Source organism: Mesoplodon densirostris, chromosome 17 (genome assembly GCF_025265405.1).
Source record: "Mesoplodon densirostris isolate mMesDen1 chromosome 17, mMesDen1 primary haplotype, whole genome shotgun sequence".
NCBI classification, from domain to species: Eukaryota; Metazoa; Chordata; class Mammalia; order Artiodactyla; family Ziphiidae; genus Mesoplodon; species Mesoplodon densirostris.
Window position 1 is genome coordinate 18,983,975 of NC_082677.1, and position 288,358 is coordinate 19,272,332.

Consider the following 288,358-nt stretch of genomic DNA (forward strand, 5'->3'; position numbering starts at 1 on the left):
TGATCAAGTGAAGGAAAGGCAGCCCTGAGGCAGAAACTTGGTAAGAGACAGAAAGCTTCAAGAAATGAATCACCGCGATGAATATTGGGGCTGAGCCCCACACTCTGACGGGTGACCTCAGAGAAACGGTTCAGAGAGGGAGGCTGTAGGAGAGGCAGAAATCTCCACTTTATATTCTTCTGGAGGTTTGAAACATATGTTAAACAAAGAGCATGTATTTGCTTTACCACGCACACAAAAGGATTATAGAAAATACATTATTACTTTCAGCTACTGCATAAAAGAAATTAAATGATAGCCATGGAAGACCTCCAGGCAAAAAAAAAGAAAAAAAAAAAAAAAAGATAAGATCAGAGAAGCGGGAACCAAGGACTTGAATTCCTCTCTCAGCTTTCTGCTTCTTAGATTCTTCATGTGAAAAATGCAGAAGTTATGATACTTATCTGCCAGGGTCACCGCAGGAAGATTACAGCGGATGGTAAGTGGAAGAAAGCGCAGGTGTCTTTCCGTTTAGCCTCTTATCTCTAAACCCCCTAAGTCTGTGGAGGATGGAAGTTTAAATGCTATGTCCCCAAACACAATTTGCCAAGCGATTTTCCTTCAGGCTATGTCCCGGCAGTCTGTGGCCAACAGCTCTGAGGATCTGCCCAGCAGACACAAGACCCAGCTTCTGGCCTGGCGACCTCTCAGCCAGGAGCCAGGACAAAGCTCACAGGCCCACAGACACGTCACATAAACAGGTATGTACATGCACCCTCGGGTCGAGACAAATGTGGACACGTTACCTGACACCCTCATTAGGTCGCAGAACGAGGCGACAGAGAGGTCAAAACAGGTGTGTCAAAGATATACACAGGGGGCTTCCCTGGTGGCGCAGTGGTTGAGAGTCCGCCTGCCGATGCAGGGGACACGGGTTCGTGCCCCGGTCCAGGAAGATCACACATGCCGTGGAGCGGTTGGGCCCGTGAGCCATGGCTGCTGAGCCTGCGCGTCCGGAGCCTGTGCTCCGCAACGGGAGAGGCCACAACAGTGAGCGGTCCGCGTACTGCAAAAAAAAAAAAAAAAAAAAGTCCTTGACAAGTATTATTAGCATACTAGCATCGAGGATGCTGGAAAACTTCAGGCCCTGTGGATCGTCACTCAATAAAACGTTATGAGGCTGCTTCCCCCATTCCACATACCACCCCAGGAGCTCTGTGATGGGAAACTTCCTCATTGTGGCCTGTCTTGGGAGGAGGTGTGGAAAGAACAAATGCTGAGAAACAGCTGAAAAAGACTTCAAGAGACCATCCAGGCTAACTCCCTAACTTCTGACAGGTAGGTGTTTTTGTCACCAATTTATAAGTGAATGGTAACTGGGGCTGGAGGGGTTCAGTGACTCACCCAAAGTTACATGTCCAGTGATGAAGAAGCTAAGGTGAAAACCCTTAACTCATTTCTGCCTTCTGTGCATGCTCTTTCCCCTGCTCTGTGGCTTCCCTAGCCCAGGGAGAACTTAGGAGTGGTTTCCTGGTCAGTGTGGATTTCTACCACTCAGCCATTACCCACAAATTCATCCATCCAACCACCCACTCACCCATCCATCCACCCATCCATCCACCCATCATCCAGCCATCCAGCCATCCATCCACCCATCATCCATCCATCCATCCACCCAGCCATCCATCTACCTAGTCCAACAACAAACATTTACTAAGGGCCTACTCTGTTCCAGGTTCTGTACTAATCCAGGAGATGTAGGTAGAAAAATAGGTGAAGAGGCAGCTCCTTCCTTTAGGTGTTTGAGGCTCAATGGGGAAGGCCCACATATACTTACCCACCTGCTAGATTCGGGTTCAAGCGAATAAGAACAGAGCCTTGGATGGGGCAGACAAGATGGGGTGGGTGAGGGAGGGACTATGTAGAGAGAGCTGCAAAGGAGAGGGCTTTCCTATTACAGGCATGGGAGGAAAAAGCACCAGGAGTGTTCTGGGAATGCAAGGAGGCCATGCTGCCTGGCTAGGTGGGGTATACAGTAGATGGTCTGGGTTAACAGAGCACCAGCAGAGACAGATTCAATGCCCTGTGACCTCCTGGCTGACCCCACCCATTGGCAAGTAAGAGAGATCTGAGGGACAGGCTGGGACATGTGCGGAGCTTGACTGTTGGAGTTGGTCGTTGGGACTTGATCCTGTGAGAGGAGTCCTCTCTCTTGTGTCTGAGTCATGGGTCAATCCAGGGAGATTTGTGTAATTGATGTCCTGTTCCTAAGTGTTTCTAAAATGTTCTTTCTGCCTAGCTTGCTTCTAGTACCCCCCGGGGGATTCTGCTTCTCCGTCCCTCATGTCTTGTGCCCCAGTATCTACCCGTGTTCCCCTTCTGGTTGTTGTTTTTTTTTTTTTTTTTTTTTTTTTCCTTTTTGCGGTATGTGGGCCTCTCACTGTTGTGGCCTCTCCCGTTGCAGAGCACAGGCTCCGGACGCGCAGGCCCAGCGGCCATGGCTCACGGGCCCAGCCGCTCCGCGGCATATGGGATCCTCCCAGACCGGGGCACGAACCCGTATCCCCTGCATCGGCAGGCGGACTCTCAACCACTGCGCCACCAGGGAGGCCCTGGTTGTTGTTTTTTGGTGGTTGTTTTTGAACTTTGTGTGTGGCCAAGTTATTTCATTGAAGAAGTCAGAGTATGCTTACCCGCTTCATCCTATACATGCTTATCTCTGATGGTACAAACACTCCCCTGTGATTATACCTTCCTGTTGCGTCTCCCCACGCAGTTAATCAGGAATAAGTCCACCCTTGACAATGACCCGTCCTGCTGGCTCTGTCTCCTCTGTGTAATCAGCTCCCTGTCGCCTCCCAGAGTGTGGCACTAGCTCGTGTTAGGCCAGCTAACCCAGAGACTGTCAGCAGGTTCCGACACAGACTCAGCTGCAGCCAGAGGCTGGCTGGAGGCCAAACTCTGAAGAGGGACTGCAGCCTTCCTGTGGGTGGAAAAGCTTGACTGTGACAACAGTCAGGGCAGAAGACAGCGGTGAAGACTTTGGTTTTTGCTGATTCCTAAACCATCCCCCAGATTATTAGGTGAACTCAGAAAAAGGAAAATGAGGGGTCTTTTCCAAATATTTAAAATGTAAGGGCTACCTTTACTTCATACAAGTGCTACTTAGCAACAGAAAGAGTAGGTACCGGGTAGCTCTTCTATTATTGGATTCAGAACTCAAGGGATTCCATAGCCCACACAAATAAAGGGTTTGAGAACCACTGTCCTTCACATCCCATGGTTGAAAAAAAGCATTTTTCTTTTTTTATTTAAGAAAGTGAGACAAGTGGTGACAGAGATGGAAATGAGGTAAAGACTGAAAGGCAATCATTTTAGGAGTTATCAGAGAAGAGAATACACAAACCTCAGGACAGTCATTAATGAAAAATGTATCTATTATGTGTTTTTGATAACTTTTGAGGGAGGGAGAGTGCATATTCTTTTTAGGTAAGTAAAGTAGTCCTGGGTTATGTAGCATCATTTTCTGATATGAGAGAGAAACAGAAGAAACAAACATTCCAGTGGATATGAAAATTAGGACGTTTGAATCCTTGTATAGAGTTGCCAACAAGATACCTCATTATATTCAACTTCAGAAAAATAATGAATAATTTTTAGTGTATGTCCCAAATATTGTAGATTTAAAAATTCCTTGTTGTCTATCTGAAATTAAAATTTAACTGGATATCTTATATTTTTATTTGTTAAATCTGACAACCTTACTATTGCAGTAAGAATGAAAACTCTCAATAAGCTTGGCATGAGAATGGCATTTAGAACATACAAGAAGGGTCAGCAAGAGGTCATCCAGGGAATACCACAAAGGGTTTTTATAGAAGATGTTGGATAAACACTCGGCAAACTGAGAGCATCTTGCTCCTGTGAAAGGCTGGCTTTGTTTCTTAGCGGGATGGAGGCTGCCTTCAGTAACCCCAATTTATAGCCAGATTGGAAAACTCTCCCGGAGTAGAACTGGTTTCCATGGGAACACCCTGGCTGTCAAATACTCAAGTGCCAGGCGTGCAGAGCTCGTAGTATGTGCTCAGGGAAGAGGCGCAGGTTGGGTGAGAGAGTTGGTAGATGAATTCTCTTAACTTCAGCATCTAAAAAGCGGCTGACTCTTTAATAAGACTAATTAGCCATCCAAAGTGTTCCTACCTGCACTCACTGGCCAGTGTTCAGTTTTTTAAGTATAAAAATGGGCAGACCTTCAGGCAAAGTCAACTCAGCTGGTTAGCGGCAGAGCTGGGACAAGAAGCCCCCAGGCAAGAAACAGTCATGCTGTGCCATATGACTTGGCATATATTTCCATTCAAAAATTTGCTTTCTTACTTGGTGACTGAGATTTTCATTCTCTCAGGGTCAAATAAAACCACACTTTTCCGAGGCACCATTCTTTATGCTTTGTGTATAAGACAATTTACACAGCCTCCATTTTCTCAACTTTTTGGTTTGACTGAGCTGATTTATTTTGGAAAACCATCACAGAGCCATTCCAGCTACTCTCCTTTTTATCTGCAGATTTATCAATATCTAAATGAGCTTGGTCCCTGCCAATTTAGACACAATTTAGGTGGAAATTTTTTTATCACTTCTATTTTTCATGTATCCTGTCTCCATTAAGTGATGGTACATGACCATCATTTAAATCTAATCCACACATTTAGTTGGGGGTTAGAATATGCTTAGGGCATTACCCTGAAGTTTGATTTCTGTTTATTTTATGTTTCTATGTCTTTTTTTTTTTTTTTTTTTTTTTTGCGGTACGCGGGCCTCTCACTGTTGTGGCCTCTCCCGTTGCAGAGCACAGGTTCCGGACGTGCAGGCTCAGCGGCCATGGCTCACGGGCCTAGCCGCTCCGTGGCATATGGGATCTTCCCGGACCGGGGCATGAACCTGCATCCCCTGCATCAGCAGGCGGACTCTCAACCACGGCGCCACCAGGGAAGCCCTGTTTCTATGTCTTTGATAATGTTTGGAAACATTCCCAAAGACCTTTGGGTAATTGGCATGTTTTAAAAACTACCTAAATCAACAAATGAATCTGGGTCTTGAGCAGAATATCTCCTATAGGAGAGGGGGTAAAAAAAGCATGAATCAAATTGAGCTTCCTGGTTTTCCTTTGATGCACAGCCCTCCATCACTCAACTCAGGTCTACTGACCTAGAAGCACCAGGCAGTGCTTTACAAATGTCACCCAAAGTGTGTCATCATCCATGACAAAAATCCCTGATCACACTCATAACTCCCCTACTCTCACAGATGCCTTTGGCTGGAATTCCAGAAGAAACTACTAAGTTTCAGAACTTATCCAGTCATCCTTTAGATGTGTGATGAGAAAAAATGCTTGCTTTGATCTGAAGAAACAAAATCTGCATTTACTTGGAAGGTGTATTTTATAAACTCACATAGCAGTGGTATGGGATGGACCTGGAGCTGGAAATACTTTCTGAGCCCCTGCTCCATAGCAGATGTGGGCTAGACAGCTGGGAAATATAAAGATTAATTTGCCTCTCTCTCCTCATGAGACGTGTAGTTAAATAATTATAACACAAGGCTAAATATAATGCATGCCCTAAAAAAGTACAGAATGTTATAGGATTAAGAGGAAAGAGAGAGGCTGGACTGGGGAATAATCGGGAAACAGTATTTTAGCCTTGAAAGTGAATTTTGATGACCAAGACAAGGATCCAGGCAAGCCAGACAGAGGGGACAGCGTAGGGTGTGTAAGGAAGCACGTGCCAGTTCCATCAGTGGGATGCAGGGGAGTGCAGGGGCTGAGCCTGGAAAGGTACGCTGGGGTCAGGTGGTGCAGGACCTGGAATGGCTTAGTCTGACATTCAAGGTGCCCTGTGGCAGAGAGCAGGTTATCCATAACATCCCCACTCTCACCCAGGCCCTCTGGCTTCGTTATCTGCATCCACATCGGGCTCTTTATCCAGATGGCACCCCTCTTGCCCCATCTATAGGTGCAGAGAGCTCCTGTACAGTGGCATTTACTTTTGACAAGTAGCTCCTGGGGACCAAAAATTATCTTCAAAACCTCAAGAGAGACAGAGAAGGAAAAGTTACTTTCCAGGAAGCCTAACCTTTAAACAATGACAGAGACACACCACAGTCCTGCCCTCCAGGTGACCCTGAAGCAAAGTCATTGTCTGTAAAGGCCAAAGCAAGCGTGGAGGGATAAGAGGAGTCACTTGAACATAAGTGACCTGTTGGACCCCGGCTGTGGCCAGAGTGTGACACTCAGGTGGCCGTGCTCCTCGGGTGAATTAGGACAGCACACTGGAGAACGTTACCCCTTAGGTCAGCCTTCAGAAATCATCTCCCACATCTTCCACAATCGTGTTCTCCCTCTGAAAACTGCCCCAGAAGAACCTGTGGTAGCTCAGTCGGTGGGTTGCCCTCACTCTTGTGTATGCCTCCCCTTTCCCCTTTCTCCCACTTAACAAAAGAAAGACACACAGGGCTTCCCTGGTGGCGCAGTGGTTGAGAGTCCGCCTGCCGATGCAGGGGACATGGGTTTGTGCCCCGGTCCGGGAGGATCCCACATGCCGCGGAGCGGCTGGGCCCGTGAGCCATGGCCACTGAGCCTGCGCGTCCGGAGCCTGTGCTCCGCAACGGGAGAGGCCACAACAGGGAGAGGCCCGCGTACCGCAAAAAAAAAAAGAAGAAGAAGAAAGACATACACCTCCAACTGTCCCACATCTTACCACACACACGGTGCCCCTATGTGAAAACGTGCACCAAACAACAGTGCAAAAGGAAGCTTCAGACCTAAGAGAAAAGTCCCATGACAGCCAAGCAAAGGGAACTTTCTCGAAGAAAATCCTAATGGGGCAATGCCACAGTCACCAGTGCTGCCCTCGTATCAGACAAGAGTGCGATGGTTGCCACCAAAACACAGTTTCCTGAATGGAAAGCAATCAAGTAAACGTTTTTCTCCCGTCAGAAAGCAATTCTAGTTTGACCACTGGCTTGACAGTGAGGGCTGGCTTTGCCCACGATGAGATACGGAGAGGGAGAGCATTATTCATCCACTGGGGGGGCTCAAGCTGCCATGACTTAAAACACAGAAAACATGTGGGAAAGTTCATCCTTTACAACTATGACATTGAGGATACGAATCTAGATGTCATCTTTGAAATGTACAGGGAGCACATAATTGCTCACAACTAGTTTAGGGGGGTTATGAGCGAAGTCTGAAGATCCCTGGACCTTCAATGTCTCTCCAAACTGACCCGTGTTGGGGAGTTTGTAGGAACCGCTGAGCTGAGATTCTAGTTTCACCCTGCAGAGGGCAGCGTTGGTATAATGTTACAGGGTTGAAAAAATTTTTTTTCTAGGGATTCTTTCTGGGCTAACTTTCCTTATGTGCCTTCAGGTAATTTTAATTCAAATAAGAATGAGTTTTAGCATTTGTGGGCTTGAGAAGAGAGTAGCTGTTTGATCAGAACAGAAAGGCCTCTGTGTCAAGCAAATCTTTTCAGAGCTGAAACAGTAGTTTTTTGTTTGTTTGTTTACCAGTTTCTTGATTTCCAGAGTCTAAAGGTGCCCAATACTAAGTAGGTGCTCAAAAAAGTGTTGGATACTCGGACAGTCACGCTACTTCCAGCTCCAGGGAAGCTTTTAGTTAAACACACAGGACAATTGTGTGTCTACAAGACTCACCCACATGCCTGAAAGCCCACTTCACTCAGATTGCTTGAGCCTAACAGCACCCAGAAAGGGCAGGCACCATCTATAATTAAAGAGGACTTTGGCACTGGTTGACACGAAATGACCTAAATGTGACTATAGTTGTTTACAGTTCTCAGTGACTCCAGGGAATTATTTTCTGGTGCCATTTCACTAAGAAAATCATGTGATTTCCTGATAGCGAGTTAATTATTGCCAGGTCTTGAATAAATGGTCGAAAATTTACATTTCAAGCACAGGTAAAGCATGTAGGCAAATAATCCATGGCTCGCATGGGACACTGCTGTGTCAGGAATTGAAAGCTTCTTCAAAGATGAGACAGGGAAGGAAGATGAGGTTGAAAGAACAAGCATGAAGTAATGAGTTTTGACTCTGAGACTCTCAGTTCCTCTTTCCAAGAATGTGTCTACTCCCCATGGTGTCCCCCTCACACCCCCAGCTAAGTGGCTACACACTTCTCTTTCTAGATGTAAAAACTGCCTTCAGGGAAGTTTTAACTTGTGAGTGTTGGTTGCCTCCACTAGGGTATTTGATATTTGTTTAATTAGAACTGAAATAGAAACTTTTGCTCCCGGTGGAAGAAATTCCAGCATCAGGGACTGGTGTGGGAGGTGGCTTTTCCAGAGGGTGGGCCCTGTTGCTGAGACGTCTGGACAGGTGTAAAAGGAGCACCACAGACTCCACTCAGCCCTTCTGTCTGCTTGCCTGCACCATGGCACCACCAAAACAGAATGTCAATGTCAAGGGATTTGCTACTCTCAAGGGACTGAAAGTTATGAATATAACCTACAACAATAAAAACCACAAGATTGCTTTCTACTACCAGTCCTCTTGTGTTTTCTAAAATTGTCAGCATCTCAAAGGGCTTACATGTGTGCCTGTGTCTGATATGTGTATATATATGTGTGTGTGTATATACACATTCATAAATATTGTACTATATATAGTGTATTAGGTATACATATATTTAAGCACACAGTTAACTGCAAAAATATAAGGCTTACTATATCAGGAACTGTATATCTTGCCAGGAAAGAATCTGTCATCACCACCACCAAAGGCAAAGAGTTATTGATTAAATGCCCATATTCACATGACATTTCTCTGTGCATACAAAACATCCAGCAGCTCTCCCTGAGTTTACCATGTGTATTAAACACCAGCCTGGGCCCTTCCCTAGAGGGAAAGGCAGGCAGGGAAAGGCAGACTGAGAAATGAACGGCGAGGACTAAGCAGTTGACCAAATTAATACACACACACTCTGTGGTTTGTGGAGATGAGCGTCCACACTGCATGACATCATGGCCTTGGTTGTGCCCTATTTTTTCACTTAATATAGGCCAGTTATGATCCTGACCCACTGGTAAGCTGGCTTATTCAGGCACTGGCTTATTCCAGACTGAACCATTGGCTTCCTATTTCCAGATGGTAACACCAAATACAATGGACTGAATATTTATGCCCTCCAAAAATTCCTGTGTTGAAATTCTAACCCTCAGTGTCATGGTATTAGGAAGTGGGGCCTCTGGGAGATGGTGTTTCTCTTGCACGGTCATGAGAGGGAGTCCTCATGAAGGAGATTACTGCACGTATAAAAGAGAATCCAGAGAGTTCCCTCACCCCTTCTACTGTGTGAGGACACAGCAAAAAGATTGCCGTCTAATGAACTAGGAAGCAGGCCCCCACCAGACACCAGATCTGCCAGTACCTTGATCTTGGACTTCCCAGCCTCCAAAACTGTGAAAAAGACATCTCTGTTGTTTAAGCCATGCAGTCTAAGGTATTTTGGTCATAGCAGCTCAATCAGACTAAGACCCAAGGTAAAGGCAGTGTTTATTGTACATAAGAAGCCACTGCTGTCACCCAGGTACTGACGAAAGTGACCAGGAAACTGGTGAACTGGAAGGTTACTGGAAAGTTCCTTCCAGTTTACTGTTAACTGGAAGACTCAACCCTAGCCCACCTTAAAAGGGAGCTGTAGCCAGGGTGTTCCCTAAGTCAAGAGGGTGAGAGGAAGGAGGGAAGGGAAGACGCTATCATCCACGTTCCCTGAGAGTCTTTCTGGCCTCTCTTTACCCTCAGTAAGAGTATTGCAGAGGATTAGGACAGCATCGAAAGCTCTCAGGAGGGAACTTACAAGGTTAAAAGCCACATCCTAAGCCTCAGCAGCAGCCAGGCCAGGCTGGGATAACACATGCCCCCAGGAAAGAGCATCAGTTACCCCAGGAGCCCAGAACTTCACTCTTCCAGGCACTTCCTCAGTGATTCAGATCCCAGGAAGTTTGGTGACCCTTGGGTAGGATAATGGTTTTGAAGCTTGTGAAAAATTAGTTGAAGAGGAAAAATGTCAGCCCCATACACCCCTTCCTCCGAAGAATTAAAGGTCTTGGAAAGGGCTCTAAAGAATACAAGTAGCAAAGAGATGACCAGCCACAGAGCTTTAGCTTAGTGTTTTGATTCTTACTTTTTTTCAGATATGCATCATTTCTTTTACAGTCTCAAAGGGAGTCTGAAATTCACCCGAATTCTTAAAGTAAATCCAATTTAATTGTATCAGATTTAGAAAAATTAACATGTTTTACAATATGTTCAGAAGAAGATTGCGAACGATCTATCTTGCTCAAAATAACAATAATAAAGTGACTGAATTAATTAAAGACCATGAACCACCTATTCATACCTATCATGTATAGTATATACCTATAGCTATATTTCTATTGGTATCTATATCTATCTAGCCTGAAGAGAACGGATGCTAACGTGCAGAACTCCCACTTACCTCTGCTAGGCATTTTGCAGCATCAGTTCCCTTAAACCTCCCAGACAATCACATGAGGAAACCAAGGCTTAGAGAAGTTCTGGGTTTGCCAAGGTCCAGCAGCTGATAAAGTCATGTGGGATAAAATCTAGATCTGGTGAGCCAGCCAGAAGCCAGTGTTCTTAACCAACTCTTCCATCAACTCCCTGGATGCACTCAACAAATGTTTGTTGAGTGAAAAAAAAAAAGATTCCATGAAAATCTTCAAAAAGAAGAGAAGGATATTGTATCCTACTGATATCAGCCTTTGTAAATAAGTATCACTGGTAAATACAATATCCATGGTTATAGTTAATATATTGTTTCCATCTGTGTCTTAAAGGGAGGAAGGGAAGGGAGAAGAAAAGAGGAGAGGAGAGGACAGGAGTTAAAGCAGCTTTGAGATCTTTGACACATGTCCACTTTCTGTCCCACTGGGCAAAGGGAGAACATGCTTTCTGGGAAAAATGTCAAGTCATTCCCCATTTCTCCCCAAGAACAATTGGTTACTTCCTTCAGAGGGAGATGTGTGATCTCTGCCAGTGGGGTTAAACACCTGGCTGCAGGAAGGATTAGACATTTGGAGATGTAATCTACCTCATCCTGAAGACCTGGGCAGGGCAACTGTATGAAGCAGTTCATTGCTCCATAAGCCCCAAGGATTTGAATGCTGGCCAGAATGATGCTGAGAAGCTTTCCTCTTTCCTGACGGCGTGGCTGAGAGCCCTCACTCCAGGGACTGGCTTCCTGACCAGATGTTTCTCCTCCACACCTGTGGACCTTAGGAAACCTAGGGTGATCTCAGTAGGCGCAGCCTTGATTTCCTTCCCATCACCGCCCTTGAGATGTGGAAATTGAATGAAAACCCACACTGGGGCCACCCACTCAAACAAGCAGATCAGGGAGAGGAACTTCCTCACTTTATGGTCAGCAGGTCAGGTGTTGGGTCACCTCCTGGCACATCTGATCAAAGGACAAGATTATCCCGGCAGTGGGTCAGGCTGTTTCTTGCAGGATGGTGTGGCTGGGCTTATATTTCATGGCTCGTCCAGAAGGAGATGGTTTTGATTCTCTAGTGATACCCCCAGAGCCTGTGCTAGAGTGAGGAAGCCACCCCACTGGGGTCTTGGGACACTGGATTAAGCCAGACCATCAGACAGCTGACTTTGTGCCCTGCATTTTCTTAGCCTCTCCTAAAAGTACCATTTCTGAACCAGCTTTTCATAGACTGCCACTTTTTGCATCAAGGAACATTATGTCAGCTATAGGAACATTTCTGTGATAGCCACTGTACCGGTGCTATTGAGGATGTGGTCTAATCCAGCTGACAGCATTGATTCCCTTTTTCAGGCATCTTAGGAGAAATGTCTCTCGGTTTGAATAACCAGGAAAATGTGTATTTCTCCTGAGTGCTAGTGTGTTTTCTCTTCCGGGCATTATGAATCTTGCATCTCATAGAATTTGCCTCTTTATTTTGGATGCTGGGAAATTCAAAGCCAAAAATGTTGCCCACTTCCAACAACTTGTACAGTCCCACAAGACATGTAGTTTCCGTATGTGCTTTGCACTTGTTTTCATCTTATTTTCCTACCCTTGTTTTCTTTTTGCCCTAATTGCTTCCTCTCTAAGTGGTTGTTTATCACATTGGATGTATTCTAAAGGTTACCTGTATTAGTCAGAGTAGGCCTACTGTAGTCACAAATGACTCCAAAATCTCAATGCAATAAGAGAGGTTGACCTCTCACTTGCCTTAAGTCTAATGCAGATATTGGTGATTCCCCTGTACATGGGGGATGGAGGAAACCAAGTCCTTTTCAACTTGTGGCTCCAGTGGGTAGAAAGAAAGGAAGCATATCAGATAATCGACTCCTTCAACCCGGAAATGACACACACCATTTCCTCTCACATTCCATTGGCCAGAACTAGTCACCCAGATGCGAAACTTCGGGGAAATATATTTCCCAGTTGGGTAGCCTCTTCCCCAAAACAACTCTATATGGGAAGGAACATGAATCCTTTGTGGTCAGCTACACTTTCTCTGCCACACTCCCTAAATTCCTTCTTGGAACAGGAAAATAAAACTAGCTCAGTAGACTTTAGATAAAAAGGAAATATCTTTTCTCCTTGCCAAAGAACAGAACTATCAATCAAGAAAGAACCAAGATTGGTGAAGACCTATGGCTGGATCCTATGCTGGGTACTGTAGGTGGCACAAAAGTATAAGTTATATAGTTCTTACCTTCAAGTTGACTCTAGTGTTTCATGTACACCTCCCACACTTCTGCTTCCATGGTTAAGTAGAGATGTAGCAGCCATCAAAACCATTCTGTGGTAGAGACGTCATTCTACCAGGTCTCTTTCCTGCCCTTATCAAACGCTGTAAAGGGAAGGGTCAGATGCGGCAAGGAGCTAGCTCTTTCTGTGAAATAAAAGAAAGCCCTTCTGTAGCTACCTTTAGGGTGGCCAGTGGAAAGTAAGGAGGCAGGGACTCTTCATTTCTGATCTTGGGTAAAGGGTTTAATTTCCTCTTGCCTGGATTCCTAACCATTAAATCAGAGATAATGATGTTTGCCTACCTTGCACTCAGAATTAATTAGTGGCTGTGTTGCACCTTTCGTCTACAGATGAAAGGCTTTAGTGTGAGCACAGTGGATCATCCTCATCCTCATCCTCATCCTCATCACCATCATCACCATCATTACCTTGTAGCCTGAAGATAAAGTGATGGAATTCCCACACAAAGCTTCCAAGAGACTTGACCTTTCTAACCTTTCTACCTCTCCCTCTACACTTTTTAAGAGAACTAATCCACTTTCCATTTCTTTGTGACCCTGCTGTCAAGGACTGAGAAAGTGTGAGTTAGTCACAATTTCTTAGAGATCCGTGTTTCATACACCTGAACTTGATGATGACATTCTTCCAGCAATCAAGCCTAGACATTTCAACCATACCCTGAATCCAGATGTAAGAGATATATCAGAAGAAGAGGGAAGGGAAAACGTTTAAAGAAACTGTTTAAAACATCTTGGAACTCTTCAAAAAATTATTTCATGTTTTTCTCCCAGAATGTCTCACTATATAAGTTGACCTTTTCTGTTTACTTGATGATATTAGAAGGAGGAGTGTTATTTCCTTTGAACTTAGTGCTCTGGGCTGGATCCCAAGTCCTTCGGGAGCTTTTCCGTCTCCAAACTCAATAAAAGATCAAATTCTGATGTGAAAACTGGGGTCTTCCTGGGGAGATGGAGAGGGCTTTGGACAACATCCTGCTTTTGAAAGTGGGAGCTAAGACCAGAGGTAGTGTGGGATATGAAGTGATAGGAACAGAGGCAAGCAAATAGGGTCAGGTTCTCAGAAAAGAACCTGAAGTTTCTTTTAAATCTGGTACCTAGATTTAGTGTTCCCGATCCAGTACTGACTTGGTACAATCCAATGGGGACCTTATAAACAGTCCTAATTCCTGGGACTAGTTTAATTGGAGCCTTGATACTTCTGGGAAGTCACTAAAATGGAGTAGTTTGCTAAAGTTGTGTAAACCTTTTCACTTATCATTGATGCAGGTACTTCTTCATTCTAAACTAGCACTGAAATGTGAAAGCTTGTCAGGATTGGAAGAGCTGGAATGATTCAGCTACCTCTGTGATTCCAGCCCCAGCTTGTCTTGTCTCAAAGTGAACAATGACCAGTTACACAAGGGGATTGAAGTGATTCTGAGTTTTTGGTGACTCACATGCTTAGTCAGGCAGTAAGGATAATAGCAAACATGTTTACACCTCTTCCTGTGTGCTAGGCATCATTCTACTCCTTCTGCATGAAATAAGTCACTTAATCTACAAACGACCCTGGGAAGCAATTTCTATTATTACTTTCTATTATTATTCTATATAAAGAATATTATTATTTCTATTATTTCTATAAGAAAGGTTTAAATGTCTTATCCAAGCTTTCATGGCCAGGCAGAGGCAGAACCAGGATTTGAACCCAGGCTGTCTATACTTGGAACCGCTAAACTACGGTGGCTCTCTGAGTGCCCTTTTCTGTGTGTCTCTGTGTCATTTCAGTATTTCTCTGTGTCAGGAAGTCAGTCCCTATTCTTGGACTGAATTTAAATAATCTATTTTCTCCACAAGTTGGAATTTTCATACCTACGGAAGACCTGCCAATATGATCAACCACAAAGTAGGAAATAGGGTGGAGCCCAGTAGGATGGACATCACATAGTGACCATGAGGTACAGATAGAAACACATGCTGATGCTGGCGGTTAAAGGAGGGTGCTGAAGGCATGGGTCCAGTCCTTCCATGGCCAAGACAGGGTTTGGTTTTTTTTTAAAAACTACTCTAAGCCAAGATGGAGATATCTGTTGCTGATGAGAAAATCTCTCAGAAGTAGAATAAACAAAGAGATCTTTTCAACAGATCATGCTGAAACAACTGTATATCTACATGCAAAAGAAAAAAAATTAATCTAGGCATAGATTTTATACTTTTCACAAAAATTAACCCCAAATGAGTCGTAGACCTAAATGTAAATGCAGAACTATAAAACTTCTAGAAGATAACATAGGAGAAAATCTACGTGACCTTGGGTTTGGCAAAAATTTTTAAATAGAACACCAAAGGAGAAATCCAAATTGATGTCAGACTTCATTAAAATCAAATCTTCTGCTACACAAAAGACACTGTTAAGAGAATGAGAAGACAAGTCACAGATTGGGAGAAAATATTTGCAAAACACATATCTGATAAAAAGGACTTGTATTCAAAGAACTCAAACCCAGCAATAAGAAAACAAACCACCTAACTTTTTTTCTTAAATTTATGTTTTTGGCCACACCACATAGCACGTGGGGTCTTAGTTCCCTGACCAGGGATCAAACCCGTGCTCCCCTGCAGTGGAAGCACGGAGTCTTAACCACTGGACCACCAGGGGAGTCCCAAACCACCTAATTTTAAATAGGCAAAAGATCTGAACAGACACCTCACCAAAGAAGATATACAGATGGCAAGTAAGCAAATGAAAAGATGCTCCATATCATATGTCACTAGGGAATTGAAAATTAAAACAAGTATGAGATACCACCACACACTTATTAGGAATGGCTAAAAATCCAAAAAAACTAACACCACCAAATTCTGGAAAGGATGCAGAACAACAGAAACCCTTATTCGTTGCTGGTAGGAGTGCAAAGTAGTACAGCCACTTTTGGAGACAGTTTGGCAGTATCTTAAAAAGCTAAACACAGGGCTTCCCTGGTGGCGCAGTGGTTGAGAGTCTGCCTGACGATGCAGGGGACACGGGTTCGTGCCCCGGTCCGGGAAGATCCCACATGCCGCGGAGCGGCTGGGCCCGTGAGCCATGGCCGCTGAGCCTGCGCGTCCGGAGCCTGTGCTCCGCAACGGGAGAGGCCACAACAGTGAGAGGCCCGCATACCGCAAAAAAAAGAAAAAACTAAACACAGTCATATGTCAGCTATATCTCATTAAAGCTGGAAACACACACACACACACACACACACACACACACACACACACACACAGTCTTGCCATATGATTCAGCGATCGTGATACTAGGTGTTTACTCAGATGAGTCGGAAACTTGTGTCTACACAAAAACCTATATGCGAATATTTATAGCAGCTTTATTCATAATTGCCAAAACTTCGAAGCAACCAAGATGTCCTTGAACAGATGAATAGATGAATAAACTGTGATACATCCAGATAATGGAATATTATTCAGCATTAAAAAGAAACGAGCTATCAAGTCATAAACAGTTATATAAGGCAGAACCTTCAATGCATATTGTTAAGTGAAAGAAGCCAATCTAAAAAGGCTAAAAAGGCTACATACTGTATGGTTCCAACTATATGACATTCTAGAAAAAGGCAAAACTATATATATATATATATATATATATATATATATAACAGTGGTTGCCAAGGGCTTGTTGGAGGGAGAGAGGGCTATAAATGTAGCACAGGTGATTTGGACAGTGAAACTATTCTGTACGATACTGTAATGGAGGGTGCATGACATGTATTTGTCAAAACTCACAGGCCTGTACTACACAGAGTGAAGCCTAATGAAAACTTTGGACTCTAGTTAACAAAAATGTATCAATATTTGTTCATCAATTATAACAAATGTCTCACACTACTGAGAAATATTAATATTTCTATGTGAATCAGGAAAGTGAATCAGGAAAGGGACAGGAAAAAGGGGCATATGGGAACCCTTTATACAATCTGCTCAATTTTTCTATAATTAAAGTTACTTTAAAAAGTAAAGTCTTAATGAGAAAAATAAAAGATAAGAGGGGAAATATGAAAGATAAGAAAGTTAGAGGATTAATTCAGAGAATCCAATATCTGACCCACCATTATAAGGATACAAGTTTCACATGGGGAGGGATTTTATCTCTTGTTCACTCTTATGTCCCAAGAGCCTAGAACTATTCTTGGTATAAAGCAGAATTCTACAAAATATAAAACAATACTTGGTGTTCCAGAAAGAAAAAGCAAAGAAAATGGCAAGGACACATTTATTAAGGAGCTAATACATTTCTCAGAACTGAAGTATGCTCAGAAACAGAAAACTGAAAGACAAAAGGCCCAACAAGGCATGTTACTATGCAGCTTCAGAACACCCACAATAAGGATAAGATCCTGAAAGTTTACAGAAAGGACTAAGAAAGGATGACATTGGATTTCTCGACAACACCAAAAGGTAGAATGGAATGGAGAAACGTCTTCAAAGTTTTGAGGGAACTCTTCACCAACCTAGAATTCTCTGCCTTGCTACACTATCAATTAAATATGAAAGTAAAATAAAGGCTTTTTCAGGCCAGCAAGTGTTTCAAAATTTCCCTCTACCAACTCCTTCTCAGAAAGTTCCAGAAGGATGTGCTCTACCAAAGTAAGGAATTAGACCATGAAAGAGGAAGACACAGATTCTAGGAAACAGGGGCTCCAACACAGAGTGTGAGCAAAGGGAATTCCCAGGGTGCTGGTGAAGAGAAGTTGGAATCATAGCTGGGTAGCAGACCCCGTGAGCAACCAGTCCCAAACTAGATGTATCTCCAACTCAACCTCCCCCCAAATACCCATGGAAACCCACAATGCCACTGCCAGATGGGAGAGAATGATGGAAAGGAAATCAGAGAAGAAACAGGATCTTCACTGATTGTGGTTAAAATATCTCTTGCAAATTTTATGTTTTAAAAAACCATATGATCATAAGAACCTAGTTCTAGGGCCTTAGAAGGGCCAGTGCAAAGGAAGTGCCCTGCAGTTTAAGCTTCACTCCCTCTGACTGGTAATTAGGCAGGAAACTGGCCAGCACTCCAATCCTTCTGCCCTGATGTAAAGTGTTACAACTTTTGCCCTGAGGATGGGGCTGGGGGAGGAATGGGCTTGGGGAAGGTAAAGAGGTGGGGCTGGCACCTGGCTCACCCAAGCTGACCTTGGCTATGTGGCTTAAGGGATAAGAGCAGAGGGCAAAGGAAGGAGCATGCCCATCAGTATCACCCTGGAAGCACTTTCCCTGCCAGCTGGCAGGGGAGGGGGCAGGGTGGGGGAAACTGAAGGGAGACCGGAAAGAAAGGAAAACCAGTCTAAGTCTCCTGGTCCCCAGCAATTACTAGTAGGCACCAAAGAAGGTCTCTTCTGGCATTGAATCTTTGTTTCACATCACCAGGATAAATCAATTAATTGATTGATTACCAATTTTTCTAAAAACAGCCATCTCTCCAGTATTTGCCTGAATTTATTCATGCTGTGGATTGTGACCACGACAGATTGCCACAAATTGTCCTTTGGATGTGTCTCTCCTATCATCCATTGTATGTGCAAAAGAAATAAAAAGGATATTATTGGTAGGCCAAGGAAAATATAATGAGGAAAATGATTCAAGGCAGGAAGTAACATAATACATTCCATGGTCAAACAGAAATTATTCTTGAAAGTCTCTTTATTTCTGGCTCTTGGATGAGCAAATATTTTTAGGGACTTACTTTGTGCCATTTGTATTATCTCCTTTAATCCTCACAATAATTCTGAGAGGAGGTGTGATTATTTGTATTTTGCAGATAAGGACACAAGCCCATAGTGAAGTAAACCAAAAAGGTTGGGGGCCCTGGACAAGAAAACACACTAACAAGGGTTGTCTGACTCCCAAACTGTGTTTTCTCACCATCCCACACTGATAGCTGAAAACTGCCCATAACATCAAGTTCCCAGGCTGGCCAGAGTCCTCCCCGCTAAAGGTCTTGGTGTCCAGACCAGTGATGCTCTGAGCATCTGGACCTGAAGAAGGCAAAGAACCCAGCCGGATACCTCCCTTGTACTTTACAGGGCTGCTTGGTGCTTGCTGACTCATCCCGACCGACAACTAATGGATATATTTTATTCTTTTCCAGAAGAATTACCACTATCCTCAGAAGCAAACCCTAGAGCTAAGAAAGTCTGTAGAAACCTTATTTTAGAAACACTTAAAAAACTTTTTATTTATTTATTTATTATTTTTGGCTGCGTTGGGTCTTTGTTGCTGTGCGCGGGCTTTCTCTAGTTGCAGCGAGTGGGGGCTACTCTTCGCTGCGGTGCGCAGGCTTCTCATTGCGGTGGCTTCTCTTGTTGAGGAGCATAGGTTCTAGGTGCGTGGGCTCCAGTAGTTGTGGCACGCGAGCTCAGTAGTTGAGGCTTGCGGGCTCTAGAGCGCAGGCTCAGTAATTGTGGCACACAGGCTTAGTTGCTCCACGGCATGTGGGATCCTTCTAGACCAGGGCTCAAACCCATGTCCCCTGCATCGGCAGGCAGATTCTTAACCACTGCGCCACCAGGGAAGTCCCTAGAAACGCTTTAAAGGTCCATTTTCAAACTGTAGATTAGGGAGCTTTGAAGGTTAATAGTGCTGAGGTAGATGAGTGGGGAAAAAAAATCCTTTCATTTTTGAGCCATTGTAAGTACACAGAGGCATTTTTTCACTCTATACCCCTAGGAAACAGCAAAACGCTGGCTTCCTTCTCTGATTTCTTGTATCTGAAACAAAAGCTACTATTTCTTGCTTGTGTGCCTGGCTGTCGTTTCACAATGAAAGCAGAACTTTCCCAGCCTTCAGGAAGCTCCGGGAGCCACAGAGCGCTGCCAATTCTGCAATCACAGTGAAGAAGGGTAGGGGAAACTCCCAGCAGCTCCCCCACACACATCACATACTTCTTTTAAATGAAGCGCAAAATGAAGACTCAGAGAAACGCAACTGCAGTGACAGACTGAACTACCTGCCTGTCCCCGTTTGCAGTCCACTGTGTACGTGGTGCTGTGGCTGAGGAGAGGAAGAGGCCAGGGGCAAGAGCTCCTTGATGTCATCAGAGCTTTAGAGACGTTTCTCGAAGGATAAACAGACTGTCTTATTTTTCTCAAAAGAAATTATTTTTACATAAAGCATATGTCAGGGAATGGAGACCTTTGCTTTTTCCCACACAATCACATGTAGCTATTTTAGTCTCTGGCAGGAAAATGTCCTCGACCTGCATGTGTTGTCCCATAAGAGAGTAGAGGCAATCGTGATGCCGGACCCATGCCAGCAAATTTTGAATGACTTTTCAAATGCCAACAATAATCAGCACATTTGAGTGACATCTTTCTCAAAGGAACCCAATGAGTGATAGCCTTGTCTTTAACTCTGACCTTTCCCTCTAAGACCCTAAATCTCCTTGGCCACAGAACCGTGAGGCATCTGTTCCTGTGTCTCCCTCCCTAGGGCCCCCTCATCCCACTAGATGCCCAAAGGAGTCTGATGGCTCTGGGTTGCTCAGAACCCCCAAAGCAGGGCACAGGACTGGTACGGGTTTGCTACTCTATGGCTAGCAGGATTGGCCTCACCTGGGGGCTGGTCAGAAATGCAGCATCCTGGATCCCAGCCCTGACCTGCTGAATTGAGCCTGCATCCTAGCAGGACTCCTGGGGACTTGTGGGCACATGTGTGTTTGTGAAGCACTGGTCTACCCTATCCCCAGGGAGGAACAGTGAGTCTTCTCAGCAACTTGCGTGTGAGGCAGATTACGACACGTCTCCGGGCCTCAGTTCTCTCATTTGTGAAATGAAGAAGTAAAACCATCTTCAAGTGGCTCCAGAGTCAGGCCATACACTCACCTCTTTGTCAAATGAGTCAACCCCTCCAAGCCTTAGTCTACTCATTTGCAAAATAGCAATATTAAGTACCCATCTGATGGGACAGTTTTAAAGGGGGAGTGAGAAAACCTGTATTTGTTTCCTATTGCTGCTGCAACCTTACCCCAAAGTTAGTGGCTTAAAAAACCCACAATTTTTATCTTACAGTTCGGAAGTCAGAAGTCTGAAACGGGCTGAAATCAAGGTGTCAGCAGGGCCAGGAAGCTCTGGAGGAGAAACCATTTCCTTGTGTTTCCAGTTTCTAGAGGCTGCCCGCATTCCTTGGACTTTGGCCCCCTCCACCTTCAAAATCAGCAATGGCCAGTAGAGCTCTCACACCATATCACTTCAACCTTTCCTTCTGCCGTTACCTCTCCTTCTCTGACACTGACCCCTGCTTCCTGCTTTCACTTATAAGGACTCCTGGGATTACACTGATCCACCAGATAATCCAGGATGATCAACCCATCTCACAGTCAGCTGATTAGTAACCTTCATTCCATTTGCAGCCTTAATTCCTCCATTGCTGTCTAATGTAGCACAGTCATAGACTCCAGGGATTGGGACATAGATGTTTTTGCGGGGCCATTATTTGGCCACTACACAGCATTAAGGGGCTATTACTGTGCCTGGCAAGTAGTCAACACCCAATAAATGTTAGGTGTTTTTATCTGTGATTCTGCCCCACTAGTGTAGGAGCAGAGTAGTGGACTGGTTGTGTTTTCATGATGAAATGACCAAGATATTTTCCATAGAAGTGTCCTCTGATTCTGGCTTGTCTTACCCTCTCCAACTTTGGCTCCTGTGGCTGACACACACCCCTAACTAGGGGGCTCCCGCACCCCTGACAAACCAGCCACATTCCAGGTCTAAAGTTTGAAAAACTTTCATATATACACTATGCATGGATGATAAGTTACAGCCTCATGATGTAGTTACAGAATCCCCTGAACCCACTTATCTGAATTCTCTCCTGTAGACCACCTACCCTCTATCACATTCATTCATTCAGGCAATACTGAGTACCTCTCAGGTGCTGGGTGCCAGAGATGAAACAAGGTTGAGTGGGCTTATCTCCACCTCTTGGTAGAACCCTATGTCCCTGCACAGATGCCTTGAAAGGTGCCAGCAGGCTTCAGAGGGAAGCTGGGAGGCCCTGGGTTCTCCAAGCCTGGCTTCAACAAAGCAGAGACTTTTGCATGGCCTTCAGTGCAAAGACCTTAGATCAATTCTTTGTATTACACTTGGTTGCCTCTTGGCTATATAACTTCTGAGTGCAAATCACTGAACTCTTTCACAAAGTATTGTAGAGAATAAATCATAATGGGTTTTTAAAAAAAAAGCAGCTTCAATTTTTTTCTGTTTCACATAGCGGGGTTCTGTGTATGATTTTGTTTAAAAACAGGGTCCCCTTTCCAGTACCTGGCACACAGTAGACACTTGTAAATAAGTAAATCTCTAGGTGTCTGAAAACCACTAGTCTAGGATATGGGGCCCTTTTCCAGCTGATTCTCCAGGGTGGGCCCCTGGGGTTGCTGATGCCCTGGGCTCTCTGGTCCTGAGTCTCGAAATGCCTTCTCACCTCCCCTCAGTTGTGCAGCCGCCCCTGTGTGCCGTGAGCAGCTGTCCCGCCTCTGTCCTTATCAGTCTCGACTTCCTTTGGTTTTTTTTTCCACTTCTAGGCAATCCCCCATCTTTTGCTCCACTTCCGGTATTTCTGGAGCACATTCGGCCCCTCTTACCATCTTTCTGTCTCCTGTTAATTACATCCTGGTTCATCCTCATAGTTGCAGTCTCAAAACCCCTGTGATAATTCTTGCCTTCTTCAGAAAGTGATTCAGCTCTGCCCTCCTTCCTGGGGGAGAGGAGAAATCACCCTGGTCCCCTGGCCAGCCCTGCCCCTCTGCCCTCTTACCATAGAGCAATAACAATATCTAACCCTCACACAGCTCTCCTCGACCCTGAGTCCTTTGAAATGACTTAAATGAAGCTGTCTCATCATCTCCTTCCAACCACTTCTAATCACACCTTATATTTATAGTTCTTTAGAATTCACCAAGCTCTTTGACATTATCGCATTTAATTTGAGCCTCAAGCACCCTTATGAGGTAAGCAAGGTGGTGAATTTTATTCTCATTTTGCGGAGAAGGAAACAGGCTCAGAGCGAACGAGCGCTGCGCTCAAAGCCACTGCTGCCTTAAGTGGTAAAACTGGCCCCAAGTAGAGATTTTCCCAAGCACAGCACTCTCTGCACCGTGTATTCGGCCTCACCTTCAAAGATGAAGAAGGTTCAGGGACTGTTTCATTTTCGTTTCAGGAATGGATTTGGCAAAAGAACAAGACAGTGCAGTTAATCCTGGCTGCAGCAGCTGCGTGCCCTCCGTGCCTTAGCTGCATGTTGAATTTGGAACCTCAAACAAAACGCAGTAGGAGGACAAAGAAATCTTCCGTTTGCATGTTTGCATTTATATTGCAGGAAGCCTGCACTTCTGTCATTGTTATCATCACTTTAATTATGCCATGCCACTTGAAAATTAAGCCAGCTTTGTTATGAAAAACACATTTCTTTTGAGGAAATAAGGCAGCCTTTTGGAGCCAATGAAGATACAAAGTTCTGCAACATTCTCCACAGCACACCCTTGAGATGCAACAGAAAAGGATAGTTAAGACATTGTATCTTAATTATCTGGTAACAGAAGTCAACTCTCCTAGTCTCAGGACTCCAAGTGTTAAGAAATACAAATGTAGACTGTAAGAGATCATGAGACAGTCAGCCTGTGTCCTTTCTGTTCTCTCTCCTGTGCTCTCCTTGGAGAAAGCTATACAATTTGGGCTGTCCTCAGAACCTTAGAGACATGTGAAGTCCTTAGGATCTTCAAAAACTTTTTTTTTTTTTTTTTTTGATATTGATACTAAAAGAAGTAACAGATTGCACTTTCAGAGCCAGGCAAAAGGGATGGAAACTATTGTATTCTGCTTGGGAAAAGTGGTTCCCCTAAAAGCTAATCAGTTTTCACATCAGCTTTCCCTTTACTGAGTCAGGCTGGGAGCAGAATAAGAAATAAATGGTTCCAAACTTGAATGCCAAACAAGAAACACTCCTGACTGGGGGGAACTGATTTGAGTTAATGAATGTAGAATACCTTTCCATTAAAGGAAGAACCCTGAGGTTTGGATTAGGAACAGAGGCTTCAGTGTGATTCAGCCATGGCTTAAATAAATATATACCCTAACTCTCTGTACTGAAGGGCCCTAGAAACGATGATACCTCAGTAGCAATAAGCACACTCTGTGCCCAGATACTGGTTTCTAAATGCCATTATAATGGACTCCTTGAGAAAAGGAAGAGTTTCAGGGCTAGGATGCTGGGGGGATGGAATACAAGATGAGCCTGTGTTATGCCAGAAAGCAGAAAAACAAAGACTTACAGGCATGTGTAAAAAAGATCATGCAAAGACATGAATGAGTCTTCAATGCATATTGCTCAGTGAAAGTAGTTGGTCTGAAAAGGTTACATACCATATAATTCCATTTACATGACATTCTGGGAAAGGCAAAACTATAGAATGCTAAACAGAACAATTTGGGGTGGGAGAGAGAATTGAATAGGGAAACTATTCTGGAAAGTAAAGAATTCTGTGATAGGGCTTTCCTGGTGGCGCAAGTGGTTGAGAGTCCGCCTGCCGATGCAGGGGACGCGGGTTCCTGCACCGGTCCGAGAAGATCTCACATGCCGCGGAACGGCTGGGCCCGTGAGCCATGGCCGCTGAGTCTGCGCGTCCGGAGCCTGTGCTCCGCAACGGGAGAGGCCACAGCAGTGAGAAGCCCGCATACCGAAAAAAAAAAAAAAAAGAATTCTGTGATAATACAAAAAAACCACTTTGAGGGTTATCTGTTTCCCAACTTCAGATTTTACTGTATAGGATTTTCTAAAAGGAAAGAACACACCCTATACTTATATATGTATGTGTTATAAAATATATATGAAGAACTGAAAACTGCAAGTGTTGGTATATGGCATTTGTAAATGCACGTATGTAATCACCTTGATGAAAAGAGTATAATAAAGTTCCACTACATATTGCAATTTGTTTAATAGAATATTTGATTCAGACATCACCTTAGGTTTCATACTGCATTAAAAATAGACTGATTGAAGTTTAATAACAAGAGCAACTGAATTAAACACATAAAATTTCTGTCTCCATCATGTCCTACCCCATCGCAGCAAAAGACTTAAAAGTCTCGTAACATCTAAGGGACCTACGTGTCACAGACCCTGGGGCATGAAAGGCCAGAATATCATTGCTGAGACTATCCCTCTGCTAGCACCTATTCAGAAGTCTGGAAACCACCTGTAGTGTCTCTGAGAAGGGGGACATTTTGATTTAATATGACAAACTCAGAAGGGCCCCCTCAAATCTTAAGAGCCCATCTTTCATGGTCCCAGTTGTAAGAATGTCTACAAAATATGAAGAGATGAAATATCACCTGAAGTCTACAGAAATGAAAGTCTGAGGCCTCACGCTGTCCCTAGGCTAAATCTCACAGTCCTCTGAAGAAGAGCTTCCCCACCCACAAGCGTGCCTCATCTGGGGCACACGCACACACACCCATACTCACACTCACACACGCTCACATATGTTTCCCCCTTTCTTCCCTTAATACTCAATTCCAAGGCAAACTCTGCATTGCAGCATTTATTTTCATTTTCTTTTGCCTACATCAGTGGCATGGGGCCAAGCTTACTGATAACTGTAAACTTAGGCAGAGTCAGTATTTGTAAAACCTCTCAAAGTGTCTCTTATCACTATCAAATAGACTAGGTCAGCAGCCTGAAAAGGAAGTAAAACACCGACAAAGAAAGATGATCTCCTTAAACCAGCGTAAACATCCTTCTTTATTTGCCATGGCCTCTTATTATCATCACATTTCTTTGCTGAAATAGCATGATTTTTGTGTGTGTGTGTGTGAGTTGTTATCACCACTCACCCCAGAGAAAGGATAGCATTTATTTATCATTCTTTATTTCTACTTAAAAAACTTGAGGATCTTAAGAGTCCTTCTGCTTTTTTTAATCACAACCTCATTTTCAATCTCTTTCCAAGATGCTGATTGGCACCTTTGTATCATGTCTTCCCTTGGACAATTTTACCAGCAAACAGTCTAAAACACTAACAGAACCTATTACTTTTGTTTTCTTGGTGAGTCACACAGCTTATTAAAAGCATCTCAAGGCCAGTGCAAGCGTGGATGACTGGATAGTTGATGAAACAAGAAGTTGTTTAAATTAGGTGAAGGTTCACATGGCCTTATGTTAAGATTCCTTTGGCCACTGTCCCTTATAGTTCAAACACATATTTAAATTTGATACTTACCCTTAAACAATTCAAGCAATTTGGGTTTGGATACAATGCATCCAGAAGAATGGAATTGATAATTGGAAACCTTGTATAGCGCAGGGAGCTCAGCTCGGTGCTCTGTGGTGACTTAGATGGATGGGATGGGGCCGGGGAGGGGGGGGAGGGGAGAGGGGGAGGGAGGTCCAAGAGAGAGGGGATATATGTGTACATATAGTGGATTCACTTCATTGTACAGCAGAAACTAACACAACATTGTAAAGCGACTATACCCCAATTAAAAAAAAAAAATGAGGGAAAGTTCACTCCGTCAGTGTTCTACAGAATCAGGGAGTGTCAGAGAAGGGAGGGACTTTGTGGGGGGTTATCAAGGAGAAGCCTTTTATTTTATAGATGAGGAAGCTGGGAGCCAGGGAAGTCTGGTGACTCATCTAAGGCCAGCAGTTAGCTGCTGGACAAAACAGATTTGGCCCAGTGTTTTTCCATTAAATGATGGCTTTGTATTATTTTTGGCTATTTTGACAATAAAGAGATATATTTGTTAATTAAATTGCAACCTGATTATAGTCGCAGTGCTGGGTACCATATACATCTCCTAGAAAGATATGGGCAAAGGGCATATGGCTCTAGGCCTTAAACACTGATTTCTGGGAACATTTAGGTGCATTTAAATTCAGAGAGGGATTCAGAAGAAGAAAACCAAGTTCAACATTTTCTGATTTCATTGAAGAATAGATTGCACTAGAAACCATCTTGTCCAACAGAGGAGGCAGTCAAGTATTTCTGGGAACCAAATGTTTTCTGCCATTTACTCTTGGTTTCAGCAATCTTGAGATACCACTGAAGAGGGGGTCGATGGGAAGAATTCAAGGCAAGGAGATCATTATGGTTAAGCGGACAACCATTCTGGAGACCCTAATATCTAAGTCACCGCAGAGGGCAGGAATCGTGGTCAGGAACACTAGTTCTGCATCCTCCGCTTCCCAGTTTCAACCCACACCCACTGCGCATATTAATCTTACCCACCTTCTCCCACATTATACTACTACCATCAGGCTCCTCCCCTTCACCAAGTAAGGAACCATTTAAACATCATTTTGGGGAACTCCCTGGCGGTCCATTGGTTAGGACTCGGCACTTTCACTGCCGGGGGCCCGGGTTCATCCCTGGTCAGAGAACTAGGATCCCGCAGGCCATGTGGTGTGGCCAAAAAAAAAATAATTTTAGTGTTCTCCCATACTTTGTCCAAGTTTGGGCATATAGAAAGTCCTTAATTTGTGTTTTAAGTTTGGTATCAACTATTTAGTTGATCTGGAGAAACTGGAGAAAATTCGGGTCTGCGATTTGGAGCCATGAGGTTGACCACATAGCAGAACAGAAACCCACACCTGGAATCTCCCAGGTTGTCTAAATGTGAAGCCACACTCCTTGTGTGTAACTATTTCTGTGGCTCAGACCCAGTTTTCACTGCCTCTTATTGAATCCCTCGTGTATGTTTTTCTCTTTCTCTCAGGTTAGTGGTGCTTCCCGCAGATAAGGCACTAAAATATCTCAAGTCAGTATATCACTTTTTCTTTATAGGTCACATTCAGCAAACAAGACACACTGGTCAACATAAACTCTACTTGCGTTAGATTTGGTTTCTGATTTATCAGCATCAGCATCAGGATAATTATGGATTTGCTTTCAACAGCAGAATTTGTATATCCAGTGGGTCTGTAAATCCATTTCAACGAACATTCACTAAGCACCTTCACTGAACGCACTGTTCTGACAGGCACTGTAGAAAATATGGTCTCTTCAGGTGATAGAATCTAATTTATTTAACCTGTCGTGTTATTGTAATTTAGACGTAGTTCCTGTAATTTGCTCATTTTATCTTGTGTTTCTCAGTTTTTGAAAACATCGGAACAGCAAGTGGTACAGCATCTGCTTAGTTAATTTTTTATGCACGTTATTCTTCTGCTTAAGAGTTTGTAAATTTACCAGTTCATATGCTAATCTGCTATGGATCTGTGTTATTTAATAAAATATAAATCTGAAAATAGTAATATTTATCAATGTTTAATTGGCTAAAGTCAACCTTATTATGATCTTGTATATTTTTTACATTAAATATCACTGTAAACAATGAAACCATAAAAAGTTCCTGAGCATTTTGGGTCAGATTTTTCAAACCTGAAAGGAATGAATAAGCCTGGGGAATCAGCACTAATCTTTTAAAAATCAGGGTGCTTGAAGAAGAGCCAAAATTATAATGAGATTGAAGCAAATTATCAAATTAATCCTGGCTGATGCAATGACTGTCTTTAACTCATGAAGCCACCTGTCTCCATTTGAAGATGTCAACATCAAAAGTGAAACAGCATTTACTGAGTGCCCGCAGTGCTTCAGGCAGTGAAGAGGAAAGCAAAATGAAAGGGCCTCACTTCAGTGAACTTATAATTACAGGGGAAGTAATGGGGAGGGTATTTTAGGAGAGAAATAAATAGAAATAACAAGATAATATTGAATAAGAAGAAATTTTAGCATGAGCTCAGGAAAATAATTCCTATATCAAACTTCTCAGTATAATTGCTGGAGCCATTATGCTGCATAATATTGTTGGAGCTATTAGTATTAATCATAGTAATCATCATTTATTATGAGTGCAGCATAGAGAACAATTCTGCAGTAATAGGGAGATGGAACAGATAGACTTGAAGAGCTACGTCTCTTCAATTCCACGATGCTGTGCTTACTATGAATTCTAAGAACAGAAGGTCTTAAGCACTTCATTATCAAAGAAAAGTGCCGCCTGACCACATCCAAGCAAGTGTCTTCTTTGAAATTCTACTCCTTTAATTAAAGAAGACAATTCTTAATATAACTGACTCAGTTGAAAAAAGCACTAGATCCAAGAATGTTCTGTTTATTGTTTGTTATTTGTTATATGTATCCATCTCCCTATTTTTTTTCCTCTTTAAGAAATAATCTGGGGGACTTCCGGGTAAGATGGCGGAAGAGTAAGACGCGGAGATCACCTTCCTCCCCACAGATACACCAGAAATACAGCTACACGTGGAACAACTCCTACAGAACACCTACTGAACGCTGGCAGAAGACCCCAGACCTCCCAAAAGGCAAGAAACTCCCCACATACCTGGGTAGGGCAAAGCGGAGAGATTCCCGCACAGAGGAGCGGTGCCGAGCGGCACTCACCAGCCCGAGAGGCTTGTCTGCTCCCCCGCCGGGGCGGGCGGCGCTGGAGCTGAGGCTCGGGCTTCGGTCAGAGCGCAGCGAGAGGACTGGGGCTGGCGGCGAGAACTCAGCCTGAAGGGGGCTAATGTGCCGCAGCTAGCCGGGAGGGAGTCCGGGAAAACTCTGGAGCTGCCGAAGAGGCAGGAGACTTTTTCTTCCCTCTTGGTTTCCTGGTGCGCGAGGAGAGGGGATTAAGAGCGCCGCGTAAAGGAGCTCCAGAGACGGGCGCGAGTCGCGGCTGAAAGCGTGGAGCCCAGAGACGGGCGTGGGACGCTGGGGCTGCTGCTGCCGCCGCCAAGAAGCCTGTGTGCGAGCGCAGGTCACTGTCCACACCGCCCTTCCGGGAGCCTGTGCAGCCTGCCACTGCCGGGGTCCCGGGATCCAGGGGCGGCTTCCCTGAGAGAACACACGGCGCGCCTCGGGCTGGTGCAACGTCACGCCGAACTCTGCCGCTGCAGGCTCGCCCCGCACTCCGTGCCCCTCCCTCCCGCCGGGCCTGAGTGAGCCAGAGCCCCCGAAGAGGCTGCTCCTTTAACCCTGTCCTGTCTGAGCGAAGAACAGACGCCCTCCGGCGACCTACACGCAGAGGCGGGGCCAAATCCAAAGCTGAGACCCAGGAGCTGTGAGAACAAAGAAGAGAAAGGGAAACCTCTCCCAGCAGCCTCAGAAGCAGCGGATTAAAGCTCCACAATCAACTTGATGTACCCTGCATCTGTGGAATACATGAATAGACAACAAATCATCCCAAATTGAGGAGCCAGGAGTCAGTGCTGTGCCTCTGAGGTGGGAGAGCCAACTTCAGGACACTGGTCCACAAGAGACCTCCCAGCTCCACATAATATCAAACGGCGAAAATCTTCCAGAGATCTCCATCTCAACACCAGCACCCAGCTTCACTCAACGACCAGCAAGCTACAGTGCTGGACACCCTATGCCAAACAACTAGCAAGACAGGAACACAACGCCACCCATTAGCAGAGAGGTGGCCTAAAATCATAAAAAGTCCGCAGACACCCCAAAACACACCACCAGACGTGGACCTGCCCACCAGAAAGACAAGATCCAGCCTCATCCACCAGAACACAGGCACTAGTCCCCTCCACCAAGAAGCCTACACAACCCACTAAACCAACCTTAGCCACTGGGGACAGACACCAAAAACAACGGGAACTACGAACCTGCAGCCTGCAAAAAGGAGACCCCAAACACAGTAACATAAGCAAAATGAGAAGACAGAAAAACACACAGCAGGAGAAGGAGCAAGATAAAAACCCACCAGACCTAACAAATGAAGAGGTAATAGGCAGTCTACCTGAAAAAGAATTCAGAATAATGATGGTAAAGATGATCCAAAATCTTGGAAATAGAATAGACAAAATGCAAGAAACAGTTAACAAGGACCTAGAAGAACTAAAGATGAATCAAGCATCGATTAAAAACACAATAAATGAAATAAAAAATACTCTAGATGGGATCAATAGCAGAATAACTGAGGCAAAGAACGGATAAGTGAGGTGGAAGATAAAATAGTGGAAATAACTGCTGCAGAGCAAAATAAAGAAAAAAGAATGAAAAGAACAGAGGACAGTCTCAGAGACCTCTGGGACAACATTAAACGCACCAACATTCGAATTATAGGGGTTCCAGAAGAAGAAGAGAAAAAGAAAGGGACTGAGAAAATATTTGAAGAGATTATAGTTGAAAACTTCCCTAATATGGGAAAGGAAATAGTTAATCAAGTCCAGGAGGCACAGAGAGTCCCATACAGAATAAATCCAAGGAGAAATACACCAAGACACATATTAATCAAACTGTCAAAAATTAAACACAAAGAAATCATATTAAAAGCAGCAAGGCAAAAACAACAAATAACACACAAGGGAATCCCCATCAGGATAACAGCTGATCTCTCAGCAGAAACTCTACAAGCCAAAAGGGAGTGGCAGGACATAATTAAAGTGATGAAGGAGAAAAACCTGCAACCAAGATTACTCTACCCAGCAAGGATCTCATTCAGATTTGATGGAGAAATTAAAACGTTTACAGACAAGCAAAAGCTGAGAGAGTTCAGCACCACCAAACCAGCTTTACAACAAATGCTACAGGAACTTCTCTAGGCAAGAAACACAACAGAAGGAAAAGAACTACAATAACGAACCCAAAACAATTAAGAAAATGGGAATAGGAACATACATATCAATAATTACCTTAAATGTAAATGGACTAAATGCTCCCACCAAAAGACACAGACTGGCTGAATGGATACAAAAACAAGACCCATATATATGCTGTCTACAAGAGACCCACTTCAGACCTAGAGACACATACAGACTGAAAGTAAGGGGATGGAAAAAGATATTCCATGCAAATGGAAACCAAAAGAAAGCTGGAGTAGCAATTCTCATATCAGACAAAATAGACTTTAAAATAAAGACTACTAGAAGAGACAAAGAAGGACACTACATAATGATCAAGGGATCGATCCAAGAAGAAGATATAACAATTGTAAATATTTATGCACCAAACATAGGAGCACCCCAATACATAAGGGAAATATTAACAGCCATAAAAGGAGAAATCGACAGTAACACACTCATAGTAGGGGACTTTAACACCCCACTTTCACCAATGGACAGGTCATCCAAAATGAAAATAAATAAGGAAACACAAGCTTTAAATGATACATTAAACAAGATGGACTTAATTGATATTTATAGGCCATTCCATCCAAAAACAACAGAATACACATTTTTCTCAAGTGCTCATGGAACATTCTCCAGGATAGATCATATCTTGGGTCACAAATCAAGCCTTGGTAAATTTAAGAAAATTGAAATTGTATCAAGTATCTTTTCTGACCACAATGCTATGAGACTAGATATCAATTACAGGAAAAGAGCTGTAAAACATACAAACACATGGAGGCTAAACAATACACTACTTAATAACGAAGTGATCACTGAAGAAATCAAAGAGGAAATTAAAAAATACCTAGAAACAAATGACAATGGAGACACGACGACCCAAAACCTATGGGATGCAGCAAAAGCAGTTCTAAGAGGGAAGTTTATGGCAATACAATCCCACCTTAAGAAACAGGAAACATCTCGAATAAACAACCTAACCTTGCACCTAAAGCAATTAGAGAAAGAAGAACAAAAACATCCCAAAGTTAGCAGAAGGAAAGAAATCATAAAAATCAGATCAGAAATAAATGAAAAAGAAATGAAGGAAATGATAGCAAAGATCAATAAAACTAAAAGCTGGTTCTTTGAGAAGATAAACAAAATTGATAAACCATTAGCCAGACTCATCAAGAGAAAAAGGGAGAAGACTCAAATCAATAGAATTAGAAATGAAAAAGGAGAAGTAACAACTGACACTGCAGAAATAGAAAAGATCATGAGAGATTACTATAAGCAACTCTATGCCAATAAAATGGACAACCTGGAAGAAATGGACAAATTCTTAGAAATGCACAACCTGCCAAGACTGAATCAGGAAGAAATAGAAAATATGAACAGACCAATCACAAGCACTGAAATTGAAACTGTGATAAAAAATCTTCCGACAAACAAAAGCCCAGGATCAGATGGCTTCACAGGGGAATTCTATCAAGCATTTAGAGAAGAGCTAACACCTATCCTTCTGAAACTCTTCCGAAATATAGCAGAGGGAGGAACACTCCCAAACTCATTCTATGAGGCCACCATCACCTTGATACCAAAACCAGACAAGGATGTCACAAAGAAAGAAAACTACAGGCCAATATCACTGATGAACATAGATGCAAAAATCCTCAACAAAATACTAGCAAACAGAATCCAACAGCACATTAAAAGGATCATACACCATGATCAAGTGGGGTTTATTCCAGGAATGCAAGGATTCTTCAATATACGCAAATCAATCAACGTGATACACCATATTAACAAACTGAAGGAGAAAAACCATATGATCATCTCAATAGATGCAGAGAAAGCTTTTGACAAAATTCAACACCCATTTATGATAAAAACCCTGCAGAAAGTAGGCATAGAGGGAACTTTCCTCAACATAATAAAGGCCATATATGACAAACCCACAGCCAGCATCGTCCTCAATGGTGAAAAACTGAAACCATTTCCACTAAGATCAGGAACAAGACAAGGTTGCCCACTCTCACCACTCTTATTCAACCTAGTTTTGGAAGTTTTAGCCACAGCAATCAGAGAAGAAAAGGAAATAAAAGGAATCCAAATTGGAAAAGAAGAAGTAAAGCTGTCACTGTTTGCAGATGACATGATACTATACATAGAGAATCCTAAAGATGCTACCAGAAAACTACTAGAGCTAATCAATGAATTTGGTAAAGTTGCAGGATACAAAATTAATGCACAGAAATCTCTGGCATTCCTATATACTAATGATGAAAAATCTGAAAGTGAAATCAAGGAAACACTCCCATTTACCATTGCAACAAAAAGAATAAAATATCTAGGAATAAACCTACCTAAGGAGACAAAAGACCTGTATGCAGAAAATTATAAGACACTGATGAAAGAAATTAAAGATGATACAAACAGATGGAGAGATGTACCATGTTCTTGGATTGGAAGAATCAACATTGTGAAAATGACTCTACTACCCAAAGCAATCTACAGATTCAATGCAATCCCTATCAAACTACCACTGGCATTTTTCACAGAACTAGAACAAAAAATTTCACAATTTGTATGGAAACACAAAAGACCCCGAATAGCCAAAGCAATCTTGAGAACGAAAAATGGAGCTGGAGGAATCAGGCTCCCTGACTTCAGACTATACTACAAAGCTACAGTAATCAAGACAGTATGGTACTGGCACAAAAACAGAAAGATAGATCAATGGAACAGGATAGAAAGCCCAGAGATAAACCCACGGACATATGGTCATCTTATCTTTGATAAAGGAGGCAGGAATGTACAGTGGAGAAAGGACAGTCTCTTCAATAAGTGGTGCTGGGAAAACTGGACAGGGACATGTAAAAGCATGAGATTAGATCACTCCCTAACACCATACACAAAAATAAGCTCAAAATGGATTAAAGACCTAAATATAAGGCCAGACACTATCAAACTCCTAGAGGAAATCATAGGCAGAACACTCTATGACATAAATCACAGCAAGATCTTTTTTGACCCACCTCCTAGAGAAATGGAAATAAAGACAAAAATAAACACATGGGACCTAATGAAACTTCAAAGCTTTTGCACAGCAAAGGAAACCATAAACAAGACGAAAAGACAACCCTCAGAATGGGAGAAAATATTTGCAAATGAAGCAACTGACAAAGGATTAATCTCCAAAATTTATAAGCAGCTCATGCAGCTGAATAGCAAAAAAACAAACAACCCAATCCAAAAATGGGCAGAAGACCTAAATAGACATTTCTCCACAGAAGATATACAGACAGCCAATAAACACATGAAAGGATGCTCAACATCTTTACTCATTAGAGAAATGCAAATCAAAACTACAATGAGATATCATCTCACACCAGTCAGAATGGCCATCATCAAAAAATCTAGAAACAATAAATGCTGGAGAGGGTGTGGAAAAAAGGGAACACTCTTGCACTGCTGGTGGGAATGTGAATTGGTACAGCCACTATGGAGAACGGTATGGAGCTTCCTTAAAAAACTACAAATAGAACTACCATATGACCCAGCAATCCCACTACTGGGCATATACCCTGAGAAAACCATAATTCAAAAAGAGACATGTACCAAAATGTTCATAGCAGCCCTATTTACAATAGCCCGGAGATGGAAACAACCTAAGTGTCCATCATCGGATGAATGGGTAAAGAAGATGTGGCACATATATACAATGGAATATTACTCAGCCATAAAAAGAAATGAAATTGAGCTATTTGTAATGAGGTGGATGGACCTAGAGTCTGTCATACAGAGTGAAGTAAGTCAGAAAGAGAAAGACAAATACTGTATGCTGACACATATATATGGAATTTAAGAAAAAAAAATGTTATGAAGAACATAGGGGTAAGACAGGAATAAAGACACAGACCTACTAGAGAATGGACTTGAGGATATGGGGAGGGGGAAGGGTAAGCTGTGACAAAGTGAAAGAGCGGCATGGACATATATACACTACCAAACGTAAGGTAGATAGCTAGTGGGAAGCAGCCGCATAGCACAGGGAGATCAGCTCGGTTCTTTGTGACCGCCTGGAGGGGTGGGATAGGGAGGGTGGGAGGGAGATGCAAAAGGGAGGGGATATGGGAACATATGTATATGTATAACTGATTAAATTTGTAAAATAAAAAAAACAAAAACAAAAAAAAGAAATTATCTGTAAAATAAGTTTATCTTGTTATTGTGTATAATTATTTGTTTATCTTGTAACTCTGTGCAAAATAAATCAGGTAAAGGATAAAGAATGGAACTATAGTAGAAAAATTAAAGAAATTTAGATTATTTAGTAAATCGATTTAGTAGGTTACTTTTAATTGAATTTTTTTATTGAGATAATTGTAGATTCACATACAGTTATAACAAATAATACAGAAAGTACCTTCTACTCAGTTTCCCTCAACACTTTGCAAAACTCTAATATCACAACCAGGATACTGACATTGATACATTTCACTGACCTTATTCATATTTCCCCAGCTTAACATGTACACATTTGTGTGTACTCAGTCTTATGCAATTTTATCACATATGTAGGTTCATGCATCTATCACCACAGTCAACATATAGTACAGTCCATCACCACAAGGATCCCTCCTGTTGCTCTTTATTTTTTATTTTTATTTTTTTCATTACACGGGCCTCTTACTGTTGTGGCCTCTCCCATTGCGGAGCACAGGCTCTGGACGCGCAGGCTCAGTGGCCATGGCTCACAGGCCTAGCCGCTCCGCGGCCTGTGGGATCTTCCCGGACCGGGGCACGAACCCGTTACCCTGCATCGGCAGGCAGACTCTCAACCACTGAGCCACCAGGGAAGCCCAAGAGCAGCTAAAAAATTTTTGAAGGAAAAGGTATAAGAAAGGAGAGAAAAAATATAAAAAGATATCAACACTTATTATAAAACTGTAGAAAGTACACCAACAAGGCATTGACAAACGGGCAGAAAAATAGACCAATTAATCAGAAAAAAATGTCCAGAAAAAAAGCTTGGCAAGTGTGGAAATTTGGTAGGTAACAGAAGTGGTTACAACTCAGTGTAGACAAGATGACTATTCAATAAATGATGCAGGAACAATACGTTACTATAGGGAGGGAAAAGGTTAGACCTTCATCTTGTACCATATACATGCTCGATCCTAGACGGATTAAAGACTCAAATGTGAAAAGCAAAACTTTAAGACTTATAGGAGACAATGTAGGAGAACACCTTTGTGACCACAGGGTAGAATGAATTCCTATACAAGACTCAAAAAGCACAAATCATAAAGGAAATATAATTAAATTTGAGTATTTTCAAATTTATAACCTCTGTAAAACCAGATATTGCAAGACAGGCCAGAGATTTGGAGAAGATATTTATAATGCATGTCTAACAATAATTCAGTCGTCAAACTGTATGAAGAACTTCTACAAATCAAGAGGAAAAGTCAAATAACCTTTAGATAATTAGGAATGATATAAAGAGTAAATTCAAAGAGATGTATTAGTATAAATACAAAAAGATGTTCAAACTGATCAGTAATCAAGGAAATGCAGATTAAAACAAGGAAATATCTTTTCAGGCCCATAAGATTGGCAAGATTTTTGATAATACCACGTGTTGGTCAGGATGAGGAAATTCTCATACAGTATTGATAAATGGAAACTGATATAAACACTCTGAGAAATAATTTGGCATTATCTGATAAAATAAAGTTGTGCATACCCTAAGACCCAGCCATTCTAATTTTCAGTACACAATCTAGAGAAAATTTTGCACAGTACTTACGGAGGTATATAATTGGATTTTCATTACATCATTGCTTGCAGTAATGAAATATTCAAAATAATTGAAATAGTCATCAGTTGGAAAATAGATAATTGTGATATTTTTTTGAACCATATGAAATTGCTGCTATTCAACCATTTGGATATGGTTCAACTTAATAAATTTATAAAACTGAGTATTATATATGAGCTAAAATGAATGAACTAGACCAATATGATTCACTGTGGATAAATCTCAAAAACAAAATATTAAGTAAAAAGTGCATGCTAATGAAATTGAAACTGTGATTAAAAATCTTCCAACAGGGCTTCCCTGGTGGCTCAGTGGTTGAGAGTCCACCTGCCGATGCAGGCGACATGGGTTTGTGCCCCGGTCCGGGAGGATCCCACATGCCGTGGAGCGGCTAGGCCCATGAGCCATGGCTGCTGAGCCTGCGCGTCCAGAGCCTGTGCTCCGCAACGGGAGAGGCCACAACAGTGAAAGTCCCGCGTACCGCAAAAAAAAAAAAAAAAAAAAAGAAGAAAGAGACAGGAAAAGTGAAGGAGAAAGTAAGTTGGCTTATAAAACTGGGAAGTGAGGGATGAATTTGGATTTAGACATAATAAGTAATATTGTTTTCTCTCTCACTTTCTTGTCTCTCCACCCCCGCCCCCATTTCTATCTTTTTCTTTCCATGTCTGCCTCTGCTTTCCTCTGTCTGTTGGTCTCACTCTTTTGCTTTCCACTAAAGACAGGCTTCCTCCATGCAGCTGTGAAGGCACCCACTGGCATCATGAGACTCAGATTGTACACTTAGGAACTTCCCTGGCTGTCCAGTGGTTAGGACGCCATGGTTCCACTGCCAGGGGGCCCCAGTTAGATTCCTGGTCAGGGAACTAAAATTCTGCAAGCCACAAGGCAGCGGTCAAAACAAACAAATAAATTGTACACTTTAAATATGTGTAGTTTATTGTTTGTTATACATGTATAATAGGTATATAATGTATATAATAAGTATAATATTATACTGCAATAGAGCTGTATATTATATAGATAGATAGATAGATGGTAGATAGGTAGACAAACTGAGTGCTTACCTTGTGGTGGGCACTGTTTGAATGTTGGAAATTCAGCAGGGTCAAAGTTTCTGCCCTCATGGAACTTTGCTTCTAGCAGGGAGACATTACTTCCCTGCCAAAAGTAAATAACTGTATAAATAACATAGAAATGGGCCACCATTATGGCTTTTCTTCTATAATGATGAACAGCACAAATGAAAATGGCAAAATTCAGTGCAGCAATGTGATAGTCATATTTTCCATAATATCAGAAACAGATTGCTATTTTATTTTATTTTTTTAAATAAATTTATTTATTTATTTTTCATTTGTTTATTTTTGGCTGCATTGGGTCTTCGTTGCTGCACATGGGCTTTCTCTAGTTGACGTAGGCTGGGTCTTCTCTTTGTTGCCGTGCACAGGCTTCTCACTGCAGTGGCTTCTCTTGCTGCAGAGCATGGGCTCTAGGCACGCGGGCTTCAGTAGTTGTGGTATGAGGCCTCAGTAGTTGTGACTCGCGGGCTCTCGAGCACAGTCTCAGTAGTTGTGGTGCACAGGCTTAGTTGCTCCGTGGCATGTGGGAACTTCACGGAACAGGGCTTGAACCCGTGTCCCCTGCATTGGCAGGTGGATTCTTAACCACTGTGCCACCAGGGAAGTCCCAGATTGCTATTTTAATTGTTAAGGTACTCAAGTAAAAACTATCAACCAAGGGTTAAGTACTCCTTCCCTCCAAAAAAAAAAAAAATCTGTTGATCTAAACTTACTTCTAAATACCTTCTGGGCCAAAGAAGAAATCAGAATTGAAATGATACACTTCAGAAATGATAAAAATGAGAACATTCTGTGAGATGTAGTCAAAATAACACTCAGAAGAGAATTCATAGCCTTAAATGCATGTATTAGAACAGGCACAACAGAACATAAGAGATCTAAGCCATTGACCCAAGAAGCTAGAAAAAAAACAACAACATAAATTCAAGGAAAGTTGAAGGAACAGATGAATAAAATAAAAGCAGAAAATAATAAAATAGGGAGAAAAGTAGACTACCAAAATCGAATTCTTTGAAAAGAACAACAAAACAGACAAACCTATGAGAAATCTTATTGTAAAAAAGTTGAGAGTGAGACAGAGTGAGAGAGAGAAAATGTGTCAGATGTTGGATTCAGAAAGACCTTGACGTGAAGCCCAGTTCATCCTGAGCAAGTTACTTAACCTCCTTAAGCTTAAGTTTCTCATTCATAAAATGAGGACAATAATACAGTGCTTATTTCATGGGGCTGTTGTGAGGATTAAATTAGGTCGTACATAAGGGCTTAGCACACTGCTTATATATAATATGCATACACTAAATATTATCATTATGATTAACTGCGCCTGGTACCACGTACGTTGCAGGTACTCCATAAATGTCAGTTGCTTTTCTCCTTGTAGCCCTGGTTCCACACGTCAAATCATTGTCCGTGTTCATGTCTTATCATTAATTTATATTCTAAAGTCAGATCAGCTCAGGGCAAAGGAGATGCCCTGAGACTGTAGTTTGGGGGACGGTGCCAAAAACATCAACGTGGCATCGAAAAATAGTTTTTCCATGAGATTACCTGCTCTGTGCGTGAACAGAAGAGAGCCCCACAGCTCAGCGGTGTGGGCCTCCTGGCATGATCACCAAAACACAACTCTCCACCCGGGATGCATTCAGTCAGGGAGCCATCGACCTGTATCCTCTGATGAGGGCTGGAAAGAGTATCCCTGGCATCAGAATAATCATCTTCAAGTCCCAAGCACTGAAAACAAAGTACTGTATGGAGCCAGTGGGCTTTCTCAGGATTGTCTATTTGGGGCAAGGATTTCTCTGAGCTTTAAGGGAGATGCGGGGACATGTCTGAGCCTTGAGCTAGTTTGAGTGGCCCCAGTGGGGAAAGGAAAGTGAAGGAGGATTTGAGGCCAATGGAACCAGGAAGACTGGTTAAACCAGGGCTTGACATTCCGGTGAGTTTAGTAGGTGGTAGAGCTCAGTCACAGGTGGACCTATCACAAGAGGTAGCACTGCCATCAGAAACGAGGGTTGGTGAGAGACAAAAAGGACACTGAAGCCCAGAGCTGAGCCAGGGAAGAGCTACTATCAAATCCTAATCATAGAGAAGAGCAGAAGGGATTGGAGTTAGAAGTGGGTTGAGGTGAGAAGGGAGTTTCAGAGATCATGGGGCACAGCCAGAGGCAGGCAGCATTGCATCACAAATTCCTGGTTTCTTTCTTTTTTCTTTCTTTCTTTTTAATATATATATATATATATATATATATATATATATATATATATATATATATATTTATTTATTTATTTATTTATTTATGGCTGCATTGGGTCTTCGTTGCTGCGCGCGGGCTTTCTCTAGTTGTGGCGAGTGGGGGATACTCTTCATTACGGTGCGCAGGCTTCTCTTGGTGCGGAGCATGGGCTCTAGGCATGTGGGCTTCAGTAGTTGTGTCACGTGAGCTCAGTAGCTGTGGCTCCTGGGCTCTAGGCGTGTGGGCTTCAGTAGTTGTGGCTCACAGGCTTAGTTGCTCCGCCACATGTGGGATCTTCCCAGATCAGGGCTCGAACCCATGTCCCCTGCATTGGTAGGCAGATTCTTAACCACTGTGCCACCAGGGAAACCCCACAAATTCCTGGTTTCTTGATGATGTATTTCCTGCGTCTTTTGAAGCCTTGTTGTAAACCACTGACTAATAATCGACTCCTAATATGTCTAAAGCCTAACTGTTCATTTCTCCTTTTACATGGTGCCTAAAGTCCTCTGGGAATAGGATAGATAGCCATTTGGGTGGTGATGTTGGGACAAGGGCTCAGGACATCGTCCATATACCAGGCTGGGTAGGTCCAGGGAACAGGGCCAGAACTTTTCTACAGATCTCTCTCCTCATTTTAATTTTAGGAACCTTGAAGGTGGCCTTATCACAACCCATTTCATGGGTAATTTGATTTCAGTGTACAAAAAAGTCAGAAAATGGGTGAAAGGGATCAGTTGTACAGTGATGGATGCAAAGTAGACCTTTGGTGGTGATCACTCTGTAGTAGATACAGATTATACATATAATTACAGTGGTGTACACCTGAAACTTATATAACAGAATATAACAATTTTACTTCAAGTTTTTTAAAAAGCTAAAAAAAGAGTTAGAAATTTCATTTTGTTCTTCATTTCACTATGACCATCAGTTCAGACTATACTATCAAGCTTTGGAAACATTACACCAGACCTTGCAATTTGAGATGATGAATTGGTTTCCAAGTTTTCTGTAGTGACTTGGGTCTGAGGTGCCAAACCCTAGCTAGGAACTAGCACACTAGATAGGAATCTCAGAAGGGGGAGGATTAAATAGACACTGGTACTAAGCAATAAAGTCTCCACAAAGTTTCTTTGAGGTGGGGCTCTTAAACTCTCTCACCACTGACCCATGTCTTGTATTTTTACCAGTGGGGATAGCATTCTTGACCCAAAGCAGACCTGAGATCCTGAATCTTGAACAGCTTGGTGGGAAGACAGTCTCAACCTTTCCTCCAGGTTGCAAATTTCCTACAATATTTTCTCCAGAGGCACATTGGCTCGGGCTTGAGTGGCAATGTCAGTTTTGGGTCCTTGATGTTGCAGAGAAGCCTTAGGGAAGCCTTGTCTGACCTCTGACCAGATTTCAGGACAGTCTGTCCCCTAAAAGGCAATTTGAGTGAAGAGCCAGTTGTGTAGGAAGATTGTAAATGACCAGGCCCAATCGAGAACCTATAAGAATGTTCCCAGTTGAGGTTATGAGAGACATCCCCTCACTGAAAACTCAGGACAGGACGGGGAGAAGATACCAAGGCTATAATATGGCCCTGATTGATGGCCTGTTGTATTGTACTGGGCTCAGGGCCGCATCCCTGTCTGTATGGGGAGGTGAGTTCTACTGTCAATCATCAGGTGACAGGGTGGATCTACTGCACCGAAAAACAAACCTGCGGATAACCTGGCTCAGAGTTTCACCACTGCCATGCTGGCTTCCAGGAGCAAGCTGTACCTCCTTCAGAGCTCTGACCCAAGTGTGGATGGAAAAAACCTTGCTCTCCGTTTCCCTCACTGCAGCTGAAGTAAATTGAATCCTGCTGAAGCCTCCACTGATGTTAAGAGAGAACAAGAGAGAAATGACAACAGAGACGATAGAATGTAAGTATTAGCTTAATCCCTCCTTTCTCCGCTCCATCCCCAAACCCTCTCAACTTGATGCTTGTGTTGTCTCTCATCCGGACTCCTGAAGCACTTCCCAGTTTGTTTCCCTATATCCATCTGGCCCTGTCATGCCATCCTCCAGACCATGCCTGACCTCTGTTTAAAATTCACCCATGCCCTCAAGGAACTGCCTTTCTAGACTCATCTCCAGCCTGTCTCCCCACATGTCTTCGTGGCATTTCCCCACTAGTTCATGAAGTCCGGGAATGCAAGGTTATCTCCCTCACTGAATTTGCCACAGCATCTGTGGTAACACGGGCACACAGCACGTGGGTCATAGACACTTGTTGATTCCATTTCCTTTGTCCACTGTACAGTCAGCACGGCCGTGGCTCCCTGCGATAATGGCCTCACAGAACAAGCCACACAAAGGGGAATTAGCTGAAGGAAGAAAGGCCCTTTTTCAATTTTACTTTAGATGCCTAGACTATTCTTAAAGCCTAAAAGATTTTAACATCTTTTTGGCTTTAAGCATATGCAATTTTTTTCGAGAATTAAATGTGCCAAAGAAATTAAAATTTCTTAAATGTAGGCTAAAGGGAGACTACTTATTTTTACCACTAGGTGAAAATTGTGCCAGTTTTATTTTCTTGGTGACTGGAAAATGTCTCTCTAATAAAACTCATGTTTTTCTCAAAGTTTTTTTTTTTTTTTTTTTTTTTTTTTTTTCCTGCAACAGGTTGATTCTGTCCCACTGGGCTAGAGAGTATTGTTAATTATAACAATAAGATACACAAAGAAAAAAAATCTCAAAAATTTTCAGATCAGGAAATGCTTAAATGTTTCCAACAAATGTTTGTCAGGAAATGTTATTCCAGAATCAAAACATTTCCTGTCTGATGATTATGCCATGGAGAAAAATCATGTGATACCAGTTATGCGGTCTTATAAAAAAGAATTTTTATGATGAGACATATTTGTTTGGAAAAAAAATCCATTATAAGTAACATGAAATAGATGAGAATTGCCCAGAATCATACTTTTTAAAAAAGTTGTTTATTCACATTAAAATCTAAACCTTAAACCTTACAGAAAAATATAAGGAATAAAGTAGAAGTTCACCAACATCTCACTACTCAGAGATGACCACTCTTAATATTTAAATGAACATAATTCCAGGTAGGTCTTGGTGCATATATACACAATTGTGTTCAACTTTATGTAGATAGTTTTAATGTTACATATCATGTCAGCAACATATCATAGATATCTTTCCCTGTCAATAAGTCTAGAACTGCAGTGTAAGTTCATAATTGTGCATATGTATCATGTGTATCCATTGGGACATTCCAAGCATCAGCAGCAGCTCTCCAAATATCAAGTCCTCATGAGACAATATGAAAAAAGCCTGAAGAGAAGAAGGGAGCAGCTGAGTGGGTGGAGGGGTCTTTCTTCAGTGTGACCTTCCTCATAAGTGTCTTCATCGGGGACTAGTCACCTGCCGACCCCAGACACTGCCAATGAGAATGGATTGATAAGACGCGCTCACACAAGCCAGGATTTCTTCTCTGTGACTGACCGCATCACTACCTAAACAAAAACAGGGTTCCGTGAGCAAGAAAAAAAGGATGGAACACATGAAGCAAGTTTAAACCCATGAAATCACAATGATACCAACAGACAAACTCATTTGGTCACCGTTGGAGACTGTTAGTGAAACAACTCATTATTAGCAAATTAAGAGAAAGAATTAAATGCTTATCCTGCTCTCACTGGGAAACCAAATCATCGAGGAAAGTAGTTTCCGTTTATAAAAGTATTCCAGCTAATAAATGGAGGAGAAATGATGGAGTTAGGAGATCACCATTTATAACACTGGACATTAATCTAATTCAGTTGACTGTACTCAGTATAGTATGGATATAGGCATTGAGCATCAACAATTACTAACTTCACAGAAAGAAACAATCCAACATCACATGCCTCCTGATGGAAGGACATGCCACCATGTAAGAAGTCATCTTGCCAAGAAAAAAAGAAGAACCCAAATCTAACCAAGACTCTAGATTACCAGTTTATGGAAAGTATGAAGACTGCATTCAGCCAAAACCAGATTTCGGAAAATCCAGAGGACAAATAACCTGGTTTCTTTAACAAATAAATTTCAAGGAAAGGAAAGGAACTGAAGAGGGAACCTATGGATTAAAAGAGACTTAAAAGACATATCAACCAATTGCAATGAGTAGTCTTTATTTGAATCCTGAGTCACTGAAACTGTTAAGAAATATATATGGTACTTGTGAAAGTAATTAAAAATTTGAACTCTGAAAGGATGTCTCATGATCAAGGAATTCATGTTAGTTTTTGAAAGTATGATAATATTTTGGTTATGCTTTTTATGAAAGAGTCCTTATCTTTTAGAAACATCCATTGAAATATTTACAGATGAAATGATAAGATGCTTCAAAATAATATGGTGGTGGAGAGAAATATTGATAAAACAATTTTGGCTGTGAATTGCTAATTGCTGAAGCTGAATGATGAGTACTTGGGAGCTTATTAATCATTCTGCCTATTTTTGTATATGTTTGAATATGAGATATCACCTCACACAAGTTAAAATGGGAATCATCAGAAAATCTACAAACAACAAATGCTGGAGAGGGTGTGGAGAAAAGGGAACCCTCTTGCACCGTTGGTAGGAATTGATACAGCCACTATGGAGAACAGTATGGAGGTTCCTTAAAAAACTAAAAGTAGAATTACCATATGACCCAGCAATCCCACTACTGGGCATATACCCTGAGAAAACCGTAATTCAAAAAGAGTCATGTACCACAATGTTCATTGCAGCACTACTTACAATGGCCAGGACATGGAAGCAACCTAAGTGTCCATCAACAGATGAATGGATAAAGATGTGGCACATATATACAATGGAATATTACTCAGCCATAAAAAGAAATGAAATTGAGTTATGTGTAGAGAGGTGGATGGACCTAGAGTCTGTCATACAGAGTGAAGTAAGTCAGAAAAAGAAAAACAAATACCAAATGCTAACACATATACATGGAATCTAAAAAAAAAAAATTGTTCTGATGAACCTAGGGGCAGGAGACAGGAATAAAGATGCAGATGTAGAGAATGGACTTGAGGACACAGGGAGGGGGAAGGGTAAGCTGGGACGAAGTGAGGGAGTAGCATTGACATATATACACTACCAAATGTAAAATAGATAGCTAGTGGGAAGCAGCTGCATAGCACAGGAGATCAGCTCGGTGCTTTGTGTCCACCTAGAGGGGTGGAATAGGGAAGGTGGCAGGGAGGTGCAAGAGGGAGGGGATATGGGGATATATGTATATATATAGCTGATTCACTTTGTTATACAGCAGAAACTAACACAACATTGTAAAGTAACTGTACTCCATAAAAGATGTTAAAAAAATAAATAAAAAATTTTTAAAAAATAAAATAAAAAACAGTATGCCTGTCAATTTTGCCTTCCTCTGTCTCAGTAGTTTTATAGTTTTCTAACTGATTGCTGTATATTGAGTTTGTAACTGGCCACATCACTAAACTCTATTATTTCTAAAAGTTTTTCAGTTTATATCCCTGGGTTTTCAAGGTATATTTTGGTCATGCCAAAAGTAAGAGCAATTAAGGTGGTGTTTGACAAAGAGATCCAGAAAAACTCAAATCCAGCTCTTGACCTGCTTTTCTTTAAGGTCCCCAAGAAAAGTACATGCACATGCACACAGAAACAAAGCAAGGCAAGTGATCACTGTTATTATCTGATAACTTGCCCTGGGCGCTAGTGTTGAACTCAAGGAGATCAGGCTACACCATTACCCTGTATATGCCTACATGACGGAACCAAAGCAGGCCCCGAAACCTGTCCTGGATCTTGGCTCTTGCCCCTGCAATGCGGGCTAAGGACAAGCCAGAGCACTTGGCCAGGAGAAGCATGTACTAGAGCAAACAAGCATTTGCTACAATACTTGGGGGCAATTGGATTCTCACTGAGCTTGCCTTTCAGGCACAAGGAATGTAAAGTCACAAATGGAGTTAGTATGTTGGCTGTCTCACAAGAGGAAGCTCTGACTTTTTTTCCTCAAACCTTAAAAAAATGGAGCCACAAGAGCCACACTCAGTGCCTCCCACTAGACAGGATGGCACAATAACAGCTCCTTTCTCTGGGGGCAGGCAACTGTAAAGTGCCTTTGAACTTGATCAATCCAAAAAGTGGAGTGGAACAATGGGTTAGGGAAAAGAGGCTGTGAGCACCCCTTAGCCAAAAAATCTAATTGCATCATCTATAAATAATGATAAATTTTCTGTATCTTTTTCAGTCTTCAATATTCCTTACTTTACTTTCTTATCTAATTGCATTAGCTGGTACTTCCAGAATAGCATTATAGCATTAATTAGAGATAAGTAGTACCACTGTTTTATTACTATATTTAATGAACATGCTGTTAGGATTTCACCATTAAACATGAAGCTAGTTTTCAGTGTGTGTATGTAGCCGTTTAGCAAAATTTCTTTTATCAAAAATGAGTATTGACAATTGAATTTTATCAAAGATGTTCTCAGCATCAATCAAAACATTCCTATTGCTTTGACCCATTTTTAAAAATTGTACTACACCTTCATTGTGCTTCGCAGATATTGTGTTTTTTTACAAACTTAAGGTTTGTGGCAACACTGTGTTGAGCAAGTCTATTAGCACCATTTTTTCCAACAGCATTTTCTCACTTCTTGTCTCTGTGTCACATTTTGGTAATTCTCACAGTATTTCAAACCCTCCATCAACAAAAAGATTACGACTCACTGAAGGCTCAGATGATGTTTGTCATTTTTTATCATTTTTTATTTCAGGTATGTACATTTTTTAGACATAATGCTATTGCACACTTAATAGACTACAGTACAGTGCAAACACAACCCTTACATGCACTGGGAAACCAAAAAACTCATGCAACCCACTTAGGCATACCTTGGAGGTTGGGTTCCAGATCACCACAATAAAGCAAATATTGCAATAAGGTGAGTCACATGCATTCCTTGGTTTCCCAGTGCATAAAAAAGCCATGTCTACACTATACTGCAGTCTTTTGACCTATTATTATGGAAAACTATGTGAATATTTTCTCAAAATCTTCTCAGATCCATCTTCTCCTCTGTCTTTAAGCCCACCCCACTGTCACACTGAGTTCAAGGACTCCTTGTGTCCTGCCTGGGCTGATGCAATAGAGACTTAACATGGTCCCCCTGGCCTCAGGCTCACCATCCTCCCCACTGCACACTCTTGGCACCTTGACCTCTCACTTCCAGCCTCTAGAACTGTGAGAAACAAGTTTCCATTGCTTATAAACCATCCAGTCTATGGTACTTTGTTAAAGCAACCAGAACTGACTAAGACAGTAGATAAACTTGACAGATGTGGTGATGGGAATTTTAATCTCTAAAATAGTGACCTATAATGTCTCAGAGTACAACTTTCTAGTCCAAAGAATTTAGCAATACTAAGTCAATAGATCAAAGTAATCAAAGATTTTGGAAAGGAACTTATGTGTGATCTAGTCATCTTTCCCGCCTGCTTTTAATTTTGAACTCCCTGGGGAAAATTATTGGTCCCAAATAAAATGGAAATATTTAATGAAACACACTCTTTTGTACATAGATTTTCTAAAAGGAAACAGTTTAAAAAAATTTTTTTTAGTTGATTTACAATGTTGTGTTAGTTTCAGGTGTACTAAGTGAATCAGTTATACATATCAGTTATACAATCAGATATACATATATATATATCCATTCTTTTTAAAAAGAAACAGTTTTAACTTCTGAGAAAATATTCACATAATTTTTAAAAAACGATAATAATACAGAAAATGTTTTTATTGTTAGATAATTGTCAGGATTCAGCTGGAACACAGTGTAAGGAATGTATGACCTTCAACTGTCCATAATGTGGAAAAAGTGAAACATGCAAGGCAGGAAGATCTGGCCTTGAGAGTTGATAGGAGTGACTTAATTTGTTGGAATCTGAGTTGCTTACCTGTAAACTGAGGATAACCTCTTGCCTTACAGGACTGTTGTAAGCTCTAAATGAGGTAATATAGGTAAAGCTGCTGGTATAAAATAGGTGCTTAAAAAATTGCAGCTCTCATTATTAAATCTATCAGTTTGAGCTTTTTCTGAAAACAAACATATGAACTGATAAATTTCCTCCACTTACAAAATATAACTAGGGGGAAAAATGGGGCAGACACATGGGACCTCTCTGTACTATCTTTGCAACTTCATGGGAATCTATAATTACTTTAAAGTAAAAAGTTAGAAAGAATTTCTTCTACTTAGAGTCCTATGAGAAGTACCTGTACCTTCGCATCTTGTTCAATGCCGTTGCTATTATCGTTCATGTGGTAGATAACAAAATCCTGCTATTTATCCTATGAGTGACAGGATGGATTGGAAGAAGTACTGCAACTATGATTCCAAGGACTTGAGACAACTTACTTCACAATCAGAGCATCTATAAAATGAAGATTTATATTTAATCTCTCTCAGCTCTATGATTTTCTAAATCTGATGGTACAAAGCTACAGTTACTGCAAAGAAACATTATATAAATTAGCAAGATTTGCTGAATAAATGTCTGTTAAAAGTGACTAAACAATAAACATTTACTTATTGCATAGTAAAAGTTAACATAATATAAAGGTAAAACAAATATATATTTCAAGATTGTAATATTTAAAATGTTATATAAATCCAAATTATTGTATTTAAAATATTACTTAAATTCAAAACATGTGGTGAAACCAGATGCCTGCCTGCAGAGCTGATGGTACTCTAAGGAAGTTGGTTTCTACACATTTTTGATCATGTACTCTGTTCACAAAAAAATACGCACTATTGTCATTCTCTGTATTAAATACTAGTAAAGTTTGATTTCTTAATTTAGATAAAAATAGAGATATTCTAACAATTTCTTCCCACATTCCAGCTGCTCTAGGGGTCAGATTTGTTGCAGGAAGTTTCCTATTCTATATTCTAGGACTGCACCTGTTGAATCCTCTGTTCTGATCATTCTTGCTGTAATCACATCTTTTTTTTTTTTTTTTTTGGTTGGGGGTAGGAGTTTATTAATTAATTAATTTATTTTTGGCTGTGTTGGGTCTTCGTTTCTGTGCGAGGGTTTTCTCTAGTTGCGGCAAGCGGGGGCCACTCTTCATCGCAGTGCGCGGGCCTCTCACTATCGCGGCCTCTTGTTGCGGAGCACAGGCTCCAGACGCGCAGGCTCAGTAGTTGTGGCTCACGGGCCCAGTTGCTCCGCGGCATGTGCGATCCTCCCAGACCAGAGCTCGAACCCGTGTCCCCTGCATTAGCAGGCAGATTCTCAACCACTGCGCCACCAGGGAAGCCCTGTAATCACATCTTAACATTAAGTTCCCCATTAGCAATTGGTTTCAGTGGTAGGTATCAGAGAAAGTCTATGCTATTAACTGTCTTCTCATTTTTCATCATTTAGGAGTAATCTCAGGACTAAAAACTTCAGGACTTTTAAGAAGTATCTATCTTATTTTAAGAATACCCTAATTTTAAAAAATAAATACTGATTTGTAAAGTACATTATTTCTGCAGGGAAAGGATTATTATACAGGTTGATTTGTAAATTATGTGTGACATTTTATATGAAAGTGGTTTTCTATAATTTTGCTCTCTAAATGGTGACTCAAACCCCTTAAAATACCTTAAATATAATGTAGTCTGGATACAGGGACAAAGTGGAAGGAAATATTGAATGTTTGAATTAGAAAGAATTCCTAAACTTGTTTAATGATGAATTTTAGCTTTGATGGTGATCAGAGGAAAAGTCTTTTCCTGAACAGAAAAATAAGTGATTTTTTAACGTGGACTCAGTGTTATGCTGCTTTGCCACAAGGAAAGGAGGAAGAAGAAAACTGGTTGATCAGGGTATAAAAAAAGGTGACTTAAAGCCTTTCTGGATTAGTATCAACCACACTTAAGAGGTGCATCTATACAGGCTGTCAGGCCCAGAACTGGCACAAATCATCCAAAATGAAAGTAGACTATGGATTCATGCTTCTATTTAGGTCTTTTAATGCAATAGGAAAGCATACTTGAGGAACTAAAGGCACATAATCAATGTCAATTTGATTCCACAAACAATTCTTAAGCATTTTGTGATACAGATATTAATAAGGCATGATCTGTGCCCTCAAGAGTTTCACAATCTAGTGAGATAGACATATCACAAATAATTGTTGTATAAGGAAGGTATGTTTAAGTGATAACCCCACCTCATCTGACTACTCTCCTTAGTCTGGCCACCCTTCCCCTTAGATAAATACTGTTGAAGGAGTTCCTTTTGATTATTCTTTTCAAATGAAAACTCTAAGCTGTCCTTTCACTTATGGCTATATCACATTTTATACTAAAAGGCCAAAGGATAACATTGTTTCAGGGGAAAAGTTCTTCGTATGCAATGCCATGCATGTTAGATTTCTGCCCGGCTTATATCCTATAAAATCGAATAAATGCAAGCCTCCTTCTGGGGCTCAAAGGACTATGTGCTGATGATAGACATAATTATCTGCCAACTATAGCAGGTGCCATAAAAGCAGCTAGACATTCTGGAATGATGCTTTTCCAATGAAATGACAAAAGCCAGACCAAACAAAAGACTGACACGGTCATTCTGGGTTGAAATCTGTTATTCCATCCGGCTGTTCTACTTTTGGCAAATCATCTGAACGTTGAACCTGTGTCATTAAAAAGCCAGTGTGAAAGCAGTCAGCTTTACTCCACAGGAACAGCTAATAACACCAGCTGTGGAGCATTTTACCAAAACCCACTGGGGCCGAAGTAAGTGTAGTTAAGTGGGAGAAATTATTGCACATTATCAAGCTGTGATGCATTTTACTAAAATCTACTAAGGCCAAGAGAAGTGCAGTGTAATACAAGAAATCACTGCAAATTAATAGAGAGTGTGGTTGTTCCAGAAGACCTTGGTCCCCAGGTAGGCAGGTCACCCCTTCAGCACCCATCACGCATTATTTCGGCCTCTGTATTAGAAAGGTACAGCAGTGAGGGGAAAGCAGGGAAACCGTGGGGAGAAGTGATCTGAGCTCCTTGATGGAGGGACCACCAGTAGAAAAGCTGGCACAGACTCGGGGAGAGGGACTGTGTAAGAGCTTGCCGCATCATCCGCGCGCCTCACCCTTCCGGGTCAGGCATCTCCAAATTCCCAAGACTCTGGGGACCAGAACCCTGGAGAAGGTGGGGGTTTCCCACGGCGGAATCCCCGGGGAAAGGGCGGAGATGGACCCATTGGGAGAGCCAGTGTCCAGTCCTAGGGGTCTGATCGGAGTCGAGAGAGAGTCGGCGAGAAAGGGGCGGGGGCGGCAGGGGGCGGCAGGGGGCAGCGGAGAGGAGGGGCGAGGCGCCGTCGCCCGGCCCCCTCCCCTCCCCTCCCCTCAGGCGCGCACCCCTCCTCTTTCCCTCCCTGGTCGGTCACCCGAGCGCGTCCCGCCGAGGCCGGGCTGCTTCAAGGGGAGGCGCCAACTCATCGCGGCGGCGGGCAGTAACGGCGACCTGGGAGGCGGAGCGGATGTGGCTTGGGCCTGCGTTGTGGTAAGGACATAGGGGATGGCGTAGGAAGTCGGGTGGGGGGGGGGCGCCAGGCTAGAAGCCGGCCGCTCTCAAAACCCCCCCAGCGGCGAGCCGCCTCTCCCCACACCGCCCACACCGCCCCCGCCGCCCGAGCTCCGGGCGAGGTTTCGGTGAGGAGTAGCCCCTGGGGCGACAGCCCCACCCGAGCCGCGAGCCCAGGCGTCTCCGCGCGTGCGCAGGTCTTCTGGAGAGGGCTGGGAAGGGGGGCTCTGGGGCGACACCCTCGCCCAGGCCTAGGGCCGAGGTGTTGCCGCGCGTGCGCAAAGTCGCTGGCTGGGGCTGGGCGCGCGGCTCCCGGATTGTACCCCGACCCAGGCCGCGGGCCGAGGCGGCGCTGCGCATGCGTGATTGGCTGGCGGAAGTGGCGCGTCGGGGCGAGGGTTGCCTCTGCCGGCGCACCAAGGCTGTTTCCTTCATGGAGGCTTCTCCTTCGGCCAGCGCGGGGGAGGCACCCGCCTCGGAGTTCCTTTCGCACTCTCCGACCCCGTTAGGCTGCTGATTTCGTTCATGTCGCCTAGACCCTCGGCTCCCGTCCTGTGTATCTTATCTCTATTCACCCAGCTTCCGGCCCCGAACCGGCTCGCTAAACTCATTATTATGCCTTCGACATTTGGTCCTGATGTCGAGGGATAGCGCAGAAAGTTTGACTAAGCTCGGCGAAGCTGTTTTGGAACTGCTGTGGAGGGATGGGGAGAAATCACCATAAATCTTTATTTTAAGCCGGAAGATACTGCCCTGCTTAGCCCCGGAAATAGGGATTTTCAGACGCTGAAAACTTTCCAAGTGCCCTGCCCTGGCTGAGAAGGAACTTCCTGCCGGAGTTGGAAGGCTAGTTCAGAGTGAACTTTTTGCTTTTGTTCTTTGGGAAATTACATACTAAGTCGAAACAGTTGGAGCCCAGGACTGTAACAAAATGCATGTCGTAGAGCTGCCTGCTGCCGCGCTTGGCGACTAAATTGGAACGACGCTCTTTCCCCCAGACTGGCAATTGACAGTCCCTGTTTAATGTTTATTGAGCCTCCTGGCTTTGCACCCTTCTCGTACTACGTTCCTGCTTGGCTTTACACCTTCCTGGGCAGTGGTACTTAGTTAAGTCAGTTTCGTGACTCCTGGGGATGTTCTTGGAATGATTTTTAACGTCATTACTCTGTGCTTTGTAATCTTATATGATGTGATGATACGGACATTTGGAGGCTAGAATAGAAGAAGCCCTTAACTGTCAGAGAATCTGAGTACTCAAAGGCGAAATGTAATCTCTCTTTCCCAGGGCACTAGGCAATATACACGTTATTAAGTAGTAGGTAAAGGCAAGTGGAATGCTATATTCTTGCACACCCCACTCCTTCCACGCAGGCCTTAACTGCTGTTACTGGGTTTACCAAGCCGGCCTCCACCCTTAGGCCTGTGCATTTGCTATTTTCTCCATGCTCAAAGCTCACTTTCCCCCTCCACCCAAGTCTGCATGGCACCCAACTTCATTCAAATCTCAAATTAATTGCCATCACTTCAGAGGTGACTGCCTCGTCTAAAATAGCCACTTCTCTCTCCATCTCCTTATCCTGCTCTATTTGGCTTTGTAGCATTTATCACTATCTGATACCATGGGTTTGTATGTGTATGTGCTCTCTCCCCCATAATGGCAGCTCAGTAGATATTTGTTAACTGTATAAATGAAATTGGTATTTGGCTCCAGAAGTACTTTATACTGAAGTCGCAATGTGCATTCATTCATTCAAAAAACATTTACTGAGTGACCACTTTGTATCAGGTTGTGTCTAAGTGTTTAGAGTATGTCAGTGAACAAAATAGACAAAGATCTCTTCCTTCTGGAGCTTACATTCTAGCAAAGAATGATTAACAGTAAACATTATTTATTGGGTTAGAAAATGATAAGTGCCATAAAAAAATGAAAAAAGGAGAGCAGAGGAAGGGGACTGAGTACAGGTGTGCGTTGCAATTTTAAACAGCATGGTTATGGTGGGTCTGAAGGATAAACTGAAGGTGATGTTCATGATGGAGAACTGGTTTTTAGAATTCACTATCTTTCTAGGAGAACTTTGTTTGTTTTACCATTCTCTGCTATGTGTTTCATGGGACCGCACAGCATGTCCATTGTGACAAATGTAACTGTCCTTTATAGTATATAGGTGAAAAAATATTTTTTCCAAAAAGAGTTCACATTATTCAGGATTTTAGTTTAATGCAGCAAATCAAATGAAGAGACTGGGCTCTTGAATGGAAAAGACTAGCCAAACGAATACTACAGATGGGTTGAAAAAAAACATGTATATTTTCTTCACGTTTTACTGCACTTTGCAGTTGCTTCTTAATGTCCCTCTGACTGTGGATGACTAGGTGAAGTTGTTTTCTAAGAGTGGTTGTTGATTTTCTTTATTTGGAACTGTGTTGAAGATTCACCTGGTATGATGTCATGCTTTAAGTTACTAAATTATTGCTCTTTGAGATTTCTGAATGAACCAGACAAGCCTAGCCAAATTGCACTCCGTAATTAAAGGATGCTTAGTGAAAGAGGCTGATAGGAACAATTTTAGAAAGTGAAGTGTTTTTCCCTTTGGGTCCTTTACTTAAGTGGATTACAAACACTGTGTTTAAATATCAAAAGCTATTAATCTAAAACTATAAATGTAGAGTACCCATGAGATTTGCTTATGACTTTAGGAGTTTGTCATATTTAATTTTGGTTTTATCACGTGGTTAAAGTGAAATTAAAATTCCCCTAAGATACTGTTACTTTTGAGGTTTACTGGAGTTGACTTACTATAAATCAAAATTGACCAGGAAAGAGATATGAGAATCTCTTTGGAAGAGAATGGAATTATGGAATGGAATGATCAGGGTTGCAGGGTGGCATCAGGGACTCCTGTTCAAGGCTGAAAATGGAAGGCTAAATGAGGGTACTTACTTAAAAGGAGCAAATACCTTGCCTCCCTGAAAGGGATATTCATAGTGTCCTTCAATGGAAGGCTGATATGATCCTTCTCGCTTTCATTATCTAGAAGGAACATGTGTCTTAATTCACACAGTGATCTCATCTTAACGTGAAAGTCTCCAGGGAATTTAAGGTGTAATAGTTTCTTTCAGCATGACTGTGACACTGGGGTGTGTCTTCTGTGTGTCTTCAGCCTTGCTAATCTAACCTGAGATCATATCTACTGGGTTGGCCAAAAAGTTCATTTGGGTGTTCCCGTAACATCCTATGGAAAAACCTGAATGAACTTTTTGGCCAACCCAATAGTACCTCTGTCTCCCCATGCAAGACATTGACAAGTACCAGTATGTGAGTGAATCATGAATTGTGACCCCATTATAACATGTTCTGTATTACGCTGAATGTATTTGACTGAACAGTTTGAATCATAAATGGAAATGAGCCAAGACTAAGAGGGGCTACCATGTTGAATGAATATTTACATTGTGGGGCAGAGATGGTTAACAGTTAGTATTCTGTTTAATAGGCATGTTAAGGGCTTTAAAAAAATTGTATTAGATATATAAGGATCTAAAATTCAAATGGATTTACAAATGTCTCAAGTATCAGTTCATTTTAGCTAGTATAACAATCTAAAAATATTTGTATAGTTTATGTTGATTATTTTTCATATTTGAAAGTGACACTTCTTGCTGTGCTTGGCCGAAAAGACCAACTTCAATGAGCTCAGTAATATTTTCAAACTAAATGCAACTTTGGTTTGGATTGAAGGTCTACTTCATCACTCTTGGCGAAGTTTGGAAACCTTTGTACAGTGAAATCATTAAAATAACAACTATGTTTCTGTGTTTCATAAGTCAGTTTGCTGTTTATCATACACATATGGCAGTACCATTCCCACTGAGGTTGTGCTTTAGTTTTAGTTGGGCTTTTAGTTTTTTAGTTTTGTCCATCCTGTTTATAACTGTCCCACTTTAGTTAGCAGCTGTGTAGGGTATCTTACTGTTATTTGTCATTGACTTATGGCAGCTCATTCAAATGGAGGTAAATTATGCCTGTCATCCTTTTTTGCAAGCGATAATTGGGATCATGTTTAATTATTTTATATTACATTTATACATATTTATATTATTTCTGGCTTTCTGATGACATACCATTTAATGACTCAGCTAAGCATATAGGTGGGAACCATCATTATCCCACTGACATGTACTTGGTCTGGAGCTCATTAACACACTGATACTGTAAACTGTATGCTGGTGTCCTAAAAGACATTGGTTTTCCTTCATGCCTTGTTTCTTTGATTATAAAAGCATCATCAACTGTGTTGCCCAGATGGGAGAATTTGTTGAAAGCATTGAGTTCTGTATTGCAAGAAAACTTTTCTATACATTATGTGTCTCAAGCATAGCTTTAGATTTGACCTCATACTGTTAAGTTGAATTTTAAAACATACATGACACTGGACTTTCTCTGCAAAAATTCTTCTTTTTTTTTTTCTTTTTTTTTCCTTCTGGGATCACTTCTAGAAAACAGATACCAGCATTTAGAAGCTTCTAGTTAATTGCAAGATAACAATTTCCATGGAAAATGCCTTCTCTCAAATACAGTGTATCTAGTTTATTAGCTCTTAAGGCCCCTGCATACTACTGGGTTGGGGTAATATTGACACAGGCAGCTACCCACTGGATATCCTTTTGCTCCAAGTTACTTCTTTTTTTTTTTTTTTTTTTTAACGTATTTGCTTTCAATTTAGTGCCCACTGCAGGCACTAAGTCAATATTTGTTGAATGAATTAGGCAAATGAATGTCCTATAATCAGTTTAACTCATTTAGGTCAGAAGTATTATCAAGTAATATGATACATTGTCATATTAGCAGACACACTGATTAATACTGATTACTTTACCATTAATAACATGTAGAGACTGCTTATTGTATGCTTTGTACAGGGAAATGAATTATTTGTTCTTCAAGAGGATTAGGGATGGGTATGTTTATCTTGTTCAATTACTGAAAGACTGTCGTCTTGTCCACTGATCTTCAACTGTGTAGTTATTAAGAGTATAGGGAAAACTCTCAAAATACAATATGTACGAAAAGGAATTATCTGTCCCAAGCAGGGATAATATGGAAATAAATTACTGAACTCTGCAAGTTTAGAAAAACAGTCAAAATAGGAAATGTCATGCAAAAGATTGCCTTAGTTGATATATATTTGGTTTTGAAAATTACTCTTGTGGGAAGTCCCTGGCGGTCCAGTGGTTGGGACTCTGTGCTTCCACTGCAGGGGGCATGGGTTCAGTCTCTGGTCAGGGAGCTAAGATCCTGCATGCTGCATGGCATGGCCAAAAAAAAAAAAAAAAGAAAAGAAAAAAAGTTACTCATGTAAAAACTTGGAACATTGGCTCTTGAGTGTCCAGTTTGGAGCTTCTGAAGGCAGAGGTCAGTGCCAGGAGCTTCTGACTGAAGAAGGTACCTATTCTCCCATTTCTTTTTATATTGTAAGGCAAATATCAGTACAGTAAGATTCTATAATAACATAGTTCTTTTTATTACATTTAAACAAAATGAGGAAATGCATAAGAAACTACTTTTCAAAACACAAGGCACTTTTTAATGTGAGTAATTAAGTATATATATGAACCAAGTTATGTATCCCAAAACACATGTAAGGAAAAAAAAACAATAAAGTAACATACAGTACGTATCATATGGGATGTTCTTATGCCATGACACTGTCACTATGAAGAAGAGCTTCCCAATACAGATGCCAGCCTTTGCCCTGGGTCTCCCTCCTGTGCAGAAAAGGGGGAAATTTGTAAGCAGATTAAGACAAGAAGTAAGAAACACATTCTGATACACTTTTTTCTGTTTCGTATTTTTCTTCCATGGCATTTAAGATACTGTACTTTTCCTATGTTAATGAGTTATTGTCTTCCTATGGTGTTGGTACAATTTTATTTTACTGACGGTGAAAGAAATTGTGGTTTATGAGTTGTCATTATCAAGCCTCTATTGAATTCCTACGTTCGCAGTAAAGGCAGTATTAGAATGGTGGTATTCTAATAGATTCTATAGTTTTGTTTTCCTTAATATTGGGCAACCTTATCCTCCCATACTCAGATGATTAACTTAAGCTTAAAATCTTGAAAACTGTCTTGTTAATTTGAAAAGCCATATCACACCAATTCATTGATAGAATTACATTGGCAAATTTTGCCTTTGACATTATCTCCATCAAAACTTTCTTATGAAACATTACTATCAAAGTCCAGCCATGTGTTTGTCAGTATCCATTACACATTAAAATAGTATTGTTGGGCCTCCCTGGTGGCGCAGTGGTTAAGAGTCCGCCTGCCGATGCAGGGGATACGGGTTCGTGCCCCGGTCTGGGAGGATCCCATATGCCGCGGAGCGGCTGGGCCCGTGAGCCATGGCCGCTGGGCCTGCGCATCCAGAGCCTGTGCTCCGCAACGGGAGAGGCCACAACAGTGAGAGGCCCACATACCGCAAAAAGAAAAAAAAAAAAAAAATAGTATTGTTTTCTGCATGTTTTAAAACTTTATCAAATAGTGTATCATATGCATCATTCTGTGACTTAGTGATTTTTGATCAGAATTGTTTTGGAGACTTATCTGTGTTGATTCTAGATAATTTATTTTAATTGCTGTGTGGTATACACATTCCATAGTTTATAAATTCTGTTGATGGAGTCTGTTGATCAATTCTATCCACTATTTCTAGTTTTTTGCTGTTGCACACAATTTTGTATATGCACTAGAGCTCATCTAGGCCAGTGTTTTCTAAACTACAAGACATGACTTATTAATGATATTGAAATTATCTTAGTGGGCTGAAACCAACATTGAAAAAATGAAATAGAAAAGGACAAGATAGGGTAGGATAGAATAGAATAATGTAAAATAGAAAAAAATAGGAAAGAGGATATCCCTTAGCATCTCATATAGGAAGGGTAAGAATTATTTTGTGAAACTCTTGTTTCAGGTACATGTATGTATCAAAAAAGATTGAAAGACACTGCTCTGGCCTAAATATTGTTGAGTTGCTCTAAAAGTGATTGTACCAGTTTACATTCCTTCTAGCTATATGAGTGTGCCTTCTGATCTTCATCCTCACAAACACTGTGTATTATCCCCTTTAATTTTGCCGATCTGATTGGTGAGATCTATCTGATTGTGATTACATTTCCATGATAAATTCCATGGATATGTTTGTTAATTTCTTCTTCTGTGAATTGCTTGTATCCTTTCTCCATTTCTAAATTGGATTGCCTTTTTTGTTCTAATTTTTAGGTGTTCTTTATATATTATGGATACTAATTAGGTATCAGTTATATATGTTGAAAATATCTTCTCCCATTCTGTGGCATTTGTTCATTTTGTCTTTTATTATGCCAAAGTTTTAATCTTTAATGTAAAATTTACCAGTCTTTCCTTTGTGGTTTATGCTTGTGTGTCTCATTTAAGAAATGTTTCCCTGCCCTGAGGTCATAAAGATGTTTTCTATACTTTCTTCCAAAAATTTGAAAATTTTGCGTTTTTCCCTTTCCAAATGGTTTCCCTTGCATTTTTTATGTTGAAATACTATAGATTAGACGTTAAGTGTTTTTTTGTAAGTTTCAGCGTCCAAGTTGTTGAATCCCTTTCCCCAAACTTATATAATATCTGAAAGTTATATTTTATAATATTAATTCTTTTTATAATTGAGCACCTCTGCTGCTGACTTTCTAACAGTAAATAGAGCTGATACAATTTTTAACTGTATTTTTCTCAGATAAATACTGGCTTGTTAAAGTTTCAAGATGGTATATTCTTGTTCTTTTCTTTTATTCTCTAATAGAATTTATTTATGTATTTCCATTTCAGTCACATTTACCTTACCCTAGACGACAACTTCACAAGGATCTAGAAGGAACAGGGTTAAAGATGACTGAATACTGGGCTCCAGAAATTTAGAAACAATCAGGTACAAACATTTTTGGTGGGAATGTTCCCAACCAGTCAGTACAAAATAAAACCATCTGGAATGTACACAGGAAAACTTAAAATATCCCTTCATTACAGGGGAGGGTCCAAGAGCAAGCACTTTGGAATTAGTCCTGGCTCTGACCCTGACTGACTGGTGACTGTTAGTCAAAGTATTGAAATATGTCCATTAAACAGAGGCAATGATTATACCTGTTTCTTTCTGCTATTGTAAAGATTAAATGAGATAATATAAGGCACTTAGTGCTTGGCACAGGGTAACTGTTTATTTTAACTGTTATTATTGTTGCTGTTATTTAGAATTCATGTTTATCACATCATGGATGTGGTATTCTATATGCGTATTATGGATTTTTAAGACGTATATGTTGATATATTACTATAACATTGCTATAATAATAGCCTGGTGATACCACATATAACAGGAGGAGATAACTATAATCCTCACATATATTCCGCAAACTATATTCCTCAAGTAGTACAAATTGGGAAAGCTAGTTTTCTCTATTTTATTTGTATCACATTGGAATAATGTTGAAAAAAAGCCAACCAGGGAATTCCCTGGCAGTCCAGTGGTTAGAACGCCGTGATTTCACTGCCGAGTTTGCAGGTTCAATCCCTGGTCGGGGAACTAGGATCCCCGCAAGCCAGCCGCACAGCACAGCCAAAAAGGGAAAAAAAAAATAAAGCCAACCATTTTCCACAACGCTACAGATTTTGACATCATTTTTTTCACAGTACTGTATAATAGTAATTAATCATGAAGCATTTTAAAATCTTCAAGGACTTTCTGACTGACAAAAATGAAATGATGTTAATATTATATTTAGTGTTAATTGAATTTTACTGAATGTTATTTCTTTGAATATGGTAATTTTCATATGCCATACATGTAATTATGTCTTAACCTGATTAGTCAAATAAACGGAATGACCTGCTTTTCACCATTCTAATTTTTAAAGAATTACTCTACTTAAAACTGATCAAAGACACTGAAAAGAGCTATTTATTTTTCTCCTTAAAAACCCAAGATATGCAGGTGTTAAAAAATTTCTATTAGCTGATATAGAGTGCTTTCCAGGATATACTGTTAGGTAAAAAAAAAAAAAGCTTGCAAAAGGGTATGTAAAGTATGCTATATTTTGTACAAGAAAGAACTGGGGAATAAAAATACATACATATGTCTGCTTATTTTTGCAAAAAGAAACAGAAGAAGAAACCAGAAACCAGTGAAATTGGTTACCTACAATGGTAGAGGGATGGGGTGGGGAAACGAAACAAAACAAACCCCAGGATTTCAGTGATCTCAGCATATTAGCAAGATTTCCCTTCTGCTAGGGACACAAAGGGGTCCTAAAGTCCAGCGTGGGGCAGTCACTTCTCTAATTAGATCCCTTTTCCTTCTCTTGTTTGTTTCCTTTTTTCCCTTTGAATTCCCTTCCTCCACTCTTCTACTTTCTCTTCTCTTCCTCTTTCTTCGCTTCCCTCTCTTATCTTTTTATTTTTTATTCCAGTAAACTTGGGGCAGGTATGGAAAAGGTATTTCCAGTTAAGATGAGGCAAAAAAGAGAAGAATCCCCAATGTAGGCTGTCTGCAATCTACAAAAAGCTGTATTCAGAAGATGCTTTCAACGAATATCTTGTGTTCTACTCTGAGCCATGTGTTGTGTTAGTTATAGCAATGAATGAGTCATGGTCCTCTCTCTTAAAGGGCTTGAAAATTAATGGAGAAGACAGATGATATAGGAATAGCTGCCGCATGAAATTATTTTTCCATGTTGGCAACCAGATCAAGTTTTAGAAATTTATAAGTGAGAAAAGTCTAAGTGATCCTTTTCACAACAACCACATCTTTTCCAAACATTAGAAATAATGATTTGTATTAATTGCCATAGTTTGAGTAATAATTCTGAATATATTATTTATTATTCCTTATTATTCCTATTATTCCTTATTATTCCTTATTATTCCTACTCTTCACAGTGATTTGAAACTGTCCAATCCCAGGGGAAATTTGACCAAGGTCTAAAATTTATTTTTTCTTATCTATAGGAAGTCAACTCTGAAATGAAAATTTTCTCCTCATTCCCTAATAGATTTAAGAATATAGGTTTATCCTGGGATTATTTTTCCACACCTCAGCAGGAGGATTCTCATAGGAGAACAACAGTTAAAACATCTTTTGGGTTTTACAGCTGTTAACTCCCATGCCCCAAACTTAATTCCCTTATTTTCCCTTCACCATATTTGAGCTTAGCTTATTTTCTCTGTTAATTAGAAGTAAAGTAATTTTAACCTGCCCAGTTTCACTCGACATATGGGATCTTGATTTTACCACATACTTTTTCCCCAAGGACTGCACAGGACCATGGAAGACCATATGGAAGAAGAACTTTTCCTTCTCTATGGAAAAAGTGGCAAGGTTAGAAAAATCATGCCCTTGGAGCATATATTTTCTGTCACATAAAACATACTTCATCAAACCTCTATTGGTCATCCAATAGGAAGATCAATGAGATAGTGTCTGTCTTTGAGGGGCTCTCAGTATAGTGACTGAGATGCTGGCCGATCACTGTTATGGGTGTAGAGAATGCCAGAGGGACCAGCAGGGGACTCTGGGGATTGTGTGAGGAGTAGAGAAAGGGTCCCCAGAGGCGGTGACGTTTGAGCTGAATGAGGAGCCACACCACCCCTACTTTCACAGAAAATGCTGTCCTGCAAAAGGGTCTGAGTTGAACAATGTTTGCTTCACTGCCAGAGATTTAAAAAAAATGACAAAATACTTAATCTTAGATGACACGTTCTTAATTCATCGCAGATATTCTTTATTTCATTTCCATCACATACAGTCAGCCAGCTTAAGTCCGGTCAGTGTCCAATTGATGTTAAAAGTTTCACATCTTTCACATGTACATCGATCTCTATCTTGTGTTGATTTTATTAAATTTACGAAATATCTGCTCTTCACTCTTGACAGCTTAATATTAACTGCCACCATTAACTTTCATTTTTCTGTTTTCCACTTTTTAAAAAATAAAATATGGTCAAAATTCAGTAAAAGATGTAAATCATCTTCACAGCCAGCGTAGTGTACAAAAACAGCACACCTTCTGAACCTGAACCATAGTATTGCTGTGTGCTGACTTGAAGTGCTCATTTGTGAGCTCCTGTAGGAAAGTAGCTTACAAAAGCAATGTATAGAACCTGAAAGTCTTATAGAATGTTCATAGAAAATTTCATTAATTTTTTCTGGGAACAGATTTTGTAAAATAAAAGACTCATGGAATTAGCAAAGAAATTACTTTATTACATGGTGTTATGCTGCCAGGAAATTCTCAAAACGTGAGGTGTTGGCTGTTGTTCTTTAAGAATTTTTTTTTTTTTTTTTGCTAGGCATGCCCAACATGTAATTTTAATTCTGTTTTTATATGCGGTATTTTAAATTGAATTGTGACAACTTAATAGTTGTCCATAGTTAAATGAAGTATCATAATCCACTTGGTTCTTCATATGGATGGAGAAGCAGAGTTAATACAGGGAGCACACACTCAACGCAATGATAAAATGCATTTTGGTCTCTAACTTTATGGAGATGTATGTCCTTAATTATGTTTTCCTTGAGCTAATATTAAAAAAAATTACTGCTTTGCATTTCCCAAACAGATGCCAGTGAAAGATGAGAGAGGTGGCTTGGATGTGAGCAAAGTAGTGAAGGTAAGCTGGCCTGGGGTTAATTCTCACCTATGCTGGTGACAAGTGCAGGAAGGGGGCTCCAAACTAGGATGCAGATTCCAGGGACACGATCTTGATGACATGTATTGCCGAGCTCTCGCTCCCTGGTAGTGCTTTTTTCCCCTACAGTTTTTTTATTGCCCACTCCTGGCTTCTGCTCAGCCAGTCCCTTACTTAATAGTTGGGCCCAGAGGTAGTTGGGTGCCTTCTGCAGAGATGCCTGCTATCATGCAGGCTGGCTGTGGTGTGATTGAGGCTCCTAAAGTGTGTGCATCCTTATATTATGTACACGCTTACTATATACAATGTATATATATACAGAGTATACATATATGCTATATACGTACATATGTATACAGTATGTACAATGTGTATAACTATATATGCTCAAGATTATGCCAGACAGAAGAATGTATTTTTCTTCTGTGAGAGAAGATACTCAATTCCTGGAGACTGATATTAAATATTTACTTCAAAAAAGTATAAACATGTGCATTTCATAAATGAAGTCATTGGTTCCCTATGAAGAAGTTTCCCCACAGACTTAGAAACATGAATTTTTGATGACTAACCTCCAGTAGCCAGCCTTCTGGCAGAGGTTTAAAAAGCAATGTATTCACACCTGTTGTATTTAGGTTATATTGTAATTATTTGTTTTCTATTAAATTGTGAGCTCCATGAAGGAAGACAACCCACGGTGGGCATAACTGCCCTGTTCATTAAGGACTTCATGAGCACAACAGCCAAAGCCCTACAAATGCAAGCAAACACTAGGCCTGCCAGGAGTTATCACTTTTTATGTGAACTTTTTACTTAGCAACAGCTGATTTGTGGAAAGAAATCTGGCTTACCCACTGAGAAGCTGGTGATCTTGGAGTATTTCTCAGTCTCTCTGGCCCTCAGGTTCCTCATATGTAAAATGGGGATAGCAATATGTATGTCCTACACTTGTGAAGATTAGAAATACTATGTAAGGATTCTTTTAACTAGCACGTTAGCACGTCTACATGAAATATTTGATGCCACATCCCAAACATTGTTCTTTCTGAAAATTATAGACTTAAATAGGAAAAAAATATTAAAATGAACACCTCCCAGAAAATAAGATTCCTTCATAATATAAGGAGGTGGGTAATTTAAAATAGAAGTTTAGGCTAAAAGGTAACAGAACAAGATTCTGTCATTAGCCCCACAGTGGCCTTAGGTGCTGCCCAAAAGGTAATAGAAGACATCATTCTCCAGGCAGGGTCTTACAGTTTGGTGGTGTCATGGGGGCAAGTAGCCAGACTTGGCATTAGGGGAGCTTCCCCTGGTTCAGGTTATGCCACTCATTGAGGGTGATGCTCTTAGCAGTGACAAACTGCTTCCCCTCTGCGTTAGTTTCTTAGTATTAGTTTCTGCCCTGATGAAGTACCACAAACCAGGTGGTTTAAAACAACAGAAGTCTACTCTGTGACAGTTGTGGAGGCCAGAAGTCTGAAATCAAGGTGTCAGCAGCGCTCTCTGAAGGCTTGAGGGAAGAAGCCTGCAGCTTCTGGGGGTTCCCGGCATCCTTGGTGTTCCGGGACATACAGCTGCATCACTCCAGTCTCTGCCTCCATCTTCACTGTGTGTCTTCACATAGTTAACTCTACATGTCAGCTTGAGTGGGCCCCCGGTGCCCGGGTTAAACATCGTCTCTGGGTGTGTCTGTGAGGGTGCTTCCAGATGAGAATAGCACTGGAACTGGTGGACTCAGTAAACGGGTGGCTCTTCCTGCTGTGGGTGGGCATCATCCAATCTGTTGAGAACCTGGATGGAACAAAAGGCAGAGGAAGGAAGAATTCATCCCTTTTTTCCTGCTTCGCTGATCTACCTGGGACATCTCACTTCATCCTCTGCCCTCAGACTGGGATTTACATCATTGTCTCCTCTGGTTCTCAGGCCTTTGGACTCAGACTGAATTATTCCACCAGCTTTCCTGGGTCTCCAGTTTACAAATGCAAACATAGGACTTCTGAGCCTCCATAATCTTCTTTTTTTTTGTTTTTTGTTTTTTTTTGCGGTACGCGGGCCTCTCACTGTTGTGGCCTCTCCTGTTGCGGAGCACAGGCTCCAGACGCGCAGGCTCAGCGGGCATGGCTCACGGGCCCAGCCGCTCCGTGGCATGGAGGATCCTCCTGAACCGGGGCACGAACCTGTGTCCCCTGCATCGGCAGGCGGATTCTCAACCACTGCGCCACCAGGGAAGCCCCTAGAGCCTCCATAATCTTGTGAGCCAAGTCCTATAAATGAATGAATGAATGAATGGATAAATAAATTTTTCCCCGACTCCTAAGGTGGAAAGCACAAATATCCTTTCTAAAATAAGTAGCTAGTCTGATCTGCTCTCTACTAGACATATATCTGGTAAGACTGATTTAATATCTGATGGGAAAGATAGGGCTTAGAAAATCCTTTGCTCCTTTAAATTAAGCTAGAGTTTGGTGATTATTGAGGGAAACGGCTAGACATGGCATTTGATAGGCATGTTGGCTATTTAGGCATCTTATTTATAATCTTAAAAAATTTTGGAAGTTGAAAAGTATGTAAGTAAAAATGTTTCCAGTGTAGCAAATAAGTAAAAGCTCTCTTTAAAACAGCTTTATCTGTTTTAAACACCAAGGACTTCCCTGGTGGTGCAGTGGTTAAGAATCTGCCTGCCAATGCAGGGGACACAGGTTCGATCCTTGGTCCGGGAAGATCCCACATGCTGCGGAGCCACTAAGTCCGTGCGCCACAACTACTGAGCCTGCACTGTAGAGCCTGTGAGCCACAACTACGGAGCCTGCGTGCCACAACTACTGAAGCCCACACGCCTAGAGCCCATGTTCCGCAACAAGAGAAGCCAACGCAATAAGAAGCCCGCGCAGCACAACTAAGAGTAGCCCCTGCTCGCTGTGCACAGCAACGAAGACCCAATGCAGCCATAAATAAATAAATAAAAACAGCTTTATCATGTCCACATTGAATGCTCTTATGGGAGTGCAAGTGCTCATGATCTTAATGCATCCTGTTGTGGGTTTGATTGTATCCCCCCCCAAATTCATATGTTGAAATCCTAACCCCGAAAGGTGATGGTATTAGAAGGTGGGGCCTTCGAGAATTGTTTAAGTCCTGAGGGGAGAAACCTCATGAATGGGATTAGTGCTTTATAAAAGGGGCTCCAGAGAGACCCCTAGCCCTTTCCAGCATGAGAGGACACAGTGAGAAGACTCTGGCTCTGAACCAGGAAGGGCACCTTCATCAGAACATGATCATGCTGGCACCTTGAGCTCGGACTTCCCAGCCTCCAGAACTATAAAAAATAAATTTTTGTTGTTTATAATCCACCCAGTCTATGGTGTTTTGGTTTAGCAAGTTGACTGAGGTACCCCATTATTTTTGAAGGTGACCTTTTTTGGAAATGGGGTCACTGCAGATGCAGATTGTTTAGTTAAGATGAGGTCATGAGGGTGACCTAATCCAGCATGACTGGTATCCTTATAAAAAAGGGGAAATTGAGACAGACAGATGCATGTGGGGGAAGATGATGTGAGAGACACAGGGAGAATTGGGCCGTCTGCAAGCCGAGGGGGGAGGCCTGACAGATCTTCCCCTTACAACCCTTAGGCGGAACCAGACCAGCTGATACCTTGACTCTGAACTTCCGGCCTCCAGAACTGTGAGAAGATAAAAGTTCTGTTGTTTAAGCCACTCAATTTGTGGTACTTTGTTACAGCAGTTGTAGCAAACGAATACATGTACTTTCTGGGTGTTTTCGTCCTACCAATCCCCAAACCTGAGTGGGGGGGATGAGGGAACCCACCAGTTGCTCAAACTGAATGGTCAGAACTGACCCATGAACTGAAACCTTCTGGACTTTTTCCTTGGTGTCACCTTTGGCATTGTTCTTTCCCAAGGACTTGTTTTGCTAAGATTTAGGCAGCAGATGAAACAGCAGTCTTCTCCCTTTTTTCCTGCTTTCACAAGCAGCTTAGTTTCCAGAGCTACATTTAAGATATAACCGACACTGAAAGTGCTACATTTAAGACATAACCGACACTGAAAGTGCTTGCCAGACATTCACCTCCCCAAGGTTCAGCCTTGGATGATTCCTGTGTCCTTAAGGAAAATGAATAGGTGAGATCTGATTCCATCCAGGACCTCTGGCCCTTGGTTGCAGTGAGAGTGGTCCTGACGCAGTCAAGCTTGTAAAGGCAGTTCCCCAAACAGACAGGATTTGTTCCTCCTCAAACCCATGCTAACTCTTCTGCAGAAATGAAGGGGACAAAGAAAATGTATGTTTTATTATTAGTCAATATATATATATCTTTTATTTACCTATTTTTTTAATTCTTTTTCAGCCAGTACAGGCTACTCTGTCATCTTTGAAGATGTTAGATGTGGGCAAGTGGCCAATTTTCTCCCTTTGTTCTGAGGAAGAACTGCAGTTAGTTCGTCAGGCCTGTGTCTTTGGCAGTGCTGGCAATGAACTTTTATATACTACAGTAAATGATGAGGTAATGTTGAAGAAAAAATTACATTTTCCGTAATGGATTTGCTGAATTGAAGATCTTGGTGGGGGAACTAAGGAGTTAAGGAAGGAATTAAGGTAAAAAAAATGCACGGAGAATAGATTCTTATTTATTAAATAATGAAGCAGTTTCCCTAGGGGAACTGTGCCTGTTTGAATGTACAGGTTTGTCAGAAATAGAACTGCTTGAACTAACTGTGGCTTTTCCCACAGATTTTTGTGCTTGGCACCAACTGCTGTGGCTGTTTGGGATTAGGTGATGTCCAGAGCACCATTGAACCTCGGAGGCTGGATTCTTTAAGTGGCAAAAAAATTGCCTGCCTCAGCTATGGGAGTGGTCCACATGTTGTCCTTGCAACAGCAGGTAACCTAGGAACACAGGGTGGAATTTTAGCCATTGCTTTCTTTGTTGAGAAACAAGACTAGGACCACCCCTTACACTGAGAACATACTTTTTGATTGGCTTTCTGGCTCTGCCCTGGGAACTTGACTGTGCTTTGGACAATATGAAATATCAATATCAATATCAAAGTAAGATAATGTAGCAGATGGAAGCTAGCAGTTATTGGCACTTTGGGTGTAAGAATGACAATGCGATAAGCCCAGTGAACTCCTTTTGTTTATATGTGTAATTATTTTGCATTAGAATGCTGAACTCAGGACGTTTTGAACTTGAGATTCTTGATCTATGAACAGAGCGATGAAAGCTAGATTCCAAGATCCCCTCTAACCGTTAGCGTTCTGTGATCCTGACTTTAAACAGTGACTGATGGCTCTAGTTGGTATTCGTAGTATAAGGAATTAAATATTCTCATGGCTATTTCATGCATTCAGACTGATAAGACAACATAATTAAAACATACCTTAGAGCTTCCCTCAAGCTGGGTATTCATTTTATTAGTGTTCTTTAAATGGAAACTAAATTTTATAAATACTCTCGTATATTTATTTCACATTTTAAAAATAAGTTTTAGGGATTTTTGGTTGCCAGTAGTAGCAGGCTGGATTATTCAGACCATTTCTGCACTAAAAAAAAATACAAACTCTAGATAAAATATTTTTTAAAAATTTCTAAAAGCATCAAAACACTGATAAGGCAGAAAGGAATTATTAGACCAAATATATTTAAGAGAAAGTATGAACTAAGAAGTTAGAGGGGACCTTGAAGCTAATTTTGCCTTAAAGCCATCTGCCTATGCACTTAAACAGTGTTGTGGTCTGATGTACTTATGAGGTGAAGGGGTCACAAGTCAAAGACCTCACATGTTAGGCTGGGACCACAAAGGGCTACACTCTCAGGGCAAGGATGAGTCAGTTCTTTCATCTCTAAGGGACTCAACAGAAGAATTCCTTGGCTCTGAGCAAAGCAAGGAGAAAAAAAGAAAGAAAACCTCTCCCTGGGGTGTTGTATCCATGGATTTGTATTCCAATTCACCTTAGATTGGATGGTCCAAGAAATCTCAAGCCTTGGATTTATCAAAGAGGTACCTTTAAAGTGCCTTAAGAACATGAGAGAAGTTAATGCAAATTCTTTCTAGACGAAAGTAGCTTCATTCTAGGCCTGAAGGAATATAATGCCATCAAAAAATAATTTTTCAATGGCAATTAGTAGCACATAGTCAAAGATAAGCAGGTACAAGGAAACAAGGCCCCCTGAATAAGAACCTGCAAAAAAGACAGCAAAAAACAACTACTAAATATCAGATATTAGAATTACCAGACACCACTTATAAGATGGCTGTATTTATTACGTTTGAAAAAATAAAAAATGAGCTTGAAGGTACCTGAAGAGATCATAGAAGACTTGAAAGAGAACCAAATAAACAATATAATTATCAAAATGAAAAAATCAGTGGACAAGTTTTGCAGCAGTTTGAACACAGCAAGAGAAAATTAATAAACTAGAAGATAGATCAGAAGAAATTATCTGGAATGTAGCACAAAGAGACAATAGGGTAGAAAAATACAGATGAAAGGAGTTTATACTGTATTATTCCATTTATGTTAAGTTCAAAACCAAGAAAGACTAAATCCTGTTATCCAGGATGTATATGTGGGGGGGCTTTTGGGGTGATCATAAGATTGTATTTCTTGACCTGAGTGGTAGTACATGGATGTGCACTTTGCAATTATTTATAAAACTGTGTATATATATTTTAAGAACTTTTCTGAATATGTATTATACTGCACAATAAGTAATATAACAAAGATTCAAAAAATTTACTTGGAGATCATTTTATAGATAAGGAAATTAAGGTTCAGAGAAGTTAAATGACCTTACAGTCTTTTGAATTTCAGTCTGTTTTTTTTTTCCTCTTACTCTTAGCAGCCTTTTCTCTGTTGTTTATTAAAAACCTATCTTCCAGCTATTATAACTGCATCCATTTAAATTTCATCTTGTTGCTTTGAGGTAGAATGTAGTTAAACTTTCCAAATGTATTCTTTTATAAAATGAGTTTTGTGGAATAGGGAAGTTGATTAGCTTTTGCATATGAAGTTTTAGTTTCCATTTGTGGAAGTGTGTAATATATATATTTTCATATAAGAATAGATGTTTTGAAAGTTGGTTATGTTTCTTTTTATTTTCAGAAGGAGAAGTCTTTACCTGGGGTCACAATGGTTACAGTCAGCTGGGCAATGGGACAACTAACCATGGTCTAGTGCCCTGTCATATCTCTACTAATTTGTCAAACAAACAAGTCATCGAAGTGGCCTGTGGGTCTTACCATTCTTTGGTGCTAACATCTGATGGAGAGGTGAGAATAGTCAGCATAAATCTCACTGATCATAAGATTTCAATAAGATTTTAATTTCAGTACATTATATAGATTCCTATAGCAGTCCTGAAAATATGATCATTTGATTAGAATAACCACCTACCTCAAATTCAGTCTTACTCTTGTTAGCAGTTCATAGTCATGGTGTTTATATTATGAAGTGTGCCTGTATGTAGTAAGGATTTCTATAACTGCAAAATTTAAAAGGCTGTATTGTTACTTCTATGTTGCTATACTCAAGGGGATTATTTGCAAAAAGAAAAATCCCAAAATGCTGGAAAATATGGCTGAAGCAAAGTAGATATTTTTATAAGGATTATATGATATTTGCTTATAATCATTGCTGTTTGTATAGGTAATGCCAGTAACCTAATTTTATAAAGTAATATGCTTTGGGACTTCCCGGGCGGTCCAGTGGTTAAGACTTCGCCTTCCAATGCAGGGGGTGCGGGTTTGATCCCTGGTCGGGGAGCTACGATCCCACGTGCCTCATGGCCAAAAAACCAAAACATAAAACAGAAGCAGTATTGTAACAAATTCAATGGAGACTTTAAAAATGGCCCACATGAAAAAAATCTTAAAAAAATAATAAAGTAATACATTTTGTAAGAATGTGTTCTGTGGAAACTTCCCTGCTTATGTTGTGAGCATTTATGGATATCAGCGCTTTGAGGGCAAAGATGAGGCACCGTAAGTGCCAATTGAGACACTTTATATATTAGTGTGTTTCATTTATTGATCTCTTCTTTCAAATAGGTATTTGCGTGGGGTTATAATAACTCCGGGCAGGTAGGGTCTGGATCAACAGCTAATCAGCCGATCCCTCGAAGAGTCACTGGCTGCTTACAGAATAAAGTAGTTGTGAACATAGCCTGTGGGCAGATGTGCTCGATGGCTGTGGTGAACACTGGGGAGGTAAGAAAGTTATTTTCTGTGTCACTTAAAAAAGCCTGTCTGCCTTCTCAGTGTCGTACCGACATGGAATGCTTCTTTTCATCTTTCGTGGGCATTGAGTCTCTCATCTTCCCTCAGGTCTATGTCTGGGGTTACAATGGAAACGGGCAGCTGGGACTCGGCAGCAGCGGCAACCAGCCAACCCCCTGTAGGGTAGCAGCTTTGCAAGGCATTCGTGTCCAGCGGGTACGTCCACTGTTGGTTCACGTGCTGCCTGTTTGTAAGGCTACGGGGGCAGAGATACCAATGTACTAAAAACTCAGTTGTCTTAGCAGGCTGAAAAGGTCAGCTGCTTGGCTATCTTGACTGAAGTAAAGGTTAAAGCTCTTTTCCTGAATTTAGTTGTAGATGTTGATCAGAAAATTTATATTTCCTGTGCACTCTCATACATAGCTGTTGGGATGTAAATTTTTATCATCTTTTCCAAGGAAACTTTGGCAGTATGTATCAAGAGCCTTAAAAATACTCATACCCTTTGATCTGTAATTCTACTTAAATTTAGGGCATTATCCTAAGGAACCAAAGAGAAAGTGACTTGCAGAAGGTGTAGTAAAGATATAGCAGGAAAAAAAAAAAGAAAAAAAATTGATAACAAATAATAGCACAATTTAATCAAACAGTAAGTTAATGGTTAAATAAATTAATATCAATACTAAATCGTATTAACAGAGATGATGCTTACAAAGATTTTTAATGGTAGGGAGATAATGCTATATGCAATGTTAAGTAAAAAGAAAGATACAGGACTGCTTATACAGATATGAGCACTTTTTTAAAAAGCTATCAGTGCATATCTCTCCATATATAAATAGAAAAAAATCCTGATCTTGAGATGACTTTCATAATTATACTTTCCTATATTTTTTTCACATTGAACATCTTTTACTTTTATAACAAAAGGAGAAAATAATTCTTAAAAAATAGAAGTGTCTATTTCTTATTCACTTCACACCCCTTGATCTCTGTGAGCATAATGAATGCCGTATTAAAGGTGAATAAACTGGACTCTTGTCACTGAAGGACTCATGTTGATCTCACTGCAGTTTTCACCACACACGGGGCCTAAGCTAGGTCTGGAGGGATGTTGCTTAACTTAATGCCGCCTGCCTTTCTGGCAGACTGCCTCTTCCCTTTTTTCTTTTTTTTTTTTTTTTTCCTTCATTTTTTGATTCTTAACCTATCTTGTGAAACATGTTTCTTTCTGTTTGCAGGCCTGAGTTTTGGTTTTTCTCTTTCCAGGTTGCCTGTGGCTATGCACACACATTAGTATTAACAGATGAAGGTCAAGTGTATGCTTGGGGCGCAAATTCTTATGGCCAGTTGGGCACTGGCAATAAAAGTAACCAGTCCTACCCTACTCCTGTTGTTGTGGAAAAGGACAGGTAATATGTGCATTTTCAAAATAAGTTCAGTGTTCTTTCGTGATTAAACTAAACTTAGGCATTGTATAGAATTATGGGCAATTGACTGCTAGTATGAGAATATTCTTGAACAAGACTATTCATTCCTTTTTAAAATTAGCTTTAGAATTTTGGGGCAAGTTGATTGATGTTAAATAGTTTGTTTTCACATACCCGTATTTCACCTATACCTCCAATAGCTACTATACACAAACTACAATGACTAAACCTCCAACAGCTTTTCCGCATTATTCTTCTCGCTCAAAAAAGACCTTTTCTCCCCCGTTCTCATTTTTTTCTATTTCACATTCTTAAGAAGGAGTTGATAACATTGGAGGTCTATCTTCTATGGTTTAGGAAGATGAAAGTATCTTAGATGGGGGCTGCTACTTATAAAATTTGCCAGTTGAAAAGAATAGGGCTGTTTCATTACTTCAACTCCCAGGCTATCACCGTGACGCAGAGCAAATGGTTAAAAAATTAAAACTGAGTTGTGTGCCCTTGTTTGCAAGGTTGTATTAAGTGAGTAGCATATCCAGAGTTTTCCCCCAGATTATCCTACTATTTTTGAAGGTCTCTTGAAATTTCTCAAACATGGCTACATCACTGCCTTTTCACTCTTCATTTCTTGACACAGAAGCACGGAACAAGAACATTTTATTATTTGTTCTATTAGGCCAGGGTTAAATCATTGTGGAAATTAATATTGCTGTTTTCATTTTTATTTTACATATTAATTTTTGCTATATCTGATTTTAAATAAATATATGGATAAATTATTTTGCATTTGTGGCAGTTCTTTTATATGTTTCTATTGGAATATTTAACAATGAAAATGAAGAACCAAATGGTCATTTTCAGCTCCCTTGATTTTCATTTGAGTATTGTGAACCTGGCTGCTTTTATTTAACCTATGTTAAATTGGTTAAAAAACCTTTTTTCCCCCCATATCTTACAGTAAGACCCTAGACTCCTTAAGAATTGGGGAAGAGGAAAGATAATGAAGGTCACGAGCTGGCAGGCACACAGGAGATGCAAGCAGCCATGTTACTTTCATTTCTCTTAAAGGTGGTTCAGAGCCGCTCAGTAAAAAGAGAAGAGACAGTCTTGAGGCTTTGAAAATGCCTCCAGCTAGCAAATCCAGTCAGTGGGGACTTTTAGTGTTTAGACAAAATAGCTAAGAAGTGCTAAAGGATCAGAGGTCACATGGGTATAAAAACAGACTGTCTGTATGGCACTTTACCATTTTTCTCATGCTGCCACATTTAAAATAAACTTGAACTCCTCTATCTGGACTCACAGAGTCCGCTGCCATCTGCCCACCAGCGATGTGCCCCACCTTGCGCCGCTGGTCCTGACAGTCCCAGAGTGAGTGCCAGGTCTTCTGACTGTGGTCACGCTGGGACAGACAGACCGTAGGGCAGCTCAGTGGGAAAGAGCAAGAGAGGCAGAGAAGCAGGGCACGGAAGTTATGTGAGGGTCAGGGCACGTGGCACTGGAGAGTTACCTGTTGCTTTCTGTCTTTTTCAAAAACTTCAGAACTCAAAGCATTTTTTTGAATTATATATGTAAAAAAAAAGTAGAAATAGCTAAATACTTGCACCCTTGGTCTTGTCCACGTAAACATGATTTTGGCTACGGATATCAGGGTTGAGTGTTTTGAATGAGATGGTCCTGCTTTTCTCTGTGTTCCATGCTTGAATTTCAGCTGGTGATTGCTGAGCTTGCAGGCTCTCCATCGCACAAATGTTGCAAGGGAGGAACCTATAGGTTTGCTGGGACTTGTTCAGCACCTACCCGCCCTTTTCAATGACTGAAACTTTGCAGATATGTTATGACTTATCTCTCAGGAACTCCTGACTCTTGGGGCCCATCACAGGGAGTCTTGGCTAATTAGAATGAACAGGATTGAACTTGGGGCGGGGTGGGTCATCAGGTCTTGGTTACGTGTTCACAGAAGCGGGAAGGGGAAATTTGTCTGCGTGGGATTATTTGCTCAAACAGCAACCCAAGAAAAACCTGATTAACTCCATTATGGTGAGGGATGCTAACACTTTATGTCACTGTTTATATTCACTTAGAAGTGATTTTAATAATTAACATGATTCTCTTCTCTAACCCAGTCATTCCAAATCTTTCTGAATTTTCAGTACTTTGATTTACCGGCATGTCTTTAAAGTCCCCTAAAAACACAGTTTAAGTTAGATTGATCTAAAACTAACTTTGCCTTGAATTTTTGTGAATTTTGTGACTTCTTGAGGTCATTTATCCTGTGTTGGCCTCTTACAGAACCAGGATTGGGAAACAGTGCTCTGGTCTTTTTATAATCATGATTTCTTCTCCATTATTCTCCTCCCTCACAAATTACCTTTTTTCTTTCCTCATTGTTTTCTGTTTTGCATTCTGTCTCACTCTCTGCTGTTTCCTGTCTGGTATTTCTTAGACATTAAGCTGTGCCATTGTTGCAGATCATTCCGTTGAGGTGATACTAAACCTGTTTATTATGAACATATAGTAATTTTTTCCCATTGAGAATGGCTACAAAATAAAGTGTGAAATATGCCAGACATCCTGACAGTAAAGGTTAGCTCAGTTTATAGTCATTGTCTATTGCATGTATGACTGGAAAATCTGAACTTCCGCATTTGCTTCTTGGTATGAATCAGATGTAAGGACAGATGACCTCAGGCAAAGGCAGGGCGCCTTGGCTGATGGTCGAGTCCCAAGCTGAGACCTGAAGGTTCCCTCTAAACCTTCTCCATTCTCGTTGCTGTAGCAGCTGCTGCCATCAGCCAAGCCTCAGCCCCACCCCTGACTTCACTGGGTGCTCCAGGTAAATGCCCCAAGGCCATGGTCAGGGAGGGCCAGCTTTCCCAGCTTTTCTGCATCCTTAACCCCTGTGCTGTGGAAGCAGTGTCCCACCTCCTCTAATGGATGGCAAAGGCCGTTCCCCTCTCCTGGAGGCTAATGGTAAACATTTCAGAAGTGAGTACATCTGTTGATTGGAACAGAGCGTGTGTGGGCAAAGGTGATTGGAGAGAACGCTGGACATAGATGGAAGGCAAATTAGGGAATGCCTTAGGGTCATGTGTCTGGATTTTTGTCTTATGGGAAGTCAACGAAGGTTTGAATGTAGTGATGAGAATGGTGTTTCAAGAGGATCATTAACATGCCAGCATTGTGCGATTTAGGTCAGAAGAGAAAGCCTGAGGTGGGGAGACCTAAGAGTTGCGTTGGTCCGGGTATGGGTGTGCTTGGTGAGGGTGTGGCAAATGGGAGGCACTACAAAGAAAGAATTGCTGTTACTCGTCAAGCGGATGTTCTGAAGAAAGAGATACATGAGGAGGGAGAAGTCAAAGATGACCCTGAAGTTCTGAGCCTAAGTCACTGAGGATGCTGGCACCATTGCCCGAGACAGAATCAAGATGGTACTTCACTTGGGGAAATTGTTTATTTTCTTTAAATCTGTATGGTGGCTTAGTCTGAGAGAAAATAATTATTTTCAACTCAACAAAACAGTGGTTTCCACTAGGAAGTGTTCTGAGAACTACCTGCCTGTCAGTCATGAACTTTGAAATAGGGTCTAACATGTGGTTGATCCCAGAAAACTGCTCTCTTGGGTTCCAGATGATATAGTCCAGTGAGTCAGAACCACTGCACTTACTGTTTGCAGTGTGAGTTGGGGTGACCCGCAGCAGGCTTCATTTAACCCTAAAATTGGTAAAGTTTTGATGAAAATATTTATTGACCCTGGGTGGAGATGGCCCAAATCTTTCTGATCTGCTTTAGTAAGTAATGTTTTAGAAAACAATTAAATCACTTGTTTTTTTTTTTGTTTTGTTTTTTGTTTTTGGTCTCTGCTCTCTTGGATTGTATTAATACTTGAATTTCAAAACAGGATGGTACATATTTTTATGGGCCTACTGGCTAGAAGCGGTAACAAGCAGACCTTCACGATACATAAGTGCCACTGAGGCATAGCTTACATATAAATAACTGTTGGGTGCCTGACAATTGAGACGCTTAGGTGTCTTAAGTCTTCTTTTTGTTTTTAATCAGTTAGACCTAAGGGAAGAAAAAATCACCTTGTTTCTTCTCCTGTTTACCGTGTTTACTTGGCGTGTGTTTGTGGACCTAGAATTACAGAGATTGCGGCCTGCCACTCTGCCCACACGTCTGCAGCCAAGACGCAGGGAGGGCACGTGTACATGTGGGGCCAGTGCCGGGGCCAGTCGGTGACCCTGCCTCACCTCACCCACTTCTCCTCCACCGACGACGTGTTCGCCTGCTTCGCCACGCCTGCCGTCACCTGGCGCCTCCTGTCCGTGGGTGAGCTGATCGCTGTCCATCGGGGTGGTGGCCTGAAAGCTAGGACGAGAACTTCTGCTGTTTTCATTTTTTGATAGTGAGGACTTTGTTCAGTGCAGTGTCAGGCATTTTATTTCCTTCTAATGAGCTCCTGTGAAAGGGAACTCACTAGATCGATTCATTTTTCTCAAAAGTATTAGAAATCAGTATCTCATACTAAATTAAAAGCCCTGGGCTTCCCTGGTGGCGCAGTGGTTCGGAGTCTGCCTGCCGATGCAGGGGACGCGGGTTCGTGCCCCGGTCTGGGAAGATCCCACATGTCGCGGAGCGGCTGGGCCCGTGAGCCATGGCCGCTGAGCCTGCGCGTCCGGAGCCTGTGCTCCGCAACGGGAGAGGCCACAGCAGTGAGAGGGCCGCGTACCGCAAGTCCTTTGGATTGCTTTCTGATGTGATTGGGAAACTATAGCTTTTATTTTTAGCTGGTATATTTACTCAGACTTTGAAAAATTTTATTTAGTGTGGTGGTTTGGGACTTTAGTTGTTTTGCCAGATTTATAAGCAGATATGCCTGAGGTTCTTATCCTTAATGATTGCAGCAGTGGGAATCTGTATTTAGGAAAATAGCGCATAGCTCAGTGGGGCAGTTATTTGGGGGAACTGGTGTTTTCGTGTCAGCAGAGCCGTGCTGGACCTGCGTCCTCCTTAGAAAGCGCTGGTGTCCCCCCCACCCTGCCCCCCAGAACCTGATGGCCACCTCACCGTGGCTGAGTCCCTGAAGAGAGAATTTGACAATCCCAGCACCGCAGACCTACGATTTCTGGTGGATGGAAAGTACATTTATGCGCATAAAGTCCTTCTCAAAATTAGGTAAGGAATCATTTATTCTGAGAATTGAAATAAATATGTTTGTTGTTTTCTAGTTCCAAGGAACTATGTTAGGCACGTCTGTGATTCTGAAAAAAGGTAAGGCTCTTTTTGCCCTTATGAGCATGCCGTGCAGTGGGGAAAACACATTATACGTGGCATTTCTTCTGTATTCTGTTTTCTTTTTTTAAATACATATCTTTATTGGAGTATAATTGCTTTACAATTGTGTGTTAATTTCTGCTGTATAACAAAGTGAATCAGCTATACATATACATATATCCCCATATCTCCTCCCTCTTGCACCTCCCTCCCACCCTCCCTATCCGACCCCTCTAGGTGGTCACAAAGCACCGAGCTGATCTCCCTGTGCTATGCGGCTGCTTCCCACCAGCCACCCATTTTACATTTGCTAACACTGAACATTTAGATGCTTGAAAAAAGAGAAGAGCAACAAGATCGGGAGTAAAGCTAACACAGATTTTTAAAAATCACTTTTATTGATGTATAATTTTTGAGCAACTGCATCCATTTAAAATGTGCGGTTTGAGGAGTTTTGACATTCGTATATTCGTGGGAAACCACTGCCCCAAATCAGGACACAGAACGTTTCCATCACCCCTCAAAGATCCCTCAGGCCCCAGCCCTGGGGCAAGCACTCATCTTCTTTCTGTCACTATAGATTAGTTCGCATTTTCTAGAAGTTTAGGTCAATGTAATTATACAATATGCATTCTTTTCTCCCTGGCTCCTTTCTCTTAGCATAGTGATTTTGAAATTCATTTTGTTGCTGTGTAACAGATATTTGAATCCTACTTCAATGAATCACAAACTCAGTATGGCATTTTAGTCTCAAGTTCACTTCTTAGTAAGGTCAGGCTGTGCAATATTTGTTCAATCTTACTGTAGCCCATAAACCTTCATAGAAGTGGGGACACTATGGTTTGCTAGGGCTGCTGTAACAAAGTTCTGTAGACTAATCTGTTTCAACAGAAATTTATTCTCTCGTGGTTCTGGAGGCTAGAAATTCAAGATCAGGGTTGTTCATGGAATGGGTTCTTTCTGAGAGCTCTAAAGACGAATCTGTTGCATGCCTCCGTCCCAGCTTCTGGTGGTTTGCTGGTAGCCTTCGGCAGCCCTTGGCTTGTGGCAACGTAACTCCAGTCTTCACACGGCATTCTCCCTGTGTCCAGATCCCCCCCTTTTGTAAGGATACCAGTCATACTGGATTAGGGTCCACCCTAATGACCTCCTTTTAACTTGATTACCTCTGTAAAGGTCCTTTCTCCAAATACTGTTATAGTGAGGTTAGGACTCCAGCATATGAATTTGGGGGATACAATTCAACTCATAACAGGAGGAGAAGAAACAAAATTACTCAGTTTATGAAAATAAACCTACCTGATTTCTATAAGTGCTGCTCCGCGGACGTGGGGTGGGAGGGCCCCTGGGAGTTCGTGGCCGCAGAGGCGGCCGCAGAGGCAGCCGCCCCGCAGCAGGTTAGCATTTGCAGCCTCGTCGAATAAACGACTACAGATTTCCGGCCGGCAGGGGAAGCGAGGGGCCCAGGCAAGGACACGAAGTTGCGTGATGCTGTGTTTTTCCTTTCTCCGTGTTAGTTGTTTCCTCTTTAACCACCACGAGCACACGCTCCTCAGGAAGGTCATTGGCTCTTGCCCAGAAGCCAGGACCTGACATGCTGCTTTCTTCCTTCAGGTGTGAGCATTTTCGCTCTTCGTTGGAAGACAATGAGGATGATATTGTAGAAATGAGTGAATTTTCATATCCTGTTTACCGAGCCTTCCTGGAGTACCTGTACACAGACAGCATCAGCCTGTCCCCCGAGGAGGCCGTAGGTAATTGCCACCAGACTTGACCTAGAGATTGGCAAAAAGGTGCTTCGTGTAGAGCCTAAAAGGAAGTGGCTGTGAGGGTAACCACAGAAGCAGTTCTCTTTTTGTGTGTTGAACCCAAATGCTTTTCCCTTGTTCCCACTTGACACAAAGGTTGACTGGATGGATAAAGTGAGATACGGATGAATTATGAAACCATCAGCACTGTGGGACAGGTGCCATTCTTCCTGAATTACTAGATACTGTACACGACTCTTTAGCTACCACACAGCTGCTGCCTTCAAGATATTTACATTACAGAAATGATAAAATGCATGTAACAGACAGCCCTGCTGGTCTCCATAACTGTGACTGTCCCTTTGGGACAACCCACTGTGATCCGGTGCATCACCGCACCTCAGGTTTACTGACGGTAGGAAAGCAACACAGGGCGTCCAGCGGGCACAAGGTGAAAACATACTAAATTTCAGTTGACAGCTGTCAGCAATATTGTTGGCCCATGGGACAGAATTAAGGAGTTACTTCTGTAAGGAACTGAAGAAAGAGTTCAGCTCTCAGATCTTTCAGTTAGATACTCAGTTTACATGGATAAATCCAATAACACTTTTTACCAGATCAGCATTTAATTTTCCTCAGGTAAACAAAAGTCTGATTTCTTAAGTTTTATAGTTTTCCTTACTTTCTCCCACACTACCTGAGCGCCCGGGACCCACTATGTGCCGTGCTCCCCTCGGCACCTATGAATGAGACAGACCGACACCCTGCTCCTGTGGAGCTGCTGCTGGGAGGAGGGAGGCCAGCCCTAAACAAAGAACTAAAAGCAGTCAGTTGGGAGGTCAGGGGAGGCCTCTGTGAGGACGTGTGCTGAGCAGAGAGCTGGGGGAAGCATGCAAACGCCCAGGTGAAGAGTGCTCTAAACAAGGGGGACAGCAGATGCAAAGGTCTGAGACAGGAACACATGTAGCACACAGAGGAGGGGGAGGGGGAGGAAGAGGGGGAGGGGGGAGGAGGGGGGGGAGGGGGAAGGCCCGGGTGGTTTGGACGGAGAGAATGAGACCGGCAGTCGGAGGAATTGAGGCCAGGCAGCTGGATCTGGGCAAGACCAGGTACAACCTTGGAGGCCACTGTGAAGGGCTCGAGTTTTATTCTTGGCGTGATGGACAGCCTTGGAAGGTTTTGAGCACCAGGGTTGCGTTATTTCGGATTTGCTTTAGCAGTAAAATGAAAAAAAGGAAGTGGCTTCAACATGACAGTTACTCTGTCACACAGGGATACAGTGCAAGGCATCCTTACATGTGGCCCCTGCACTCATGTCCAAGACCACATGTGCAATACAGGCGGCAGGATGGAGGAAGGGACAGTGACAAGGGGCAAAGGGCAAATCCCAGTGTTGGTTAAGGAAGTCCCACTTCTTTTAAACCATGGGCCAGAGATAACCGAGGCCTTAACTCAGCTGCGCAGGGAGCTGGGGGAGTGGTCATTTCTAGATGGTCATGGCTCAGCCACGTAGACTATGATTTTGGAAGAAAGGGAGAATGGGTTTGTGCGTCTGTGGAGGGAGAGGCACCAGCGGCTTATACTCCAGGGGTGAGAGGATTTGCTTTCAAAAGGTCAGGAACTAATGGTGGAGGTTTAAGGCGGTGGTGCCCTGGGGTAGGGTGGTCTAGCAGTGGACATGTTGAAGGATCAGATTCCGGATATATCTTAAATAGGGAGCTGACAGGGTTTGTTGGTGGATGGGATGTGGGTTTTGAGGGCCGAAGAGAGAAGGAAGATTGCTCTGAGGTGTTTGGCTTGAGTGTGGAGAGCACCAGGCTTTGCTCTGGAGTTTGAAAAATCAAAGGAGTTTGAGCTGCTTTTTAGACATCTGCGTGGCAGGGTTTTTTTTTATGGGCCCGCCCCTAACATTTGCAGGGCCCTGGGCAAGAGTCTAAATGGAGGCCTGTGCACCATTTGTCTAAAAATTTAAAGTTATATGTCAAGCTAAAAAGCTTCAGATAAAATATGTTCAGTCCTCATACCTTGAAAAATATACCTTCATCAAGAACTGTAAGGCCAGGTAGGAGTTTCAGCTGGAATTTAGAGTTGTAGGACTCGTGGAGTTCTGTGCTGGGACACAGTGGCGCAGGAAGGACGGGCCTCTGGCCTCCAGCTCAGGACCTGCTCTCTTTCTTTACCCACCACCGGTTACATCCTGCATCCCAGGGGTGTATGGGCACCCAGCCTGCATGTCCGTGCTCCAGTCCACCCCCCACCCCGGCCACCCCTGGGCGCTGGGGGCCTGCACGTGGTCTGCAGGGGAGGAAATACTGACATATGTGGCTTCAGGGCTGATTATTCAGGGAACCCCAGGGTCCCAGGAGCACAAAGTGTGGTCTAGGAGTGGGCACTTGGCTCCTTGGCCAGCCTGTGGAGGGGGTTGCCTAGAACGGGTGCAGAGCTGGGCCTCCTGGAGCGGAGGCTCAGGGCAGTACCCGTGAGTACACGCATATGGGAGTCTGATGCTCGGAGTGTGTGGGGCTGTTGATGTGAATTTGGGAGTTGTTGAGAACTGACCAGAAACAATCAGGCCATTTACGACTCTCAAGATTTTAAAAGATTTCAGAGGGCCGTAGGCCTTTCTTCTATAATTTTGATAATATTTGTCATGTTACAGTGAAAGCAAGTTTCTACCAAACTTAGTAGAAATTTCTACCAAATCCTGCCACATGTACAAAACTTATTAGCAGATATAAAAACAGTTAATGTTGTAAGGTTGATGAAATCCTGGCTCTCTGTCCTTTGGGCCCTCTATGAAGTACCTTCCTTGAAAGGTTATTGTAAAGTAACCTTTACGTGAAGTAAACGTGACAATATTCTAGAATCAGGATTCAGCTAGCCTTTTGATCAGGTGGCAACCAGGACTGAATTAGACCCAGCGAATGTACCACTCCAAGGGTGGAGTAGGACTGCTGAGCCCATGGTGCTTGAACCCTGATCACGCAGGGGCCAAAGGCACCCTCACAGTATCTCTAGCCAAGCCACATAACCTGAGTGCCACTCATTTCACCAGTGACAAAGTGTTTGTAACATTCTTTATGCTAATTAATACGTCCTCTAATGAAGATTTAGGTAGCCATAACTGAAGCCCCTGACAAGGGCCTTTCAAATGCAAACTGACCAACCATTCTTTTTTTTTTTTTTTTTTTTGCGGTATGCGGGCCTCTCACTGTTGTGGCCTCTCCCGTTGCAGAGCACAGGCTCCAGATGCGCAGGCTCAGCGGCCATGGCTCATGGGCCCAGCCGCTCCGTGGCATGTGGGATCCTCCTGGACTGGGGCACGAACCCATGTCCCCTGCATCGGCAGGCGGACTCTCAACCACTGCGCCACCAGGGAAGCCCTGACCAACCATTCTTGATTAGAGTGCTTCATAGTATCCCTTGGGGTAGATTAAAATTAACTTAAGCATCTAAATCACTCTATGTTGAGTTATTGGAAAGCAGATGACAGATAACAGGAATCATCAGTTTTTACAGGTGGTATTTAAAACTGAGGGGCTGGAGATCATTTAGTGAAATAAGAATCTGAATATTGAACTCTGGGGCATTCAGATACTTGGAAGTTAGAAAAAATGGCCCAGCCAGGAGACTGAAGAGTAACTAATGAAGGAGAAGAAAACACGAGCAAGTAACAAGGCATTTCAAGAAGGGGAGCATCCTTAACCCCATCAAATTCTGTGTAACTGTTGAGGAAGATGAAATCAGAGGATAGCCCCTTGGATTTGGCACCATGGGAGCCATCAGTGACAATCACAGGTGTGGTGTCAGGGAGCAGGGGGGATGGGCTTCTGCTCAAGGTGAGGATAGGAGGTGAGAGAACAGAGGCAGCAAACAGAGACCTCTCTCCCCGGGAGGCTCGCTCAGGAGAGGAACAGAGAAGTAGGGCAGGGTCGCAGGAGGCCTGAAAGGCGTTTCTTTTCTTTTTGAAGAAGATGGGCACTATTACAGCACGTGTGAATGCTGCTGGAGAAGATGTTGATAATTCAGGGGGAGGGCTAACTGGAGGAGCATTTCTAAGGAAAAGACTAGGGCCATTTTCACTTGCTCCTGTTTTTCCACAGTTGCTTGTTTGTGTATTGCACTCGCTCAGTGCAGCTGCGTTCTCAGGTAGAGCCACGTGGTCAGAGTGTAAGTAAGCCCAAGTCTCTATTTCCACAGCCCTTCACGGAGGATTATATTCAAAATCATCTCTGACAGGCTGAGTGAGTTTAAATCAGGGTGCTTGAGATCACTCCCCTAAGAAACATCTCTTTCCACCAGGGTTGCTAGACTTGGCTACATTTTATAGAGAAAATCGTTTGAAGAAACTCTGCCAACAAACTATCAAGCAAGGAATCTGTGAGGAGAATGCCATCGCGCTGCTCTCGGCCGCCGTGAAGTATGACGCTCAGGTAAGAAGAGCATCCTTTCAGGGAGCTCACCTTCTGGAAGAAATGGTTAGCTGTCTACTTCATGCCTTAAACTAAAAGAAAGTCTAAGTAAATTAAAGATCTAAGGTATACAAATAAAGTACCAGAAAAAATATAAGGGAATGTTTATATAAAGTTAGGGTGGACCTCAAGGGCAGAAACCATAAAAAAAAAGGATTGATAGATCTGATCTCAAAAAACCAAAAATGTTTATACACAAAAAAATAAACAGAAAAAAAACAAAGTGAATGATACTCTGGGGAAAATATTTGTAATATCACGAAGCAAGTTCACCATAGTTAATGTATAATTCTTAAAAAAAACAAAAAGAAAACATGAGCAGTTTGATGGAAGAAAATGGACCAAATGGATTTATGAACAAATGAAAAGTATAAATGAAAATAAGGTATAATTTTTCAACTGTCAAACCAGGGAGTCTATTTTTAGAAATAGTATAGGCTTAGGATAATAGGTGTTCTCCTAAACTGCTGAGGAGAATGCAAATTAGTATAATCTGTCTGGGGGGCTGTTTGGTAAAATATGTATTAAAAGCTTTAAAAATGTAATTCTTTAAGGAATTCAGTTATAGAAGCTTATCTTAAGGAAGTAACCATGGATTCAGACAAAGTTTTAGCTTCAAAGATGTTTCCTGCAGTGTTGTTTATAATTTTTTAAAATTGGAAAAAGTCAGTGTGAACAGGAAAGGATTGTTTAAACTAAAAAATGTTAATACTATTCAACATATATCATTGACTGAAGAACTGTGCTCCTATTTTTTAAATAAGTATATTTTTATTTTTTAAATAAAAATAGTAAAAAAAATTTTAAGTATAAATAGCTGAATTTAAAAAGACCAAAATTTATTATCTACATAGGAAAAAAGACTGAAAAATACAGTCAGTGGTTATCTTTGAATGGTGGGATTGTGGATGATTTTTATTTCCTTATCTTTGCTTGTTTTTCCTGAAGTTTCTACAGTGACCATGTATTGTTTTGATAATAAAGAAAGGAAAGAAAACTTGTCTTAGAGTTAAATCTTTAGGAAACAGGCCATACTTTTTGGAGTCGATTTCCTTAAGGATATCCTTTCCTTTGGTCAGAAAACAGGGACATTTTAGTTGTGGGCAGAAAAAAGGTTATAACTTACTTTCTGCTTATATAAGTAATAATGTGCTTATTAAAGAAAATTTGTAAAATACAAAAAGTATGAGGAAGGAAATGACTCCTCAACCAGAGGACACTAACATTTTCATACAGCTCCTTCTGATTTTTTCCTAGGTTATGTATTGCATTGGCCAAAAAGTTCGTGTGGGTTTTTCCGTAACATCCTATGGAAAAACCGGGACGAACTTTTTGGCCAACCTGATATATATTTCTAAATACTAGATTTTTTTCACTTAACATTTAAAAAAATCTTACCCACCTTGAAGCATTGACATTTACAATCATAGTGAATGTTTGTCTTTCATCAAGGTGATAATACTTTGGGCACTTACAACACGCAGAAGGCTTCATGGCCAAACAATAACTGTGCTTTTTCAAGAGTTTGTCAGAGTCATGCTGATAATACTGAACTCTGGTGGGCTGCCTCAGATGATGAGATTGTGGGCACATAGTGTTTCCATCTGAACTAGAATTAATGTCCAAGACTTTTTCATATTTCCTGTTTATGTGAATTATTTGTATGGTTACCATTCAGCCCTGTTTTCTAGAAAGCAGGCTCCCTGAGCAAATGGCAAGGACTTTGTTTTGCTCACAACCATATCCCTAGTGCCTAGGATAGTGCCTGACACATAGTATGTGCTCATTAAATATTTGTTTAATGAATGTTCAGCTTTGCCTGTAGAGGCAGTGTATTTTACTACAGGCTGTCTAACTGTGGTACCCTAAATTAGTATAATAGACCACAAGTAAAATAGACTCATTGTATACTTAACATAAAAGTTTTTATAAATAAAGAACAGTATATTTGAGTTGACTAGTATTGTTACTTGCTGACTCTAATAAGCAAGAAACGGACCTTTTCAGCAAATTATCCCTCATGCTTGACTACACTTAATACGTAATTAATACACACCAGGGATTATTTGAAGCACAGTTCATGTCTCGTTTAGTTCTCAAAAGAACCTTATTAAGAATATATGTATTATTATTTGTTCCAGTTTACAAATGAGGAAGCTGAGTCTCAGAGAGATTAAGTAAATTCTTAGTAAGCTAATAATTGTAAAGCTGGAATGCAATCCAGTATTGGACAGATTTCAAAGCCACACATTTTACTACAATTCTCTACTGCCTCCATATTTTAAAATCAGCAATGTTTATTCATTGATTCAACAAATATTCCCTGAGTGCCCATTAAGTGCCTGGCGTGGTTCTAGGCAGTAAGGGTACAGGAAGTGAACAAAACAGACCAAAATCTCTGCCCTCCTGGAACTTTCTGGTGAGGGCAACAGATGACAAATACAATATATGGTCTGTTAGGTGGTGATAAGTGATATAAAAAAGTAAGTTAGAGAAAGGCAATGGGGCAGTGGCGGGGCAGGCTGAGATTAAAGCTGAAGTTTTCAGTCGTGGTCCGGGAAGGAAGGAAGGTCTCACTTAGAAGGAGACTTGAGCAGAGACATTGAGGAGCATGGCAGGAGCTGCGTCAGGAGGGCAGCAGAGCCCCGGGTCTGAGGCATATCAGAGTCTCCACAGGCTGGCCTGACTTCAGCTCTCATTTCTCTCCGACCAAAAAAGTGTCCAGCCACCTTATTTCTGATTCTCAAGTTTGCAGATTTAATCAAGAGAATCACTACAGTACTATTTTTTGGCCTGGCGTACATTACAGTAAGCCAGAAATCACCAATCTGTGGAGTTTCTCTTAGCAGAAAGTCATGATTTCTTCAAAGCATTTTCCCACTTCAGATTATTGAAGCTATATGTGATCTGATGAAATCTAATCATCTCAGCCTTTATCTTCTTGTAAAGGAAAAAGAGCAGTGGCCTGTTAATGACTTCAGAGAAGCATTTCCCAAGATGACTGTTTTATGGCTTAAGCTTTTCTCACAAACTCTTTACAGGTAAAACTATTTAAGCCCCTAGAAGAATATAAAAGAGGAGTGTTGGGCTCAACATAAAGAAAATCTTTTAAACAATTTACTCAATGCATTCATGCAATAAATAAATATTTATTAAACAGACAAACAAGAGGAGTGTCGTACTCTGCATAAATATTGAAAGTGGAATGCACAATACATCTAGGTGCCTATCTCTGGGAAGAAAAAGTCTCATTTTTTGCATTGGTTAGTGTGGAGGCACTTGAATGCTTTACTGTTATTTAAATTTGTACAAGCATAGATTGATATTAGCTATACAGTTTTACAACTATTCTTTAGGCATTGCTGTCCCATTTCTTTCTGCTGGTCATCAAATCCTTTTCCCTTGCCGATGTGTTTTAGGACTTTTTGTGCTACGTTGCATTGCATTGGGATATGTGAATTTGTTAAAACAAATTTGTTTTATTTGTTAAATTTCTGTTGTCGTTCCTAGGATTTAGAAGAATTCTGCTTCAGGTTTTGCATAAACCATTTGACTGTAGTAACACAGACGTCAGGCTTTGCAGAAATGGACCATGATCTCTTGAAGAACTTTATCAGCAAAGCAAGCAGAGTTGGAGCCTTTAAAAATTAATCCTCACCTACAGGAAAGAATTTTTAGCATTTCCATTTTCCCTGCAAAAGCCAGAGAATAATTCTCTTTAATAGTATTTATGATGAGCCACATCTGGCTGAATACTTAATGTTCTGTCAAAAGAAGGATGGTGGTCGGTCTTCCCCACCTTTTGAAATCCACAATCTAGAGAGAAGGCATTAAATGCTCTCTGATCAGAAGGGAATAAGCTCAAGGGAAAAAAGTTGAAATGTCTTACTATACTTACCATTTCCTCTTTCGAGTCACTTAAGTTGGAGACTTTTGGTAGGTACATGGGTCTAAGTATATGCTATTCTGGCCAAATATCCATATTCAACAGGCTGATACCACATAGATAGCTTGACAAGGAATGCTGTCACTACCACACTTGCAGCATCCAGCACAGTGCCTTGCATAGAGTAAGGCACTCAGCTTATTATATAAATCTTAATTATGCCCCGAGAACAGCTTTATTTGTGAGATACTGGATGAAGGAATAACTTTCACAAAATGAATTTAAAACATCTGAGGCTCATATTCTTCTGTACGTCGTTCTGAGAAATAGTGGCTAATTTAGAGCGTTAATTGGAATTCACAAAAGGCCTTAGCAATTAAATTGTCGAAGACCCAAGGGCTAATTTTAATTCTGTCTTTACTCTGAGTCATTAATTTCTCACACGGGGTTATCAACTAAGTGTACTATCTTTGAATGAATGTTGTTTCTGGGCTCATTTGCCTTACATCATTGCATAATGTCCTTTACTTTTGTGTTAAGCAAGATTTGCCTCTGTAAGTAGAAACGATTTTGTTTTTCTGGTAGTTGACTTTTATGTCACTATAAAACAGGTCTTTTAACTTGGCACAGTGTAATTATAAAGTACTAGTCGAAAAGGAACTATGCTTACATTTCATGGACAGCACTAGTAAGAAAGAGATGAATTTATACTGTTTAGATCAAGTTACCCAACTACAAATGAGAAACTGGAACAGAATGTAGGATGTAGAGTCTCCTAACATGTCTTTTCACAATATGATACTACGTAGAGAAACAAACCTCTTTTGGAAACCTTGTTCTGATGCTGAACTGTTTGATAATAAAGTGCTTATTTGCAGATAATAGAACAAATGTGTGTGTGTTTTTTAATTCTTCAGAAGCAGCAAGATTCTGTCAACCTTATGTCTCTTAGATATACACAGATCCATTTGATATAAGCTTATTTTTTAAAGCAGTTACTCAGATAAGGCATCATAGCGAAGCCTACCCTAAAACGTAAATGGCTTCTAAACAACTAATTCTAATCAACTGTTCATATGATTGCCCATGTTCTTTATTGGTGAGGTCACTTTTGAATCCTTAGTTTCTTTTTGTTTATCCGTTTTTGCAGAGCTTGTCTGGTAGAGGCAAAGGAGTCTGGATGCCTCCAGTTCTAAATCAGAATCCCATTTTTGGAACTGTGTAGTATTTGTTATTTTATTGGGTTGGCCAGAAAGTTCGTTCTGTTTTTTTTCCGTAAGAGGTTACAGCCTTACACCATTTGTCTGTATGTTTTGGTAGGTTAGCTGTTCTCTCCAGCAAAGAAACATTGAGGCCTGGGTATTACCAGTCGCCGTCAGTTCTCACTGTCAGACGTCCACAGGCTTCATTTCCGACTTGTTCTCCTCACCCCACTATGCTCGCTGTCACTGACCAAAAAGCCTTTATATTTTACAGTGTCTTCCCAAACCTTCTCTTCCTCTTTCTTGCCCTTTTCTGACAGGGTCTTCTGAAGTTCCTCAATGCCTTTTTCTTTTATGAACTCATTTCATGGAAATACTGGACCGCCCAAAGGGAACAGGTAAGTTTATTTAGGGATGAAAAATGGATTACCTTCCACGAGACTCCACAGTGGGTCACTGCTCTGCCAGAGTACACGTTAGTAAGAAGGGGTGGGTGGAGTTTTATCTAGATTTCCTCTAAGCTTGTTATGTGTAGGTTGCACTGCTCTGTATCTCCGTGCTGTTTATCTCTGGGCACAACAGAATAATCTATGAAACTTACAAAATATAGATTCAGGGATTCTAACTCAGTATGTTTACGAAGCTCCACAAGTAATTTTGATGTTTAGCCAAGGATGAGAATCACTGGTTTAGCTCTTAAAACCTGGGATGCCAAACAATAGGGAAGGGCTAATTTTAGACCAGTTGGAGATGACAGATGAGTCCCGTGGTTACATCTCTCTGAAAAAACATGCTTTCTCTCTGGTCTTTGAGGATAGGCTGGCCATCAGTGCTCCTATATGAAGGATAATATCACTTTATTTCCTTCATTTCTAACAGATGAGTGTTTGTAGAGCTCAGAAACCCTAAGTTTAGTCAGGGATATGTGAGAGGGAAGGTCGATTTTCATAATGACACTACATCAGAAGTCAATGGATCCGTTAAGTTCATCTTACATTTTCCATCCTTAAGTTTTGTTTCCTTTCCGCTCACACAAGAAATTCAGTGTTTTAGTGCTTCCAATATAATTTCACCCATACTTACACAGAGGTTTAGATTTTACAGGAATAAAGTAGCATCCTCATCTGCTGAGAGTGGTTTGTGAAGATACCATTCAGTGCTTTTTAAAAAGGGTTAAATGTTTTCATCTGAGACCTGAAGAAACTGCCAGTCATTCTAGACCATAACCTGGTGAGTGTTAGACACAGAATTCTTGACCAGTGATAATGAAAAAGGCAATTACAAACTGCATAGTCTTATCTAATGAGTCCTCCCTCTGCTATTATTACAGCAGACAGGTTGGGAGAACTGTAAAGAGAAAGGAAAAGCCATACTGTACTGTCATTTTTAATTCAGTCTTTGCCAAAGCATAAAAACATAAACCGTAATGACTTCCTCTCACTAAATTCAGTTAAAATCATAACATTTTCTGTTTAGAAAGTAACTGATACTGGTCTGTGGAATAAATTTAACTTTCATAGTAAATTGCCATCATACGTCAATACTAAAGTGTAAGTATAGTTCCAAGATAATGGACACAAAAAAGTATTTCTAAGAATAGATGACTATTCCAGCTTCTTATTAAAAGAGTTGTTTTAATTCCTTTCATACATTATACAGTGTTACTATATTTCTATTTAAGACCCCATACTTGTGGAAATTTGCTATATCTAGAGGCAAGGTTTCAGGTTGTCCTGTAAAACATTTATTTAGTCCAAAGGAAAATTCTACTGAATAAATCCTTGCCAATGCCATGTACGATGTCTGGCCCAAAAATGAGGAACAAAAATACGCTTCTACAGGCAAGTTTCTAGGAAATCATCCAGACGGTAATAGAACTGATACTCCCCGCCGCCCACCATTTGTACCAGAAAACTGTAATGAATAAAGTAAATACTGAATTTGAACTTGTCCCTTTCATTATAAAGAGCTTTAATTACTGAAATACTAAATCTCCAGAAGTGATCAGTTTTCTATCATCCAGACTAAACATTTTTAATGTTATAAAGGCTGCTTGATTCTTCCCTGACCTAAGAGACTGCATTTCATGGAAGATCCGCATCCAACATAAATACAGTCCACTGAGGTATGCTTGCTCCTTTTCCTGCTGGAACTTCTTTATTTGCCTTTCTTCCTTCAGGGACAAACATGCTGCTGTTCCAGAAGGAGGGACTTTTACTGTCCACCTGTTTTTGAGAAATCGTATTACTTCAACTCAAGATTATCCCTTGGTACCAGATGTGTTTCTTAATTTTTTTTGGAGTTTAGTATGATCATATGGTACATATATTACATAATACGTGATACCTAAGCAGGGCCTAGGTTAGATCCCCCAAATCAGTGCATTAATGGTGAAACGAATATTTCCACTAAGTGGGATAAAGCCTCTCAATAGCTCTATGCCAGTCTAGGTATGTTTTTGATGCCATATGACTTTTGGCACCAAACACACAGAACCACTTGGTTTTGAAAGCTTTTTGGATTTCACAACTGCAGATAGAGGACTGCAGACATATATATATATATATATATATATATATATATATATATATATATATATATATATATATATATATGTGAAGGATGCTTGGTAGGAAAGGCCTTTATAAACTCTGTGTTAGATGAAAAGAGATACTTGCCCCCCCGCCCCGCCCCGACTCCTTTTCTTAAAACTCTCCATCTTACTATGACATCTTATGTTTCCTCAGACACACCCGATGCACACCCACCTCTGAGCACTGGCTTTTCCTCTCTGTGTTCTGTTCTACCCGCTCTGGTGCCTGGCTCACTCCCTCACCCTCTGCAACACTTTGCGCAAATAGCACCTCGGCAAGTCTTGCCCTGACCACTCTCCTCTAAGTGTTAGAACTCTCCCTGCCTGACTCCCTGTCCTCCTCCCTGGCACGTCTTTCTCCACAGAACTTAATACAATCACATATACTATATTCCTCATTTATTTATTCGTTTGCTCTCTTTTCCCGAAACTAGAATTAGAATGTAAGTTCCACAGAGAGGGGGAATCTTAATTTGTTGTTGTATCACTTACATTTAGAAAGTGCCTGAAATACAGTAGGTACTCAGTACATGGCATTTCAAAGAGAAAGAGAATATCGTTTCTACATACTTGGAAAACATACAGAAAACATACCTTTTATCCCCCCTACATACGGGCTTCTTCTAGATGCTAGAACTACAGTAGTAGGTAAGACCAGCCAGGTTGATGCTGGGGTGGGTAAACAGGCAATAGGTAACCCGAGTAAGGCAGTTTCTGATGGTGATGAATGCCGTTACACTTTTGAAGGAGAGTGGCACAGTACAGAGGAAGGATTTTAGCTTGGGTGTCAAGGAAGGCCTCTGAGCTGAGCCCTGAAAGACAAGAGGAAACCAGCTAAGCAAAATCCTGGCAGAGGAGCACCCTGGACAGAAGGAACAGCAAATATAAAAGCCTGAGGTAGGGATGGGCTTGGCGTCATAAGAGCAGAAGGCCAGTGGGGGTAAAGCACAGTGAGCAGGGAGAAAGTAGCCTGAGAACAGGACGGAGAAGAAGGTAGGGGCCGCTTCCCAGGCTGCGATCAGGAGTCTGAATACTTCAAGGAGAGGAGCAAAGTGAATCAATTTAAAGGGGTCTTTAAGGAGTAGAAAGGTAAAGAGGAAAGAGAGGGAAGTGGAAACCAGTTAGAATTCTTTAACAGTGGTCCAGACAATAGCTAATAGAAGACTCAGGTTTTTATCTTGAGCAAGTGTTCAGTAACATGGGAAAAGACTAGGGTAGAAAAGGGTGTTTTTGTTTGATTTTGGTTTATATTTTGAGAAGTTGGGTGGGGAGGAGGGGTAGGAATCAACAGTTCTGTTGGCTGTGAGAGCTCTGACCTCCATGAAGAGGTCAGGGCTGGAGAAATACATTTGGGATTCATCAGCATATAAAGCCCATTCTTAAAGGCTAAGAACGGATGAGATACTAGGAGAGAATTTAGATACCAAAGAGAACATTAGTGCACTTAATACAAAGACCACATCAGACCATTAAGACTCTTAACAACTAATTTATTTAAAAATAGACAAACTATTGTTAATTGTAGAAAATAGTAACATAGCGATTTTAAATGTACAGTTTTAACCAATACAAAAAGCAATAAAGCAATATCTGAAGCCTTATTTAAGAAATCTCAATACATGATCTCTGAAGTTCCTTAAGTTCTGACACTAATTCTAACATGAACTTATTAGCAAAAGGCTCAGAAATGTGGTAAGCCCCTGACCTAAAAACTAACTGATTTGTTTGATATTCATGCAAAAATGAATGAGGAAATGAGATAAAGCTTTCTAGTGCCTTTGTTATCAAGATAACTGACAAAAAAAAATAAGTTTGCAAATTAACTGAGCACAAAATAAAGTTTTTTCTAACAAATAAGACCAGGTTTCTTTTTAAAAAGAACTCTGAGTTTAGACCAAGTAATTTTCCTAAAAGCTAGTAGATGCTACCTTAAATACCACCTAATTTAAATTATACCATCTCTAAATAAGTTAATCACACAAGATATTTAAATACACCTTTAGGTGTTGGAGGGGGGAGCGCCTCTTTTCTAATGCAGCTGTTTTAAATTGAAGCTTTTGCACAAAATCAGAGAGAAACATTAATGCCTAACCCAAAGACCTTTCGTTACCTGCATTTTGGATGAGAAATGATGCGGCTTTGAATATGCCAGTGTTAGACCATGCTGAATTAAGGAAAAAAAAAAAAAAAAAAAAAGGACAACTGCTAGTTCAAAAGATACATGGAAGACATGTACCATTCCAGAACAAACACACCCTCTTCCCGCATTCAGGAGGGCAGAGTAATTGCTGAGATGTAATTATATAACTCTCTAAGAAAAAAAATTAAGGCTCCTATAGTTAACAGTCTGTTTGTGGAGTAAAATTATTTTGTATCTTGATGCTTCAGGACCCAGAAATGTTAGAAAGTGCACTTGGGATATACTGTATTAGGGTCCTCTGTAGCAAAGCTCTAGCTGAACACTTTAGTTTCCAAGCACTAGATGGGTACTTCATGAATTCAGTGATCTGAACGGTATAAAAACCAAGAGTACTATTAATAACTCTTTATTTTAAAACATGAGTTGGATGAAGAATCAATAATTTTTTACAAGTCCTGAGGTATGAAATCTGTATCAGTAGTATGACAGTATCTCATATGTTTATACTTTGCTTTCTGTTTGTATTTAAAAACTAATATTTATAAAACAAACACACAGTACATCCATTTAGTTTCCATGAGTAAACTAAAATCTAATGTGTAAAAATTCGTAATTTTCCCCTAGTTTCTAATATATGTTTTAGCACAAGAGCTCAGGATCATTTGGGTGAATGGGGGCAGTCAGCCAAATTGCATTTGGAAGACAAGACGCATTTTCTAAGGGTGTTCATGTTAAGTTAAAAAAATAAATATAAATTAATAAAAATAAGAGCAAACATCACATACATGCCACAAGAGAAGACAAAGTACTCAGATAGGCACAGGTTGTGAGGACTCTCACTCCCAGGGGATCCTGCCACCATTTGTAAAGCAGAGCAATTATAAGTAAAACCCCTACATACGAACGAGTTCCATTCAGAGCGTGCTTCACAAGACCAATTTGTTTGTAAGTCCAGCGAAGTTAGCCTAGGTACCCAACTAACACAATCGGCTATATAGTACTGTACTGTAATAGCTTTATAATACTTTTCACACAAATAATACATTAAAAAACAAACAAACACAAAAAATAAAGAAAACATTTTTAATCTTACAGTACAGTACCTTGAAAAGTACAGTAGTACAGTACAACAGCTGGCACACAGGGGCTGGCATCGCCTGAAGAGGTTACTGAGAGTTACTGACTGGAGGAGGGAGAGGAGAAGGATCTGAAGGATCGTCAGCAATAGGGGACGGAGGGCAGGCTGCAATTTCACTCATGCCTGACATTAATGGCACAGGTTCTGGTTCCTTGCTGGATTTAATTGTTCGCATCTTTGAAAGTTCGTATCTTGAAGGTTCGTATGTAGGGGATTTACTGTATTTTGGAGACGGAAACATCTGCTACAGCTTTTTAAATGGCAGGACTGGCACAGGATTTTCAATCTTGTACAATAACAATGCATGTGCTAGTGACTACAATGTTGTAAGTGGCTTAGGAATCCCCTGCACAAATACTCAACTGTGCTATCCACAGAAAGAGCTGAAGGTATGTATCAAATGTGGCCGTAAACAGAACCTGGGAGAGTTCTACAGTCAGATCTGTGGGAGACGATGAAGCCGGAGATGTACAGGGTGCCCACCAAGGTTGCGAGGTCCTCACTTGTCTTCCCTGTTTGAGGTATCCGTGCTATCATTCATTTTCTGCTTTTGCATTCGTGTTCGAGTAGATGCTAAAACAAGGATGAAGAAATGTTAATAGCACTGATGGTGCTGCGTAAGCTGGTAAAGGGCTGCCACATATGTTATGCTTACGCCAAACTGATGGAGCCCAGGGCCTCGCAAAAGCAGTGGTTTCATTTTTTAGATCATACATCCCCATCAGCAAATTTTTTTCCAAGCATGTACCACTAAAGTATGTATGTATGTATGTATATGTGTCTAAATTATAAGACACACATACCCCAAACATTAAAATAGATGAGATAAAGACAAATATTCTAATAGTCTCTTTATGTACCCCCAAAAGGTGGTCTTACACACACCCAGTGTGCCCAACTTTGTAGACCACTGTTCTAGAGATGATACAGTTAAGTTTGGCACCTGAGCAAAACAGAATTCTGGGCTGGTCAGCTGAAGTGAGTGTTATTCTTCATAAAGCCAGGAATTCCCTTGTGTTTGGAGACCCACTGCAAGTACTGCAAACACATCAGCTCACGGCTCATTTAATTTGGATGTGGACATTTAAAAATGTATTATTAATTACAACACAAAACCAGAATGCTTCTCTTAAGTAATTTTTAAAAATCTTAACTTGATTTTAGAGGTGGGCAAAGGCTCTTCATAAAGCAGCACAAAGAACACTCACGCTTGGTAAAGAAAGGAGTGACTCTAAGTCTCCCCTTCCGGCCCTTCCACTCTGAGCAATCTAGCACTGTGCAATGACCTTTTTCTGAATACAGTTTTTTTGAGGAAAGCTGAAGAGCAACCTGGAGAATTCCTTATCCTTATGGGTTAAAACTCCTGCTACCTCTTCTCAATTTTCAGCTGCACAAAGGCCCTGAACTTCAGCCTGGCAGAGGGAATTCATGGTCATAGCTAATAAGTGTGTCACTGCGAAATGTACTGACTACAGCAACTGAGCTCTTCTATAAGAAAATATACACGTTTTTACAGCTTTCTGCTCCTTTTAAAATGCATATTTGTGGGTTCCAAAATGCTTCCACATGTTTTTAAGGTCTGATTTTGGTTATAAGCTTCATGTCTATTTTCATGTACTGGGGGGAAAAGCTACAACTATTTAAAAGTTAAAACAGGAGTATATTAGTTGATGTAAAATCCAAAAAGAGATCCATTTATAACCACCAAATTTAATTTAGTTTCAATAGTACTCTTCAAAATAATACACATAGAAATATGGTTTAAAAAATCAAAAGTTTTTTTTTTTTTTTTTTTTTTTTTTGCCGTACGCGGGCCTCTCACTGTTGTGGCCTCTCCCGTTGCGGAGCACAGGCTCCGGATGCGCAGGCTCAGCGGCCATGGCTCACGGGCCCAGCCGCTCCGCGGCATATGGGATCCTCCCAGACCGGGGCACGAACCCGTATCCCCTGCATCGGCAGGCGGACTCTCAACCACTGCGCCACCAGGGAGGCCCCAAAAGTATTTTTAAAAACACTTTATATTTCAAAGTTAGTATCTACAGAGACATATTGAGAGAAAGCCCCTTTTTAAAAAGTCACATTTTAATTGGTACTGTTCTTAATGATATGTCCTATGACCTAGGAATGACAGCTTTAATTCTTATTATCTCCTAAATATTTGTCTTCTTTCCAAGACCCAGCTCTGTTTCCTGTTAATGGGTCTGGCACCAGGTTATCGGGAAATGTCACCCTCACCCGCACGGCCACCTCTCTAAGACAACGCGTAGCAGTTAGTGCACACTCATCTTTTTCTGAATGTGCTCCCCACCTACTATGCTTGGGTTCATCTTTCGTAGTGTCAGAGCAGCTTAGGAGAGAAGTCCACCTGCCTTAACATTCCAAACTTACGTCACTCTGTATAACTTGGAAATTGCTCTTGTGTTCTTTATCAAAATTCTGATTTCCAGTAATGGAAAACTTTTGTTTAAAATAAGTTCTAAAACTTGCAAATTAGGAAAGTTCAGTAATAGCAGAATAAAAGATTATTCTTTAAATAAGGGTGATGATGTTTATATATGCTAAGTTTATAACATTCTTGCCTACACCCAATACTCTTAAATAAAGAGTACCTCATTACAGTTCTGCTATCCTAAAATATTTTCTAACCACAGCCATTCGTGTTGAAGATTTGGTTTCACTTCTTGGTCTTCCCGCACAGATTTTAGGAAGGATGAAGATGACCTTCACTTTGCATAACACATCTAATCCATACAGGCTAGTAAATAACACATGCTTGACCGAATTATATCTTGAACGCATAAGCAAGTCACTAATTGAAGAGATTCTATAAATTTATTCTTTTATAATGTGAAAAGGCTTTCTGCAATGTAAATGTTCATTTACATAAGGTGAAATGATAAGTACTTACTCATTTCTGCCAGTTTCTGTTGAAATTTGGACTCCCCTGGGAGATGTTTACTGCAGATTTAAAAAATGCAAAATATTTCATATGTATATGTATAAATGAAAACCTCAGATTTCCAATAACTATGTTTTCAATGACTTTTTATGCTCTTACTTTAGCGAGTAGCTTTTAATTTCAAAGGTTTATAAATCGAACATCTGAAATATAAATGTCACAAATTTATGATCCTAGATATTTTTTCAGTGGTTCTTATGAAACTCAGTAGCATTTTTCAAGAGTAAGCATTTTAAAATTTAATGTTAATCAAAACTAACAAAATTTTATCAATAGCTTTGTAAAAAAAATGACCAGATTTTTAACATCTGATATTTTCAATGAATTTCAGTAGATTTACATGGTGCTTGTAACTTTGGGATGCAGTCACACCTATTATTCTGAGCAATCCTCATAATTTCCAAATAAAACTGGCATGAGAAGAACTGGTGTAAGTCGGGAGTAGGGCTGGCACTCTGGGTTCTCCTGATGACCAGCTCAGCTACTGAAAAACATTCTAACGCGGCTCCTACCTTCCATCTGCTTCATCTGATCCTTCAATGTCAAAGCGCAGTTTTTTCAGTGGCTTAGGAGGGTTGCTTCCTTCAGCACTTCTTTTGAGCACACGGTCACTGTTACACACCATTTGATTTATTTTCTGGAACTTCTCAGAAGTCTGCAAATTATGGAATTCTTTATTTTAAATCATTAAATGCCGCCACTTTGCAGTTAGCAACCCCTAATTGTAGGTTTGAGGTGGGTCAAAAATCAGGCAGAGGTGATATCTGCATTTTAATTTTCTGCTTTTATGGACCAAATAAGAGATATGAAAAATGTTAAAATCAGACTAACTGCACCTAACTCTGCCCCAATTAAATACCTGCTATTTTCAAACTCTCCTGTGTCTTCCCAACAACTCTGATGACTACTCCAAAAGTCCTAGTTCCTCGTTTCCAGAACCTACTCACACACAAAACCAGGGCTACTTCTCAGAAGCATGCAAAGTTGGAACAGCTTCCTGGAACCTTATTTTTGACAGATTTTTTTTTTTCTTTTTAGAGCACAGCATAACCGGAAAGAATGTCACAGGAATTTAATAAGCGATGTTTAGTGAATAATAATTTTGGACTCACTTTATGGGTATCATGTTGACAAGTCATACTATATATTTGAAGCCATTATTGATGTAGTAGTATTTGTTGATATCCTAACTCTAAAAGTTTTAAAATAAAATATTAAATATCCAAAAAACTTAAGCATTTGAGTCCATCCAAGTATTACTAGAGATGATCTGAGATATTTATCTCCTGAGGGAGAATCCTTTCACAGCAAAGAAAGCTTTGGTAAGAAATACCAAAGAGGGTACAATATCTTATTTTATCCAAAGGACAAACACATGGAAGAACTCTATGTCTTGTCTATCTATTTCAGAACCAGAGTGAGGTGATAATCTCAGTGATGTGGATTAACACATTTATTTGAACTCAAGAATGAAGTCAGACTTTCTGATAGAAATTAAATGTGATTTGACTGATTTGACAGTAAGGATTAGCTTTGCTAATTATGCTTTATTTTCCAAAAATTAAATGAACTAAGTTTCAAAAATATTCAATGCAAAACCAGATATTGAAGGAAAATATATTTAGAGCACATGTACAATATGATAGAAACAAAATTCTGGGCACCTATTAAATTTATAAGATTTTCAGTTATCAGCTTTAAAATATGGAAGTACATATAACATTTTCTCAATTCTTTTAGAGGCTATGGCAAGCAAAAAAGTTTGAAGACCACTACTCTATACTTATCCAGATCCAATCCTATTTATGTGGTCCATATCCCCTTTGTGAAACCTGACAGCTGCAGCCTATGTTGAGCTAAATGTCACAGCATTTACTATTTGTAACAAACATTTTAACATTTGGTCTTTTAGTATACAAACATTTATGGTTCTCTAGTTATTTCATTTGGGGCAGTGCAGCAGGCAGATGCTAGAATGGCTCTCACTAATCCTCATCTCCTTGAGTGTGGGTTGGACCTGGTGGTGACTTGCTCCTGACAAAATAACGTGGCAAAAGTGATAGAAAGTCACTTCCAAGATTACAACAAGACTGACTTCCATTTTGCTTGTTTATCTCCCTCCTTCCCTGCCTCCCTCTCTTGGAGTCCTTGCTCTGGGAGAAGCAAGCTGCTATGTTGTAAGTAGCTTGTCACCCTACGGAGAAGCCCACGTGTCAAGGAACTGATGGCTTGGACCAGTAGCCATCAAGGATCAGCCAACAGCCATATGAATGAGTCTGTGAGAGGTCGTCCTCCAGGTGAGCCTGGAGATAACTGCAGCTCCAGGTGACACACTGACTGCAGCCTTGTCCAGAGAGATCCTGGATCCTAAGCCATGCCTGCTTACCGACCCACAGAAACTGAGATGAAAAAGGTTTAAGTTACTAAGTTTGGGGGTGATTTGTTACACAGCAATAAATAACAAATATAGGCAGAGGGGTGGGTGGTATGAAACATTAACAGTAATGCACACTGAATAAAAAACTGCTGAATTAGTGATGGTAATGAAAGGCCAGCTAGAGTAGTGGGTTCCCAGACTAGAATAACCATTTCAAAGCTAAGCTTTCCCCTGCATTCCTCTGGAACAAAGACCACCACAGACTCTGTCACTTACACTGGGGCATGTAACCAATTCCTTATCAATTTAACAGGGAAAGAATATCCTAGAATTTGGAGAGGAAGAAAAGCAAAAGTGTGTATATGTATAGAAGGAGACCAGTGGGTAAGGACTGGCTGGTGACATTTGGACACAGTGATTACATTTTGGAGTATCTTATTTCAAATTAGTGAATTTCAAAGCTGTTTTTTAAAACATTCCTTTGAGATTATATAATGCATATATTTGTATGTATATACATGAATGTATACACACACATATATAATCTCAAAGAAATGTTTAGAAAACAACTTTGAAATTCACCAATTATGAATATGATTTAAAATTAAATCTGATTTGAAAATAAATGATATGTCTTCTAAATTCTACGCAATATGCCTGAATGAGGTGCTTGAATAATAGCATTTGTAAATTCAATTATAGAAATTCTCGATTTCTTTTATAGTTAGAGTGCATACTATTGTATTTCACAGGAAAAATACTCACCCCAAATGATTCACCAATTGATACTAAGATTCTGTCAAGTTAATATAAAATACAAATTAGTAATGCAAATCATATACAACTGTGCAGAGGTGAACATACACACGTCATTCTGAACTATCAGGAATACCAAATCAAAGGTTTCGTCTACCCCTAGAACCACTGACAAATTATACTCATTAGAGACTTATTCTGGTACTGCTAGTCTAGTCAAACACTGAGCTGGTTCCTCAGATTTTTTAAAGCAAGACCTGCATGTCTGCAAGAACATATTCTGCCACTGTTCACATTTAAAAAGGGTAAAAGAAAATTTTAAGTTTATCCATACTTAATTCTTCATAAATCAATGACTAAGTTAGCAATTAAAATTTTTCACATTTTCTCATTAAAAATTCAAGTTACATTTGGCAAAAACTTATATGTGATAATCAGAATTCTAATTAGGATCTATATATAGTATAGTAAATATATTTACTATATATAGTAAAGGCTATTTAACAATATCCTAGAATCAGAAATCTCTTATTAGTTTGTCCTTGCTTGAACCATATAATTTACGCTCCTGATAATAAACGTGAAGAACAGCATTAGCCTGACACAACAAAGATTTGATCATATGTACACGGAATCAATAAATATATGGATTTTATTGTCCTCCAATTCTTTGATAAGTGGCCATCATTCTAAATATTGATATATTTGATTTAACTAAATATGCTGAATACGTGGAGTGTTAAGATGCTCTCTTAATACCTGATCAATGATTTATCAGGATTTTCAGAATGTCACTTTTTTGCTAAAGGACTCCAACCTGGAAGTGATTTAACTAAGATCAGCAAAAAGCCATCATTATCAGCATAACATGGGTTAATTATCACCATTAAAAATTCAGCTAAGGGCTTCCATGGTGGCGCAGTGGTTGAGAGTCCGCCTGCCGATGCAGGGGACACGGGTTCGTGCCCCGATCCCGGAAGATCCCACATGCCGCGGAGCGGCTGGGCCCGCGAGCCATGGCCGCGGAGCCTGTGTGTCCGGAGCCTGTGCTCCGCAACGGGAGAGGCCACAGCAGTGAGAGGCCCGCGTACAGCAAAAAAAAAAATAAATAAAAAATTCAGCTAAGTATACATTTTCATGTGTACAAATTAGACATGGTGTGGCATCTCAGCAACTTATAATGTAATTTGTAGATATCAGTACACAGATACTCAACTATAAGAACACCAAATAAACAGAAGACGATACAGGGGCACATGAGAGCATTTATATCATTTGCCAACTATTTTCTACTTTTTCTTTTACTGTAGAGTTTGAAATTTTTATGTGTGCATTATTTATATAATTAAACACACCACACGAATGTTTTCTATAGGGTTGATATATCCCCTTCTTGTTTTTCTTGCCCATTAAGTACAACTATATGGGCTAACATTTTCTGAGATTTTACAAGCTAATCTGCCTCCACTTTATTCAAATAAAGTCAGTTTTAAATAGCCCATGATAACACATAATGAGTCAACTGAAGTACTTCAAAAGCCAGAGAGCACTTGCTGTTGGATGTGGAAGATAATATACTGATTTGTAGTTGCACAGGACCTTTCATCTAAGAATTTAAAACAGTTTCACACTCATCATTTACCTGAGCCACAGCACCCTGAGACCTGCCTAAGTTAATACAGAGGTCACAGGCAGAATTAGGGATGGACTTCTAAAGACTTAACTTACAGTCACCTACATTTAATCAGTCATCTACATTTTTATAAGCAAGATGAACACATCCACAGAAAGAGTTCACAGGACATTCAATAAACTCCAGAATAAAAATTCTTAACCAAAAGTAATCTACTTTGTTTAGCAGACTGGCTACTTACAAAAACATGAGAGTGACTTGAAACTTATCATCACACTGGTGCTCAGACTGTTTACAAAAGAACAGACCCCAGCAGCCAGGAAAGCTGATGACTAAATGTGCAAACCTATCTAAGTAAACAGATTACCTCCCCACGGACCCCCAATTCTTATCACATCACTTAATATAAATGAGGAAATTAGGGTCTCAAATCTAGCTTATTTTAAATGAAGAAAGCTTTGTGTTCTTATGCTTGGATCAAAATAAGCCCCTCTTATTCTTTACCACTTCCCTAAAAAGAAAACACAAACCTTGATCTTGGAGTCATTTTTGTTGGCGTAGGCAGACCTTCTGAAATTTTATACGGATTCTTCAGGGGTGATATGTAGATGTTCCCCCCAGGAACCCGTAAAGGTGAGCTAGAAAACTTGTAAGGGCTTCGAGGAATGTGAGGAATCGGTGACAAGGTAGGGGGCTAGAGGAAAAACAAAAAAAGTAGATTACTTAACGTTTTAGTGAGATCCACTGCTTTATAATTAGATTTTCCCAAACAAAGGATGCTTTTTAACATACCCTGGTGGAAGCATACTGCAAAATATTTGTTTTCAGTCTCTGCATGAAGACTGAATTATAGAATACGATAATAGAATCATACTCCTCTTCTCTGATCAAAACACGTTTGAATGTCTGAGGAAGAAGAGCAAAAACACTTGTTAAATGAATTTGGGTATTTAACTCCTTAGATTTTCTTTCTTTTTTTAAAAAAATTAATTAATTTATTTATTTTTGGGCTGCATTGGGTCTTTGTTGCTGCGTACAGGCTTTCTCTAGCTGCGGTGAGTGGTGGCTTCTCTTGTTGCGTAGCATGGGCTCTAGGTGCGCGGGCTTCAGTAGTTGTGGCACACGGGCTCAGTAGTTGTGGCTCACAGGCTCAGGAGTTGTGACTCAGGGCTCTAGAGCTCAGGCTCAGTAGTTGTGGCTCACGGGCTCTAGAGCGCAGGCTCAGTAGTTGTTGTGCACGGGCTTAGTTGCTCCATGGCATGTGGGATCTTCCCAGACCAGGGCTCAAACCCGTGTCCCCTGCACTGGCAGGCGGATTCTTAACCACTGTGCCACCAGGGAAGCCTAGATACTCTATTTTAATAGTTCATAATACTATTTAAGAGTAAAAACGCATATTTTACAGGCAAAAACAATCCGAAAAAGCCATCTTAGGCTTGGATTATAGCTGCTCTACTAGCAGTGAAATGTCATAGATATATACAATATGTTTTTTATATATTTGTGTAAAAGTTTATTACAAATACCCTGCTTATTGTCAGGGATATAGTATTCCTTATTTACTTTATAATATGAATTTGAATACTAAAGTGTGTTAACTTCCCAATTACATTTTAGTTACAAATAATTAACCAATAATACGAAAGTAAAAAGTTGATATGTAAATTTATATAATACAGTCAGAACATATGATATAATTAATGACTGAAGCTATCCATATTATAGATATGTATATATCTGGAAAATTCTTACCATGGAAAATTACCTACCTCCTGAACAGCATGAGGAAGATCTTTGTATGCTGTTACAATGATTTTGAATTTAAGGTCTATATTCTTCACTTTGCATATGCCATACATGGAACACATCATAATCTATTAAATAAATGTGATATAAATATAGTCAGGATTTTGTTGCATGGTTGTACTTTAAAAAACACTGTTATCTTTCTTTTAGTTTCAAAAAATGGAAATTTAATTTCCTACAGAATTATCTATTCCTATCCTGAGCTCAGTTTGAATGTACATGTAAAGTATTTAAAGAACAGAATGCAAATAGCCAACTCTCAGTTGTTCAGGACTGATCATCTGGTTTGTAAATAACCCTAACTTTGGCTCCTGTTCCTTAAATGTTTCTCAGAAGAGAAAAGTTGAAACTGGAATCTATTAACTGTTTAACTAGCGCTTAAAAAAATAAAAGCCAGGTGTGAAAAGGGTTCAAACTATTAGATAAAATAATATTGACTATACTCAGCGGTGGTGTTAAGGGAGATGCAGTAACTGGAAGGGGGCAGGAGACAGTCTTCTGTTGACAATGTTCTGTTTCTTGATTTGCTTTCATAGATGAGTTCTGTTGATGAATTTACATTAAGATGTATCCTTATGATATATGGATTACTCTATACACATATTACATTTAAAGAGAAGGGTATTTTAAACATAAAAATAAAATTTGAAGTGATTTTCTGTGACTTTGAAACATCGAACTTTCTTAATTTGTCTGAATTTTACTACCTAGTTTAAGAACTGATATTTTCTGCAACATTCTTGCTCCCATCTACCGCCAAGAATACCTACTCAACATCCCTTGTTTAGCATCTTAAACAGCCCCAATACTACTATTTCTCCCGTTTAGAATGCCATCCAAGTATCCTCTTTGCTAATTCACACTGTTCTCCTATTTCAATACTTTACCTAAGGTACCTCTCACAAAATCTTCTTGATTCCAGATACCTAATCTCTTTAGAAATCCTTAGCACTACTGTCTATCTTTCTATATTACAGAAAAGCAGTAGACCCATAAGGCAATAAGTGCCTACTTAAAAAAAAAAATCCAACATACTAGAATTTAGAGTTCAAATATGCTCTTGTAAAATATACATATTTGTAGGTTATACATTTATACAATAATACATCTTTTGTTCAAAATATCATTCTTACTGGGAACAATACTACCAACCTTACCAAAATAAAAAGATTAAAAGGGAACATTATGAACAGCTGCATATCAACAAAATAGATATCTAAGATGAAACGGAAAAATTTAAGGAAAGACACGAACTACCAAAACGGACTCAAGAAGAAAAAGAAAATCTGAGCTTTTGAAGCACTAAAGCACCAAAAGCTTCAAAGGACACAATCAAGAAAGTGAAATGACAACTCAGAGAATGACAGAAAATATTTGCAAATCATATAAGGATTTGCATCATAAGGAACTTGCATGTAGAATATATAAAAAACCCTTTCGGCTCAACAATAAAAAGACAACCCAATGAACAAATCGGTAAAGTATCTGAATAGCTATTTCTCCAAAGAAGATATACAAACGGTCAATAAGAACACAAAAAGATTCTCAATATCATTAGCCATCAGGGAAGTGCAAATCAAAACCACAAAGAGATATCACTTCATGTCCACTAAGATGGCTATAATCCAAAAGGCAAATACGAAGTTGGTGAAGATGTGAAGAAATTGGAACCCCATACACTGCTGACAGGAATGTAAAATGGGTAGCCATGCTAGTAAACAATCTGGCCATTCCTCAAAAGGTAATACAAATAGTTACCATATGACCCAGCAATTCCACTCCTAGGTAAATACCCTAGAGAAATGAAAACATACATCCACCCAAAAACTTGCACATGAATTTTCATTAACATTATTCATAATACCCAAAAAGTGGAAACCAAATGTACATGAATTGATGAATAAATAAACATGATGTGATATAGCCATACAATGGAATATTATTTGGCAATAAAAAGGAATGAAGTGCTGATACAAGCTATAACACAGATGAACAATGACAACATAGTAAGTGAAGGAATCCAGACACAAAAGATAACATTATATGATTCCATTTATATGAAATGTCCAGAATAGGCAAGTCTATAAAGACAGGAAGTAGATTAGCGTGTTGCCTGTGATTAGAGGGGGTAGGAGAATAGAGGCATGTATGTTACAGGTACAGGGTTTCTTTTTGACATGATGAAAATATTTTAAAACTGACTTTGGTGATTGTTGCACAATTCTGTTAATATACTAAAAACTACTGAACTGTACATTTTAACTGGGTAATTAGCATGGTATATGAATTACATCTCAATAAAACTGTTACAAAAATATTATTATTCCATAAACAGAAGAAAGAGGAAGATATGAGAGATGGTCTTTGTAAATTAACTCAATCATTTATTCATTTGACACTGTTTTAGATCAACTATTCTTTTTTAGATCTTTTTTAGATCAACTAAGATCCCCGGGGGTTCTTAGTTCCCCAACAAGGGATCAAACCCGTGCCCCCTGCAGCCTGCAGTGGAAGCACAGAGTCTTAAGCACTGGACCAGGGAAGTCCTAGATCAACTATTCTTAAGTCTCATGCTTTTTCCACACTAAATGAATTCCAGTTTACCACAACATAGAAAAAGCCTATGATAAAGTTTCTTCAGTGAGTTTTGCAGTGAGATCTTTCATGCCATTAAATAAGTAAAGTTATTGAAATATTCTCAAGCTCTAAAGCTCTCATTTGTAAGAAATATAGCAAAAATATAAAGGGTAGCCAACAAGCAAATATATATTAAGTCTACTAAATCGACGCAGCTTCTCATTTGAATCTAACCTTTTCTTAAGAAATCAGTACACAGCTAACAAGTGAGTCGAGTAGGAAAAGTGCATAATTTTCTTACCTGGTCCAAATGCCTGTCTCTCATGAGTTCATACTCATTTTGCAGTGTGTGTTGGAAAAGGGTCCAGATGATATGTTCTAGTTCTGGGTGGTCAGACAGAAGGCGTGCACACAGGGTATTTAGTCGAAGATATGCTAGTCGATACACTGGAAAAATAAGGGGAATTAATCACATTTACTCTTAATTTTGTATCACAAGTGGATTTTTCAAAACATTAAATTGCTATAACCAAATGCTGTTAAATAGCATTTTAACATTAACTTCATCTCTACCACTGTTTTCCTTATGAATAAATGATTTGTAGCCTTAGCACTGTCCTAGATACTAGAAGGCAAAATAATACTTTGCTGAAAGCATTATTCAGCAAAAAATAATTCTTTTGCTAAATTATTACAGCATAAAATTGAGGTAGAGGGACTTCCCTGGTGGTCCAGTGGTAAAGAATCCTCCTTCCAATGCAGGGGACGCGGGTTCGATCCCTGGTCAGGGAACTAAGATCCCACATGCAGCAGGGCAACTAAGCCCGTGCGCTACTGAGCTCCCGTGCTTCAACTACAGAGCCTGCATGCCGCAAACTACAGAGCTCACGCACTCTGGAACCCACACGCCACAACTACAGAGCCCACGCGCCCTGGAGCCTGCACACCACAACTAGAGAGAGAAAACCTGCACGCCATGACCAGAGAGAAGCCCGTGCGCCACAATGAAAGATCCCGTATGCCTCAATGAAGATCCCGCATGCTGCAACCAACACCCAACAGAGCCAAAAATAAATTAAATAAATAAAATAAAATAAAGTTGAGGCGGAGGAAGAAAGATCCTAAGATCTTGTGAAATTAGACAATCCAAATAGGGTGTGTTTCAGTTCCACTGGTAATATCTCATCACAGATGTTGAAAATTCTCACTATCAATATTCAAGAGGGTAATTATTTTTTCAAATAATGGAATTTCCGAAGTCCCTCAATTTTTCCAATCCTAAAAACAAAAAACAAATAGTGCATTTCTCTATAAAAATACTAGACTTGTAGATTACCTAAGTGGTAATATGACTGTGATATTAAATTTAGAGAGTTTATTAAAAAATGCTAGTGGAACACAGGTTGGAGAAAAGTAATCCACAAAACTGAATTTTCCTCCATCTACTTTAAACATAATGACCCTTGGTTTAAATTTACTTTTCAAAGACTTGCATAAGGTAATCAGAATTTTTTAGTTAATAATTTATCCCAGTAGTCCTCAACTTTGGCTTATATCAGACTTGCATTGAGGGCTTGTAAAAATAATGATTTTTTTTTTTTTTTTTGGCCTCATCCTAGAGCTTCTGACTGAGTAGTTCTAGGGGCAGGGCTCAAACAAAAATTCTCATTTCTACAACTTAGCAGGTGAGGTGGATTCTGCTGGTTGGGGACCACACTTTGGAACCAACGCTCTAACGTAAGGGCTTATAACATGCCTATAAAGTTCAGTATATCTCTGACTTGAATAAAAATCAGAAAAATGATTTATCACAGAGGAATATGGCCTTTTACTTTCCTTCAAAGAGCTCCATGTGGGTGTGCACTTGCATGTATATACACATGCACAGACACCCAAATGACCTCCCTATCCCACCACATACACACACAATCAGAGAATGCTATACAACCTGGTTACCAGGAAATGCACCTGCACTAGGTCACAACACATTGTATAAACTCAACTCACACACCTGAACAGCATAAGTAATGTTCTGAGTGCTTACTATGTGCTAGGCATTGTTGGAAGCATTTTATGTATTAATTCATTTAATTATCTCAAAACCCATACAAGGTAGATTATTATTATTTCCATTTTACAGATGAGAAAACAGGCATAGAGATATTAAAGTTTTTTTCCTTTTTTTAAAAAAATTGGAGTATAATTACTTTACAATGTTGTGTTAGTTTCTGCTGTACAATGAAGTGAATCAGCTATATTTATACCTATATCCCTTCCCTCTTGGACCTCCCTCCCACCCCACCCCCATCCCACCCATCTAGGTCATCATAGAGCACCAAGCTGAGCTTCCTGTGCTTTATAGCATGTTCCCGCTAGCTATCTATTTTACGCATGGTAGTGTATATGTCAATCCTAATCTCCCAATTCATCCCACCCTTCCCTTCCCCACCATGTCCACATGTCCATTCTCTACGTCTACATCTCTATTCCTACCCTGCAAATAGGTTCATCTGTACCATTTTTATAGATTCTACATATATGCGTTAATATACGATATTTGTTTTTCTCTTTCTGGCTTACTTCACTCTGTATGACAGACTCTAGGTCCATCCACATCTCTACAAATGACCCAATTTCATTCCTTTTCATGGCTAAGTAATATTCCATTTTATATATGTACCACATCTTCTTTATCTATTCATCTGTCATTGGACATTTAGGTTGCTTCCATGACCTGGCTAATGTAAATAGTGCTGCAATGAACATTGGGGTACATGTGTCCTTTTGAATTATGGTTTTCTCAGGATATATGTCCAGTAGTGGGATTGCTGGGTCATATGATATTAAAGCAACTTGCCCAAAGTCATGCCTAGTTAAGCAGAAGAGCCATGATTTGAAATCCAGTCAGCCTCGTTTCAGAGTCCATGCTCTTGAGAGTAATCATCTACTAACCTTTTTTGTAAAAGAGTGAAAGGGAGGTAGATTTCAATGGCTTCTGAGTCTGGAAGGCTGAGGTTGCTTGTGCCTCTGAATTTGCAGTAGAATTTACACGTGTAGTTGACCCTTTTTTCTTTGGGGATCTTACAGGAGAAAGATACCTAGATATATTCAAAGGAAAAGACTTCACTTGAAGTTTGCTAAGAATCTCTCTCTCTCTCTCACACACACACACACACACACACACACACACACACGGCTGTACACATGCATCCAAACACATCTTGTCTATTTAATCTACTGTTCTACACCAAATTCCTCTTTAAATACAAGTTGGAAAAGAGAGATTAATAGGAAAACTAAGCTTGTCCTTATCATTTCTAACTCTATTTCAATAAATGGCTTTTCTTGGGAATTACTGCCTTATTTAAAAAATAGCTGCATATGTTTATATGTTCAATTCTAATAATTAAAGTGGGACTGAGTTCATAAAATGACTCCAGCTTAAAAGAACAAGCCACTGATATCAAAATATCAATTTCTCTGATTCTCTCCTAAAAACATTTCATTGATAACTATGGTTCATATACATAGGACTTAAGTTACACATACATACTCCCTCCTAAATTATATAGTACACGATTATATGAATTAATATTTCACGTAACATTATCAAGTCAGATTTACACCTGTATACTAAAAATATGTCAGGCAAAGATCAAGGCAGAGATATTAGTAAAATTATTTCTCAATTTCTGACCTTCTACTGCTCTGTGTTGCCCTTTATTTTAGAGGATAATCCAGGTCTACTTTCTTTTTTTTTTTCAAGAACACTTTTTATTAAGGTCACTATTAGTAAAAGGTTTACAGTCTTTTAAAAATATCCCAGGGCTTCCCTGGTGGCGCAGTGGTTGAGAGACCGCCTGACGATGCAGGGGACACTGGTTCATGCCCCGGTCTGGGAAGATCCCACATGCCGCGGAGCGGCTGGGCCTGTGAGCCATGGCCGCTGAGCCTGAGCGTCCGGAGCCTGTGCTCCGCAACGGGAGAGGCCACAACAGTGAGAGGCCCATGTACCGCAAAAAAAAAAAAAAAAAAAAAAAAATATCCCAGAATCTACTATGAAGAGCAAGTACTAGGGAGTAAACACCAAAGCATAACTTTCTAATTTTGTTTTAGTAGCTGAGAAATCATTCTGAGCAGGAAGTAGGATTTGTACCTTACTATGGATGCTTCTAGTACATGCAATATATTTACTAGTACACTAGGAAAAGGGAATCACCATCATAACTTTGTAAGTACCAGGGTCTAGTCTGTTATCACCCTTGAATTTCCCTTCAATTCACTAACTAACAATATTGTAGACTGACTTAACTTGGGTAGAAGTTAGTCTCCCTTGAATTCTAGGTGAACACATTACCTCCTGGACTCCACTACTTGAATCTCAGACTTAAGAAGGCCAAAATGGAGCTCTTGATTTCATTCCCATTCTTCCCATGTCAAGAAATGGCTCCACATTACATCCAGTTTCTTAAGTTAAAAACTTAGGAGGTATTTTTAATTTTTCTCTTTTCCTAATCTTCAAACCCAATGCAAAAGAAAGTTCTATTAAATCTTCCTCTAAAATACACCCCAGATCTTTCCATTTCTTTGTATCTCTACTGACATATCTTAGACCAAGTCGTTTACATCTCTCACTTGAACTACTGAAATTTTCTCCAAACTGGTCTTTCTACTTTCTTCCTTGCCCTGTGCCTTTCCCTCCTCCAAACCCACCTGTACTTCAAGTAGCAGCCAGAAACTGACCCTTTAAAAATACCAATTATAGCAAGCTGCACCCCTGCTTAAAACCTTAATGCTTTCCCACTGCCCTTCTAAAACCCAAACTCCTCCCTACGGCCTAGGAGAACCTACAAGGTCTAGCTCCAGTTTGCCTCTCCAGCCCCATCTTGTACCATTCTCCTCTTGTTTGCTTTGGGGTTTCTTTCTGTTCCTCAGACCAGCTAAGTTTGACCACCCAAGGCCACTGTACTTAATACTGTCTGCTGTGCCTATAATGCACATCATGCAGATTTTGCCTGGCCAGCACCCACTTGTTCTTGAAGTCTCAGGTCAAATAGCACTTCATCAGAGAAAGCTTCCCTAAACATTCTATCACTCTCTTAGCTTCTCTCTTTCCCATCATTCTGTTTCTTTCTATTACAGAACTTATTATATTCTAAAATCACCTTATGTATTAGTTTACTTGTTCACTATTTATTTCCTTCCTCCAGAGCGTAAGCTCTATGAGGGGAAGGACTTAGTCCATCTTATTCGCCTTTGTATTCCCAGTGCCTAGAACACTTCCTGGCACCTAACAGACAACTGCTTATTGAATTAAAGAAAAAGATAAGGCTTGACTTATTTATATTTATGTATTACCTAGCAAACAAATTTATACATGAAGGCAGAAGCTCCATATGCTAGAAATACTTTGGTACAAATTATCATGGAAATGACATCTCTGGAAAACAGTCCCTGCACTAATCACAGAACGCTGTAATGTCAATTCCTATACAGAACTGAACAGGAACATAACATTAGGCATATTTCTATGAAAGGCAATGTAGCTAGACTGCTTAAGAGCATGGGCTTTGGGGTCAGATTGCTTGAGTTTGATTTGTAATTCCTTCTTCATAGAGAACGGAGGCTGACAGCCGTGTCTATTATCTTACAGGGCTGTTAGGTCACTGTCCAGCACATAGTGAACCCTCAATAAATGTTAGTTATCACCTTCTTCTTCCATTACACCATCATGCACTAATCAACCGTTTTAGTCTCTGATCCCACACTACTCCCTTCGCCCCATCCTATGCTTCACTCCAGATGCACTGAGCTGCACTCCCTGAAAAATGTTTCCTGCTTTCCTGGCTGCTATACTTTGGGGTTCATGCTATTTCTGTCTCTTCCCTCCTCTCCAGTTTCCATGTTGAAATCCTGCTCTAACTTTGAGGACTATCTAAATTGCCATCTCTGTATGAAAGCTGTCCTCATTACACCAAACCTGAGTGATTTCAGTAGCACTCTGTATCACTGTATATGAACTTTATTTGGGTCATATATCTTATATTCCTGATCCCTGAAAGCAAGAAAACTGTCTTATTCAAAATTCTATTCCCTACAGCTTTTGTATAACATCTTGCATTACACTATACTCAGAATCTATTTGCAAGTTGAATGGATTGACACAACAGATACTCTACTTACATATCTGCTGCAGTGTGATTATTCTGGAGAGGAAGGTTGAGAGTACAAGCAGGTTCAAGGTGATCAGCCAGTCCTTCTCGGTCCTTTGCTTGTTTAATAAGATCAAATAAAGGTGAATCCTATATGAAACAAGATGACATTAAAACAACATTGGTAAGTATGATTCTCCAATGTATATATCAAAATCATATGGTTTGACATGGTGAGCATTATGAATTTAGTCAAAATTAACAATAGCAATTTTGAAGTCAGAATAAGATTCTTTTCTCCACCTTGAAAATAATGACTGCCAATTTTTGTATTACACATAAAATAAAGAACTAGGAATATGTATAACTTCAAATGCTTGTATTAGAAAAGAAATTAAAAGTTAGGGAAAGAGACACAGAGAAAGTAGAAGGAAGAAAATAATAAAGACATAAACAGGATTTAATGAAACTGAAAACAAAGATAAAATACATGGTTTGATCAACTAAGCTAATAATTGGTTCTTTGAAATAACTAATAAAATTAAACAAAACTCCAGTCAGATTGACTGAGAAAAAGAGAAGAGACCGATAAATAGTATTAGGAACAAAACTGGGGCCACCATTATGAAGATTAGAAAGATAATAGGGGACTGTTGTGAAAAATTTTATGTCAATTCATAGGAAAACTTAGACCAAGTGGAAAATTCCTAAAAAATATAAATTAACCAAACTCAATAAGAAATAAATAAACCTCAACAGTCCTATAAACTATTAAAGTATTTGGATCAGTAATTAAAAGTCTCCCCACAAAGAAAACATCAAGCACCACTGGTTTTACCAGTGAATTCCACCAAACATTCAAGGAAGAGATAATTCCACTTTTGCTCCAACTCTTTGGAGAATAGAAGAAGTAAAAACATTCTCTATCTCATTTTATGAGGCTAGTACAACACTGATAATAAAAACTGTCAAGGACATTACAAAAAGGTAAATTATAGCCTATTCTTGCTCATGAACAGAGATATAAAAATTCGGAACCAGAAATATTAGCAACCCACAACAGCAGTGTTAAAAAGAATATGTCATTTACCAAGTTGAGTTTATCCAGGCTGCAAAATTAGTTCAACATTAGAAAATCTATAATGCAATTCACCTCACTAATAAATCTAAGGTGAAAAATCTTGTCAAAATCAGTGCAGAAAAGTTCTCATTTAAAAACCCATTTGTCATTAAAAAAAAAAAAGAAAGAAAACTCTTAGTAAACCAGGAACAGAAGGGTACTCCAAATTTAATAAATGACATCTACAAATAAACAGAAAAACCACAGCAAACATTATATGTAGTGGTGAAACGTTAAGAGCATTTCCCTTAAAAAATCGGAGACAAGAGAAGCTTGTCCCATTATCATGCTTTCTATTCAGCATTATACATGAAGTTCCAATCTGCTCAATAAGTCAAAGAAAAAAGACTGGAAAGGAAGAAAGAACAAAAATACCGTTATTCACAAATGATTTATCTGTTGATAAAGAAAATTCAAAAGGATCTACAGTGAAATTATTAGAATAAGAGAGATTAGCAAGGTTTCTGTACTGTTATGAAATCAATATGAAAAATAATTATATTTCTATATACCAAGCAAACAGTTTAAAAGCATAATTTTTAAAATACCGTTTACAAAAAAGTAAGACCAGCAGTAAGAACCATTAAAAACCTCGATTCAAAAATTTTAACTTTCTGGAGGTGAGAGCTTGCAAGTACATAAAAATGGGGGCCATATATATTGTACTCTTTTAGTACTTGAACTAAAGGGCAAGAAAACAGACAGATGGCCAAGATGCTAGCTTTATTTCAAAAGGAAAAGCAGTGTATCCGTAAATAAAAATACAAAACACTGTAGAATATAAGAAGATTTTGTAAAAATATGAAGATACTCTATTCAATAAAAAGTGAAAAATTAGCTAGCAATTTGAAAAAAATTATTACACTTTCATAATATATAGAAAATCACTTACGTTAAAAAACAAAATTGAAAAAGTATGAGAAGTATATGAGAATACCTTTATAACTTTTTAAAAAATCTTTTTTCACCTTTATTGAAGTATAATTGACAAAAATCATATATATTTAAGGTGCACAACATGATGGCTTCATACATTGTGAAATGATCACCACAATCAAGCTAATTAGCATTCATTACCTCACATAGTTACCTTTTTTTCTTTTCATCCCTTCACCTCCTTCTTTATAACTTTTCTTTCTCTTTCTTTTATATTTTTAAATTTTTTTTTTTTTTTTTTTTTTTTTTTTTTTTTTTTTGTGGTATGCGGGCCTCTCACTGTTGTGGCCTCCCCCGTTGCGGAGCACAGGCTCCAGACGCGCAGGCTCCGGACGCGCAGGCTCAGCGGCCATGGCTCACGGGCCCAGCCGCTCCGCGGCATATGGGATCCTCCCAGACCGGGGCACGAACCCGTATCCCCTGCATCGGCAGGCGGACTCTCAACCACTTGCGCCACCAGGGAGGCCTTATATTTTTAAATTTTTTAATGTTATTTATTTTTTTATACAGCAGGTTCTTATTAGTCATCAATTTTCTACACATCAGTGTATACATGTCAATCCCAAACGCCCATTTCAGCACACCACCATCCCCACCACCCCCCGCGGCTTTCCCCCCTTGATGTCCATACATTTGTTCTCTACATCTGTGTCTCAACTTCTGCACTGCAAACCAGTTCATCTGTACCATTTCTCTAGGTTCCACATACATGTGTTAATATATGATATTTGTTTTTCTCTTTCTGATTTACTTCGCTCTGTATGACAGTCTCTACATCAATCCACGTCTCAACAAATGACTCAGTTGTGTTCCTTTTTATGGCTGAGTAATATTCCACTGTATATACGTACCACTTCTTCTTTATCCATTCATCTGTCGATGGGCATTTAGGTTGCTTCCATGGCCTGGCTATTGTAAACAGTGCTGCAGTGAACATTGGGGTGCATGTGTTTTTTTGAATGATGGTTTTCTCTGGGTATATGCCCAGTAGTGGGATTGCTAGATCATATGGTAATTCTATTTTTAGTTTTTTAAGGAACCTCCATACTGTTCTCCATAGTAGCTGTATCAATTTACATTCCCACCAACAGTGCAAGAGGATTCCCTTTTCTCCACACCCTCTCCAGCATTTGTGGTTTGCAGATTTTCTGATGATGCCCATTCTAACTGGTGTGAGGTGATACCTCATTGTAGTTTTGATTTGCATTTCTCTAATAATTACTGATGTTGAGCAGCTTTTCATGTGCTTCTTGGCCATGTGTATGTCTCCTTTGGAGAAATGTCTATTTAGGTCTTCTGCCCATATTAGGATTGCGTTGTTTGTTTCTTTAATATTGAGCTACATGAGCTGTTTATATAATTTGGAGATTAATCCGCTGTCCGTTGATTCGTTTGCAAATAATTTCTCCCATTCTGAGGGTTGTCTTTTCGTCTTGTTTATGGTTTCCTTTGCTCTGCAAAAGCTCTGAAGTTTCAATAGGTCCCATTTGTTTATTTTTCTTTTTATTTCCATTACTCTAGGCGGTGGATCAAAAAAGATCTTGCTGTGATTTATGTCAAAGAGTGTTCTTCCTATGTTTTCCTCTAAGAGTTTTATAGTGTCCAGTCTTACATTTAGGTCTCGAATCCATTTTGAGTTTATTTTTGTGTATAGTGTGAGGGAGTGTTCTAATTTCATTCTTTTACATGTAGCTGTCCAGTTTTCCCAGCACCACTTATTGAAGAGACTGTCTTTTCTCCACAGTATATCCTTGCCTCCTTTGTCATAGATTAGTTGACCATAGGTGCATGAGTTTATCTCTGGGCTTTCTACCTTATTCCATTGATCTATGTTTCTGTTTTTATGCCAGTACCATATTGTATTGATTACTGTAGCTTTGCAGTATAGTCTGAAGTCAGGGAGTCTGATTCCTCCAGCTCCGTTTTTTTCCCTCAAGACTGCTTTGGCTGTTCGGGGTCTTTTGTGTCTCCATACAAATTTTAAGATTATTTGTTCTAGTTCAATAAAAAATGCCATTGGTAATTTGATAGGGATTGCACTGAATCTGTAGATTGCTTTGGGTAGTATAGTCATTTTCACAATATTGATTCTTCCAATACAAGAACATGGTATATCTCTCCATCTGTTGGTATCATCTTTAATTTCTTTCATCAGTGTCTTATAGTTTTCTGCATACAGGTCTTTTGTCTCCCTAGATAGGTTTATTCCTAGGTATTTTATTCTTTTTGTTGCAGTGGTAAATGGGAGTGTTTCCTTAATTTCTCTTTCAGATTTTTCATCATTAGTGTATAGGAATGCAAGAGATTTCTGGGCATTAATTTGGTATCATGCAACTTTACCAAATTCATTGATTAGATCTACTAGTTTTCTGGTGGCGTCTTTAGGATTCTCTGTGTATAGTATCATGTCATCTGCAAACAGTGACAGTTTTACTTCTTCTTTTCCAATTTGTATTCCTGTTATTTCTTTTTCTTCTCTGATTGCAGTGGCTAGGACTTCCAAAACTATGTTGAATAACAGTGGCGAGAGTGGACATCCTTGTCTTGTTCCTGATCTCAAAGGAAATGCTTTCAGTTTTCCAACATTGAGAATGATGTTTGCTGTGGGTTTGTTGTATATGGTCTTTATTATGTTGAGGTAGGTTCCCTCTATGCCAACTACCTGGAGAGTTTTTATCATAAATTGGTGTTGAATTTTGTCAAAAGCTTTTTCTGCATCTATTGAGATGATCATATGGTTTTTATTCTTCAATTTGTTAATATGGTGTATCACATTGATTGATTTGCATATATTGAAGAATCCTTGCATCCCTGGGATAAATCCCACTTGATCATGGTGTATCATCCTTTTAATGTGTTGTTGGATTCTGTTTGCTAGTATTTTGTTGAGGATTTTTGCATCTATATTCATCTGTGATATTAGTCTGTAATTTTCTTTTTTTGTAGTATTTTTGTCTGGTTTTGGTATCAGGGTGACGGTGGCCTCACAGAATGAGTCTGGGAGTGTTCCTTCCTCTGAAATTTTATGGAAGAGGTTGAGAAGGATGGGTGTTAGCTCTTCTCTAAATGTTTGATAGAATTCACCTGTGAAGCCATCTGGTCCTGGACTTTTGTTTGTTGGAAGATTTTTAATCACAGTTTCAATTTCATTACTTGTGATTGGTCTGGTCATATTTTCTATTTCTTCCTGGTTCAGTCTTGGAAGGTTATACCTTTGTAATAATTTGTCCATTTCTTCCAGGTTGTCCATTTTATTGGCATAGAGTTGCTTGTAGTAGTCTCTAAGGATGCTTTGTATTTCTGCAGTGTCTGTTGTAACCTCTCCTTTTTCATTTCTAATTTTGTTGATTTGAGTCCTCTCCTTTTTCTTGATGAGTCTGGCTTATGGTTTATCAATTTTGTTTATCTTCTCAAAGAACTGGCTTTTAGTTTTATTGATCTTTGCCATTGTTTTCTTTGTTTCTGTTTCATGTATTTCTGCTCTGATCTTTATGATTTCTTTCCTTCTGCTAACTTGGGGTTTTGTTTGTTCTTCTTTCTCTAGTTCCTTTAGGTGTAAGGTTAGATTGTTTGAGATTTTTCTTGTTTCTTGAGGTAGGCTTGTATAGCTATAAACTTCCCTCTTAGAACTGCTTTTGCTGCACCCCCTAGGTTTTTGATTGTCGTATTTTCATTGACATTTGTCTCTAGGTATTTTTTGATTTCCTCTTTGATTTCTTCAGTGATCTCTTGGTTATTTAGTAACGTATCGTTTAGCCTCCATGTGTTTGGGTTGCTTACGTTTTTTTCCCTGTAATTCTTTTCTAATCTCCTAGCGTTGTGGTCAGAAAAGATGCTTTATATGATTTCAATTTTCTTAAATTTACTGAGGCTTGATTTGTGACACAAGATGTGATCTATCCTGGAGAATGTCCCATGCGCACTTGAGAAGAAAGTGTAATCTGCTGTTTTTGGATGGAATGTCCTATAAATATCAGTGAAATCTATCTGGTCTATTGTGTCATTTAAAGCTTCTGTTTCCTTATTTATTTTCATTTTGGATGATCTGTCCATTGGTGTAAGTGAGGTGTTAAAGTCCCCCAATATTATTGTGTTACTGTCGATTTCCTCTTTTATAGCTGTTAGCAGTTGCCTTATGTATTGAGGTGTTCCTATGTTGGGTGCATATATATTTATAATTGTTATATCTTCTCCTTGGATTGATCCCTTGATCATTATGTAGTGTCCTTCCTTGTCTCTTGTAACATTATTTTAAAGTCTATTTTATCTGATATGAGTATTGCTACTCCAGCTTTCTTCTGATTTCCATTTGCATGGAATATCTTTTTCCATCCCCTCACTTTCAGTCTGTATGTGTCCCTAGGTCTGAAGTGGGTCTCTTGTAGAGAGCATATATATGGGTTTTGTTTTTGTATCCATCCAGCAAGCCTGTGTCTTTTGGTTGGAGCATTTAATCCATTCACGTTTAAAGTAATTATCAATATGTATGTTCCTATGACCATTTTCTTAGTTGTTTTAGGTTTGTTTTTGTAGGTCCTTTTCTTCTCTTGTGTTTCCCACTTAGAGAAGTTCCTTTAGCATTTGTTGTAGAGCTGGTTTGGTGGTGCTGAATTCTCTTAGCTTTTGCTTGTCTGTAAATCTTTTGATTTCTCCATCGAACCTGAATGAGATCCTTGCCGGGTAGAGTAATCTTGGTTGTAGATTCTTCCCTTTTATCACTTTAAGTATATCATGCCACTACCTTCTGGCTTGTAGAGCTTCTGCTGAGAAATCAGCTGTTAACCTTATGGGAGTTCCCTTGCATGTTATTTGTCGTTTTTCACTTGTTGCTTTCAATAATTTTTCTTTGTCTTTAATTTTTGCCAATTTGATTACTATGTGTCTCAGTGTGTTTCTCCTTGGTTTTATCCTGTATGGGACTCACTGTGCTTCCTGGACTTGGGTGGCTATTTCCTTTCCCATGTTAGGGACGTTTTCAACTATAATCTCTTCAAATATTTTCTCGGGTCCTTTCTCTCTCTCTTCTCCTTCTGGGATCCCTATAATGCAAATGTTGGTGAGTTTAGTGTTGTCCCAGAGGTCTCTTAGGCTGTCTTCATTTTTTTTCATTCTTTTTTCTTTATTCTGTTCTGCAGCAGTGAATTCCACCATTCTGTGTTCCAGGTCACGTATCCGTTCTTCTGCCTCAGTTATTCTGCTATTGATTCCTTCTAGTGTAGTTTTCATTTCAGTTATTGTACTTTTCATCTCTGTTTGTTTGTTCTTTAATTCTTCTAGGTCTTTGTTAAACATTTCTTGCATCTTCTCGATCTTTGCCTCCATTTTTTTTCCGAGGTCCTGGATCATCTTCACTATCATTATTCTGAATTCTTTTTCTGGAAGGTTGCCTATCTCCACTTCATTTAGTTGTTTTTCTGGGGTTTTACCTTGTTCCTTCATCTGGTACATAACCCTCTGCCTTTTCATCTTGCCTATCTTTCTGTGAATGTGGTTTTTATTCCACAGGATGCAGGATTTTAGTTCTTCTTGCTTCTGCTGTCTGCCCTCTGGTGGATGAGGCTATCTAAGAGGCTTATGTAAGTTTCTATAACTTCTTGATAAGAAAGGACTTTTTATGTTTGACCATAACCCAGAAGTCATAAAGGAAGAGATGAACCAATCTGACTATACAGAACCTTAAAACTTCTGTATAACTAAAACCACAATAAACTAAGTTAAAGAAAGTCTTTAAAAAATAAACAATACTGATTTATTCTACAACCACCATAATGTACTAATTCCTGTTGTCAAGGCATTCTTTCCTGTATTCATTAGGGGCACTCTGAAGTGCAAGCTAAGTAATGGCTTTCATCTGAGTAAAATAATGCTAACAATTAACAGCAGCTAATGCATGTATGTCATACTCAATGTTTTACATTTTCTAGTCATTGACAAAGTGAATATCTTTACATATGGGATAAATGGAACAAATCCACATATATTCAGCAGGAGTGGCCTAATCCCACTCTCTTCTCAAACAAAGACGTTTCAGGAGAACTTGAGACTCACAAAGATATGCAAGTAAACCTGAGCCTTTAATAGGATTTAGGTATGCTACTAATCAGGTATTTTACTTTCTCTTCAGATATGGTTTAACCCGTAGATGTTTTACCTGGTTGTGCTTTAAATTAGCAAAATAGGATTATACCAAATTGAATGCCTCTTCCAAGGATGAAGGTGGCATTTTGTTTACCAACAGTCTTCATGTTTCACTCAAGTATAACTTTTATTACTCTATCTCCCCCAACCCAATTGGTCACAGAGATATATAGATACAGGTTTATGATAATGACTATGCCATGATAATAATAATGAGAAGCATGGTGCAGTGGATAGAAACACAGACTCTGGAGCCACACCACAAGGGTTCAAGTCCTGACCACTTACTGGCCGCATGACCCTGGAGAAAGTTGCTTAACCTCGTTATGATTCACTTTTCTCAACTGTAAAGTAGAGATGCTAATGACAATAATGCCTAGTTATCCATGCATCTATCCACCCATTATTCGTCATATGTCTATTCTGTAACAGGAGCTTTACTAGGAAGTAGGAACATAAAGGTAAACAACCCTCCAGTTGCCAGCTACTGATAGGGTCACTTCAGAAGCATCTGTCCTCTTCTACCTTATTCAACATGTTCATTTGAAATGAACTATAATTGTCCTCTATCACCAAAAAATTCCCACTCCTCCTCAGTTTTTCCCATATAATTAACACGTCTTATATACAGTTGCCCAAAGCAAAAAAGAATCATGTTTATTATTCTTTCTCTCACTGTCCAATCCATGCAAGTCATATTGGCTCAAACTTCAAAATACATCCCAAGTCTAACTTCTTCTCCAGATGGGACTTTTAGATAGTTCTTAAAATAAAAGCCCAGTGCCGGCAACTTCCCTAGTGACACAGTGGTTAAGAATCCGCCTGCCAATGCAGGGGACACAGGTTCCATCCCTGGTCTGGGAAGATCCCACATGCCATGGAGCAACTAAGCCTGTGAGCCACAACTACTGAAGCCCACACGCCCAGAGCCCGTGCTCCACAACAAGAGAAGCCACCGCAATGAGAAGCATGCGCACCACAACAAAGAGTAGCCCCCGCTCACCACAACTAGAGAAAGCCCATGTGCAGCAACAAAGACCCAACGCAGCAAAAAAAACAAAAGACAAAAACAAAACCCAGTGCCAAGCATATAGTGGACACTCAATAAATATTTCTAGAATGTTATATGACATAACCATACCATAGGTTTAATTAAACACAGCAAAGCACAAAGAAGAAAGTGGATGATAAGATTTGCTTTGTAACTGACACTAAATATCAACTGTGGCATCTGGCCTCCAAGATAACCCCTATAACTCCTGCCACTGGGTATTTACACCCTTATACACTGTCCTAGGGTTAGTCTCTGTGGTCAATGGCATATAGCAGAAGTGACAGCATGTCAGTTCTGAGATTAGCTTATAAAATACCTGCAGTTTCCGTCTTAGGCACACGGTCCTGCTTGCTCTCTCTCTCTCTCTCTCTCTCTCTCTCTCTCTCTCTCGGATCTCTTCTTGCTCTAGGCGAAAGCAGCTGCCTTGGAGTAAGCAACCCTACGGAGAGGTCTATGTGGCAAACAAATGAAGCCTCTGGCCAACGACCAGTGAAGGAATGAGGGCTGCCAACAACCGTGTGAGTGAACTTGGTAGCGGATTCTTGAATTCCAGGAAAGATTTAAGCTGACTGCAGTCTTTGTTGACAACTTGAGGAACTTTCCTGAGAGAAATGGAGCCAAAACCACACAGCTAAACCACTCCCAGATTCCCAACCTTCAGAAATTATATGTGAAGTAAAACATTAGTTGTTTTACTAAACTGTTAAGGTTTGGGGTAATTTCTTACACAGCAATAGATAACTAATACAGAATCTGATTTTTTTTAATCTAAAGAAAGTATTTAATAGAATATTTGACTTCTGAAAATTTATGCATTCATATCTATAGCACTGTTCGCATCCAGGACTCAGACAGAAGTTTACTCTTGGTCTCAGACAAGCTGTCTTATGTCATTACTTACTACTTAAAGTAACTCTCAGCATAATCACTCTCTGGACATTCCACTCTATTTTGCCACTTAATCATGTGAAGGAAACCAGACTCTCTCTGTCAGCAAGTAATATGGATAGAAAAAGCTAAAAGTCTACTCTACATGATCTTTCATATTAACATACATCTAGAGCAAAAATGTGAACTTCTCCAGAGAGTAAAGGACTTAAAGGCTATCAGGTCAAGGTGTTCCTAAAAGAGATTCTGATTATCCAAATACGTACAAGTTCTCCAGTGCCAGTAGAAAAATTAACAATAGGGGAAGTGGAAGACAGGAATTGATATTGTTTTCTGGGTATTTTAAGAAATATTATTGGCATTACATTACAGGAAATGTTTTTGTACTATCCTAAGCCAAATCATTATAAGACCATTCTACCTTGCAAAAGGAAACTAGAATACAAACATAAAATTTTGGGCAGGCCTTGACTTTTCTGACAGTTCTTTCCCATTCAACTTCACTACTTCTTTAATATTGATATTTCTCAGGATCCTTTTGCCAATATATATGCTGGCTGAGCCACTATCATGGCTTTAGTTATATTTCTACTTATTCCTAAATCTACATTTCTGACTAAAACTATTCTTTCAAATTCCAGATCCAGTATTTCCAACTAGATACCTTGGATCTCTACACGTATATGTGGCAAACATCTCAAATATTAACATGTTCAAACATTAACGTGAACTTATTACCCTCATCACCAATCAGCTATGACTCCTTCAATATCCTCTTTGGTTAACTGTTATCAATCACCTAATCACCCACAGTACAAATCTTAGAATTACCCTCAGTTCCATCCAGGCACCTAACCTTTTGATTCATGCTTTTACTTTTAACATATTTATGCCTTTATATTTAAAACTTGTTTCTTGTAGATAGCATAGAGTTGGGTCTTGCTTTTTTATCCACTCAGACAATCTCTGCCTTTTAATTGGGGTTTAGGCTATTTACCTTTAATGTAGTTATTGACATGGTTACTTTAAATCCTACATCTATTTGTTCCATCTGTTTTTTTTTTTTTTTTTGCGGTACGTGGGTCTCTCACTGTTGTGGCCTCTGCCGTTGTGGAGCACAGGCTCCGGACACGCAGGCTCAGCGGCCATGGCTCACGGGCCCAGCCGCTCTGCGGCATGTGGGATCCTCCCGGACTGGGGCACAAACCCGCGTCCCCTGCATCGGCAGGCGGACTCTCAACCACTGCGCCACCCAGGAAGGCCCCCATCTGTTCTTTATTCCCTTTTGATAAGGTGCAAAAGCAAATCAATGGAAAAAGAATGAACCTTGACCTAAATCTCAAACCTTGTACAAAAATAAATTGGAAATGGATCATGGACTTAAATATTAAATGTGAAGCTATAAAACTTTTAAAACATAGGGGAAAATCTTGGGGATCTAGAGTCCTTAGACTTGACACCAAAAGCATGATCCATAAAATAAAAAACTGATAAACAGGAGTTCATCAAAATTTAAAACTTTTGCCATGAGAAAGACATGTGAGTGGGAGGGAGGGAGATGCATGAGGGAGGGGATGTGGGAACAGATGTATATGTATGACTGATTCACTTTGTTATAAAGCAGAAACTAATAAAAAAAAATGGAAGAAAAAAAAAAAAAGAAAGACATGTGAAAAGGATGAAAAAAGAAGCTAGAGACTAGGAGAAATTATTTACAAGCCACATAGCCAACAAAAGACTAGTATCTAGAATATATAAAGAACTCTCAAAACTCAATGGTAAAAACCCTACAAACAATCCAATTAGAAAATGGGCAAAGACATGAAGAGACATTTCACCAGAGAGGAAATACAGATCACAAGTAAACAGAAGAAGATATTCAATACCATCAGCCATCATCCTGATGGGCAATGTAAATTATAACCTCAATGAACTATCCTCACATGATCAGAATGGCTAAAAGAAAAAATAGTGGCAATCCCAAACAATGGCAAGGATGCAGAGAAACTGGATCACCCATACATTGCTGATGGGAATTCAAAATGGTACAACCACTCTGGAAAATATCTGGCAGTCTCACAAAATAAAACACAATAACCACATGACTCTGCAATTGCACTCTTTGGGCATTTATCCCAGAATAATGAAAACTCATGCTTATATAAAACCTGTACACAAATGTTTATGGCAGCTTTACTTGTGATAGTCAAAAATATTCTTCAATATGTGTATGGTTAAAGAAACTGTTGTACATTCGTACTATGAAATATTAGTCAGCAATAAAAAGGTATGAACTATCAATACATGTAGTATCTTAAATGAATCTCCAGAGAATTTGGCTGAGAAGAAAGATAATCCTATTTGATTTCATTTATATAATATTTTGAAATAACAAAATTTTAGAAATAAAGGGCAGAATAATAGTGGCCAGGGGTTAGGACATGCATAGTGGGGCTGGAGAGATGTGAGTGTATTTCCTTCTATGATGCAACTGTTCAGTATATTTGTCTATGATGGTGGTTATGTGAATCTGCACACTGTCCCCAGGTCAGGCTGCCAGGTATCTCTTAGTTGAGGGCATTATGCTAAGTAAAATAAGTCAGACAAAGATAAATAGAGTTGGCCTTCCATACTGTGGGAGGAGGAACCTATGGATATAAACGGCTGATTGGGCTACGCCATTTTATATAAGGGACTTGAGCATCCACAGATTTTGGTATCTGCAGGGATCCTGGAGCCAATCCCCTGCAGACACCAAGGGACGAGCGTACAGTACAACCTCACTTATATGTGGGTTAAAAAAAAAAGAAAAAGAGCTTGTAGACACAGAGAATAGATTGAGGGTTGCCAGAGGTAGGGGGTGGAGGGTGGGCAAAAAGGGTGAAGGGGGTCAAAAAGTACAAACTTCTAGTTATAAAATAAATAAGTAATGGATGTAAGATACAGCACGGTGACTACAGTTAATAACACTGTAGTGCATATTTGGAAGTTGCTAAAAGATTAAAAATGTTCTCATCACAAGAAAAAAATTATAACTATGTATGGTGATGAATGTTAATCAGACTTACTATGGTGACCATTTCACAATATATACAAATATTGACTCATTATGTTATACACCCAAAACTAATATAATGTTATATGTCAATTGTATCTCAATTTAAAAAGTTTTTTAGTCTGGAAAATTATAAACAGCTGATTTATTAGAGTAGTAGAGTTATATTATCTTTTTACTGCTGATTTTATTCTATTTCTCTTATTGCTCTTTAAGAGCCTTAATAATATCTCTCCTACAATATAAATAAAAAATTTATTCCTAAAAAAAATTTTAAAAAACAAAGCTCATGGAATGATGTCACATGTACTTAGAAAGTAATGCAGTTGAGTCAGAGAAAACTGGTCATGTTTCCAGGTACGAGTAGGGCTAGATAATGGTCACATGTCAGAAAATGAGAGTAAGGCCAAGAGTTGGCTCTATGAAGGACAGACATGGTGACAAGAATCTGAAGGTAGATCCAAACTTAGGATACCATGTTATCAAGGAAAAAAGACAAGTGGGATAGAACTACCTTTAAGGTCCTAGATGTCCATTCAATCAGATGTAGGATAGATAATGAACAAAAGTAAAGAAAGTTGACCTAGTTGTGTCTACTTCAAAATAAAACCAAAAAAACCCACAACAAACAAAAAAACAAACATAAAAGCTGTGAGTCAAGTTTACTCAGTGTCTTACTGATGACTATAGCCCAGGAGATAACCCCTCAGCTCTGAGAAACTGTTCTGAAGAGGTAAGGGGAGAGGTCAGTATACATGTGATTTTGGCGAAGGTGGTACTTGCAACCAAGCACACATTTTGGTAGAAGGTTGCTGCTAGTCAGGAGGAGCACATATCTTAGTTAATGGTTTCCGTGCTTTTCTAAGTATGGAAAGATGCAAGAATCCAGGTTCATAAAAAATTTCCCCTGAAAACATCTAACTATCTGAAGGACTGTTCTGCCAGTTTTCCTAGAGCACAGAGTGCCTCATTCTGCCCTGAACTCCTTTCAGGGGGTGCTAAAGGTCAACAGCTACAGTGGCTAAGGACTTAACTCTTGTAGAACCTGGTGGCGAGTGACATTTTTTAACTGGCAGCTGTATCAACAAGTTAATAGAGGCTGTCAGATGTCACTGCTATTGGGAAACGGAACTCAGCAGAAGAAAATTCAGTCCCTTGAGGTAATAGGGTGCTAGCCAAAACATCAAGAGAAAAAGACAAACCTAATAATTGCACAGGGACACAGAAGTCAGGGTGGGATCTGACTTGAAATGCAGCTATTGACCTGGGGATCCTTTTAAGATAGTAAGTTTCCTAGAAGTATTCAACTTGAAGAACACTGTCAAGTAGCCAAAACCAAAACAAAACAAAACTCCCAGTTTATGATGTGTCATGCAAAACAAAAATCAGAAACAGATATGTGGAATTTTATCAAATTGAAATACTATTTAGAGATTTCCAGTTGCCATGAAAATCTTGGGGACATGAACCTGGTGAGTGAAGTGATGGAAGATGAGGCTGGAAATACAGATTGAGAAGAGCCTTTTATAAGACTGTTCAACAGTTAAAGGTTAATTCTCTGAGATACCCACATGATTTATTCCTTCACTTCTTTCAAGTCTTTCTTCATGTGTCCCCTTATCAACAGGCCCTTCCTAGAACTCCCTATACAGAATACCTCCTTTTTCCTCCTGAATGTATTTTTCTTCAGAGAACTTATCACCATACGGCCAACTGTATAACTGATTGTTTATTGATTTCCTGTCTCTCCAAAATAAAATATAAGCTCAGGAATTCTGTTTCATTTGCTGCTATACATCTATCACCTAGAAGAGCACTTGGCACACAGCTGGCACTCAGTAAATACTTGCTCTTGAATAAACAAATAAATATCAGCATACCAAAGATAAAGATAACATAAGCAGGAAAAATAACTTAAATGTGCTTATCCTATTTACCTATCCATTTAACCAGGACAACAAGCCAGCAACTTCTTTTTTTTTTTTTTTTTTTTTTTGGTCAGCCTGAAACAGTCCACTTCTGTTTAGCTAAAAACAAGAACAACAAAAGGCTTGGCTTTAAAGGGGGTCCTTTTGTAGAGTCAGTCGTTCCGGGCTTTGTTTGTAACCTTTCTGAGGCAGCACTGGTAACGTCTGGCGTTGACAGGAAATCCTCAAAATTTCCAAGAGTGGGAAGTCAGCTGCTTAAAATGAACATACTGGCAAAACCAATAAAAAGAAGTGATCACGGAAATTTTGTTCTGGGAATGGATTACTAGTGGCTTAGAATCTTACCGATTAATTCTTCCATATGCTTTTGGGTATTAATATCTGTTAAAGAGTCAATCTTCTTCTTTGAATTCTGGCTGGGTTAAAAGCAAAACATCTACATAAATGCTTAAAGTCAGATGTGTTTCTGCTTTTAAATGTATTTGCAATAGTGTTCACGGAACTAGATCTTAAAAATCTGTCACTTGTAAAAAAAAAAAAAAGGAAAAAAAGAAATTTAATCAAATGTATATATTCATTCCTCTTCTAGGAATTTAGAGTGAAACTAGTTATGAGGCATCCTTGAGAGAATTGAGGAGATAGTCACTCAAATCATTTTCTGTGTTTTTGGTTGAGAAAGACATGACTATACTAGTGGGACTATACCGACATTATTATCAGGCACAGCTCTAGTCTTTAAGACTTGAAATTGGAAACTTTTATTCAACTTTAAAGGCTAGCCTTCTCTAGACATCACCTTCTCTGAAGACCTTTTAATTGACTTGGGTGACTCTCATCTCCATGCTGTACAAACATATATTGTTAGCTGTATTGCAATTATTTCTGTGTTTTTTAACCCTAACTGATTGCATGAATATGTCTTAAAAGTAAGACATTTTAACTAAGTACTGTGGTAGTACAGAAAAGGAATTGATGAGATTGAAAGGTCTCCACAGAAAAATGGGATAAGATTTTAAGAGGGGCAGATGAAGGAATGGGGAGCAGGAAGACACAGGAAAAAATGAGGAAGGGACAACTCAAGTGCTGACAGTGATAAACATGCTTGCTCAAGTTTTAAGTCTTATACCGCATTCCTGCTTCTCTTAATTTCCTTTATCTCTTTGCTTGAACCTGCTACAACCATCATTCCCGAGCACTTTTACTTTGCTATAAACCATTATCTATTACCTTTTAAATCTTTCTTCTACTCCTACCCAACCCTACAATCTGATTCAATGCTTTGAACTTGGGCAGATGACTCATGCTCCAGTAAAGAGTAACATAAAGTGTTAAGTGTTTGCAGTAATGACCTAAAGGTAAATCATTTTCAAATGGTATCAATATAGTAATACTAAGTTTGTCTAGAATTTAATAAATCTTCGTTAGGCTAAAAGATCTTTTTATATAAAATAAACATTCTATCAAGATAAATTATAAATATTTTCTCAAGCTGAGAAAGTTTTGTTTCTAAATCTAAATAGAAAATTTATCATTAACAGGCTTCAGAAAAATCCAAAATGAGAAAACTGTTTTCATAGGTATAAATTTGAGATGGAAAAAGGCCCTGAAGAAACACTTCTCATCAAGGCAAACATTTGCTGCATTCAAAATGAATAAAATAAATTTAGAATATTTTTCTTACATGTAAAAATTTCACTGTTCCACACTTTCTTTTAAACTTGAACATATTTACTTCACATACTTTCTCATCCAATTTTTGTACGTATCTCATATTCTTAACGTTATTTTAGGTACAACTCCAATTATGGCCATCGAAATTTTTAATGAGAGAATACTTTAAAGTTTTGAACAATTCCTCTTTGATCAATTTTATACTAAAAGAACATAGTATCTCGTTTGTGTTTTGGAAAAGAAAGGTCTTTTATAGAAGAATGCTATAGAAATATAAAGGAAGGGCTTTTTAAAATGTTTAATCTTGACAGCATGATAAAATATTAACAAAGTTCTTCTCATACAATGAGACTCCTGGCTTAAGCAAAGAATAATTCTTGTACATATACAAACTGGTTTCAAAATTAGAAATCCTTAAACATAAAGAATGAAAAGTGACTTCTTGATTTGTTATACCTAAGAGTGAAAAAACCCAACCTAAAAGCTTAAGCATTCAAAGAATTGGAATCAGATATACAAACAGGAAAGCACGTTTGAACAGTCCAACTCCCTCACTGTACAGCCAAGAAGCTAGAATCCTAGAAAGGTCAAGTTAATGCATATTAAGCTTCTCTGATTCTCTGCTTCTGCTCTTAACAACACTTTCTTACTTTCCTATTTAAAATAAAAATAGAGGACTTCCCCGGTGGCACAGTGGTTAAGAATCTGTCTGCCAATGCAGGGGACACAGTTTCAAGCCCTGGTCTGGGAAGATCCCACATGCTACGGAGCAACTAAGCCCGTGCGCCACAACTACTGAGCCTGCGCTCTAGAGCCCGCGAGCCACAACTACTGAGCCTGCATGCCACAACTACTGAAGCCCGTGTGCCTAGAGGCCATGCTCCACAAGAGAAGCCACTGCAATGAGAAGCCCGTGCACTGCAACCAAGAGTAGCCCCCGCTCGCCGCAACTAAAGAAAGACCACGCACAGCAAAGAAGACCCAACGCAGCCAAATATAAATAAATAAAATAAATAAATTAAAAAGTAAAAAGGACAAAATAACCCCCCCAAAAATAAATAAATAAATACACAGATTAACATTTAATTGCCTACATACACACATCTTAACTTCATTTATAAAGAATCTGCATTAGCAACTAATAGTTTAAGATTCCTTTTAGGCTATCCATAGAAAAAAACTTTCAAAATATTTCAGATTTCCAGATACTTCAGTGGAATAGCATACAGGATTTGCTAATCCTTCATTTCTTTAGACTGTGGTTTCTTACCTGTTCTTAGTCATAATCTTGTTTGAGAATCTAATCAAAGCTACAAGACCTGTCCCCAGGAGAATGTATACGACAGGGGTTTCAGCGATTTTAAGGTCCTCAGGTGAGATCCTTTGCACTATATTGTCAAATTTGCTTCAGCATAAACCAAACTACCACATATATTTGGACTATCTTAATCTTCCAACAAATAATACATTCTCCCAGAACCACAATTTGACATTGGGTGCTTTTCCTAAATTGAGGGCCAACAAGAAATGGCACACGTTCTACCATTAGAACACAATCTGCTGTGGTTCATGTGTAAAGATTCACAATATATTTCTGAGATAAAGCAGTTTTTCCCTTGACACCCTGGAACATTTTCTTTCATTAAATGAAAACTACATAATCTACTATATTTTCCTTTTCTGCCCTGTGTCAAATGGAGCAGTTCCCCTTAGCCTAGATTTTTCTGCCCTTCTCACACTGCTCCTCCCACCCTTCTCTTTCCCATGTTGTACTGGCTTTTATTCTTTTACTAATGTGTTAATGAATTTGTGTGTTAAGATTTTTATTTATTGCTTTTTGCAAACATTTATTACATTCAAAATGAATAATTTTTAGGATAATGGACATGACTAATATTTAGAATAATTTTCCTCACATTTCTCACATTTAAAAACTTTAACTGTTCCACACTGACTTTCTTTTTAAACTTCTTAAATGTAGGTATAATTTCTATAAAATAAAAATCTTAAATATTTAGTTCCATCAGTTTGGACAGTTTTAAAATCATAATCTGCTTTAAATCCTTTTTGGAAGCAAGAAGGGTATAAATCAATAAATAGTTGATTCATTCATGACTTGATCTGTGTCTGTCTGGCAGGGGAAACTGGTGGGACTAGAAGTAAGACAAGATAAGACACCATAACAACGATATAGATAAGAGTGACAGGGTTAGTCTAAAAAGATAGCAGAGAGAATAAAAAAGGGACCAGATAAAACTGGTATTACTATCAAGGCTAGAAATAACCAATATGAAAAAGAATAGAAGGGAAGAATGGCTGAGGAGCCCACTTTACACATTATTTGTTTATAACGGGTGTTCAACAAAGCCTATTTTGTTTTGTTTTGTTTGATGCAAAATTGCCCATGTTTTATTTTATTTTTTTAACATCTTTATTGGAGTATAATTGCTTTACAATGGTGTTAGTTTCTGCTTTATATCCAAGTGAATTAGCTATACATATACATATATCCCCATATCCCCTCCCTCTTTCGTCTCCCTCCCACCCTCCCTATCCCACCCCTCTAGGTGGTCACAAAGCACCGAGCTGATCTCCCTGTGCTATGTGGCTGCTTCCCACTAGCTATCTATTTTACATTTGGGAGTGTATATATGTCAATGCTACTCTCTCACTTCGCCCCAGTTTACCCTTCCCCCTCTCTGTGTCCTCAAGTCCATTCCCTACGTCTGCATCTTTATTCCTGTCCTGCCCCTAGGTTCTTCAGGACCACTGTTTTTTTTTTTTTTTTTTAGATTCCATATATATGTGTTAGCATACAGTATATGTTTTTCTCTTTCTGACTTACTTCACTCTGTATGACAGACCAAAGCCTATTTTCAATCAGGGATGGAAAAAGTCAGATTTCTTGCCTTCTCAAAGCCACAGTTGTAGCAGAAGTTTAGATAAGAACTCAGAAGTTACTCATATCCTTAAACTTATAATAGTTAACAGAATACTCTCTCTCAAACTGATAACAAAAAAATTAGTTACACAACTAAAACACCACTATACCATTACTATAGTGATGAATAAAACATGTACTTTATAGGCTAGCTGGTTATTGACCTGGTTTCTTGATGTAACAAAAATCTGATGGGCCTCCCTGGTGGCGCAAGTGGTTGAGAGTCCGCCTGCCGATGCAGGGGATACGGGTTCGTGCCCCGGTCTGGGAGGATCCCATATGCCGCGGAGCGGCTGGGCCCGTGAGCCATGGCCGCTGAGCCTGCGCGTCCGGAGCCTGCGCGTCTGGAGCCTGTGCTCCGCAACGGGGGAGGCCACAACAGTGAGAGGCCCGCATACCGCAAAAAAAAAAAAAAAAAAAAATCTGAAAGTGATGAGTTATATAATGAGATTCATTAAATTTCAAATCAGCTGTAGTTATTTCAGCCCCTAAAAAAAACTCATTCAAGAAACCAACTGATTCCCAGACTTAACTTTTAGAAGTATACAGATCTCACACTAAACTGGTTTGGTCTCTATCAAATACAAAAGCAACTATTAAATATCCTCGAGTCCTTGGATTCATTTAACTCCCTTTTGTAAGTAGTTACTCTACGATTCTCAAATCTTAACCTAAGGAATTTTAAAGGTATCTAATTTCACTTTGGATCCTTAATTAGAAGTCAAATTAAATGTCTTGAAAAATCTAGCATTCAATGACCTTCTTCCTGTTAAAACAGATAGCCCTTCTGCTACTGCTCTTCCTCAGTAGAAACAACTCTCAATAAAATTCCAGTTTATCAGTATAATTCATGCCTCAGCAAACACGTGAGTATCCACCAAGGGTCAAGCATTGTGTAAAACTGGAAATACAAACGTATACTAATATACTGATAATAACAAAAAGTTTAATTCAACGAACAGTGATCTATTTTTAAGTACCAGTAACTCAAACATGAAAAAACTACAAATGAACAGTTAAGTGAGTATTAAGTCAAGTGAATGACATCATCAATATGTGGAAGAATATTCCAATGTAGAATTAGTACGTTTTATGGGACATTGCCATATTCAAAATGAAGGTAAAAGTAAACAAAGTCAGGGCATATAACTGCTTAAATTTAATTATTTAATGATGACTAGAGAAGAGATTATCAATCTGAAAGTCGATTACTGAGGAACTATAACAGAATTTTTTCTCCAGTGAGAACACAAGCTCATTAACTACTCTCCTCAATACTGTTCACTCTAGGTTTCCACCTGTCTTCTTATATGAACACACACTACCTCTTTTCCATACCAACGTGATACAAAGAAATTCAGCCCTTTAAGGTTTTAAGTTTACTGGTTGTAAGTAATACTCATATTTTTTTGTGTCACTTGATTATAGGTAAATTTCCTAGTCAAAACAACAAAAATAGATTATAATTCAGGGGGGATTCATCAACAAACAACAAAAGTTGCTAAGCATGAGAGTGAAGCCCAAATTAAAAAGGTACAAAATCAGAACAAAACACGTTACTGAAAAATATTAGTTTAAAATTAGCTAAGTAATTTATGAAAGAAAAATAAATTGCTCTTAAATTTCTCAAATTTCCTTAATTGATACCCGAAAGGAAGGGCTTCAGCCCAAATGAAACCAAACTAGAAAATAATAACAGTAAACCACAACTGGATATAGCCTTTTCTGAAAAATGGTAATTTAAAATAAAAGAAACATGTATGTGTCCACAGGTTGTGATATCCTCAATCCCTGAGGAAATAACATCTACATTCAACTACCCCTTTCCCACACATACTTTCTTCTGATTTCTTTGGGCTTTAAAAAATGAGTATACTTTAAATATATAAGAGAGAAACCACTCACATGAGCTTTTAAATGAAAACAAAATCTGACCCATATTCCAATACATAGTTAATGTCATATTAAGAGGGGTAAAGGGAGGGCTGGAGGGAATTAAAATTCCAAACCTAAAACTTAGCCAAGTAGTATAACTTTTATTTTCCAAAATTTATTTCAATGAATTTAGGGAAAAATTTTTTTGTTTAATAAGACACAATTTTGTTCTGTAAGATTAATACCACACCAAACATAAACATTTTAAAATTTATTCTTTGATCCGCCTGCCAATGCAGGAGACATGGGTTCGAGCCCTGGTCTGGGAAGATCCCACATGCCGCAGAGCAACTAAGCCCATGCGCCACAACCACTGAGTCTGTGCTCTAGAGCCCATGAGCCGCAACTACTGAGCCCGTGCGCCACAATTACTGAGCCCGCATGCTGCAACTACTGAAGCCCGTGCGCCTAGAGCCCGTGCTCTGCAACAAGAGAAGCCACCGCAATGAGAAGCACGCACACCATGATGAAGAGTAGCCCCCCACTCGCTGCAACTAGAGAAAGCCTGCACACAGCAATGAAGATCCAATGCAGCCAAAAATAAATAAATAAATAAACTTATAAAAAAAAATAAAATTTATTCTTTGGTGGAAGTGATTTAAAAAATTGGAAGTGCTATAAAATATTAATTTAATTTTATAGGAAAGAGGTAAGAATGTGAGAAAATTGTTTATCAAAAAGTAAAGAGATCCAGGATTGGAGCCACTCACAGTCATGGGAATTAAATTAAATCTTGAGGAGCAATTATGAAAAACAGAAGCCAAGAGTGGCAAAACTTGGTCTCTCAACTCAAATCCTTTTTATAACTAACTATTCAATTTCTCTCTTTTACAGTCAGTAAACAGATTTTTAAAATGTCATATTAAGATATCACTAACAATTTCAGTTTATAAATACACATACACATTTTAGTTCCAAAAAAAAAGTCATATCCCAAACACAAAAGCAATCACATACTGATTTTTGTCCTCTCTCAATTACTACTACCAAAAAGAAAGAAAGAATAAAAAGAAAAAAAAAGAAAGAAAGAAAGAAAGAAAACTCCCTGAGAGGTGGCCAACATTCCAGAGGCATTTCTGCATAAAAAGAGGTGATGGGCAGACTGCTCAGCTAAACAGTCAGTGGCCCTTTGCAAGCCTCCTAGGTGTATTCCCAGCAGACACGCTATCAGATTAAAGGAACTGCAAACAAACTGGGCTGAAACCTTTCTTTGTCCAAGTCCAGCCTCTTCTTCCTGTGATGTCATATTACAAATCTAGCACGGCTTTCTTTCTTTTTCTCTTCAGAGAAAGCCCATCTCACAATACAGCTGGTAACCGAGGAAAAGGCCTCGATTCAGCAAGAGCTAACACGCTTAGGAATTTATTCCGGAACCTTTGAAAGACTCCTCTGCTTACCACCATCTGGGATCCACTGCAGGAATACGGAAGAGGAAAACTTCATTTAGAAGGAGCAAGAAGTAAATGAGACCGAACTGGGAATGTTTAAGTCTCTGAAACTGCGTTGAAAAGCAAAATAAGATTGCTAACCTTAGCTTAAACATTCTGGAGCATAAAGAAACTTTCATTTTGGAATATTCATCTTAACAACTGAAACAGAAGTTTACCAGACGAATAGTTTTCTTCCACCTCAGAACACAGCTTTTATTTAAAATTTATAATCCAATGGGTTGGCTTCACTGACTGCGTTTTTTAAACGTAGCCCTGGAATCACGGATTTTCTGGAGATTTGAAAATGAAAATATTTTCTTATTGAAGAACCAAGTGGAAACTTTACAGCAACAAATTTCATGTCTCTTTTGGAGGAAAAAGAAATATTTATAAAATCACGCAAAGATCCAAAGGATTTGCAAATACATTGGAGGTTATAAAGGGGTCACAATCTGAATACCAAAGGAGACTGCAGCTGACCAAAGGACTTCAACACTGTAAACTGGACGTGCCTTTATAATGGTAAGCAATAACAGCTCCCACTGCGTCTACGATGACTCCTTTAAGTACACTTTGTACGGGTGCATGTTTAGTATGGTGTTTGTGCTCGGGTTAATATCCAACTGTGTTGCCATATACATTTTCATCTGCACTCTCAAAGTGCGAAATGAAACAACAACATATATGATTAACTTGGCAATGTCAGACTTGCTTTTCGTTTTTACTTTACCCTTCAGGATATTTTACTTTGCAACACGGAATTGGCCATTTGGAGATTTACTTTGTAAAATTTCAGTGATGCTGTTTTATACCAACATGTACGGAAGCATTCTGTTCTTAACCTGTATTAGTGCCGACCGATTTCTGGCAATCGTCTACCCATTTAAGTCAAAGACTCTAAGAACCAAACGAAATGCAAAAATCGTTTGCATTGTTGTATGGTTAACTGTGATGGGAGGAAGTGCACCAGCAGTTTTTTTTCAGTCTACCCACTCTCAGGGTAACAATACCTCAGAAGCCTGCTTTGAAAATTTCCCAGAAGCCACATGGAAAACATATCTCTCAAGGATTGTAATTTTCATCGAAATAGTGGGATTTTTTATTCCTCTAATTTTAAACGTAACTTGTTCTAGTATGGTGCTAAGAACTTTAAATAAACCTCTTACATTAAGTAGAAGCAAAATAAACAAAACTAAGGTTTTAAGAATGATTTTTGTACATTTGGTCATATTTTGTTTCTGTTTCGTGCCTTACAACATCAACCTTATTTTATATTCTCTTATGAGAACACAGACGTTTGTTAATTGCTCAGCAGCAACAGCGGTAAGGACCATGTACCCAATCACTCTCTGCATTGCTGTTTTAAACTGTTGCTTTGACCCTATAGTTTACTACTTCACGTCAGACACGATTCAGAATTCAATAAAAATGAAAAACTGGTCCACCAGGAGAAGCGACTCCAGATTCTCTGAAGTTCAAGGCACAGAGAACTTTATTCAACATAACCTACAGACCTTAAAAAATAAGATATTTGACAACGAATCTACAATATAAGCTGCCTTAAATAAAACCACTGGGACTTCACTGGGACAGAACTTCCAAGTTCCTTCAACTGTGAAAAGTGTTTTCTTGGACAACTACTTCTCCACCTCTGAAAGAAAATAAACATGTGGACATTTTAAGCTTTTAGTTTTAAAAAAATGTATTCGATGTGTTAAGCATTAAAATGTATTCTACTCTTGTATATACTCCATTTTATTTTTCTGAGCCATTTTGATTTATACCTTCCTCTTCATTAAAAAAAAAAAATCCCTAAAGTTGTTCAAACTCTAAAAGTAACTATGATGTAAGTCATGTGGTGACCATCTGTATGGTCTTTGAATGTTTTAGTAATTTTATACTGGATAATTAACAAATATTAAAAGTTTCATTTAAGTGTTTAATACTTTTATTCAGTATATATCTAATTTTGATTTCAATCTGAATTGAAACTACTAATCATGTTTCTTAAACTATAACAACATAAATGAGAAAGAGTAATTTGAAATATTCAATAAGCGTTTTTACAGCATTTTTCAAAAAACAGTAAAGAATGTAGTAGTGTTCTGTAGAATGACATACTGACACTATTTGAGGCTCTCAAGCAGTCACACTCAGAGATAATATTTAGGATTTTGTCTTTGTATGCAATTCGTAAAAAGCAGATGCTATCCACACAGTATAGTATGTTTTAAAATTACTCTTTTGATCCATTTTCTGCATTTAACAGCAGCCAATTTAAAAATGATATATGCCACAAAAACTGAGAAGGAGGAAACTAACAAAATGTTATTTTGCTGAGTAAATTAAAAAAAATACTATTACAGGTACACTTTAAAGGTGTATCACAATAAATAACCTGTATTTTAAGTATTTTAGATCAGAGAAGCAACCTAGAGTGAGCTATAATACTTGGCACTTAGAAAGTGATCAATATATATCTCTGGACCACTGAAGCCACTGAATAGCTGAATATATTATTTCAAGTAGGCAAAATGTTACTGTATGTCAAAATAATTTATGAAGTAAGGAAATAGTTCCTTCCATAAAAAGCAGCAAAACTGCAGGGCCAAATAACTAAGTACAATTACATTTTCATTTCACTAAACATAAAAAAGGTATTGCTTTGAGCTATAATTTAGATATAAAGTGCCAATTACACTGAAACTTTTTCATTTTCCAACATCTTTCTTTTTAAATTCAAGCAGTTTTCCAAAGTTAGCTAAAAAAATATTCTTTTTACTTGAGAAGAAAGACATATAATTAAATTTAGCATTCAATGTATCTGATTTTAACATTTTCAATCTTTCAAGTCCTGAATACAACTTTGGACAAACACTCCTTGTTTTAAAGATTTACATTTGATTTTTGCTGTTCTCTGGATTTGAGCTGCAATGACTTCAAATAAATTATAGTAAGTAAGTAAGCTAAATAAGCAAAACTGTTTTAAAAAAAAATAACAGTGGGGGATTTTCTTTAGAGAGCTATAACTTCCTTTAGATAAACCTAAAGCAAAATAAATCCTTAAAAAAAAAAAAAACTAGTGAAGAAATTAAGCATAGTTCTTTACATCCCAAGAGAAGTATATATGTTGTAAACATGTTTTCTTCAATTGATGCTGAAGTGCCTTTATTTGATATTCTTCAGAAAAAACAAATACATTAAGCACTCTAAAGATGTATTTTTGAGTTGGAAAGCAACTAACAACTTAACGATGTGGAAGAAAGGGGCAGTGAGTTTGTAACAGATTTCTCAGAACTTTCCTCTGCTTAAATATCTGTAAGCAAGATCTCAAAGCATGGATGTTATTTTAAAATACAAGCAAAATAGTCATCAGATAGTTGTTATTACTGTGCTCACTGGAGAAACTTTTGTTGCCCGCTTGTCAACAGGAAGATGAGTCAAAGGTTTTATAAGATTCTTCACAAAGTAATACATAACAGATAAGTATTAGTTTTCTCATCCAGAACTTCAAATCCTGGGTAAATCTTAACTACAGGGACAGAAAGGGTACTAAAGTTATTTTCCTCTGTTAGCACTGCACTTTAAAGTAAATTATACATTTAGAAGGTTTTCTCTTTCCCCTTTACCCAGAAAACCTGTATTTATGGAACTCTGAGAATTCACTTTTTGTTTCCTTAGAGTGACAATACAACCCCCCTCCCCGCCCCGCAGACACTGTGCCCACTGTTTTTAACATCTTTATAAAAGAGTAGATGATTTATCTCATCTTCCTTTCCATATTAACTTCCCTCAAAGGAAAAGAAGTAAGACGAAAAAAGTTTTGAGGCGTGGAAAACACCTTTCCAGCATCCTAATGATTGGTTCTGAACTCAGAAATGATCTTTTCTAAGAAAATATCAACCAAGTAGCTAGTTTACGAAAACAATGTATGAAGATATATGTATTATATCCATACATTAAAAGGAACGTAAGACACTACTTTATCAAGGAGTTTTGTCTTCATATTCTACATTCGAAATACCGAAAGTAAATTTGAGGTATAAATCCTAATTACAGAATTGGTATTTAAAGAATCAGTCACTCATTTGAGGAACATAAAATAGAAAATTGAACATCAGCAAATTTCATATACCCAACTGAGAAACATTTAATTTATGACTGGTATGCAGCCAGCAAGAATCTGAAGCAACTGCAATTTTGGACCTCTGATGAACGAGGTACCTGGTCTTTTGTCAATGTATTAAGTTACTATCGCCTTGCAGAATCTTAACTATCTCCCAACACCCAAACTTTTTAATGCCTGCATGCCAAATCTAACCGCAGATGTCACACATGAGGGAAGATGTGACCTGGGTGCTCTTAGTTGTGAATGAACTTTTATATATAAGATTTTATAAACAATGCTTCCTAGTGGATGAATCTTAAGGTAATCCTAAGGGAAATTGTTTTTAAAAAGCTCTTTTGAGCTATCCTGAAAACCAAATCATCCATTTATAACATGACTTCTAAGAAATAAATTCCAAATTAAAAAGAACAAATGGACAAATTTAAGGACACAGAACATATTTAAATCAACCAGATTATTTAATGATCAACAGTATTTCTTAAATAGCAGCATTTTCCAGAGATCAACATATACACTGTCCTAAAAATCACTAATTCTCAAATTTCTATTTTATCTCTTTCTTCATCTTTTTTTCTTGATGTCTGCTACCCATTTTTTGACAGTCAATTTTATAGAAGTACAAAGAATATCAATTAAACAGGGCAACAGACAGAGATAATTAAAGAGTATGAAATTAAATCCAGGCAAACTTTTTTAGCAAGTCTTTCCCCTTCCTCCATCTCTCAAAAAGATTTATTCCAGGGACTTCCCTGGTGGCGCAGTGGTTAAGAATCCACCTGCCAATGCAGGGGACACAGGTTCGAGCCCTGGTCCAGGAAGATCCCACATGCCGCGGAGCAACTAAGCCCGTGCGCCACAACTGCTGAGCCTGCTCTCTAGAGCCCGTGAGCCACAACTACTGAGACTGTGAGCCACAACTACTGAAGCCCATGTGCCTAGAGCCCATGCTCTGCAACAAGAGAAGCCACTGCAATGAGAAGCCCGTGCAGCGCAACGAAGAGTAGCCCCCACTCGCTGCAACTAGAGAAAGCCAGCGGGCAGCAACAAAGACCCAAGACAGACAAAAATAAATAAATAAATAAATAAACAAATTTATTAAAAAAAAAAAAAAGATTTATTCCAGTAACTCCTTAAAAGGGTACAAAATTACCAGTGCTAGAAGCAGTGGCCAAAACAGAATTCAAGATACAGGACTGCAGAAGTAGAGATAATTCATGAATTTAATAATCAGTTTTAAACTCAAAACTTGCTTTACTCATATAGATTCAACCAATCAGATACCTTTTGAAAATAATTAAAGTTAAATAAATATTTATGGCCAACAGGAACATGAAAAGATGTTCAATATCACTAATTATTAGGGAAATGCAAATCAAAACCACAATATCACTTCACACCTGTCAGAATGACTATTCTCAAACTGTGTTGATGAGGATGTGAAGAAAAGGGAACCCTCCTACAGTGCTGGTGGAAATGTAAATTGGTATAGCAACTATGGAAAACAGTATGGAGATTCCTCAAAAAAATTAAGAATAGAACTACTATATGATCTAGCTGTTCCCCTTGTGAGTATTTATCTGAAGAATACAAAAACACTCGTTTGAAAAGATACATACACCTCTATGGTCACTGTACCATTATTTACAATAGCCAAGATATGGAAACCACCTAAAAGCCCATCAATGGATTAATGGATAAAGAATTTGTTATATATTTCTTTGAATAAATGGTACTCAGCCATAAAAAAAAAAAGTCTTGCCATTTGTGACAACATGGATGGATCTAGGAGGTATTATGTTAAGTGAAATAAGTCAAATGGAGGAAGATAAATACCAAATGATTTTACTCATGTGGAATCTAAGAAAACAAAACAAATGAACAAACAAAACAAAAACAGACATAGATACAGAGAACAGACTGGTGATTACTAGAGAGAAAGGGCTAAGGGGTGGGTGAACTGGGTGAAGGGGATTTACTGTATGGTGATCAATGGTCACTAGATTTTTGGTGATGATCTTTTTGTAGTGTATCCAGCTGTCAAATTACAATGTGAAATTTATATAATATTATATACCAATTTTACCTAAATAAAAATATCTACAAAAAAAAAAAGAATGAGAAACAAATATGTGTTTTTACAGCAAAGTTATAGCTAGCTATTAGCCATAGGATGAATGTGCTGAGTTCCATTATCTTCCATCAAAATGAATTCTGGTAAATTCATAATTTAAAACGGAAAGAGTCTGGAGGTCATCTGATACAACTACTTCACCTTAGGTAGAAGAAACTGAAGAACTAAAAGGCTAAGTAACTTCATAAGGTCACATACAAGTTAAGGTAGAGCCAGATAAGAATCTGGTTTTTCTGACTTGTCTATTCCTTTAATGGTGGTAAGGGAAGTAGCACATGCAAAGGCCCTGCTGGAGAGAATGTGGTATATTGAAAGGATTAAACCAAATCCAAAGTGACTGAAGATCTAGGGCTGAGATCTTACATAGGCCATGATATAGTCACGTTAAGATCTGAGGAGATGTGGGAAGCCCTGAAGGATTTCAAGTAGAAGGAGAGACATTTGCATTTCAAAAAATCCCATCCCTCTGATTATAAGGTAGAGATGCATTTGTCTTCAGCAAAAAGAGAAAAACAATCACAATAAGAGCTATATTTATTCAATTGAAATTTAAAGAGATTCTCTTATCCTTTATTTTGATTATATCCTTTCCCCCTTATTAAAATGGACTTTTTTTTTTTTTTTTTTTTTTTTTTTTTTTGCTGTAGGCGGGCCTCTCACTGTTGTGGCCCCTCCCGTTGCGGAGCACAGGCTCCGGACGCACAGGCTCAGCGGCCATGGCTCACGGGCCCAGCCGCTCCGCGGCATGTGGGATTTTCCCGGACCGGGGCACGAACCCGTGTCCCCTGCATCGGCAGGCGGACTCTCAACCACTGCGCCACCAGGGAAGCCCTGGACTTTCTTTTTGAAACGATGGAGATGACGGATGGTAAGAATATTTTAATGTTGTTACTTGGCAAAATTAAGTGAGAAGCCCTTGTGGAGAAATTGATACATTCATATACTGCTGGTGGGAAACAAAATGGTACAACTCTAATGGATGGGAATCTGGCAATACCTAACACACACACACACACACTTACCCTTTGACCCAGCATTCCCACTTCTAGGTATTTACCCTGAAGACACACTTTCAATAATATAAAAATACATATGTACAAGGTGCAGCACTATTTGAACCTGCAAAACACTGGAAACTCCCTAGATGTCCAAGCATAGAAAATTGGTTGAATAAATTACTGCACATGTACACAGTGTAGTACTATGCAGCTTTAATAAGGAATTAAAAAGAGCTCTATGAACTGATATGGAGGAGTAATTTCCAGAAAGTGTTAAATGAAAAAAGTAAAGTGTAAAAGAGTACATATAGTATGCTACCTTTTTTGTAAGAAAAAGGCCAAATAAGAAAGCATACATGTATCTGCTTGTTTTACAAAAAGAAACACAAGAAACCAAATAAATAAATAAGGAACGGGATGGGAAACAGTATAGAAGAGATATGGAAGGTTATGACACTTATCTATGTGTAAGATTTGGGGAAGCATGTTAATATTGTACATCAGGAATCAGAAAACCTTTTCTTCAAGGGTTATACGTAAATATTTTAGGCCTGCAGGCTACACAATCCTGCTGCAACTTCTCATCTCTGCATCACAGTGCAAGAGCAGCCACAGACAACAGAAATGAGCGAGCATGGCTGCGCTCCAGTAAGACTGTACGTGCAAAGTCGAGTGGCTGGCCTGTGGGCTGTGTGTGCCACCTCCTGTGCTACAGTCAGAAAACTAAGGATAACACGGATGGGAGAGAAAGAGAAAATACCTAGAACTCCTCCTCTATTAGTGCCTGGCGCATAACAGGTCTCTGCAATTCACTGCTGAATGAATAAACCTTAAAGTTCTATTAAAAGATGGACCAGAGTTCTAGTCAGGGCTTTGCTACAAACTGTTATAACTATGTTGACCCCTTCATCTCATCTAAGAGGTCTGGACTAGATAACATGTAAGGTCCATGCCATGCCTCACATACTGTTTCTCATTCTAGTCAGTTAAGACGTCCATCCATTCCTTCCTTTTAATAACCACTATCACCACTGTTCCCGTGTAACACTGGGACTACTGCGGTTACTCCCTTGCTCAGCCTGCTTTCTAGTTTCTTCCCTCAACCCATCCAGGACAGATCAACCAGATTCACCTATTAAGTCACCACTTTATGCTGGTCACTTACTGTCCAGTTTTAAAAGGTATCAGATTCTCCATTGACTGAGAGGAAAAATCCAGCTTTAAAGTACAAGATTGTCCAAAATATAGCCCTGACCTACTCAATTTTCTGGTTTCTGTCTTCCAAGCATGATTCTTCCACTGCAGGTTGGTCCCCTACTTGTCCTGTATTTATTTATTTTTGCGGTATGCGGGCCTCTCACTGCCGGGGCCCCTCCCGCTGCAGAGCACAGGCTCCAGACGTGCAGGCCCAGCAGCCATGGCTCACGGGCCCAGCCGCTCCGCGGCATGTGGGATCCTCCTGGACCGGGGCACGAACCCGCGTCCCCTGCATCGGCAGGCGGACTCCCAACCACTGCGCCACCAGGGAAGCCCTGTCCTGTATTTATAACTCTCACTTTTTGACACTAGATATTTAGACACATGACACACGACTTGCTCCTCCCCCACCCCAGTCTGCCCCCTTCTCTGATGAAACCCTTTCCATCCTACAAGGCCCAGTTCAACTCCTAAACAAAACCTTTGATGATGAAGGTTTTTTATTGTCTTTATCACTTATTTGGTATCTTTTTTTCTTACTGCCTTTGTTAGCTATCTTTTTACATGGGCTATGTCTTATTTTCCTAACTAGCCACCTCAACCTCCTTGAGGAAAGGGATTATGTTTTGTACTTCTTTGTATTTTCCATAGCACATAACATAGGATTAAAATAGAGGGATCAGAGATTGAAACGAAGGGGCTTAGAGTTAAGAACAAATTAGATGTTACTTGCCTGCCAGACTGAAGATTCATTTCTAATAACCAATATTTACCTACACAGTACCTACTCTGTATTTATTCAATGTCGTTCTAATAAATGTCACATACGTACCCACACACAAAAATGCAAAGGAACTTTTATTTCACCAAACCTATAGTTCATTCAATTCTTCAAAAACCCAAGAAAAAAAAGGCAAATTTTCCTTTGTCAATAGTATTCTGATATAAGAATTCAACTCCTGTAGTTATCACCATAACTCTTATTACTCGATTTATGAATCTTAAACTGTATCTGTTGAATCCCCACCATTTAAATGAGGTTGTACAGTTGTTAAAAGAAGCTATGTCTTGAAGACATTCTTCATGGAATTATCTGACTTCTCTTTTGGCACCACTATTTTGTAGGCCTGCTGCATCCTAGGATTTTTCCAGTTTTTTCCTCTCTGCACTCTTGTGACAGATTCACTCTTTCTTAGGTCTCATGATTTCTCCCTTCTAGGATTTCTTTTTTTTTTTTAACTTGCTCAAGCATATTCTCTAGTAATTTTATTTTAAAACGGATGGTTAAGAGATGAACTTTCTAAGAGATGAACTTTCTAAGTCCTTGCATGTCTGAAAACTGTTTCACTCTACCCTCACGTTTGACGTGTAGGTCAGCTACAGAATTCTAGGTTATCAAACATCCAGTATTCCTGATAAGAACTGCAATGCTGATCTGGATCTTATTCTACTGCAAATAATTGACTTCTTCTCTCTAGAAGCTTTTTATAATGTTCTCATTGCCTATGGAATTCTGAATTTTCACCAAGATGTATCTGTATTTATTCATCCTGCTTGGTACTATGAGCCCTTTCCATCTGATGCCTCCCATCTCTGACTGGCTTAGAAACTGTTCTTCCATTAATTTTTTTTTTTTTGGCTGCATTGGGTCTTCCTTGCTGCACGCAGCCTTTCTCTAGTTCAGGTGACCAGGGGCTACTCTTTGTTGTGGTGCGCGGGCTTCTCACTGCAGTGGCTTCTCTTGCTGTGCAGCACGGGATCTAGGCAGGCGGGCTTCGGGAGTTGTGGCTCACGGGCTCTAGAGCACAGGCTCAGTTGTGGTGCACGGGCCTAGCTGCACCGTGGCATGTGGGATCTTCCCGGTCCAGGGCTCAAACCCATGTCCCCTGCTCTGGCAGGCGGGTTCTTAACCACTGTGCCACCAGGGAAGTCCCTCTTCCGTTAATTTTTTAAAAATTATTATTTTGTGTCCTCCATTTTCTCTGGTCTTTCTTTTAGAGATGAATACATAGATACTGAACTGACGTACCCCAAAATACCAAAATAAGGGGACTATACCCTAGCAGCACGGCGGTTTTACATATTTTCCTTTTAGGCAGAATCACCTTTCTATTTCTTTTTTTTCCTTCAGATCTATTGTAGAAGTCTGGATTCATCACAGTTTCTGCTCTGCTTCTCCTGCAGGCACCAGCAGGAGAGCACTGCACTGTATGTGTACACGGAAGCTGGGATAGGACCAGGCGTGCATCTATATAATTTGTGCACTACACGAAAGCACGGGGCTCCACTGTAAACTCTGCAATAGCAAGCCAGGGGTGGTTGCATCCAGAGGGGCATCTTTTTCTAATTCACTAGTACAGAGGGAGGCGGTTCATTTTCCTGATTCCTATAAGCTGGCCTGGCCTGAGGTGGGGGATTGGTCCAGATGTTTCATGGACCAGTGGTTCTCAAAATGTGGTGGCTAGACCAGCATTAGCATCACCTGGAAACACGTTAGAAATAAAAATTCTTGGACCCTACCCTAGAACCTTTGAGGTTAGGCCCAGGAACCTGCAATCTGTCTTTTAACAAGCCCTCCAGCCTTTTGATACATGCAAACGTTTGAGAGCCAGTGGCAGACAGCACTTTAGAAAAACTCTCCTGATTACTGCCACACTCTCTGTACCTTCTATCAATACTTTGAACTTAGAGGCTAAGAATCCCACTTCCACTGTGGGAGTCTTCGCCTACTGTATTCGGTAGTTTTCTCTACTTCGTTGTATCCATCAAACAGACACCTCTTTTACTTTTTATCCTCAAAACTGAATTAACCTTAAACTTCCCACTTCATAGTCTTGGTACTGCTGGAATTCACTGCCATGTGGTTTTTTTCCCCTTTTCTGTCACTTCTGTAGGGTTTTGGGGGAGAAAGGAAGTAAAAATGTGTGGTCATTTTGCTATTTTAAACCAGAGGTAGTCTTGTTTTTAAAAGCAATTACACAGTCTTAGTTACACAAGAAAAAGTTATACTACTTAAACCCTTTCATCGTTGCTAATAAATAACATGCAAAGGGCTTTTTCATCAAAACCAAACAAATCCTTATATTATGAACGATATAATCTTCAATTTAATTTTCTTTAAAAAATGATAATTTTCCAACTGTTTAATCAATTACTAATTGTTAGCTCATATTTTAATAGGGCATAAAAATCTATGAATCATTTTATTATAATTCTTTATTTTAAAATAAAGAAATGTATTTAATTACATGAGTTTAAAATATTTACACTGGACTAAAATTTAGGCTTTTCAGGAAAAAGGATTTTATGTATAGTACTTGATGAAAACAGAAGCAGCCATTTATTTAAATAAAAATGAATATTACTTAAAACATAGAACAAAAAAAATTACACCTTTTGGTTTATATGTCACATATGTAATTTTTGCTGATGGCCAAAATAACTGGTTTCAAAATTGTTGTGGAAAAATTGCTATACTTTGTGTTGTGGTCTCATGAGACTTCTTTAGACTGAAACACACATAATCTAATCTTAGCTACTTAAGAGAAGGAACAAATATGGACCTGTGCTAAAAAATAAAAAAGGCCATGTATAAATAGTTTGTCTACAAGAGATTACAGAGTTGTTCCTAGAGAAATAATTACAAAGAGCAGGGATATCATTTTTGCATTATTATGGTAATTTTTACCCATCTCTATCTACTCAGGCTATTCATTTTTCATTTGAAACTGAAATGTGAAAAGGTTTATGTTCAGACAACCCTGTTCGAATACGTGAGTTAGGTCCTGGTCTAAAAGTACACAGTATTAAAAGTGTCCAGTATGCCTATTACAAAGATAATGCAAAAGCTTATATTTTCAAGAACAAGTTTATATTTTCAGGAATTCAGTACTGGATTAGGGAATCCTATGTTCATTTTTGTTTATTACTCATGTATGAGTAAAAGATAAGTCATTTTACTTTACCTCTCTCATTTTAATGTTTAAGAGAAAAAAATCAAAATGGTAAAACTTAAGTTATAAAAACTAGCATTACTTAATCTGTAAATAAAACTTTTAGACTATTAAATTATCTTAAAACATGGAACGGGTAAGTATAATGACCAGATAGTAATATAAATAATACTTTTTATTACTTTATTAATGAGGATAAAAATGATCAGATATTAAATTCTAAAAAGGAAATAAAACAAAAGATAGCAAGATAGACTTACGTTAGTCTCTGAGAATTCTTAGAGTATAATCAAAATCTAAAAGACAAATGTTAGCTTTTGAGAATTCTTAAAGAGTATAATCAAAATCTAAGAGAAATTATCTGTTATAATTTAATGGAGGCAAGAAACAATGACACTGAGCAAGAATAAAAAGTTTTTTTGAAAGAGTGAGACACAAATACAGCTGTTTCCTATTGTAAGTTTTTTTAAATCATGTTCTAAATCTAGCAAGTACAGGAAGACACCAAAAATACTTTTGATATTTGGGTATTTCTGACAATAACAGAAAATACTAAGAACCAATATGTAAATAAAACCACAAATGCAAAGGTCACTCACATGCATTTTAAAACAGACTAGGTTGTGACAGTTTAATTTTAAAACCATGACCTAAATATCTGGAAAAGATAAATGCCAAAAAGTTGGATCTATTTTATAAGTAAAGGTAACTGAACTTAGATGGTTTCAGAACAATTGCCCTACAGTGGTTCTAAAATTTTACTAAACTCACCGTTAATAACAGCCTCTGATTTGGCTGGAGGAATTCAGAAAATACATTAAATAGAATTGAGATCTCATAAGATACTTCTACTTTTTGTTTCTTGCACATCTAGATTCCAGAGTCCTTCCTCACTATTACAGTCAGGATATGATATGATACAAGTTTAGAGACTGAAAATTCTCAGACTGTATTCAGGTAATTTTCTAACATCATGACCTTGTAGAAGATACTCTCTGACCAAGAGTACAAGTGCTTCCATTTCCACAGGTTAAGTACAGAGGATATTTCCAAGCTATTCTTCTACAACTGCTACAATCTCCCTTCTTGTCTGTACTTGAATAATGAACACTGCCCTCAGGGTAATTACTGACATGATTCATAACTAAAAGCACCATAACAAATTCCAACTGCAGTATAACAGAGAACACTGCCCACATTTAACAATGCTGGAATTCAGTTACACCTCTTTCTCCCTGAACTTATTCCATTTTGAGAAGGCAGTGAGGGAGGGGGAGGTGCCTCGGGAGAAGAGAAGAGTTCTACATACTTGTAGTAAGCCGGGATAAACAGATCCAATACTGTTTAACCGTGTTCTCAGTTCTCTGTTCTTAGGAAATCACTGTATAGTAAAGACAAGGAACTGAAGGAAACTAACAATTAATTGTGATGTTTCTAAAATGTACCATTCTCATAAATGTCCATTTATTCCTCACAACAACTCTGATAAGTATTATCATGCCAATTTTACAGATGAGAAAATCTGAGATACAGAGGTATAACTTGCTCAGAATCACACCAAAGCAAGTTACCTGGCATCTTTGAATGAACCTCAGCTTTTCCTATCTGTAAAACAGGAACAGCAATGTTTACCTTCTGTGAAGATTAAATGAGATGTGGTGACGCCAAAGCCCAGGCTCCTTCTGCTACTGCACAGTGACACAAACACAGATAAAACATGAATAAAGAAACTAATCACGATAGTGCATATATGCCCAGCAGTAAACTAATACACACCGTGAGGCAGCATAGAGGTTACGAGCACAGTCTCTGGAACCAGATAGTCTGAGTTAAAATTCTAGCTCTGCTATCAACTTAGTTTTGTGGGTAAGGGAAACAGTCTCAATTTCTCTGTACCTCAGTTTTTTCATCTATGAAATGGTGATCTTCACAGAGTTGTGCAAAATAAATGAGTTAACACATTTCGGCACTTTTAATAGTGCCTGTATCAGCATACATGCAAAAATGTTACCTATTATGACTTCTACACTGAAATGTAATATGCGTAAGTGAGGGTCATTTTGATGCAGCTCTGTATGATGATCAGGAAAGATTCCAAAGACATAAGCTAGTGATGAGCTTTTTACAAGCACTGCTTTCTAAAGCAAGTTTCTATGAGCTACCTAAGGGACATTTCTGAGTTTGAGATTTTTTTTTTTTATATCCCTGAATTTCTTTAGTCCCTTGTGCCAATTCATGAACAAGGAGAATGTATAGTATGGACAATGGGGGAGGGGGAAGGGAGACATGAACAGACAAGTCTTGAATACTTCACTGTGTCCTCCACAGTGAACTCTAGCAATTTCTCATGTGTGTCAGAGTGTTCTAAAGAAAAAAGGAGACAAGTACATAGAGAAAAGAATAGACTGAGGGGTCAAGCACAGGTTTCAAGACAAGATGGCACTTGAGCAAAGTTTTAGATATGGAAAAGATTTCATGCTTAAAACCATAAACAGATCTGGATCAAGAACTCAGGCTCACGTAAACGTTCAATACAGGAGAAGACATGCAATAATTTATAACAGTTATCTATCTCAGTTTCTTTGGGTTTTCTGTTTGTTGTTTTTTAACATATGAAGAACAACATAAAAAAACATTTAATGCCTCACTGATTCTTCAATGGCTTAATTATGAAGAAGAAAGAGAGTTATTTTATTAAATTGAGCTTAGAGTCTTAGAGCTTTATAAAGCAACCATCTATTCACATTTTAGTGGATAATTATTCATATGAACTAAGTAAGTTACTATCCTTATTTTTGTACTTTTTCTGCATATCTATATTTTTTTATTTCTCTCTAGACCACTGGAGAACACAAGGTCACTATTAAAAATTTTATTTCTAAGATATTGCCTTCCTTTATTTTCCCTTCTTGGGCTTTACATTTTTTCATTCTTATAGAAGACTTTAGGCATACCTGGAATCTTTCATTAAAAACTCAGTTTTAACATTTCAGTCTACGAAAAGAGACCTGGTTTTCCATTGTACCTCACTCTCACCCTTCCCTTCAATCTCCTTGAGGGTTGATCCAAATATCTAATTTTATCAACCCTAAACTATCATGGATTCTAAAAATACTTATATTATTATATTAAAATCTCATTCTAAGAGTTACCTAAACGAAACATATAGACACAGCAGTAACTCCTTTTAAAATATAGTTTGCTCTTTTTGTAAAGTCTTCTAATCTTTTCTTCCTGAGGAATCCAGTAGATCAACAGTGAGAGTGCACTACACAAAGGCGCTGGTCAACAAAGGAGCTGCAGAGCTTGTGCACTACACAAAGGAGCTGGTCAACAAAGGAGCTGCAGAGCTTGTGCACTACACAAAGGAGCTGGTCAACCCCTTCCTATTACTGACTAGCTCTAGGGCAAAACACTCACCTTGTTACTCAAGATAAAAAATGTATTATATATATTTTCACTTAAAATAAAATTTTATACTGTCTCATATGCTTGACTACATGTTATAGTGGTAATAAAAAGTGTGAATGAATAAACAGAAAAAATGTGGTACAAGAGGGGCACTTTACTAGATCAACGTGGAATCTGGAATCAAACCAATCTGGGTTCAAATGCCAAGTGTGTGACCTTAGACAAATTGCTTAACTTTCCGGAGCCTGTTTCCACTTTTGTAAAATGAAAATCGTATTAGTGACGTCACAGATTATTATGAGAATTAAATTAGACAAATATTTTTGGTGCACAGCACATTGCAACCGGTCAAGGAGTATTAGCTGCCTTCCATCCATTGCTAATTAGCTGCCAGGTGGGACACAAATATTCTATGTTTCTCTTTCCTCATACGGGAAATTAGATTCATGGCTACACCTACCTTGCGGATTTAGTGTATAGAACCAACGGAGTATTTCATTTTAAAGCCCAGTAATGTAAGGTCATCTAGAATCTGGCTCTTCTAAAGAGTGGCCCATGGGCTAGCAACGTCAGAACCATCTGGGGGCCTGTGAGAAATGCTGAATTGCAAGCCCCGCCCTAGAACCACTTGGTAAGAAAGTATATTTTAATAAGATCTCCATGGATATTAAAGTTTGAAAACTACTACTAAGAAAATAACCCTCAGCCTGGAAGTAAGAAAAGGACTTTATCAATATCATTGTGCCAAAAATCCAAAAGGACAAAGGGCATTGACAATAGTGCGTATTGATTTAATTAGCTTAGGAGAGCAAGTTAGAGGCAACAGGCATCATGGTCGGGTAGAACTTGAAATAGTGAGAAATACAGAATAATTCACAAGTAAAGGGAGGGGAAAGGCAGAAAAAAGTAAAACACTAGGTAAAGAGCACAATATTTTCCATAGGCAAATGAGGAGTCTAGCCCATGAATAATATATTAATGTTTATAATGATGTCCCTGGCTCAAAAAGAAAAAGTAAAATTACTTTAAATATGCTCTTTCAAAGACGAAAGCATGTATTCTATATTAAGATTATTTCCCTCAAAAAAGTTGTGTGGGGCTTCCCTGGTGGCGCAGTGGTTGAGAGTCCGCCTGCCGATGCGGGGGACACGGGTTCGTGCCCCGGTCCATGAAGATCCCACATGCCGCGGAGCGGCTGGGCCCGTGAGCCATGGCCGCTGAGCCTGCGCGTCCGGAGCCTGTTGCTCCACAACGGGAGAGGCCACAACAGCGAGAGGCCCGTGTACCGCAAAAAAAAAAAAAAAAAAAAAAAAAAAAAAGTTGTGTGTGTCTACACACACACACATACACATACATTTTACTTTCAACTAGCACATAAAATTATCTGGTACATTCACTTTTGTATAATATCTCATTTATCAAGAGAGCTAGCTCTCCACTTTTCACAAGGCTAAAAACTCTAACTTTTAAGACTAAATTTCTAGTTTTAAATCAGTACTCATCTACCATTGCCAATGCTGGGCCATAATTTCCCCCCATTGTACCTCATGTTAGGCTTTCTTACTGTGTCCACATTTCCACACCTGTTGTTAAGTCTTTTCCCATCCACATATGATTGATCACTTCCTCCTTTGACCCTCATGGTTTATCTTATTTCACAGTATATTACAGTGAGTTACTTTTCTACCAAGTTCCAAGCCTCTTTAAGGATACGGGCTGTTTTCCATGTCCTTAGATACCTCACAGGAGAAAGTATAATTCCTTTAAAATATCTGATGTACAAATATCAGGTATGGCCCAAAAAGAATTGAGAAAAACTGAGCTAAAGGAGAATACGGAAATGAGACCTCTGTGTTACCTTTTTTTGAAAAATGTTTCTTCAAAATGTTATAAATTGTGAAGCAATCTAAAAGAATATGGATCCACCTTCAGTAGTGGCAAATAATTCTCAACATTTAAACAGTTTTGTAGACTTATAAAATATTTGAGCTAGAAATATTCAAACCTTTTGGTCTGTCTCAATTTACAAAGCAAGAAACTAAGACAAAGACATTAACTTGTACATGAAAGAGCTACGCCCTAATGCCAGGTCTTCTGATTCCACGTCCCACATTAGGCCATACTCACTCTCACTAGATAAATGTGGTTTGCTCAAGAGATGAAAGAACTCTCTGCACACAGTAAGTGTCTAAGGAATAGTGGAAGGCTAGCAAGGTTAAGACAGGGCCAGATGATCACAACCAGAGTAAAGAGGCTACATTTTCCTACATGGGAATGCAGAGCTACTGTAGGTTCCTGAACAGGAGTATGGCATGAATAAGCATTTAGGAATATTAACTTAGCACCAAAGTATAAAATAGAGGGTAGTGCCTAAGCTGGGAGACCAAGCAGGAGTCTATAATAATATGTTAAATGTAAGAACGTGATGATCTGATCTAGGGAAATGTAAACGAAAATAGCTCTTTAACATAATAATGAAATAAATATAAAGGACATGGTAAAGTTTTTTGGGTTTTGGTTTCTGCTTTTTCAATTACAAGACTATATCTAACTATAGAGAAAAAGAAGGACAAAATACTCAGTATTCAAGCCTGGATGACTTGAAAAGTAATATAAAAATATAGATATTGGGAAGTAAAGTTGTATTTAGAACAAAATAAAATAATTTCAGTTTTGAAAGGTAAAGTCAAATCTCCTAAATCACTTGAGAAGCTACTAGTTAGTTATGGGAATTAAGGGCAAGAAATTAGGAACATGTTGGGTCAGAGTGAAAAGTTAAAGCCTTAGTGATATTTTCAGAAAGAATCAGACTTTTTAAAAATAAATGTTTTCTCTTGCTGGCAAAGAGATAAATATATGGTGCCTTTAAAAAAAATAACTCATGAGGAGCTTTTAAAAACCCAACATAAAACATTTTTCATTATAGTAGCATGGCTGCTATATAACTATAGTATATGGTATCATATTACTTCACCATCCTTACCCATATTTTTAAAAAGTGTTAAACATGGTTTAATCATTATCTTACATTTCATTCACCTTCCTGAGACACAGTTCTCAGTAAAATATAACTTTTGAAAAAAATAATGTCTAATGGTAAATACTAAAACCATTGTGCAAAGTGCACCAGAGGTTAATGATCTACCATCCAAATATACAACAGATATCCTTTCTGGCTTTTTCAGAGCCACAGGCTTTTCTCCCTTTTGTGTTCATTTCCTGTCAAGTCTGACATTTCAAAGAATACCAAAGAAGCTTAAAAATTTGTTTACAAGTTTGTCATCAAATCAGGACTCTAAAGATACAAGCTATTCATTACAACTGTACTGACATGTGAAACTGGCCTTCATTTAAATTTTGGAAAAATAATAAAATGGAAACAGTTTTTTTTCCTACAAATTTAATCAGTTATACATATATATATACATATGTTCCCATATCCCCTCCCTTTTGCATCTCCCTCTCACCCTCCCTATCCCACCCCTCCAGGCAGTCACAAAGCACTGAGCTGATCTCCCTGTGCTATGCGGCTGCTTCCCACTAGCTATCTACCTTACGTTTGGTAGTGTATATATGTCCATGCCGCTCTTTCACTTTGTCACAGCTTACCCTTCCCCCTCCCCATATCCTCAAGTCCATTCTCTAGTAGGCCTGTGTCTTTATTCCTGTCTTACCCCTATGTTCTTCATGACATTATGGAAACAGTTTTAATCTTTTCTTTTGTAAAAGTGCTCTGGCCAAACATTTGTGCAACTGAATGAAGAAACCTGCTAATGTTTAGTGACTACAAGAAAAACAGTACGACAAAATCCAATTTAATGAGTCAGCTATATTTGACATTTAAAGGAGGCTCAGTTTTCTTGTGACTTATTAAAATTAAATACAACAGTTAATTACTAGTACTTCTATGCTCTCCATATAGTAAGTACCACTCCGAAACAATATTATTCAGAAGATGTGATGCATTTAATACAGGAAAATAGAAATGATACCCTAAATATTCTTTAAGTATACATATTTAAAAATACTTTATCAATCACTAAATACTATACATAACTCTTTCGGCTGTGATGAAGGAACAGAGACCAGATTTGTCTCAACTACAAAATCGAACAACATAAATGAAATAATAGTTTTCAGACAATGAACAACAAACAGTATAGGACAGTAATCTCTGAGAGAAAGAAAGCAAATGGTAAGCCCCACCTTTGCCGGGAGACAGTTCCCAGGCTACAACACAGGGAGGAGAAACTGAAATAGATCCCAGTGGTCTGCCTGGTTGGAGAAAACAGAGTTGAGAATTCAAGAAAGCTAAGGCAGCTAAAATTAGCAGGACAGAATAGCAGAGCAGAGAGTTACACAGAAAGGAGAGAGCTGCAAAGAGAGAGCTCCAGGAGTCTGCAGAGGGTTACTCTCAAGTTTTCACCCTAGTACTGATCAGTGCATGAAAACTACCCAACGTCAGAAAAAGAACCATTCCAGGAGCTGACATAGGGCCAAGAAGAGTTTTGATTTCCACCAGCCAGGGTGGAAAAACCTTGTAATATACGGGACATCAGGTAGAGTACTCAGAAGGGGACTGCCTCAACAGTGGGGAAAAATTAGCCATAAAGACTGCCCTGGCTTTGTCTATAAACAACAACAAAAGCCTTTAAAGGATCAAACTGTTTCCAAGTAACTAAACTGAGTCCCAAAACACAGCTCGAGAATAGTGAAAGGAATATAAAGATATCCAGGACCCAGTAAGGTAAAATTCACAATGTCTGGCATCCAATAAGAAGTCATCAAGCAGGCAAAACAAACAAAAAAACAAACAAACAAACCAGAAAAACATGACCCTTAAAAGGAGAAGTATCAGTTAACAGAAACAGTCCTAAAAAGACATAGCTGTTAGAATTAGTAAACGGGAACTTTACAAACAAACAAACAAACCAGAAAAACATGACCCTTAAAAGGAGAAGTATCAGTTAACAGAAACAGTCCTAAAAAGACATAGCTGTTAGAATTAGTAAACGGGAACTTTAAAACAATTATTATAACTATATTTCATATGTTTAAGAAGGTAAAGGAAAGCACAAACATGTTAAAGAGAGATATGGAAGATTTAGAAAAGGATTCAAGTCAAACTTCTAGAGATGAAAAATATAGTACCTAAGATTAAACATATAGTAGATGGAACTAATAGCAAATCAGACATTTTAGCAGAAAAAATTAATGAACTTGAAGACATAGCTATAGAAGCTATTTCAAATGAAACAGAAACAAAAACATCTGGAACCAAAAAAAAAAAAAAAAAGAAGAAGAAGAACAGAGCATCATGATGTGAGCTGTGGGACAACTTCAAGTGACCTAATACATGTGTGACTGGAATCCCTGAGGGAAGGGGTGGGAGGAGTCAACAAAAACATTTTAAGAAAATAATGGCCCCAAATGTCCAGATTTGATGAAACCTATAAGCTCACCTTTCGAAGCAGAACTCCAAACAAGATAAACATGAAGAAAACTAAACCAAGGCACACCATAATCAAATTGCCTAAAACCAGTGATAAAGAGCTGCTGTGTAAGAAGCACAAGTACTCTAAAACCGAAATGCTATAAGATGCATAGTTTCTCATATGAGAAGCCCAGAAGGATGAGATGAGGAGGGAAAAAGAAAGAAAGGGAGAGGTGAGCACATACCAAGAAGCAGCAAGGTTCCAGACTTGCGAGTGAAGAAGCATCTTGGAAGTGGATCCTGCCTCAGACACCAGCTGATACTACATGGTCAGGGATGAACTGCCCAGTCAAGCTCTTCCCAAATCCCTGACCCACAGAATCATGAGCAAAATAAAATGATTGTTTTAAGCCACTAATGTGTCATCCAGCAATAGATAACACTTCTAATGGCTCTTTACTGTCAATATTTAATCCTTCCTTTCCCATCTTAAAAACTAATCTTCCCTCCACCTCACATACCTCCAGCTATACGTTTACTTCCCTTCTCAGACAAGACTGATGAAAGCTATCGATAATGACTGTCTCCACTTTATCTCTCACTCACATCTCATCCAAATTCCACTGCAATCTCCTCCTGCCCCCACCACTTCTCGTAACAGTCCTCGCTACCTTCACCAGTGGCTTCCTTGTTGCTGAAACTAATGAACACTCTTCAGTTCTTACTGACTGCTCCTACACTATCTGAAACAGCAAGCACTCACTCAGACCTTTTAGTACCCTCTCTCTGAGAGACAGTAAGACACTGCTTCTGATACTCCTGTCTCTGAGGAGGAATATCGGATTCCCCAACCTCTTTTATAGGCTTCTCTTTTCTGTCTATCCCTTAAGTGTTGAAGCTCCTCAGGATTCTATCTTTAATATTACCAGATGCATAGGTCCCCTACAAAAGATTTTTATTTGAGCATAATTATTATGCTAATAATTATTAGCATAATGAGATTTGTTCTGCATTTATGAAAAAAATTCTCTGGTGGCTGTGAGAGCAATAGTATTAAGGCAGCAAGAGATGTGGGGAGATCAACAGGAAAAGTCCACAGTTGCCCACAAAAAAGTCCATTTAGAGAATAAAGTACCTGGTCTACTTTGGTTTACAAAGATTTTACCAAAAAAATCAGATACAGTTTGAATATACTGAAAGTAAAATATCCAAATCTCACCTCATCATCTGCTGGCATTATAAACTGCTTAGCAGATTTAAGAGGTCTAAACATCTGCAAGTCATTCAATCTAACGCTTAGGTATGGTTTATTTTAAACCACCTCTAATCCTCCAAATTTCCAGAGAACAAGATTTCACTAGGTTTTTCAATATTGTTTAGCATTTTACATTCATATATTGCCTGTTAATCTCTCTGGGGTCAAAAGAAACAGAAGTGTGCTTATTCCTTCTTAAAGTTATTCTGCTCTTATTATTTCTCAAGATTGTTAAGTAAAGATACTGAACCCTTTCCCTATGCAACCATTAAAAATACAATGATGTTCTTTCTTTCATTAAATTATCAACAGGTAAAAGTAAGTAATAATATCACTTGATGTTTCCCTAGGTAAACAACACTGAATATGTTCTTATAAATCACTACAGTTTAATGAGAGACTCTTATTATAATACAGAATCAAAAAACCATGAAAGCTTGCTCTGATCCTTGATCTGGATTTTGATATCATGGGTGTGTCAATTGCTCTGATTCTTGATCTACTGTATATGTTGGTAATGTGGGTATATTTAATTTGTAAAAAATCCTTTGAACTATAACTTGTGATATATACTTTTCTGTATATATGTTATACTTCAATAAAGAAAAAAATCCTAAAGCCTGTGAAAGCTCAAATAGATCTATAGTATGTCTCTTCTCTAAAATGTCAATTATTCTCACAGGAAAAATTCACATATTGTGTTTGTGTAGGATGACTTATCTTCACAGTTACCCACTACCACTCCATTCTTTACAATTAAAACAGTAGTATGTGTTGATTTTTTTTAAATCCAAACATTAAAAATCATCTATAATTTCATCCCCTAGAAATACCACACTTAGAATTTAAATTCAGAGGCTTATTATGACTTCCACATCATCCTATTATTAAAAAATTACACCCTTTTCCAGACTTTGTGCACGTCACTTTTTCTCCAAAAATTCTCAAAAATAAAGGAATATTGTTTTGAATCCTAGAACACCAGTAACTGAACTAAAGAGGCTTGAGCACAAGCAGTTGTTAAACCATACATTTCTACTATTTCCTCCACAATTTTCAGAGCCCATGTCTTTCCTATATCCTCACAATGTCTATCTCAATGCAAGGCATACAGCAGATGTGTACTGATGGAAATAAAAGTAGTTCTCTAAAAGAAATGAGAATAGTCACTTTCAGATGATACAGTGATGTCTTGATTTCAATTTCTAGGAAGAGAGGGCATAACAGCCTCTGAAAAGTACTCTATCTGCTTGTTTCATTTATTGATCTATTTATTTATTTTTGCTACTTTCATTTAACCCCCGGATTCTGAGAGTTTTCTCCTAACTACTCCTTTTCTTCTACAGTGGAAGCTCCTGTATAAAGGAGTTACCCAATTCAATCTTAGCAATACAATGTCTTTCTATCAACTTCCCATACTTCTCTCCTTTTCTATCCACTCTGTCTATACAGCAATACAAGAAAAGCACTAAGAAACAAGTTACTCTTAGCCATTACATTTTTAAAATATCAAAAAAGTAAAACTTGGTTTACATGTACAGATTAGGATTGTAATATAACTAAAGTCTTAATTTTTCTATTGCCATTTCTATATACTGATAAAAATGAAAAGATATGTGCTTAGCATGCAACAGTTTCAGAAGAAACCAACTCTATATTAATCTACAAACCTGATGATTAACAAAGTATTACCCAACTATGAAGATTTAAAGAGCATAACAGAAGAACTTCATATAAATATTTTACTATTACTACATAGGAAATGCCACCTTTACTAAAATAAAGCCTTATCAATAGGTTATATGCTATAAATAGACTACCTAGAGAATATGCTTTGTGCCCTTATAATGCTGTAAACAATAACTATAGTTGTGTAAATTTTTGGATTACTTTTAACAATGGGACCAAAAAAATCAGATTAAATTGAACTAAAAATCTGTATTTTTAAATCATCTCAATAGCATAATCTCAATTTTTTCATCATTTTGTTGAAATTTTAAGAGCAGACATTTAAATTTTCATACATGACACCTCTATTTTAAATAAAGTTCCCAAATACTTTAAAGAATTCTGCTTTGTTTTGAAGTGCCAAGCTTTAAGAAAAGCTATTCATAAATAAATCCCTGTATCAGACAGTCTGGGGAGCTCAAAGAAAACTCCATTCTAATATTCCACTTGCTTCTTGGGCTATACACTGAAACTACATTATTCATTAAATTTCATATTTGTTCTTGAGGTAAATGTTAACAAATACCTCTCACTAACAGATAACTGTTATCCATATGCATATGAGTATCTTTAGCTATTTTAGCTAGTTACTTACTGAGAGCCATGCAAGGGATTCCATGATTCGATGTTCACATCGTTCTAAATGTTTAATCATTTCTCTGGTCAAGTTGGCTTCTGCTTTGATAAAACTTTCAATCACTTTGTAAAAATCAAAAGCTTTTAAATTAAGTACATTCAGAATCCAAGGGAAGGACAAATCTGTTCCAGTATCCAGATTCTGAGATGTACTTCCTAAAAATGAAAGAAAAACGTAACTTAGGTATGAAATGTTAAGCCTTGAATGACATATTTTTCGGTTTGAAGGTTTTATCAAACAAAAAATTAAAACACAGTAGAAAGGCTAAACAAAAATTTTTATTTAGAACAGAATTTTTTATTCTGGGGTCCAAAGACTCCTAGGAAATAGCCTTCCAAAGTTTGAGTGTATGTGCATATATATGTCTTTCCTGGATAGAAGACTCACAGCTTATATCAAATTTTCAAAGGTTTAAACACCCTAAACTTTATCCGGGACACGTTTAACATCTAACCAGCAATGCATTAGCATATCCATTTTAACTGTCTCATTAATCCTCGATTAAGAGAGGAAGTGATTCTTTAAGATTTTTGACAATTTGATTGGTTAGAAAATATCTGTTTTAATTATGCATTTCTTGGTTATAAATGAGGATTCACAGTTGTCCATATTTGTTTACTAATTTAAGTTTCTCTTTTATTATATATTTGTATCCTTAGATAAATTTTCTTCTTTTGTTTTTTGCAAACAAAACAGTTTTTGACATTTGCAACATTATTTGCAAAATAATACATGTTTAAAATTATATTTTAAAAAAACCACTATTGGTGGCCTCTGTTCTGTTTATCTGGTGGAATCTAGCTCCAACCTCTGGTCTCATAACCACAGAATATATATGTAGCAGTGCTTCCATATCAGTGGAAGCTGCTCAGTAGTACTCCTCAGGCATTTTACAGTCTCATAAGTCTTTGAAGGGGTTTCAATAGGTACATTTCCTGGATTCAGGATAGCCCAGAATAGGAGTCTAGTGAACTATTCCTAAGATGACATGAAATAATTCAGGTTAATAAACCACTTTATGGTGACCACATTATGGTGACCAATTACATTCTTCAGTATATACTGATCTAAAATATGCATTTCTACTCCTTAACTCCTTAACTTCTCCATTCCCCCCACCACAAAAACCCATACCACACATTAGGTAAGTTTTTTTTAACTTTAAATTGAACTAAAATGTTTATTTACTAAAATTTAACTTACTGCTATATGTAGCCATTACAACCTCAAGAGCGCATGCCAACAAAGACATATGAAAGATGTTGTCATTCAGGAGTTTGCTAAAGGAAAAAAAAGAATGATTTTGTAACATTTACTTTTAAAAAAAGAAGGAATTGTTTTACTAAAACAAAAATTTACCTAAAATTTTGAATGGATAATCGTTCTTCTTCCTAAAACAGATTTAAAAAAAATTAACTGAAGCCTTCTTTGTGTCAGCATTAAATTTTTTTCTTTATGTTCTTTTTAACTTACTGATTTAAGCATGGATTCCATTACTCGGTAATACAATCGGACTCCAAGTTTGTATCGCTACAAAGAAAGAAAAAAAATTAGATCCCACTATTTTAGAAAACCATAACAATTACTAACTTTTTAAAAGTTTTCTCTTGAGACACATTCCTGATCCTTCTTAGGAATATGGCTACCAAGAGATCACAAAAGCTTGCTTGTCTAAAACCCAAGATTTAAGTATAAAATGATGGTTTTAACATTCCTGATAAATTTTCAAGAGGAGGGGTCCAGTAGTCGGTTTTCCATCATTCCACTTCAGTCTACATCATTCAACAGATATATGTGTACTAAGAATATATTACGTACCTGGCACTATTTTAACCATTTTACATACTAATGTAATACTTCTTGTGACCTAGAACACGTATTTTCAAGATAGCTCTCCAGGATTAAGATAACAGTCTCTTTCCATAAAACTGGTCAAAGGCAAAAATCAGACCTACCTGATCTTATAAGCAAAAAGTTATCAAACAACTAGTTTTCATTAGTCCAAAGAACAGTCAAATTTTAGATAAACACACACACACACAAACACACACCAAAATCTTTCATTCCAAATTATGAGTAGAAATTTCATATATAACCAAAAAGAACTTTTAAATATAATGGTTTAAAACACAGATGGAATCAAAATATAACCTCACTACACCGAAATAAATGTGTATAGTAGATAACAGTTTTCAAATGTATTTTATATATTACCTCATTAATGCCACAGAGCAAAGCAGAGCAAATATAGAAACTTGAATCTCAGAGAAGTTAGATGACAGCTCATATATGATAGAACCAGATATAAACCCAGGGCTCTGATCCAGAGCCCACTGGCTTACCAAATATTAGTTTTAGATTTTCTGAAATAATAATAGCAATAGTAAAAACAACATCATTTAATAATATCACTGATAAATGGCATGTATAATATGATTCCATTTGTATAAGTATATGCATACATGAATATTCATATATGTAAAAGTTAAAGAATATACACCAAAAACTTAATGTTAGCAAGATTTTGATTTTTTTCTTACTGTATTTTTTAAATTTTCTATAATTCTTCTAAAATTTTCTGCATGTTTACTTTTGGTTTCTGTAATGGAGTGAGGGGAGCTGTCCCATAAAGCTTTCCATAAATAGCAGCATACACAAGCAGCCTGGATATGGTATGTGCCAATATTTTATACTATTGGACAGATACTATTATAGCATTTATACAATTGGAACAGATGTTGTATTTGAAATTATTTACTATATAGTGGCACTAATCAAAATGAACTCAAGTTACCTGTGATCCAATTTCCATACATCCCTGTCCCACAGCTTTAGCAAATTTCTCTTTAAAGATGTATCCAATATCCTTCACTCTTTTCAGGATACTTTCCTTTGGATTCACTGTGCAATTCTTTAAGAAGGAAAAACATGAATTAACATTGAGGATACTGTTTAATCAGACAATTAACATTTTCTGTTCTATAGTACATGACTTATTACTCTCAATTGTTTATACTGTGGAAACACTTCCACAATAAACTAGGTAAATACAACTACTGAAAATATGAGGAACATAAAGGATTCCATTCTGGGATAACAGTGACCAAAAAATACTAGAGTACAACTAAAAAACTCTATTATCTAAATTTTCTGCTGGCAAGTTAGGGAAGAACAGATTTGTTAGCTCTTTCCACTATCCATCAAAAACAGCCTCACAGATATTACAATTGATACCACAGGAATACAAATGATCATAAGAGACTACTATGAACAATTGAATGCCAACAAACTGGACAACCTTGAACAAATGGATAAATTCCTAGAAACATACAACCTTCTAAGGTTGAATCATAAGGAACAGGAAACCTGAAAAGACTAATTATTAGTAAGAAGAATGAATAGGTAATCAGAAACCTCCCAATAAATAGAAGTCCAGGACCAGATGGTTTCACTGGTGAATTCTATCAAACATTCAAAGAAGAATTACTACCAATCCTTCTCAAGCTATTCCAAAAAAAAACAGAAGATGAGGAAACACTCCCAAACTCATTTTATGAGGCCAGCGTTGTCCTGATACCAAAACAAGGACACCACAAGAAAAGTAAATTATAGGCCAATATCCCTCCTGAATACAAATGCAAAAATCCTTAACAAAATATCAGCAAACCAAATTCAAGAATACATTAATATTCTTGAAAGGATCTTATACCATGATCAAGTGGGATTTATCCCAGTGATGGTTCCATATCTGCAAATCAATCGATGATATGCCATGTTAACAAAATAAAAGATTAAAATTATGTGATCATCTCCATAGATACAGAAAAAGCATTTGACAAAATTCAACATCGATTTATGATAAAAACTCTTAACAAAGTGAGTATGGAGGGAATGTACCTCAACATAATAAAGGCCATACATGACAAGCCCACAGCTAACATCATACTCAACAGTGAAAAGCTGAAAGCTTTCCCTCTAAGGTCAAGAACAACACAAGGATGCCCACTCTTGCCACTTTTATTCCACATAGTATTGGAAGTCTTAGAGCAGTTACGCAAGAAAAAAAAAAAAAGGCATCCAAATTGGAAAGGAGATAAAACTGTCATTATTTTCAGATGACATGACATTACATATAGAAAACCTTAAAGACTCCAAAAAAAAAAAAAAAAAACTGTTAGAACTAATAAAAAAAAATCAGGGGCCTCCCTGGTGGCGCAAGTGGTTGAGAGTCCGCCTGCCGATGCAGGGGATACGGGTTCGTGCCCCGGTCTGGGAGGATCCCATATGCCGCGGAGCGGCTGGGCCCGTGAGCCATGGCCGCTGAGCCTGCGCGTCCGGAGCCTGCGCGTCCGGAGCCTGTGCTCCGCAACGGGGGAGACCACAACAGTGAGAGGCCCGCATACCGCAAAAAAAAAAAAAAAAAAAAAAAAATCAGTAAAGTTGCAGGATACAAAATCAACATACAAAATCAGTTGTATTTCTATACACTAATAACACACTATCAGAAAGAGAAATTAAGAAAACAATCACATGTACAGTTGTATCCAAAATAAATCTAGGAATAAATTTAACCAAGAAGGTGAAAGATCTGTACAATGAAAACTTAAGACCCTAATGAAAGAAACGTTAAAAGACACACATAAATGCAAAGCTACTGCATGCTCATGGAGTGGAAGAATTAATATTGTTAAAATGTCCACACTACCCAAAGCAATATACAAATTCAATAAACTTCTTGTCAAAATTCCAAGGTATTTACACAGAAACAGAACAAACAATTCAAAACTGTGTGCAGAACCACAAAAGACCCCAAATAGCCAAAGCAATCCTGAGAAAGAAGAACAAAGCTGGAGGCATCAAACTATATTATAAAGCTACAGTAATCAAAACGGTTTGTTATTGATATAAAAACAGAGATCAGGGCTTCCCTGGTGGCGCAGTGGTTGAGAGTCCACCTGCCGATGCAGGGGACGCGGGTTCGTGCCCCGGTCCGGGAAGATCCCACGTGCTGCGGAGCAGCTGGGCCTGTGAGCCATGGCTGCTGAGCCTGCGCATCCGGAGCCTGTGCTCCGCAACGGGAGAGGCCACAACAGTGAGAGGCCCGTGTACCGCAAAAAACAAACAAACAAACAGAGATCAATGGAACAGAATAGAGAGCCCAAAAATAAACCCATGTACATGATCAATTAATTTACCACAAAAGAGCCAAGAATATACAATAAGAAAAGGACAGTCTCTTCAATAAATGTGTTGGTAAAACTGGAAAGCCAGTTTCAAAAAAAATGAAATTATACCACTGTCTTACACCACACACAAAAATTAATTCAAAATGGATTAAAGACTTGAACATAAGACCTGAAACCATGAAACTCTTAGAAGAAAACATGGGTGGTAAGCTCCTTGTCATTAGTCTTGGAGATGGTATTTTGGAACTGACTCTGGAAGAAAAGGCGGCAAAAGCAAAATAAACAAGTGGGACTATTTCAAACCAAAATGCTTCTGCACAGTGAAGGAAACTATCAACAGAAAGAAAAGGCCACCTACTGGATGGGAGAAGATATTTGCAAATGATATATCTGATAAAGGGTTAATATCCAAACATACAAAGAACTCATACAACTCAACACCAAAAAAACAAACTAGCTGATTAAAAAAATGGGCAGAAGAACTGAATACACATCTTTCCAAAGAAGACATACAGATGGCCAGCAGTCACATGAGATGCTCAACATCACTAATCATCAGAGAAATGCAAATCAAAACCATTATGAGATATCACCTCATGTCTGTCTAATGGCTATTATCAAAAAGAGAACAAATAACAAGTGTTGGCGAGGGTGTGGAGAAAAGGGAACCCTCATGTGCTGTTGGTGGGAATGTAAACTGGTGCAGCCACTGTGGAAAACAGTTTGGAGGCTCATCAAAAAATTAAAACCAGAACTACCATACAATCCAGCAATTCCACTTCTGGGTATTTATCCGAAGAAAATGAAAACACTTAATTTGAAAAGATATGCACCCCTATGTTCATTGTAGCATTATTTACAATAGCCAAGAATAGAAGCAACCCAGGTGCCCACTGATAGATGAACAGATAAAGATGTGGTATATATATACAATGGAATATTATTTGGCCATAAAGAAAAAACAAATTTTGCCATTTGTGGCAACAACAATAATGGACCCAGAGAGTATTATGCTAAGTGAAGTAGATCAGACAAAGAAAGCAAATACTGTATTATTTCACTTATATGTGAAATCTAAAAAAAAAAAAAAATGAACAAACACAACAAAATAGAAACAGAGTCATAGAGATAGAGAACAAGCAGGTGGTTGCCAGAAGGGAGGGATGTGGGGAAAGAGAAACAGATGAGGGAGATTAAGGGGTACCAACTTCTAGTTACAAAATAAATGAGTCACAGGTATGAAATGTACAGTGTAGGGGATACAGTCAATAATTACATAATATCTCTGTACAGAGACAAATGGTAACTAGACTTACCGTGGTGATCATTTTGAGATGTACAGAAATATCGAATCACTATACTGTGCACCAGAAACTAACCCAGTGTTGTAGGTCAATTATACTTCAAAAAGAAACAAACAAACTCATAGAAAAAAGATCAGATTTGTAGTTACTAGAGGTGGGGGGTGGGAAGGGGAAGGGGGAACTGAATGAAGGCAGTCAAAAGGTACAAACTTCCATTTATAAGGTAAATAAGTACTAGGGATATAATGTACAACATGATTAATATAATTAACACTGCTATATGTTATACATGAAAGTTGTTGAGTGTAAATCCTGAGAGTTCTCTTCACAAGGAAAAAAAATTTTTTTCTATTTCTTTTATTGTATCCAAATGAGATAATGGATGTTCACTAAACTTATTGTGATGATAATTTCATGATGTATGTAGGTCAACCCATTATGCTGTATACCTTAAACTTATACAGAGCTGTATATCAAGCATATCTCAATAAAACTGGAAGAAAAAAAATGTCTATAGCTTCTAAGATTTTACTTACACACAGAAGAAAAGATGGCATTAATTTTTAAAATGAAGACACCTGAACTAATAAAGAAGCAAATTCAAAGAAAAACTTAATGGTCTTCAAGATACGCCCACTCTGAGATAGGCCATTTGTAGTGTACATAAAACTTTGCAGTTAAACTGTTGCACTTCATTTAATATTAAGCTTTAAACTTAGCTCTGGAAAATGTCTTTGAGGCAGAATTTTCTACCCAACTGAAGTAGGTTAAAATAAATACTACATACTCCAAATGTTGGAGGAAATACTAAAAACAATATTTAAGAAGAGAGAGATTATCATTCTTTTTACTTCTACCATTATCCCTTCTAAAAGTTCTAAGTAACTGGGTAGCTATGTTTGAGAAATATTCTTGTGCTACAGATAACCCACAAATAAAAGCAACTTTATGCAAACTGGACAAACAAAATCAGTTTTGAGCCAACACAATTATGAATATGATGACAGAAAATACTCTGTTAATTCTTGGGGGGGGTGGAAATATAAACAAGAAGATAACAAAGAATATGACAAAACCACAGGCAGCTTATGATATTAAATGGAATGTTAACCACACAAAGCACTTACGGGATAAGCCAAATTTTAGTAAGTCTCCTAGCCTCATCCAACTGCCACAGATGAGCATTTCAGTGGCTCCCAAGCCTCACTTGATTTTAAAGGAGTAAAGGAGCAAACAAGGAATACAGACACTAGTTTTCATTCTCTCTCTTCCTCTCTCCCTTTTTTGAGGGGAGAGAGGCTAGCAGGGGTCCTTCAGATATCAAACTCAGGGTCCATCAGGAGTTGCAAACTGCAATGCACACAGGGCCACTCAAGAAATGTAAATGAAAGTGGGCTAAATAAAAAAAACTGTAGAGATATGGCAAATGTTATATCCTGTCTAATGTCACATTCAAAGAAAATATCTTAAAAGAGCCAGAGAGAAAAGATAAACTATAAAGGAACAACAGATGGACTGACAGAAAACATCTTAGTAGCAACGAGAGCCAGGAAATAGTGAAGTAATATCTTCAAACTACTAAGAGAAAGTAAAGGTCAGCCTAGAATTGAAGATCCAGGTAAACTACCTTACAAAAAATAAGAGTGAAGATATTAAAAAATATATTTATGAATGTATGTATGTATGTATGTATGTAATTTATTTATTTATTTGGCTGTGCCGGGTCTTAGTTGTGGCATGTGAGATCTTAGTTCCCTGATCAGGGATCGAACCTGGGCCCCCTGCACTGGGAGAGTGGAGCCTTTACCACTGGACCACCAAGGAAGTCCAAGACTAAAGATATTTTAAGACAAGAAACAAAAAGCTTGTAAGTTCATCCCAAACTAACCCCCATGAAAGGAATGATTAAAAGATGTATCTGAAGAAAGAAGAAAATAATTATGAAAGTGAGGTCTAAGTTGTAAAAAAGAATGGTTAGCAACACAAAAAGTAAATATGAGAAAATCTAAAAATAACACTGTCTAAATAAAACAATACTACTAATAATATCTAATTTGGAGAGTTAAAAAAAGCAAGAGGGCTTCCCTGGTGGCACAGTGGTTAAGAATCCACCTGCCAGGGCAGGGGACACGGGTTCGAGCCCTGGTCTGGGAAGATCCCACATGCCGCAGAGCAACGGAGCCCATGCGCCACAACTACTGAACCGGCGCTCTAGAGCCCACGAGCCACGACTACTGAGCCCGCGTGCCACAGCTACTGAAGCCCGCATGCCTAGAGCCTGTGCTCTGCAACAAGAGAAGCCACTGCAATGAGAAGCCCGCGCAACGAAGAGTAGCCCCTGCTCGCCACAACCAGAGGAAAGCCCGCATGCAGCAACCAAGACCCAACACAGCCAAAAATAAAAGTTAAAAAAAAAATTTTTTTTTTAAAAAGCAAGAAATAAGATAATAGACAACTACATGTTGGTTGGGAAATGGGTGTTTAAAAAAACACTCAGTATTTTAACTTCTAATTTCAAATTTATTTGCCAAGATATAATAAATAATGTTTCATATATGGCTTACATTAAAATAGGAAATCAGATTTTCTGACGGTTGATCACTTGCTGAATTTAAGATCATCATTAATTGCTGGATAGTATTCATGACAGTCCTAGAAAAAAATAGGAAGAAGTGTTAAGCAATGAAGGAATAAAAAGAAAAAATGATAAGTATCTATTTCATAAGTTACACGTATCTTCAATCTCATTGTCTCGTTTATCTCTAAGAAGTTCTCTGAAATAAGACTTTATAAAAGCCTTGGTGTACTGCTGTTTATGAGGAATTACATTTTACTTAAATCTTTAAGAAAGCATATTCGATCATCAGTAAGTTTATAATTAAAGAACTGATATGCTTATTTACTAATAGAACTAAATATCAACAAAACAATTGATGAAAGTAATGACATTATTTTAAGGATAAAACATAAACTGGCATCAAAATGGTAATGTTTTAAGAAAACATTATTACAATTAAATATTAAAAATTTTCAAATAAAGACAGTAAGATATTTAGTAACTCAAGTAGAGAACCAAGTGACTGTCCTTTACAGAGACCTTCAAGATGAAAGCATACATAATTTTAGAAGTCATCATCACTAAAACATAAAAGTAGGTCAGTCTCTTTAAGATCTCTTTAATTATATAATTGTGTGCGTGTGTGTGCACACGCGTGTCTGTGTATGGTATATGGTAAATATTAATGTTCCAATTTTGGAGTAGCAGTTCATTGCTACTCTGTAGGCGCTGTTTAATGATGCAAAAAACTGTAGAATGTTTATAGGCAAAAGGGTCTTTAAATATTATTTAATAAAACATGTTCAGTGTTCTCAGTCAGGCCTCTCTAAACTGATATCTACACTTCCTCAACTTTTAAATATATTGCTTCTATGATGTGTACATGTACTAATCTACTTAAGCCACAATGACTAAAGCCATAAGTGACCAACCGCTAAAACCAAAAGATCTTTTTTATTTGTTCTGATACTTGATTTTCTTGAGTTATTTGACACTCTTAAACACTGGCTCTCTTCTGAAACTCCCTTCCTCCCTTGGCTTCTTTGGCTTCATTCTCTGGCCTCCCCAATCACACCTCTCATTCTCTTTAATCTAACTTCTATCTCGTCCTTAAATGCTAGCATTCTTTAGGGTTCAGCCCTTAGCCAACCGTTATTGCTATTACGCACCCTCACTTCAGGCAACCTCATCTGTTTTTCTTTTTTTTTTTTGAATTTTATTTAATTTATTTTTTTATACTGCAGGTTCTTATTAGTCATCCATTTTATACACATCAGTATATACATGTCAATCCCAATCTCCCAATTCATCACACCACCCCCTGACCCTGTTTTTCTGATTTTAACTCTCCCTGATGATTCCCAAATCTATAAGATCCTTATATCCTACTACTTACTACATTATCTTCTTCATATCTCACAAATGCCTTAAGAATAATATTCTAAATATGAATTCATCAACTATTTATCAAACCTGTTCTTGCTCTTTCATTTCAACTGCCTATCTCTTGGTTCAGATCTTCAGCATCTCTCAACTGAATTACTGCAATGGAGCATTTTGAGATTTTGACTATGTCTATGGCAGCAGGGTCTAGGCATATGTACTTTGAAGAAAAAAAAAAACTCCTCAGGTTATCCTAATTTGCCTAACAACTGTGACAGACTGACAGGTCTCTCTATTTCTCACCACGCCCTCCTCAGTCCATCTCTTCACAAACTACTACCATGTAAACTTTCACAAATCAAGTCTGATTTTATCCTAGCCCTGCTTAATACCCAGGTATAGCAACAGGCCATATCCTGCACAAGCTAAAGTCCAAAGTTCTGAGTATGGAATATAAGGCCTTTCATGATCTAGTACCCACCCTCCTCTCCTGCCATTTCATCTTCCCATTTAGTCCATCAATACAGAGATGCTTATAGTTCCCAGATGCATCATGTTGTTTCATACTTCCATGCCTTTGCACATGCTGTCAGTCTCCTGTGACACAAACTTACATGTTTCAAAATTCAGTTCAAATATCACTTCATAAAGTCCCTTCTGTGCCATCTCATTAACTTGTCCTATGTCTCTTACTATATTTAAACAAAAATGTATTTTTATGTGTCTATGTAGTCATTTGAAAAAATTAATGATTGTTTTACTATGTACCAAGTATTCTCCTAGGTCCTAATGATTAAATGGTGAACAAGAAAGTCATGGTTCATGTGGTATGGACTTAAAGGCTATTGTGGGTATTGACAAAAACAAGCAAACACACAGATGAATTTATAATTACAAATTGTGATACATAATTTGAAGGAATAGAACAGGATGCTGTGAGAAAGAATAATAAAGGAAAATACTTCAGAGAGAAATAAGTCCTCAAAAAAGTAGTATTTGTGCTGAACCTAAAAGAAGGGTAGTAGTTGGCAATTCATAGAAAAGAAGGAAGAGTTTCAAGAAGAAACAAAAGTGGGGCTTCCCTGGTGGCGCAGTGGTTGAGAGTCCTCCTGCCGATGCAGGGGACACGGGTTCGTGCCCCGGTCCGGGAAGATCTCACATGCCGTGGAGCAGCTGGGCCCGTGAGCCATGGCCGCTAAGCCTGCACGTCCGGAGCCTGTGCTCCGCAATGGGAGAGGCCACAACAGTGAGAGGCCCACGTACCGCAAAAAAAAAAAAAAAGAAGAAACAAAAGCAAATGTGAAGGTCACTGAGTACAAAAGAAGATTTTGGAGAGTTCAGAAAACTGGTTAGCACATAATGAGCAGGAAAACAAGATGAAGTTGGAGAGGTAACAGAAGCTAGATCATATAAGGTCTTGTAGGCACTGTTAAGGAATTTGCACTGTATTTCAATTGCAGTAGGAAGCAATCACAAACTTAACAGCAGGGTGAACATGATCTGATTTACATCTCTAGAATATTATTCTGGGGGCTCTCTGGAGAATATATTTGGTGATAGGGAGACAGGAATAGTCATGAGAGTAGAAACAGCAAGATCAGTTAGTAGGCTACTGCAAAAAATCCAAGAGAAGGAGAGAGATATCTTGGACAAGGGTGGGAAGAGTAGGAATGGGAAACAGTAGATGAACTCAAATACTTAGGAGGTAGACTCAACAAGACTTGAAAACAGATTACATGTGGGAAGCAAGTGAGGAAAAGGACACTAAAAACTGGCTCCAATCTTTCTAGGTTATATACAGAGCAAATGGTGATACTTTTTTTCTCTTTTTTATATACTGAAATGGAACACATTCTCATTCTAGGCTATATACCTTAAGGACAGACAGAACTACGTCTAATAATCATATCCTCAGCAACTAGTAACATGTCTGGCATACAAAGAGCACTCAATATATATTTGCTGCATGTATATACAAATATATAATGAAACAAATGAATAAACCCAAAGCACTATAAAGTACTGAATAAATAATTATAATGAAAATCAAAAGTAAGAAAATTCATACCGAACTGGAGTCTGTGGAAGAATCACATTTACCTCTTCATCGGGGTTACTCTTTCGTGGTGTTCTCTGCAATTCAAAACTAAATAATGATAAACAAAGTCATTCAGACTGAAAACTTACAATTTGTGATTTATGAGTCAAAAAAGCAGTAAAGTACCTTCTGTTGACTCATAACATCATACAAAATGGTTAAGTAAATAATAGAAGTGATAGGAAATAGATGATCCAGAAGCTGCTTAAATAAATAAAATTTTATTTTTTTATCATAATTTTTAAGTTGGGTTTCTTTCCACTAGGCTTACAACGAACAGTGTACCAATCACTGAGAATTTTTTTGAAAGTGAAAGTTAGATGTTTGTTTTCTCTAGAATGTTAGATGTTGATGATATTACTAGCAAGGTTGTTCAGTATCAAAAAATATCAAAACTCAAGTTTTTCAAACATTACGTCTTCCAAAAACTTTACTTTGACTTAAATAAAATCTGAAACATTTTATTTGTGTTTAACTTCCAAATTTTATATATATACATATTTTTTTAGTTAATATTAAAAGATTTCATGCTGAAGACTTAAAATTAACCACACTTACAATCATTCAAAAATTTTTTACAGGCATATCTCATTTTATTGCACTTTGCTTTACTGTGCTTCACAGATACTGTGTTTTATTACATATTGAAGGTTTGTAAACTCTGCATTGTCATATGATGGTTATCATTTTTTTAGAAATAAGGTATTTCTAAATTAAGGTATGTACACTGTTTTTTGGATATAATGCTATTGCACACTTAACAGACTATAGTACAATGTAAACATAACTTTTACATGCACTTGGAAACCAAAAAGTTTCCATGATTTGCTTTATTGCAATGGCCTGGAACGGAACACACAATATTCCACAGGTGCCTGTAGTTACCGTCAACCATTCCTACTGTAGGATTCTATATGACAATTCAAGAGAATACAATTTTATACTAACTTTTTAAAAAATGAACCAGCATATCAACAAATAATAATATATCATGTATAATACCTGTCTGTAGGATCAGCCTGAAGAGTTTTATCATGATCCAGAAATAATCTTGCATCTATATCTTTGTTTTTAAGGTAAATTTCTTCATATTGTTTAGAGAGACTTTCCACCTCAAAGGCAAAAAATATTGATGATTATCCTTTTCATGTCATTACTTCTCAGTACACAGAAATACAGATTTAATTAAAGAATCTTCGTAAAAATATACACTTAATTTTACACTATACAGACTTCACATGGAATATAAATAAGGCATATCTAAAAGTGAAGAAAATTGCAACTTTTTTTAACTCAATTTTAAACCTATTTTATGCACATATCTCACATTTTATCTAGACAAGGATCACCAATGTTACAGAACAATACTGAGATGGAACCGTAAGATGAAAAGACATTATTATAACCACTTAATTGCCGAGATCCTCCATCCCATACATCACTCACTTTTAATCTTCTACTACACTTATCAATATAAAATAACTTTTCAAACACTGTAACAGACCTTTATTATGTATTCTGCCTATCTTTTCTAAATCCTTTGATTCACTCTGACTCCCTTCAGTTACGTATCTTGGGCAAGAGTATAAGCTCAATTAATTAGCCCAATTAACATACTTGCACTTTATTTCCAATCTTAGACACTTCTCCAAATGCTACAAACTATAATTCTTTTATCAGTTCTGATTCATAATTTTCTAATCATAATATAAAAACCAATGCCCAATAGAAAACCATTTAGCAGCCTTCTCCTGTGACTTTTAAAGCCAGAGTGTTTCCAACCTGAGAGAGTTAAAATTGCATTCTAAAAGGAGTGGTAGGAAAAAATCCAGTTAAATGTAAACTTTTGTTTGTTTGCATAAATTTTTTAGGCCGAACAGCCATTTATGTTTGATTAGGCTTAATCGTCATTCCTGCCCTATGTCAGTTAGGTATTAATTATCAATCATTTATTGACTGGCAGCTATTAGTGCTATATAATATAAAGTTTATCTTGAATTTTCTAATAATAACCCTGTAATCCTTTCAGAGGGAAAAAAATTATGAATGTCCAAGATTCTTTAGAGTTGTAAACAGCATATATTTTGGTATATAAGTTGGTAACAGAACTCAGAAATACAACTTTTGGCCCCTTCTTGTTTCTTTAGTACCATGTCTTACCACTCACTCTACAGAACAGAGCATACTATCACATATCACTGTGCCTTTAAATCTATAATTTCCAACCCCTGGAAATGCCACTTCTCATAAATCTTACTCAGCTCAGAAATCACATCACCTCCAAAGAATTTTCCGCAAAACCTATCTGGCCCACTTTGGATTAGGGAGCCCTCCTCTGAGATATCACAACACCCTGTGTACACATCTATTAGACTATTAGACTCTTGTAGACTCCTGTTAATGTTCTACTTCTATGTCCATCTCTTCCACTAGCACCTTAATGACAATGACTGTGAGTTAAATCTCTGCATTGATGATATCTAGGACAATGCCTGGCATATATTAAGCACTCACTAAATAACTGTTGAATGAATAAGTTAGTTAATTCAAGGAGGACTAGCTACCAACTCAGGCCATCAAATCAGCAATCTAGCTCTCTGATTTCATGTCTTTTGGTCTTGGTGACTGATACTAGGTGTGTCTGAAACGCTGCTTCCTCACTGAGTACTTGTTCTTCATCATTTATTTAAGCATTCTTTTCTCCACACATTACCACATAAAGTTCTCAGTTGTTCTGTTCTCACTGAAGAGCAAGACATATGAGGAAAAATGTGAAAAGAAAGAGATGGATGGATGGCACACCACTAAGGTAAAACATTTCTACCATATAATCACACTCATTTCAACCAAAGCTACATCCAATTAAGTAGCTTTTTAAAAATACTCCAAAGAGTGAATTCCCTGGCAGTGCAGTGGTTAGGACTTGGCTTTCACTGCCGGGGCCTGGGCTCCATCCTAGTGGAGGAACTAAGATCCTGCAAGCCATTCGTTGTGGCCAAAAAAAAGGCCTCAAAAGAGTTGCTCCAAGTACAGTAATGCTAATAATGTTGATGTCACTAATCATGGCTCCTATGCTTAAAGAAGCATAGCAAAGCAAATTAGAATCAAATTTGATTATAGATATTTACTTCTATTTAAATATTTAATGGCATTTAGAAGTTCAAAAGCCTACATTCTGATTTTTGAAAAATTTTAGTACAAATCAACTTCTAGTGCAAATTTTTTTTTTTTTTTTTTTTTTTCTTTTTGCGGTATGTGGGCCTCTCACTGTTGTGGCCTCTCCCGTTGCGGAGCACAGGCTCCGGATGCGCAGGCCCAGCGGCCATGGCTCACGGGCCCAGCCGCTCCGCGGCATATGGGATCCTCCCAGACCGGGGCACGAACCCGTATCCCCTGCATCGGCAGGCGGACTCTTAACCACTTGCGCCACCAGGGAGGCCCAAGTGCAAATTTTTAAATGCTGCCTATTTATACATTTGAGCATAAATGGGTTCAAAAGGGGTTTTTTCTTACTATATAAAGTTGATTCACCACAATTCTACTTAGATTCTTTCCTTGAGTAAAAAATATTTAATATACAGTAAAGTGATCTTAAGAAATTTAGGCAACTATTCCTCCCTCGCTAAAGTCCCGTAACACATTAATTTTTTATTACGTTTTCTTTCAGATTACCTCTGGAAGTCCGTTAGAAGCTACAATTCCAAGAGAATTCATAAAAGGTATAAAATTTTTGAAATAAACATTTTTCACCTGAAAAAGATAAAGTTACATGACCATTAAAATAAAAAAAAAATCTCTGTCACTATTAACAACAGAATGAAAGTGTTAACTGACATTTTGATCAATGAGTTACATTCAACCCAGTGTGATGCTTATTTATAATTAATTCAATTATTCACTTTTTAATTCATGTGAGGCAGATTTCAGGTCCTAAAATGGAGGTGCAGGGGGGATGAAATGGAATTATAATGAAATGGGATTTATAAGAAGAAAATCCATCGAAACCAACTTCAAAATCCCACATTTAACATATAGTGAAAACATGGGAGGCTCAAAAATATTAAGCGACTTCACCAAAGTTACACAGCTAGGAAGTGGCAGAGCTGGAATTGAAACCCAATCTGTCTAGCATCAAAGCCAAGACTCTTTTAACTTCTCTACACTGCCTCTGATTTCTCTCCAAAGCATATTTTTGGGCCACTTCACACACATATCTAGCTTAGGGAATATCAAGTCAATTACTTCAGTAAATTTAGGAAAATGACCTGCTTTTATAAGAAGATAATTTCACATGCAAATACCCAACAATTCTATTCAAAACCGAGTGAAAATGTTTTGGTCATTATGCAGTTTCACACAAAAAACCCTACATTTAACATGGATAATAAAGACTGTCCTTGGAAAACCTGGAGTTATACCCCTAACTATTTTACACTGGCAAAGTGTTATGGAATTTTAAACAATTTACTTTTCTTCATTTAACTTCCTTTTCCAATTTGCAGTCTACATTTATTAAGGTAGAATAATTTAATATCTTCCTATTAATAAGTTCCTATCTTCTGCTTCACAAAAATGCTTTAAGAATTAAGCTTCTGTAATACATATTAGTATTGTTTTCTAATTAATTCCCATTGAACTGGAATAATTATAAGGTGGGTAGTTCTATTTAACGAATTAGTGTGACTAACCAATAATTATATAACCATAAATATAACTAACCAATAGTTATATAACTATAAATGCTACATGTAAATAATCAAGTGTCAAATTAATATGAATTACCCCAAAAGTTATTAATCACCTACACTTTACAAATCGTTATTACATTCTAAATTATAGAAGAATTATTTAAAATAAAAAGGAAAAACATGAATTATTCCTGATTTTTGAAATGCAATTTTATAAGTAGTTCTAAAATACAGAGAACTAACAACCAGGAATTAGAAAACTGCATTTATTCCTATTCATTACCTTGAGGGAGTAAGCAACAGACTGGAGTAAAAAAAAATATTTCAACTACATTTGTCAGCTTATTAGCAAAGATAATTTGTTATTCTAGAAAAGTAAATATATTACATGTGTAAAGTTGATACAGCTATATGTCTGTATCTATATATTTGTTAAAATTAATAAAAGCCACGGTGCTAAAACCCAGATATCTTGATAAATCATTCCAACACTTCTTAAACTAGATTTTGAGATCATACCCCCAATTCCTTCCCATAGTTGACAGAGCAATTTCAAAGATGCAACATTTCACACAACTTTCTAGTGGTAGTGAATTGTGGACAATATAACAGTCTATGAGAGAAAGAGCACAGCACAGTGAAAGAAGCACTGGTCGCAGATGGTCCAAAGCATAGACTCTGTTAGTAATTCAGCTATCAGTCTCTAGAAGCTTGTTTATTCATTAGTAAAAGGAGGCCAAGTACATTACTTTTAAGATTCCTTCCAATTCTAACATTCCAGATTTTATTAACAAGATAAGCAATTCCTGGGTGTTCATGTATCCTCTACCAGTCATTAACATCTGGTGTGATATTTAGAAAAAGAGTAACTACAGAAGGCTAAACAGAAACTTAATGTTGGTATCACTTAGCACTAAACCAAAATGCTAGGGTTTTCTGAGCAGGATACTTGAAAACATTAGGTGTATCAGTAACTACAGAGGAATCAAAGAACAAATACATCTGAAAACTATTGCCTTAATCATGTACATTTCAATGATTCCAGAGTGAGGGAGCTATTCTCTTTAAAATCAAAGTAACTGAATATGAAAATAAAACTTTTTCTAAATATTTTGCTACTGCAAAAGAGTTGGCACTAATTACAAAAAGCAAGCTCATCATAAAAGAATTATATACTGTTAAGAAGAACTTACATCTAAATCTACTTTAACTATTTTAAAGAAATCATGAAGTTAAATTACCTCATCTATATTACATTCATGTTCTTTACAGAGAACTTCAATAATTCTTGTATCATTTTCTAGTTGTTTTGCTATCCGTGCACTCCTGTTCTGACCTCGCCTTGGTGTTCGAGGTGAACCATTAATAGGTATTACAGCTGTTTCTGTAAAAATGGTAAATTAGATAAGAACAATTGCACATTCCACTGTATAAAATAATGAAGTATTCTAATTATAACTCGGAAGGTCAGAAATAATCTTGGTAACATTCTGCTTTTATTATTAGGCTTCATTAAAAAGCTAACAGCTTTATTTATTGAATATCTACTGTAAGTTATATACTGGTAATAGTTGTTACCATCCCTATTCTCTTCTGCCCCCAACTAGCCCAAAAAGAAATTTAAAACCCCACAGACAAATATGAAAAATGCAAGGGAAATAGCCAACTTATAAACTAATATTAAGTGTATCCTACTAGTCTGCAAGGGGAAAAATGTTTTCTATCTTAAGAGAGTCTTAAAAATAATAAGCATGTATTTATGGATTCAATTTGTAGATACAGGATAAAAAATAAATTTTTTTAAGTTTTAGCAAATAAATTACGATGCTTTAAAAAAATTAAGCATACAAATATACTCATGTGACACTAAATTGTAATTTTTTAAAAATCCCCTGGATTATTTTGAGCATTTTCAATTCAAACTGAATGTGAATTCAGCTATTAAAGAGATTACAGATGACTAAGTATAAAAAGTATTAACTGCCTCTAGGCCCAACAAACACCTTACAAGAAACTGACAGGATAGAGGAACATGTTAAGACTACACCATAGGATGCAATCACTAAAAATTAAACCATGGAAAACTCAACAGAACAAGACCACCTGATTATTCAATAAATAAATTACAAGAAAAAAGAGAAAGATAGATGGAGGAGGAACTTTTTAAGTCTTAAAAGCATACCAACCAATCACAAAGTAGAGATCTTATTTAGATTCTGATTTAGTCAACATGTAAAAATTTTTTTAATTACTTTTATAAAACAATTGAAAATATGGACACTTACTAGATATTTGGTAGAATTAAAGAATCACTATTAATTGATTTTTAGGTGTGAGAATGGTACTGTCATCATGCTTTTTTAGAAGATTTTATCTTTCAGAGATACATACTGAAATTTATAGGGATGAAACAGTATGCAAAAGTGTGCTTCAAAATAATATAGCTGGTACAACTGAGCAGTAGATAGGACTATGGGTTGACCATAAGTTATGCATTGAGGGCAGGTGATAAGTACATGGAGGCTTATTATACGACTTTCTTCTTTTATGCTCACTGAAATTCTTCATAATAAAAAGCTAATTGCAAGTTTACCATAGCCAGTTAATTCAACATCTTATCCTGCTTTCTCTTTAACATGGCACTTACAGAATTAAATGTACATTATCCAAAAGAACAAAGGCTGTCAAGCTAAAGTTATATATCAACTTTTTAAAGTTATAACATTTATAAAAAGTGAGGAAAAGGCATATAAAGGAAATTTTTAAAGATTCAGAAATTTTTAAAATATATTGTCTTCTACTTTTTCCCCTCTGTTTTACATGTGGTTTCTGCTAAATGACCTGCCTTTTCTGTCAAGCCACGTTCAACATCTTTTCAAAATTCTGCTTCATTTTTCCAGGAAGTTATTGTTCACAAAGATTAATCAGGCTTCAGCTTTTCAGCCACTTCAACACTTTGAGACTTCCATGTTTTGATCTTTCCCCTATTATTTTCGGTATGACTAATACTGTCAACATTTTAGGAGCAAGGAATCAGCTAAGCCTTAGTTAAGTTTACATTTCTCTATAGTGTATTAAGTGATTTTAAATCCTACTCTACATGCCACCAAAGGGAGCAATTCCATTCTAAGAGGAATATACTTGTCTTTGCTTAATGCTATCTAATTATTTCAGCAATAGCTATTATTTAAATACACCTCCCATCTCATCACCCACAGAAGTGGATCAATTACAGTTCATATGCAAAAAAAAAAAAATCAGTCATTTAGTCATGATAGCTTCCAATAATAAAAATTTAGTTAATCCATTCCTATAGAACAGGTTAGTCTTCCCCATGCAGTCTCATTCATATCTATGCCTTGCCTCTTGATTTTCTCTTTACTGGGAGTGCAGTCTCCCAACTTACCACAACACTCAAACCCTAACTACTCCTTCAACATTCAGTTCAAATGCCACCACTTTTTTATGGTCTTCCTTGGTCTTTCTCAGCTAGGAAAACTTTCTCATCTCCTCAACTCCCATAGTATTTGCTATATTTTGGCCCAGACTATTTTCAACCATATACTCTAATTACTTGCTTACTTATCTCTCCTTCTATATCTTATACTACTTAAGGGTAGAACCCATGTCTGATTTCTTTTTTATTATTCCCTTGGCTCTAGAACCATGTTTTGGATCTAGTGTAAGTCCGTAAAAAACTGTTGAATGATGAAGTAGGAGGGGCACAAATTACTTAAAATACTTACTATATGGTTCTTTGAGTAATGCAGGAGGTGAGAGTTTGATAAAATAGTCAAGGACGCACAGCATTAACTGAAATGAGATCACCAGATCATCTTCCATTTGTAAAACTTGCCCTGAAAACAAAGAAGGTCCACATCTTAAGGTAGAGATTGAGGTCTTTAAGTCAGGGAAAATTGTGGGTATGGCTGTATCCATATACTCATTTATGCAACAATCACTAGAGCATGTTAAAGATCTTTTTTTTTTGCAAAAATTCAGTCAGATGTTCATTATATAAAAATATATAAAGTTATAAAATTATAAATGGGGACTTCCTGGTGGCACAGTGGTTAAGAATCTGCCTGCCAATGCAGGGGACACGGGTTCGAGCCCTGGTCTGGGAAGATCCCATATGCCATGGAGCAACTAAGCCCGTGCACCACAACTACACAGCCTGTGCCCTAGAGCCCATGAGCCACAACTACTGAGCCCACCTGCCACAACTACTGAAGCCCACGTGCCTAGAGCCTGTGCTCCACAACAAGAGAAGCCACTGCAATGAAAAGCCAGTGCACTGCAACGAAGAGTAGTCCTCGCTCACTGCAACTAGAGAAAGCCCACACAACAAAGACCCAATGCAGCCAAAAATAAATAAATAAAACAAATAAATTTACTAAAAAAAATTATAAATGAAGTATAAGTCTACCATGAGAATTTTACATTTAGGTATTATTATAATAATTCAGTCCCTATGTCTAAATTTATTTTGATTTTTCCTTCTTTAAACTCACTTCTGGTTTTGGTAAAAGTTATAAAATTTACTACCTCTGAAAATCATTTTGAAGAATGATACATGTTAGTCTTCAGTTCTATTTATTTATGAAACCTCATATATTTTCAATTTCAACCCACTCCAAAATATTAATAACCAAAGCCATTAAGAAATAATAAAATTAGTATATAATTGTAAAGTCATCTATAAAGCAATTATTTAGCATAAAATCCTAAAAGTTTATATAATATACAACTAAAGAGCTGTATATTTATTATAAAGAGCTGTATATAAGGAAATTAATGCATATAATAAACACCTAAGGAAAAAACAGTGTAGCTACACAAAATATACAAATCATATAGCTATGACATATTTGCTTATGGCTCTATGTTGTGCAGTATTTTTAAAAGAGAAGTTTAATTTGATTCATTTTCTATCTTATTGGCATCTGACTGCTAAACCACTAATAATCCCAATACTGGAGGTATAGAAACTTTCTGGTTAATGTATTAAATCTCAATTTTTAAAAAAAGGAATTCTTTAAATATTCAAGGAAGAAAATGAGGGGGGTGGTGGAAATTAAGCTAGTCTCAAATTTCTCAACAGCAATGTTCAATTCCAGAAAATAGTGTCCTGAGGGAAAAAAAAACATGATACAAGAACAGAATACTCAACCAAGTTGTGCTTCAAGTCTAAAGACTACGGACATGGTTCATAAACATGTCAAACATAGAAAACATGGCGCCAAAAAGGCTTTTTTGAAAAACTCCTTCATGGTAAAATCTAGTCAGCTAAGGATAGACCAACATAAAGAACTCAGAAATGGAGAAGCTATGATACAGGAGTGACAATAAGCTTAGAATCCATTTTAAATACATAAATGAGACAAAACAACTGTGATAATTATAATTACAGAACAGAATGTAAATATTATAATCTTTGGTAATGTAATGATAACAAAAAATAAGCAAATCTGAAAGTAGGGAATAGGAAGGTGACAGGAAGAGTGAGAATTCTTTTTCTTCAGAGCAGATTAATATATATTGCTTTAACTCAAAACATAAAGTTAAATACAGATTCTAACCTCTTAATGTTTTCATAATCTTAGAGAAATATTTTAAGAAATAATACTGCTTAAGTGACAAAACATATAAATTTAAGCAATTCTTTCCATTTCTCTTATTTTCTTCTATAAAATTTGAGTAAAATTAATTTTTATATTTTAAACATAGCACAATAATATGATATTATTTTTAGAAACTTATATATATGTTTGTGAGTACACTCACCCACCCACCTTTTTTAATCAGAATCTTATTCCAGATATATTTTTGTGCATACAACCACATAATTTTAATGATGATTATTTCTAGGTGGGTTTGGGGTAATTTTTCTAGATTTTTCTTTGTGCTTTGCTTTATTATTTGCATTCTTTATCATGAATATATATCACTTTTATAAAAACAGTAACATTATTCTTAAAAATAGGAAAGAATGAAAAATATTAGAAAAAGAAATGAAATGAGACATTTTCAAGGTTGCCTCCAGTATCAGAATTACAAGAACTTGCTAACAGTTAAAAAGTCACACACACACACACACACACACACACACACACAAAAGTCACACAAAGAACTAGGGGGAAGGAGGAACAATATTAAATAGAATTAAAATTTTGAAATTACTTGAAAGAATTATCAATTATTACATTTGAAACATTAGTATGTAACAAACATAATGAGTTTACCTTTAGCTAGTAAAAATGTGAGCCAAGAAACTTTTAGCACCAACATAGAATTTATTTCCGTAGATATCCTAATAAACAAATAGAAAGAAGAAAAAAAACCTCACTGTTTTCCATCTACACCTTTTTTTTCATTTTTTTACAATTATAGACCAGAGTTGATCGCATAATAGAATACAGTCCATCTTAAATGCACAATTTACACATGAATTCAATTTGTCTCAATTCAGTTAGTGTTTTTACCATGTTATTTATATTTTCCCAGAGTAGTATACATTTTTTAAAGAAAATATTGAATATCTTCTACTGTAATCTAAAAATATGCACAGAAAGTGGTATAATATGACATACATGGCTTCCAATTAATGCTTTTCTGCTCTCTTTTCTAATTAAAATCAATTTTCTGTAAGCAGAAAAACAGAGGTTTGGGTGACTCTACCAAATTAACACTATGTCTTCATAAACATTAAGTTATTCACTTGCTGGAATTAACAAGTGGAATTAATAGAGTTAATTAATTAATCACAATTTCCCTTTGTATCAATCATCTTCAGTATTATTACTTCAATGAGGCAGAAAATCTCACATGCTACTCGTTCTGTTTCCGAAAAAAAACTCTAGAGCTCTTACAATGGTATACTGTTGGAACATGTATCATACATTTAAAAAGACTACTTGGAAATTTTAATATAGACGTTCATGTTTATTCTTACTCAAAAGTTATGCTCTGAGTCTTAGTTAATAAAATGCCTACAATATACTCTGAAAAAAGATTTTGTCAATGAATTGGCATTTTTCCCAGAGCTGGTAAAATGTTGTTCTGAATTAACTTCAACCTTATTAGTTCTCCCTTGTAGTAAAAGGCATGTATTTCATATCATTTTCTTTGTGAAAAGATTAATAATCCGTGTATGGCTTAAATCTATGACCTTAATTTATGAAGTATGATAGAACAGTCAGTCAAACTAATCCTGAAACTATCAACATGTTTGGGATTATCCCACAAAAATCTCTAAAAAAAAAAAAACCCAAAGGTGAAAAATAACATACTCTGAGGTACTTACGAACTGCTGGGTTGTGACAAATATATAAGTTCACATGTTCTGAAAGGAAGAAATAATTATGTTAACATTATGGCTTTTTTAAAAACTTACTTTAAAATTTTTTTCATAATTTAGAAATCAGTTTTATCATGCTTTATTCATCTTATTTTAAGAAGGATACATTTTTTTCTCAAGTACAGTATTATAAAACAAAGTTAAAGTAGACGTTTCCAATTTATGACATTTCACATATCACTGTAATATCTAATTACAAAAAGACTGGATTCGATATGTGCATTTCTAACTTGGAATACATTCTGTAATTGAACCTTGATCTGGTTAGAATCTCAGATCAGGTCATAAAAGCTTATTTAACTAATAGTGTCACTGAAATAACACAACTGAAAGTACTACAGTAAGTCCCCTTTACACGAACCTTCAAGTTGCAAACTTTCAAGTTGCAAACTTTCAAAGATGTGAACGTGAGTTTACACGTCCAATCATGTAAGTCAGTTCACGTGTCTGGCATACATGTCACTTGTGTGCATACAAGTGGTTGTGCTTTGTGTACTTTACTGTACAGTACTGTATAGAGTACAGTAGTAGATTATCTTTATTTCAAGGCCAGGATGTCTGGAAGCAAGCATAAAAGTAGCAGTGACGTAGCTGGTACTACTGTACTTTTCAAGGTACTGTGCTGTAAGATTAAAAATGTTTTCTTTATTTTTTTGTGTTTGTTTATTTTTTTTTGTATTATTTGTGTGAAAAGTATTATAAACCTTTTACAGTACAGTACTATGTAGCCAATTGTGTTAGTTGGGTACCTAGGCTAACTTTGCTGGACTTTACGAACAAATTGGACTTACGAACGTGTTCTCGGAATGGAGCTCATTCATATGTAGGGGACTTACTGTATAAAACCTACCTATTTAGGACAATGACTTCTGGAATGGTGGAGTAAGGTTCTCTGCAGACCTGTTTCCTAATAACTACAATTGGTAAAACTATTTTTAAAAAACCATTTAAAGTCTCTGGAAATTTTCCTAAGGGCATACAACAAAAAAAGGAAATATTTCTTCTACTAAATCTTGGTAAGAACAATGACAGCCTGTAGAATTCAAAGCAAAACTCATTTCCTCCTCCTCTCTAGCTCAGCATAACAAAGCTCTACCCCTGCTAGGTGTAGCCAAGACACAGGGCTCTTCTCTCTCCAGCTCCCAGCCTAGAACTATCTCTCTGGGAAGAGTACGCTCCCAGAATTTCTCATCGCCCCCAGATCTGTGTTGCAGAAAGTCTATCCCAAGCAAGAGGAGCTGAGAGGTCTGGGGCTCCTGTCTTCCGCTTAGCCCCCACTCATAGGGTAAAGTTTTACTCCAGGCACAGAGCACATCAAAAATACTGACTTCTCTTGCTGAGCAGCTCATAGGACATAGGTTCCAGCCAAGAAAGGCAATCTGGGAAGACCAGGGGCTATCGCCTCTTCTCAGTGCCCTACTCTTAAAACAGAGGTATCACTCAAAGAGAAGAGACCACTGTCCCCATCCTGACCTCCCAAGCAGTGGCACAGAAGTGGTGCCTAAGGGAGAGGCAGGCCCTAAGAACATAGAGCCTTGAGCTCTCCCCAAGGGAACTCATTTGGAATGGAGTGTGGGGATGTTCAAGAATAAGAGAACTGTTGAAAGCAATACAGACTTTGGTGGAAGCAAGTAAGAGAAAGCCAACAGATCTTATGAGAGCAAAATGCTAACTCCTAGATCATCTAGGAGAGAACCAGGGAAAGAAACAGCTAAGAATAGCTCTCCTAGTATCAAAATAAGCCTCAAGGCTAGCCTCAAATACTACTCCTGCAGAGGGAGCCGAATTTAATTGGATTAGACTGTAAAGCAACTTGTGACCCAGAGCATTGTCAAAAACAATAAAGCAGGACTTCCCTGGTGGTGCAGTGGTTACGAATCTGCCTGCCAATGTAGGGGACATGGGTTCGAGCCCTGGTCCGGGAAGATCCCACATGCCGCGGAGCAACTAAGCCCGTGCGCCACCACTACGGAGCCTGTGCTCTAGAGCCCACAAGCCATGAATACGGAAGCCCGCACACCTAGAGCCTGTGCTCCGCAACAAGAGAAGCTACCGCAGTGAGAAGCCTAGGCACTGCAGCGAAGAGTAGACCCCACTCGCTGCTACTAGAGAAAAGCCCGCATGCAGCCGTGAAGACCCAAGGCAGCCAAAAATAAATAAATACATTTATAAAAAAAACAATAAAGCAATCAGTCGGCAATTAGTGAGAGGTAGCAACTAGGTGTGATATCAACAGAGGCAGTTAGCTTAAGAACAGGGAAAAGATAGTCAAAAGAGAACCCAGCGAAAACCACTGTCAGCTCTGAGTGACTATGCACCTGTCCAAGGCTACTCTAAGGAGCAAGATCAGAGGCTACACACTGTGGGAGAAAAAGACTTCATTGAGATAGTTCAGCTAAGCCACTAAACAAATAACAAAGACAAAACAACAGCAGCAAGCCCCACGAGAGAAAAGAATCAGCTCCCAGAGTTACTACAGTGTTATCAAAAATGTCCAGTTTTCAAAAATAAATATGAAATATGCAAAGAAGCAGGAAAGTGTGACCTCTACATAGGGAAAAAAGCAGATAACAGAAATTGTATTTAAGAGAACCAAAGTGTCAGACTTAACAAAGACTTCAAAACAGCTATTATAAATATGTTCAAAGGACTAACGGAAATCATGCTTAAAGAAGAAAAAAAGGTATGCTGACAATGTCTCAACCAACAGAGGATTATCAGTAAAGAGACAGAAATTACTTTAAAAGAACCAAATGGCAATTTGAGTTGAAAAGTATAATTACCAAAATAAAAAATTCACTAGAGGAACTCAAAAGTAGATCTGAGCTGGCAGAAAAAAAGAAGCACTAAACTTGAAGACAGATCAAAAGAGATTATGTGGTTTGAAGGAGATAAAAGAAGAAGAAAAATGAAGAGGCTCACAGAAGAGGCTCACCAAAAAATATATTGGTGTATTTTTTGGACACCAAAAGATACATGAATATATGTGTAATGGGAGTACCAGAAAAGAATGGAGAGAGAGAGAAAAAAAAATTTTGTAAATAATGGCTGAAAACTCCCAAGTCTACACATCCAAGAAACAGAACAACCTCCAAGTTGAATAAATGTAAAGAGATTCACACCTAGATATATCATAGGATAAATGTTGAAAGACAAAGAGAAAGTCCTGAAAGCAGCAAGAGAAAAATGATCCATCATATACAAGGGAACACAATAACATTAACAGGTGACTTCTCAACAGAAGCAATGAAGATCAGAAGGCAGTGGGATTACATACTCAAAGAAAGAAAAAAAATGTAAACTAAGACTCATATATACAGCAAAACTACCTTTCACAAGTGATGGTGAAATAGATAGTCTCAAACAAAAACAGAGAATGTGCAAACTCATCTTATAAAAAAATAGTAAAAGTTCAGGCTGAAAACAAATGACCCAAGACAGTAATTCACATCCACATGAATAAACAAAGAGCACTGGTAAAGGTAATTATGTTATTATGAAAGATGGTATAATTACATATTTCTTCTCCTTTCTTCTCCTAATTGATATAAAATATAATTGCATAACACAATATGTATATATTGTATTCTTGGGCCTCTAACACATGAAATGTAATGTGTTTGACAACAGCAGCACAAAGAGCTGGGTAGGATCAAAGCTGTATTGGAGTAAACACATGACACAAGATGATAAATCAAATCCATGGAAAGAAATGAAGAGAAGACAAAATGATATATAATAAAGTTATTATAACAATCTCTATAAATATACACTTGTTCTCCTTTATACTGTCAACTACGTTAAAAGACATACAACCCGGGGCTTCCTTGGTGGCGCAGTGGTTGCGAGTCCGCCTGCCGATGCAGGGGACGCGGGTTCGTGCCCCGGTCTGGGAAGATCCCACATGCCGTGGAGCGGCTAGGCCCATGTGTCATAATTACTGAGCCTGTGCGTCTGGAGCCTGTGCTCCGCAACAGGAGAGGCCGCGATAGTGAGAGGCCCGCGCACCGCAATGAAGAGTGGCCCCTGCTTGCCACAACTAGAGAAAGCCCTAGCACAAAAACGAAGACCCAACACAGCAAAAATAAATAAAATGAATTAATAAACTCCTATCTCCAACATCTTAAAAAAAAAAAAAAGACATACAACCCAAATAACTATAAGTAGATGAATGAATAAATAAAATGTGGTATAGCCATACAATGGAATATTATTCCATAATAAATAGTAATGAAGTACTGAAACATGCTACAACATGGATGAACCATGAAAACATGCTAAGTGAAAGAAGCCAGTCAGAAAAAATATGTAGATCAAAAATTTACATAGAGAAAACTACTATCTTATATTAAAAAAAAGCAGATGGTAATCAAGAGGGAATTTTTATAATTATAGAAAATATGTTTAATGTCAGATGCATTGTTTTATATCATTTTGTAATTTAATGTAACTCAGAATAGAATGTTATCATAAAGGTAATGACATACAATATAAATCTATGCTGTCTAATACGTGAACCACAAGCTCTTATGGCTACTGAACACCTGAAATGTTTTTGGCTAGTACAAATGAAGTTGTGCTGTAAATGTAAATTACACACCAAAATGTTAAAAAAAATACTTAGTATGAGAAAAAGAATGTAAAACTTCTCTATTGGTTTCATGTTTTCCTGGTGAAATATAATTTACCTAACATAAAATTCATCATTTTAAAGTGTATAAATTCAGTAGTTTTTAGTATTCACTTTGTTATGTAATCATCACTGTTATCTAAAATTTCCATCACCCCAAAAAGAAACCCCACATCTTTTAACAGATACTCCTCATTCCCTTCACTTCCCATTCCCTAGCAATCACTAACCTATCTTCCATCTCATGGATATGCCTGTTCTGGACATATCATAAAATGAAATATGTGGCCTTTTGTGTCTGGTATCTTTCACTTAGCTTAATGTTTTCAAGGTTCATCCATATTGTAGCATGTAGCAGAACTTTATTCCCTTTTATGGCTGAACAATATTCTCCCATATGGAAAGATCATATTTTGTTTATCCATTCATCAGCTGATGGACATTCAGGGTGTTTCCACTTTTTGGCTATTATAAATAATGCTGCCATGAACATCTGTATACAAATTTATGTGTTGAAATTTGGTATTTTGGGATATATGAGTTAAATAAAATGTTAAAATTAATTTCACTTGTTTCTTTTTACTTGTCACGCAGCCACTAGAATATTTAAAATATATGGCTTGGGCTTCCCTGGTGGCGCAGTGGTTAAGAATCTGCCTGCCAATGCAGGGGAGACGGGTTCGAGCCCTGGTCCGGGAAGATCCCACATGCCACGGAGCAACTAAGCCCGTGCACCACAACTACTGAGCCTGCACTCTAGAGCCCGTGAGCCACAACTACTGAAGCCCACGCGCCTAGAGCCTGTGCTCCGCAACAAGAGAAGCCACCGCAATGAGAAGTGCACGCAGCACAACTAAGAGTAGCCGCCGCTCGCTGCCACTAGAGAAAGCCCACGTGTGGCAATGAAGACCCAACAGAGCCAAAAATAATAAATAAATAAATAAATAAATATGGCTTGCATTTTTACATTTCTATGTGACAGCATTAATGTAGTTAATAATAGCTTTAAAAGCTACTGTTTATTTAGCACTTAGTATGTGCTAGGAGGTGAGCTAACCAGTAACATTATCTTACAATTACTCTGCAAGGAGAGCATTATTAGCTACATTTTACAGATTCAAATTGAGGTTTAAAGACGTTAAGTATGTTTCCCTAGCTCACACAGTCAATGAATGACAAAATTATTATTAATATCTAGATCTGTTTAGCTTTTTAAAAGTTATCATAATCACCACAGCACACTGCCATATATACACATATAGTCTACCCTGAAATAAATAGACTTTAGTATCACAGTTAATCTTCCCAACTGCTCTTCAAAAGAAGGTACATATAGGAGAGAAGAAATCCTATTGATCTACTTCAAGGCCAATATACACAAAATTATCTCATATAACTAGTCAATAAAAATTCCAAATCCCTTTTGCAAAGGCCTGAGTGACCTTTTAAAGGCCATATCTGACTGTGTCACTCCCTAGCTTAAAATCAATGACTCTCGATCTCCTGCTGGGTAAAGTCCAAGCTCACTATCAGTCTAATTCCCTCCTACCTTTTAGCCATTAGCAATATCAAAATACTTTACAATACTGCTCTGGCTTTGAACACATGCTAATCACTCTGCCTAGGATACTCAGTCCCAGTCTCCACATATTTTGCTTGCTGAGTTTCTATCTATCCTTTAAACCCTACTCAGACATCGCCTTCTTCTATAGTTTTTTCACCCCATAATTATTCTTCTTACCTTTAAACATACACAGAATTTTGCCACAACATAATTTCTACTTCTTACAAATAATCCTCTACAGTAGCGCATCAAATGATTATTGCACTTATTTTTATTAAAAGATATAATTTATTTATTTACTATAAGCTAATTGATGATCATAGTATCATATGATTTTACATCCCTAGCATCTAACACATAGCGGGTACTATCAGTCACTTCATTAATGCTTGTTGTAGTTTCTTAATTTATGTGGAATAAAACAGCTGATAGCCTGAAGTTTCTTAAAGGATATTCCACAAAAAAACTGCTTCTTCTAAACCACCGTGGAGAATACAAGTCATAGCTCAGTAGTATAGGTCACATACACCTTCCAGTGCCAACATGCTTTCTTTTTCTAGACATAGTATCACCATTAGGAAGAATTTTAAATTTAGGTCACCCTTCCGTTCAGAGCTACAAGTCTTCTGGCAGAGAAGGCTAAAGTGGAAACTAGCTTTAAGTTTGTTTAAAAAAAATGAGAACCATGAGTAAAACAAGTAATTTTGGAAGAAACATTCAGAATGAATATGATTGGACAAGTAAGAAAGTTAAGAATATTAAGGGGACAAATCTAATACTTAATAACTTTACTAAGAATGTAACAGTTCCCAGATGGAAACTAATCATGAACAATGATACGAAAAAGCAGGGTGTAACGCTAATTAAATTTGTACTTTACCTTTCTAATTTGCTGTAGAGTGCACACAACACATTATACTTCTTCAACAGCCTTGACATAACATTATCAACTTTGGTACTGGTATCGATTTCTTTTAGTAAGTCAAAAAATTTATAGACACTACAAAGGAAAGAATAGAAAAAAGTGAATCCATAACTTTAAAAATTCATTTTGTTTCATTTTCAAAGCATAGACATTTCAATTCAAAACACTTGTTAGCTCTACACCAAATCACTATTATACATCCTTTGGAAGGAACTTAGTTTTTGCATTTTACTAGAATTTAAAGAGGAAAAAAATCAACTAGTCTTCAACCTATATACCACTATATCTATATACCTATGCCTACATCTACTTATCATCAAGAACACAGAAAAAAAATAACGGTTATAACAGACATATACATATATTTATTTCTGTATCTATCTATATGTTTTAAAATCACAAGTTCACATCCATTTATCCAATTCCAACACAAAAACTACAGGGTTCCTTCCAGTGTTTCCCTTTCCATATTCATAACTCTTCTTTGACAGTGAGAAACCTGGGACCCACTTATCTTTAATTTACTCATTTAATCAATCCCCCTATATAAGTACCAAGCTACCCACTCCTCCACATGGGCACCCTCCTCTCCTGCTCAGACTGGCTCCCCCCATCCTGAACTGCCCTCCCCCCTCCACGTGGATACCGTCCTCATCCTAGTAGGGCTCTGACTCCTCACCCCAGACTGCCCTTACCTCACATGTGCCATGACTCCCTATACCAGCTGCCCACACACCCTGCTTGGTCTCTGACATTGTACAGCAAGCAGCCCATGTCAAGAAGCCCCAGGCCCCTGGTGGATGACCTCCTCATCCCACTTTGGCTCTGGCATCCTTCTCTGGGCACCACAGTGCTCCCCACCACAGATGCACACACCTACTTTCTTCAGCCCACCAGCGGTTTTAGGACTGAATTGTTGGGGAAGGGAAAAGGGAAACTGATTAAAAATTTTAAGTTGCTTAAATAGTAACTTTAAATCATTGTTTATTGTTTTCTATAAAATTAACCTATTAGAGGGCCTCCCTGGTGGCGCAGTGGTTGGGAGTCCGCCTGCCGATGCAGGGGATACGGGTTCGTGCCCCGGTCTGGGAGGATCCCATATGCCGCGGAGCGGCTGGGCCCGTGAGCCATGGCCGCTGGGCCTGCGCGTCCGGAGCCTGTGCTCCGCAACGGGAGAGGCCGCAGCAGTGAGGGGCCCACATGCCGCAAAAAAAAAAAAAAAATAAATAAATAAATAAAAATTAAAAAAAAATAAAATTAACCTATTAGAAATATCAATACATACATTTTTGACTTCTGAAAAATAGGGCACTACAGATAGCAATCATCAACTGCACCTCACATACTCACTTCTAATCAAGTTTGTCTAAGGAGTTATACCAAAGCAGCTAACTGAACTACAGGGTAGTCACTAGACCCATCCATAGGCTGTCTAGCAACCAGTGAGCTACAGGCTTCATTCCAAAAAGAGGGCTGTACCACTCAGACATTTATCTTGGGAATTGGAAAAATAAAAGCCTCAGCTAATCAGCAGGGCACAGAACACAAAAGAAGGTTATGAAAAGTTCCACTGATACAGAAGGGATTGGGGCAGCCATGACAAGCTTTGTGGGAAAGCAAATAAAGGAGGAATAGAAATGATACAGAGTAGATAATCATGATGCTGCTTAGAAAAGAAAAAGAATGGGGACTTCCCTGGTGGCGCAGTGGTTTAAGAATCCACCTGCCAATGCAGGGGACACGGGTTCAAGCCTCGGTCCAGGAAGGTCCCACACACCACGGAGCAACCAAGCCCGCACGCCACAACTACTGAAGCCCACGCATCTAGAGACTGTGCTCCACAGCAATGAGAAGCCCGCACACTGCAATGAAGAGTAGCCCCTGCTCGATGCAACTAGAGGAAGCCCACACGCAGCAACGAAGACTCAATGCAACCAAAAATAAATAGATAAATAAAAATCGATCCTTTAAAAAAAGAAAAAGAATGGAGCTAACATGCTGAAAAAAAGAAATCAAACTTAGAATGGCATTTATTCAGGACCCACTCTCACTTCCAGTTTTGAGATATATGGCAATACCTATCCATGGAGCACCATGAAAACTGTGAATTGTTACTAAAAAGCCTTCTTTTTCTGGGGGTAACTTAAGTGAGTCTCTATTCCTTCTGTAGTCCTCCTCTGAAGGAAAGAAGTGAAGGCAGGAAGGTGAGAGGAAGGCAGGCAGACAGGCATAAAAAGCCATAATTAAAACACAGATCTGTAGATAACTACATATTCTAGGAGCAGTGCTCCATGGATTGATAAGGGTCCATAAACTGTTTACCAGTCCACAATTAAGTACAGAAATTGAGGGTAAACACTTAAAAACTTTTATGGCAATTTGACACTAATTTTTTTTTTTTTTTTTTTGCAGTACGCGGGCCTCTCACTGTTGTGGCCTCTCCCATTGCAGAGCACAGGCTCAGCGGCCATGGCTCACAAGCCTAGCCGCTCCACTGCATGTGGGATCCTCCTGGACCGGGGCACGAACCCGTGTCCCCTGCATTGGCAGGCGGACTCTCAACCCCTGCGCCACCAGGGAAGCCCTTGACACTAATTTTAATGCCTGCTGAATCCAATAATAAAAAATTTAGTCCTGTGTTTAGTATGATTTTTGTTTCATTTTTCTAGTAATTAATTTATATTACTTATTTTTAAAACATCAGTCTATGACATACTGGGAAGAAAAGAAACTAGCCCTTCACCAGAGTACTTTTAAGAAGCAGTGGTTTAGATAACATTCCTGGATAGTTAGTTATCAGAACACTGAGAGATGCCCTAAGAAAAAGTTGTAGCAAATACATTCCTATAATTATTGTAGTGATATTACTTATGATATGCCCATTTTATAAATCAGAGTTGCTCTACGAATACTCAGAGAAAAAGTTTAGGAAAATCTTTTCCAGGAAAATTTTTTCACCTTATAGATAAAGGATATAATAGACTTTCTCTGTCATATTTATTTAGCAGTCTATGGATAGCTATATAACACTGTATTGCAGTCATCTGTTTAATTTAAACTGGATGAGTTTCTTGAGGTCAGAGACCATATCTCACCTCTATATCATTAGAACCTAGTAGAGTAACACAGCGCCTAGCAGTTGGTAAGTTTTGTTTCCTTCCCCCTTTTTGTTTAAGGGGGGTGGGCAGGTAATAGGAGGAATCTACAGAAAAAAAGAGATCAAGACCTCATCAGCACCTATGGTGTTACAGGCATTGACTAGAGAACTATTTAGTTAATAATTTTTACTTCGCAGGAAAGTAAAGGAACCTGAGACTTAATATGGATAAGCAATCTGCTCCAAGTCATATACGTTGTAAAATAAACCCAGTCTATCTTAACCCAAACATTCATTCTCTTTCTAATCCTCAGAGGTCACGAAAACATATGCTGAATAAATGAATAAATCAACGTAAAATTTTACCTCTATATTTAGATTATTTTTCAGCTATATAAAAACTATTTTGATTTAGTGATTTTAGTTAATAAAGTTAAACTGTGAAATATCTGAGAGGTAAACCAATTCATATTCAATAAGTTAAATATGAACATACAAGGCCTTTGTTTCCACATTTTATTTAGAGGTAATAAGAAAAAGTTACTAAAACATGCAATAATTTAATTTATCTCATTTACACAAAACACCAATTATGTCTAACTCTAGATGGTTTTATCCAAGAAAAAACATATACTACTATCTTTTTGGTAAAATTATTTACTGTTACATTTCATAAACATACTGCAAAAGAAATGACTGGAATTCCCAGAAGGCTTCTCTTGACTTGTTGGAAACAGTAAACTCCTCTTATTAGGCTTAGAAACTCAATACAGACGTTAATTAAGTAATTACAGGGACAAGTATTATAATAGATACTCAACTGAACATACAGTCTCAAAGCATATATAATTATAATATCTATTATATTAAATAATCTTAAACTTTAATAAATCAACTAAATTTCCTTTAAGATAGACTCACACTACTTTTACAAAGGTTTTAATATATAGTAAGTCTACTTCATAAATCTTTGCTTTTTTTGTCCACTTTATCAATAGCTACAATTAAGAAAGTTTACAGATAGTGAGAGACACAATGGAAATTTTCCCAGGACACAAACTGCTACATTTTTAAGAAAGTGTGGCATAAATACACCTTCATTAAGGGCTCTAATGGAGAACAGGAGTTCACTAGTTGACCTAAGTTTTCTATGTTTTATTTAATTTTAGCATTTCCCACTAATTCCCTAAAGTCTATTAAAATGACAGTTCAGAAATAGTTTTCTTTAATGGCAGAGGCCTATATTAATATAAGAAATTTTACCTGGTTTCAATGCTTTTCTGCAGCTCAGTGAAAGTGAACGGCATCTCATCTAGGTCAACTGCTGCAATAAAGATACAGATTCCCCATAGTTCCTTTTTCTTTTGAACATAACCTTCCTGGAAACAAAACAAGACAAAACAAAACAAAACAAAAAGGTTCAAATATTTCATTAAATCATTCACACACTGGATACTGTGCTAAAACTGTATTATATGCAACTTTTTTCTTATTCAGCGTAACAAAATTAATTTGTTACTAAATCTTTATGAGGTCATATACTTGAGAGCATTTAATTCTACACTAGTAACAAACAAACTAGTTACAAAATTAGTAACTAAATTTTATACTATAAGGCAAAAAAATTACTAGAAAGGTCAAAAAGTTAAATTACAATTTTCTATACAAAATCTAGGGGCCACTCAGTTCTCTGAAGTAAATATTTTCATTTTTCAGTAATCCAATGTCATCAAAGCCAAGTTGAAAGATTTTAGGCTCCATAAAATGGACTCCAAAATCTTTTTTCTTCTAATTCACTTGTTCTTTTATAAATCTATTGATTGAAGTCTTTTTTTTAATTTTTAAATTATTTTTATTTTTGGCTGCCTTGGGTCCTTGTTGCTGTGCGTGGGCTTTCTCTAGTTGCGGAGAGTGGGGGCTACTCTTCGTTGGGGTGCTCGGTCTTCTCATTGCCGTGGCTTCTCTTGTTGCAGAGCATGGGCTCTAGGGCATGCGGGCTTCAGTAGTTGTGGCACACGGGCTTAGCTGCTCTGCAGCATGAGGGATCTTCCCGGACCAGGGCTCGAACCCGTGTCCCCTGCATTGGCAGGTGGATTCTTAACCACTGTGCCACCACAGAAGTCCTGATTCAAGTATTTTTTAACCTTATGAAATTCATGTCTCTCAGTGCCCTAATTGCCTTCCTTGTAAAATGGAAATACATATTTCACTTTGTAAGAATTAAATGAGATTATATATATAAAGCCCTTAGGTCTGGCATATAACTAATATTCAATGAATGATGGTTATCACTATCATTAGAATATTTTTTCATTATCATTAGAATACTTTTTATCCCCAAAAATACATATCCCTATTTAAATATGTAAGTTTTATAGGTAAAATTTGGATTATATTAAATTGAAAACAAAAGAAATACCAAATAATCTGATGTTCTATCAAACAGCTGGAACGGCTTATTACTCTTAATTGGAGATTACAATGGAGCTGAAAAGTATGTGATGCATTTTTACATTGTTCTGAAATCTCAATTATATAAAAGCTTTAGAAAAAAGAATTATTCTAGATTATCAAATTTTATGGATAATATGAAGCTTATCACTATCCAACTCTAAACTTTTCCTTAATTTTAGCTACCTGGGAAATAAATATTTTAAAACTTATATTACAACTATACACCCACTAGAATTGTTAAAATTAAAAAGACTAACAATATCAAAGGTTGAAAAGGATGTAAAGCAATGGAACACTCAAACGTTACTGATGAAAACGTAAAATGGTACAACCATTTTGGAAAAGAAGTTTGGCAAGTTCTTATAAAGCTATATACCTGCCATAACACTTAGCAATTCCACCCCTAGATATTTATACCCAAGAGAAGTGGAAACTTGGTACCTGAATGTTAACAGTAGCTTCATTCATAAAAATCAAAAACTCAAACAACCCAATATCCAAAAACAGGTGAAGAGATAAACTGTGGTATATCCATTGAATGGAATGTTATCCAACAATAAAAAGGAAAAGTATAAATACACACAACATAGATAAATCTCAGTTATCACGCAGAGGGAAAAAAGCCAAATATAGAAGGGTACATGCTGTGTACACTTTGATTTCTACAAAATTCTAGAAAAGGCAAAACTAATCTTTAATGTCAGAAAGTAGATCAGTGGCTGCCTGGGGACAGGAGTGGAGGTGTTGGGGAATGATGACAAAAGAGAATGAGACAACTTTCTGGAGTAATAAAAAATTTTTAGATCTCAATGGTTAAATAACATTTGTCAAAACCTATTGAACTGTTCACTTAAAACTGGTTGATTTAGTGTATATAAATTATACTTCAATAAATTTGACATTGAAACTAGGCTACATACTTACTATTTCTGAAACTGAACAACAAAGTATATGTTGCTTGACTGTTATGACTATTAAGTATGTTTTAATAAAATGAATGAACATAAACTCTTATATATGTATATACACTTATAAGTATTTACATTACTATGGTTAATTTCTCAGGAACTACTAAGATGTAAAAGGTTGTTTGTCTCTAAAATAAACAACTTTCAAACTACCATGACTTTAATTTTTATGCTTAATTCTTATCATGATTTTGGTTTGCTTCTTTGCTCTCAGGCTATCACCTGTTGAACCTAACTTCTCTCAGTGTGTCTTCTTTCAGCAACTCCAATCTTTTTTTTACTCTTTTAAAGTTGGGAAATGAAGTATTAAGCTTGTTAAAATTGAGTATGTGCTTTATTCATTTTTTTAAATAGCAAATTTTATTAGGACATAGCAAACACGATTCAACACAAGCTCATTTGAAATGATAAAATGCCTAAATAAAATGTTGTATACATAGGTTCTGACTGTTAAGGACCCGAGGAACTTTCCTATAAGCGAAATGTGTGACCTTTATTTCAGATGATTTATAAATCTTGTTGTTTTTGTTGTTGATATTGTTGATGTTCTAGCTGCATCCCAATTAACTACATGTATAGATAAAGTGTTCTTTCTTCTTCATACATAGTTATCTATGGAAGAAAAATAAATGTACCTTCTAAACTTGAGAATATTAAATATTTTAATCACCTATATTTGATTTAGTTCTTTAGAGGGAACCATATTACAGATGAGATCAATGTTATAAAACCAAATGATTCATGCACAAATATTTTTGTTAATCTATGCGAAGAAAATAATCAGTTTCCAATTAAGAGAGTCCTAGAAGTAGAATTTCTAAATTAAAGTATTTAAGATTCTAGATATAGAATTATATAGAGAGATAGAGATAGATATGGAAAGGGCTTGCATTTTAGTTGTAACCTATAACATCCACTTGGTCTGATCTTATATCTGGATGCCACCAAAATTTGCCAGAGGGAAAAAATTTACAAAGCCATGAAAATGAGAATCAACTACAAAATCCTACTCTATAATCATTCTGTTCACTTTTTTAAATAGTAGATTATACTGGAACACAAGTAACATAATTTAACACAGTCATCTGATATGATAAATGCCTAAATGGAAAACATCAGCCTAACCACCATATTTGCAATCACTTAAAAACCATAGGGCTTCCCTGGTGGTGCAGTGGTTGAGAGTCCGCCTACCGTTGCAGGGGACACGGGTTCGTGGCCCGGTCTGGGAAGATCCCACATGCCGTGGAGCGGCTGGGCCCATGAGCCATAGCCGCTGAACCTGTGCATCCGGAGCCTGTGCTCCACAACGGGAGAGGCCACAACAAGTGAGAGGCCCGCGTACCGCAAAAAAAAAAAAAAAAAAAATCATATATCTTCATATAGTTTTCTTTGCCTCTTCCAGTTTGTTTTTTTATATCTTCCAAAATTTGATATCTCTAATAATTTTTAAAGAAATACTTTTTAAAAAGAAAAAGAAAAAAAAAGAAATATTCATTATGCAACTGCCATGGTTTTATGACTTTGGGGATACAGTGATGAAAACAGAAACAAACAAACAAAATTCCCTGTCTCCCTGGGACTTATACTTTTATTTATGTTAAGAACATGCTTTTTGGTGTCAAACATTCAAGAGTTTGAATACTCTAGTGGTGTAACTGTGAGCAACTTGCTTAAATCCAATTAGACCTCAGTTTCTACTAAAATAGGGATAATAATAATATCTAATCAGAGTCACTATGAAAATTAACAGTGAGGATGCTTTTTATTTTTATTTTTTTGGCCTCACGTGGCGGCATGCAGGATCTTAGTTCCCCAACCAGGGGTGAAACCTGTGCCCTCTGCAGTGGAAGTGTAAATTCTTAACCACTGGAATGCCAGGGAAGTCTCTGAGGATGCACTTAAGTAATCAGCATGGTGCCCGGCATTATACTCATTGAATCACAACTAGCAGCAGCAGCACTATTGTCAGTGAATCTAGCACTCATTCCTCTATATCGTATCTGTCTCAATCCTATCCGTAATCCAACCTTCTCCACACCAAAAACATCCATTCCTGGGAATGCTAAGGAATGCTGGAGGTGTGTGTGTGTGTGTGTGTGTGTGTGTGTGTGTGTGTGTGTGTGTGTGTGTGTAAGAAATCATGTTTATTGACTTCCAGCCCCTGGAAACCACTGATCTGATTTCAATTCCTTTTCCAGAATATCATACAAATGGAATTATACAGTCTGTAGCCTTTTTTGTCTGGCTTCTTTCACTTAGCATAATGCTTCTGAGGACTCATCCATATTGTTCTATCTATAATATTAGTATTTATTCCTTTTAATTGCTGAGTAGCACTCCGTTGTATGAGTATCCCACAATTTATTTATCTACTCCAACGGCTGAATACACTGCTATGAATAAGGCTACTAACCCTAGCCTTAAATATCCAACTACAGATCTTTAAGTGGATGTATGTTTTCATTTTTCTTGGGTGAATATCTAGTTGAGGAATGCTAAGTTCTATATTAAATACAAGTTTAGGTTTATAAGAAACTAGTAAACTGTTTTCCAACGTGGCTGTACCATTTTGCATTCCCACCAGCAACAAGTGAGAGTTCCAGCTGCTTCACATCCTTACTAGCACTTAGTTTTTGTTTGTCTGTTCTTGCCTATTTTTTAACCATCCTAGTAGGTATGTAATGGTACCTTTTCCCAAGGACTAATGACATTGAGTATTTTTTCAAATCTTACTTAACATCCATATCTCTTCTTTGGTAAAGGGTCTTTTCAAATCTTTTGCCAATTTTCTATTCAGTTGTTTGTCTTATTAAGTTGTAAGAATTAGTTATACATTCTGGATTCAAATCACTTAACAGATATGTGTTTTGCAAAAATTTTCATCCAATCTGTGGCTTTTCATTTTCTTAAATAGTGTATGTCAAAGAGCGTAAGTTTTTAATTTTGATGGAGCTCAATTTATTACTTTGCTTTATAGATCATGCTTTTGGTGGTGCTATCTATGAAATCTTTGCTTAACCCAAGGTCACGAGGATTTTCTCCTATGTCATCTTCTACAAGTTTAGATCTATGATTCATTTGAATTAACTTTTATAAATGGTGCAAGATAGGGATAAAAGTTCATTTTTTGCATATGGACGTCCAATTGCTCCAGCATCGTTTGTTAAGAGGAATATCCTTCCTCCACTGAATTACCTTAGCACCTCGGTGTGCAAAGACTCACCATATATGTGTGAATCCTATTTCTGGATTCTCTGTTCTGTTCCACTGACCTACTTGTCTTTCTTTTTTACTAGTACTACAATGACTTGATTACTGTAGCTATGTTTTGTTCTTTTTTAGTTCAGTTTGATTCAAGATTTTTAAATCCGTAAAGGACATCTGATTTATTCTCATTGTGCAGATTAAGAAATAAAGACTAGAGTGTTGAGACTTGCTCAACACAGCCAGTTGATGCCACAGACCTAAAACCCAAGCTTCTTAACACTCAATTTAGCATTGTTCCATTTATTTAAGAATATTTCCTTAATTACATTTCTACATTGATGTTCCTAACATTTTCACTACTGAAATCCTTAATCTCATCACCCCACTAATAGTCCTGTACTCTTAACTATTTTACTATTCTGTACTCTTCATTTCTATTTTACTGAGAAGGTTAGAGAATCACAATACCAAAAGCCTCAACATTTTTCTCCACATCAAATAATTTCTAAATACCATAAATTTCAGTCTTCCTCCAAATGTCTCTGCATCTTCAACTTCCTCTTCTGACTTTGACAAATGGACATTCTCCTCCACTCTCAAATTAATATATCTAATCTCTCCATACCTCCCACTTTGGATCATACTGCCTCTCATCTCCTTCAAGAACTAGTTTATTAATTCTTTCCTCTGTCTTCTGTAATTTCTCTACCAGTTCTTTCTAAACACTTATTTCCCTTTAGATAAGCTTGCACCACCTTAAAAAAAGAAAAAAACCTATCCCTGGACTTTATCAAGCTACTGGCCTAACCACACATCTAAACCTCTCACTACTCTCACTATTCACACACATACTCATCTGTACACTCTCACAGTCACACCTACTGCATCCACTGAACACATCTACCATATAAGCGCTATTCTACTGACACTATTCTCTAAGTCTCCAAAGACCACTCTCTTTCTAAACTGCATGGCCTTTTCTTTGGTTTCATCCACAAAGTCCTGTATACAACATCTAACACCACTGTAATGAAACTTTTTCCCTTAGCTTTTTAAACACTCTAACATCCTTTCTCTTTATTTCTCCCAACTTTTTCAGTGTTTCCTAACTCCAAGGACGTTTTCCCAGAACCTTCTCTTTTCCTCCACAATCTCATCCACTTCTATAGCACCCTCATCGCCTCCCTACAGTTGTTTCTCATATCTCATCCTGCTTTCCAGCCCTCACTGCTCTCTCAAGATCCAGGCCCTATTTTCCAATGGCAATTTACAACCTAAAATCTGTAACTGATTTGTTTTCTTGAAAATTTAGTTGAGAATTACAAAATGGGCTCAGTACAACACCTTAAAAATTGTTAAAACAGAGGAAAAGTAATTTTTACTCAGCCAAAAGAATGACCAATAAATAAATAAATAAATAGAAGAAAATAATGGGGAAAGGGTAAGAAAAAGCATTTTGCAAAAGAAAAAACAGTAATTTCCAATAAACGTATTTTGAAAATACTGAACCTCAGAATAGTGTCAGTTGAAGGACAATTTGCAAATATGCATCAAGATCCTTAAGAGTTCAGTTTTTGGGTTTTTTTTTTTTGTGGTACGCAGGCCTCTCACTGTTGTGGCCTCTCCTGTTGCAGAGCACAGGCTCCGGACGCGCAGGCTCAGTGGCCATGGCTCACGGGCCCAGCCACTCCGCGGCATGTGGCATCTTCCCGAACCGGGGCACGAACCCGTGTCCCCTGCATCGGCAGGCAGACTCTCAACCACTGCACCACCAGGGAAGCCCTGGAGTTCAGTTTTATCTCTAAGAATTTATCCTATGAAAGTAATTGGAGTGTTGAGTCAAGATTTAGTGTAATATATGTTCAAAGAATTATTTATAAGAGTAAAAATAGTGGGAAAAGGTTAAATATCTTTAAATAAAATGGTTAAAAAAATTATGATAGAGCTATATCATGGAATAACATAAAACTCTTAAAACATTTCAAAGATTATAAGGACATGGGAAAATACCAAAGACATGTTAAGAGAAAAAAACACCAGAATACAAAATTCTGTGTATATTTTGACTCCAATTTTGTGAAAAAATGTTAAAAGGAAGGAAAGGCAAATATATATCAAAATGTTAACTATTATCTCTAGGTGGTAGGATTTCAAATGATTTTCATTTTCTTCATTAACACTAGATACATTTTCTAAATTACCTAACAACTATAAAACGGGGGGAAAGTAAGTCAATTTAAAAGTACTACATTTATATAAAGCAGGAGAGAGAAAAATTAGGAATATTCTTGAGAAAAATCTTTAAAATATTAAAACTGTAATTACATATACTATAGTTTAAATAGAAATCTACAATCAACACTTAAGAGGCTCCCTATTTAAGCTGTCGTTTAATTTAGTTCACCTGAACCACCCAATTGACAACCCCGAATTAGTGATGACTTGTACTTGCTTTATCACAAGCACTAACCTATAAAAGAGCCCCACCAAGTGGTAACATAAACCATCTTGGAAACGTCTGAAAAGTAGGTTATCTTACTAGTCATGCTATCATAACCAACATGAAATCAAACTGAAATTTTAAAAGTTAAAAACACTACTCTCTGTTATCTTCCCTTTTAAAAATATCAGCCATGACCAAGATGGAAATAAGCCATAAGAAATATGCTCTTTATCTCAGGGTCAAAAGGATACATCCTTACACTAGATTCATGAGACTGTAATGCATGATTAGCCATAAAGTTACAAGTTAAATGTATTAGAGGAGTAGAGGGGATAAGAGCTGCCTTTATCTTCCACCGCTGGATTTCCTCCTTACCAAGGTTATATGTAGAAACAAAAGGGATAACATGCTAATATGCCAGAAAATCCTCCCTCTCACTTGCATAATATTAGCCCTCAGCAATTAGTGTTAAGGAAATTCTTTGATGTGGTCAGAAGAAGCAAAAGGCAAGAGGAGCACAGTCAGGAAGCATGTAAAAGCTAACTTTACTTGTACTCAATCATATTTTTGATACCATACTCAAGGGTGAATACCAACTGAATCAGCCATCCAGTGACACAACGCCTTTGTGGGGAGAGAGTGGACTCTACTCCCAGAACAATATGTACCTGGCAAGTTGAGATTCATCTAGCCTTCTGCCCAAGAATTGAGTACCTGGGGCTCCCTCCTTTAAGAGCTCTTACAGAACTGAATGGATAGGCCTATTTAAGCACTTAAGTAAACTTAAGTTCAGTTTACTTACTTGCTCAATTGTCCGTATCTCAACTAGTCTGTAAGCATTTTGAAGGCATAATTATATCTAATACACCGCTATACCCCCAAAAACCTAGTACAATGTCCAGCACTAACTTGATGTTAAATGCACATTTTTAAAAAGAGCAGTAGCAATAGTCATCCCCCTGTATAGGACAGAACGACTTTTTTTTACTTTCTCTTTTTCCTCCTAGTATGCTCAGAGAAACAAGCAGCAACTAAATCATGAGTAAAAAATATAAGGTAAGAATATTGGTTCTACTAGTTTCTTTAGCTCCTGATCACACATTGATAACCTAGTGAGTATCAGCAGGACTAACTCACACAAACAAACGATATTACAGACCTCATTTCCTAAACATGTGATACATAACTGACCTGGAATTTAGTTTCTAGTCAAGCTCTCTGCTTGCTTTATTGAGTCAAAGGCCCAAAAGATGACCCACCCAAGAAGATATAGCCACAGAGGAGAGAAAACTGCCGCCATATTAAAACAACGACTAATTAACTGGTTTCTCTGTAAAAGATCAATGAAATCGATGTCTACCACTCTTAGAAACAAAGATGAAAAAAACTGAGGAAGTCAACTCCTACAACTCAGATTCAATTATATGTATAAAAGGTATCTTCCAAAGTTTGCATGTCAACTCCTTCTACCAGTATCACATATAATACTTGAAAAAATGAAAACATAACTAATGAATAAATGAGTTGGCATTAAAATGAAAGAATCTCAATTGGAAGGGAAATGAAAGGGATCATTGATCATCAAGTCCTGTGGTCTGGGAGTTTCTAGGGTTCCAAATCATAAAATGATAATCTTTGGCAAATGTGCTGAAATTTTTAAAACTTAAGAGAACCCATGAAGATGGCGGAAGAGTAAGACGCGGAGATCACCTTCCTCCCACGGATACACCAGAAATACAGCTACACGTGGAACAACTCCTACAGAACACCTACTGAACGCTGGCAGAAGACCCCAGACCTCCCAAAAGGCAAGAAACTCCCCACATACCTGGGTAGGGCAAAGCGGAGAGATCCCCACACAGAGGATCGGTGCCGAGCGGCACTCACCAGCCCGAGAGGCTTGTCTGCTCGCCCGCCGGGGCGCGCAGCGCTGGAAGCTGAGGCTCGGGCTTCGGTCAGAGCGCAGGGAGAGGACTGGGGCTGGCGGCGAGAACTCAGCCTGAAGGGGGCTAATGTGCCACAGCTAGCCGGGAGGGAGTCCGGGAAAACTCTGGAGCTGCCGAAGAGGCAAGAGACTTTTTCTTCCCTCTTGGTCTCCTGGTGCGCGAGGAGAGGGGATTAAGAGCGCTGCTTAAAGGGGCTCCACAGACGGGCGCGAGTCGCGACTGAAAGCGCGGAGCCCAGTGACGGGCGTGGGACGCTGGGGCTGCTGCTGCCGCTGCCAAGAAGCCTGTATGCGAGCGCAGGTCACTGCCCACACCGCCCTTCCGGGAGCCTGTGCAGCCCGCCACTGCCGAGGTCCCGGGACCCAGGGGCGGCTTCCCTGGGAGAACGCACGGCGCGCCTCGGGCTGGTGCAACGTCACGCCGACCTCTGCCGCTGCAGGCTCGCCCCGCACCCCGTGCCCCTCCCTCCCGCCCGGCCTGAGTGAGCCAGAGTCCCCGAAGAGGCTGCTCCTTTAACCCTGTCCTGTCTGAGCGAAGAACAGACGCCCTCCGGCGACCTACACGCAGAGGCGGGGCCAAATCCAAAGCTGAGACACAGGAACTGTGAGAACAAAGAAGAGAAAGGGAAATCTCTCCAAGCAGCCTCAGAAGCAGCGGATTAAAGCTCCACAATCAACTTGATGTACCCTGCATCTGTGGAATACAGGAATAGACAACACATCATCCCAAATTGAGGAGCCCGGAGTCAGTGCTGTGCCTCTGAGGTGGGAGAGCCAACTTCAGGACACTGGTCCACAAGAGACCTCCCAGCTCCACATAATATCAAACGGCGAAAATCTTCCAGAGATCTCCATCTCAACACCAGCACCCAGCTTCACTCAACGACCAGCAAGCTACAGTGCTGGACACCCTAAGCCAAACAACTAGCAAGACAGGAACACAACGCCACCCATTAGCAGAGAGGTGGCCTAAAATCATAAAAAGTCCGCAGACACCCCAAAACACACCACCAGACGTGGACCTGCCCACCAGAAAGACAAGATCCAGCCTCATCCACCAGAACACAGGCAATAGTCCCCTCCACCAGGAAGCCTACACAACCCACTAAACCAACCTTAGCCACTGGGGACAGACACCAAAAACAACGGGAACTACGAACCTGCAGCCTGCAAAAAGGAGACCCCAAACACAGTAACATAAGCAAAATGAGAAGACAGAAAAACACACAGCAGGAGAAGGAGCAAGATAAAAACCCACCAGATCTAACAAATGAAGAGGTAATAGGCAGTCTACCTGAAAAAGAATTCAGAATAATGATGGTAAAGATGATCCAAGATTCTATTTCCCAGATCCAAAATCTTGGAAATAGAATAGACAAAATGCAAGAAACAGTTAACAAGGACCTAGAAGAACTAAAGATGAATCAAGCATCGATTAAAAACACAATACATGAAATAAAAAATACTCTAGATGGGATCAATAGCAAAATAACTGAGGCAGAAGAACGGATAAGTGAGGTGGAAGATAAAATAGTGGAAATAACTGCTGCAGAGCAAAATAAAGAAAAAAGAATGAAAAGAACAGAGGACAGTCTCAGAGACCTCTGGGACAACATTAAACGCACCAACATTCGAATTATAGGGGTTCCAGAAGAAGAAGAGAAAAAGAAAGGGACTGAGAAAATATTTGAAGAGATTATAGTTGAAAACTTCCCTAATATGGGAAAGGAAATAGTTAATCAAGTCCAGGAGGCACAGAGAGTCCCATACAGAATAAATCCAAGGAGAAATACGCCAAGACACATATTAATCAAACTGTCAAAAATTAAACACAAAGAAATCATATTAAAAGCAGCAAGGCAAAAACAACAAATAACACACAAGGGAATCCCCATCAGGATAACAGCTGATCTCTCAGCAGAAACTCTACAAGCCAGAAGGGAGTGGCAGGACATAATTAAAGTGATGAAGGAGAAAAACCTGCAACCAAGATTACTCTACCCAGCAAGGATCTCATTCAGATTTGATGGAGAAATTAAAACGTTTACAGACAAGCAAAAGCTGAGAGAGTTCAGCACCACCAAACCAGCTTTACAACAAATGCTAAAGGAACTTCCCTAGGCAAGAAACACAACAGAAGTAAAAGACCTACAATAACGAACCCAAAACAATTAAGAAAATGGGAACAGAAACATACATATCGATAATTACCTTAAATGTAAATGGACTAAATGCTCCCACCAAAAGATACAGATTGGCTGAATGGATACAAAAACAAGACCCATATATATGCTGTCTACAAGAGACCCACTTCAGACCTAGAGACACATACAGACTGAAAGTAAGGGGATGGAAAAAGATATTCCATGCAAATGGAAACCAAAAGAAAGCTGGAGTAGCAATTCTCATATCAGACAAAATAGACTTTAAAATAAAGACTACTAGAAGAGACAAAGAAGGACACTACATAATGATCAAGGGATCGATCCAAGAAGAAGATATAACAATTGTAAATATTTATGCCCCCAACATAGGAGCACCTCAATACATAAGGCAAATACTAACAGCCATAAAAGGAGAAATCGACAGTAACACACTCATAGTAGGGGACTTTAACACCCCACTTTCACCAATGGACAGATCATCCAAAATGAAAATAAATAAGGAAACACAAGCTTTAAATGATACATTAAACAAGATGGACTTAATTGATATTTATAGGACATTCCATCCAAAAACAACAGAATACACATTTTTCTCAAGTGCTCATGGAACATTCTCCAGGATAGATCATATCTTGGGTCACAAATCAAGCCTTGGTAAATTTAAGAAAATTGAAATTGTATCAAGTATCTTTTCCGACCACAATGCTATGAGACTAGATATCAATTACAGGAAAAGAGCTGTAAAAAATACAAACACATGGAGGCTAAACAATACACTACTTAATAACGAAGTGATCACTGAAGAAATCAAAGAGGAAATTAAAAAATACCTAGAAACAAATGACAATGGAGACACGACGACCCAAAACCTATGGGATGCAGCAAAAGCAGTTCTAAGAGGGAAGTTTATAGCAATACAATCCCACCTTAAGAAACAGGAAACATCTCGAATAAACAACCTAACCTTGCACCTAAAGCAATTAGAGAAAGAAGAACAAAAACATCCCAAAGTTAGCAGAAGGAAAGAAATCATAAAAATCAGATCAGAAATAAATGAAAAAGAAATGAAGGAAACGATAGCAAAGATCAATAAAACTAAAAGCTGGTTCTTTGAGAAGATAAACAAAATTGATAAACCATTAGCCAGACTCATCAAGAAAAAGGGAGAAGACTCAAATCAATAGAATTAGAAATGAAAAAGGAGAAGTAACAACTGACACTGCAGAAATACAAAAGATCATGAGAGATTACTATAAGCAACTCTATGCCAATAAAATGGACAACCTGGAAGAAATGGACAAATTCTTAGAAATGCACAACCTGCCAAGACTGAATCAGGAAGAAATAGAAAATATGAACAGACCAATCACAAGCACTGAAATTGAAACTGTGATAAAAAATCTTCCAACAAACAAAAGCCCAGGACCAGATGGCTTCACAGGTGAATTCTATCAAGCATTTAGAGAAGAGCTAACACCTATCCTTCTCAAACTCTTCCAAAATGTAGCAGAGGGAGGAACACTCCCAAACTCATTCTACGAGGCCACCGTCACCCTGATACCAAAACCAGACAAGGATGTCACAAAGAAAGAAAACTACAGGCCAATATCACTGATGAACATAGATGCAAAAATCCTCAACAAAATACTAGCAAACAGAATCCAACAGCACATTAAAAGGATCATACACCATGATCAAGTGGGGTTTATTCCAGGAATGCAAGGATTCTTCAATATACGCAAATCAATCAACGTGATACACCATATTAACAAACTGAAGGAGAAAAACCATATGATCATCTCAATAGATGCAGAGAAAGCTTTCGACAAAATTCAACACCCATTTATGATAAAAACCCTGCAGAAAGTAGGCATAGAGGGAACTTTCCTCAACATAATAAAGGCCATATATGACAAACCCACAGCCAGCATCGTCCTCAATGGTGAAAAACTGAAACCATTTCCACTAAGATCAGGAACAAGACAAGGTTGCCCACTCTCACCACTCTTATTCAACATAGTTTTGGAAGTTTTAGCCACAGCAATCAGAGAAGAAAAGGAAATAAAAGGAATCCAAATTGGAAAAGAAGAAGTAAAGTTGTCACTGTTTGCAGATGACATGATACTATACATAGAGAATCCTAAAGATGCTACCAGAAAACTAATAGAGCTAATCAGTGAATTTGGTAAAGTTGCAGGATACAAAATTAATGCACAGAAATCTCTGGCATTCCTATATACTAATGATGAAAAATCTGAAAGTGAAATCAAGGAAACACTCCCATTTACCATTGCAACAAAAAGAATAAAATATCTAGGAATAAACCTACCTAAGGAGATAAAAGACCTGTATGCAGAAAATTATAAGACACTGATGAAAGAAATTAAAGATGATACAAATAGATGGAGAGATGTACCATGTTCTTGGATTGGAAGAATCAACATTGTGAAAATGACTCTACTACCCAAAGCAATCTACAGATTCAATGCAATCCCTATCAAACTACCACTGGCATTTTTCACAGAACTAGAACAAAAAATTTCACAATTCGTATGGAAACACAAAAGACCCCGAATAGCCAAAGCAATCTTGAGAATGAAAAATGGAGCTGGAGGAATCAGGCTCCCTGACTTCAGACTATACTACAAAGCTACAGTAATCAAGACAGTATGGTACTGGCACAAAAACAGAAAGATAGATCAATGGAACAGGATAGAAAGCCCAGAGTTAAACCCACGGACATATGGTCACCTTATCTTTGATAAAGGAGGCAGGAATGTACAGTGGAGAAAGGACAGTCTCTTCAATAAGTGGTGCTGGGAAAACTGGATAGGGACATGTAAAAGTATGAGATTAGATCACTCCCTAACACCATACACAAAAATAAGCTCAAAATGGATTAAAGACCTAAATGTAAGGCCAGACACTATCAAACTCTTAGAGGAAAACATAGGCAGAACACTCTATGACATAAATCACAGCAAGATCCTTTTTGACCCACCTCCTAGAGAAATGGAAATAAAGACAAAAATAAACACATGGGACCTAATGAAACTTAAAAGCTTTTGCACAGCAAAGGAAACCATAAACAAGGCCAAAAGACAACCCTCAGAATGGGAGAAAATATTTGTAAATGAAGCAACTGACAAAGGATTAATCTCCAAAATTTATAAGCAGCTCATGCAGCTCAATAACAAAAAAACAAACAACCCAATCCAAAAATGGGCAGAAGACCTAAATAGACATTTCTCCACAGAAGATATACAGACAGCCAACAAACACATGAAAGGATGTTCAACATCTTTACTCATTAGAGAAATGCAAATCAAAACTACAATGAGATATCATCTCACACCAGTCAGAATGGCCATCATCAAAAAATCTAGAAACAATAAATGCTGGAGAGGGTGTGGAGAAAAGGGAACACTCTTGCACTGCTGGTGGGAATGTGAATTGGTACAGCCACTATGGAGAACAGTATGGAGGTTCCTTAAAAAACTAAAAATAGAACTACCATATGACCCAGCAATCCCACTACTGGGCATATACCCTGAGAAAATCATAATTCAAAAAGAGACATGTACCAAAATGTTCATAGCAGCCCTATTTACAATAGCCCGGAGATGGAAACAACCTAAGTGTCCATCATCGGATGAATGGATAAAGAAGATGTGGCACATGGAATATTACTCAGCCATAAAAAGAAATGAAATTGAGCTATTTGTAATGAGGTGGATAGACCTAGAGTCTGTCATACAGAGTGAAGTAAGTCAGAAAGAGAAAGACAAATACTGTATGCTAACACATATATATGGAATTTAAGAAAAAAAAATGTCATGAAGAACATAGGGGTAAGACAGGAATAAAGACACAGACCTACTAGAGAATGGACTTGAGGATATGGGGAGGGGGAAGGGTAAGCTGTGACAAAGTGAAAGAGCGGCATGGACATATATACACTACCAAACGTAAGGTAGATAGCTAGTGGGAAGCAGCCGCATAGCACAGGGAGATCCGCTCGGTGCTTTGTGACCGCCTGGAGGGGTGGGATAGGGAGGGTGGGAGGGAGACGCAAAAGGGAAGGGATATGGAAACATATGTATATGTATACTGATTAAATTTGTTATAAAGCAAAAAAAAAAAATTACTTAGTGAAAAAAAAAAAAGAGTAGTTATCTCCTCTCCATCAATTCAAACATAACAAGATGAACAATTTCAATGTTCTAATAAAATTTTCAATTCAAGGACATTAGGACAAAGAACACATTGAAAGTCTTTTTTTTTTTTTTTTTTTTTTTTTTTTTTTTTTTGCGGTATGCGGGCCTCTCACTGCTGCGGCCTCCCCCGTTGCGGAGCACAGGCTCCGGACGCGCAGGCTCCGGACGCGCAGGCTCAGCGGCCATGGCTCACGGGCCCAGCCGCTCCGCGGCATATGGGATCCTCCCAGACCGGGGCACGAACCCGTATCCCCCGCATCGGCAGGCGGACCCTCAACCACTTGCGCCACCAGGGAGGCCCTGAAAGTCTTTTAATGTAACAGAGTCTTGGCTCTTCTTCAGCTTTCCAAGTCTTGGATCATGCTCTGGGCCAGAGGAAGAAGCCAAGCACTCTTTCTATTCACCCACATAATTGGTGTCAAGTTTATATGTCAGTCTTTTACATTTGTTGTTCCATCTAAGCAGCATGTTTTCTCAGTAAACCCTGTTATTCATTTTGGGGGCTAGGGAGGGACAGAGACAAAAATATTTAAGTAGATCTTTGTGCTGAATGGGAAGTGGCTTTTTGGTATAAGCTTGATCTACATTGTAGGGGTTACTTATTTGATACAGGTGATCCCACCAGGAATTTACTACCTAATATAATCAAAAGGTCTAAGGAAGCACCAGGATGTGTACATATACACTGATATCATTAGGTCCAGGTTCAATATTTTTGAACCTGGGGTAAAGAAGCAGCCAGAAGGTAGTTTAAATTAAGGAAGACATTTTCTGACTATTGTCTCTGGGTATAACTTGAACGGACTTCCCTGGGCTAGTCAATTATTCCTGTGTGTATGTGAACATAAGTTGGATTCTCACCCATCAGGGATGTTGTGAAGGTGTTCAAGCTTTACACAGATGATTGGACCATGTAACTTCTGATGAGTCCATCCTACGATATATAGGATCAGAAAATCCAGAAGTCATAGAACATTACAGATTAAGGAAATATTTGTTCACTAGTATAGAAGAAACAGATTTTATTTTAAATTTGAAAAAAAAAAGCACTGTCAATTTGTAAGAACATATATACTTGGTTGAATTAAAAATCTCAAAGCACACAAAACACCAAACTGAATGTATTTATAATTAAAATATGCCCTCATACTTTGTGTTGCTATTTGTAACTTGGATGTAATAGAAATCTATTTCTGATTGGAAAACTTGATAAAAGAGCTACAATAAGAAAAAAAAATAGTACAATAACTATTGGGATCCTTGTTCTATGAAACCTGTGATTCAAAAGTGGGATATGGACTATTATAAAATTACAACTAATGGGCCTAATTGATATTCAATGTAAATGAAATCACCAGCAGCATCCTGATTGTCTTTAATTGATTTAGGCCTTATCAAAAACATAAAATTGGGTTAAATCAAGGATTGACTTTGAATGAAAGCTTTGAGTTTTGACAGTAAAGATTTTACCTATCAGGAGAAAATAAAGATACTAAAATGCTTTTTTTTTTTTTTGGCCAATGTGCCAGTTATAACTATTATTGCAGTAATAATATCTGTAAGAATTGTGGTATAAGATGGAGTTTTTTGAGTATCCTTGAGAATGTACAGAAACAAAAATAATAATGTCAACTCCTTTAACTGTAAGCTCAAGTCACAGTCTGAAAAGCCAGAGTTTATCTACAACAACTTCAAGCTGTCGTAAAGGCCCCACTAGCACTTGGGCCTTATGGTCCAGCAGATCCGATGGTATTTGAAATGTTTATGGCAAGTGGAGATGCTGTATGGAATCTCTGACAAGCACTAATAGAAGAATCATGGCTCAGTGTTCTAGGATTTTGGAGAAAATCTATGCTGTCTCTTATAGCTGTTTTGAGAAAGAGCCACTGAATTACTACTGGGCCTTGATAGCAATTGAATTCTTAACCATGGGACATCCATCCATGTGGCCTGAGCTTTCCATCATAAGCTGGGTGTTGTCTGACACATTTGGCCATAAATTTGGGCATGCTCATCATTAATACATCATAAAATGAAAATGGTCTACAAGAGTCTGAACTCAGATAGGTCCTGAAAGTATGAGTGATTTTCATATGCTGGTACCACTCAAAAGTGGGCAGCTATAGTGCAGGCATACCTTGGAGATACTGTAAGTTCAGTTCCAGACCACCACAACAAAATGAAAATCACAATAAAGCTAGCCACACAAATTTTGGGGTTTCTCAATGCATATAAAAGCTATGTTTATACCTCATTGTAGTCTATTAAGTGTGTAATAACATTATATCTTAAAAAAAGTACATACTTAACTAAAATATACTTTATTGCTAAAAAATGCTAACCATTATCTGAGCCTTCAGCAAGTCATAATCTTTTTGCAATAGTAATATCAAAGATCACTGATCACAAATCACCATAACAAATAGAACAATAATAATAAAAGTTTGAAATATTGCAAGAACTATCAAGATGTGACACAGAGACATGAAGCAAGCACAAGCTGTTGGGAAAATGGTGCTAATAGACTTGCTCAATGCAGTATTGCTACAAACGTTCAATTTATAAAAAATGCAGTAAAGCGAAGTGCAAGAAAATGATGTATGCCTGTACTACAGCTCCTCTCAGGGGTGTTCTCCGAATGACAGTAGTGAAGAGTTCCTCCCAGTTGAAAAAACTTCAAGCGATACATATGGTTGTCCACTATGCCTAGAACGAAGGATAGCTAGAGGTAAAGATTTTCATTAACTTATGCATAATTGCTAATGATCTGTCTGGATGGCCAGGGACTTGAAAGAAACATGATCTGATAGTCAGCAATAGGTAAGTCTGGGGAAGAGGTGGATGGACCTCTCAGAATGGGCACAGATTGTGAAGGTATTTGTGACCCATGTGAATGCTGATCAAAGTTCATCTACTCCAGAGGAGGTTCTTAATAATCAGGTGGACATAATGATCCATTTTGTGGATAATCTTTTTCACCACCATGTAATAAGTTGGTCTTTCCCCATAATTTATCAGCCAGAAGTTACAGCATTAATAGACATACGGAATGGCTTACTGAAGACTCAGTTTCAGTGCCAGTTAGGAGAGAACACCAGGAGAAGTTGAGGTTCTTTTATACAGGATGAGTATATACTTGGAAGCAGAGACCATTATATGATGCTATCCCTGCCAGAGCGAAAAGACATGGACCTGGGAGTCAAGGGATGGCCATGAAAGTGGATTTTCTCACTATTATACCCAATAAACCTCTTGCAGAATAATTACTTCCAGTCCCAACCACCTTGAAGTGTGCTGGTTTGGAAATCTTAGTCTCTAAACCAGGCATGCTTCAACTATGGGACACCAGATGGTTCCATTGAATTGGAAGATGTGACTGCTACCTGGCCCATTTGGGATCTTTATGGCACTGAATCAATAGAAAGAGGTGTTATTTTACTTGTTGGAATGCTTTATCCAAATTGCCGAAGGGGAATTGGGTTGCTGCTCCACAGTGGTGATATACAGGACGAAATCTGAAAACCAGAGGATCTGCTATGGTGTTTCCTAGTACTTCCATGCTCAATGATAAAGGTTAATGAGAAACTATGGTAGTGAAAAACATTAAACGTGGCAGCTTAATTGAGAACTCAGGTCTTTCCAGAAAGATTTGCCTCACTCCAGCAGACAAAGAACCCTGACCAGCAGAATTTCTAGCTGAAGGCAGGGGAAATATCAAATGGGTAGTGGAAGAATGGAAGGAATTTATCAATTATATCCTTGTGATCAATTACAGAGATGAGGAGTATAGTAGCTTCGTATACAAGTTTTTGCTTATTATACATATGCATTTATTGATATATACTTACAATTTTCTTCTTCTCTCGCCTCCTTCTTATTTTTATTTCATATAGAAGTTGTTGGAAGTTAACTTTAAAATTTAGTCTTTAGTTAACAGAATATTCCCTGGAACTGTGGTAGTATTTGAGGAGTATTTATTGAAGCCAGTAACTGATAAAATGACTGTTGGGACTGTTTCTCCTCATTTGGGGGAGCAAGTAAGAACTTCTTTACTTTTAAAAAGGATTAACTTAATTTTGTTAGGTGAAAATATAAAGCTGTTTTGTTATTGTTAAGAAGTAAAAATATGTGTAGAAAGGTGAATGTGGAAGCTGAGGAGTTAAATTGTGAACTGTGCCAGTTATCAATTTATTGTCTGCCAGTTCCCAAGTCACCCTCATTATTTACTGTGTGAGAACAGAGATGGGCCCTGTAAGTGCTTTTCTTTTGCAGCTGCTATGAGAAGGCCAGTAAATAGAGGGCACTGGGGAAGAAAGAGGCCCTGATGTGCTTCTCTTGACAGGCTCCTACAAGGTGCACTGCTTTTCTGTCTCCAGGCTCTTGAATTGTGTGTGGGTGGATTCAAGAGCATCAGGCTCCTGCAGTGAGGTGGTTTCTCCCCTGGGTCCTGCTGGACATTGTGATGATCAGTGCCCAGTAGCAAGCAGTTTTCCTCCTCATTCCTTTGGACACCTTTGCCCCAAGTTCCCAGGTGCAATCTTTCCCCATGGAGGACTTCCCCTGGCATTTCAAGTTCTGAGCATGTGGCAACTTAGTAAATATTACCATCTGTATCTCAAGCCCTGAAGGTGTTGGTGGCAGTGTATGTGTGTCCCTTCCTTGCATATTCTCCTTATATATGCTCTTCCTGCATTTTTAGGGTTTTCCTCATTTATTACTAGAAGAACCCTTTGGTGTGTCATTCTCCGTTTACAGTTATTAACATTTATATTAAACTTTCCCTGATTAAAAAAAAAAAAAGAGAACCCATATGTTTACTTTCAATAATGCCTCAGTAACTAAAGTAGCAAATACTTCACTTTTGCTAGAATTCAATGCAGCAAGGTAACACAATTTACCTTTACATTGATAAAAAAGCACTGGCTGGCAGCTTTGTATGCCTTGAATAAAACTAGGAAAAATTATTATTTAATAAACTAAGTTTGGTAAACTTCTTAAAACAGATCCAAGGTGGGGAAAGTTTGGTGGTTTCTGACTGCGATATATTGATAATTCTGATTCAACTTACCTTTAAAAAATCTGTAGAATGAGAAAATCAGAGCACATATTGAAAAGAGGTAAATTAAAACAGGAAGAGGAATAGGAAATTTTGATAAAATAATTCACTTCAAAGCTCTCCTAAATATCTAGGTCTCATATAAACTTGACTATCTGTTTATAGCTGAACATGTAATAGAAATAACTACCAATCTGAACATCAATAATTATGAATATCAGGCCTCTAAAACTATAATGCACATAGTAAGGAAAACATTAATTAATTCACTGATAGATCATTTACAATCATTTATTTCAAAACAACATCTGTTTTATCTAAATTATATTTATATAGGACATAAAGATGTTTAAAATACAGAAAAACAAATAGTCCTATTAAATTGAGATTGAAGATATCCTAGCAAACCTGGAAGCCTATAACAATCTCCACAGTCATTCCAATCCTTTGGAAAAGAAGATGCTATATAGTATGTGATGTATCCTTCTGGTATCTACTTCTAATATGGGGAATAAAACTTAGAGTTTGTCCCTATGTTTGTGGGGAATTGAGGGCGGGGTAGTTTTTTTAAAGTAATACATTATAGCTGGTTTCAGTCATTTATATCCTAATATGTACTAGAAAGAATTTTTTTTAATCTTAGAAAACTATATAAAATAAGACTCCCAAATCCAAAATATGTGGGTAAAGAAATTGGGCATTTTAGGAAAGATAATTTTGTACCTTATTCTCTAATTCATTTAATTTATTCAGCAAATATTTACTAAATGCCTACCAAGCACTAAGCACTATTATAACTGTTAGGAATATATCAGTAAACAAAATAAACACTCCTGTTTCCTGGAGCTGGTATTTTAGGGAGAAGAGAACGATAATAAACAAAAATCAGTATCTATAAGTAAACTATATACTATGTTTGAAAAAGAGGCCTTCCCTGGTGGCGCAGTGGTTAAGAATCCACCTGCCAATGCAGGAGATATGGGTTCCAGCCCTGGTCCAGGAAGATCCCACATGCCACACAGCAACTAAGCCCATGTGCCACAACTACTGAGATTGCACTCTAGAGCCTGTGCTCTGCAATGAGAGAAGCCACCGCAATGAGAAACCCGCACACCACAACGAATAGCTCCCACTCACTGCAACTACAGAAAGCCTGCACACAGCAACAAAGACCCAATGCAGCCAAAAATAAATAAAATTAATAAAATTTAAAAAGAAAGAGAGAAAAAAGAGCAGGGTATCGTACACTGTTGGTGGGAATGTAAATTGGTGCAGACACTATGGAGAACAGTATGGAGGTTCCTTAAAAAACTAAAAATAGAGCTACCATATGATGATCCTGCAATTCCACTCCTGGGCATAAATCTGCAGAAAACTCTAATTCAAAAAGATACGTTCACCCCAATGTTCATAGCAGCACTATTTACAATAGCCAACACATGGTAGCAGCCAAGTGTCCATCGACAGATGAATGGATAAAGAAGATGTGGTATATATACACAACTGAATATTAGTTAGCCATCAAAAAGAATGAAATAATGCCATCTGCAGCAACATGGATGGACCCAGAGACTATCACACTAAGTGAAGTAAGTCAGACAGACAAAGGCAAGTATCATATGATATCACTTACATGTGGAATCTAAAAAATGATACAAATGAACTTATGGACAAAACAGAAACAGACTCACAGACACAGAAAACAAACTTATGGTTACCAAAGGGAAAAGAGCTTGGGATTAACAGATACACACTACTATATATAAAATTATAAAATAGGTGGACATCCCTAGTGGCACAGTGGTTATGAATCCACCTGCCAATGCAAGGGACACAGGTTCGATCCCTAGTCTGGGAGGATCCCACATGCCACGGAGCAACTAAGCCCGTGCACCACAACTACTGAGCCTGTGCTCTAGAACCTGCGAGCCACAATTACTGAGCCCACGGGCCACAACTACTGAAGCCCACATGCCTAGAGCCCACGCTCTGCAACAAGAGAAGCCACCTCAATGAGAAGCACTGCAATGAAGAGTAGCCCATGCTGGCCACAGCTAGAGAAAGCCCACATGCAGCAACAAAGACCCAATGCAGCCAAAAAAAAAAAAAGAATTCTAAAATAGGTAAACAACAATGTTCTACTGTACAGCACAGGGAACTATATTCAGTATCTTGTAACAATACACACACGCACACACACGTACATAACTGAATCACTTTGCTGTACACTAGAAACCAACACAACATTGTAAACAACTATACTTCAATTTTTAAAAAAGCAGGGTAAAGTGAATAGAGAATGTGAGGGAGAAGTAGGGGCAGATTACAGTATTAAACAGTCTTAGGCCTCACTGGAAAAGTGAGATATCAGCAAAGATTTTATTCTATGAGCAAAGACATAATCTATTCAATTTTTTAAATGTGCATGTCTTCTGACCCAGTGGTTTCACTTCTAGGAATCTACACTACAGCAGTACTCTCATTTGTGCATTAAATGTATATAAAAAGCTATTCACTGAAGCAGTTTGTAGTATCAAATGTTCAAAAATAAACTAAATGTTTGTTAACAGGGGAATATATAAATAAATTACACATCCATACAGTGGGAAATACATCCACTAAAAAGATTAAGCTAAACACAGAGGGAGAGGTGCTCTTCAAGATACATCACTACATGAAAAAAGCAAGGTGCAGAAAAATGCAAAAACTAGAAACTTTTATTAGCTGCCTACGGAGGAGAAGCAGGCAGCTTAGGGGAAAGAATGAGAGAGACTTCTCACTGTTTACATTTTTATTTCTTTTGAATCTTGAACCATCTGAATCTACTGGCTATTTCAAACACACTGATAATAAATTGGCTAAAAAGTGTAAGTAAATAATAAGACCTCAGTGAGGTAAAATAAAAATCCTTTGTGTGTGTGGGTGTGAAAGGGGAAGTGAGGAAGGGTTGGAGGGATAGAATGAGCAAAAAATTTATCAGTGGTTATTTCTACAGAAGTGGGAATACAAAGAGAGCAATGGATATTCACTTTTCTCTCTATTACTATAAAATTTTTAAAACAAGTATATTTGAGTTTTGAATATATATGGGTGTGTGTTTATATATGAATATATATATTTTTGAAATGCTGAAAGGGAAATATAGAAATGGTGGGAAAACATGACAAGATGTTAGTATCTGAAAAACTACATACTATGCCTTGAAAGGTGGAATTCAAAACAGTAAACAATCAGTTATAAGATTTATAATGACCACAAAATAAAATAAAATAAAATAGCTTCTCAGAAGAAGCCTAGCTAGTCTTCATTCAGAGATGAGAGTAAAATTCCTTCCATGGATCCTCAGAAAGAAGAAAATATACTGCAGTAAACAATACTGGCCAACAGTAAAAACTTTCATGAAGAAAAGCAATTTTAAAAGTAGGAAGTCAAATTATATATTATTACAACAATTATATATAATTATATGTTGATATATCTGAGTAGTTCATGATGAACTTTAATAATGTTATTCAACATATATATTATGTTTAAAACATTAAATGGTAAAAAGGATAGGAAGGAAATGGTTTGATTAAATTTTTTAGAGAATAGAAGAGAAAAAACAATAAAACCAAAGACTGTTTTTTTGAAAAAAACAGGAAAATAGAGAATCTTTTAGTTAGATTGATCAAGAAAAAAGAAAGACTCAAATTAGCTAAAATTAGGAATGAAATAAGGACATTAAGACCAACATTACAGAAATAAAAAAAGAATTATAACAGGAATGCTATGAACAACTGCATGCTGACAAATTAGATAACACAGATGAAATGGACAAATTTCTGAAAAGATCTAACTCCAAAAGAGTTGGACCAAAACCAACTCAAAAAGAAATTGACATCTGAAAAGACCTCTAACAAGGTAAGAGGTTGGATTAGTAATTTTAAAACTTCTACACAGAGAAAAGTCCAGGCTCAGATGGTTTCACTGGTGAATTCTACCAAACATTTTTTTTTTTTTTTTTTGGTGGTACGTGGGCCTCTCACTGTTGTGGCCTCTCCTGTTGTGGAGCACAGGCTCCGGACGCGCAGGCTCAGCTGCCATGGCTCACGGGCCCAGCTGCTCCGCGGCATGTGGGATTTTCCTGGACCAGGGCACGAACCCGCATCCCCTGCATCGGCAGGTGGACTCTCAACCACTGCGCCACCAGGGAAGCCCTCTACCAAACATTTAAAGTAGAATTAATAACAAGTAACCAAATTGCTCCATAAAAACTGAAGAGCAGGAAACATTTCCCAACTCCTTCTGTGAGAGGTCAGTACTACCCTGACACTAAAATCATACAAAGACATTACAAGGAAATCTCTTATGAACATATGCATAAAAATCATCAACAAAGGGCTTCCCAGGTGGCGCAGTGATTAAGAATCTGCCTGCCAATGCCAGGGACACAGGTTCATGCCCTGGCCCGGTAAGATCCCACATGCCGTGGAGCAACTAAGCCCGTGTGCCACAACTACTGAGCCTGAGCTCTAGAACTTGCAAGCCACAACTACTGAGCCCACATGCCACAACTACTGAAGCCTGTGCGCCTAGAGCATGTGCTCCGCAACAAGAGAAGCCACAACAATGAGAAGCACGCGTACTGCAATGAAGAGTAGCTCCTGCTCACCACAACTAGAAAAAGCCCGCGCATAGCAACGAAGACCCAACACAGCCAAGAAAGAAAAAAAAAAAATCCTCAACAAAATATGAGGAAACCAAATTTACAAATATATAAAAAGAATTACAGACTATGACCAAGTGGGATTTTTAGGATAAGTCCCACTTTATCCTAAAAATGCAATGCTTTTTAAAATCTTAAAATAATATAATACATTATATCAATAAGGAGAAAAAAACATATGATTATCTCAATAGATGCAGAAAAATCATTTGACAAAATCCAAAATCATTTGACAAAACACTCAATACAACAGGAATAAAAGGGAATGTCCTCAACCTGACAAAGGCATCGACAAAAAGCCCGCATCTTAAGTAACGGTAAAAGACTGAGTGTTCTTCCCCCTGAGATAAGAAAAAGACAACAATATATTGAAGGTTCTAGCCAGGGCAATTAGGGAAGAAAAAGAAATAAAAGGCATCCAGATTATAAAGGTAGAAGTAAAACTATCTCTATTTGCAGACAATATGATCTTGCATTCAGAAAATCCTAAGGAATACATTAAAAAACTATTTGAATTAAAATACGAATTCAGCAAGTTTGCAGCATACAAAATCAACATGCAAAAGTCAACTGTATTTCTATACACCAGCAATGAATAAACCAAAAACCGAAAACGAATTCCATTTATAATAGAATCAGTAAGAATAAAATACTTAGGAATAATATTTTAATCGCAAGACTTGTACTCTAAAAACTAAAAATACTGTTGAAAAATTAAAGAATATCTCAATAAATGGAAAGATATTTCACGCTCATGCAACTGAAGATAATATTGTTAAGATGGCAATACTCCCCAAATTAATCTAGAGATTCAGTATAATCCCTCCTGAAATCTCAACTGTCTTTCTAAAAGAAACTGACAAATTGATCCTAAAATTCATATGAAGAGAGAATTCTGGGAAGACGGCAGAGTAGGAAGCACTAGAAATCTGTCTTCCCACCCAGACAACAGTTGCACTGGCAGAATCTGTCTGATGTAACTATTCTGGAACTCTGGAGTCTATTAAAGGCTTACAACTTCCAGGGGAAGGCAAAGAAGGTAAATGGTAGTTAATTTCTGTCAATTTCAGCTCTGAACACAGTAACAGGTACCCATGGCCAACTGTCACCCACATGGCAGGCAACTATGCACATGTTCCTGGAACAGCCTGCACAGAATCTGCAGGAGCCAGGGTGGGCAGAAAGGACCCAGTCCTCCAAATTTCACAGATCTGTGCTCTGATCACTTATCGCTGCTCATCATGGAAGAGCAGGCAAAGAGGTGGGGGCTACTGTTGTTGCACCTCCCCCACTGTTGCAAGCACTTCTCCCTCTAGTTGAAGTGACTGCCAGGAGATTTAAAAAGTTGGCACCTTCCCCCTACTCTTCATTTTTTTCTCTTTTTCCTCTTTGGGAGCCAGACATTGGACTAAGACATTCAAAAGCAACCAAATAAATGGAGGAAATTAGAAAGTCACAGTGCACACCCAAGAAAGGCATAGAGTCAGAAAAGGCCTGAGAAGACCTTAAGTTTATACTTCAGGCTGATCCCTGGCACAGACATAGCCTACAACAATCAAAAGCAAACCAAACAAAAATGAAAACAAACAAACAAACAAAAAAACAGCAAACTCTAGGGAAGTGGGAGAATGTGATATCAGACTTACCACATTATTAGATTCAAATGTACAGTTTTCAACAAAAAAATGACAACGCATACAAAGAACAAGAAAGTATGGCTCATTTAAAGGAAAAAAAAGTTGGCCAACAGAAAGTGTCCTTAAAAAAGATTTGATGGCAGATTTACTAGATGAAAATTTTAAAACAAGTGTCTTAAAGATGCTCAAAGAACTAAAGGAAGATATGTCAAGAAAATGATGTACAAACAAAATGGAAATATCAATAGCTAGAACCTAAAAAAGAAGTCTCTAGAAATTCTGGAGCTGAAAAGTATAATAAGCAAAATGAAAAATTCACTACAGAGATTCAGATAGATTTGAGAAAGCAGAAGAAAGAAACAACAAAATTGACGATAGGACAATGTACTGAGTCTAAGAAACAGAAAGAAAAAATCTGAAGAAAAGGGAACAAAGACTAAGGGACTTGTGAGACACCATTAAGTGGAACAGCATATGCATTATGGGAGTTCCAGAAGAAGAGAGAGAAAAAAGAACAGGAAAATATTTTTTTAAATAATGGCCAAAATTTCCAAAATGTGATGAAAGACATGAATATAAGTATCCAAGAAGCTTAAACTCCAAGTAGGATGAACTCAAAGAGACCCATTCCAAGACATATTATATGTAAGCTGTCAGTCCCAAGGACAAAGGGAGAATTTTCAAAGCAGCAAGAATGAAGCAAGCCATCATGTATAAAGGATCTTCAATAAGATTTCTCAACAGAAACTCTGAAGGCCAGAAGGCAGTGAGCTGATACATTCAAAGTGCTAAAAGAAAAAACTGTCAGCCAAGATTGCTATAGGCAGCAAAACTGTCCTTCAAAAGTGAGGAAAAAATTAAGACATTCTTAGATAAACAAAAGTTGAGGAAGATAATTATCATTACCACTACACATATCCTATGAGCAATGCTAAAAGGAGTCGTGCAGGTTGAAATTAAAGGACTAAAGTCAGTAACTCAAAGCCATATGAAGAAATAAAGATCTCAGTAAAAGTATATACATGGGCAGGACTTCCCAGGTGGTGCAGTGGTTAAGAATCTGCTTGCCAATGCAGGGGACACAGGTTCAATCCCTGGTCCGGAAAGATCCCACATGCCTCGGAGCAACTATGCCCATGAGCCACAACTACTGAGCCTGCGCTCTAGAGCCCGCAAGCCACAACTACTGAAGCGTGCGTGCCTAGAGCCCATTCTCAGCAACGAGAAGCCACCGCAATGAGAAGCCTGCACACCGCAATGAAGAGTAGCCCCCGCTCACCACAACTAGAGAAAGCCTGTGCACAGCAACAAAGACCCACCGCAGCTAAAGATAAACAAAATAAATAAAAATGTTAAATGGGCAATTGCAAAAGATTTTATTATTGTAATAATAATGTGTAACTTCACTTTTTGTTTTCTACATAATTTAAGAGACTGATGCATTAAAAATTATTAGTTTATGTTTTTGGACTCTCAATATAAAAAGACATAATTTTGTGACATCAACAACTGAAAGGAGTATGGACAGGACTGTTGAAGAAGCATAATTTTCTATGTTATTGAAGTTAAGCTTGAATAAATTCAAATTAGAGTGTTAAAACTTTATGATGTTAAATGTAATCTCCATGGTAACTACAAAGAAAACAATGAAAATATACACAAAAGGAAATAAGGAATTTAAACATTTCAATTAAAAAGCCAGTTAAACACAAAAGAATTAGTGAAAACAGAAAATCAACAGAAAAACCAAGGAAACCAAAATCTGTTACTTTGAAAAGATCAATAAAATCGATAAGCCTATAGTCAGATTAACTACAAAAAGAGTGAAAGAGAAGACACAAATTACTCATAACAGAAATGTATGTGACTGTTTTTCTCTAGCTGCCTTTTCTCTCTTTAACTTTTGCCATTTTAATTATGATATGTCTTGGGTTCATATTGTTTGGGACTCTGGGTGTTTCCTGCAACTGGATATCTGTTTCGTTGTCTAGGTTTGGGAAGTTTTCAGCCATAATTCCAACAATTACATTTTCTACCCTTTCTCTCTCTCTTCTCCTCTGGGACCCCTATATTGTGAATTTTAGTGCACCTGATATTGTCCCAAAGGTTCCTTAAACTATTCTTCTCATCTTTTAAAATCTGTTTTTCTTTTTCCTGTTCTGACTGGGTGATTTCCGTTATTCTATCTTTCAGATCCTTTATGCATTCTCCTGTATCACCTAACCTGCTGTTAATTCTCTCTAGTGTGTTTTTCATTTCAGTTATTGTGTTCTTCAGTTTTTTGTTTTTTTTTTTTTGCGGTACGCGGGCCTCTCACTGTTGTGGCCTCTCCCGTTGCGGAGCACAGGCTCCGGATGCGCAGGCTCAGCAGCCATGGCTCACGGGCCCAGCCGCTCCGCAGCATGTGGGATCTTCCTGGACCGGGGCACGAACCCGTGTCCCCAGCATCGGCAGGCGGACTCTCAACCACTGTGCCACCAGGGAAGCCCCCGACTGTCTTTTTTGTGTGTGTAGTTCCTTGTTTAAATTCTCACTGTGTTCATCTTTTCTTTTCCCCAGTTCTGTTAGCATACTTATTACTATCGCTTTGAATTCTTTTTTTTTTTTTTTTTGCTGTACGCGGGCCTCTCACTGCTGTGGCCTCTCCCGTTGCGGAGCACAGGCTCCGGACACACAGGCTCCGCGGCCATGGCTCGCGGGCCCAGCCGCTCCGCGGCATGTGGGATCCTCCGGGATCGGGGCACGAACCCGTGTCCCCTGCATCGGCAGGCGGACTCTCAACCACTGCGCCACCATGGAAGCCCCGCTTTGAATTCTTTATCAGGTATTTACCTCTGTTTCATTAGAGTCTGTTTTTTTACCCCCAGGGTTTTTTTCTTGCTCTTTCATTTGAAACATATTCCTCTGTCTTCTCATTTTGTTTAACTTTCTCTGTCGCCATGAAATTAGGTGAAGCAGTTACCTCTCCCAGTCTTGAAGGCATGTCCTCATGTGGGAATGTCTCTATGCAGCCTGCATGTGTCCAGTTGCTTTGGTAGGAGCGCTGCTGGATCTGAAGTGAGCACAGTCTGGATTTTCCCTCAGGGTGTGCTGGCAGCCAACACTTTGGTAGGAGGTAGGGCTGAAGTTGGAGTGGCTAGTCAGAGCTGGGTCTTCTCTGCTCAATGGCTGTCACCGCCCTGTGAGAGGTGGGGCGGGGCTCAAGGGGCTGGAACAGGAGTCCTGAGGGAACTGGATTTCGACTAGGTGGGTGGCAGTCCCTGTCTTGGTTTGGGGCTCATCCAGGGCTCGAGGGCATGGGGCTGCACTTCTGTGCTGGTTTCACTCTCCCCACTGTCTGGTGCACATGCCTTGGTTAGAGGCTGAGTCAGGGCTTGAGGGGCTGGTGCCATGCCACTGACCTGGTTTTGCTCCCTTCTAGGTGTGAGCAGGGGCACACAATCCTGCGATGGCAGTCTCCACCCTAGAGCTAGTTTCACTCCCTCTCGAGTGTGTGCAGGGAAGCCTCACTCGAGTGACAACATTCTCCGCCGGGGATCTGGTTTCACTCCCTCCCGAGTGTACACACTGACACACATACTGGCAATGGCTGCCTCCGCACTCAGAGACAGGGGCTGGGTCCAAGCAGGCTTGGAACCCTCCAAGTGTGCGCACTCTCATCAATAGTCTGCGCCTTAGTCGGGTGCAGCACCAGAGCAAGAGGCGCTGGAGCAGGAGCCCTGTGCAGGCTGGGGAGTACACTGGGGTGATCCTGAGAAGCCGGCCAGAGCCCCAGGAAGTTTTCAATCTGCTGCCTCTGTGCTGTGACTGGGAGGAAGCAAGTCTGTGCATGCTCTTCAACAGCGGTGTCTCGGTTTCTTATATCTCTCCAGTAAGCCCCACTGATTTTCAAACCAGTTAAGGGGGTCATCTTCCCAGCGATGGACCTTTGGGCTAGGGTGCCTAATATGTGGCTCAAACCCCTCACTCCCCCAGGGATAATTCCCAAGCCTGTGACATCTCCTTCCTCTTGTGTCCCCAACAGCGGGTACAGGTCCCGACCAGATTGCTTCTCCTCCCTTCCTACCAGGCTTCGTGTGGTTCTTCCTTTACAGCCTTGGTTGTAGAAGAGTCATCTTGCTAGTCCCTGGGTCGATTTCACCAAACATCGCTCTATATGTAGTTCTGGTTTTGATGTGTTCAAGTGAGTGAAGGTGAGCCCGTGTCCTTTAACTCCATCTTGATCTCTCTCTCCTCCCTCCGTACTGTTTTTCACAGCGGCTGCACCAATATACATTCTTACCAACAGTGTACTAGGGTTCCCTTTTCTCTACATTCTCACCAACACTTGTTATTTCTTGTCTTTTTGATAACAGCCATTCTAACAGATGTGAGTGATATTTTATTGTGGCTTGATTTGCATTTTCCCAATGATTAGAGATGTTAAGCACCTTTTCATGTACCTGTAAGCCATCCATATGTCTTCTACGGAAATATGTCTATTCTGTTCCTCTGCCCAGTTTTTAATGGGATTGTTTGTTCTTTATGTATTTTGGATATTAACCCCTTATCAGATATATGATTTGCAAATATTTTCTCCCAATTGGTAGGTTGCCTTTTCATTTTGTTGATGCTTTCCTTTCCTGTACAGAAGCTTTTTATTTTGACGTAGTCCTACTTGTTTATTTTTGCTTTTGTTGCCTTTGCTTTTGGTGTCAAATTCAAAAAATCATCACTGAGACTGATGTCAAGGAGCTTACCACCTGTTTTCTTCTAGGAGTTTACAGTTTCTTATGTTCAAGTCTTTAACCCACTTCAAGTTCATTTTTGTCTATGGTGTGAGACAGTGAGCTTCATTTTGTGCATGTGGCTGTCCAGTTTTCCCAGCATCCTTTATTGAAGACACTGTCTTACCCTTATTGTATATTCTTGGTTCCTTTTGTCACAAATTAATTGACCATATATGTGTGTGGGTTTATTTCTGGGCTCTCTATTCTTTTCTATTGATCTATGTGTCTGTTTGAATGCTAATCCCATTCCATTCTGATTAATGTAGCTTTGTAATATAGTTTGAAGTCAGGAAGTATGATATGAATGATACTTAGATACAATACCAACCAAAGGCATGATTCAGAAAAGAATTTATAAACCAGACTTTATTAAAATTAAATATTTCTGCTCTGTGAAAGACACTGTCAAGAGAATGAGAAGTCAAGCCACAGAATGGGAGAAAATATTGGCAAAAGATATATCTGAAAAGGACTGTTACCCAAAATACATAAACTCCTCCTAAAACAATAAGAAAATAAACAACAGATTTAAAAATTGGCACAAGGTGTAGACACCGCTCCAAAGAAGATGTACAGATGGCAAGTAAGCATATGAAAAGATGTTCAGCATCACATACCATTAGAGAATTGCAAATTAAAACAATGAGAGAGCACACCTATTAGAATGGCCAAAATTCAAAACACTGACAACACCAAATGCTGGGGAGAATGTGAAACAATAAGAACTTTCATTAATGATACAGCCACTCTGGATATAATGTGGACGTTTCTTACAAGAATAAACATACTCTTACCATAGGATCTTACCACAGGATCCAGCAATCACACTCCTTGGTGTTTACTTAAAAAAGTGGAAAACTGATGTCCACACAAAAACCTATACACAAATGTTCACAGCAGCTTTATTCATAATAGCTAAAACCTATGAACAGCACATCCATCTTTCAGTAAGTGAATGATTAAACAAACTGTGGTCCAGCCATACCATGGAATACTACCAAAAAAAAAAAAAAACCAACGAACCAACTATTTGCAATGGACTGAATTGTGCTCCCCCTACAAAATTCCTATGTTGCAGCCCTAACCCCAAGTACCTGAGAATGTAACTGTATTTGGAGACAGGGTCTCAAAGAGGTACAGTAAGTTAAAATGAGGACAGAAGTGTGGGCCTTACTGAATCTGACTAGCATCCTTACATGAACAGGAAATCTGACACACAAAAAGGCACCAGGGATATGCACACAGGAAAACCATTCCAAAACATAAGGAGAAGGTAGCCATCTGCAAGCCAAGGTGGGAGGTCTTAGAAGAAACCAAAGCTGCCCACATCTTATCTTGGATTTCCAGCCTCCAAAACTGTGAGAAAATACATTTCTGCTGTCTAAGCCACCCAGTCTGTAGTATTTTGTTACAGCAGCCTTAGCAAACTAATATATTGACATATAACATCACTGTATCTCCAGGGAATTATGCTGAATGAAAAAAGACAATCCCAAAGGTTAAATACTATATGACCTCACATCCATTTCATTCTTTTTTTTTTTTTTTTTTTTGCGGTACACGGGCCTCTCTCACTGTCGTGGCCTCTCCCGTTGCGGAGCACAGGCTCCGAACACGCAGGCTCAGCGGCCATGGCTCATGGGCCCAGCCACTCCGCGGCATGTGGGATCTTCCCGGACTGGGGCACGAACCCGTGTCCCCTGCATCGGCAGGCAGACTCTCAACCACTGCGCCACCAGGGAAGCCCCCATTTCATTCTTGATGTTACAAAATACAGTTAACCCTTGAAGAACATGGCTATGAACTCTGTGCGTCCACTTACAGGCAGACTTTTTTTCAGTAGTAAATACTATACTACTACGTGACCTAAGGTTGGCTGAACCTTCAGATGTGAAACTGCGGAAACAGAGGAACCTTGTATACGAAGGAACTGCATATGTGGATTGTTGACTGTGTGGAGGGTTGGCGCCCCTAACCCGCACACTGTTCAAGGGTCAACTGTATGTCATAATATCATTGAGTAAAGATCTTATTAAATGTCTATGTACAGTCAAACTGGGCTATTAGTACTGTCAAGATAATACTTGAAAAGATGATTATAATCATTGGTCACCTTTACAGAATGTTACAAAACAAACTCATCAGCTTGAAAACTAGTCAATAAAAGCAAAGAATAAAGCACTTATCCTACCTTTCCTGAATGATCTGTACTTCAGAATAAGAATAATTGATGGAGGAAAGTTTCCATTTACAGAAGAATTACAACTAATAATTGAAAACGGAATGATAAAGTTATCAGTTCACCATTTAGCAACCCCTAATGGATCTAGTCAATGGTCATCAATAATAGCTACATCAAAAAAAGAAAAAAAAAGAGAGAGAGAGATAACAAGACATTATGTTTCTACTAATAGTCATACACAACAACATCTCTGAAGTATTTCTTCTGGAAAATATCAAACCAGGATCTGATCAGGCCTCTAGATCCATTTCTAGGAAACACAGAGAATTAGCAAATATGTTAAACAATGAAGGAGGTACAATCTGTAAAATACACACAGTAAGAAACTCCACAGGATAAACAATCCAGTTTCTTCAACAAATAAATTGGAAAAAAAAAAAAAAGAAAAGAAAGGAAAAGGGGGAGGGAAGGAAGACGTGAAACCAACAGATTAAAAGAGATTTAAGACACAAGTCAACCAATCATACTGTATGGACCTTATTTAAATCCTCACTAGAACATACTAAAAAAAAAGAATTTATGAAACAATCAAGAAAACTTGAACACTGGATACTTGATATTAAGGGATTTTCATTAATTTTGTCAGGTGTGATGAACTGTGGTCATTTTTTTAAGAGTTCTTATTTTTTTCCCCATACATACTGAAATATGTACAGATGAAACATCATATCTGGAATACTTTAAAATAATCTGGGGTGAGGGAGAAATAGAGTTTGGCTATGACTGATAACTGTTGAAGCTGATTAAGAGGTATATGAGAAGTCATACTATTTTCTCTAACTACTTTTATAAATATCTGCAATTCTCCATAACAAAATGTTTTAAAAAATTAATCTGAGAATTGGAAACAGAAATAAAAGAAGCTGCAAATATCCTACAACTGTAATACAAATATAACGTTCACGTACATGTTCTGAAGTGCATTTGACTCAGCAACAACTACATACGATCAGGATACCAGCACCATCGCCAAACAGAAAGGGTACATATATTACTAAGGACTAGAAAACTACAGGTAAAGAGACCTTTCACTACACATAATTTTAAAATAGATATTCTGCTTTCTAAGGTTAGTAAGAAACCCCTTCATATTTCTGCAGCATAGCTTAAATGGAATGCCTAGTATTACTCCAATTCCAAACTATTTTTTTCAATTATCTTTCTAAATATAATGACCTATAAAAATGCCTCTATCAAGGGCAATATATTTCAAAGCCCTTGAATATATACACACAAAAAAACATATACAAACACACATACACACACACACATACACACGCAAAGCCCTAAGTAACTGACATTCAGGCATCATTTCTGCTTTACAGATGAGCAAACAGAGACTGGAGAATTAACCAATTTGCCTAAAATCATATAGCTACATTACAACTACAAAGTTTTTTGCTCTGAGGTCCAAGGTCTTTTCTATTCTACCACACTGTCATTCAAGACACAGAAAGAAAACCAAAATTCCAACAACTGATTCACCATAAGTCACAGTATGAAAAGCATTCCTGGCCAATTTCCTGATGCAAAGTTCCTTATTTTATTCATATGCTATAAGCAGCACGAACACAATCTAAATCTTACGACAGCAATCACCTATTACATACTTACTATACATTTATACGAGGAGAAATTTCTAGACAAAATACCACAAACCTTTCATTTAAAAGAATTAATGTATGCTTTCATGTATGCATAAACAACTTTTTTTACTCTGAAGAACTTAAAAGTGTGGATTTTAGCAAAAATACTGCATCAGAATCACTATACATCCATTTAAAACTTCAACCATTTTAACTGATTCTTAAATTCTCCTAAAAAATATTAATGTAAGATTTTCTGCAGTAGTTCTTAAGTCAAATAATTCCTCTTGCATGACCTAATATAGGCACTCATTTACACTAATAACTGCTTTATATGCATGAATTTATTTAATCCACAAAATAACTCCAAGTTCCAAAAATCATTGTTAGTTCCCTTTACAAATAAAAAAACTGAGGCTTGGAGATTTTAGGTAACTTTTCAAGATCACAGAGCCAGTAAATGGTAGATCTGAGACTTGAGTCAGTCCAGTCTGATGACAAATCCTTGCTCTTAGCCCATCCTCTATTCCAATAAACAATATCTATTTTCAGTTGCCAAAAAGTGCCCTAAGTTACCACATTCCTCTTCTTGTTTCAAAGAAGATAGCCAATCGCAACTAGAATGGCTGCATAGGAAACAGGTTCATTTTGTCATTCATTCGCTTCTCAGCACACACTGGCTAATATTCTCCCTTAGAAATTACTGTATAAATGAAGGTTAAATTATCAGGTCAACCCTCAAAAACTTAACTATCATTTAAAATAATATTTCTATGTAAAAGTCTGGTGAATTATAACAGGACAATACAACATCATCCAGTTGTACCCAACAAAAAGGTACCCCAAATCCCAAAGGCAACATGAAATTCCTTTCTTGTCTTCCTCAGCACACAACCAGGAATGATTTCACATGTCCTAGTCCCCATCATGAGCTCCATCAGGAGATGAGTTTTAAACTGTGCCAGTTCCCGTAGAAAGTAGGGACAAAGCCAGGAGGAGAAAAGGGTAGGATACAAAAGCAGTAACATTTATTCATATATATATATATATATATATAGATAGATAGATAGATAGATAGATAGCTATGTATATTCAAGTCTGAAGCCCAAAACTATTAACTGCTACAGTTCAGTTAAAAAAAAGAAAAAAGTTTTCTGTGAACCAGCCTGGAAATCTAACTACCATATTGTACTTGCAAAGAGATTTGGAACACAACCAGCTTAAAAGTTGGAAACTATCTATACTCACCAAACTCTCTACAATCAACTACCCCTTCTCAACTTTCTGAAAACTAAAAGCCTAGTATTTATGGAAGAGAGAGAAGTGAAGGACTCTTTAATGGCATGCACAGAAACAGCTTTGTACGTGAAGTACCCAAATCAGTGGAAATATACATTAGGTGCTTTGGGATGATACTAATAATATCATTCATCCAAGATACTTCAAGTATTCCTTTTTAGTATGGAGTTCTAGAATATGTTCAGATATTTGGAACTGTGAGATTTGTTTTCTCCTTTTTTTTATTACCAGATGCTATGGACTGAATGCTTGTGTCCCCCCAAAATTCATATGTTGAAAACCTAATACCCAATGTGATGTTATTAGGGGATGAGGCCTTCAGGAGTGATTAGGTCAGGAGGGCAGAGCCCTCATGAATGGAATTGGTGCCCTTATAAAAGAAGCCAGTAAAAGCTCCCACCCACTCTGCCAAGTGAGGCCAGTGACAACGCCCTATCTATGAACAAGTAAGTGGGCCCTCACCAGACACAGAATCTGCCAGCACCATAATCTTGGACTTCCCAGCCTCCAAAACTGTAAGAAATAAATTTCTATTGTTTATAAGCTACCCAGTTTATGGTATTTGTTATAATAGTCCAAATAGACTAAGACATCAGAGATTTTTTTAATGGTTTTAAATAGTTATTTTTATGTGATGTACATAAGCATATTTTGTTGCGTTGATCTGATCAGTAAAAAAAGACATACATATACTCTACTACAATGCTGATGAGAAAGTAAACTCATTAAAAGTGTCTGGAGTGCAATTTAGCAATAATTACCAAGAGTTTTATACATGTTCATAGCTTTTGACTCAGTAATTCAACTTGTAAGAATGTATTCTAGGGCCTCCCTGGTGGCGCAGTGGTTGGGAGTCCGCCTGCCGATGCAGGGGACGCGGGTTCGTGCCCCGATCCCGGAGGATCCCACATGCCGCGGAGCGGCTGGGCCCCCGAGCCATGGCCGCGGAGCCTGTGTGTCCGGAGCCTATGCTCCGCAACGGGAGAGGCCACAGCAGTGAGAGGCCCGCGTACAGCAAAAAAAAAAAAAAAAAGAATGTATTCTAATAATCAGAGATTGATTCATGAATTTATTTAACAAGTTATCAAAGACTTACTTTCTGCCAGGCATCACTCTTATGAATAAGGATGTTTAATCACATTATTTTACAGCTCCAAAGTTGGGGGAAAAAATGTCATATAACAGTAAGAGTTAACAAATTAAAATACATATAATGAATAAAATATTACACTACCACTGGAAACTATGTTATCAAATATCAAACAATATTTAATAACATAAGAAAATGCTCATATGTTAAGAAAAAAATTTTTAACAAGATACAAACCTATATGTAACTACATGTAATTACATATAACTACATGTATGGGATCATACATGTAGTTTTATACAGTATGCTTTAGATCTTATTAGTCAGGGTCCTTGGTTAAGTTACTTAACCTCGCTCTACTTCAGTGTCTTCATCTATAAAATGAAGGTTTTACATTTTACAGGTAAAATAAAGATTTTATATTTCACATCTTAATGGATTGTCAAATGGGTTCTTTGAAAAGTGTTTATAATATTCCCCAGCACATATAAAGCATCAATAATTATTTGCTGGTGGTATACACATACAGATGCAAAGAAAAAATGGAAGAAATATTTCAAAATATTATCAAAGATCCTGAATTCTAACATACCTAATTCTAAGGCAATCAGGAAATTTGAACACTATGTATTATGAGATATGAAAAATTATTTTATAAGATATAAAAAATTATTTTATGAGGTATAAAATCATTTTATGAGGCATTTTTTGTTTTTTAAAAAGTCTTTATAGCAGAGTGAAGTATTTATGAATAAAATAGGATACCTAAAATTTGCTTTAAAATACTTTGGTGGGGGGCCTACATGGAGAGTTTTGGGTTTTTTTTAATTTTTAATGTTATCAGAAGTAAATTGCCTCTGGGTAATAGAATTGTTACTAGCTTTGCTTTATATTTTCCATTTTCTAAATTTTCTACAGTGATTAAAAATTATTTTTAAAATTAGAAAAATGTTTTCAAAAAATTTTAAGATAATCCTTACCAAGACTCCATCCACAGATGAAACTTTCTCCCAAGTTAACCAAGCTCTTTCTCTGACATGATCTGGTATCCTTAATTTCTGACATAATGCAGTAAAATCAGGTTCTTCAGTTTCTTCAAACTCAAGCCTACCAAACGAAAAAATATATATAATAGGCACATACTTATAATCAAAATAATAAATATTTGTTTCAATATTTTGCATATAATAGCACTATCCTGAAAGACAGCATCACTAAATACTTTAGGATCTTATTTATCTTTGAAAAAAATTACACTTAGAATTTAAACATATGTTTATCTTCTTCGGTCTTTCCAAAACAAGAATACCACACAGTGAAAATGTCTGCTGGTCTGGTGAATTACATACTTTAGAGCAGCAAAATAGCCTTGTGAAGGAAAGTAAGTACAATAACTAAAACTGTTTGGGAAAGCTGGGATGATACTAGCCAAGAGGAAAGCCTTAGATAATATTACAAAATGAATTCAATATCAGTAACTTTGCTAAAATACAATCAATGTTTCATTTAATCTACCTACTAGTATTTCTTACATGATGATCAAATTCAGCCTTTTCTTCTTGATCTTTCTTAACCAAGACAGGCAGTCAAAAAATTCTTGCCTAATTCTTTTTCATTCACTTAATGTCTATCTGACATCTAATAATAATAGTAGTAGTACGAGACATAGCTTACAGTTTTTAGTATTTGCTATGGCCCCATACAAAGTACCCTGGATGAAGGTAGACTGAACCCCACATCAGCCCTATTAGGTAAGTACTCTTATTATCCTTGTTTTACAGATAAGTACCAAACCAGAGAAGTGGAAGTACTCACCTGAGATCACAGCCAGTAAATGGGAAACCCTGATATAAACCCAATAACCTAACTCTATAATCCATGCCCCTGACCACTATTCCAGACTGCCAACCCTACTTCGAAACATAATTACCTTTTGGTTATCTCAAGAATGAAGATGGTGTGTTGTTCCTAGTGATGGTTTCCCTTACAACTGTTATCACTTAAGCCAGAGATAATACAATAGAAGGAAGACCTCAACTCTCAGAGTAGACATGGGCTCTGTCACTGGAAATGCAGTTGGACTGGGCCCTGAATCCATCCCAAGTAAGTTTCTCGGCTTCAGATTGCCAGGCAGTGGTTCTATCCTTGTTAAGCAGTTAACCTGTAGAGTTTGATAGCCCATGCTAAGGAAACATTTTATGGGTAAGGATAATCAAGAACAGACTGCATGGTTTTGACTTACAGGAGAATTCTTGATAGTTCCATCACTTAAAGGTATATAAAATACAGTTTTGCAAAATAAAAGAAACAAAGTCTCTTTTCCCAGGTGGCGGCCAGAACTTCACCATTTCTGGTTACCCTACAATAATCAAGAATGCTTCCAAGCTCTGTGGATAACATGGGGTTCTTTACAGTAGACTTCACTGCACTTTACAAAGGGAAACTGGAAAGTACTGGATACATCAGTTTAATCAGAAACGAATGTCTTCTCCCAGAACATCCCTGGGCTTTTTTTTTTTAAACTAACGAGAACGATTTTTAATTAATACATAAGACAGTCTAAATATATGAATTTCGAATAGCTTTTCACAAGCCATTTCCAAAGCCCATTCCAATCTTTAACAATTTGTCCCGAATTCTGTTAGTGTCTGGGGAGATAAGAGAAATAGGACTTGCTGATGGACTAGAACTGCAGGAGGGAGTACTGAGGGACAGAAAGGAGTCCCATTCCCTTGAAACTGATGTGTAGTCTCAAAGTAGGGCTAATGCTGACAATAATAATGACAACTATATTCGTTCAATCTTAGGTTCTAACCATAAAGCATCAAAATAAGCTGCTGCAATATATATCTCCTTGTCATATTCTACTGCATTATCACGGACTTACTTAAATTTAGAATCCACTTAGGAGAAAAAAAAATAATTCCATGTGAGCACAAAAAACACTAATTTTGTCCTCAAACAAACAAAACAAAAACGGAGGACACCAGGATCCTCGCTGGCTCAAAGCCAAAACGCAAAATGGAAGAAATAATGAGGCACGCTGAAGCAGACTAACATGAAAGAAGAGTTTTATGCAACGAGAAAAAAGAAAAAGTTTAGAAACTTTCAAGCTTTTGGGCTAAATGTCTCACAATATTTTTGCCCATGCACCAGTTCCTCTAAAGAGTTATGTTCCACCAGTCACTACCGATGGCTGTGAATCCTCACGTACTGAAAGCACTCTTCTAAGGGAACGCCATAAAGCACCTCAGCCGAGTTTCCTGGGGGGCAACTGACACCCAGGACCCTGCGCTTCACGTCCGATGGCATCTCTGCAGCAGCGTCCAAGGCTTTTCTGGTTGGCCTCTCCCAGGACTGGGCTTCAGATGCAGCTGCACGCCCAGAGGAAAATACTTTCCAACTGCTGCATCGCAGGAGACCAAAACAGAAAGTCAAATGACCACCGGAGGACTACAAACCTCAATAGGAGAAAAACCTCTCCACCAGGCACCAGTTAGTTTTTTTCTTTTTTTTTTTCGTTTTGCATTTTATGGGGTCTCGAAATCACCCGCCGCCTGCGAGACTCCAGTCTCGCGGAGGAAAGGCGGCACCTGTCACTTCGCTCAGCGACCCGAGCCCCACCCGCCCGACACCTGTCAAGCTGGAGCCGAGACCCCTCCCGGCCGCCCTCCCCTCGCTCCCGAACCCAGACTCCTGTCAGCCTCCTCCGGGCGCTCCGCGGCGGTGGGGCGCCGGGAGGGTCCCTACTCCCGCCGGGACCCGGTCCCCGGCAGAGACGCGCCCCCGCCTAGACGCCGCGGCGCCCGCCGACGCACCCTCGGGGCGCCCTTCCTGTGCGCCGCCCGCGGCGGCGGCTCGGCTCGCTCACCTGGCCAGAGGCAGGTCCTCGGGGCCGCTGTCCTGCTCGGGGTCCTCCTCAGGAGGGGGCGGCGGGGGAGGCGGCGGCGGCTCCGCGGCGGCGGCGGCGGCTGCTGCTCTACGGGGGGTTTTGGGCGGCATGACGCCCTCGCAGGGCAGGCGCCGGCGGACGCTGGAGGAGGGCCGGGGAGGGAGGACGCGCGCACGTCGGGCACGCCCCGTCCTCTACCGACTCCCGTTACAAAAATAATTTGAACGTCCCCTGAGAAAAACCGGACGAGCCCTCCCCCGCCCGGCAACCGAGCGCCGCGTCCAACCGCGGGAAAACGTCACTTCCGCCAGCGGCGTCACGTCCGCGAAGCTCCCGGGCCCGCCGGCGTCGGGAGGGCACCGGGGTGCCGGGCGATGCGCGGGGCGGGGGCGCGGTCGGGAGGGGAACCCCGGCCTGGGCCCAGACGCCCGCCCAGAGGCAGCCGCAGCCGCCTGAACCTGTCTCTTCCCGAAACTCGCCCCTCCAGGCGTGGGTTCCGGTAACGGGGCGCTACCCAGCCTGGTGGGCGAGCGCAGGCCCCATCACTATCTGCGGGTGGATCCGGAGCTACGGCGGAGGCCCCGCCGGGAGTATCTGGCTAGCGCACCCGGGGCGGGCACGCCCCTCTGCTCCGTGGGCGGTGCCCTCCCTCTCGCCCGCCGTCCTACCGCCCAATCCGTTAAGCGAAGTCGTCCGAAACAAAACCAAAAACTTCTGGAACACCTCTTAGGAGCCGAATTTTGCCAACCCTTAAGAGAGACCAAGTATGGGACAGTGACTGGCCTTTTAGAGCTCTTTTGGGGAAGGGGGTGGGCAAAAAACTGATGATAGGGTGCTAAATGATTTAACAGGGGTGTAAAATCAGGAAACACCCTCGAAATGTCTAAGGGACAGCTTCAGAGGAGCAGTGGCATTTGAATAGAAGTTTGCCCGACGGACCTAACATTTAAGGAGGACTTTGTGTACAAGGGATTGTTCTGGCCACTTTACATAATTGTCCTACTTAATACTCAGAAACAGCCCTTTAAAATGAGTCGTAGTCCTATTACACTTTCCAGCTGGGAAAACAGGCTCGGAAGAGTTAATTTGCCCAATATTACAGAGCTGATGGGTGCTGTTAGGTGAGCCGACGCGTGTTGTGAAAGAACTGACCGAAATATTAACAGGGGAAGAAAAGTTAGTTTTTATTCTCTTTCCTAGGGAGGAAAGGGGCCAAACGCACAGAGTGGCGTTGGCCCTGAAAGGGGGGGGGGGGGTGTTTGAGTCTTTTACTGAGTCTTAAAGGGCAAGATGCAAGAAAGAGGGGATGGGTTGATATCTATTCTGGTCCACAGTTGTCACCAGGCTGGCTGTGCTTCTATAGAATGTGTTTTTTCTGAGAATAAGACTTCTTGTCTTCAGTAATTTTCCAGCCCTTGGGTGTCTGAGAGAGACTTGATAGTGGCTCTTGACAGACGTTACTTTATTTTGAACAACGTTAGATGGGTTTACAGGTGGTAGAGGATTTGAACCCAGATATATTTGACTCCACTTATCCATTACATCGTGTTAAAGAAAACACCAAGAGAGGGAAACAGCATGGGCAAAGGCACAAAGAGATCAGAGAAGAGTTTGCTGGAACTACCACCATCAAGCATTGGCTTAGAAACTGTCTGTTGTCTCTTGGTACTTACTTATAATAATAGAATGCCTAGTCTGAGTACATGTTTTTCTCTCATTGGCAGATGCTGTGGGTTGCCGGTTCAGAGCCTCCCAACTGAGGTGCTGTGAATAAAATACAGCTGTGCTCTGGTGTGAACCGCCCCCCCTCATCCTTGGAACAGCTGAGCAAGGCTGAAGCAGCAGCCCCAGGCAAGTCATAGCTCTTGGGTTTATCCCTGTGTGTCGTACAATGGATTATCACTTTCTGTGTGTGCCGTGGTATATGCCAGAATGTGAAAAAGGGGTTGCAATCATCGGCCTGATCAACAGCTGGTTCTGCCTAAGTTCAGAAACCCTCTCTCGGGGACTCAAAGTTTATCTGGTGGTAGGGTCCATGCCCAGGCCCGGCTACAGAGAGCACATACCATCACAGTGCTAATTCCACTCACCTTGCCCAGGATTAGGGTAGTCAGGAGCACAGGATCCAGTTTTGGTCTTTGCAAGATCAAAGAGAGGCTGCTGGGAGCCTGCTGAAAAGAGATACAAGGATGACATAGTTCTTCTACCCCTTAACTATTCAGGGGATGTGACACTTGCAGTTGCTGCAGCCATTGTGACTTACGACAAGCTGACCTGATGATGAGGCAGAAATACTAAGGATGGCACAGGAGGAAAATCAGAAAATCTGGGTCCTTGGTGACATAACTGAGCCTCTGATTTGACCAACCCTGGAGCTGACCTGAACAGAGCTGGGGTTTTCAGTTGTTTCCACCAAAAAGCATCATAACTGATAATATTGCTCCAGTGAACCCCTTCAGGATAGACACCCATCATTGAGGTTGCCCTTAGTACCTAGCACGGTGTTGGGCACACAGTAAATGCTTGTTTGCTAAAACTGGGGAGGGAAGGAAAGCAGAGGAAAGTTCTAGGAACTGAAGTAAACTCTCTTCATATATAGATATGACTTGCTTTGTTAAACCCAACTTATCAACACCTGGGTTTACTATAATTATGATAACTTAAGAGAGATTTCTCAATTTACAAAAGGATGTGTATCTTTACCATGGATTACTTTAACTATGTTCCCTACTATAGAGTCCTCATACCAAACTCAGAAGGAACTGAGTCAATCAACATCCTTGTATTCCCCCACAGCTTTCTGTTGCCCCACCAAAGAAGTGTTAGAAATTCTGCAGATTCTTCAAAGAAGTTTCCCCTGATCTTCCTCTACCTGCATAGTACTTGTAAGATTACCGTAAAACAGAAAAAAAAAAAAAAAAGTCTTTCTTAAATTTTCTACCAGGAGATAGAACTCTCTTCAGTTTGAGGCCCCTTCAATGATAACAAAATTTTTTTTTTAGTCTCCCCTAGTCTAAGAAGCCTTCCTTCGACTTTTTTTGTAAGCTACCACACTGTTTCTGTTTCTTTCCCATCTACCTTCTTGAAAGGGTAGTCCCCATTTGTGCTCTCACTCTCCCAACTCCTCAGCCTGCATCTCTTTGACTGCCACCACCAGCACTCCACTGAAACTACTCTTTCAAAGGTCACCAGTGTCCTAATTGTCAACTCATGGCTTCTTTTTGGTCCTCGACCTACTTGACCTTTCTTGCAGTTAACACAGTTAACCACTTCCTCTTTCTTAAAACTTCCCTAGTCTTCCACAAATCCATGATCTCCTTGTTCACCTCCTCTCTTCTGTTACTTCAGAAGCTCCTCCACTAGTTCTCCCAGCAGTGCTCTTCAAAGTGTGGTCCTTGGACCAGTGCCAGTCTGTAAACTGCTCGTGTTTAGTCCACAAGGAGATAAGTACAGAGGTTAAGAGTAAATGCTTAGCAGAATTTATAGGAGTTTCACATTTCAGCAATATCCAAGCATGTGATCATTGGATGCCCCTCATTAAACAGAGTATAGAGTGGTTCAGATGTTCTCCAACCTGCGTGGTGAGTTGCAGGTCAGTGGCATGATTGTGTCCTTGTCATGTGCCGGAGGACCACATTAGTGAAGGAGTGAAATTTTTAAGGTTAGTTTGTCAACTGTAACCCAAAAGTGAATACAAATCTTGAAAATGTAAATATTTATTTACTTTTATAACTTGTTATTTTTACAGTCATTTTAATTTTTAATCAAGCCCGTTTTTTGAAATTCATAGCTAAACTTGGGAAGTAAAATTTGTGTCATTTGTTTGTAACCCTAAATTGTAGATGGTGAAATAAGCCTCACTGTCCTGTTTCATCAAGAAAAGACACATCAGTAGTGGGTTAGTAATAATAGTAGTAAACCAAATAATAACCAGAGAAGTGATTCCAAGGGTTAAAGATCTGAGTGTTTGTACGAATTTTACTCAGAAATAATCCCCCATCTACTGACCTCACAGCCATAACTCATAGTAAAGAACTAAAATCATGAACTGACTAATGAAGCAATAAAGCCATCAAATTTCAATGGCATTTACATATAAAATATAAAGAAACTAACTATGAATGTGATAAAACATTTGAATTTTTATTTTCCATGAAAATGAACACACATAGGGAACTCATGGATCCAGAATCCATTTCTTTCATTGAAAGATAATTTAAATGTAACTATAACTTAATAGGATAAATCTTTGGAATGGGCTACTGATGAAGAATTGAAGATGAATTTTGAAAATAAAGCATCATTTGCTTCATTTGAGATAAAAATTAAAAGTGAATATCTGAGCTTGCTGAAATTGTTTTAAAATCTCTTCTTGCAGGGAATTCTCTGGCAGTCCAGTGGTTAGGACTCGGTGCTTTCACTGCTGGGGCCCGGGTCCATCCCTGGTTGGGGAACTAAAATCCCGCAAGCCGCATGGCCAAAATAAATAAATAAATAAATAAATGAAATAAAATCTCTTCTTCCATTCCCTTAAACATACCTTAAACATACCTTTGAGAGACTGATTTCTCTGCTATTAGTGTTCTCAAATACAACATAGAAACAGTTTAGATATACATTATCTCCTGCTAGTGGCATTGTCAGCAATCCAACCTAGATTAGAGGATTTAACAAGCAAGAAGCACATTCATTTGTCATGTTAAAAACTTTAAATATTGACAAACTTAAAATATTAAATACTGTCATAGTATTTAATTTGAGAAATTGCCAGTTCACTACCAACCTTTTGTTTAGTTGTTATGACCATGGAATGATAGAAAATTAAGGGTGTATTAGCAATTCTCTATATTAATCACCTATATGTACACTTTCAGTGAACAAAGTGCAGTTTCTGTACATTTTTCTTTTATCCTATGTTATTTTTTGTTTTAATTCTGTTTTTTGAAATGTAATTTTGTGTCTGTTTAAAATACTTAAAGCGTGAGCTTGTGTTTGGTGTGCCTTTTTTGTTTTCATTTGATTTTTCTAGTACTTTTCAAAATTTTATTTTCCGAAAGTTTATTTTTCATGAAAAATTGGAAATTAAAAGAAAGGAGAGTTCGTTCCTTCACAGATAGTGTGAGATAGCACTGGCCTAGGAGATCTTCAACTCTCTTCTCTTCTTGCTCTATTTCATTCCCATGATTTAAATCACCTCCCACATGTGTGTTCTTAGATTCTTTCTGGTTTCAGGAAACAGAGACCTACTCAGTTTACCTGAATTATTCAGGGTTTATGATTAGTTTAGGGGAAAAAAGTGAAAAAGACAAAAAAAAAGAAAAAGAGTCCCTGCTGCTGCATTCATGTATCTTGTCATCCATCCAACAGCAGGCAATGTGAATGTTGTTTTATTCTTCATCTCTTTGTACCGTTCTCCTGCCACAATGACCTACTTTCCATGCCATCAGTTCACACTCATGAGGAGAGAGAATATGATTGATTTCCCTACTAAACTGTAATTTATATTAGCAGGATCAGACAACATAATTTGCGGGGCCCAGTGAAAATGAAAATGCAGAGCCTCTTGTTCAAAAATTATTGAGACTTTCAAGATGGTGACAGGAGAACACTAAACCAAGCGCGAGGCCCGTCTAACATGGAGTGTTATAGAACTGCATGGCTCACGTGCCTAGAAAGCCAGGCCTGTCTATGAGGGTAGATCTATGTTCTGCTAACTAGGGTGCCCCCATGCCTGGCATGTACCCACCACACTAAGCAGTCAGTTGGGCTTGATACCAAAGGGTAGCTAGTTTAGTACTATACTATTATATTAGTTTCCCCTCCTTCCCTGCCCACTCCTGTTTGTCTTCACTCACGTTTCTCTCAAATTGCCTTCAGGCTCTATCTTCTAGAGAACCCAAGCTAAAAGATGCGGCATCAGGAGTGTCCTGAAGACAGTCGGGATGGGATATTGGAGTTGAGTTCCTCACTGATTTTGTGGTGATAAAGACCCAGGGAATGGTAAGTAGGACCATACAGTGATATCATAATTACTAAGCTTCCCACCTGTGGCCCATTGGGGTGCAGTGCACACAGACAGTGGGGCGCTGGAACGTGTGATAGCTGTGGTGCTTGAACAGTATGGGGATAATAGGATAGAATGGATTCTGTTGATGGAATTGTAAACCTTGCAAAAGAAAATGATACCTCAGGACAGCCAATTGTCACCTTAAAGCACCCTGAGAAAGTGAGAGGGCCTCTACTGGCAGTTTTTTAAAAGACTGATTTCCTATAGCCTAAAGCAAACTATACTGAGAATCAGGCCTGGGACCCGATTATAAGGGCAGCAGAGCTGAAAAAGCAACTAAATGCATAGACTTGAAGGGTCTCCTATGTCCACATTTAGTCCCTGAAAGGAAAAAGAGAGCTAAGACCTAGGAATGGGACATTTGAGTGGGTGACCCTGAGAATACTGAATCCCCCAATTCTCCCCTGTGGGACACTGGAAAAAATTTAGCAACCGGCTCTCAGGAGGGGGATGCAGGGAAGGGCCATATTTGTAGCATTTGCCAATTTCTGTTGAATAAACACTCTCAACTTAATCAATTTCAAGCTACCAACATAATGTCACTAAGCAGAGTTGAGAAGAGATGCACACAATTGGCTCCTGAGAGTTGATATGAGCCAGCTCGAACCCACCAGTGCCCTGAACCCTCTGGCTGGTAGAAACATCATCTCTTCTCTTGCCTGTAAACCATGCAGTGACTCCTGAAGCAAGTGGCTCTCCAAAGGGACTTGCAACCATTTGCCAGTGTAACTGTGCACTGGAAAAAAAGAAATGCCCAGAGTCTTCAAGAACTGTTAGATACAGCATCTGAGCTAACACGATACCATCCTGATTCTCCAGTTAGAATTGGGACCAATGGAATTTTGGATCAACTCCAACTTATAGTGGGTCCAGAAGGTCTGTGAACACATTCTGTGGTTAAGTCACTGAATGTATAATTAGGACAGATAACTCTTAACAAGTGGCAAAATCCTCACATCGGTTCCCTGACCTGTGGAGTACTAGCCATTATTTAGGATGGGCCACGTAGAGGTCCCTGAAACTGGCACTTATACCCCCAAGCCAGGAGAGTAATTTAGAAGGAGGATAGCATCTTAGAAAGAATTGTGAAGACTTACATCACTATCAAAGATTTAAAGGGTGGAGAGATTTTGATTTCCATTATATCCTCATTCAACCAATTCTTCTGTCTGACCCCTGCAAAAATGGGATCATGGCAGATGACAGTAGACTACCAAAAACTTGACCAGTTGATAGCCCCATTAGAAGTTGCCATGCTTCACGTGGTATCTTCACTAGAGCAGATCAACATGGACTTTGGCATTTGGTATAGAGGTACTAATTGGTAAATGTGATTTTCCTGAGTTCCATCAGTAGGAAGGATCAAAACCACTTTGCCTTTGTATAGAAAGGATAGGAGTACACATTTACTTTCTAGCGTCAGAGCTATTTTAACTCTGTCCTCTGTCCTGGTGAGCATGAAGGGGCACGTAATCTAGATCAATGCTTCTTAAGCTATCTGTGGTGAAGGACCGTTTGTTTGTTTGTTTGTTTTCAATATGCTTAAAGTAGTACTTTTGGAAATTACTGAACTTGCCTGGTACATAACTTACTGCACATGCTAATCACCACATGAGTCTGACAGTAACGAAGACGATCTGTACCCTGTTCAATAAGATGAGTCTTCTGATCATGTTCTTGGAGGTCACAGCCCTGTCAAATTGCTATAAAAGGCTCTAAACCTAGATTTTCAAATTTCTCAATTTATCTCACCATGAGCCAGTAACCAAGAGTTTACCATCCAGCACCAGTCTGTAGACTGCACTTTGAATAGCACAGTCTAAATGGCCTAGTAAAACACATGCATGTTGCAGAACACAAGATAGACTCTACGGTAATCCAAGAGCTTGCCATATCAATGAAGGTTTTAGGATTACAATGTTCTAGGAATGCTAGGAATATCACCTTTAATGTAAAGAACAAGTTGTTGCACCTCTCACCTCTTACCATTAAGAGAAAGACTCATCACTTTGCGGACCTCTTTGGAGTTCGAGGGCGGCATATACTGTCTCTGGGAATATAACTACAACCCATTTATCAGATGACATAATTGCTAGTGGGTGCCCAGAGACATCTCTAGATCAGGTCCAGGCTTCAGTGCAAGATGCCCTGCTATTTGAGCTGTATAATCTAGCAGATCCAATGGGATGAGAGGTATTTGTGGTGAATAAGTGATGTACAGAGTCTCTGGCAAGCCCTAGTATCAGTTATAGCCCTAAGTTTCTGGAGCAAGGCAATGTCTTCTACAACAGAGAATTACTCTCTATTTGAAAAATCAGCTCTGTTTTTGCTCCTGGGCCCAAATGCAGACTGAGTGCAGACTGAATGGGAGACCAAGTGCCTAAGCAGTAGGAATAGCTCATCATGAGCTTATGATGCACTGAATTATAAGGTCTGGCAGGCACAGCATCAATCTGTGGTACAATGGATACGCTACATTCAGGATCAGGCCCAAGCAGAGACCAACAAGGCATGAGTAAGTTATGTGAACAAATAATCCTAACTCTTATATCACAAACCTCTCCCTCAGTTCAGTCCTTTGGCCTAAGCGGGCTCTCTTAGACCAACTGATGGAGGAGGAAAGATCTTGGACCTAGTTTACACGCACTGCTTAATGCCCCAAAGTACAGTGATGATGAGAAATCCTCCCTTGGGCAGACTTGTGAGCAGTACACTTGATTACTTCTTAAGAGGAAGAAGTGGCCTGAGATGTGGATATGCATGCACTTCTGGGCAGAGATGAATGGCTTGGCTAGTTGGTCAGAACCTGGAAAAAAATGATTAGAATATTAGGGACAGTTTGGTCTGGAAAGCAGAATATGGATGGATCCAAGGGAGTGAGGATAAAGTGTTTATATCTTTGTGTCTCATGTGAATTTTCACCAGAGAGCATCTATCACAGAAGAGGTTCTCAGGCACCAGGTGAACAAGATGACCTGTCTTGTGGCATCAACTAGCAAAAAGATCCCATGATAGAGAGGTCATGGTGGCAAGGATGAAAGTCTTGCATGGGTCCAAAAATATGGACTCCTCACCAATTCTGATCTAGCTAGAATTCCCAACGTGCTATTTGCAGAGACCAAAACTGAGCCTTTGATATGGCATTACTCTTTGAGAAGACCAGTCAGCCACTTGATGGCAGATTGATTACATTGGACCCCTTCTACCTTAGAGGAGGCAGTGATTCATCCTTATCAGAACTAGTACCTAATCTGGTTATGAATTTGCCTTCCTTGCCCTCAGTGCCTCTGCCAGCACCACGACTCAAGAATTTATGGGAGCCTGATATATTGACATGATTTCTCTCACAACAGTGGCTCAGATCAGAGGATCCATTTTATGACAAAAGAAGAGAAACAATGAACACACGGCCACGGGACCCTATGGTCTTGCTGTGTGACTCATCTGTATTAGTTAGATCTTGTTGCATAACAGAACACTCCAGACTTAGTGCATGGTTGGGCACTGCCCTACAAAATACAATGCAAGCAACAAACCAACAGCTAATATATGGTGCTGTGGCCCCCAACGACTAAAATATAAAGGTGCAAGAAATAAAGAGTGGAGATAGAATTAGCCCCTTGTAGTGGATGGATGCTGTTGGTGCTTTGCTTAAATCTACTGGCACACTCATCCCTCAGCTAATGTGAGTGTTGACTGAGAATTGTCCTCAACCAAACAGGAGTTGCCTCATCTATGAAATCTATACTCCCTGACCTCCAACAAACCTTAGCCAGTGATTGACTGACATGAGGGTACAAAGGGGTAGAGGAGAGACAGATGAAGACTATCATCCTTGGTGTTATCTTTATCAGCAGGGGGTTTAGCTTGACTCAACCTTCTTGCCTTAAGTCTTTTCAGAGATTGTGGCTGGACACCATCCTGAATAGGACTCTGTGACAAAATGGACTTGTTCCTTCCCCCTTAGGAAAGAAGTGAGGGCATGAGCTTCTCACAAAAACTGATGCCCTTCTTATAGTGTGGGGGTGAATATAATGGGAAGGCATGAATGAAAATGAGTGGTTCAAGAGATGTATTTTATCAAACACTGCTTATGTACCCAGATGCTCTTGTGCTTGCTTCAGCAACACTTATACTAAAATCAGATGCTCTTGGTCTCACTGGCTGCAGGGCCATTAGCCAGTTGTTTTGTCCCAGGCAACACTGGCAACCAACTCCTGTAGAGTATACTGCTATGGCAACAGACTTCACATGAGCACAACCTAATGGTGGCTCACCTTACACCCAAACGATATATCTCCCATCTCCTATCCTGGAGTTTTTCTTTTGGCAGTGAGGCATGAGATGCTGCAGGACCAGGCAGTACCTACACAGGCACAACCCAGAAATGTGGGAGATTTAACGTCTGAGAAGAAAAAGTTTGACAAAGGGATATAGCAGGTAAATTCCTTATCTTCTTCTTCCCAGAAGTTTGTTCTGAGATTAGAGTCATTTACATTGTCTTTCGAAAGATGCTCTCATAAGACTGAGCAATTAGTTGTATATAATACCTACTGACGTCAGGTTCATAGAACGAGCAATGAAGTGCATATACATGTAGGAAAAGGTCTCAAAGGATGAACAACAATGTGCAGACAGAGGTTATTTCTCTTCATTCACTTTATTATTTTTTTTTATTGGGGTATACTTGTTTTACAATGTTGTGTTAGTTTCTACTGTACAGGAGTTCCCTGTGCTATACAGCAGGTTCTCATTAGTTATGTATTTTATTTTATTTTTTAATTTAATTTTATTTATTTTTTTATACAGCAGGTTCTTATTAGTTATCCATTTTATACATATTAGTGTATATATGTCAATCCCAATCTCCCAATTCATCCTACCCATCCCCTTTTCCCCCTTGCTATCCATATGTTTGTTCTCTACATCTGTGTCTCTATTTCTGCCTTGTAAACCAGTTCATCTGTACCATTTTTCTAGATTCCACATATATGTGTTGATATACGATACTTGTTTTTCTCTTTCTGACTCCACTCTGTATGACAGTCTCTAAGTCCATCCATGTCTCTACAAATGACCCAGTTTTGTTCCTTTTTATGGCTGAGCAATATTCCATTGTATATATGTACCACATCTTCTTTATCCATTCGTCTGTTGGTGGACATTTATGTTGCTTCCATGACCTGGCTATTGTAAATAGTGTTGCAATGAACATTGGGGTGCATGTGTCTTTTTGAATTATGGTTTTCTCTAGGTATATGCCCAGTAGTGGGATTGCTGGGTCATATGGTAATTCTATTTTTAGTTTCTTAAGGAACCTCCATACTGTTCTCCATAGTGGCTGTATCAATTTACATTCCCACCAACAGTGCAAGAGGGTCCTCTTTTCTCCACACCCTCTCCAGCATTTATTGTTTGCAGATTTTCTGGTGATGCCCATTCTAACGTGTAAGGTGATACCTCATTGTAGTTTTGATCTGCATTTCTCTAATAATTAGTGATGTTGAGCAGCTTTTCAGTGCCTCTTTGCCATCTGTATGTCTTCTTTGGAGATGTGTCTATTTAGGTCTTCCACCCATTTTTGGATTGGGTTGTTTGTTTTTTGGATATTGAGCTGCATGAGCTATTTGTATATTTTGGAGATTAATCCTTTGTCTGCTGATTTGTTTGCAAATATCTTCTCCCGTTCTTATGGTTATCTTTTTGTCTTTTTTGTGGTTTCCTTTGCTATGCAAAAGCTTTTAAGTTTCATTAGGTTCCATTTGTTTTTTTGTTTGTTTGTTTTTATTTCCATTACTCTAGGAGGTGGGTCAAAAAGGATCTTGCTGTGATTTATGTCAAAGAGTGTTCTTCTTATGTTTTCCTCTAAGGGTTTTATAGTGTCCAGTCTTACATTTAGCTCTTTAATCCATTTTGAGTTTATTTTTGTGTATGTGTATGATGTTAGGGAGTGTTCTAATTTCATTCTTTGACATGTTGCTGTCCAGTTTTCCCAGCACCACTTATTGAAGAGACTGTCTTTTCTCCATTGTATATCCTTGCCTCCATTGTCATAGATTAGTTGACCATAGGTGCGTGGGTTTATCTCTGGGCTTTCTACCCTCATTCACTTTATTTTTATACAGTAAGTTTAGATTTGTACAATTCCATGTATTGTGTTTTATAATAAGAAAAAACTATAGTTTTTAATTTAAAAATATATACAATCACCATTGTGAGATTCTTACATTATATGTAAAGTTTTATAATATGAGTTCATCAAAGTTGCATATTATAATCACTAGAGCAACCAATCTCCAAAAAATGAAAAAAAGGCATAACTAAAAAACAAATACACTCTAATTAAAAAGTAGCAGATGTCAGTGTGGATAAAAAAGGAAGACATGGTGATATGCTTTTTACAAGAGATTTACTTTAAATATGAAGACACAACTAGGTTGAAGTGATGGACATAAACATGTCATGAAAACTTTAATCATAAGAAAGTTAGAGTGCCTATTTTAATATAAAAGAAAGTAGGCTTCAGAACAAGGAGTTTTACCAGAGATGAAAAGGACATTTCATATTGATAAAAGGGTCACTCAAGAAGATACAACAGGGCCTCCCTGGTGGCGCAAGTGGTTGAGAGTCCGCCTGCCGATGCAGGGGATACGGGTTCGTGCCCCGGTCTGGGAGGATCCCATATGCCGCGGAGCGGCTGGGCCCGTGAGCCATGGCCGCTGAGCCTGCGCGTCTGGAGCCTGCGCGTCCGGAGCCTGTGCTCCGCAACGGGGGAGGCCACAACAGTGAGAGGCCCGCATACCGCAAAAAAAAAAAAAAAAAAAAAAAAAAAAAAAAAAAAAAAAGAAGATACAACAGTTTTAAATATGCATATGTCAAATATAGCTTCAAATTCATGATGCAAGAATTGACAAAACTAAAGGGAGTAGTAGACAAATCCTTAATTATAGTTAGCGATAATAGTACTTCTTTCACAGGAATTGATAAAACAAGTACACAAAAATAATTGAGAATTTTCCAGAGTTTTTGTATTGATCTCTAATTTCAATCTGCTAAGCTCAAAAAACATACTCTGTCTGATTTCAGTCATTTGAGATTTATTCACTCTTGTTTTATGGCCCAACCTGTGGTCTATCTTGGTGAATATTCTATGTGCCTTTGAAAAGATGTATATTCTGCAGTTGTTGACTGTAATAGTCTATAAATATCAGTTAGATTAATTTTTATATACAGTGTGATGTAGGAGTTATGGCCTATTTTTTCCATATAAATACTCAGTCATTTCAATACTATTTGTGAAAATCTTTATGAACAGAATATATAAAGAACTCCTCTAACTCAATAATAAAAAGACAAACAACCCAATTTTTTAAATGGGCAAAATACATGAAAAGACATTTCCCAAAGAAAGATATGTGAGTGGCCAATAGCACATGGAGAAATGTTTAGTATCATTAGACATTAGGGAAATGCAAATTAAAACCACAATGACATACTCTACAACAAATAAAGTGCCTAAAATTAAAAAGATGGCAACACCAAATGATGGTATGGATGTTTAGCAACCAAAACTCTCATTCATTTATGTTGGGAGAATGTAGTACACACACTCTTAAGATGGCCCTCTTTGATCCCTGCCCCTTAGTATTCATGCCCTATGTGCACCCCTCCCCTTGAATATGGTGGAACTTGTAATAGAATATGGCAATAGAATGTGGCAAAGGAGATGGGATGCACGTGATTAAATGTATTTGATTACATGATTACATTTTATAAGATTGTACCACTCATCTTGCTGGGGTCTCTTGCTCCTTTGCTGGCTTTGAGGAAGCAGCTGGTCATTTAAGGAACCCCACATGGTAAGGAACTACAAGCAGCCTCTAGAAGCTGAGGGCAACCTCCAGCCAACAGCCAGCAAGAAATTAGAGCCCTCAGTCATACATCCAAAAGGACATGAATTCTGCTGACAACCACATGAGTCTGGAAGCAGATCCTTTCCCAGGTGAGCCTCCATATGAGAAAGCAGTCTTGTTCAACACCTTGATTGCAGCCTCGCAAAGGATAAGCTAAGTTGTTCCTGACCCATGGAAACAGGGAGATAATAAATGTGTGTTGCTTTAGGCTGTTAAGTTTGTGGCAATATTATTAAGCAACAATAGATAACTAATACAGACTATAAAATGGTACAACCACTTTGGGAGATGGTTTGACAATTTCTTAAAACATTAAACATACACCAACCATGTGACCCAGATATTCCATACTCAAGAGAAACATTAGTCGGGAGTTCCCTGGTGGTCCAGTGGTTAGCACTTGGTGCTTTCACTGCCAGGGCCTGGGTTCAGTCCCTGGTCAGGGAACTAAGATCTGGAAAGCTGCACGGTGTGGCCAACAAAAAAAAATCCTGAGAAACATAAGTCCACAGAAAAGACCCATACATAAATATTCATAACAACTTCATTCATAACAGCCAAAAATCAGAAAAAACAAATTTCCATCCATACAAGAGTAGATAAAGAAATTGTGGTATATTGATACAATATAATGAATTCTACTCATCAATAAAATGGAATAAACTTTTGATAGACATAAAACATGAATGAATCTCAAAAACATTATGCTAAGCTAAAGAAACCAGACACAAAAGAGTATAAACTGTATGATTCCATTTATGTGAAGTCCTAGAACAGGCAAACCTAATCTATGGTGAAAGAAATTGAACCAGTAGCTGCCTCTGGGGATTCAAGGGCAGGCATTGACTTGAAAAGGACACGAGATAACCTTCTGCAGTGATGAACATGCTCCCTAGCTTGATGGATTACGCAGGGGTATGCATTTGTCAAAACATTTTGAACTGTACACATAAGAGCTGTGCTTATCACTATATGTAAATTATACTTTAATTTGAAAAAAATAAAAAACAAAGAACAATGGAAATACTTGTTTGGTAGATGTTAGTGCATATGTCTCAAGCCAAATTACCCCAAGATGCTTGTAAAGATAAAGAGAAAAGCATAGACCATTTGCCACATGTAGTCTGTAAGAACATAGGGTTCCAGAGGAAAAGCCACCTCTGATTGGTTCTGTTCTCTCAGTTCTTTGTGCCTGGAGCTTCATGGACTCAATCCACCCAAAGAAAATTGTTCCACCCAATGAATGCTGTGAACTCTATAGCCCATATTTAATCAATAAGTAGTCACGGGCTTCCCTGGTGGCGCAGTGGTTGAGAGTCTGCCTGCCGATGCAGGGGACGCAGGTTCGTGCCCTGGTCTGGGAGGATCCCACATGCCGCGGAGCGGCTGGGCCCGTGAGCCACGGCCACTGAGGCTGCACATCCGGAGCCTGTGCTCCACAACGGGAGAGGCCACAACAGTGAGAGGCCAGCGTACCACAAAAAAACAAAACAAAACAAACAAACAAAAAAATAAGTAGTCACAATATGACCTATACACAAACAAGGCTACTGAAATAACTTTATCATCCTTATCACGTGGTTACTTCAAACAAGATCTGACTTTCACCCATTAGCAGAGGTAATACTTAATTCAAAATAATATTTGTTGTGGCGCTCTGCCCAGCAATGTATGGAGATTAAATTATCAAAAGACCTAGGAGCAAAAAACTATCAAGGACATCAAAAGCAAGAAAAGTCTGAAAATCTGGCATTGTCTAAGGAGCCTAAGGAGAAATAACAACTAAATGTAATTTCATATCCTGGATGGGATCTTGGAACAGAAGGACATTTGGTTAAAAACCAAGGAAGTCTAGAGACTTCCCTAGCAGTCCAGTGGTTAAGACCTTGTCCTTCCAATGAAGGGGGTGCATGTTCGATCCCGGGTCAGGCAGTAAGATCCCACTTGCTGTGCAGCGTGGTGAAAAGATTAAAAAAAAAACAACCACCAAGGAAGCCTAAATAAAATATGGACTTTATTAATAATAATCAGAAAATATTGGTTCATTAATTGTAGGAAATGTCCTATACTAATGTAAGATACTAATAATAAGAGAAATTGTGTGTAAGGGTGAGAGGATATATGGGATATCTCTGTACTATTTTCTCAATTTTTCTGTAAGTATAAAACTGCACTAAAAAATAAAATCTATTTTAGAAAAAAAAAGACCATGAGAACAAGCTTTTATATCACGGTAGGTAGGATCTGGGAAACAAGCACTGTAAGAGACTAATCACATACAAAAGACTAGCGGACAGGTTTGAATCATAGGGTCAGAAGGAAAGGGGCAGCGTGCCAGGGACGGAACAGTGGTTTTAAATCTGTTACTGTCTCCACGAAGTTCCTTTCCTCCAAATTGTCACTTCAGTCGTAGCCAGCTTCAACCAACCTCTCCTCTGGCCGCTGCTACTGTTTCTGTTTTCACCCCCTGACAATCTGGACATGAGACATCTACAAGTTCCCCCAAATAAATTACTGGCATAAAAATATTAACAAGAACTGTAGTTAGTTTTGATGATTTTGTAGGCAAAATGGAGAAGACATTTATGTTGAACGTGACAAACAATTTTTAAATCCCCTTTAAACTGGAGATTTATAAGGATGTTATTGGGACAATGGGGGAAATTTTAATATATACAGAATATTAGATATTGTATTGCATCAAGTCTAAGTTCCTGAGTAGGATCATTGTGTTGTGGTCACACAGGAGAATGGCCTTGTTCTTAGGAGACACATACTGAAGTATTTAGTGGTGACGTTTCATGATGTCTACCTACAATTTTCAAATGGTCAGAAAAGTATACATGTATATGTATATATATATATATACACATGCTTAAATTTCTCTCTGTATGTACTTTTTATCTGCTTATCTATATACAAAATGTGAATACACACACATCTATAAAAATGTACTCTTTCTCTGTCTCTATACATGTGTATGCAATGGGTATACCAGTGTTCATTGTACTATTTTTGCAACTTTTCTAAAAGTTTGGTGTTTTTCAAAATAAAACATTTGTGGGAATCTCCTTCAATATATCTGTTCTCCAAAATGCACAATTGGCTCCCCACTACCAGGGATCTCTCTTGAATACTCTTTCCCCAGTCCTGCCCCATCTTTGATGGCTTTAGAGCTTTATACAAGATTTCTTTTTCCCTCCCACTTCAAATATGTCTCCTCTCTATTTGTACAAAGAATTTACCTCTGTTTGGCTTCTATCCTCAAATTCACAATCCTAAACTCATCAAAATTTCCAATGAAACCTAGGGGGCTCTAGTCGATAAGACCTACCCTCCCGAGAAGACAGTCTAGCAACCATCATGTTCAACTGAGCATGTGTTTTTGAGATATCTTCCCTACTCCAGGTAGCATAATGAAATATTCCCACCAAGCGCTACCTCAAAAGAATTCTGTGGAATGGAATTTTCATTTCATGTCACAACTGGAGGACTCCAGCACTGTTCCAAATTAGGAGGACTGCTTCTATTTCTAAACTTACTGCATGTCATCCAGCCTCACTTTCAGCTTTCAGCATACTGACAAAAGTTTTCACACAGAAGTGCTAAACTTCAGAGATGTCACAAAGGAAGAACAACTAGTTGAGCTAATAGCCAGGGGCTTTCATAGTAAGGACTCTAACTAAGAAGGATTTCTAGTGATTGAAAGATTAACTATTGATTTCTAAAGCCCCAATTACTGTTAATTTCTTACATTGAAGGCTTGAGAAGTGATTGACCTATTCTAAAACTATAAGCATAGGGCAATGTACCATATACTAACTGTCAGTAGATCTCTAAGGTAAATGAGCAAGAGACTCTGATAGGTACACATAAGTAAACAGAGTTTGACGTAATTACTAAACTTCAAGTCAGGATACCTGGGTTTACCTCTGCTGCCCATTTAAGTCCTTCTCTCCTTTTTCTCCTCTTCTGGACCAATTTTTTCCAGTAAGCCTGATTTTTTCATGTTGAACTCTCTGTTCAGAGACTCCAAAATAGCACCCTTCACCCCCATGTGCCTTCTACACCTGTACACTTCGTTCCCCTTGTTATCTCCACCACAAAATGGTACCCCACATGGTGCAGTTTTTACCATTTACAAAGCTCTTTCATGTATATTGACTCAATTCTCTCAATAATTCAATGGTATGTATTTTATTAAACCCTTTTTATGATTGATTTGAACCTGAAGTTTGAAGAGGTTAAGAGGTTGTCCAGGGTCACACATCTATTAAATGGCAAAGCCAGAAATTCAACTTGGATTGTTATTTCAAATCTAACATTCTTTTTTTCTCACCTCAGATAAAATTCCAGTTTCAGTGGTCTAGGGTAAAGTATCCTTCCTGAATATGCTAGAAAAACAGGAAATCCCATGAAGTCAGTATGAATATCTTAATGAAAACAAAAGAGATGTTGGGTATTCATCTATTTTCTCTTCTTTCTTCTTCCTCTTGATTCTCTCTTCCTTCTCTTCCAGTTAGAAAGAGGATCCTTTCACAATGCCTCTCCTACTTCCTTTTTTCTTCCCCCAAACACATTTTATTCTTTTGCTAGTTCAATGGAGACCCACGTCCCACTCAGATCTGCTTCTCAACGGCAAAACTAGGTTAGGGGATGCTATTAATAAAAGTAATGGTTTCATTTTTAGCTCACAAAACCAGCTGTGTTAGATATAGTAACCTTATTTTCCTCTAAATTATTTTCTATTTAGAGCCCCTACCCTCTAAGTGGCAAAAATTTAAATTTAGTCAATATACACCCAAGAGATATATCTAATTTCTGGGGTGCACGTGGAGTGTCAAAGCATTGGGAGTTGTGACATCTGGTCCTTGACTGTCATCACCTTGGCTTCCATTTAGCCACCCATCATCTCGTTTCATATTTGTTTACTGGACATACAGGCAACATTGCCATAATCCCATTTAAAAGGTCAGTGCAGGTTTGACAACTATGCTTTCAACTTCTCTACAGACTCCGGGGTGCAAAACACTCATTCCATTGCCAAGCTGAGTCACAGAAACTGTGGGGTGCTACCTAAAAACCCATCCACTCCTGTGGCACTCTCAGGCCACAGAACCATCCATCTGCTTCCAGGCTACACTGTGACACATGGGACTCTGTAAGCTGTCTCAGACTCCTACCCACCACACAGTCCTTCGGTCTCTGAGATCTTGGGTCTCCTTGGGCCTCTTTCTAAGAACACGTCTAGATTACCTCTCCTCTTGGTTCCCACAAACTTACCTGGTGTTTCTATCATTTCACTCCTCCCCACTGGGGCAAGATCAGTCCCCTCTTCAGTGACCCACAGGGCAAGTTCTCCCTTGTTCCATTGCCATCTGGATTTTCCTTTTCCTCTCAACCCAGAAGATCTTTGATCTGAAGTCAGGAAGCTTTTCTCTGATTCATTATTTTCTTTTACATAATTGCTTATGCTCTGAGTCCTCCTCACAGGGTTTATGAAGATTCAATGAGATATCTAAAAAAGTGTTAATCAAAAATGAGTTAAGGGACATACCTGGTGGTCCAGTGGTTAAAAAAAAATGAGTTAAATTTGGCCATAATAGAATGTTTAAGTCACAAGGACTTTTTAATCCAGAGAAGTTTGTGAAAATAATTTTCCATTAAAAATATAATTTCTGAATCTGTCATCTTTCACTTATGAATAGAAACTTTTATTTTCACAGTTAACATGGCTTTTATTTCAACTAGCTAGAGTACAGGTTTACCTTCTTGTTACAGCCTTCCTTTTCCTTTGTCATAGGACATGAAATATAATTATAGAATGTACAATTTTGTAATAACTTGTTCTAAGGTTTATTTCATTTTCTTTCCCTTTTCAATTTAATTTCTCTTTCTGAAAACAACTGAGAAAATTTGTTAAGCCCTTTTTATGCACAGATATGGGGAGAGTATAATGTAGAAACCCATAAACTCTCTCCTCAAGCAGCTTATGATCTTTTTAGAAAACAAAATCTAGACATAAATGAAAAGTTAAATGGCAGGATAAGGATGTGAGTGCAAAATCTGCTGTTAGAAAATTAGTCCAAGTTGTCTGAGTTTTTATTAGGATCTCTAGGAAACTAGAATTTTGAGAAATTTGTGGCTCTTAAAGAAGGGTTATATTATTTTTTGATTGACATTAGTTTCTAACAGAATGAGGCCAATTAACAGATCTCACTAAATAAAGAAATAAGGAGGAAAAAATATTTTTGTAGAATTCAAGAAGCCAGAGTTCTAAACCTACCTTTGCCCTTTGTATACTGTGTAAAAGCTGTGTGTGTGTGTGTGTGTGTGTGTGTGTGTCCACATTTGCCTTGGTATTTTGGGTGGGGCAGAGGGGAAAGGAGAGAGACTCAGGAGAATGAGCTAGAGGAGAAGCCAGTCACCCACTCCTGCAACTGTCTAATATCTGAATGTCACATGGAAGGAAAAAATTCATAGCTGTCACAAATGTGATGGAACTAGTGAAAGTGCATGAAGTTACAGCACTACACCTGTACTCACCAGCTGGTGAAGCCTACGACAGTAACTTCCATATTTATTTTTGTTAATTTATTCATCCAGTAAATATTTACCAAGCCCCTACCACGTGGGTACTCAGGATCCAGCGGGGAGCCTTTATAGACCTAGAGTCTGCCCTCATGAATCTTACAAGCTGATTGGGAGGAAGACATTAAAAATGACTCAGCTTTATAATTACAGAGTATGAAGGAATGGGAGGTAGAGCTATAAAGGGTAAAATGAGGAGTTCATCTGCTCTGAGGACTCAAGGACCGCTTCCCTAAGGAAGTGACATTTGAACTGAGCTCTGAAAGATGAGTGGGAATCAATAAATTGAAGAATCAAAGAGAATGGCATGTGGAGAGGCCTCAAAGCAGGAGGGAGCACGGCATTTGAGGAACTAAAAGAAAATTAGAGCACATCACAGGAAGAAGGTGGCATGGGATAGGATCGGAGAGGTTGGAAAGGGCGTACAGGGCCTTGCAGGCCACACTGTGGGAGACAGGAAAGGATTTTAAATAAAGGAAGGACACAGTCGATTTCTTGACTGCTGTGTGGAGAGTTGAAAAGAGGAAAAGAATGGACACGAGGAGACCATTTAGGAATTCATTTCATTACTGCCTGTTGTGATAAGAGCATCCTCCTGTTCTTTCATCTGGATCGCCAAGCCCAAGGTCTAAATAATAGAGGAGAAGCCCTTCAGGAGATCCCTCTGTCACCAGGTCAGTCCTTGTGTTCATTGGCAGCCAGTCTTTCAGGACAATGGAATCCCCTGGTGCACCCAAACCTCTGATGAACTGTGTGGGGCAAGAGTTCTGCATACCGATTGCAGGAAACCCAGTGCCTAAGACAGAATGGCTAGAAGTAAGAGGGACAGGGATCTCTGCCTGTGGAGAGACCATTTGATAGAGACAGTGCTGAGCCTCCTCTGGACTAATGGCGCCAGGCTGCATTCACTCACTCCTGGATGTTAGGTTTGGGGGATAGAATCCTTAGAGATGGAGGGGTAGGGATGTCAGTCTTGAGTACTTGAGAGCTGGATAAAGGAAACTTGAACTGATGTCAAACTTTCGCTCCGGCTGGTTTTATTGCCTGGTTCAGTTGGGGGAGTTGCTGTCACTGTTGTGGCTGGGATCCCTGAATTACTCTTTCTATTTTTTCATTAATAATTTTTATATTTATTACATGATGAAACGATAATATTTTGGATACAGTGACTAAATAAAATACGTTATTCGAACTAGTTCTACCCATCCCTTTCACTCTTTTAAATGTAGCATGAATTACTCTTGAAATTAGTCACATAGTAAAGTTTGTGCCAATCTCTTTTGGGGTCCAGGAAATGAACGTTATAGAATTGCAGTGAATGGAACCATGGACCGTTTCCCAGCTCTGGTGGATCACTGAACTCCTAAAAACCCTATGTAAAGGGCTCTATCGGGGACTCTAGTTATGTTCATAGGAAGCCAACCGTCTTCATTTCACTCCAACAAAAGGCTGATTGTCTGTGAGACTTTGGTCACAGCTGTAGGATCCAGGGCCACCTGTTAGCTAAATAAAGGAATCTGGGAGTGTCAAACTGCTCAAGACTCTACATAAGGTTTGGCTGTTGGCAGATGCGCCAGGAAACCTTGCATCAGAACTGTGGGGCCTGTGGACAAGTCCTTTCTTTGGGCCAACAGGGAATATTTCCAGCACGTACACTAGTTAGGTATATGATTAGCTTCTCCATAATTTTACCCAGGAGAAACCTAGGAGGTGGCAGATAGCATAAGTCCTAGCAAGAAACAGGAGCTGGCAGCATGGAAGGCAGGTATCATCGACAGAGGCAAGTAGCAAGTTCAGTCTGTTGTCCAAGAAGCAGAAAAAATAGGTACTGCAGAATGCTCTGCTCAAAGGTCGAGGTCAATACTTGACGCAAAGCTACTCCACTTCTCCACAGCCCACCTTCTAGGTTCAACTGAATTAAGCACTTTAACACCAGGCATTTTGAAAAATAAAATAGATCTATTTAGTGGGTATTTGGACAAAACCTGAAATCTAGACAAGAGATCAATACCTTTCTAACATCCCACTTGTTACTTTGTTACTAGGGGCTCAATCAGATTTAAAACTAAGAAGGAGGGGTGGAATAGACAGGCAATGAACCCTTATTTCCAATATCCTTCTCTGGGCTCCTTCAGGGGTTCTTTAGTATCCCTTAATACGCACCATGTTTGACTCAGCTTCTATATCTATGTATTTATATGGCCCTTCATTCAGCTATCCCATAAGGCAGTGCTAATTTTTAAGATTCTCTCTAATTGCTTTTTTTTGACAAATGTCTAGCCTGCAAATTTTTTTAAAATTTTTATTTATTTATTTATTTTTGGCTGCGTTGGGTCTTCACTGCTGTGCGTGGGCTTTCTCTAGTTGCAGCGAGCAGGGGCTACTCTTTGTTGTGGTGCGGTGGCTTCTCTTGTTATGCAGCCGGGCTCTAGGTGCGTAGGCTTCAGTAGTTGTGGTTTGCAGTCTCAGTAGTTGTGGCTCGCGGGCTCTAGAGCGTGAGTTCAGTAGTTGTGGTGCACGAGCTCAGTTGCTCCGCAGCAGGTGGGATCCTTCCGGACCAGGGTCGAACCCATGTCTCCTGCATTGGCAGGCGGATTCCTAACCACTGTGCCGCCAGGGAAGTCCTAGCCTGCAAATTTTTAATTAGAGGCTAGAGGAAGATAAAGGACCTTTAAATTTTCCCTTCCACAAAGACCATAGATTGACTTGCAGCTATATGCCTTCTGATTTCAATGACTGTCTGGACAAATAGCATAAAAAAGTACATGTACTATAGTAGGAGACACTTACCAAGTCTATATTTATGAGTTTAATTTTTAGATTACACATCTGTTATTTAAAATAAATCTTAGTAGAATTAAAATAATAGCATACATTCTTTGGTTTTTGAATTTGATAAAAATTAGCCAAATTTTCCTAATCTTCAAAGCTATATGACAAACTGTTTATAAAATTTATATGGAAATGAAAAGGGCCAAGATTTGTTCAGACACTTTTGAAGAAGGCAAAGGTGGAAAGACTTGATCTACTAGGTGTTAAAGTTTACAAAGCTAAAATAATTTAAGCAGTGTGGTATTGACACAGGACTAAATAAAAAGACTAATGGAACAGAATAGAGAGCCCAGAAACAGATCCAAACATGTATGGATATTTGATATGTGACAGAGGTGGGACTGCTGATCAATGAAGGAGGGAGGGGTGTGTGTGTGTGTGTGTGTGTGTGTGTGAGAGAGAGAGAGAGAGAGAGGAAGAGAGAGAGAGACTAACTGACTTTTAAAAGCAATGTTTATAGAAGAAATTATATGATATTAAAGATTTGCTTCAAAAATAATCTAAAGGAGGAAGGAAAAGAAGGTAAGACATGACCACATGTTTCATGATAGCTTAAAATGAATATTTAGCTTATGAAGGTTTATTATATTGGTTTCTCTCTTTTTCATATGTTTGAAATTTTTTACAATCAAAACTTAAATAAGAAGATGATCTGAATGGCAGGGTGAGGAGTTCTACAGACCTGCTCCCCAGTGAAACACCCATAAATGGTGAAAAATATTTTTAAAAAAACATTTAAAATCTCTGTAAATTGTCCTAAAGTCATACAGTAAATGAAATGTTTACTCAAGAAAATCTACTACATCTCAGTAAGAACTGTTAGTCTATGGCACTTGAGCCACAACCCATTCCCCTCTTCCCCTGTCTCTAGTTCAGTAAAAAGAAAACTCCACTCTGAGCAGCTGTGGCCAACAAGATGGAGCTCCCATTCTCCCAATTCCCAACTGAAGCAAGATTCAACCATATACTACCTAAAAGACATTTTTGATTCAAGATACAAATAGGTTGAAAGGAAAAATATGGAAAAAGATATATCATATAAACAACCATAAGAAAGCTGGTGTGGCTATATTAGTATCAGGCAAAAGAGGCTTTAAAATTATTTACTATTGATAAAAAGAATTTTGTAATGACTAAAATATCAATATATTAGGAAGATATAATGATTATAAACACATATGCTTCTAACAACAGAGCCCCGAAATGCATGAAGCAAAACCCAACAGAATTGAAGGGAGAAATAGTCAATTCAACAATAATAGTTGGAGACTTTAATACACCCCTTTCAATAAGGATAGAATAACTAGATAGAAGATCAGCATGAAAATAGAAGACTTGAAGAACTCTATAAACCAACTAGTCTTAACATACATCTGTAGAACAACTCTACCCAACAAAAACAGAATGCACATCATTCTTCTCAAGTACACATGGAACATTCTCCAGAACAGACCATATGCTAGGCCATAAATCAAACTCAATAAATTTAAAATGATTGAAATCACACAAAGTATGTTCTCCAACCACAATTGAATGAAAATAGAAATCAATATAGAAAGAAATTTGGGATACTAAAAATTATGTGAAAATTAAACAGCATACTCCTATATCACCAGTAAAAGAAGAAATCACAAGAAAAATTAGAAAATACTTTGAAATTAATGCAAATGAAGACACAACATACCAAAATTTCTGGGGTGCAAAAGCTGTGATTAAAGGGACATTTGTAGCTGTAAATGCCTATATTAAAAAAGAAGAAAGTTCTGAAATTAAAACTTCCACTTTAACACACTGGAAAAAAGAGAGGAAATTAAGTGTAAAGCAAGCATTAGACATGAGGGAAATACAAGTCAAAACCATAATGAGCTATCACTAGGATGGCTGTAATCAAAAAGTCAAATAATAACAAGTGTTGAGGAGGATGTGGAGAAATTTGGAACACTCATACAATGCAGGTGGGAATGTAAAATGGTGCAGCCACTTTGGAAAACAATCTAGTGGTTCCTTAAAAGTTAAACATAGAGTTACTCTATGGCTCATCAATTCCACTTCTAGGTATATACCCAAGGGAAATAAAAACATATGTTCATGCAAAAACTGTACACAAATGTTCATAGAAGCATTATTCCTAATAGGCAAAAGTGGAAACCATCCAAATGTCCATCAACTGATGAATGGCAAACGAAATCCAGTAATAACCATTCAATGAAATATTATTTTGTAATAAAAAGGAATGAAGTACTAATACATACTACAACACGGATGAACTTTGAAAACATTATGCTAAGTGAAAGAAGCCAGACACAAAACATCACATATAATATGATTCCGTTTATGTAAAGTATCCAGATTAGACAAATTCACAAAGATGGAAAGTAGGTTAGTGTTTGCCTAGGGCTGGGAGGGCAGTTGGGGGAAAATGAGGACTGACTGCTAATGTGTACAGGGTTTCTTTCTGGCATAATGAAAACGTTCTAAAATGGATTGTGGCAATGGTTGCACAACTCTGTGAATATGCCAAAAACCACTGAATTTTACACTTGAAATGTGTGAATTGTATGACGTATGAATTACCCATATATCTCAACAAAGGTGTTATTTAAAAGTTAGATACGTATAGCAATCTACTTGTACATTCCTAGTGAGATATACTTTAAGGACAAGGGAACAAAGAAAATATTTTATAAACTGTTTTAAATAACCTTATTATTCTTTAATAATTTAAAAAATATTTTTATTTATTTTATTTTTTTCTGTTTCTTTTCTTTTTTTCTTTTTCGGTACACGGGCCTGTCACTGTTGTGGCCTCTCCCATTGTGGAGCACAGGCTCCGGATGCGCAGGCTCAGCGGCCATGGCTCATGGACCCAGCCGCTCTGCGGCATGTGGGATCTTCCCGGACCAGGGCACGAACCCGCGTCCCCTGCATCAGCAGGCAGACTCTCAACCACTGCACCACCAGGGAAGCCCTATTTATTTTATTTTTATTTACTTGGCTGCACCAGGTCTTAGTTGCAGCATGTGGGATCTTTAGTTGCAGCATGTGGGACCTAGTTCCCTGACCAGGGATCGAACCCAGTCCCCCTGCACTGGGAGTGCAGAATCTTAACCGCTGGACCACTAGGGAAGTCCTAAATAATCTTATTACTGATGGTAGTGTTTTTATTGTGATGTTGAGGCTTGTGTGTGTGTATTATGAGAATAAAGCAAAGTATGAGAGAAAGGACTACAGATGTAAGATCAGTTAAAGCTTTTCCTGTATTGGCAGTATCAGGATGAATTAATAATGTTTTGTTATCTTTTATACTATATATATGTAATATATTGTATTTTATATTATGTATACATAAACATACATATATATACACACACACTATAAGTTCATTGAAAAGGTCTAGAAGTAATGGCCAATTCAGTAGCAATGAGCACGTTTTATACCCCAAGTTTTCATCTCTAAATTTCTCAGTAAAAGGAATCAGGCATCCTCAGAAATTGGCCAATTCTTGATCTGGAGAAGAAAATATTTTTTAAAAAGCCTGGAACAGCTTATCATTACAGAAAGGAAGAAAGCTATCAAAGATTAATATAACTATTTCAAAAAAGAGTCAAGAGTAAAATTGAGGAGGCTTCCACTGAAAAAGATGGGGCAACTTGAGCACAAATAAGATTAATAACTAAAATGAATTGTGATACGTCAAACATTTTTCATGAGTTCATAATGTGCTTATAATAAAACAAAAAAGAAAATACATTTCTCACTTTTGGAGGCTACTAGGGAAGCAACTCATTATTTTGAAAATTGTTAAATTAAAAGAAAGAATCAAACATTTACCTTTTTTCTTATATGACCTCTAAACTAAGGTAATTAATTAGTTGATGAGAAGTTTCTCTGTACAGAAGTTTCCCAATAAATAAGTGAAAAGGGAATTAGAGAATTAAAATATCACTTTTTTTGTAAACTTTATGAATGAATAGATTCTAGTAATTATTTTTCAGTGGTGGTTAACATTACAACAGCAAAGACAACCAGATACTATGTGCCTCCTGATGTGCTTTTATCACCTATGAAGTATTCTTGCAAAAAAAAAACAAAAACAAAAAAACTAAAATCACACCTTTAGAGCCAGCTACCAGCTTATAGGGAAATGCAGTGAAGTGAAACAGGGGAACCTGTTAAAGGAAACCACAAGGATGCGATCAACAAAACCCAGTCTGCAGGTCAAACAACCGAGTTTTTTCAACAAATAAATTGCAGGGAGGAAAATGAGAGCAGTAGGCAGAAGAGAGAAAAAGAAGAAAGTGAGGGATCTATAGATTAAAAGAGATTTAAGACTCTTACTTTACACCAAATACAAAAATTAACTAAAAATGGATCAAAGACCTAAATGTAAGATCTAAAACTGTAAAAACTCTTTGAAGAAAACATAGGGGAAAAGCTTCATGACACTGGATTTGTCAATGGTTTGTTGGATATGACACCAAAAACAAAGGCAACAAAAATGAAAATAGATAAATTGGAATATATCAAAATTTAAAATTTCTACACACCAAAAGACACAATTAGATTGAAAATTTAACCTATGGAATGGGAAAAAATATTTGCAAATCATGTATCTGATAAGGGGTTAATATTCAGAATATATAAAGAACTCCTACAACTTAACAACAAAAAACAAACTGTTTGAAAAATGGGCAAAGGACTTGAATAGACATTTCTCCAAAGAAGATGTACAAAAGGCCAAAAAACAAATGAAAAGATGCTCATCATTAATCATTATGGAAATACAAATCAAAGCCACAATGGTATACCACTTCACAACCATTAGGATGGATACTGTTTAAAAAAAAAACAAACAAAAAGGCCCCATAAAAATCAGAAAACAACAAGACTTGGCAAGGATGTAGAGAACCTGGAACACTTGTGCACTATTTCTGGAATGTAAAAGGGTGCACCCCCTAAGGAAAATGATGGTCCCTGAAAAGAAAAAAAAATAGAATTCCAATAAGATCCAGTAATTCTGCCTCTGGGTATATATCCAAAAGAACTTAAAGCAGGGTCTCAAAGATATTTGTACACCCATGTTCATAGAAGCATTACTCAATAGCCAAGAGGTGGAAGCAACCCAAGTGTTCATCAACAGATGGATAAACAAAATGTGGTATATACATACAATAGAATGGTATTCAGCCTTAAAAAGGAATGAAATTCTGAATACTACAACATGGATGAACCGTGAGACCATTATGCTAAGTGCAGTAAGCCAGTCACAAAAAAACAAATACTGTATGATTGCACTTATCTGAGGCCTCTAGAGTAGTCAAATTCATAGAGACAGAAAGTAGAATGGTGGTTGCCAAGGGGCTAAGGAATGGGGGAGTGTGGAGTGGTTGTTTAATGGACATAGAGTTTCAGTTTTGCAAGATGAAAAGAGTTCTGGAGATGGATGGTGGTGATGGTGGCATGACGATGTGAATGTACTACACTACAGAACTGAACACTTAAACTTGGTTAAGATGGTAAATTTTATGTTATGTGTATTTTACCACAATTAAAATTTTTTTAAATTTTAATTTAAAAAATATTTAAGAAACAGCCAAGTGCAATTTATGGATCTTACTTGGATACTGATTCATACATACAAAGTTAAAAGAAAACAAAGGAAGGGGAATTCCCTGGTGGTCCAGTGGTTAGGACTCTGTGCTTTTACTGCTGGGGCCCTGGGTTCGATCCCTGGTCGGAGAACTAAGATTCCACAAGCTGCACAGCCAAAAAAAAAAAAAAAAAAAAAGAAATTTCAATAGTAACTGTATGTTTAATGAATTAAATTTTTATTGTCCAATTTTTAGGTGAGATATAGTATTGTGGTTGCCTTTTTAAAAAAAGGAGTCCCTGTCTCGTAGAGATAAGTACTAAAATATTTATGGATAAAATAATTTGATGTCTAGAATTTGCTTTTATATAGTAAGGGCAGGGGAATAGATGGGGGCAAAATAGATCAGCTATGAGGTGATAATTGTTGAAGTTAGTTGTTAGGTACATCAGTGTTCCTTCTCCCCCATTATGTATTTTTAAAAATATTTCTTTGGGTTGAAAGTTGTTGGTATTTGATATTATTCTTTATTACTAGGTATGCATATAGGAAGGCTACTACATTTATGCCAATTTATTCTCAGCCTACTATGACATGCTTGTTTACAACCTCATCTAGCAAATCTGTTCCCTTCTGTCAAATGCGGTGGAACTAAATAGTTCCTCACATTCCAGTTGCTTTGAAGCCAGAATAAATAGCCATATACTACATGGCACCATCAGTCCCTGTTCACAGTCCAGAAATATCATTAGAAAATGGGTAAGTAATGCACGTCTGCTGAAGGATATCCTGTGAGCCACAAAGTGTCAAAAACCTGTGGACTGATTATTGCCCTACAAACAGGACAGCACTGGAGACACTGAGACTGATTTTTAGGTTAAATTTATCCATGAAGGAAACAGAGAGGCAATGTTTATACAAAATGGTAGGAAACTGGATATGAAACACATCATCTAGCTGCTTCAAACCATTGTCCCAAGAGCTTGTTACTGAGTGAACAATTAGCTGTTTCCTGTCATTTATTTTTAACTTTCATGTTTGCATTTTAAAGTCTAGCATAGTAAAAGATTTTGCTTCAATTTTCCCTAGTGAGCTTTACATTTTTGTCCTTCTCTATATTCAAGTATTTCTATTTTTAAAAGTATGGTATATAATATTACAAACAAGCTTATATTCTTCTACTTTTATTTTGGAATTAAAGTGGTTCTAAAAGGCACATTTATTTAAACTTTTCCTGCAGAGGATTAAAGAAATTAGAAAAAATATAATTGTAGCCGTATTTAAATATGTTTTCTCTCCCTGTCTGAAGTTCCTCTTTGTATCCTTTGGCCCTCAGCTTTCACAATAGTAGGAAAACATTCTTGGTACATGTTTTACAACTGTAGGACATGCTTCTGGATCCGGTAACCCCAGTGCCCTCCCTAAGTCTAATGAAAAGATTGTTTAAGCATTTCCTTCTGTTCATAGAGGGAAAAATTCTCAAAACGCGTTAAACTCACAGTGGCGACATACAACTGAATGTCAAAGATGTTGAGTTCAAGTCATGCCTTGACATCAAAGCAGTTGAGTGACCTGAGGAAAGTCACTGAACCCATTGGGGTTTTAGTCTCTTTGTTATCTATTAAGAATGTTCCAGAACATGAGCTTTAAAATACCCTCCAGTTCTAAAATTCTGTGCTTCTTTGAATTAACTCATGTAAGAATCGGTATGACTCAGGATTTATAGATAGCGCCAAACCCAATCTCCTCCATCATAGATTTTTATCCACTTTTCCATTCTTTTACCTACTTTAAGTTAAAGACGCTTAACTATCACTACCACAAGAAAAGATATAAACAGTAAAGATGAAGTAGAACATAGAAAACATGCAAAACTTTTTTTTTAATCTCTGAAAAATAGAGAACTTTCTGCACTTTGTTTTCATGCCTAAATGAGTTTGCCTTGCTAAATTAAAGATCACATAAAATCTCTCAAGCATTTTAAGCAACGATTACGTTTTTTCATGCCCATCAAGTACATTTTTAACTGACTAGATAGAACGGTCCTGTTTGATATCAGTATCACAAAATTCAGGAAGGAAATGAATGTTAGGACTTTGGATTTGAATCAGAAGTCTTCAGGACTCTGGACTCAGAGTTAAAGACTCCAGGAGGCCTGAGTGTCAATTTCCTCTTTTATAAAATGTGACTAATAATTCCTCTCTGAGAAGGTCATTGTGAAGATAAGTAAAAAATAATGTAAAAGCACTGCTACATACGGGTGCTCAAACTGCATTCTTCCTCCCTTCCTTTCTTCTTTCTAGTATCGTTAATAATAATGATAATAATAATAATAATAGGCACCCTCAAATATTCGTTAACTGAAGGATTTATTGGATGATATTTAAAAGGGCAGCATAAGTCTAATAAGGGAGAGAAAGGAGAAAGTTTCAAGATTAATCAATCAAAACAGAAAAAACCTGGAAAGACATATACCAAATGTAAATGGTAGTCTTTTTTGAATTGTGGGAACATGCTTGCTTTTTATTTCCTTATTTATTGCTATCTGCATTTTCTAGTTTTTCCACAGGGAATGTAGTATATTATAATTAAGAGTTTTAAATAAAATTATAGAAATGTACCTGAACCCATCAATCAAGCTATCACTTCCTACTAACATGATGCAATAGGAAGATTACAGCACAGCTAATGAAGTGTTCTTGCCAAAATAAGTAAGTAAGTAACCTGAATTTAATTCTTTCTCCAAATCTGACTCAGTTTACAAAAAATATAGGGGATATGGGAAATTTTTAAATGACACCATGGAAATGCAATCAGAAAAATCCAGAATTTAGGAGATACTACAGGACACTTGACCCAAATTTTCAATCAATGAGTGTCAGGAGGGTAGAGAAGGGGAGATGAACTCATCGATTAAAATAGATTTATAACACACCATTGTAAAGCAATTATACTCTAATAAAGATGTTAAAATAAATAAATAAATAAAATAGATTTAAAGGATATAGCAATCAAATGCAAAGTGTGGACCTTCCTTGAATCCCAATTCAAACAAACCAACTATCAAAAGCCATTTCCAGCTGAGGAAATCTGAACATAGATTTAGATATATATTAGATGATAAAAATATTTAATGTTAATTTTGTTGAGGATGGGGATAACAGTATTGTGATTTTTGCTAGAAAAAGAAAAGAGATATAGTATTTATGGGTGAAATGATATAATGTTTGAGAGTTGCTAAAATACTCCTACAGAAATAAAAATAAAATAAAATAAGGGAGAGATGGATGAAATGGAAAAGAAAATATTGCTAACAGGTAAAGCTGAGTGATGAGCTCACGAGAATTTATTATACTATTGTTTCTACTTTTGTGTCTGTATTAGAAATTTTCCATAATTAAAAGTCAAAGACATATGTGATCTTTAAAGACAAAAAGTAGTGGTCAATAGCAAAAGTGTCTCTTCTGTTCCTGCTCTCTCCTCCTGGTCCTCTGTTCCAGTCACACAGCATGTGATGTACAATCTGTACATCTAGGAATGGCTGGGTGGGTCAATAATATTGAAAATTTTGTTTCAAAGTCATTTCCAGGAGATCTTGGAGTTTTAATAGGCATTCCAAGAAGCGTGTGACTTCTGGGTAAGGCATGACTTACAGAAGAAAGGACCTTCCATCTTCTAAGGATTGATTCTTTGTGAAATAACTAGTCAAGGGGTCGTACCTGGTCTCAAGTTCTTCGTTCTAAGTGAACTGCATTTACAGTCATCAAAGTTGAAACAAGGAAGTTTCTGCCAATTAACTTGTGGTTTTTTTGTTTGTATGTTTTGTTGTGTTGTTTAGGGTTTTTCTGGTTTGAACTCTTTCTATCTGTGACTTTTCTGCACTGGTTTAAATTCTCCTTACTGCACCCAGTGGGTAAGACTCCACGCTCCCAGTGCAGGGGACCTGGGTTTGATCCCTGGTCGGGGAACTAGATCCCACCTGCATGCTGCAACTAAGAAGTCTGCATGCCGCAACAAAGATCCTGCATGCCTCAACTAAGACCCAGCACAGCCAAAATAAATAAATAAAATGATAGATAAATAAATAAATAAATAAATATTTTTTAAAAAAAATTCTCCTTACCTGCCTTCTTTGTGTGGCTCTGTGATCAAGCAGAGCTGGGCCTCCTCGTCCTTGGCCAAACCCCTCTGCCTAATCTATTCCAGACTTGTTTAATTTAGCAAAGCCCTTCACAGGAGCCACATGAATATTTAACTTTGCACATTCAGTTTTTATGTGTCATGGCTTCTTTTTTTAAAAATATTTATTTATTTATTTATTTGGCTGCATGGGGTCTTAGCTGCGGCATGCGGGATCTTTCGTTGCAGCCCACAGGCTTCTCTCTAGTTATGGCACAGGGCTCTAAAGCACACGGGCTCAGTAGTTGCGGCCCATGGGCTTAGTTGCTCCACGGTATGTGGGATCTTAGTTCCTCAACCAGGGATCAAACCCATGTCCCGTGCATTGGAAGGCGGATTCTTAACCACTGGACCACCAGGGAAGTCCCCATACATGGCTTCTTAAAAAGCTGATTATTCCGTTTTCCATATTTATATTTCTGACCAGAATTTGGTGTGGAATGCCCTTTTCTTACAAGAGCCATAGTAACCATCTTCCTGACCATGGTCTTTGAGTATTTGGGGAAGATGAGTCAGATATACAAGATTCACTACCCTCCCAGGCATGAGATCCACCCTTGGCTCCAAAATGAGCTGATGTAATATCAAACTGGTATTAGGTCAATATCAAATACTCTATCAAAATCTGCAAAAGAAATTTTAGCTGTTTCTGCATTACAAAAAGAGATGATCTATAAAACAGTTGTATTAGTCAACATCTTTTCTTCCACTGGAAGCAATGAGACTTACAGGGAAAGAGCGGCAAGCTTATTATTCTTTCAACCAATACCCACAGGCAGATAGAAATTGCAGACTCCTTTAGGTCAGAGTTTAGTGCTGTAATCTACACACATGGGTCCTCACTGAATGCTACTTACTGACCACCAGGGAGTTGAATTTTCTGGGTCATCTAGTAGAAAATATTTACTGTAGAGACGATGTTGACTTAAAAAAAATAGATCACAGTCAGGATTACATATTTGAAGGGAGTATCTGATATACTAGACCTTTGATAAAATTATTTGTTGGACTGAATCAATGAGAAGCTAGAGTTTCTATTTTGAGTCTCCGTACCATTCACACTCATTCAGACCCCAAAATATTCAGATTTTTGAGCAAGCAGGACCTTTCTCAGAATGTTGCTTCCAAGAGGCCTTTTACTTGTGAATCAGTCTGAAATTCAATACATTCTTTGCCATCTTTTATTCCCCAATGTGAATCAGCATTATCATATTCAAGAGGTCCGTAGATTAGAGGTAATTTGAACTTTAGATATGAAATAAGAAAATAAATTTTCTTGTACTCTGGCTACTGAAGACCCAGTGCCCAGCTCACTTTCCTAACATGGCAGCAAAACCAGTGCCAAGTGTGAGGTGTATGCAACTTACATTCCCATGGCCATTCCAACCCCTAAATAACATTCTGAAACTCAAAGGAAAGAAAAAAGCAAAAAGAGAGGTTTCGTCTGATATCAACAGCCACTGAAGTGTATACAGTGATGCCAATTATTTAGGAGACTACATAGAACCACGTTAAATACATTGAACAAAATTCATTCAGTAAATATTTATTATTATGTGTCAGGTGCTATTCTATGTACTGGGGAGGGCATACAGCGTGAACAAAAAGAGTCAAATTTCTATTCTCATGAACTTATATTTTACTTGGGGAGACAAGCAACAAATAGGCACAGAATAAATATAGAATAGGTTGGGTGGTAATAAGAATCATGGAGAAAGTAAGGCATTGTGGTAATTCTTGGCCCCTAACAGGGCAGGCTAGAAAACTCTTAGATCCTACTGGAGTGCAGGCATAGATAAGGCAAGACTGTCAAAGCCACAAGGACACCCAGGCACAAAGCCTTGATGATCTGTCTCACGTGGCAGCAGAATGATAAGATAGTATAGGTTGCTTCTGGTTGTTGAATGGCTGGGGGGTGAGAGGAGGTGGGTGAGGCAAAGCCCACAGTTCTGTGTTCCTCTCCCTGGTGGACCCCTCACTCCAAGTGGGCTGTGGAGACCACCAAATCCCAGAGGAGCCTCCATGAGAGAATGAGAGAGGTTGTGGGAAAGTGTCCCCAGTCACTTTCTTATTTATTCTTTGCATTGCTTACTAGCTGTTTCAGGAATCTTCGGTCAAGTTCTTGTCATCAGTTTTGCCCATCCTCAAACTTGAAGCAGTCTTTGTGGTCTGGCCTGGGTCGGGCTAAGAATACAATACAAACAGACATTGCTGGCATTGAAGGTGGAGGTGGGATTCACTTTAGAAAAGGTGATCAGGCAAGACCTATCTAATGAAGTGACGCCGAGTAGAGACATGGATAAAGTAAGGCAGTGAGCCTTGGGCTATAGGTAGGGGCTGGAGGTGGGAGGAGTGGAATTCCTGGCCCAGAAACAGCCAGTGTAAAAGCTCTGAGGCAGGATTGCTCTTGGGAGTTCAAAGGAAAGTGAGGCAGCCATGAGACTGGAGAGGAACGAGAAAGGGGAGAGGTAGATGATGTATGGAAAGGTCCTGGGAGGCCAGATTACTTATGGCCTTGTAGACCACCATAAGAACTTTGGCTTTTATTCTGAATGAAAATGTTGGGATTGGAGCAGGGGAGTGGCTGACGTAACTGAGATGGAGAAAGGACCACTCGAGCTGCTCTGTTTAGAACACGCTCTAGGGACAAATAATAGAAGCACGAAGACCGGTTAGGAGGCTATTTCACTGATCCAAGCAAGAGATGACAGTGGCTTTGACTAGTATGTTAGCACTAGAGAGAGTGACAAGTGGATGAATTCCTGATTATCTGTATTTTGAAGGTAGAGCACACCAGGTTTGCTAATCGACTTAGGTGCGAGGTTTATGAAAAAGAGAGGAATCAAAGATGACGCCACATTTTTAGCCTGAGCAACTGGGAAGAGAATTGAGGTGAGAATATGGAAGGGCTAGATTTTTTTTTTTTTTTTTTGGCAGGGGTGGGGGATTAAGTTTGGCTTTGAATATGTTAAATCTGGTATGCCTACTGGACAAGTAAAATGAAGATGTGAAAAGATAGCAACCTATAGCTTAAGGTGAATTTAAAAGAGAAGTTATTCAAATTGCAGAAGTTTATCTGAAGGGATGTTACATATTTGGCTTGGCCTTCAATTTTAAAACAATGGGAAACTAAAACTTATAAGTTGTTTTTAGCGTTTAAGTTATGACTGTAAATCTAATCATACTGGCACTGCTATATTTTCACTCCTGCCCCCCCATCCAGATGTGAGGTTTACAATAAAGATACTTTCATAATGAAATCATTAAAGATTTTCAAACATGAGCTATTCACAAAGAATTGTATATGAATATTCATACCAACTTTATCCATAATAGCCAAGTATTGGAAACAACGAAAATATCCATATACAGGAGAAATAAACAAATTACAGTATATCTTTAAAAGTAAACTACTACTCAGCAATTAAAAAGAAGTACTGACTCATGCAACAATGTGGATATCATAAACGTTATGTTGAGTGAAAAAAGCCAGACTAAAAGATTACAAATTCTGATTCCATTCAAGTAGAGTTCAAGAACAGCCAAAAACTAATCTATGGTCATAGAAATCAGAAAGTAGTTGCAGCAGATGGAGGAAAAATTGACTGGAAAGGGGTACAAGGGAACTCTCCGGGGTAATGAAGTTGTTCTGATGATTGTTAAGCCAGACATACAAAATTGTCAAAATTCACTGTATTAAACACATGTACATTTTATTGCATGGAAATTTTATCTAAAATACACAACAGGTAAAGCAACTATACTCCAATGAAGATGTTAAAAAAATAGAAAATAAAAAATAAAATAAAATACACAACAGAATATGAGCCAACTACTGAAAGGGTTATATACTACAGGAAAACCTAGGCTAAAGGCAATTAATCTAATTGAGCACAATGGGAGCTCTGAGTTTCCCAGCAATCAAGGCAAAAGGGAAGTAATTAATTAATTTAGCCCTATTATCTAATATCAGCAAGTATGAGAAAAAAATTTTCCAAACATTAAAGAATATTTAGATTAGAAATATTACAATATTTTTCAACATAACCTTTATAAAAGTTGAAGAGACATTTTTAGCTCATTTTTATTTCTATTGATCCTCAACAAAAGTCAAGAGAATATCGTTATGGTTCTATGAAGGCATTTCTATGGGGAGTTAAGGAGGCATTCAAGGTAGCTTTCTAGAGTGACAACTAGCTGCAAGGATAGTATCTAGAGACTCATTCCTGAGAAATAACTGCTTCTCAGGTTTCATAAGCTCACCTTCCTGGATGCCTCAGTTGGGTTTGTGACAGGAGTTGGGTATCAGATAATTAAGTGTTCACTAAAGTGTAATGTTCTCTGGAATTGGTTAAAACTAGATATGTGGGGTTCAGCTACTAAACTTGTATGTGCTTAATTATATGTTTGTTATAAGAAATGTTCCAAGAAGCTGCCATATTCATGCCCAAATGGAAAACCATGCGTGGGTCTATTTAGTCAGGTGTTAATGGATAACTTTATCTCTGGCATTCAGGAGCCTCTTCTGCGACTCCTTCCATGCTTCCCAGCAGTGGTATAACTGACAAATTAGGCAGGGCAATACTTTGTTGTGCAGGACTCCCACCTTTTAAGACATTTAGCATCCTTGGCTCCACCTAGGCAATACAAATAGCATCCCCAATCCTTGTGACAACCAAATAGTCCTACGTTTCTAAACTTAGTATCACCCCCTTTTGGTAATCACTGGGACTCTAAAGAATGTTGGTATCCTTTTGAATGTGGAAGAGCATCTGAACCCAAATTCAGTGGAATGACATAGCATGGACAAAGACTTAAGTTTGGTTTGAAACATTAGGGGATATATACCAGTCGTCCACTTCTGTCACACAAAAACTTTAATATGACTCTCACAGAACGTTTTACTTAGAATAAGGCTATGTCTGCACAATGAGCCTGCCAGGATGAAACAACCTCCAAGTAAAACCCTCACCAGCTGAATTAGTTGATCCACAAAATGTAGCTCATTCATTCAATAAATGTTAATTGAATTGTCCATTCAAATGATGAAGATTGTCTGCCAAAAATACTTTGGTTTTAATAAAGTTGATGTTAAACTTTTTTTTTCTAGCTAGTTGACCAAGAATTTAGTTTATTCCTTCATTTAATGTTAAGACCTATTACACACCAACTAGAGAGGACAGACACAGTGGTAAGCTTTGCTAATAGCCTAATGGAAGGTTTCGGGGAGACAGATAATAAAATAACATGGAAGTTATTAGAATTAAAGAGGTATAGTGGCTTTTTCTGAGAAAAATTTTAATCCGAGATATAAAGGATGAGTAGGAATTAACTAAATGTTTTGTCTGTGGAGAGGAAGGGGTGCATGGAGAGAGAAAATTATTTTAGGCAGGGCCACCAGCGTATATGAAGGCCAGAACAGAAAGGTTACGATGAAAACATAAAAGTGGTGAAGAGAAATTTCATGAGGGCAGAATTTTAGGGCTTGGAAAGAGTTTGGATTTTTTCCTAAACGCAGCTTTATGAAAGAAAGACATGATCAGATTTATATTTAATCCAACTCACAAAGATCCAGAGTGGACAGATTTGAGAAAGCCAAGGTAGATTTTGGAAGAGACATCTAGACAACTGGGAAATGTTATATTATCCATAATAAAGGTGATGGTCAAGACTAGGGAATGAAGGTGGAATGGGGGGGAAATGATTAATTCACTGCACAAATAATTAAGAGCTCCAACTATGTGCCAGGCACCCTATCAAGATACTGAGGAGTCTAGTGGGGGAGTTAATCAAAGAAGCAACAATGACAAAATATAAAATTTTAACCACTTTCATTGCCATGAAGAAATACGTGATGCTGTGAAATCATGAAACAGAATTTTCCTAATGCTTCAGGAAAGGTTTCCTTTGAGAAAGGGAACTAAATTCTGAAGGCTGACTAGAAGCTAATGAAAGGGCACGGTGAAGAATGAATGGGAATAATTTTCGAGAGGGAAAATAGCGTTTACCAAGAAACTGTAAGGTAACCAGTGTGATAGACTGCAAAGAGCAAAGGGGAGTATGATTAGGATGAGGCTGCAGAGGTGGGTTAGGGCTGCATTATGCAGCATTAAGTAATTTGCTCTTTATCCTAAGAGCCAAGGAAAGCTGTGAAAGTGTTTTGAAGCCGTGGGTGTTATAAAGAAAACATCAAATTTGTGTTTTGAAGACATTGTTGTGGCTGCAGTATGAAGAGTGGATTGCAGGGGTGAAGTGGATGTTAAGCCATGTTTGCAGAAGAGCAGGAAGATGCTGGAAGGTGGAGGAGTTGGTGGCTGGGGAGAGGATGGGGTTTCTGGCTTGGGCTTCTTGAACATACTCCCAGTTGAACACACGTAAGACCTCATCATCGTCTGACCAGAGGAAGGTGTTTTCATTTTTACTGACTAGGGCAAGAATAAGGTCATCTAAAAATTACCCTACACACTGAACTGTTAACAATGGTGGGAATGGGACTGGAGAAGAGGATGGCAGAAAAAAGGGGGCACTTTTTATCATCAACATTTCTATATTATATGACTTCTACAATAAAAATGTGAGTACAAATATAAGCTTAAAACTGAATATAGAAATCCCATCAAATTATTTACAAATATACGCGAGAGTTAGGACTCTTTTGTTTTATGCCACTTAGAAATGGATTTTGAGCTCCCAAGAGCCCACTCCCACCCATCTGCTTCTCAGGACTGATCTGCAATAGAAGGCTGGAAGGATTAAGAGTCCACACTGAATAAAGACTTCAGTGTGTGTGTGTATATATATATATATATATATATATTTTTTTTTTTTTTTTTTTTTAAACTGGGCCAATCTTTTTTTTTTTTTTTAAACCCCATATTTATTTATTTATTTTTGGCTGTGTTGGGTCTTCGTTTCTGTGAGAGGGCTTTCTCTAGTTGTGGCAAGCGGGGGCCACTCTTCATCGCGGTGCGAGGGCCTCTCACTATCGCAGCCTCTCTCGTTGCGGAGCACAGGCTCCAGAGACGCAGGCTCAGTATTGTGGACCACGGGCCTAGTTGCTCCACGGCATGTGGGATCTTCCCAGACCAGGGCTCGAACCCGTGTCCCCTGCATTAGCAGGCAGATTCTCAACCACTGCGCCACCAGGGAAGCCCCCTACATATATATATTATTAAATCTTAAATTGTGATTAATATTGTCTCAATAAGATAAAAGCCTAACACTGATAAACAGTGAGACAGCTGAGACTAAACCATGCTTCTTCCTCATGTAATACATGAATGAGAAAGACCCAGAGAGAGGAAAGCTAACATTGACTTTGGACGAGACATTCAACAACATGTCCTTATAAAAAAAGGGCATGTCCCATATCCTTTTTTTTTTTTTTTTTTTTTTTTGCTGTACACGGGCCTCTCACTGCTGTGGCCTCTCCCGTTGCGGAGCACAGGCTCCGGACACACAGGCTCCGCGGCCATGGCTCGCGGGCCCAGCCGCTCCGCGGCATGTGGGATCTTCCGGGATCGGGGCACGAACCCGTGTCCCCTGCATCGGCAGGCGGACTCTCAACCACTGCGCCACCATGGAAGCCCCTCATATCCTTTTTATAAAGATACATATGAAGCCCTTACTGAGTCTCAAAGAGTTAAATGTGCAAAGATTGTTGTCCATCAGAGTAGGATTTACATAATTCTGGGCAACAAACTCTTGGCTAGGTGGAGAGGGGGTGTCTAGTAAACTATTAAATGTGCCCTTTGAGGAATGTTATAGATTCAGCCAGTATGACATAACCGCATTCAAACGTGGAATCTGGACCTGTTCCTCCCCATAATCCATTTGCTTTTCGTTAACAGCATTATTAAACTGCCTTTAAGTTTCTTTATATTCTACACCCCACTTGTGCTATGTGAGATAAATACCATTTAGAACACTGTGTTTTGTTTTGTTTTTGCATCCCACTTATTAACATGTGTGTTGAGAATCTAAAATGGATACAGGAAACGCAGAAATTTAAAAAATATGCACTAAAAAATAAGATCAGGATTCACAAAAAGCATAACTGCCAACAACTGTACAGACCTCTACAAAGCACTCTCACATTTATTATTTCATTTTCTTCCACCTTTTGAGCCAGAGTCTTACTGCTGTGTCACCGATGAATGATCACGATCAGAGTCCTAACAACTTGCAAAGATTTTAATCTTCTGACTTGTGTGCTCTTCTTTCAACCATGCAATAGGGATACAATGTTCCTGGAAAGGAGCTGGATTAGAGCAATCTTAGGTAAATACGCACATACTCAAGATGGAGTACCGCACAGAACTCAAGGGCAGGGACGCATGTACAGCTGAGTCTCGCCTAAGCCGCCAGGAAACCAGGCAGTCCTCTGTGCCTGCCTGATAATGTCATCTTCTCACTCACTTCCTTTGCCTTCTGATTTTCCCAAGCCCATGCCCACACCAAGACTGCAGTCTCAGGCACGGCACATGAGTTCAAAGGGTATAACCCAGAATCTCAGTTGGAGTTCCAAAACTCTTGGGCAACATCTGACTGACCAAGCTTGGGTGAGAGGGGCACCCCTATTCAACTGACCCTAAATAAGGGATACATCTCAGCATTTTTAATGGCAAAAATGTCATACATTACTGAAATGTCCAACAAGAGAGAACTTATTAGAAAATTACAGCACATCCACGATAAATATAATGCAGCCTTTAAAATGCAGAATTTTCAATGATCTGTAAAGTGCTTATATTAAGTGGAGGAAAAGACTGTAAACAGTAAAGACACAGAAGTCAAGTGCATAGACCAAAATAACAATAAAAATGAAAAATCCAGTGAGCTCTTGGTAGGGGGAATAATTTCTATTTTCCCTGTGTTTCTATATATTTTCCAAATCTGTCAAGAGTATGCTGCTATTGTAGTAAGATAATACAGTTTAAAAAACACACTCAATTTCTTATTATGATTATTTCTGGGTGATGGAATTATGGATGATCTTTATTTTCTCGTGAGTTTTTTCATTCATTCATTCATTCATTCATTCGAATTGTCCATTTGTGGTAAAGACAATGTTTTGTGTTCAGCAGATCATTTTGGTTCTCCTCCTGGACACACCCAATGACTACATTTCCCCATCTCCCGTATGGCCTGGGGTCATATGGCTGAGAAGCTTCTGGCCAATGGAAATGGGGAAAAGTGAGGTGTGCCTTTCAGGCATGCCTATAAACCCCTGCAGGATTTAGCATTCTAGCTCCTCCCCTTCCAGGGCAAGTTTGAGGATTCAAAGCTGGCATTGTTACAAGATGAGCAAGTGTGAGTCCCTGGGAAACTTCTTGCCACATTGAAATAATGATGAAAACAGACAAAATCCTACTGTTTGAAGTCACTGAGATGTTAAGATTGTTACAGCAGTTCATCTGTCCTAACGAATAGAGCATTACTATTATCCGTAGGAAAACAGAAACTAAAATACAACCTTCCAAAATATAAACCTTCAATAGCAGTCCATGATCTATTGAAGGAAGTCCTCAAGATGGCATAAAAGGTCCTCTATTACCTGGTCCCATGCACTTCACATTCCAAAAATCTCACTGTCCCTCATAAAGGCTCCCAAAGCTCCTGGACCCATTCTTCCCCATTACAGTACCAATCACAACTGTATTGTAATTAGTTGGTTATTCATCAGTCCCTTTCACTAGACTGTGAGTTTCCACTAAGGCAGCAGTTGTCTTTCTTCTTCACAGGTATACCCTTCAGTGCTTCATGCCATGTCCCGGGCATATAAAGGATGCTCAGTAAGTATCTGCTGAATGAATTAATAATGTGCTCCTAATTGTTCATAGCCCATAAAAACTATGAAATTTCAGAGCCCTGAAGGTAAGGAAAAGCAATTCTCATTTTATTAGAATATATTCTCTTCTAAAACAAATCCTCAATCTCTGAATACCTGACTAGCCAGCCTAAAGCTTTTACAGTATTACTAAAAAGAAACCAAGAGCCAGGAATCAAATAATATTCTTGTTAGATCAGAACTGGTTCCTAGACTAAATCCTTTATGGGTTTGTGATGCTTTAAAAATTCTGACTTCTTAAATTCAGAATTGGAATTTGTCTCAGGAATTCACAGTGAAATTACTCTTAGATATTTTAAATAGGGGTGGATTCTAAATTATTTCAGATAGGAAACTACCTTAGAACTGTAAGAATCGCCACTATAACTCAAAATGCTTCATTTGTGAGAAGACATTCTCAAGAAAGCACTTTATGTTCCTTGGAAAGTTCAGGTTTAATGACAGCCCTTCCATTAAATACAAAAGCATTATTCTAAAATGTTTAAACAGCATCTTTCAAGGTTGAGTCTTAGATGTTACTTTAACAGCATCCATGAAGAATGTAGTTACTTTAAAAGTTTTTTATTTTTTAAAAAAAACTTTGACTTTACCCACTGCATATAGAGAACTGGATTTTTAAGAAATAGTTTCTTTATCTGAAGATATGAAGAACCAAATTACTCTTTGGTTTTATTATGTGGGAAGAACAACACACAGTCCTTTAGTCAAACAACTTTGTGATATTTATATTCCATTGCACAGGTATAGATTATACAAATTAGTAATACAAGTTATTTCTTAAATTCCAAACATTTTCTAAAATATTATTATACCAGATGCCTAGGATATTAAAACATCAAGGTGGAAATCATACTCTAAATAGTTAAATATGACACTGAAAATACTACACATCTTAATTAGAGGAAAATTAAAACGTGTGCTCAAATGCTCTAACAAACTAAGTAGCAGGGCAACAACTACAAATAAGTCACTGTGGTCCATTTTTACGTATGCATATATATGATTATTAGATAACCCCTCCTCTTGAAAATGCATAATTAAAACATAAAAATCTGGATAAATGAACTAATGAAATTTAAACTCTTCCTAAGATCTACGGTGAAGTGTACTATTACCTATGACTTCATACAACTACTAATTCAAGATAAAAGACACCACACTTGGAAAGAAAAAAAGAGTTTTTAAAGATAATGGTTTTAATTGAGTTAATGAGATGAAAAACAGTGAAGCCCTGTGTTCTACTTACATGAAAGAAGATTTTAAAAAATAATCACTGCACAAAATACAAAGGGTGGGGTTATGCTGTGGTATTAAATTTTTCTCCATAATGTTTTTCTTGCCTGTTCAAGAACAAATTAAAGTTTCCACAGCAAATTTGTTTTCAAAATGCCGAATCATAGCACAGTTGCTGACTTCGCGTTTCTGAATACCTGTTTGGAAGGGAAAATTTTTTAAATTTCTGATTCTTCAGTAATAAATATTCATGTTAATTTTCACAGTTATTATTTAGACATATAAAATATTTTACTCTATATTCCATTAACTTCTATAGTTTGATTTTTTTAACACTGCAGAAGTAGATTTAACACTGCTGAAAATAATTTCCCTCTCTTTTCTAAACTAAGTATCTTAACAGATGCTAGTAACAATAATAATGCCATACATATAAATTTATGACCTTGAAGGTAGTGGAAATGTTCTATATCTTGACTGTGGTGGTGATTTGCTGAAAGTCAGAACTACACACTAAAAAGGGTGAATTGTATTATATGTAAAATTATGACTCTAAAAAAAACTATCAACCATAAGATCATTTTAAAATGAAAGAAATCAAGCAGCAGGCTTCAGGTGACTCACCAGCCCAACGTGGGAGGAACAGTATTATCAAAAGTGCTAACAAAAAGCCAGGAATGCACTTTAACTAGGTGCCACAATTTCAAAGAAATCACACCATAGTGTATCTGCATGGCACTCCTTACTTTCTAAAGCTCTGTCACGTGTACTTTCATTTTAGTTTTACAATGATCTTGAAAAAAATGGGGAGATAATGTCATCACATGAGAAAACAAAGGTGAAGTGATTTGGCAAAGCTACATTAGTTGTGTCAATGCTCTTAATTCTTCAGCCAAATTCCTTTCGAACTAACCTGACTGTGGTTATCTTCAATGTGATCCAAAAGGCAAACTCTGCTTAGAACCTAGATCCCTGAGCATACAAACGAAGAGCTACTTTAGACACCCTCTGGATAAGCAGAACCCTTGCACAGTACAGCTCAACCAAAGGGGTAGGATGGAAAGGTGGACTGGGTGGCCATATGCAAAGTGAGGTAAGAGCACCTCAAGGAAATGACATTTCACATTCATCTATTCTATCTGAAAAGAGTAGATTTAGAATTAAGATGATTCTTCAGAAATCTAGAAATACTATACAATGTACAATATAGTTTTATTTTCTCACTCACGGCAATTGTATTGGTAACAATGCCTAGCTTACATCTAAATCTAATTTAACACAATGAAGTGAAAAAAACTTCTTTGCCAACATTTTAACATTAGAAAGTATTACCTTTAATGGTTTCTCTGCGTTGCAGTTTGTAAGTTTCCTTGTCATGGCACAGTCGATAAATATAGAAACCCAGGTGATCAATGTTTTCAATGCGATCAGTGATGACCATGTGTTCATGAATCAGATATGACTGAGGCAAATATGTCCCAGCCTACATTTGGAAAAGAATATATTACCCAGATATCTCAAAACATACATTGAACAGACAAGGAAAGCAGACAAAATTCTTAGAGATTATAGTACGGAACAGAGATTGGCAAACTACTACCCACCATCTGTTTCTATAAATAAAAGTTTTATTGGAATATAGTTGTGCCCATTTGTTTACATATTGTCTATGGCATCAAAATTGATTAGTTGCAACACAGATCTTATTTTTTAAAAGCCTACGATTTATTCTCTGGCCCTTTAGGAAAACTTAAATATAATTTTAGAAATTACATTTTAATTTCAAAATATAAAGTACTAAAAGAAAAGAGACAAGGAAAAAACCGGAAACCACAAGTCTTAGTTCCTCGTTGTAAAATGCTTATTAGCCATACTGTCAGTAAGATGGGCTCCTATAGGGCTAATTTCTCAACAAGGAATTCCAAGATGCTGTAACAGCATCAATAATAAGAAGGATTTGAAAGTTTTATACCTTTATGTTAATAAGTAACTCCAATAGGTTCCTGGGTGGCATAACAATGGAAGTGTTCAGAGGAATCACATAGCATTTATCCAGGTTAAGATCTAAATAGGCTGTGAGTTTCTGGGAAGAAAAAGATAATATTTTCATTAGATTAATGTACAAATATTACCAATATACAAACAGGCAGCAACTGGATTTTTAAGAATAACTTGTGCTATTAGAATGTGTAAATCACTTGCATTTCAACAAATCAAGAATTTGGTGGGGTAGGAATGGAAATAGAAAGGGGAGAGGAAATTTTGCTACTAGTAAATACAGTTCTTATCAGATAACAAACTATTAAAATTAACTCAAATAAACTATCACCTGATTAAGAGCCTTAGTCCCCAGGTCCCTCACTTATAAACCCTAATGCCCTCCAAGGCATCCATCTATTGTATATAAAAATTAACTTCTCTCCTATGCATCTAGAATAGTACTAACTAGTTACTACCATCCATAGAGAACTAAGTCAATTAAATGATTTTGTGTTCTTGCGGTTCAGATGAGAAACCTGATTGAGAAAGACTACCTCATAGGATGGTTTTGAGGATTAAAATGAGTTAAACTAAACCATGTAAACATTTAGATTTCTAAAAGCAATTTAGCAGCAAAGGAAGAACAGCATATGGTGTGTATTAAGACAGACAAGGCAGGGCTTCCCTGGTGGCGCAGTGGTTGAGAGTCCGCCTGCCGATGCAGGGGACACGGGTTCGTGCCCCGGTCCGGGAGGATCCCACATGCCGCGGAGCGGCTGGGCCCGCGAGCCATGGCCGCGGAGCCTGTGCTCCGCAACGGGAGAGGCCACAGCAGTGAGAGGCCCGCGTACAGCAAAAAAAAAAAAAAAAAGACAGACAAGGCAAGGGGAAGAAAGGTAGGTTCACTGAGGGTCTGCTTCAGACAGAAAGCCCATCAAATGTTGGAGTTTATCTTGCAGGGCAGAAGAAACCCAAGGCCCTTTTTTAAAAAAGTAAAGAGTAAGTAAACCATAAACAGAATAAATCAGCAAATACTGAAAATGAAACTACAAAAGCATCAATTAAGGAACTTGCATTCTTTTTCCAGTTCAGGGCACCTGGCTCACCTTGTTAAAATCATGAACAATGTTGGCAGGATCACTATCTGCAAACTCTGGGACAGGCACGCTGATGAATTCAACCTCATCTTCCTCAAAGATCTTAATATTTTCCTCAATGGTCTGGTAGCGAGCAGCTGGGGCATCTGCAGAAGGCTCATTTAAGATGACATCATCTTTGATGTACTTTATTCCACAGTAGTAGACGTCATCTGGCTACAGAGAGTTTAAACACTATTTCAGCAATTCAGTGGAAGACAGGTTTTTAAATGTAAGTATTACTTAAGCTGCCACCTTTACCTACAGAGCATTTTGCTTGCAAACTCTTACTTTTAGATGACAAGTCAGACA

General features: G+C 38.5%; 4 protein-coding genes and 1 long non-coding RNA gene across 9 annotated transcripts in view; 3 read left to right on the top strand and 2 right to left on the bottom strand.

Annotated features, from left to right (window-relative positions):
• The first annotated feature begins 51,962 nt into the window (after positions 1-51,962).
• RCBTB2 (RCC1 and BTB domain containing protein 2) lies at positions 51,963-89,791 on the top strand. Of its 4 annotated transcripts, none has more exons than XM_060079949.1 (15): positions 51,963-52,125; positions 60,004-60,103; positions 62,478-62,545; positions 63,787-63,837; positions 68,220-68,375; positions 68,603-68,753; positions 70,979-71,145; positions 71,923-72,081; positions 72,199-72,306; positions 73,360-73,502; positions 77,659-77,849; positions 78,569-78,695; positions 80,409-80,548; positions 84,845-84,975; positions 88,525-89,791. In XM_060079949.1, exons 3-15 carry the CDS (start codon positions 62,492-62,494, stop codon positions 88,663-88,665), a joined length of 1,719 nt encoding a protein of 572 aa, XP_059935932.1. In that variant the 5' UTR covers positions 51,963-52,125; positions 60,004-60,103; positions 62,478-62,491; the 3' UTR covers positions 88,666-89,791. The 4 variants fall into 4 exon arrangements, with proteins under 4 accessions (XP_059935932.1, XP_059935934.1, XP_059935933.1 ...); XM_060079950.1 differs by lacking the exon at positions 51,963-52,125 and adding an exon at positions 52,156-52,274; XM_060079951.1 differs by lacking the exon at positions 62,478-62,545.
• A 4,443-nt stretch (positions 89,792-94,234) lies between these two features.
• Positions 94,235-241,253, bottom strand: RB1 (RB transcriptional corepressor 1). Of its 2 annotated transcripts, none has more exons than XM_060080304.1 (27): positions 240,655-241,253; positions 237,764-237,890; positions 198,258-198,373; positions 193,853-193,972; positions 186,725-186,763; positions 185,664-185,731; positions 183,165-183,275; positions 180,660-180,802; positions 178,403-178,480; positions 175,733-175,842; positions 174,701-174,778; positions 171,257-171,344; positions 164,997-165,113; positions 163,676-163,732; positions 163,562-163,593; positions 163,406-163,482; positions 162,161-162,357; positions 114,265-114,383; positions 111,034-111,179; positions 108,383-108,528; positions 105,468-105,572; positions 104,491-104,604; positions 104,229-104,392; positions 102,075-102,105; positions 99,445-99,587; positions 98,882-98,931; positions 94,235-96,546 (listed from the first exon to the last, which is right to left on the bottom strand). In XM_060080304.1, the coding sequence occupies exons 1-27, from the start codon at positions 240,783-240,785 to the stop codon at positions 96,473-96,475; spliced, it is 2,781 nt and encodes a 926-aa protein (XP_059936287.1). In that variant the 5' UTR covers positions 240,786-241,253; the 3' UTR covers positions 94,235-96,472. The 2 variants fall into 2 exon arrangements, with proteins under 2 accessions (XP_059936287.1, XP_059936288.1); XM_060080305.1 differs by having other exon boundaries at positions 94,235-96,577.
• LPAR6 (lysophosphatidic acid receptor 6) lies at positions 137,191-139,038 on the top strand. The gene has a single exon (XM_060079934.1). The coding sequence runs from the start codon at positions 137,849-137,851 to the stop codon at positions 138,881-138,883; it is 1,035 nt and encodes a 344-aa protein (XP_059935917.1). The 5' UTR covers positions 137,191-137,848; the 3' UTR covers positions 138,884-139,038.
• A 5,306-nt stretch (positions 241,254-246,559) lies between the features above and the next one.
• On the top strand, positions 246,560-255,284 carry LOC132477801 (uncharacterized). The gene is made up of 3 exons (XR_009530318.1): positions 246,560-246,675; positions 251,076-251,182; positions 254,577-255,284. It is a non-coding gene; the product is annotated as an uncharacterized LOC132477801 (long non-coding RNA).
• A 29,588-nt stretch (positions 255,285-284,872) lies between these two features.
• ITM2B (integral membrane protein 2B) overlaps positions 284,873-288,358 on the bottom strand; it is a 23,337-nt gene continuing 19,851 nt past the window's right edge. The window contains exons 3-6 of the mRNA XM_060080306.1: positions 288,017-288,223; positions 286,903-287,013; positions 286,263-286,413; positions 284,873-285,127 (exon numbers count right to left, since the gene is read on the bottom strand). Of these exons, the coding sequence (XP_059936289.1) occupies positions 285,042-285,127; positions 286,263-286,413; positions 286,903-287,013; positions 288,017-288,223 (555 nt within the window). The 3' untranslated portion in view covers positions 284,873-285,041. The remainder of the gene's footprint in view (positions 285,128-286,262; positions 286,414-286,902; positions 287,014-288,016; positions 288,224-288,358) is intronic.

Bases quoted from the DNA above. Each gene is read 5' to 3' on its own strand.
- RCBTB2 (XM_060079949.1), top strand. From the start codon at position 62,492: ATGGAAGACCATATGGAAGAAGAACTTTTCCTTCTCTATGGAAAAAGT. The intron at 62,546-63,786 runs GTTAGAAAAATC...TTTCCCAAACAG, and splicing joins TCTATGGAAAAAGTGGCAAG to ATGCCAGTGAAAGATGAGAG. The intron at 68,376-68,602 runs GTAATGTTGAAG...CTTTTCCCACAG, and splicing joins ATACTACAGTAAATGATGAG to ATTTTTGTGCTTGGCACCAA.
- LPAR6 (XM_060079934.1), top strand. From the start codon at position 137,849: ATGGTAAGCAATAACAGCTCCCACTGCGTCTACGATGACTCCTTTAAG.
- RB1 (XM_060080304.1), bottom strand. From the start codon at position 240,785: ATGCCGCCCAAAACCCCCCGTAGAGCAGCAGCCGCCGCCGCCGCCGCG. The intron at 171,345-174,700 runs GTATGAATTTTC...ATTTTTTTCTAG, and splicing joins CTTCCACAGACTCCAGTTCG to GACTGTCATGAATACTATCC. The intron at 104,605-105,467 runs GTAGGTAATTTT...CTTCTTCCTCAG, and splicing joins TTCCTCATGCTGTTCAGGAG to ACATTCAAACGTGTTTTGAT.